The following is a 288,358-nucleotide window of genomic DNA, read 5'->3' on the forward strand; positions in this document are numbered from 1 at the left end:
CGTAGGCGTCTACTTTTCTTTTTTGCGTTTTAACCTCATATTTTCATTTTTTTTTTCAAAACCATCTCCCGAATTCAAAATTTCATCCATTTTTCCCAAAATTATTTTTAATTTTGTCCCTAATTCATTTTTTCTCAAAAATTCAATAAAATAAATTAATTATTTATATAATTCTTTTATAAATAAAATAATAAAGAAAATTATTTCGGACCGATTTTCAAGCCCAAATATTACAATTCTGAGTACTTTTACGGTTATTTAACGCATAGTTAAGATGTCACATAAAGCCCAAGTGGGAGATTGTTGAATTTTTTCTAACGTGTGGACTTAATTTAGACATTTGTATGCGTATCAGGCTATTAATTTAATGGGCTCATTTAAAAGTGATCAAATATGGTTAAACAATATTGGGTTTTAATACATCGGGTTTAAGTATGAGTTTATAATGTGCAGATATCATTTTTGCAATATTTTTATTTTATGATGGACGAAATAAAAATTACAAAAATTTATCGATTTAAAAGGCAGTTATGGTCCTTGAATCAAAAGGTTGTCATTTTATTTTTCTAAAATCCATCACGAGAAAATAACTAATTTCAAGACGTCGTATTGATTCAGAAGATTCTACCGCCGGACGCAAACAAATCTTCTATGATGGATTCAGGTATGCTTCCGCTTATATTTTTTTTAATTCAGTACGAGAATGTATGTTTAATTTTTATAGATTTACGAATTTGAAAAAAAAAATTATTCTAACAAGTAGATTATAGGTCCTCTACACTTCCGCTGCCCCACTATGACAATACGTACTTTGAAGATTTGTCTTACTATATTAGTATATTGCATCACTTCCCGTTTCCTTTATATATATGAGAACTATGTGCTGGATTTATCATCATTTTATTAATTATTTGTTATCAGGACATGTCTGAAGTGCCTTAGTTTTCTTTTATGGGAGCTTTGTTTAAGAGTAACAAGGACTTTTTTTTTAAAAAAAGATCATAATATGGCATGCTTTGACTCATTTAATATAAAACTTTTCTATCTAACCAATATATGATGAACTAATGGTTAGGGTTTCTAAACTATCATCTTCTGTGTGGCAAATAAGAATGTAAATGATATAATATTCATTCTTCCAAAAGGAGAGTCATGACGAACCTCAAAATCTATTCAAATCATGAATAGTTATTTATTCCTCTTAATGTTTTAATGTTAGACCAATTGATTTTTTTAGAATTGTTCTTCCTTTGGGCCTGTAGTGGATTCAGGAAGATTCCTAATTAGGCTTGTTTTGCTTTATTTACTAGAAGCTATTCTTATTCACCAAGTAAATAGTTTATTCAATCTCCAAAAATGCGTTTATCCTTAAAGCACATGATGGTTTAATAACTTAAAATTTTTAATCATTATTTTGATCCGTATACAAAACCTTGATAGTATGTTTGGAACTAATAGAGTACCCATTCTTCCTAGAGAACATTCTTAAGGAATTTTCAAAAGTCATCAATGTCTTGATATTTATTTGGTATTCTAACATGTTTGGATATTAGGTATCCTTATTTTAAGATTTCTATTTCTTCTTAGACTCTAGTGGACTTAGGAAAAATTCTCTCTGAACTCATCTACCTGGGAGGTTTTCCTCCACTTTGGAGAATTTTTCCTTGCATAAGGGTTTTTCTTTCTATTCAGGGGAATTTTCTCCCTATTGGAGGACTTTCTCCTGCTTCTGGGATCTTTCTCCTAATTGGGGGATCTTATCCCTTTTAGGATGTTTTTTCACGCTTGGGGGATTTCCTCTTACTTGGGGAAACATTTTCTCAAAAATTTACTTCATTCTCTTGCAGCTATTAAGTAAATTTCTTGCTTGCGTTTCAACTTCATGTGATTTTTTTCTTTAATATGTGCTATGTCCAGTTAGGGTTATTGCTTATTCATCATATGCAGTTAGCTTCAGAGTAAAGCCCACTTTTTTTATTCCTAGATTTATCATTCTAAATCCCATAAAACTTCTATCTTTTTAAACTTTTGGAATATAATCTTACATTCTCTCATTCATAAAAGTTTCAGGGGAAGTTTCAAAACATCTCCTAAGGTTCATCTTACCAAATTTTTTGTGCTCTAAACCTTATAAAAATCCTAAACCTTATGATATAAGGGATGTTTTCCAAGGAATGTGTGCTATGATGCCAATTATAACGATTTGTCTTCTTTGTTGAGAAAGGAGTGCTACCACACGTATATAATATAATAAAAGTACAACAATATGCTAAAATTTAAAACTCTATCTTACATCCCTTGTAAAGAGTTACAAGTCATGAGACTCACAAAATATTTAATAACGTTAGTAAAATAAATTTTAAATTTACTTTATAAAATAATTTTCCAAAATCAAATAAGATCCTTTCGATTTTTCTTTTGATCTTGAACTTGCTCTTGGTTTCTCTGGCCTAAAAATGATAAGATGGGGTAAGCTATACGTGTTTAGTAAGAATAATTTAAAATTATAATACCCATACTTGAGATAATATACTTATTCATCCCATTTACCTCTCGCTTTTACTAGCTAAACCCCTTATTGAAATATGACTTCAATACTCACACTATCACTGCATCAATTTACTACCCTATTATCCTCACTTTATATATGACTTAATTCATTCATGAAAAACTTATATTATGTAGCTTAATTTCACATACACAATTATTAATTCACTTTTAACCAACTTAACATAAAATATATAAACACATCGATTACACGTAATCATACGCGGAATGCTTTTTCCTCACATATATTTATTTTGCAATGAGTTTTCACCATTCACAACTACAAACATACACATAGGCACGTAGACTTTTAATTTCTTCGTATGATGTTGTTTAGTCATAATCAAGGAAGAAAATGAGAATTTCCACTACCTATATAGACTAACTCATAGTTACGCTTCTACAAGTCATAATTATGATTGTAGTTACAAAGCAATAGATGGTCCATGAGATAAAGTTTATAATCATTTCTTACCGATCATGGACTATATAATTACTCATACTTCCTTGATAAGAATTTTTAGTTATCTACATTATGTATTTCTTGATTGATTTCTTTTAGATTGTATTTTAATTTTCCTACTTAATTGCCCAAACTTAAATTTCATGAAAGCCCTATCTCTTTATCCCAAAGATCTAGTTGATATATTCACGATTCACTTAACTTATCGATTTCTATTTTATCTCAATTTTAAAAGATTACTTAAACCTTTAGATTCTTGCATTTAACCTCAAATCTACAGTTTATGATGTGTATATTTTAATCACTATGTTAATTCATAATCAGCCTAATAGTTTCAATAGTTCCTCATAAAAAGGTTTCTACTAATATCGAACATTCATACCCCTCATTTTATTAGTTGAAATTCGTAAAGATTTTGTTTTTATCTCTTAATGTTTATTAATATCATTGTTTTTTTAATGCGTTTCTATCATTCTTATTTTCAATGCATAAATTTCGTTATTTATCTTTAATGTTACCATCCTACATATATTTAGTAACTCATTTACTTCAAATAATTTCTTTTTTTTGTTAAAAATTTATCTTTTGGGCTATTAGCCCATAGTCCTAACCTTCATTTCCTAAATCCAGTGATTTCATTTCCTAGGGGTGGGTATTCTTATTTCTATGGCCCTTAGGTCAGAGTTCAATAAAATATTTCTTTATTTAGCTCATTTAAGAGACTGCCCCACTACTGATTATGTATTGGATTAGTTATGTTTTTTATACCAATTTCACATGGATTGAGGAGGTATAATAAATCTAAACCCACTTAGGTTATGTTTTCAAGCCCCTTTTTATTTTTATTTTACTTATTATTATTATTATATTTTACTTTTCCTTTTTTAATTGACCTGTTTCTTCTTGTTTAATTCGTTATGTATGGGCTCAACCCATCCTAAAGTTGGGGTCTTGGCCCAGGTTTACAGACCTGACTTGTCAGATTTTACCCAATCTGCCTCTCTTTATTCCTGCAACCCTAGTGATGTTCAGAACCCTAAATTGCAACTGACCTAGCTAACATCACAGCCATTCAAATGCCTCCTTATTTCTTGCTTCATATACTTAAAATTTTTAGGGATTTATTTGACTATAACTGTAACGGCCCCGAAAATTTAAATGAAATATATGTATTAAAAATGTCAAATGCGGAAGCGTAATAAAAATTTTGATTAACATCCCTTACACAATAACCAAAACGTACTCAAAACATGAAAGAACAAACTAACTAAAAGAGATACTCGAGATAAAAACTATAAATATATGTATGGAGTCTTTAGGCGTCCCCTTCGCCGTCTTCCTGTGGAACGGGCTCGGGAACAATGTCTTCTTGATCTGAAATGGTTAAATAAGGAATGAGCTACATCAGCCCAGTAAAGACATCACACTATCTCACCGCCACGGAAGTAAAGGTGGGTAAAAAATAAAAATGACCAATGGAGCATAATTTATAACGAACTCGTTTATTAACATAAAAACCTTTACTGTCCACTTACCTCGGTGAGATCCATGAAAACAACATATGAAAACAATAACCTTATAATATCATGAAATCATACACACTTTATAACATAACATACATCACACCTTCACATTTCAATCATCAAGAAACAGATTTCCTCTTTTACCAGCCTACTAGTATCCCTGAGGATCCATAGGGGGTCCCCTCTACACGTGAACCATTAACATTTACAACCTGATTCCAAGGCCGTCCCCATACCCCGTCCGGTATGGGCGCCAAAACCATGAACCTCAATACCCCGTCCGGTATGAGGGTGAAACGGGCCGTCCCCATACCCCGTCCGGTATGGGCGCCAAAACTATGAACCTCAATACCCCGTCCGGTATGAGGGTGAAACGGGCCGTCCCCATACTCCGTCTGGTATAGGCGTCAAAACACATAAGGTCTCCATACCCCGTCCGGTATGAGAGACCACGTTCCCGGTAGGGTTCCCTACGGACCCGGTCCGTCCACCATCTCCCAGGATATCTACTCAGGCTGTCCATATTTTCCACTTATCAATTCACATAACCTTTTTGCCCTTTTTTTTGGTCTCAATCATCCAATCATACACAATATATAAACTAGTAATTGACACCAAATAAGACAACATAATATCAGATTAATCATAATATCAACCATAATAAAAGAAACCATGATTCATGGTACGAGACCATAACATAATTACATCAAACATCATTCTGCATTTAATACTGAAAATTAGATCAAACAATAACAGACCAACACTGTATCAGACTTGGGCTCCATTAGCAACCTAAATCAATTATACATCTATAAAGTCACAAAGTACAATTTAATTATTTATTTAACTTTAATACCGTGATAGGAAACAAGGTGAGGGGTCCTTATTTATTTCGGGGTCTGAAATCGACTCTACAGTGCGCCTACGGGCTGTCCCTAATTTTTCTGAATTTTTTTGGGAAAACTAAAAAAGTACTACCGGTACCTGCACATGACCCAAAAAATCCCAAATCAGACCTAGGGCCCCTTTCGGCCAATATCGAAATTCCGGCACGGCCGTGCTCCGGCGACGGCGCCGCCGCAAGCGGCGGCGATTCGCCTCGGGTTGGCCATTTTGGGCCGAATTCGGCCACATTTGCATCGGTTCCTGCGATAAAACAACCCCAAGGCCCTCGGTGGGCCAAAAAATCACGAAGAACCGAAACTTACCGACGGCGGTGCTCTCGGGTGCGGCGGTTCCTCCGACGTGAGTTGCGTTTTGATATTTGGCTCCGATCAACCTGTAGATAAAAGAATGGTGATCACAGTGGTATAAAATTTGCATCGAACGGAGGCCGGGAAGGGCCTCATCAGAGGGAAAAACAGAGGGAGGCGCGGCGGCGCTGCTGGGCTTCGGCTTGGTTTTCCGACCGTTTAGCCGGTGGTTTGGCTCCAGTTTGGCCATAGGCGGACTCAGCATTGAAAAACGAGTAAGGGGGAGAAAATTTACCTCGATCGGTGGTCGGAAACTTCCCTAGTGCAGCGGCCGGCTCCTCCTGCGTCTGGTTCTTCTTCTCCGGCGAGGCACTGGTGGCTAGGGTTTTTGTGGTCAGGTGTGGGTGGGGTTATTTATACCCTTTGCCTTTTAATCTCAACCGTCCATCAAGATTAAATATAGACCGTTCGATCGTGATTTAATTGGGATTAAATCTGGGTCGTCCGTGCATGATTGAATCTGGGTCGTCCTTGCGCACGTTTGATCTGGGCCATCCGTGCTCGTGGGAATGGATCTGGGTCGTCCGATCGCGCGCACGCGGATCGCCCACGTGGCCCGTTCCCTGGTCAGCGTTTCCTTGCCACACGGCGGGTTCTGGTTGGCCGGGCTGCTGACCGGGCCGCTGACATGGCTGATGAGGTGGGTGCTGACGTGGCACAATTTTTCTAAATTACGTTTTGACCCCCGGTTTCTAATTTTCTTTTCAAAAACACCAACAGAATCCAAATTTTCACCCCTTATTTTCAAAATCAATTTCAATTAAATCCAAATAATATTTTTACCCAATCTTATCATTATTATTATTTTTATTTTCATTAAATTAAATTAAAATCAAATAAATAAAAATAAAAAAAATAATAAAATAAAATTTTATTTTACTTGGGTGTTACAATAACATTTTATGGTTATAACAACAAAAAAGGATCTAAAATTACATACATTTATCATAGATATGGGGATTTAGCATCTAAATTACTCTTACCCTTCCCTGGATCTCTAACAATGTGAGTCTCTTTCGCAGTATTGAACTCTTTTTATTCCACGGCCTTTTTGTGATGCGTCGGTCCTCGTAAATTTTGGAGGGGTTCTCGACCTTCTACCCTTTGCCACCACACACTCTTCCTCTCTCCCTTTTGATTTCCTACACCTCGTCTTTCCTCCCCCTTTCTGCTGCCAATAGTTCCTCTTAGGATTTTTTTTTTATCTCTTATTTATAAAAATCAGGTCCTTTATATAGCAGAAGGAATTAAATTGTGGTCATCCATTGCAAGATGAAACCTCGGCTATCCAAAGACATCCTCTTATTCTTGGCCGCGCGATCTGCCACGCAGTTCACAAGTGGTGTGATTAGATTTGTCCAACATCTTTCGGATGTGGCCTGCTGTGTGTCTCACATCGATTGGTTATTTAGACACTTTAATTGAGGAGGTGCTAGAGACTTTGAAAATTATGATTTTGCCTCTAAATAAAAGATGTCTTTTCCATTTAATATTTTTTAATTTACAATTTTTTCCTTAATTTCTTAAATTATTCAGTATAACCCATATGCATTATTTTTTTCTTAACTTATACAATGTTTTAGACATATTTAAATTTTTTTATGACTTTATATATATGTTTTTTATTGTACTTAATTATGTATGTGTAATTTCACGTTGAATCAACAAGAAAATTTCTGCTACAATCTAAACTTGTTGGTTTAAGGAGACGAAATAAACACATGTTAGGTGACTTAACCTCTATAAATTCGAGTTTTCAATCTCTCAACCATTCTTCATTTACTTTTTATAATATTTATTACTTGTTCGCACTTCATTATTCTTTATGAAGCTCAAAAAATTATTAAACTTTTAGAAACTTTATTCACCACATTCTTCAGTTACCTTAGATATTTGGGCCAACAATATAGACAAAAGATAGCTAAAAAATAAGATAAAATTATCATTTGGATGAGTAATATATATAATAATGGGTTGAATAATTAGGTCTTGAACTTTTAATAAAAGGCCCAATTAGTTTTTACCAAATATGTTTTAGGGTTAAGAACATGGAAGCGAAAGCACTATAAGTATGTCATATCTCCCATTGCTAACACAATTAGGTTACAACAGAAAAACCTAGCCGCTAGAAGAAAACATACGATATTCGTCTGTATTAGAGAGAGCTCCCTCATACGCGTAAAACTGAAGGCAAGGTAAGTGTGTTTCATTACTAGATTGTTTTAAATCTAATATCCAAAGGTGTGATTACAGGTAGCCAGGAAAAAGGGCGTTACTTGTGAGAAAAGAAGAGGTAAATTTTTTTTATTCCAATCGTTAAAAATTTAAACCTCTTTATTTTAATCGAGAATCCTTATAAAGATTACTGAAACTTTTGGATTTTATTATGTCATAATATTTTTACCGGCTTTCTTCACAGATCTCGTGACTCTAAAGATAGTTTATTATTCCGATCACAAAGTAAACATGGTAAATGATTACTGTTACTCTTAAACTAGGGCTAATGATTTTATATATGTTGATTTTTTGCTTTACTTTTTTATTTGTATTTTTAAGCATGAGATTCAGATATCGTCATGTTTAGAGTTTACACTGAAAACTTTTTATCTTTATGTTTATATCAACATCCTCTTTAATGAAGAAGAATCATATAAATTATGCAATAATAATTATTTAGCCATATTTTGTCGATTTTATTCCTAATTATATGTATTTGAGAAAGGCCCTGACTAACTATTTGGTTATGAATCGGTTATAGAATCGATGGGCGACCTTGGTTACCATTTAATTTTTTTTATTCTCAACTTTTTCATTTCACTATACATCTTACACATTAATTATCATTTAATTCATTTACTTTTTTTTGAGGAATTTAATTTAATTTACTTTATTTTTTTAGAGTTTAAATTTTTGTATAGAAGATAAAATGATTGCAAATATCTAAACCTTATCTTCTTTTTCTTTATAAATGCTGGGATCATATAAAGGAAATGTTTTAAACAGAGAAAAATATTGTTTTAAATTATGTATTTTCTGGCTTATAAAATCTAATTTATTTGAGAAAAACTTAAAAAAAAAATTTAGTTTTGATATATACAAATTTCTTAAAATTTATTTTTCTGAATTTAGTTTTTTTTTTTCACTTTAAGATTTCGTATTTAGTTTAATTTTCTTTTATTTTTTTAAAAACTTTAGTTTATTCTGTCTTGTAAATTAATGAAAGATTAAATTAAGCAATTGCGCTTAATTTATTCTATATATACTATAAATTATATTATTTTCATAAAAAATTATGTAATGTTTGAAATAATCAACATATGATCTATGACTCAAGTATAAAATGTATATTTTTGCATTTTGTTTAAATATATTTTATTTTTGTTTACTTCTAAATTTTAATTTTTTGATATTTAAAATAAAATAACAATTTTTATATTTAATATAAAAATTTAACAGAATTATTTTATGTTCTTAGGAAACATGCCACTAATATCATTACTTTTATAATAATGTATTTTTTTATTTCTATTTATTAAAAGAAAAATAAATAAATATATAATTTTAATTATGTATAAAAATAATTTAAAATGAAAATACTATTTTATATGAAGCTTTATTAATTGTATACAATATTTTATCTTGGTTATTCAATTCTTTTTATAAAATCTAATAACTAAGTGGTTATTTATAAAGTAGTAAAATTTTCATTAATAAATATAACTAACTAAAATTATTTTTTTAGTTTCTCTCCATTAAAATTACGTTTCTGTCCAAAATCCCATTCTAAAAAAGAAAAAGTTATTGAAAGCGCTCAGGGGTAATTCAGTCAATCAACAAAAATTCAAGGGGTCTCTGCTATCTTTCTCGGCCTCTGTTTTCCCTACTTAGAAACCGACCTTCACCATTGATTTTCTTTTTCCCTTTCATACCCTGAATTCTCAAAACCCTAACGAAGTTACTTCTCTGTCTTTCTGTTTCTTTAGTCTTCTTTTTTATTACGACTCTATTTAAATCTGATTAAACTCAGAATCTCGTCTTCAATTCAAGCCTATCCGAAATCAAACCCACCAATTGAGACGTATATACAAGCGCATCCAAATATGGGTGTATAGATATGGGCACAGGTATTCAAGTCTTATTTTGGTCTTGATTTGTTTTTCTTTTTGTTTGTAGTCAGGACGAGGAGGAATTGGTTGGGGTTTTGTATCTGGTTTGATCCGGTAGTCATGGCTAACGGTACGGATTCGGGGGAATTTCTGGTACTGTCACGGGTTAGAACGGGCTTGAAGAGGGAGTTTGAGTTTGCATTGAAGGTGCAGTCTGAGATCTGTGGCTCATTGGGACGAACGCGGTCAAGGAAAACCATGAACGGGATGTTGAATAATGCCGCAATTAGCAACCAGAGTGCCAAGAAAAATGGCAACAAGAAATTGAAGAGCTGTGACTTGAAGGAGGCCGGCACGAATAAGGATGTCGACAAAGATCAAGGCATGCGAAATTTGGGGGACCCTATGAAGATTGACGAAGCTGGAATTAATGAGGAAGAAGAAGAAGCCAAGAGTGATGTGTTGGACTTTGAGGAAGCAAAGGTTGATTCGCCTGAGTCAGTGAAAGAGGTGGGTGGTTATGATGAGGCTATAATGCACATTGGTGAGGAAGAGTCTGTTTTAATGGAACTGGGGAAATCCATGCGTGAAGAGGAGCAGGAGAAGACTAGACAAGAGGGAGGTGAAGGAGCCGAGAAGTCTTTATCAAATGGTCACGGTTTTAAGTTTGAAGCGGAGCAAAGGAAGGATAAAGATGAAAAGAATGACTACGGAAAAGCCGGAATGGACAAGGAAAAGCATGGAAGTGAACTCCAATTGAAAGAACCCGATAAGGCCTTGGTGGATGTTCGAGAAGAAAATAAAGAAGATTTGGTGGAAGATGTTTTGAAGAAGAAAGAAATAAGTTTACTCAATGTGGCGGATTCTAAGGGCTCTCCAGTTACCATTTTGCGATGTGTTAATAATGTTAAGGTGGGAACTGGGTTGGTTGAAAAGCCTTCAAGGAGGTTTACTCGGTCATTATTGAAACCGAAGGTGGAGATCAGTAAGAAATCTGCCCCGATAAGTGATTCCCATAAGACCAGTGTCAAAGGAATTGGTGATCGGGGTAATGGTAAAGGAACAGATTATGGGAGTTGTCCAACAGTTGCTACTCCTACAAAGCTGGGGATGAAAATTTCAACAAGGAGTTTCCCCACAAAGTTGAAAGATCTTCTTGATTCGGGTATACTAGAGGGAGTTGATGTGAAATACCTACGAGGTTCGAAGGTAAAAATTTATTTACATTTCACGTATGAAACTTTATGAGCATCGTCTTTTTTTTTTTTCGGGGTGGGGGTTTTCATGTGAATGGTTCATGGTTATATTTCAGGCAAGAGGAAGAGGTACTGCTACAGGCCTTAGAGGAGTAATTGTAGGCTCAGGAATATTGTGTTTTTGCAGTGCTTGCAATGGAAATGAAGTAAGTAATATGTCATTTAAATAGCATTATTCTTATGGAAACATAGGAATTTTGAAAACATCAATTATCATTTTGTGATGATAACTTTCCTAGATTTTTTTATCAAGTTTGATTACTTTTCAAAATCCTGTTGTTAGATTGTGAATCCAACAGTATATGAGTTGCATGCGGGTAGTTCCAATAAGCGTCCACCAGAGTATATTTTCCTGGAGAATGGGAACACTCTCCGTGATGTAATGAATGCATGCAAGGATGCTTCATTGGGAAAGCTGGAGGAAACACTTAGCAAAGCAGTTGGTCCATTCATGAAGAAATCAAGATTTTGTTTGAATTGCAGAGGTATCTGCTACATAATTCTTATAAATAATAGTGTTTTGTTAGGCTTTTTTCTATTAATGCTCTTGCAAACTATTAAACAGAATATCTATTTTCTCATCATAGGGTCTTTTCCTGAACTTGGAACTGGGAAAACAATGGTTCTATGTAACTCATGCATGGGTTTGAAGGACTCTAAACAGGACTTGCTACTAGAATCTAAACAAGACTCACAACAGGAGCTTAAACTTAGCTCTCCTATGACTACTGATGTTGTTGTTGGGTAGGTGTCTTACTCTATTATTTGTTGGCACTGTTTGATACTGTTATATATAGTAGTGAATTCATTTCATTATTCCCATTTCTGCTGATATTTAGAAGATGATGTACTTGGCATTCATAATCCTGGTTTTGCATGGAGGCCTGATGTGTTTTCTTATCAATAGTAGAGAATCTTTTCCTTCGGGAGGACATGGGTTATATACCTATATATTACTGTATTCCATGCTAGCTGTGGAATCTGGAATTAGTTCCACTCCAAGGTTTATTGTATTAGCTACTGTTGGCTTCTATAATACTTGTGTTATCATATAGTTTAAAAAGTTGCATGCATGTCAGTGGCTTTTGTGCAATTTTCTGATGCTAATTTATATTGATTACTTCCAAATTCTGTTCATTGAGGTGCATCTTCTCCAAACTTTGATCCAACATTTTGCTGTTGTCAGAAATTTATTATTCAAGAATCAGTAGAACATGCACATGCACCAGAAGAAGAAGCACATGCTATCTTTAAGTTAGTTTTATCTTGGTGTTGGAGTGTAATGATATCTAATTTACTTATTTTTTTTGAAATAAAAATGTGATGTATATATTAATAAGATACCAAAAAAGGAGATACCACCCATATACAAAAGATTTACAATTGTGTTAATGTATCAATAACATTCTTAAAATCTACATCATTAATAATGTCGTAATCTAACAAATAGACCCAAAATAGTGAATCCATCCATCTTTTAATCTATTAATGCTATTCTCATCAAAAGTTCTACCATTTCTCTCTTCCAAATGACCCAAAAGACCATAGACCATGCACCATAAGCTGTAGGTGGTCAGACACCACAATAAAAGATGATTACATATTTCCTCATCCTTCAGGCAGCAGTAACAGCTATTCACCAACACCCTTCCTATAATTCTCAACTTGTCAATACTTAATGTTTTCTCCCAGCCATTCACCAATCTCCAATTTACTTATCCTCTTATCTTCTAGTTTCTGACATTTCCTCTTTGAGGTTTTTAGATCACCATCACCATCACCAAATTTGGTTTCAAAGCCGGCATCCAGTGCACTGCGAAATAACAGTCAGGGAAGGATAACCAAAAAGTAAGTTTGTTTTTTTTTTTTTTCTGGAAATTCAAATTTCTGCTTGGCAATGGAGTATCAAAGTCTGCATGGTTGGTCTGATCAGAATTCTAATTTTGTCCATTTTTGATGTCCTTTTAAAAGGGATCTGCGGTTGCATAAACGAGTTTTGGAGACAGATATTTTACCAGATGGAACTGAAGTAGGATATTTTGTCCGTGGACAGGTTGTTGAAATTAAAATGTCTAAGCTGAAGTCTTTTCTTTTTTTTTTTTTGGCTTATAGTTGTATTTTCTTTTTTCCTGAGCAATTATATTTGTCACAGAAAATGCTGGTAGGCTATAAAAAGGGGCCTGCAATACTTTGCACCTGCTGCAACTCGGAGGTAATTTTCTTCCAGAAGTTGTGTTCTTGTATTCTTTGTCAGACACCTCATTTTCTATGCATAATGAGCAGGTCAGTCCTTCACAGTTTGAAGCTCATGCTGGTTGGGCAACTCGGCGTAAGCCGTAAGTATACATGCAAACTTGAGTAATTTTTGTGAAATTATGTGGTCTATGGTGGTAAGGCCTAGAGTAGGCTTGCTATTGACACTTTCTGGTGTTGTCAATATTTTCCTGCGAGATGTCCATGTGGTCTTGTGCCATGTGATATTTGGGAGGAGGATTTGCAGAATTTTGTAGAAATGGTTTATGTAGTTCACTTTGCTCTCATTTGCAGTTTCCAACACATCTACACATCAAATGGCGTTTCTCTTCATGAACTATCAGTAGCTATGCAGAGGAGCCAGCAGGCTTGTCCTTCTACCAATGATAATGATAATGATAATGATGATCTCTGCAGCATCTGTGCTGATGGCGGTAATCTTATGTGCTGTGATGCATGTCCACGGGCATTTCACTCAGGTTAGAGCTCTTCAGATACTAATAGTTTGTACTATTTTTGAACAATAAAATTGTGAAAGCTAGAAATAATGCCGGATGAGTGCTTGATTTTTGGTTGGTAAAGTTAGTGGATGTATTACATGAGAATCAGGATTTGGATTTTGCTCATATCTTCTAGTTACTGAAGAGAGGTTTACATTCCATTGCATAATCTTCTGGCCTAGTGGACCTCCTAAGATATAAAAAAAATACTTATTGGAAGTAGTCGGATAAATTATTTGCTAGCTATAGAGCTTCAACATACAACTGTGTGTAGGTTAGTTTAAAGTAGAAAACAGAAGGTACTGAACCAAATTATTTGTCAAGTAACAGTTACAAGTTAGTCATGTTCCAAACTTCATAACTCATCACCAATGTCTTGTGGTGTCTGTATCCTTTCATCTCCCATTATTTGCGGCTATCTGATTAAATATCAGTCCCATACATCATGTCTAAACTAATCTAGGGGATGCAGATTTATCTTAGCCCACATAGGGCTTAGAAGCAGTAAAAGACACGACTACCGAATATTTAGTTTCTCTTTTGCAGCTTGTTCTTCTTAAATTCAAATTAGTGGTTTTTGCTTTCCACTTTTTTGCATTTAAATTGCTTATACCTTTCTTAGTGCTTACGTAAAATTATTTTCCATATATTTCAAGTCATTTGACCTCATGCATAAAATTGCTAAAAGATTTTAATATTTCTTTGCTTCTTTTTATTTTAACGAAGATGTTGGACCAATATGATTTTATAACAATAGCACATTTAAATGCTTGTTGTGCGGAACTTGCTCTTGCGCCATAGTTTGCTTCTCGGTTTCTCCCGGAGGTTGATTCTGCGATAAGAATCTAATTTCCTTGAAGTTGAGTACGTCAATATTCTTCTATGCACTAGTTAGCTTGGTAAGTTTGTGGCACTCTTGCGACAGGTTGTCGAGATAGTTCTTTCTTTTGGCCCTTTTTTCTAGCTTGTATATGCTGTTTGGCTATCATGTAACTAGGTAACTTTGTTTCTTCAGTTCTTCAAAATAGACTTCATCTCTTGTTTAGATTGCAGGTTCTCATGTTCTTATTAAGTTCTCATTGATTTTATGCCACCATATTTTTACAAGTTCATCCATTTCTTTTTTGGATCCGAGGAACAAAACAAGGAATAGAATATCCTTAAGTCCTGGTGTCCATGCGGATCAAAATACAAACTCCTCAGGTGGGTGGAGGATGGGCCTACAGCTGTAACCAGTTCTAGCGGTTGGTCACAGGATTGACCAACCCAACTAATTTCATCTTCGCTAATTTGATCCTTCGTGCTTCTGACATATTGTGCTAACTGAAATATCATTGAATTAAGTCAATCATGGGTGAAATCAGGATCCAATCTTTGGACAAGCTAGTAGCTTCTACTTTTACCATCTTGGTAATGTCTCTTGCATTATCTTCGAACTTGTATCCAATCAGCGTCAACCTTCTACAACTGACCTGTTTTGCAAATCTTGGACAGTTTGCCTAGTTTGTGTGTGGTGAAAGTTTTGAAGCTCTTCTGGAAGTGTATTAACCATATCTTGAAATGTATGCATAGAATTTTTAGATGCATCTACATTAGGACCTAAAGCATCTGACTGGCATCAAAGCATCAAATATTTTTTATGAACTCATCTAATTGATGAAATAAACCTTTAAGAGGTTGAATTGGCTCTCTTTATCTTTTTCCCTTCTTGAAAGAGGAGGTTGAATTGGTCTGAGGGAAGCATTCTAGTTAAACCAGTTTGGGAAAGAGTCAAAACAGAGTATGTTTCATGATATCTGTTTATTGGTCATGTGCCATGTGCTAGTTGTCACTGAGGACATCGTGGCTCTGGCAATATATGTGGCTTTGAAGCAGTGTTATACTTGGCGCTTGGTGCGACGTGTTATGCACAGAACATTTGCGAACTGGAGAAGCAGCATCGGTTTGTTCTCTTTCCAGCTAGTGGTGGGTGTTCTAAGGGTTTTTCGCCAAGAGGATCTCGGTATAGCCCAGAGGGACCTGTCTGAAGCCAGTTATGGTGGCAGTGATTGTTAATTTTTACTGGTTGTTGGGGGATCTTAGATGGGATAGATTTTTTAAGGTTACATTTTTTTTTCCGTCTCAGATGGATGGAATTTGTGGAGGAGAATCATGAGATTTTGGGTGTTTTAACTTTTAGCTAAATTACCAATTGAGGTAGGACAAATTAAAGTTGATTTGCCTACTTGAGGATTTGGGTAACCTAGATATTATACCTAGGTTCTTAAGCATCACATTTAAGTATTAATTGAATTCAAAGATACTGAGAAAATTATCAGAACCATTTTTATTGGCTGATTATGATCTCAAGGGTGACATTATAGAAGGTATTATAGATTTTCCCCCAGTAGAAGTAGGCTAAAAATACGGTGAAGTAAAAGTAATTTCTGAAATAGCAGGGCTGCTGCTATGGCCCATAAATGGTTAGGATTAGAAAGGTGATTGTTGTGGGAATTTTTCTGAGCTTTTTTATATCAAGTACCTTACCTTGTGTCTGGAGCACTTCAGTTAGTTTTATTATTATCCTTAATGGATTGGTTGGTTGACATGATCTAATAATGGAATATTTCAGAATGTCTTTCTTTACCTGAAGTTCCTGGAGGAACTTGGTTCTGTAGATATTGTCAGAATGTGTTTCAGAAAGAAAGGTTTGTGGAGCGCAATGCCAATGCTCTTGCAGCTGGAAGGGTTGCTGGAGTAGATGCAATTGAACAAATTACCAAGCGATGCATTCGTATTGTCAATTCCCCTGGTTCTGAACTTGGCAGTGTATGCGTGTTATGCAGGTTAAGTATACACTATTCTCACACTTCAGTAGAAGCATACCATCGGCCCTTCTTTTTTTTTTTGCTACCTTTTTTCATAATATCTTGTGCTTGAAGTATCCATGTACTCCATAATTGATTTGGTGACTGTTTTAGTCCATTGGCAAAAATTTTATTAAATAATTGATGATTTATATGTTACAAGGTACAGAAGTATGCTCATGTTGCTTCAGTTTACAATTTTCATATACATGCTCATTCTTACTTTTTGTTTCCTTTCATCAGAGCTTGATTTATTCTCTCATGTCCTGATATTTTCAGGGGCCATAGTTTTAGCAAGTCAGGTTTTGGCCCTCGCACTGTTATTATTTGTGATCAGGTATATTCTTGACTCAGATTTGTTTATAGTTAACAAATCTTCAAATTTTAACTTTATTACTGCTTATTTTTGTTTTGTCCAGTGTGAAAAAGAATTTCATGTTGGCTGTCTGAGGGATCACAACATTGATGACCTTAAGGTGTTTTGATTTCCTGCTTTATGATGCATCATTTCTTATGTTGGTCGTTTTTTACTAGTGCATTTTGACACCTGCTATTCAACAGGTATTGCCGGAAGGACAATGGTTCTGTTGCAAAGAATGCCAGAAAATTAATTCTGCTTTGAACAAGTTGATAATTCGTGGTGAAGAGAAGCTACCAGATTCGTTTCTGAATGTTATAAAGAAAAAGCATGTGGAAAATGGTCCTCAGAGGACAAGTAATCTTGATGTAAGATGGAGGGTTCTTAGTGGGAAAATGGCCTCGTCAGATGCTAGGAGGCTGCTTTCCAGTGCAGTTGCTATCCTTCATGTGAGTAAATTATATGCTGTTAACGTAATAATTAGCTGGGATTTCGTGTAATATTGATATCCTAGTGAAGAATATTTATTTATCTCATGATGGTCAGATTTCTTCTATTTCTCATGTACATGAGTTTTTTCTTTTGAAAAAAATTTAATTGTAGCTACATTTCTGTTTAGAACTTTGTAAATGTAGCCTGTGCATAGCGTAATTTCTGTTGAATACTTAATAAGCTTGTTGTTCTGAAGGTCTGATTGATTTTTTTTTCTTCCATCTCCACTTGGTTATGTGCTTTAGGATCGTTTTGATCCTATTAGTGAATCTGGATCTAGAGGGGATCTCATACCGGCTATGGTTTATGGGTGAGCATATTGCTCTATCCTTCCGTGCATCTTCATGCAATTTTTTTTCCTTGCAATTTGCTGATTGTTGATTGGATTTGTTCGTTCTTTCCAGAAGGCAAGTTAAAGGCCAGGATTTTGGTGGAATGTATTGTGCCATACTGACTGTGAAGTGAGGACCTTTCTTTTTCTTGCTTTTTGAACTTGGAGGGTCATTCCATGTTTCATTCACTAATAATCCTTGCTTGTTGTGCAGCCAAGTGATTGTGTCCGTTGGGGTTTTTAGGGTTTTCGGGACAGATCTGGCCGAGCTTCCTTTGGTTGCAACAAGTAATGAGTGCCAAGGACAGGTTGTCATAATACGTTATAATGCTTACTCTTCATTTCTTTTAGTTCTTATCCCCTTCCCAGTTCACCATGTGCATGGCCAGGCCTTTTGGAAGCTATTGAAACATAGGTTATAATTAGTACAGATGAATTTGAAAATCTTAAATTTAAAATATATTATTTTAGTTTTGTTACTATTGAACTAAGTATCAAATGAAGAATACATTTAAATAAGCCCACAAAAACAATTCGATTATTTTGAGCATACTTAAACTTTTTTCCCATGGGAGGCTGACAATTCTTTTTATTATCCCCAACAGGGTTACTTCCAGTGCTTATTCTCTTGTCTGGAGATGCTACTTGGCTTTTTAAATGTGAAGCATCTCGTGCTTCCAGCTGCTGAAGAAGCAAAATCTATTTGGACGGATAAATTTGGCTTTAACAGTATGACACAGAAAGAGGTGTGTGCAGCTAGCATTGTCCTTTCTTTGAGCTCATAGATCCGAAGACTAACTCATTCCTTGTTGCAGGTGGATGCTTACAGAAAGGATTACCTAATGATGATCTTTGAAGGGACATCAATGTTGCGTAAGCCAGTTCCGAAATGCCGGAAAGTAGTTAAACCTGATGTTAAATGTGATAAATCCGACAACTGAAGATTGCCTTTTTTCGGTTCAAGATGGAGAAGCAAGTTTTTTGAAGAGCCTTTTCCTGTATGTACAGGGTCCCCTTTTTTTTGTGTACAGAGAATAGAAATGCAGGTTTCATGCGGGCTTTTATAATTTTTTTTTGCTACACAGAAAAACTTCTAGAGAAGCTTCATATTTATTTATACCCAAGAAGGGGAAATTGAGGGGGGGAAATTTTGGGAACTTTGAGATGCTAATATAGGCTTTTCATCATGAAACATTACATTTAAATGCAGCATGTGTTTTGCATATGACTTGAATGTCTAGATGACTATTGTAGTATGATACCTATATGGCCATTGGCTGCTCTAAATTAAAAGCAGCAAAAACTTTGGCAGTTACTTACTCATCGTCGACAACTTCAATTGAAAGCAGCTTTTGTGCACATTATCTCTAAAACCAATGGTAAGAAATGTGCATGCAAAAGCTTAACTTGAAGTTACTGTTGTCGACGGTCCCATCCTTCTCTGCTTTTCTTATTTCATAATATTGTATTATTCATATTACAACATATCTTGGAGATTATTATGCCATATGTCAACTTCTCTGCTAGTTTGAAAGTTTGATTCATTTGGGTAAATGCATAAGAATTTGTTCGTGAAATTTCCTTGGTTTTTTCTATGTGAATGAACAACTGCAATCAATCAGGGCAGGGAGAAATTTAGTTTGTATACGAAAGTTGAAATTACGAATTTAATTTTTATACATATGCATATATGCATGGATTAATAACATAATTATTTGCACGAGTAGGAAAGATACATATATTCAATAATTGAAACTGATTATGTCAGGTGCTTGCAGTCTTAAGTGTGCCTGCGATCGTTTTTTTAAAAAATAACATAATTACGGATAAGTGGGCCAATTAGGGCTAATAATTATGAATAAATCCTGTCATTAGAAGCATGCATGCAGTCTAAATTGTACTTAATTTCCACAATATAAATTCGTACAAACTGGGACGTGTGGGTCATGAAAAGTTGTTGCTTAAAGCTAAAGTGGCCAACACCGATCTACTTTCATGGAAACTGTCTTCACCTAATATTATATTATATATACACATAACACACCACTGTAAGTCAACATTTAACCTACCAAACACTAGGTGAAGAGATAATTAAATTTATCTCCACTATATACATTTTGCCACAACTCAGAATATAATTGAGTTAATATTTGAATAACAATGTCTGTAAATTTATAATTTGTGTAAAGAAGTTGTAGCTAATTAGGGACCAATTAATAAACTAATCATTATTTAAACCTTAATATTATTTTCATCTATTTTTAAAAAAGGTATGAATTCGAATTTTTATCTGTGGACTTTTATGATAAGACAACTAATTATAAAGAAAATATTAGAGATTGAGCTCATGCATCAATCAAGAACCGACATTGGGAGACAAAAGTACGTGCTTACATGCAGATATGTAGTTGTCACCGTGGCCCTTCAATTAATCCACGTTTATATATATATATATATATGTATATGTATATAGATGGGTGTGTATATGCATATATATGAGTTGATCTTAATATTGTAATAGCTTTCAGGCGAACCCAATAATTTGGGATTACTTGTCTTTTGTTAATGGCTTGTGTCTTTAGAGATTTGCATGCATGGGTCATAACGTGTGATACAATGGATCAGGTAGCTACTAGCTAGGTTGGCCACATGCCAACAATTATTATGAAATTGGCAGTTACATGAATGTCCTATACATATATATATATATATATATCATATGGATATATATACATATATTATGACTTTGATAAAATATCATCTTATAAATAATTCATCCACGTAACTTGCAAATTTATTATTATTATTTTGTAAATTCAAAATTTTAACTCATGAAACTCAAAAGTGATACTGATATGAACTGATTAAGAGAAGATGAGCCATTTATCATACTCTTTGTCTAAGAAGACAAAGACACATGAACTTGGCCTTCACATCAGTGCCCATCTCTTCTACTGTTTTCTCTTATTGCAGCAACAGTAAGATGGAGTCCATATGGCAGAAACTAAATGATGTATATATGTGTGTTTTTATCTCTCTCTCTCTCTCTCTCTCTCTCTCTCTCTATATATATATATATATATATATATGTTGGTAGGGGTCTCTCTTTGCTTGTCAAAATAATTAATAATTCATAATGCCACTCTTTAAAGAAACAATAATTTTTTATGCAAAAATATCTTCCTTAAAGTTATATGTAGATATTTTTTTTTTAATATATAGTTTATAATTTATATATAGTTCATTCACGAAGCTATACAATTGTTAGTTAATGATAAGAAGAAGACTAATGAAAATTACGATAAGATTGAACAATTTTAAAATATTATTTCATTTACACTAATTATTCTACAAATATGTAATACTCACATAATTTCGTGGATGAAAAGATTGATGCATAAATATATCAATTTAGAAAATAAAAAATACACTTTAATGAGTTTATGAGTTTGAATCAGACTGTACATTCTGTGTGTACTTATTTAAAAGTTTATTATGTTATTTTCTTTTTAATTATAATATTAACTGTAATGTTGTTAGTATACAAAATTTATTTAATTATTAAAATATATAGAATATTTTTATATAATCAACTAAGTACATATACACTTATCTTTTGCCATTCACACAATGATGAAGATTGGTAGGGGCCAAAAATTTGAGACTCCTTTGTTGCTTCATATCTTGTGATATTTTGCACTATTTTTAATTATAGTTTATATTTTTTAAATTTTACTATTTTGTGAGTATATTATGAGTTGATAATGATCGATTTGTACTACTTGATTTAGTAAATTTAAATATTAGTTTTTAAGTATATTGGTAAAGTTACAACGTCAAATTATGCTTTGTCCTAATGAGTTACTATGAATCTAACAGAAAGAACATTCTACATTAATTAGATTTTCTTAGTTGAAGTTATCACATTCTGTTAGTTTCTTATCTACATTTTAGTTTATAAAAAAGAAACTACATTTTCTATGTTTACATAAAGTCTTTCTTTTTTTTCCTTCTCATTTTTCTCAATGAGTACACATCTGTATCTAAAAATAGGAGTGTATACACTTTAGTAACCCACATTTATTATTGTCAAATCTATGATTCTCTATATTTTGTTATGTTATATTGAGATGTCAATATTTAAGATGAATACTATGATGGAGTAATATAAAAAAGCATCTTCATATATTATGCATCTATGTTGCACACTATACTTTATACTTTTAATTATATTAAATTTATATTAATATAAATCTCAAAATATCTAATTAAATTATTAAATTCTACGTTTCATTTTTAAAAAATTATTGATCATATTAGTGTTTAAATATATTGATCGTATATACTTATCCTAACAAAAATTTTTAAAACCTTAACAATGATGATCAATTTTAATGTCTATAAAAATAGAAACTACATATGATATGACATATGACAAATGCATTATACAAATAGAATAAATAATTAGTAAGGGTAAAATACTCGGCAACCAAGTTGGGATACTAACAACTAAGGTAGCCAGAAGCCTGACAACCAAGAATGCCAAAGAAATTACTTAACAAGTTAGTTGAAATATTTGACGACTAACCATGATACCTAATAATAAAGTGGGGGACATTTATCAACCAAGTTGAAGACATTTGAATAACCAAGTTAGAAGCGATTGATAACCAAGTAAAAAATGGCAGTAAACAAGTTAACACTTGGCAATAGCAATAACAATAAGACTTTATCAATAACAGCCAACTTGAACTTGAAGACATTTTAATGCTAAAGCTTCCATTATCATATTATAACTTTTATTTTACATTCTAGTTATAACATTGTTTGTAATGCCCACTAACACTGTATATAATGAGACAAACTATACATAGGTAGCTAAAATAAGGGTTTATCAGACTTTTCACTTTTCATATTTATTATTCTCTCTTAAAGCTCTCAGATACTCTTTAGATTTATCAAAATTTTATTAACTTAAGTGTTACTATGTCCCCCAAGATAAAACTTAAGGATCATCATTTATTATTTTATAAATTAGAGTATGGGATCCAACTTATCCTTCCATTTGTTACTTCTTTTTTTAGTAGTCAATCCTTGCTCTCATTTCATTTGTTACTTCTATCAACCCTCATTTTATTTGTCAATGCTTGCGTTTATGTTTCAACTTCCACATAGTCATGCCAAACTTTATTAATTGATGTCTATAGGGATGAAAAGACAACTACTGTGATTAAGAGAAGTGTAAGGAAAACCAAGGATATAATTCTTGAAGTATCAAGATGAGGAGTTAAGCTCCTCATACTATAAAACCCCAACATGAGTATGATAATCTTTTTTAGGTGATAGATGGGCAAATTCAATATATACAAACTCTTAGAATTTTAATTGGAAGATCTAAAAAAAAACTAAAATGCTTTATTAAGTGTTGTAAAAAAAATTTGATGAGAGGATGAGCAACCTCTAAGTGTAAAAAGACATTAAGTAAAACTAAGATGAGAGGAAATAAAGTGACCTTGATGCTCAGTAGATTAATATTTGAAGTAATGTCTTGAGGCTTCTAGGAAAGATATCTATAATATCGAAAACAAGTTGGCTGATCCTAGTAAAATTTATGAAGTTAGTGAAAGAATTGGTGTGGGGATTTGCTTTAGAAAAAGTTGAGGCCAAGTTCCTTAAAGACAACCTTTACTGCTTCAAAGTAATGAGTATGCTTTTCTTTACAATATAATAGAAGAGACAATCTCCTTAAAATTTAAATTGCCTCATATAAACCATCACTCACAATTGGACATATGATCTTTAGTTTAAAGAGAATGGTACTGTTATAAGAATGTTAATGAATTTCTAGGAGCAATAGATGTCATACTATGTAGAGATTTCTCTCAGAACCAGAATAATGGTGATTCCTAAAGGTGGTAAATGGAGAGCTACATGGCTAGCCTACTGTTGCTAAATGTTAGAGATGAAGAATGAGGTTTATGAGATAAAGGTAAAAGAAGGAAGGATGAAGAAGAAAAAAGAGAGAGGATGAAATAAGAAACTAGAAGAGTAGAAGTGAGAGAAGAAGAAGAAGGAAATAAAAAGAAAAAGAAAAACTAGAAGAGTAAAAGGTAGAGAATAAGAATAAACAAAGGAAGAAAAAGAAAAAAGAAAGAACAAATAGGGTCAATAATGCAAGTGATATAAGAAGACGATGTATATATGTGTATGTAAATTTTAACATTATATAATATTATATAGTTAATTTATATTAACATTTTATACTTAATTTATAACTTAATTAGTATAAAAATATAAATAAATGAACTTCATATAGAAAATTAATAACGAAGAAAAAATATATATTAGACTTTTATTTTTGAATTTATATGTGATTTATTCACAAATATATATACTTGTTAGTTAATAACAACAATTATGATAAGATTAAAGAAATTTAATATATCATTAATATATTTTTAAGATAATTATTTTATTCAAATATTCATTATTCAATTAATATATAATCTTTACATATTTCCACAAATAAAAATATGTAAAAGTTAAAAAGAAAAAAAAAGCAAAAAAAACACAATCTATAATGTATTTAGATATTTTGCCATTCTCAAGGATGAAGAGTTGCAAGTTAGGACCCAAAAACTTGGGACTCCTCCATTCCTTTATATCTTGTGATTAAATAAATATCTTATATATCTTTTGACCAAATTCTCTATCTTCACATAAAGAGTTATGTATTTGTCTCTAAAAATTGGGGATGCTTTACACTTTAGTGCCCTACAATTACTATAAATCTATCATCCTTTCTATTTTTTATTTTTATTTTGTATTTATGTGACTACTCATGATGTAATGTAAAAAAATGTATCTTCATAATTATTTACTTCTAATAATATTAACACAAATCTTAGAATGTCTAATTAAAATATTAAATTGTGTATTTCATTTCAAGTAAATTATTATTTGAATTATTTTTCATATTATAATTAGGTTTTGTTCTTTTTGTTACAATTGGTTTTTAAACTTATAAAATTATTTCAAATCATTATTTCCTTATATCACTTCAAAAAATTTTGACATATAATGTAACAAACAATTTTTTCCTATATATTATTGTTATGTTCTCTATTTTTAATTAAATTTTATGATTTTATGAATAAAATGTATATAAATTCAGAAATACAAAATTGTTTTTATTTATAAAGTGAAGCCTATATTTTTCAAATCAGTTTTTTTTTTAATTAATTAATACAGAAAAAAGTTTGTTTGTCCTATAAAAATATCATTAGAAAATCAAGATGTAGAACATTTTTACAAGATTAGAAAGTAAATTATAATAAAAAATTTTAAAATTAAATTACAATATAATCCATAGTTAAGGGGCTAAATTGTATTTTACCCTTTAATTTCTAACTTTTATAAACACCAACATGAATTTGAACCTTCTCTTACAAATCAATATAGGTTTAATTTTTTTAAAAATAAAGTTATTTCATTAAAGGAGAAGGACATAATGCATCTCACTATTGTTAGAATCTAAACATAATATGGATAACATTAATATTTACTTATATTTATCTTGTATATTTATCTTAAAAATAATGTATTGAAATCTTAACAACAATGATGAATTTTAGTATATTTAGAAATAGAAACTACATACGATATTGACATGTAGTAGTACATTGTACAAGTGGCACAATACTTGACAAGTGCAAGATACTTAACAACCAAAACATGACATATAACAACCCAAAAATTTGACTATCAAGAAAGGTATTACACCTAACAACTAAGCCATGATACTTGATAACTGAGTTAGGGACACTTATCAACCAAGTTGAGAACATCTAAGTCTAAAAAACGGGGGTAACTAAGTCGACACTTAATAATAGTAATAACAACCAGACTTTAATAATGATAACCTGATCGTAAATACTAATGTTAAAGCTTTGGTTGTCATGTTAGAATTTTTATTTCACTTCATGATTATAACCACGTCATATTAATCATAAACACTGTATGTAATGAGGCACACTATATATAGATATCTAATATAACGGTTGATAAGAACTCTAAATGCTCTATACTTTTCATACTCATTACTCTCTTTCAAAGTTCTCATGTAAGTTTTAAGTTTTTCAGTTGATTCTCTTTATTACTTTAAACATTATGCTGCTTTTTCAAGATAAATCTAGAGATCACATTCGTTTATTTTACACATTTGAGTGTACAGTCCAAGTTGTGCTTGCAGTTGTCACATTTTACCTCATTATGAACTTTTTCTTTTATATTTCAACCCTATTCTCATATGTCAATCTTACACTTATTTTTCAACTTCATCTATTTATATTGTAAATCATCTTTGCTTAATAAATTGGTGTCATCTTTACAAATGAATAAACAAAAATTGTTATTAAGAGAATTATAAAGACAAACATATAGTGAGAATTGTTGAACTGTTAAAACAAATGTAAAATAGTAAAAACCAAATAATAACAAGTGCAAACTTTGGAGGTTAATTTAGTAACTTAGCCTAAAGACAACTAGTTTCTTTTATTTGAAAATATAAATGATAACATACATTAAGGAAGAATATGAGATTTGTAATATTTTTTACTTAGTTTTTTTATTTCTTTTTTTAGATCTTAGTCATAACTAGAAATATTATATTTTCGGTAAATTATCAATTTATTCCCAATTTTTTTATTAGAAATTTTAAATTTATAAAATTGTTTGACATAATATTTTTATTGAATTTTCATAGAAATTCTTCTTGTATTACTTGACTAACATGAAAATGAGTTAAACTACAATGTTTCTTTTATGGTTGAGAATTTATTTTTAAAAAATATTTATTACAGACCTCTTTTTCTTCCTTAACTACTAATGTATGTTATTATTATTTTGTATTGTCTTAATTGTTTTTACTGAGGTCAACCTTTACCTATTATAACTTTTAAATTTTATTAGAAATAGAATATGAAAAAAAACAAAAAAAATATATTATTTTCTATCAAAATCTTAATAGTTATACAAAATATATTATGACTTGGGAAAATTTTATCAATTTAAGAATGAAGAAAATTTTATCAATTTAAGAATGAAATTGCAAAAGAAAAATTTCTTAGATAGTTCGTGAATTAAAATAATAATTTATCTTATATTTTTTAAGTCTTATTTATAATACAAGAAGAATTTTTATAAAAAAATTTGGTACAAAAGACATTTTAAAATAATTTTATTAAGTTTATCGATTAAATTATAATAAATAAAAAATTTATAATCAAACTATATTATAACTCGTAGTTCACATATTAAATTGATAATGTTAATAAGGTAGAAAAGAAGAAATGATTGAATTGTCTTTCCAATAAATTTAGATGACTGTAGCAAAATATATATTTATTTTTAAATATCATTAAATATGTAGGTAAAGATTATAATAAAAAATAACGAAATGATAATGAAAATTGAATTTTGCCGAATTATATTTTTCAATAATAAAATTAATGAGTATTTATATTATTAAAAAAACAAAACAAAGGAGTGAAAAGGAAAATAATTAAGGCCAATAGAAATGTGGTCCTCATTTCAAAATGCCGTTATTAGCGGTTAGTAATCCAACTTGGCTGCACGTGAGTATCACGTGACGTCTACTTACTCCCGTCTGCTTTTGACAACTCTCAAAACGACAAGCAGCGGGGTAAACGGCGCGCCGCTTAGCATAATAAATTCAAGGTGCTGACTCGGGCAGCTTCCCGTTAAATTTACGATCTGGAGACTTTCGTAAACGAACCGGAATGCAGGAATCCATGACACGTGTCGTGGTTACTTTTCGGATATTTAGACGTTAGTGTGACGGCAAAGTTCCATGTCCGAGGTCCCATTTGTTATTTTCTTCCTAAATAAATCTCGTCTCTTCCTTCTGGTTTTTTCTTCTTCATATCCTTCTCTCATCTCGACAAGGCTGTTTATTAGGGTTTCATTTCCTTTACTCCGAAATCAAGCCAGAATTTTTGCAGGTACCTTTGTATTTTGATCGTTCAGTTTGAATTTGTCGGACTTTTCTAATGGAGGGAACCTGTTTTTGATTTTTTCCCAAATGATTTCAGCTATTTAACCCGTTGCTATAGATTTTTCCCAGTTTTATTTTTCTCTTCCGGGGTGATTTCATAATTTTACTGTGGATTTATCATGCTGTTTGCCTTTCTTTTGCGATTGTTTGGTTGGTGAGAAAGATGAGGAAGCGAATGGCAGGTTGAAGTCTTTAGGCTCCGTTTGGTAGATGAAGTATTTCTTAGTTTCTATTTTCTAAATTAGTATATGTGTTTACGCATAGCTATATGATTTTGTGAATGAAATATATATAATTTAGAAAATAAGAACTCGAATATTTATATGTAACAAACAGAGCCTTAATATCTTATTTTGCATTTTCTTTCGAGATGATTAATTCCACTTTCTTGAAGTGTTATTTTATGCCAATTTGGTTGGAGAATGTTGCAGTTCGGGTCTCTAAGTGCTGTGAAATTAAAGATTCCAAATTTTGATATATTTTTCTTTTTCTCTTCCTGCATTTACTCAACAACCAATTGTTGATAAATTGGTTTGTTTGTAAATGCTGCTATTAGGCTCATTTTGGTCAAGGTCAATTTATCCTGTTCAAGATTATGGGACTCTGGAATTGGATGATTTATGGAATTGGAGAGTTTAATTTATTTGTTCCCTTCTTGCCAAACTTAGTACTAAGACTTGTTTGAATTTGAAGCCTTGGACTTGGTGCATTGGATTTCAACTCACTAGTCTATAAATCTTTTTTTTTTGAGGTATCAAATTATAGAAAGTTAATTTTGTTCAAGTGTTTATATATCATGTGGTCTGAGGTATTGGAAATTATTTGACTTTCAAATTAATGCAGCAAAAGCAAAAGGATCAATAACTCATGCACTCAGTGGGGTTCTAGATGATTTCATCTGATGCTGCCTAACTTCGACGATTGAGTATCATTACCATGAAGGTGATGAAGATGATGATGAACATTGGGGTATCAACTCTCTCAAATGTTCTGATCTTTTATCATCAGGAATGTCTACTATCTCAGATGATTTGATCTTCTGAAATAATCTGTCTGGTAGCATCTTTGATGCATTTTTTCATGCATGTTAACAAGATGGGTTGAAAGACTTGATCACTGGTCCTGACCGATGGCTATTGCTGGTCTGCAAAATGTTTCTGTTCTTGATTCTTCTTTCCTTAGGGAGTCTCGATCTCGAGCATCGAGACAGCAAGAGAATGATGGAAGATCAAGCACCAGGACATCCCCACTTCTGCAGATGTGGCGGGAGTTTGAGGATGAGCATGTGGTGAGTCCTGGCCAAGAGAGGGTTAGTGTAGGATTACTTCCACAAAGGAGTGAAGAATTGACATCTGATTTCTCTAGGGAAGATGTTCCTGACAATCATGGCAGTGAATATGGTGGTGTTTTGGATGATTTAGGTGTTGGTGAGAATGAGTTTGGTCAATGGTCCCCAACTCCAAGTCGTGTTGGATCACAGGCAAGTGAAAGTTCAGGTAATTTTCACTCTGAGCAGTCTTTAGATTTGGGAGAAACTGAAAGGGAAAGGGTGAGACAAATTTTTCGGGAATGGATGAACAGCAGCGTGAGAGAACGTACATCTACTCTTTCACGTGGCAACAACAATTCAAGGTCAGAATGGCTTGGTGAAACTGAGCAGGGGAGAGTGAGAATTATAAGGCAGTGGGTGCAGATGAATAGTCAGCAAAGACGTTCTCGTGGTGAAACACGGGATGAACAGTCTGCTGAAATTACTGGTCAAATTGAGCGAGTTCTCGATGGAGTAATTGATATCCAGAATGGAGAGCGAACTGAGAGGAGGAGTATCCGCCGATTATGTGGCAGACAGGCGCTGCTTGATATGGTCAAAAAGGCTGAGAGGGAAAGGCAAAGAGAGCTTCAAGGCTTGTTGGAGCACCGTGCCGTATCAAAATTTGCTCATCGCAACCGCATCCAGGTTTCGATCATTACTGATCTCTATATGGACTATATCCATTGTTGTGCCAAAAGATTTGCAGCACACCTGTTTACCCCTAAGCTTTGTCTGCAGTTTGTATAATTGGGGAGCATTCATGGCAATCACGGCAATAATGTAGATATAATTGACATTAGCTTTTTCTTCTTAACCAGTTTGCATTTATGCGTTTGAATCTTGTTTGATTGTGACTCTTGTGAAATGGTTGATGAGTTGAAAGGGCACTTAACTATATTATTGATGCTTAGAGATGTTAGGTCCTCCTTTTTCAGTTTTTTATAGGTTAATTAACTATTTTGATATATTTGTTCATTTGTTTTATGCATTAGAACTTTCTTGCAACGGACAGTAACCAAGGATTTTTTTCCCTTTTATTGTTTTGTAAATCAATTATCGTGATTTTATTTTTATTTTTATTTTTTTTACCTTTGTGATCATGTGCTTTGATTCTTCTGTATCTTGGTTATGTAGGTGCTTGGATGAATGGATCATTATTATTATTTTTTTTTGCCGGGATTTTAAACTTATTCATAAATCTTATTCACTTTGATTTGTAGTCATTGCTTAGAGGAAGATTTTTGTGGAATGACAGAATCGGTGAAGCTGAGAGACCTGCATCATCTGCAGCCAGTGAATTAGGATTTTTGAGGGAAAGGCACACTGTATCTGATCTGAGGTACTTGGTTCCTTATATCAATTTATAACAAAGATATTGTCATGCTCGTCTAATTCGAATCCCAACTATGGATTATTTTAGAAGTCAATGACATTGTTGATTTTCTAGCTCTTCCTTGGAGCTTTTTGTTTTTTGCCCATTTACTTCACAGAATTGGTTGATCCTAGAACCTTTGTCACGATACCATTTTAAATAATTTTGTTGGATGGTCAGTTATCAAAGCTTATGCTAGTAAGAATGGTCTAGATCTATCATTTATATGTTCTGACAAGATTCAATTTAGAAACTTTGCTTTGTTTTGGATCCTAATATGTAATGCTCTGATAAATGGCATAAGAATTTATGGCCATATTCTAAAGATTCTATTCCAAAGGAGAAATATACTGTTATGTAACTTAGAGTGTTGGCTTTTGCTTAAAAGCAGCTAGTAGGTATCTCACTCAATTCTACTTGTTTGATAATTTAATGAGCAGGCTGATTACCAGGTGTTTATGATAAACTTTAAGCTGGGAAAGAAATAAGCATCTTTGACTTTGGCATAGTCCCAGGCACTTCTTTTATTTGCATGCTCAAATATTGTTTTCAACAAGTGGTGAACTTTTAACATTTAACTAATTTTCTAAATCAGCACCTAAGTTCTTTAAATGCATTCTTTCAGTAACACAAACACCCTTTTGAATATATTCTTATTTTCTTGTCTGCTGTCCATCACGGAGACAACTCTACAACATGCATCTGTTTTTATACTCAAATACTTGGGTTTACACTTTAAGTTATTCTTCTTTCTGTTAGTTTAAGTGCCTACACGTTAGAGTTATTTCCTATTAACATTTACTAGGGCATCATTCGTAACTTGTTTACATACTCCTCTTTGGTATCAGAGAGGGATTTATTTCCAGACAGGACCCTTCAGTTTGCAGCCAAACAAGCAGCAGTTACTCTGATACCTCATCCAATGCTGATACTAATGATAACAGAAATGAAAAAAACCATACAAATAGTTCGCATGAAACTAATGGTCTTATTGACCAACCTGAACAGAATAATGGAGAAAGTAATAATCATGGGTTATTGGATAATGAAGCTGATTTGGAACATAACATCATTCAATATACCAGTTGGCAAGAAGCCACAGGCCCTGTAGAAGAGTGGCACATACAGGTTCCTGAGAATAGAGTCTGCAACAGCGAGTTGCAACAGTCAACCACCATTCAGTTCTCAGAAAGGGTCGTAGCTGCAGAGGATAGTTTGGGTGAACGCTCGATAGAGAATACTGAGAATGAATCATTGCAAGAGACTTTAGATAATGGAGCTGCAGATGTTACTCATCTAGAGGAAGCAGATGAAATATTACATGAACAGACTCAGCAAACTATTGAGGAAAGTTCTATCCAAGAATTAATTGTCATCTCAGAAATGTTAGAAGGTGACCTGGTTGAAACCACAAATCAGCTAGAGAGTGCTGTTTATAATGAAGAAATTGACTTGCGAAGGACTGCCATTGAATCTGTAGAACAGGGAGAAGCTACTTCTGAAAATATGAATCACAATCTGGAAGAAAATGCCAGTAATTCGTGGTCCCAACAATTGTTGGCTACTGAATATAGTCAACAGCATCAACCGCAAGAAGCCCCTGAGTTGGAGAATGATGTTGATGGTCTTCAAAATTGGTTAGAAGAACGTTCTGATCAAGAAGTTCCTCTTGGCAGGGCAGTTCCATTTTATCTACCTGACGAGGATAATGGTTACAGCACGGAACTCAGAGAACTCCTAACCAGGTAGTACAAATTATTGCTGTTAAAAACCTTTTTTTTTTTTAATCCTACATTGGATAATTCTGTAACTAGAATCTGTGCTTATGCTGTAGGAGACGTGTGACTAGCCTTCTTCATAGTGGTTTCCGAGAGAGTCTTAACCATTTGATTCAATCATATGTGGAAAGGCAAAATCATGCTTCCCTAGACTGGGAGCTGCACGAGACATCTTCTGGTGCCAGAGTGGACCAAGATCTGGAGCAGCAGAGTGGTAACCAAAACGAAGGTGAAGGAGTTGATGAAAATCATTTGCTTGGAGTACCATCACCCTCAGTAATTCCTGTGCCATCCCTATGGGACCATGAGCAAAGACATGATCAGTGGCCACCACACGACATGCATCAACGGTTTGGTATTGTGCGTTCTTCAACTGATTCTTGTAGCTTTGATTTCCTCGATAATTACTGTAATGCCCACTCCTTTTGCTAGATAAATTTTTTTGTTGTTTCTCCCAGAGAGGGAACGTTTATTTTTAATTTATTCTGCATTGTGCTAATGCACGGGTATATTTAGTACAGTCTTGGAAAGCTTTTGTTGAAGCTTCCAAAACTTGATCCTTGAATGCTCATGCTATGAAACAATTCCTCTTTGTTTACTTTTTTTTCCCCACTTCTAGAACCACGAATTAGAATGCATGAGTACATCTTTGCACTCATTATTTCAACTCTGCGTTTGTACAACTCTCTCTGAAAAAAAAAAAGAATCTTCCTTTTGGGATTAAATATATAAAACTTATATTGAATTATGTTGGTGATTTGGTGCAGGAGTGGGAGATAATTAATGATCTGAGGATTGACATGGCTAGGCTACAGCAGAGGATGAATAACATGCAGAGAATGCTGGAGGCCTGCATGGATATGCAACTTGAGTTGCAACGATCAATAAAACAAGAGGTTTCTTCTGCTCTGAATCGTTCTGCTGGTTCACAAGGTATTCACTGGCTTCCTTCCTCCATGCTTGATTTGACATGTAATAGTAGTAGCTTCTCTTGGGAATTTGTTTTGGCAAAAAGAGCTCATATTTTATTGGCAAGTAGTATTCTAGAACCATCCACTATTTTAAATAATAATCTTCTTTTTCATTTTTAATATATATATATATATATCACTTAATAATATGTTGCAAGAGAGAGAATATGATCCATTATATTGTTATTTATTACATTTATACTTAAAATAAAAATATTCCTCTGGGTGGGAAAATACTTTGTTGTTCTAAAAGACTGTCAAATATGACTAGTTTCATGGCTGAAGGTTAATGACATGGAAAATCCATATATGTTGGATAATCTATTATGATTATTTGTTCTGTCCTTATATGCTTTGCTTTGTTTTAGGGCTGTCTGAAGATAGTTTTCCGAAGGATGACTCTAGATGGGACTGCATTAGGAAGAGAATTTGCTGCATGTGTTGCGAGGCCAATATTGACTCTCTAATATATAGGTAAAACGATTGTTTGGGCCTATAGAATTAATCCATATTAGACGAAGTATTTCCAATTAAGGTTCATATCCTAGGCTGTTTACTTTCCTGTTCTGGTGTTGTTTGTACAGATGTGGACACATGTGTGCATGTTCAAAATGTGCAAATGAGTTGGTCCAAAGTAGAGGGAAGTGTCCAATGTGTCGAGCACCAGCAGTTGAAGTCATCCGAGCATATTCTATCTTATAAGTATGATGGAGTTTTATTTTTATTTTTTATTTTTTTCTCTTCTCTCTTTAGAAAACAGAAGGAAGAGTTAACAACACAGAGATTCTCAAACAGTTTGCTTCCCCCACCCCAGAACCTCTCTTTTTTTTTGTCGGAAAGTACCTTTTGGGATGTTGAGATTTTAATGTAATTCATATTTGACTGCTTGATCGAAATCACAAGCCTTCTTTGATTATAATTTGGCAGTCTGCATTGTAATATATAATATCTTGTCTTAATAAAATGTTTGAGTTGTAAAATATTTTCTTTTTCGTGACCCTCTTTTTAATTATTTTTATCAGCGATCATTATTATTTTTTTCCAACTGAATATTATAAGTAATATAAAAATATATATATATATAAGTTATAAGTATCTCCAAAGTTTTACAAAAAAAAAAGGGGTGAAGAACTGTGAATTTATAGCGTTAAAAGAGGAAGATGAAGAGGGGAATAACAAGATTTTTATATAAAAAAGAAAATTAGTCAAGTAGCCATGTGGGGTTATTTGAGTATTTAAGCGATAATGAATTTTTAATAAAAAAAATTAATGTATTAAATGAAAATAGACAAACATGTGCAGCGTATTATTTTACAAATGCTTACATGTGCGTAAGCATTTATGAAGGATGAATTGAAAACACAACGCAATATAAAGATGTGGAGGAGGGACTTTTAAATTAAAAAAGAAAAGAAAATATAAATGAAGAAGATAACATATTAATAATAATAGTTTATTGTTTGGTGGGTGGGTGAGCTGGAGAATGTCACATCTTTGCCTAAGAATCAGCAGCTGGTGACTCTGTAATTTCACCCAACATTTTTAATGCAGCGCAGGGCTGATCTACTGGTACCTGGAGACGACAAAGAATATTGCGTTACACTATACTCTGTACGTACGTGTGTGTGTGTAGGTGTATGTATATATATATATGTATAAAAGAGAGGAAGTTCTTACAAAATGGCCAGATCCAAGAACCCAATACAAGTGTAGATTCTTGTAGGAAGCGGTGAAAGCTCTTGTTCCTCTCACATTTTCACATAAGATGGGAGTTCTGTCCATCGTCAAAAACTCCTGCAATCCTTCCCATCTGTCATATTATAACATCACATGCTATTATATTTTATTTAAAAACAAAACCAAAAATAAAAAATAATATATATATATATATGTGTGTGTGTGTGCAGTATGTATTGTAACAGTACTTGAGCTTCTCAAGCCATCTTTCAGTTCCCTTGGTTGCACAAATAATATCAAGCTATCAAAAGAAAAAACTTACGATTAGTCAAGAAGATATCTGAATTCCATTGTCGACTGTTCTTAACGTAAATAGGATTGACTACGGATTTGAGTCATACCACAGTTTCATAAAACCAGTAAAAAGTGAAAAAAGCCTTACTTGCCCACTATATATGGTGACATTAATTCCCTTAGCAAGAAGCTCATCAACCTGGAAATTTTGCAGTAAACCAAATTCATGCAGTGAATATACATACGTATATAAATGTATGTATGTATGTATGTAAGAAGAGTGAAAATTACCTCGTTAATCCTTGGTCTCATAAAATCACCTTGAAATGCACTAAAAACATCATCCGATTGCCCCCCCCATCTGATACACAGATTTCATTTCATTACCTTACTTGAAAGGAAAGAAAAGAAAGAAAGAAAACAGACAATGTAAGTAACTCACGTGACATCTTTTGGTATAATCTTGAGCTTTTTCTTAACCGGACCATTCATCAAGGTATCAAGGTCTCCGGTACCGCCTCCGGGAGTTCTCAACGAGCTCAGATACGTCGAGTATTGCCTCATTGTGGCTACGGGATCCATCCCGGAATCCAACAAGAAATTATAAAAATCCTGCATTTTTTTTTTTTTACTATTCATAATCAACACATGATGTGTTTGCCAATTATTTATTTTTCAAGTATATGAGCATCTGGGGTTTATGAGATTTTTTAATAAATTTTTTTAATTGTTTAGATCTTTAAAATTTTGAGGGATCTACTTAGTTGTTCTTCAAACTTAATATAATATATATATATATATATATATGTAGAGAGAAGATAATAAATATAATTACCACTTTATTGCTTCTATAGCTAATGAGAGTCTCAAGCTCAGACCATGAATCTGTTGCAGCACTATATTCACCATTTGCAATTTGCTCTTTAATCTTTTTTGCAATGCTGATAATTCCCAAAAATTAATTATTAATTATATTATTTCCCACAAAAAAGATTTCTGAACCAAAAAAATAAAAAATGTTCTTAATGAATTTAAACCTGTTAGATTTCTGAAACCCAGTATTGTCAAGCCTGGAAACATCCTTCAAAAGAGGTCCCCATGCAAACTGCAATATTATTTCTCAAAAAAATATGATTGTATATATAATTTATTATTGACCCAATAAAATAAATTTTTTAAAAAAAAATATATATATATATATATATACTAATTACCACATAATCTTCTGGGGATATCCAACTATTTCCCAGCCCAACTCCTACATATATACATATACATCATCAAACACTTGAAAATTCAAACAAAATATATAATTATGTAATAAAAGCACAAGTAACTAATAAATATAAATAAATATTACCTCCTAATTTGAGTTTTAATTTGCCAGCTTCAATGGCTTTGAGAGCAGATAATGCAAGAGTTACTCCAAATCTACCACCATATGATTCTGCTATTATATAAACAGGAGACTTCTGAAGAGTTTGGTTTCTATTAAATAACTCTTTCAACAATGTGGTTAAATCAATGGCTGCCTCTTCATCAGTTTTGGGTATCAACTGTAAATCCTCCACAAAACTGTATCCTGTACCCACTGGATTATCCTATATACACATACATGTATATGTACAGGATATGTAATCAAGTTACATTCGATGAATGAAAATTTTGAATTAAACTAAACCCACCTGTAAAATTTAAAACATACCACAAACAAGAGATCAGCTTTGAGGAGCCATGTTGAATTTCTTGGATTCAAATAAGTATCTAATGGACCAATTTCTTCAAAATTTCCAATCCCAACCCCAGAAGCACCCTGTTTGTTTGATTCCCAAAAATTTATCAAAATGTTTCTCGGGCATTGAGTTTGATTGGAACTCAAATTCTATGGAATTAAAACGAGAATACAATACGACTGTAATAAAAGTTGAATAATAACTTCTTTACCAAGTAACTATATTTACATAAGGAATACAAATATAAGAGATTTGAATCAAATAGAATGTAAGTATCTCACCGGTCCACCCTGCAACCAGAGAACAATAGGCCATGGCTTGGAGGGATTTTCAATTCTGTATGGACTCCTATACAGCCACCAGAACATGTGTGCTTCTGTACATATATATATAACCCATTAGATTCATATTTTTCATTTTTCTTCTTTAAAGTAAAATTTAATTTTTAAAAAAAGAAAAAAAGAAGAAGAATACGAAGAATAAGGAGGAGAGAATATTGATCTTACTGGGTCTAACTTGAACATATCCCCATTCTTCTGAACCATCTTCAGATCTTCTCTGTGTGAAAGCTCCATTAACAAGATGATGAGCCAACACCAGAGTACAAACCAAAACTACAATACCCAACTTTTCCATTCCACCAAACACCAATCTCTCTCCCTCCCCTCCTAATAAATAACCTTTTTCTATATATACATACACACATATATGTATATATATATATATATATATTTTTTTTTTTTTTTTGCTTTTTAAGCTATTCACGCATTTATGTCGTTAGATTTGCCTTCTCTTATGTAGATAATATCAAAAAATATTAATTAATTAGAGAATATTATCTTAATCCATTTCAGAAAATCCTTAATATCTACAAAAATTTATGCGTTTCAAAACTATATAATCATTCCTTCACTTGGACACTAAACACCTACAAACTTGGTGGTAAAATAATATTATTAATTATCCTAACAGATATAAAAAACCAGATTTGATTTCCAAAAACCCTTTAACGGGTGATGAATCAAGCGAGTTATGGTAATTTCATCTTTTGTTATTATTAAATTTAAACAACAGTTACATTTTATAGAAATAATTTTTTATGACTTTGAATTTTGGCTTCTGAAGAGGAAGCTACTTACCTTTTTTCCACTCTTCCGTCATTAAGAAATTAAAAAGAAAAATAGAGGGAGTAATCAGATTAGTTTTAAAAAAATATAAAGATTATCAGTCCAATTGAAAAAAAAAACAAATTTAAGTTTTATTTTACTATATATAACTACTATTTATATTTTTTAAATCTGATAATTATATAATATAATTCTTAATTTTTCCAAATTTATTATTTTAGACGGATATGTTTTAAAATTAATTACAGTAAATCAATATTTGAACTAGTTAAAAAAGATTAAAAATAATAATAAATGAGAGAGAAGATTGCGTGCAGGAAAGTCAAAGAGTGTATTAGATGCTTGGCGTGAGAAAAAAGGACATCTCCCTCCTTTTTTTATATATATAAAAATTGATTGCAATCTTCTTAAGCTAACTGACTCTCACACTCTTGTTCTCTTTTTCTCCATTCCGAATGCCTTCAATGTTTATATACATATATATATACATATATGATAAAATGAAATATTTATATTTTAGAAAACAAATTAATTTTTTCATAATTTAGTTCTCATTGTTTTTTATTTATAATTTAATCTACAATACTTTTCATTAGTTCATAAATTCTACAAATTAGCCTCTTGATTCCAAATATACCCTCCAGGCAACTTAAAAATCAGAGCCATCCATGTACACTTTCATAAAATTTCAAAAAAAGAAAACCTGTACTCGAGTATGTATGTATATATGTATGTATATTTATAGTCACACACACTAGAAAGAAGATCAACTCTACCCCCGCTACACTATGCTTCTTCTTCTTCTTCATATTCTTAAACATTTTACATCAAATCATCACCACAAGTCTCTGTTGTTATTTATTGTCATTTCTTGATCTGAATTTCAATGTCCTTTCCATGGATAAGGTTGGAAGTTGGTCATTAATAGTCTAAACAGGAATCATAGATCATTAGCAAATCACAAAATCAATAGCCTTTATTCTGCAACTGCATATTGTAAGATGAAATCTAGATCATGACAAAGGAACTGCCAAGCAATAACTGCCATTCAACATTAGAACATAATGCACAGGTCTAGTGAGAACAAAATTTACAGAGAAAGTCGTAGATGGTTGCAGGGTAGCCCAGATCAAACCCTGATCAATATCACAAGCGTAGACCAGTATAGTGTTTAATGTTGGCAAATTTGGCTTGCCGCACAACCAAGTATCGTAGCATCACATTTACTGCAAAGTATTAACACAATAACTCAAGTAGGATTGTTGTTTTACCTTACAGACTCCAGATTGAGTCAGATATGTACCTTTTATTTCAAATGTGGCCAGAATATGACAGCTGCTCGGAGTAAGGAAGGGCTACATTATTTCAACAACAGCTCTACTGATGATGCTTCCCTGGTTCAGATCCTGGTATGCTTTGCCTGCCTCCTCAAAGTTGTATTTTCTTGTAACAGCATTGGTAAGATTGAATATACCTGTTTCTGCCAACTTAACCAACTTAGGAAGATCCTGCCTTGCCCTTCCTCCATATGACCCAATGACTTTTATCTGCATGATGGAATTTACGGCAGGCACACCTCAGAATAATCATGGTGATAACGAAATATGGTCAGCAAGTGTCAACCATTAGGACCATAGTTACAAAATAACAAAGTACAATTACCAAACCGAAGAACGCATGAGTGGATTACCAACAACCCAATCAAAATCCAAACATGACTCTATCCAGGGATCAGTCAGAAAACCTAAAGCAACCTAAAACCCAACTAGAACTTGGAACAATGATATCTGAATGGCTTAATTCAAGAATAAATGAGAAACGCAAGAAATGACTTAAAAGTGATCTGAGTACCCTCTGTACGCCATAGCTATTAAAATACATTTTTTTTAATAAATAGCTATTAAAATACATCTCATCTCTCATGACAAACCTGGCTCCTGAGTCCTGACAAATGAGCATCCCAAAGACGAGCGTGTGACCTCTGTGGACAATAGTAATAGAACTAGAGAAATAAAATATTCCACAAGCAGCTAGATAGAGACATGGATTCCTATCTTAACTGTTAAAATAAAACTAGGCACTTTCCGAGACAACTGGCTCATGACACCAGGGCATTCACAATGACAAAAATGTCTAACCCTTCCGGACAATAGCAGTAGACCTAGAGAAGTACGATATTTAAACAGTGACAAAGCAACAAGAGTGCCACCAATTATTGCACCTTGAAAACTCTCTAAGTAAGCTACTTTCTTTTTAAATATTTCTGACCTGTGCTCCTGAAATGTTCTTTTTGCTTACCATTCTTATTTGGATAAATTACACTAAGGTTAGATCATTTTCAACTCTTTTACCTCTCCCTCAAAACATTCAATTCTCTTTTCTTTTCTATCAAATCATAACATGTCACATACACAAAAAGAACCTGAAAAGAACGATTAATTTTGAAGAAGAGTCAGTGTGGTAAATATAAATCAGTAGGCATCTGTCAACGTAATCATGTCTAGGATTCAATCACACCTATATCAATAATATCAGGGTATTAACGTGTTATATATCAATAAGATTAAAATAACACCCATTTCTAGGAGTAATAAAATGAAGAACACAAATGCATGTCAACATTTTTCATTCATATAATTTATGGTTATCGTCTTCTTATTAAACATTGACTACTAACCTTTCTACGAACAAGACGGTTTATATCTACCTCCCCAACAGCACCAGATTGCGCAAGTCCAATCATAACAGCTTTTCCGCCATCTTTTACACTTTGTATGCACTGCAAAAATGTTTGTGGTCTTCCCAAGGCTTCTACAGCAATATCAACACCCCTTCCCCCAGTTATTTCCTACCCAAACAAGTAAATTATAGAGATAAGTTCCAATAAAAGAAAAATGAAAAATAAGGAATAAATGCAGCTGTGTCCCTCTTCTTTTCTCAGACGAGCAAGATTAAATGAAACATGTGAATAAATTTGGCAATGGTGCTTTTCCCTGTAAAAGATGGCTATCAACATTAGTAATTTATTTGAGTTGTATCTATCAAAAACCAAAGCAAGGGAAAAAGTGCACACTCTAATCTTTTCCACAGCATCTTCTTGAATTGCATTTACAGTGTGAGTTGCACCAAAAGTCTTAGCCTTCTGAAGTTTTTCATCTTGAACATCCACTGCAATTATATCAGAAGCACCAAATGCTTTTGCTATCTGCAAACAACTGAACCATTTGATCAAGTCACGATCATATTAGAGGGAATCCAATAAAAATTAAGTCTCAAATAGGTAGCTCCTGTCTGCCCGTAACATTTAGAAAAAGATAGAGCATAATGTCCCAAGTCAAGAAGTTTGTAAATATTTCCTCAAAATCTCTTGAGGCTTCCATGAAGTTGAATAACATCAGGTTGTGTGGATCCACTTCAAATATGGATCCCATTAATAGATACATACCAACAATTATACTGACCAAAAGCTAAAAAGGGATATTATGGAAATGTATTTGCTTAAAATAGAAAAAGTTATGTTGACAATGCTTTCAATCAACTCTGAATTCTCTTTATTTGAATTCCTAACTAATCATCCGGAAGAAATATTATTTTTACCATCTTAAACAAGGGGTGTTTCATCATGTGATGCTAATATCTAAACAGAGGATCCCTATAATCCTCTTCTAAGATGTTACTGTAACGATCTTAACCAAGGGTTCTTATCAAGTGAAGCTAACAGCTCATCCAAGATCTCTATGGTCCTCTAGTATTTAGAGGAGATATCAGTTTATGATTAGAGAAGCGCTTCTCAATTCTGTTTCTCCTAGATGGGGAGATAAAGAGAAAACCATGATGCACTTTGTTGAGTTGCTAACTATCCGAAGAATCTAAATATAATATGGTTCCTATGTCAATACTGACAGTAGGGCGATGTGGGAAACTCTCAATCCATTACACTAAATTGAAAGATAGATTACAGTAGCATCACTAGGAGAGACATGCCTTATCATAGCCACATTTCACAGTCGACTAGGAGAATATTTCATGTTTATGCCTAATTCCATGACAGTTTAAACTTATTTCTATAGGTCCAAAATACATATAAGTTTTCATTATATACCAGCTGCTATTGGTTAAAATAGTTTCAGATGATAAAAAAAAATTTCAATTCTTTTACAAGTGGGAGAAATTATGCCATGAAATCAGAGCACGTGCTAGGTTTGAAGAAACTGGTAAATTGATTTTTTGAGCTTCCAACATTAGAATAGTGACCATTATTTACCTTGAGCCAACACCCCCAATTCCAATAACAGCAACAGAATCCCCTGGATGCACCTCAGCCGCATGGGCCATAGCACCATAAGCAGTGAACACCGCGCATCCTAAAACTGCAGATTCTGTGTATGGCAGGGAGTTTGGTAAAATGGCCAATCCATGTGCTGGGATCACACAGTACTCAGCAAGGCCCCCCATGCTATACATGAATACTGGTTTTCCTACATAATATAGCATATAAGCAATATATTAAAATCCCCATATGGCACAAGTTATCAAACATGAGTGCAATGCACTTGCATGAATAAGAGCACGAGAAAGAGTAAACATGAGAGAGAGAGAGAGATCAGGTGAAATTTAGTAAACTAATTGATTCAAAAAAGTGAATGCAACCAACTAAATGAGAAGCAAAAAATTGACAGTTCCTTTCCCCATGTAAGTGGTGGTGAAATATCAGTTAAGGTTCAGTCCTTTCATGGGTGCACTGTAAATAGCTATGGACACAGAGAGAGAGAGAGAGAGTGTCACTGCAATGTCCTACCATGTAAAATAAAGACAATTCATGGTAGTATGAGAAGTTAAAAATGAGCAGTGTTCCAGTCCAAGAATTTCTTGTGCCCACACTTACTAAATCTTTACCAAGCACAGTAGGATAGAAAAAGCTTAACAAGCTTTACTTCCTTGTTAAATACATCCATAAATTACATACAACATTACTTGAAAGTCTACAATCACTAGCTGTTGTTCATTAGAGCACTTAAACTGAAAAATGAACTAAGACATTTGAAAAGACGGGGCATACAAAATATTACTTGTAGGATGTTTAAAGCTATTTAGATTGTCCTTTGACACAAGCTACAGTCATAGTTTTGTATGATTCTTTGGGAAATGACGTGCTATCAAAAAAGTATCTCATAGGGTATAAAATAGTAAAAATTAGGTGTTACACCCTGCAAATATTTGATGTAACAGATACCGATTATCAAGTAAAGGGTAATGTACATTGCCAAATCCAAGTACTGAAGTACAGAACATAAGTTGCATGTATTTGTTCTGATCAACCAAAAAGATATATCAAAAAGCACCAAAGAGATACCTCCGAAGGACAAAAGAGCCAGACAAAAACTACATGTCTATAAAATTTTCTTCATCATGACACCATCCTTCTAACTAAAAAAATGCCAATTTGTCTACTAATCTATAATAGAATAAATGATTCTTTTTAGTCTTCCAAATACTCATCTGTTTTTTCTTGTTCCATTCATAAAAGGTAGCCAAAGGCATCCAACCAATTGTTTTGGTAGAGGTAAAACTCAACTCAATATAAGTTTCTAGAGTAACACACCCCACAAACAACCACTGAAACCCCAAGAAAGAAATATCAGTATTGTCATAACTACCATTCAACCTCGATCACAAAGGAAAAAACTGAGCCTGCTCTTTTAAATTTCAGGGCTCAAAAGTCAAATATGAGGGAGAAATGAAATGATAGCCAGGGAGGTTAAGCTTCATATCCTAAACCACAATATGGTAAAATGAAAATGAGATAAGGGACAAGAGCTAAAGCATATTATGATGACAATAAATGCTTACCATTGCTGTGCAGGAATAAGCGAGTTTCACCATCATAAAGAGTTCCTTTCGCTCGATTATAAGCAAAGAAATCTTCACATAAATCATCATGGCCCTGTTTTTCAATATGAGACTTATCATATCAGGTTGTAAATACTTCCATTGATGAACTGTATATATCAAACTATTAGACCAGCTAGTAATGGCAACTAGAGAGATTAATAACAAAAGTGCAGGCATAGCCTCTTGGACCAGTCTGCTAACACCACCTTTGAACAATATGAACAGTTTCCACAAGGCATGATGAAAGCTCCAACGACACGAGATCCAACCGGAAATCTGAAATATGAGAAAGAAAATTAGATTAGCCCAATTATTTACCAGTCTCTTCATCATTGAAGTAACTTTATAATGAATGATACAATGATAACACATGAAGAAAGAAAATAAAATGTAAACACAAGAAAAGAAAGAATTGTTTTCGGTTAGTGTAAACTGCTAAAAGCAGGATTAGAATCTGAACCTCCTTATAAAGGAGACCAAGACCCGACCATCTGGGCTAAAGCCCTGGACAATGTTGATCAGGCTTGGATGTAGCAAACTGTATCTTAACATTTGAGTCACTGATCTCCCTGAGCTTAAAACACTTGGTATGGCTTAGAGAAGTCCAAAACTTAGACACAGGTGCCCCAATTCTTTATATATATATGACATGGAATATGAATGCAGAACGCACAGTAGATTAGCCGAAAAAATGGTAAACTAGTTAGCAACGATGACAACAGCCCGAAAGAATTATAAACAACTATTATATGAGGTTAAATAAACAAGCAACGGAAGAAAAAAAAATGAAAAAACCAAGAATTTACTTAGTTTGGTCAGTTATAAAGATTTTAATAGAGGATAACACTTAATATTCAAATCAAGTTTATCACAGAAGAGATTAATTTAATTTCAGTAGCTATGATTTATAAGTCTAGACTACTCCATGAGACAGGAAAATCAAAACTCACTATAAAAAGCTAGATACTATGGTATTCCCTCTCATGCTCAGAACTCCGCTCCTGCACGACTCTCCCAATGCCACATTGTTACTTGCACTGTTGATATAACATATATGAAGTTTAAGAAAATTGATGAAGATGAACCATCCCATCGGCTTCAATGCATTGAAAGAAGTAGAGAGTTCAGACAACACAGATCAAGAAAGTGACATCAATACCAGATGAGGAAAAAAAAAGTTGTTGTTTAGACCAGGACCATGGTGGTCTAAAATGACCAAGAGAGGAGTTGTTCCACTCCTTGGGTTAAAAACTCTTAGCGAATTAGGATATAGGAGGCACTTGGAAGGGACATTCTACTTTCCAGACAACATGAGTCTCAAGTTTGATGATGGTAGTGGTGCTTCTTTGGAGAGGGAGCAAGAGCCACTCAATAGGAATTCATGTTACGAAAAAGATTGCAAACCGAGGTTGTTAATGTTGATTTTGACAAGCCCAAATTTAAGAGGAGAGAGTTTGAGCCTAATAAGTTACAATTCCATGAAAGATCTGGATACAGTTTCTCTTTTTTTTTTCTTATGGGGAAAAGTTTTAATATATAAATAAAATGGTACCCAGAGGCTACCCAAAACAATAGCAATTACAAAGTATTCATACAAACCAAAGAATTAATAAGGGTTTCTAGATCCTCCCAAAATGAGAGGGAATGACCATTAAACAAAATGCTCAAGATCTGAAACCAGTGGACTCTGTTTCTAGCAGAAGATGTACTGCCCTCAAAACTCTCTTTTCCTCTTCCAAATGGTCCAAAAAATAGCTAATGGAATTAGCGACAATCTTGATTATAGGATAAGAAAAAAAATAAGAACACAGGTTAAAATGACCTTTCTATTTATTTCAAAAAAAAAATGACCTTTCTATGATTTTGCCATCTGTGAGAGGTCCGTGTTCAACAACTTCCCCAGTGATCTCATGCCCCACAACACAAGGACTGGCAAATGGAATCTCTCCTTTTATCACATGGAGATCTGAATGGCACACGCCGCAGGCTGCACTACCCAGTACAAAATCAGAGTTTTGCATAATACATCGGAACATTGCCTAGTAAAGCCACAGCAAATTTCAGCAAAAAAAATACAGTGATATAAATTTAGAACTTCATAAGGGGATTATGGTGTAAGTTAAGAACGTCAAATTTTTGGTGACGCAAAAAGTAGTCAACAACAAGACCAACACCGAAGCATCCAGCCTTCAATTTTCCTTCTTTCTTTCTTTGAGATAGAACATTCAATTTTCGTTACTGCCACAGCACCGTTTTATTCCTAAAAGCACTTAACCGATGATCCTTAGGGTTTATAGAGACAAAAACGAAAGCATTCTTTTCATTTTTAAATTATCGTGTCATCGAAATTTAACAATCGAACAATAGTCAAAATTGCAATGGATAACAAAAACACGATCCGCAGGAAAAACAACTCAGTTACTTTCTATGCATTTTCATTGAATAATGACCAAATGCCTAGCTAAAAAAACAAAAGACGAACAAGAAAAGAGATAATTGCCTTTGGTTTTGACGAGAACTTCGCCGGCTTTGGGACGAGGCAAATGGAATTCTTCGATGGTGAGGGGCTTATTAGGTTCCCAAAATACAGCTCCCCGCATGAACCCACCCGAACTGACGTGATATGCAGCTGATGAAAATGATTGGCTCGGGAGACTCTTGATATTTTCATCAGTACAATTGCCATTTTCAAGGTGATGCGGATATGTAGATGCAAGAGAGCAAAATATGGAGGAGCTGTGCTTTTTGGAGGAGAAGAACTTCCTGCAGAAAGCACGGCTTCGAATTAAACTAGGAAACGCCATTTCGCAGTTGTGATTTTGCTCCCAACTCTACCTAGTATCTGCTTCGTCTTTTTTTTTTTTTGTTTTTCTTGTTCGGAAATCCGCAGAGAGAGAGAACAAAAAACAAAAAAATCGTGAGGGGAAGTGTGAGCTTATTGCTGACGAGGCAAATGAATATAATATAATCACAACAAGCCACGTGTCATCCAGCTCATCCAACTCATGTCTCATTCAGACTGCCCAAAACTCTGCGTTTTGAATTTCACACGCAGGACTCAATAATGATAATAATAATATTATGTAAGTAAATTTTAAAATGTGAAAAAAATAAATAAATTCTTGTGTATAATATCAAAATACAGTCAGATTTTTTTAACATAAGCTTTCTTAATATTTTTGTAATTTTTTCTTTATTTACCTACCGATAATTAAACTTTTAGAATTATCATATAAAAATATAATAATTCTAAAAATAAATTTAATATATGATACAACTTCAATTATTTTTTATTTCATCTTTTCTATTATTTTATTATTTATCAATTATTATAAAATATATAATTTGATAAATATATGTTAAATTATTCTTATTTTATTTATTATTTCGTTTTGCTAGAATAAGAATAAAAGAAGTAGCACAAAACTATTAATATGCAAAAGAAATGATAACTTCATGGTCTCCAAACAATAACAAAAGAAAAAAGAAGGCAGTATAAGTAATCAATCAAATTAAATTCACTAGTATATTCCCCCTCCAAACATATTATAACTATTCTATACAACACTAAAAAAAATGGATAATTAACAAAGTATGAAGATTCTCCTATAATATTTATTTATCATATTAGAATGTTATATTTATTCTTAAAATAAATTTTTAAAAATAGATAATTCTATAAAAATAAAATTTAAATTATTTCTAGAATAGGATTTATATGTGAAATGAGTTTTAAAAATAAATGAATTTATTTAAGAAAAAAAATATTTGTCTGTATGATCAACAGATGTGATTTAAAAAATCACTTCTTTATGATCACATGATATTGTCATTAGTGGCTAGTGTAGTATGAAAGACAATTCAACAAAACTCGTATCAAAATATATAGAAAAAATATTTTAACATTAGAGTCATGTATTTGCTTCATATTTCAATATAAATCATATGTATTTTTAAGCCAAATTATATTTTTAAAAATTAAAGATATCATTAAAAAATATTTTTTTTTAAATGTTAGCAAAATTATTATGCTGCCATAAAAATTTTAATTTTTTTTTTTATAAAAAATATAGTGTTTTCATAATTAATGTCTCTGTATGGTTAATTTATCAATGTACATAACCTGTAAGAACACATCACATAGAAATTCATTTACAAAATTGAATAATATTTTTTACATCATTTTAAAAGGTCAAAACATATTTCAAATTATCTCCAATGACTCTATGTGAACTTTTCACATATAAGTCCGTTTTCCTAACAAATTTTAGATAGGTTGTTGAGCATTAAATTTTTTTAAAAAAATTCTTCTTCTCTCGTATTAAGCCTTTATTGAGCCATAAGACACTTTTAAGATATAAAGTTATAACTTTTTCATTTATATTTTTTGGGCATCGTAAGAAAAGTTTGATGAAACTTTTGAGAGCTTTTGTAATGAGAAAATATGAGTAATTGATAAGGTAGATATTAAGAACAACTACCGGATTAGTGAATGAGCATTAAAGATAACTAGCAATAGAAAAAAAATTTGAGAAAACCTTTGAGAGTTCTTATGAAAAGAATATATCAACTGGTGGTGAGTCAGGCACCAAAAACAATTAGTGTGTTATAAGAGTTCAAAAAAAAAATAGTGAGATCTCAAGTAATTAGTTTTAGAAAAAGGACGCAAGCATAAAAGGTGCAACCAAACCACTATATAAAAGTTTACACTCCCTTCTCATTTCTCTTTACTTTATTTTTGATTCATTATTCATTATTATTTGATATCACAACAAATACAAATCTCACATACACATTTAGAGATTTAATCATAAAGCAATCACATTGTGATTATTTGTTCACACTACCATTATCATTATTGACAATTTAAGTAAAAAGTATAAATTTCATCATTATTCAAGTACTTTATTCATTTTAGTTTGTGAAGATATTCATAAAAAAAAAAAAACTCTTCTACCTTAGGTCTAATATTATACAAAAAAGAAAGTTAAAAAATTTGCTTAAAGATCTTACAATTTCAAGAACAAATTCCTTCTCTTTTTCGGTTGTACTAAACTATGAGTCGACATGTTTATATGATCTCACCAGAGATTCCCAACAAAAATTGCACCAAAATTATAAGAAGCATACTAAGTTATCCTTTTTGGTGAATTATAATATTTAATAATTGTATCAATGAATGAATAAAAAAATTATGTTTAAAATATTAAAAAAACACTTTACTTGAAGGAAACTTGTTATCAGAATCACATTATGAAGTGACGAAACTCATGAGAGTTATATAAAAATATTCATGTTTGCTTCAAAAACTGTATGTTATTTTTTTTAAAAAAAAGTAAAAACGATATATTTATCTATCGGGCTTTTGGATGGGAAGAATATGTAAATAAAAATGCAAAGACTTTAACTTTAAATAGAGAAAAAGACAAATATGCAAAGATCTTGTATTATTTTTTTTTTCTAAATTCAAGTCTTCAAAATATTACTTTTTTTTTGTCCATAATAGTTTATTTGATGAAATAGCATAAAGATCATACATTGTAATACCTGGTGTAACGACCCCGAAATTATAAAATAAAATATGTGTATTAAAAAGGTCAAATGCGGAAGCGTAATAAAAATTTTGATTAACATCCCTTACACCAAAACAAAAAACGTGCTCAAAGTATAAAAGAACAAACTAACTAAAAGAGAAACTCGAAAATAAAAGCTATAAATATAACTATGGAGTCTTCAGGCGTCCCCTTCGCCGTCTTCCTACGGAACGGGCTCGGGAACAATGTCTTCCTGATATGAAAATGTTAAATAAGGAATGAGCTACACCAGCCCAGTAAAGACATCACACTATCTTACCGCCACGAAGGTAAAGGTGGGTAGAAAACACAAAAAGACCAATGGAGCATAATTTACAATAAACCCATTTGTTCATAAAAACGTTTACTTTCCATTTACCTGTGTGAGATCCATAAAACAATACACAAAAGCAATAACATTATCATCATCATGAAATCATATGAACTGTATAACATAATACTTACCATGCTTTTGCATTTCAATCATTATATAACATATTTTTCTCATTTACCAGCCTACTAGTATCCATGGGGATCCATAGGGGTCCCGCTATCCGTGAACCCTTAACATTTGTAATCAGATTCCAGAGCCGTCCCCATACCCCGTCCGGTATGGGCGCCAAAACCATAAACCTCAATACCCCGTTCGGTATGAGAGTGAAATGGGCCGTCCCCATACCCCGTCCGGTATGGGCGCCAAAACACATAAGGTCTCCATACCTCGTCCGGTATGAGAGAACACAATCCCAGTAGGGTTCCCTACGGACCCGGTCCGTCCACCATCTTCCAAGATATCTAGTCAAGCTGACCACATTATATAATTATCAATTTACATAACCTTTTATTCCCCTTTTTCTCAGTCAGTATCATCAAATCACACACAAACAAGCAAACCAGTAATTTATGCCAAACAAAACAACATACAACATCGGGTTCTCAGTCATTCAACCCATAATCAATAAAACAGTGATATATGCACACGAAACTATAAAATGAAAACATCAGACCTCATACTGCATTTAAAACTGTAAAATAGGCCAAACAACAGCTGACCGACAAACACACCAGACTCTGGCTCCATTAGCGACCTTAAACAATTTCACACATCTATTGATTCATGAAATACCGTTTTATCATTTATTGAACTTTAATACCGTGATAGGAAATAGGGTGAGGGGTCCTTACTTGTTTCGGGGTCTGAATACGGCTCTACAGTGCGCCTACATTCTGTCCCTAATTTTTCCTGAATTTTTTTTGAGGAGCTGAAACGCACTACTAGTACCTGTACGTGTCCCAAAAAATCCCAAATTAGACCCAGGGCCCATTTCGGCCAATATCACAATTCCGGCACGGCGGCTCCGCTGTGCTCCGGCGACGGCGCCACCACTTGCGGCGGCGATTCGCCTCGGGTTGGCCGTTTTCGGCCGAATTCGGCCACACTTACATCGGTCCCTGCGATAAAACAACCCTAAGGCCCTCGGGGGGCCAAAAAATTATGAAAAACCGAAGCTTACCGGCGGCGGTGCTCTCGGGTGCGGCGGCTCTCCGGCGAGGTTCGTGTTTTGGTGATTTGGCTCCGATTAACCTGTAGAGAAAAGAATGGTGATCACGGTGATATAAAAATTGTATCAAACGGAGGCCGGGAAGGGCCTCATCGGAGGCAAAAATTGAGGAGGGGCGCGGCGGTGCCCCTGGGTTTCGGTCGTATTTTCTGGCCGTTTGGCCGGGAGTTTGGCTCCGATTTGGCCACAGGGGAACTCAGCATTGAAAAACGAGCTGGGGGAATGAAATTTACCTCGATTGGCGGTCGAAAAACTCCCCGGTGCGGCGGCGGGTGGCGGCGGCCGGCTCCTCCGGCGTCTGGTTCGTCTTCTCCGGCGAGGGCTGGCGGTTAGGGTTTTTGTGGTCAGGTGTGGGGGATTTATTTATACCCTTTGCCTTTTAATCACAGCCGTTCATCTTGATTTAATTTGGACCGTTCGATCACGATTTAATTTGGATTAAATCTGGGCCGTCCATCGTGATTAAATCTGGGTCGTCCGTACTTGATTGAATCTGGGCCGTCCGATCGCGCGCACGCGAATCGCCCACGTGGCCCGTTCCCGGGTCGGCGTGGCCTTGCCACGCGGCAGGTCCTGGTTGGCCAGGGCTGCTGACTGAGTCGCTGACGTGGCTGCTGACGTGGCGCTGACGGGGAACAACTTTTCTAAATTACGTTTTGACCCTCGGTTTATGATTTTCTTTTCAAAAATACCCCCAGAATCCAAATTTTCACCCATTTTTCCCAAAACCTATTTCAATTAAATCTAAACAATATTTTTACACAATTTTATCATTATTATTATTATTATTTTTATTAACTTAAATCAATTAAAATTAAATAATTGCAAAATAAACTAAATAAATTAAATTAAAAATTAATAATAATAATAATAATAATGATAAAATTAATGGGTGTTACACCCGGGGCCGAAATTTGGTCCGATATTAATTTTAACACAAAAAAAATGTATAAAAAATTTATTTTTGAAATTATGAAGAAAATAGGTGAAATTTTGGATTCGGATTGTATTTTTTTTTAAAAAAATCGAAAACTAGGGGTCATAACTCAATTAAGAAAAATTGCACCATGTAGAACTGCCCAGACAACAGCCTCGATGAACCGTAGGGCGCTGCGTGGCCGTGCGCGTGGACGGTCCGGATATGTTCCCTCCTCATTCACGATCGGACGATCGCGATTAAACGCGATGAACGACTCATATTCGTTCCCTCTTTAAACGCGATTGGACGATCGAGATCAAACGCGATGAATGACCCAGATTTGTGCTAGATATGTATAAATATTTCGCATCACACTAAACCCAAACCCTACCCACCAGCCTCCCACCGAAAAAGAGAACCAACCGCCAACCGCCGCCTGCCGCCATGTCGGAGCCACCTCCGACCACCAAAAAGAGTAAAAATTCTCTTATCCGCTTAAAATTTGATTTCGAGCACCCCTATAGTCAAATCGGAGCAAAAGAAATGGATGAGCCAGAAAACTGCGTGCAAAGCCTGACAGCGACGCCGCGGGCAAAACTCGCAACCACCTCCGATGACCCCCTTCCCGTTTTTCATTTTATGCGATTTTTTTCACTATTGTGTTCACTGTTCTGTTTTCTACAGGTTGACTGAAGAAAAACACTTAACCGCGAAGGTGAGCCGGTGGAGCCACCGCACAGAAAAATCTCACCGTGGTAAATTTTTATTTTTTTGACTTTTTTGGCCAATCGAGGCCCCTTAACATGTTTTCTTGCAGGGATTGGTATAAAATCGGTTGAAATCAGCCAAAACTGACCGAAAAACAGCCAGAATGAGGCAAATCGCCACCGCGGGCAATGGTACTATCGCCGGAGCACGCCGGTGTCGCCGTGCCGGAATATCAAAATTGACCAGAAAAGAATTTTTAACACCAATTTTGGATTTTTTTGGATATTTTTAGGTACATGAAGCATGTTTTAATATCTGTAAAAAAATTCAAGAAACTTGGGGATTGTTAGTAGGCATAGTAGAAAGTTCGGTGTTTCGAATACCGATTCGAGTAAGAATCCTTCACCTTATTCTCTGTTATAGAATTGAAGCTTAATAATCGATAATATGATATTTTGTGTAATTTAAAAAACTTTGAGAATAATTACAAGTTACTAATGGAGCCAGAACCGATTAGTTATTTATTTGTCATGTTTAACTAATTATTGAATTTACAGCTTTAAATACATGATGATATACTAGAAGGGTTAAATGATTCAATTGTGCTTTCTTGATATATATATTACTTGTTTTACATGATTTATAGTTAATTTGTGAAATTAGAAATTAATATGCAAATAAGAAATTATTTGGTCATGTAAATTAATGAATGATAGTTCTACTAGATATCTTAGAATATGGTGGACGAACTAGGTACATAGTTAACTCTATCATGAACGTTGCCTCATACCAAACGGAGTATTGAAGAATGGTATTTTTGGCGCTCACACCAAACGGGGTATGGGGACGGCCCGATTCACCCTCATACCGGATGAGATATTAAAGGATGATATCTTTGGCGCTCATATCGAATGGAGTATGGGGACGGCTGATTAGTTGATAATGTTGGATATTGTTTCACGCATAGTGGGACATCCTTATGGGCCCACAAGGATATTAGTAGGCAAATAAAAAGGAAAAATAGTTGTTATTGCTCACTTGAAAATGAGATTGAGATATTATTTGAGTTTTTGTCTCTATATATTGATTTTGAAAATCTCGCAACGGTAAATATATGCAATAAATGATTTTCTTTATGATAAATGAATTTACTTAAATCAAGAGCTCTATTGGTTATTTTTATAATTTTTACCGACCTTCAGTTTCTGTATCGGTAACTAGTGTGATATTCTTACTGGGGTAGTGTAGCTCACCATTTCATTAACTATTTCATATTAAGAGGATCAAGATCCATATCTCGATCAACAAGAGGGTTGTGAATAGTTTACCATCTGGACTCCCTTCAAAAGTTAGTGAAGGTCGTTCTGGAATGTTCAGTATATTATCTTTTATTTATTTTTTTAATTTTTATTTGTTCTTTTAGAAGAGACATTTTCGTAACCCTATTGGTCATTCTAAATTACTGTGTAAGGAATGTAAATCCTAAACTTTATTATTTCTCTTCCGCATTTAATTTATAACTTCATTCCTTTTTAAATTCCTGGTCTTTACATACGTAAAATGAAATTTTGAGACACCTTGAAAAATTTAGAGTTTGTAAAAAATATGATTTTAGATATCCTAACTTCTCTTATAACTCCTATAATATTTCAAAAGCTCTATATGGATTTAACACATTCAAGACTATAAATTTTATTCATAGTACGTGTTTTATAATATTAATACCTTATAATTTACTTTTATTATTATATATTTAGTTAGCTAATTTCAAACTGTAATTACGTATTTAATATCTGAAAGATACAAGTAATAAGTTAAATATGTACATACGACCTTTAGGTGAAGAATTAAATGAAACGTGAACTAGGAAAAGATACTTTTGATGCTCGTATAAGAACAAAAAGTTACAATTATGTACAACATTCATATTGACCAAATATAATTGTTGTCATAAACTAACTAGCTTTATATATATGGAATACTAAAAAATATATATTTGTAATCTTTTTGGTGGTTGCAATTGCAATAGGGTCAATGTGATTACACCATAAAAGAAAATACTCTTACATGAGTTGCAATGGTTAGAATTGAACTGTGGTTAGAGATGCTATAAAAATTGCATGTCAAAAATTGAGATTATCATTCTTTTGTATAAATATTGTTCTTTTAAAAATTATTTTGGCTCTCATTGAATGAATCTAGTTTTCTTTTCTATGAATATATTAGTTCTTATGCTCTTTCTTCATCTATTTCTTTGTTTCTTCTGGGGTTCTCTAAGATTTTCCATACTAATTCTCATCGGACACACTTCATATTCAGATACATGTATGTATATATGCAGCTCTTTTTTATTTTTTTTGGAAATTTTACAATCTTGTACTTTGTTAAAAAGTTTAATTTTATACTTTATATAAAATAATGATATGCATCCTATAGATTATTGATAAAATAATAATTAATTTCTTTCAAACTGGTTATAACATACATTATATAAACAAGATATTGTTCTTGAAATTAATAATTTTAAAATTTAATTTATAAGATATGTTAACTATGTCAAATTTATAATTTAAATTATAAAATAAGTTATGTTAAAGTAAACGCACATATTAGACTTTATTTCTCTCCCTTTTTTTTAATTTTAAATTTGGATAAGGACACATGTGAATGTTCTACTCCATCCAAAGGTGTTATATATATATATATATATATGTATTATGAAGTAAAAAAAAAAATTAAAACTTCAATAAAAAATATAAAAAATGGAATTCAAAGAAAAATCATTTTTTTTTTAATTTCTTGTATAATGTAAACACTCAAAAAGTATAAGGTTAATTGTAGTCTACTTTCCTGTATGGATAATCTCCTCCGTACATTAATTAAATGAATATATTCATTTTCACACTTTACCTAATACTACAGCTCGTTTTTTCTCTCCCCTCTCCAGAAGTTTCCGAGGGCCATTTGCTTCTCACAAACTTCACCAGTTTTTCAATTTCTGCTCATTCTCTTTCAAATTCTCTCTTACATTCTTCACAGAATCTAATACGGTATCACAGCATCTCTAAATTTTTTTTTCTCCTATTGAAATCATTCGGTGTTCCCGAAACCCTAGGGTTCATTTCGGTTCTTTGAGAGGTTGAGGTTCCAGTACTTTCGTCAAGAAAGCGATTATGGAGATTTCAGGTGTTTCTAGTTCAGGGAAGATCGATGAAGCTCTCGCACATTCCTTCTCTCTCCACCCGGACAAGAATCCCTCGCTCATGCTGACCTCCACCGTTCTCAAAAAGGTGAACCGAGGTCTAGAAAAAATGCAGAAAACAAAGAAGGAGAGTAACAGAGAGTAGAGGAAGAGGAATTTTTTTTTTTTTTTTTAGGCTTAAAAACAGATTCTACTGCTTCCTTAGAACCTTAAGTAAATCTCTTACTAATTTTCTTCCCATTACAGCAATGGTTTTCCAAAGATAGCTAATACAGGTTGCTTATAACTTTAAACACGCCTAAAACGTAAGTTGTTCACTAACGCAAGTTTCCTACACAGCTTAAACCAAAAGATAAAAACTATATCATAGTTAAAACATTGTTTAACTATTGACAGCAAAATCTCAACCCTTCAACAAAAGCCATCAAGAAGAGAGCAACTACCGTGATTGTTAAAGTGAGAGCCATGGAGGAGTCGCAAGGCGAAACAGGCTTACAAATGGAGCGCGGCGATGACGCACCGGTGATGGATTGCTCATGAAGACGAAGAGGGAGCAGAGTCGGAGGCGGTGTTGATGGATTCCGTACATGGAGAGTCTTTGAGAAGCTAATTTCAGAGAAGAGCCAAGTTGAAATTGCAAGGTGTATGCATAGTCTATTATATGTACCGGCATATGTATGCCCGATATATTTGGTAATAATTTTAGGAAAGTAAGGGTATTCAAGGCAATTCACCTTAAATAATTAATCCCATCAAGTTGTTGCATTTGTCTCCTAATATAGTATTTGAGTCCTTTCTCACGTTTTTCTTGTTAATTGGGAAATTGAGTTGACCGTGACTTTAGGGACGCCGGGGGTTGATTGAGACGCAACGGTATAATAGCTGAAGCTGAAGCAGCTGCAAGCAAATCGCAGAGGAAGCTCGAAGCTGATTTGCTTTCAGATCAATCCAACACTGCGTGTTCCAGGTTCCTGACTCTCTTTTTCTTTCGTTTGCAATTCTTTCACTTGTTAATTCTCATTATTGATTTGTGCTTTTTGCTCATTTTCGCCTCTGTATCTGTTGATTACTCATTTTTCCCTGCTCTATGCTAAAATCACCTCTCGCTCAAAATATAGACGCATTGTTCTTCGATCAGAGGTAAAATAGAAATAGGTCTCCACAGATTTATCAGAAGAACGAAATTTAAAATTTAAAATTTAAAATTAAAAAAAGGTAGACCAAGGTTAGAAACAAAAGAAAATTAGAATGTAATGTGAATCTTATATTGGGAGGTACGAGTTCTTCTCTGTGTTTTAATTTATTTCGAAATAATTGATAGTTTTGATTTTTATTTTTTTAAACCATACCATTTCTCAATAAATTTCGAAAATGACAAAAAGGAGTTCTTTAGGCGACAAGAAATGTTCTGAAACTACACAGTATAAATATCTTCATCTTTTCTTATACTGTGTAGTTCCAGAACATTTCTTTTCTTTCCCGCTATTTGTGGTTATTGTTCTTTTTAGCACATAAAATTAAAAGAAAACTTATTTTTAGCTTTTAATAGATTTGAAATTGAAAGCTCCAAACTCCAAATACGTTCCTTATATGTAATATGCTCTTGAAGTTGAATATATTTTAAAATTTGAAAGTCTATTAACTCAAAAATTTAGAAGTAAATAATATTTTTATTTTATTATCAATAAATTTATATTTATTGTAAATTAATTAAATAAATTTTATTTAGAAATTAATATTTATACTAAAAATAAATAAAATCATTAGATTAAAATAAATATTCTAATAATTTAAACTTACTAGAATATTTTTAAAACTAATATAATTTAAATAATTATAATAATTAAATTTTTAATGTAATATAATTCTTTGTTAGTTTAATATTAGTACTATTTTTATAATATATATTTTTATTTTAATTTTATAACATAATTAATTAAATGTAATATCACATCTTATATTAAAAAATCTCTCTACAGCAAATTTTATTAAATATTATACTATTTATACTTTAAATGACTGCTACTAATAAGAGTATTTTGCCAAGTTATAGTATTAATTTTATCTTGTTAGATCATTCTTGTGATACTTCTCCAAATTTTTATTGCAGCATAATGGCCTTGTTCCAAAGAACAATGGAGGAGAGGGAAAAAACCATAGAAGGACTATTGAGCAATGATAGGGTATCAAAGATTGTTCTTGTTGGCGATGCTGGAATGGGGAAGACGTGGATTGCAAGAAGGATAATTAACACTGCAATGAATGAAGGCTTATGCTACACAACTCTTTGGTTTTCTCTCAGCAGGAAATACGACGATGAATCCCTTAATAATACAATTGCTCGCCAGTTATCTTTACTTCCCTCTGTTGAGGATGGGGATGAGGATGATACTAAAGAGGCAAAGAAGAAAAAACCAGAAGATCTAAAGAAGAGGATAACTGAAGAGCTTGAGAAAAGGAGAGCTGCCCCTGCAAAATATCTTCTACTAATTTTGGATGGTGAAAGAAATGAAAAGGGATCTGAGGTGAGTGAACTAGAGAATATGTTATTTTCATATTGGAAACTCATGCCAACTGGGAATGTAAAGTATCTAATTACCCGGAGAGAGAAATATGGAGAGCTTGAGTCAGGGAGAAAAGAGATTGAGTTTGAGCCACTGAATGAGCAAAATTTATTAGATTTACTGAAGACAATGGTTGAGAAAAATGTGTCTGACCATCCAAGTTTCAAAACATTGTCTGCACACATCGTGCAAATGAGCATGGGTTTGCCAGCGGCTATCCGTGTGATTGCAGAAGGCTTGAATTACATTACTCGAAATGAAAAGGACTCTGAGGTTCTGTCTCAGAAACTGGAAAGAGCTTTGACAGAGGCTGCTGTTGTTTATGAAAAAGCAGACGGATCCGGAAAAGATATAGGTCCTGAACATGCAGTTGATTCTGAGGCGGCAGCTGGTTCTAAGAAAAAAATTACTGGTGCAAACCATCTTGCTCACCTCGCGTGTAAGATGATGCAAAGAGATGCTGTGGTTGACTGTTTTTGGCATAGTTTGCACTTCCTTGGCGAATATGGAATTGTTCATTACACGGATTTGATTGCCAACTGGATATTGGAAGGCTACTTAGGTCCTGTTCATAACATAAAGGAATCTTATGAGAATGGACATTCTGTTTTCATGGAGCTTATTGACCGTGGCTTGCTGAAGATACAAGAGGATAATTTTGTTGTTTTGGAGGAAGCAGTGATGGGCATGGATAATCTTCAAGAACGTGGATTTTATGGGACTGCAAGGCTCGGATTGGTTAATGTCTTCAAGTATGAAAATTTTAAAGGTGTTTGGCGAGTCACACAGACGGATGGCATGATGAAAACTCTGCACAATGGTGGACGTGGGGAAAAGGTGTCTGCTTTGCTGACCAATGGAAGCTGCCTCCATTGGCAACTCTGTGAGAACTACTTTGACTATGAACAGGACATTGAAATTCTTGGTCTTTTTGAGTACAGGTTCAAGTGTGTGCCCTTACCATCATCAACAATGGACAAGCTCAAGGTGCTTGTACTCAGGGGTTGTGATCTCTTGGAAGACATCAGCAATATTCAAAGCCTGGATCATTTGACAGCTCTTGAGATATCTGGTTCTAACTCCTTGATGATTATTCCAGATGAAGTGTTTAAGAAAATATCACAGCTTCAAAGCCTTAATCTATCTGACCTCCCAATTAGATCATTGCCCGATTCTATTTCTAATCTGAAGGAACTACGCGTGTTCATTGTTAGAGATTGTTTTAGCTTAGAAGGATTGCCGAATCTGCAATCACTGACAAACCTTGAGGTAATTGATCTTCATGGGGCTAGATCTTTAGAAGAATTGAATAAGAAAAACAAAAGCTTTTCACAGCTTCAGAATCTTAAAATGATTGATCTGTCTTACAGCAAAGTTCAACGATTGCCAATATTAAACTCCCGGAACTCCAACACTAATTGCCTGGAACGGCTCCTATTAAGAGGTTGTGATAGGTTAACCATATTGCCCAATTTGAAATCAGTGTCTGGCCTCCAGATTCTTGATATTTGTGGTGCCAATAAATTAAAGACAATTACTGGAGAACAATTTGAAAAAAAAGACCACCTTAAAATCCTCGATCTATCAGAAACTCCAATAAAAAACTTGCCTTCCAACATTGCGAATCTTTGTGATCTTAAATTGAAAGGATGCACTGAGCTTGTTGAACTATCATCTGTGAAAGCATTGGAAGAGATGAAAAAGCTTCAGGTTCTAGATCTTTCAAAAGCCTCTAGATTGATAAGTCTTCCATCTCTTTCCAAACTTGGGCTTCTCCGTCATCTCTTTCTTAAAGATTGTTCTTCACTACAAAATCTTGCATCAATGGAAGGGCTTGTGAGCCTTGAGATTCTTGACCTCTCCGGTTGTGAGAAGCTGCTTAAGTTGCCCCAGTTGAAAGACTGCCAAAGACTTGAGCTTCTAGATCTTTCAGGTTGTAGTGCTTTGACCACAATTGATGGATCCTTTGAGTGCATGTCTCGTCTTCAAAAACTAAATCTCTCTGATACTAAGATTCAAAGAGTACCAGATCTGTGTAATCCTAGCAACTTGCGTTACCTTTCACTTAGAAACTGCACCGAGCTAAAAGATTTTTCACAGGCAAAAGTCCTTTTGAAACTCAAGGACCTTGATCTTAATGGTGTGAAATCTTTGAGTAATGCCCCAGATGAATTTTGGAAGACTATGAGTAACATTGAAGCTCTCAGCCTATGTGGGGTCATTCTTCATGACTTCAAATTTATCTCCATCCTCACCAATTTGACTCAGCTTTCATTAACAATTCATTCGGGTGCAGAAATAGATTGTCATTTGGGAGAACTTACAAAGCTTCAGGTTCTAAATCTATCTGAAACAGCCATGGAGGCAGGATCATCTGTCACTAAACCTAGGAGTCCCCTCACTCTTCAATCTATTGGGAAACTTATAAATCTCTTTGAGCTCTCATTATGTGGTTGTTCGAGCTTAGAAAGCATGCCTCCCCTGGAATCACTTGGTCATCTGCAGGTCCTTAATTTATCAGGCACTGGAATAAAAGAATTCCCCTACGTAATATCAGAGTTGGCTTGCTTAAAGTGCCTTGTCCTGCCAGACTTGGCCGTCATTCAAAGACTTGATTGGAGCAAGATAAAGCGCCTGCCAGAGGAACTTAGCTGGGAAAAATGTAGCATACCTGAACCTACTGAGATTTCTGCTCAAAGCAGTAATCTTTACTTGCAGGTGACTAGAGCAAAGTTTTTTGAGATCTTGGAGAAAAACCCAAATTTCTGGAGAAACTGCTTCAAAGAGTTTTATGTTTCGGTTTGCTTCAATGAGCAAGAAAAAGGCAGGCTTTGCCTGAGGGATATGCATGCCTATGGGGACATCTACTTGAAAACTAGATGTTTTCCCCATCCTGAAAAGCGTGGTGGGTTTTTGGAATTTCGTGGGTCTAGTGGATCTGACAATTTCCCTCCACATGTTAAGGAAGCCATCTCAGAAGCTGAAAAAATCTGTTTCATTGACGATATCTCTACAAGTTGCTCGTCCATGTTCAGTGCATTTGATGTTAATGAAATAAAAGGTTGTTGGCTGGAGAGATGCCCCGAAGTGGAGAAAGTATTTTGCCATGAAGATGGAGAAATAAAGGAGAAAAAGCTCGAGATTCTGTGGGTATCCAACCTTCCAAAACTAAATAGTGTTTGCAGCGAGAAATTGCATACTGATAGTTTTAATAATCTTAAACATTTGTACCTTGATTGTTGCCCAGAGCTTGAAAGTCTCTTCCCTCCAACTCAGCTTCCCAGATTCCTAGAAACCCTTAAAGTTAAATTCTGCGATAAAGTGAGGAAACTTTTTGACTGCACGGGGGGTGAAAACTTTATATTGGATAATTTGAAAGTATTATATCTTTTAGATTTGCCAGAGCTGGAGAGAGTTGGGGTTAAATTACCTCGTGAGACAGAATATACTCACAGGAACTGCCCAAAGCTGCAGGACACTGGAGAGAGTCTGAAATCTAACTGAAAGACAGAAAGCCACTGAATGACTCAGAACAACAGTTTGTATATGTTATATCTCCCTCAATAACTGTTAGAGGATGTCAACGTAAGCTAACTGAAGAGAGGAGTAAAGCAATGGAATACAGAATGATCTACATCTTGCTGTCATATTATGTAAGTTAAAACTTTATCATATGTTTTTATAGATTGTTATCTTTTGTAAATTTTTTCTTTATTTTATTTTATTTGAGATTTCACATTTTATGTCTAGTTGGTCTCCATATGCAATTTTCACATATTTGTCGCATACTTGAAACTCTATGTTAAGTACAATAAGTTTTTCATTATGTGAAGTTAATTCTATATAATCACCTCTTATTTAGAGATATAATCACCTCTTTGACAAAAAGAAAGAAACATATTGGGAGGAAGAGAACCCGTAAAAAAGGAGGAATGGTTTTGATGCAGATGTTTAATGGTATTGTGAATTTGGCATTCAGTGGGAGATAATTGTAAATTGTATTTAGCGGTTTCGTGAAGGATGTTAAAATATTATGTGTTTATTGATTGTTAAGAGTATGTACAAACTGTTTAGGATATGGAAAAGAAGCAATTAGATTTGTTTAAGAAGTTAGCACCAGTTGGATTATTATTTCTAGGAGATTGACAGGTGCTGTCTGTTTACCATCATCTTCCTTTAATTGCAGGAATCTGAGATGTTACAGACTAAAATTTGATATTCCAAATTTTATTATTCTCTGAGTCCTTTCTTATATACCAAGATAATTAGGTTCAGTTATCACTGTAGCTAGTGTTGTTTCTGTCAAAGTCGTAATATATTGCATCCTATGACAGGTTTACTTGCTGCATGTTTGAGGAACAGAATCCTTGCAGATCGTAGCAAGAGTTATGTTTCTCATTAATATTCTCTGTACTCTTATTAATTCACATGTAATCTCAACCAATCATTCTGTATTCTTACCTCAGTTGAAACTGTAAGCAACTCTAGAAATTTCAATTCATGGATTTGCTCAAACAAATCTTGATCTCATAATAGAAGTAGCCCAAGTATTTCTCTTTTCCTTTCTTCTAGTTTGAGTTGTGATATGATGGATGAGTATTAACTGAGTAGAGTGTTGGGGGTGTTTTTGTATTTAGAGGGATCATAGGAGGAGTGCCACCAATGAGATTTTCCTCTCTTTGGATGATTTCTTCTCCTGTTTGGCAAGGGCATGGAAGATTTGGAGTAGGATTCTCTCCATTTCTATAAATAAATATTAGTTAATCTCTTCGTGCGGTAATGAAAATTTTCTTATAAACTGTACTCATTGTCGACCAGATTAATTGTTGCCCACTTGATTCAAATCAATTAACCAACACTAGCTTTATATTTAAAAACTAATTGGGCGGTTAGGAAGATTGAAATTTATGCTGTAAATTTTAAAAATATTTGTTAAAATAAATGTTAACTAAAAATATTTTGATTAAAAATTATCGATATTTATATACTAACTGTTAAAAATATTATCATTATAAAAGAGTTGAAGTTGGGTGTTTAGTAAAAATAATTATTGATACTAAAATTACTAAGAATATAGTCTACAAGCAAAATAATGTAAAAATAGAAATTTTGTATTTGATTAAAATAATGATAAAAATTAAAATAATTTTTAAAACTAAAATTTTAAAATTTTGGTTTAAATTTTATTAATTTAAAAATATATTTATAATTTGTACATTATATTTATATAATACAATACAACATATAGAAATATAGTATATATACATATTAGTATTTATTTGTATACATAACAATCACTACATACCGAATTATATATTTTATTTCACAAAAAATAAATAATTAAAAAAAATTAATTTAAATTTGGAGTACGTGGATATTGAGAGAGAGTTTACGGGACAAAGGAGCGTGTGGACGAAATGAGGGAGAGAATAGATTTGGAGATGAGAGAGTGTCGAGTGTTGGGTGAAAGCACCGTGGAATTCCATGTGACGTCGTTTTTGAAGGATGGAATACGACGTTGACTCCTCTACCGGCTAGCTAGTTGTGGGAACTTTCATTTTTATGAGAATACAAACTCGACTTTCCTTAGTTCTAATTCAACTGTCTTACGTTGTGGTTCATGCTTATTCTTTTCACACTTTATTTTTAAATTTTGATTATTTAATTCAATGTTATTTACAATTTACATATATATATTATATATGTAATTACAGAAATAATTAGCTTAATTAAGCATAAATCATAGTTAAAATGAATTGTTCTTATTTAAATATTTATAATATTCCTATTTCACATAATTAAAACTTGAAACTAAATTCAGTATTGGAATTGAACTTCAATATTTTCAACTGAACCAACTGCGAATTTTTAAATAATTTGCAAAATTTAGTTCATCCGTCTCAAACATAACCTCACATAAGATTTAAAAATAAAAATTGACTAACATAAAGTCAAACAAAAATCTCTATAAATGAAAATTTAACCAGAGGGGGTCCAGTGTGTTGAGAGAATCACAATTATGGTGAGTTGCGCAAAACCAGAAAGCTTGGAGACGTAAGCATTAGTCTTATGAAAATAACTCTTATGATTATTTCACGCATGTATCCAAAATTACATTTGATGTCTTCCCCGGTGGGGAAGACCAAGTGTTTACAACTGAGATTTGAAGATTTACAAACTCAGAAAAAGTGTACTCTATTATCAAGGACCATTGATTAAACACTAAAAAATATACAACAAAAAGAATTAGTACAGTGCGAACCTTAAAACTTTACATGGTTTCCCAAATTTAACCGCCAGCTGATTCCAGCTTTTCTAATACTTCTAATCGGTTTTTTCTCTTCCAACCTTTCATTGTAGCAACCAGGTTGATTAGCCCCACAATTTGATTTTTGCTATACTCCTGTAATATGTCTCCCATATAAGATCATGCGAAACATAAAGATTTGTAGATTAATTATAGACTAAAGAGTTTCCTTACAGGATGAGCACGTGCCCAGTGGACATATTCAGTCTCTGGAAGATAGTAAGCCTGTTAAGAGAGAGAAGACCAGTTAAGTAGATTTTAAAGATTTGATTCCATTGACACTTTAAAAGGTCAGACAATGTGCAGCTTTCCAAATTACAACTGTTGTGTGCAATCAATCTATCAATAAAGTAAATTACCATTTCAAGAATGACTATGCTTATCTTGGTGGGAAATCTCAAAAAGAGGAAAAAAGAAAGCTCACCTTGATGAAAGTTTCAACTAATTGTAACTTTGGCTTCACATTTATGGAAACAAAATGTTGCAGGCCATTGATCAAAACCTAAAAAGATAAAATTGAAAAAAGAAAAAAAACAGCAGGCAATTTCTCACACTATGCTGGAAGAAGTGAGCCAAAACTCCACTGTAAAATTTGCAAAATTCCCACCATGTTAAAGGAAGTACCTGAAGATCTAATGACATGAGAGCCCGTCCCTCATCAGTACATCTTTTCACACGTGATAAACCTTCAGTAAGAGTTTCAGCAATAATTTCAACTCCATATTCCAACAGGAGGTCTTGAACCTAAGTTTACATGTTCAGCGTTAGTAAGTTTTCTCTGATAAAGAAGCTACAAAAACCTTCATGCATAAATAACAAAGTTAATCTTAAACAAGTTGCTTCTCCCCCCCCCCCCAAGAAAAAAGAAAAAAGAAAAAGAACCGACTATGTTTCTACTCATGGTACAACTACAAATTTGATGAGTTTGTTTGTCATAACACATGGCTTCCTTTTTGAAAGATTGTGGAGCTAAAAGGAAAAATATTATTAGGAACTGATTAAAAAAGTATTATTCGAAACAAAGAGAAATGAATACATGTACGGAGAATAAGTCATCCTTCTAAATAAACGTAAATTGGAAAAATTAGATGTAAAAAAAAAAATCAACCAAAAACCGACTAAGGTAACAAAATTGTGCCCTCAAAGAAAAAAACTATTTCTTGTATAGTAAGAATAGGCAAATACATGGATATATAGACCTATTACAAAGAGAAAAAAAAAAAATTAATTAGCACAAACCCAATCAAAATAGATCTTTATTGCAATGGAATTTGTTATAATATTATAAAATATTCTCTATACATAATAATATTATCTTATCAAATATATTAACTTAATTAAAAAAAAAAATTAATAGAATAATTTATGTTGGTTATTATATATAAATTCATTTACATATATATATATATATATATATTCATACTTTTATTTCAATAAAATACAAGAAAATATTCAGTATTCTTTTATCTAACTCTTATATGATATCAGAGATAGGGTTAGAGTTAGGGTTTTAAGAGTAAGATTACATCAAACCAAATAAGGGTTGAACAACCCATTTCCAGCACCGGAGGAAGTCGACCACCGATCTCCGACTAGTTCAGAGTGCAGCCAACACAGTGATATATGGAGGAGAAGCCGAGGAGGCTGTTTGAGCGGCGGTTTGAGGCTGCGTGCGTTAGGTTTGCCAGAGGAATGTATTCCCATGCCTGTTGTTTTCTCGTATGAAGACAGAAGTCGTAGAGGAGCTCGGTTGGTTGGTTATGAGCACGAAACCAGCAGACCGAAGAGGATGAAGCTGCAGCGGAGCAAATCGCACGACAACAAGCGATCCTCTGTTCTCCAATGCGATTTGGGGCGTTTCTGTGAACGACATTCCGGATTAGGGTGTGCATTGGAGTTTCGTGGTGATTTCTAGCCGAAAGAAGGTTGTTAGGTAGTTTCCGGTGGCGGTGCATGGCTTTCCAGCGGCAGCGCCTGGATCTCCGGTGGCAGTACGTGCGATAGCGCAGAATCTCCAATGGTTGACAGTGAGGTTCTGATAGGATTGTTGACAACCGTGTGTGAAGAGGTACTCTGTTTTTTGGGATTTTCTGCTTTATTTGTAGTGTTTTTTTATATATCTCTAACTATTGTATTTGGGTATTCTGGGTGACAATTTGTGCATATTCTTGAGTTAAAATGTGTGATAACAAGTTTTCTATGAGTGAGATAGTACCGCTCATGTCAAAGATCACTAAACATAAATTAAATAGCACAAATTATCTGAAGTAGAACAAAACTATTAGGATTTATCTACGTAGTATTAATAAGAATGATCACTTGACTCAAGACCCTCCAACTGATGGAACTAGACAAATTTGGCTACGAGATGATGCACGATTGTTTTTGCATATTAGAAATTCAATTGACAGTGCGATAATTGACTTAATCATTGTGAGTTTGTTAAAGAGCTAATGAATTATTTAGAATTTCTGCATTCAGACAAAGGAAATATGTCTCGCATGTATGATATTTGTAAGGCTTTCTATCGTGCTAAGAAGAAAGCCAAATCTATCACGACCTATTATATGGAATTTACAAAGACATATGAGGAGCTGAATGTACTTTTGCCGTTCCGTGCTGTATCAAGGTAAAACACAAAGAGAGCAGATAGCCATAATGAGCTTTTTGGCTGGTCTTCCATATGAATTTGAGACTACCAAATCTCAAATTCTACCCGATTCTGAGATCACATCTCTTCAAAAAATGTTGAGGAGAGTGTTGCATAAAGAGACTACTACACCTAATCAGCATATTAACGTTCTTGTTGCTAGAGGAGGAAGAAATAACAATAGGAGATGAAAGAGAACAATGGATAGTCGGAATAATGATTCAAGTAATATTATTTGTTATTACCGTTATGAGCAAGTACATACAAAGCGACAATGTAAGAAATTATAGAATCGGAATCAGAGAATACAAACTACTAATATTACTATTACTGCTACTGTTAGCTCATTTTCTAAGAAAACTATTATGGTTTTAGTCGCTGAGTATGCAAGGTTGTCTTAGTTTCAAGAATCTTTAAAAAGATGCACACCAGCCACTACTTCTACTGAATCAGGTAAAAGATGTTTTATCTTTTTATCAAACAAATGAGTGATTGATTATAGTACTACAGATCACATGACAGGTAACTCTAATATTTTCTTTAACTTTCGATCACATAGAACACCCTCTACTGTAACTATTGTTGATAGGTCAACTTATAATATTGAGGGTTCTGGGACTGTAAAACCAACTCTCTCCATTACTCTGACATCTGTTTTAAATCTACCTAAACTTACTTTCAATTTGATTTCTATAAGTAAACTTACTAAAAGTTTTAATTGTTGTATCTCATTCTTTCCTGATCATTATCTTTTTTAAGATCTTATTATTAGTAAAGGACATGTATCAGAAGGTCTCTACATTCTTGATAGGTGTGTACCTCGATCAGTTGCCTGCTCTGGTATTGTCTCCGTATTTAAAGCACATTGTCAATTGGGACATCCATCTCTTACTGTGTTGAAAAAGTTGTATTCTCAGTTTCATAATGTATCTTCATTAGATTCTGAGTCGTATCAATTTGCAAAATATCATCATAACTCGTTGAGTTCAAGAATTAATAAACGAATTGAGTTTACTTTTGAATTAATTCATTCTAATATTTGGGATTCATGTCCTATTATGTCTAAAATAAAATTTTTATTACTTTTGTGGATGATTTTTTTTCAATGATTAGGATATACTTTATGTCTAAAATATCATCGTAGCTCGTCGAGTCCAAGAATTAATAAACAAACTGAGTCTACTTTTGAATTAATTCATTTTGATATTTGGGATCCACGTCCTATTATGTCTAAAATTGGGTTTTTATTACTTTTGTGGATGATTTTTCTTCAATGATTAGGATATACTTTATAGAAAATCGTTATTAAGTGTTTGTTCATTTTTATATTTTTCATGCGGAAATCAAAACTCAATTTACTGTTTCTGTGCATGAAGCTAAGAAGTGATAATGTTAAAAAATATATGTAAGATTCATTTAAGAATTATGACTCAACATGAGATTCTTCATCAGTCTTCTTGTGTTGATTACACCATCTCAAAACAGGATGGTTGAGAAACAAAACAGACATTTACTTAAGACTGCTCGAGCCATTTTGTTCCAGACATAGGTTTCTAAACAATTCTGAGCTAATGCTGTATCTACTGCCTGTTTCTTGATTAATCGTCTACTATTTATGGTACTTGAAGATAATATTCCTTACAATATTCTTTTTCCAAACAAGTCACTGTTTCTAGTACAACTATAGGTATTTGGTACTACTTGTTATGTTCAAAATATGCGACTTAATATTATTAAGTTGGATCCAAAAGTCTTGAAGTGTACCTTTTGAGATATTTTTGATTGCAAAAAGAATATCGGTGTTACTCTCTAGAACTTAATAAACATCTAGTATCAATGGATGTAGTCCTTTCAGAGAATATATTGTTATTCTCCTTACAGTCCAATTCTATAGATCAGGTAAAGGATAATAAGTGACTCATCTATAAATTCCAGCATAGGACCTCTACGGAGCAACTAAATAATGATATTTTTTTTGTGCCTTCTGAGCAAATTGATGATGGTGTGCCTCCAACTCAAGAACTACTGCCAATTATTTATATTTATTTCAGAAGACAACAGATTAATGATACATATCCTGCATTAGCTTTTTCATCATCTGATCATTCCACCCATGATCTTAATCTTCCCATAATTCTTTATAAAGGTACACGTCAATGTACCATTCCTCATTCTCCTTATCCCATTGCTAATTTCATTTCATATATCACTTGTCTGCTTCGTCTACCTCTTTAATTACTTCTATATATTCCACTTCTATACCCAAAACAGTTAAAGAAGCTCTGAATCACCCTGGTTGGCATAATGTCATGTTTAAGAAAATAAATGATCTTAATGATAATCATACATAGGATTTGATAGATTTACCCAATAAAAAAAAAGTTGTAGGGTGCAAACGAATATTTGCAATCAAAGTAAATCCAGATGAATTTGTGACAAAACTTAAAGTTCGATTGGTAGCAAAAGGTTATGCTCAAACTTATAAGGTAGAGACTATTCTGATACATTCTCTCCAATAGCCAAACTTACCCCTATCTGTTTATTCATATCTATTGCAGCCTCTCGAGATTGACCCTTACACCAGGTGAATATTAAAAATACATTTTTTCAAGGTAATCTCTTATAAAAAATGTATATGGAGCAACCACCTGAATTTGTTGCTTAGGAGGAGTATGGAGAGTCTATCATTTCAAGAAATCTTTGTATGGTTTGAAACAGAAACTCCGTGCATGTTTTGACAAGTTTAGTGAGGTAGTCTGTGAGTTCAGATTGAAGAAGAGCAAGTATGATCATTCAGTGTTCTATATACAATCAACAATTGGTATTATATTTCTTATTGTTTATGTTGATGATATAGTTATTACAGGAGATGACCATGCAAGAATATCCTCTTTTAAGTCAATATCTTCTCTCAGGTCATTCTTGCATACCAAATTGGATATCAAAAACTTGGGATAGTTATAATACTTATTGGAGGTTGAAGTAACAAGAAGAAAGGAAAGAATTTTGTTATCTCGGAGGAAGTATGTATTTGATCTACTTGCAGAAACAGGAAAACTGAGAGCTAAGCCATGCAATACACCAATAGTACTAAATGTACATCTTATAAAAGATGGTGGTGATTCCCTTGTGTAGAATGTTCATATAGAGGAATGTATATATATGTATACTTACATTAGGAATAACTTAGTCTTTTCTCAAATGGTTAAGACAATTAATATTGTTAGGACAGCTGGGTGCTCTCTCCACTAATTTTTTAATTAGCATATTTTAATCGTTTTTTATTAGCCAAAAGTATATATATTTGGCACATTTGTACTATGAAAGAAGAGAAGAAAATTAGAGGATTTTTCTTTGTCACACGAACTTTCTCTCCTTCATTTCTTCATGGTATTAGAGCAGCAAAAATCTTTCATCATCCAACTCAAGTCGAAATGGCCATGGATGAGCAAAATTCCTCTCACCTTGATCATGTCTCGGGTTCCTTTAATCCAATACCTATCAACCATTCTCACATTGACCAGATATCTTCATTTGTCACTGGATATAGACTGAATGGGAGTAATTATCTCCAATAGTTTTCATTCGTTCTCATGTTCATCCAAGGGAAGAGCAGGGATGAATACCTTACGGGAAAATCTGTTCAACCACCAGCGGATGATCCAAGTGCTCGTTCATGGAAGGCCGAAAACAATCTGGTAATGCCTTGGTTAGTCAACTCAATGACGATAGAGATCAGAGAAAATTTTTTGCTGTATGAAACCGCGCACGGCATCTGGTTGGCCGCATGTGAGTTTTACTCCAGCTAAGACAATACTTCTGCCACCTTCGAAATCGAGACCCAGCTGCAGGACCTGCGACAGGGGGAGCTCACTATAACACAGTACTACAATGCACTCTCTCGGCACTGGCAATAACTCGATGTCTTCAAGAAACACTCGTGGAATTGTCCTGAAGACTCGAAACTCTTTAAAACTCACACTAAACGCAAAAAAGTCTACAAATTTTTGATGGGACTCAACAAAAACTTGGATGAGGTTCGTGGTCACGTTCTGGGTACGAAGCCGCTGCCGAATATCAGAAAAGCTTTCTTTGAAGTCTGTCGAGAAGAGAGTAGAAAGAAGATCATGCTGGGTGATTTTTACTTTGGCATGAACCCGATGGACGCAACTTCTGCCATTGCTGCTCAGAGGAAGTTACTGTTCAGTGAACCTCAGTTGGTGCCCTAAATCACGAGCACGCCTCTGCTTTCGTCGGGCGTACTTTTGAAGCTGGAGGAAAGAAAGGGAGACCCTGATATGATTATTGCAAAAAGCCAGGTCATATTAGAAATAAATGCTGAAAATTACATGGCAAGCCAACAGATAGAAAATATTACAAAAATGACACTCAAGGCAACATAGTAATTTCAGAAGAATTATCCCCGCAGCCAGTACTACCGAGAGCTCTCCCTTCAGTCCAGCCCAATTAGAGGCTCTCATGCAAATGTTTTCTCAGAAGGGTGTTCTCGATAATGCTTTCGTTGCTCAGAGAGGTAATTGCTTACTCAGTTTATCTACTTATTCTATGAAAAAACAAATGTGGATTATTAATTCAGGAGCATCTAATTATATGACCAGAAATATTACACTCCTTCATCGGTACAGTAAATGTAAGAAAATCTCATCCATCAGAATTGCTGATGGAACAAGTTCTAGAGTTGTAGGAGTTGGCTCAACCACTATATCACCAAATTTGATATTGCAGTCCGTTCTTTATGTGCCTAATCTAAACTGCAATCTGTTATCTATAAGTAAATTATGTAACGACTTGAACTGTGTTATTAAATTTGATAGTGATTCTTATATTTTTCAGGACTTGACCACGGGGACGATGATTGGCAGTGCTAAGAAGGACTCAGAACTTTATCTTCCGCCAGTCAAAATCTCACCTCCTAATAAACAAACTTTAAGTACAGTATGTGCTACTTCAGGATTTGTAGGATGTTTTAATATTGACAAATCTATTATGTTATAACATTATAGATTATGACATTCAAACTGTATGTACTTAAAACAATTATTTCCTGCTTTATTCAGAAATAAAAATCCAAATTCATTTCAATGTAAAGTATGTCAATTCTCTAAACATACTCGCAATTTATATCCCAGTATTACTTACAAACCCTCAAAATCCTTTGTATTGATTCATAATGATATCTAGGGATCGGCACGGGTAAAACATATTACTGGTATAAAATGATTTGTCTCTTTTATTGATGATCATATTAGAATAACCTGGGACTATCTGATGAAAGAAAAATTGGAAGTTGGTGAAATCTTTCAAAAATTCAACATTATGATTCAAACCTAATTTCAAACAAAAATACAAGTGTTGAAAATAGATAATGCATGTGAATATTTTGTATCCAACCTAGGCAAATTCCTTTCTTGCTAATGTATTGTCCATCAAAGTTTCTGTCCTTACACCCCTCAATAAAATGGTGTGGCCGAAAGGAAAAATAGGTACATTCTTGAAGTATCTCGTTTACTCATTTACCACAAATGTCCATAAATACCTTTGGGGAGAGGCTGTCCTCACAGCTACATACCTGATCAACAGAATGCCCTCCCGTATCCTTAAGTTTAAAATACCTTATGATTCACTACTTCAAGCCTTCTCAACATCGCACATCCTTCACACAATTCTGTTTAAAATCTTTTGTTGTTCTGCTTATGTTCACATTCCCAGTTACCTCAGAGAAAAACTTGATTCTAGAGCCCTCAAATGTGTTTTTGTCTGGTATTCCAATTCTCAAAAAGGTTACAAATGTTTTTGTCCAATAACCCGCTGGTTCTATAACACAATGGATGTTACCTTCTTTGAGAACTAACCATTTTATCTCACTTTAGATATTCAGGGGGAGATATCTAGAACTCAGAAATATCAATTGTGGGATGTGAATATCCCTCCTCTACAAACTCCATTGACAACTTCAGAAAAAAATCATGTTCCTGAAATCACCAAAAAACCTGAACCTATCATAGAGACTGATAACATATTACCTGCAGTTAGTAAGTTACATGTCTATACAAAGAGGAACAAAACTCAAGGTAAAAATAAAGTACATGAACCATCTATACTCTGTCATGACTCAACTCCTAAACCAAACTCCCAGAATAACACAGGTAATGAGATTTCTGACTCTACTGATGATATTGGTTTACCTATTATATTACGAAAATGTGTTCATTCTTGTACTATGCATTCCATATAGGATTATGTCTCTTATGGCAAGTTGTCTTCGAAGTATCATGCACTTGTAAGCAAGTTTGATAGCATCCCTCTTAAACCAAAGAATAGTTCATGAAGCTCTCAAGATTCCTGAATGGAATGTTGCTATCCAAGAAGAAATTTCAGCTCTTGAGAAAAATGGGACATGAGAATTATCTGATCTACCTTCAGGGAAAGCTCCTGTTGGATGCAAGTGAATCTTCACCACTAAGTACAATCCTGATGGTAGTGTAAGCCGCTACAAATCTCGACTTGTTGTTAAAGGGTTTACCCAATCATATGGCATCGACTCTCAAGAAAAATTTGCTCTTGTTGTCAAACACAACACAATTCAGGTATTATTCTCTTTAGCATTTAATAATCTTGATTGGCCTCTATCTATTTGATGTAAAAATGTTTTCCTTAATGGTGACCTAGAAGAAGAAGTATACATGGAAATCCCACTTGGATTTAAAATGAATACTCAAAAAGTATGCAAATTAAAGAAGGCATTGTATGGCCTCAAACAGTCTTCAAGGGCTTGATTTGACAGATTCACCAGGGCAGTAAAACGTATGGGATATCAGCAATGTCAATCCGATCATACCCTATTTGTCAAGCATTGTATCACAGGGAGAAGAGCTATACTAATTATTTATGTGGATGATATAATCCTTACAGGTGATCACAGTGAAGAAATTCAGAAACTGAAAGACTTTGTAACTAGAGAATTTAAAATCAAAAACCTTGGGTTACTTAAGTATTTTCTTGGAATGGAAATTGCCAGATTCAAGAAAAGAATTTCTATATCTCAACGGAAGTACATCTTAAATCTCCTAAATGAAACAGGTATGCTTGGTTGTAAATCTACTGAGACTCCTACAAATCTTAAAGGCTTGTAGGCAAACTTATCTATTTGCCTCATATAAGACCTAACATCTGCTTCGCTGTTAGTATTGTGAGTTAGTTCATGTCTCAACCTACTGAAAAATACATGTGTGCTGTTTATCATATTTTGAGGTATCTAAAGATGACATTTGAATAAAAATTATTCTTTCAGAAAAATATGGTTAGAGATATTGAGATCTATACTGATGCTAATTGGGCTGGATCTGTGACAGATAGAAGATCCACATCTGGTTACTGCTCTTATATTTGGGGTAATTTAGTCACTTGGCGTAACAAGAAACAATCTGTTGTATCAAGAAGCAGCGTTGAAGCTGAATTACGTTCACTTACACATGGAATATGTGAGGGAATATGGCTTAAAAATATTTTACTAGAACTAAGATTTTCTGCTCCTATTAATGAGGATTTGGTGTGACAATCAATTAACTATCAGCATGACCAAGAACCCTGTGCACCATGACAGAACTAAACATATTGAGATTGATCGTCACTTTATCAAAGAAAAAATTGAAGGTCCAGATGTGTCACTCCTATACATCCCAACTTGTCAACAAACAACTGACATACTCACCAAGGCACTACCAAAAAAGGAGTTCAATAATCTTGTATTCAATTTAGGGTTACTTAACATCTATGTAACTTAGATTGAGGGGGAGTGTAGAATGTTCATATGGAGGAATGTATATATATATGTATACTTACATTATGGATAGCTTAGTTTTTTCTCAAATGGTTAGAACAGTTGGTATTGTTAGGATAGCTGGGCGCTCTCTCCACTAATTTTTTAGTTAGCATTTTTAATCATTTTTATCTTAGCTAAAGGCATATATATTTGGCACATTTGTACCATGAAAGAAGGGAAGAAAATTAGAGGATTTTTCCTTGTCACACAAACTTTCTCTCCTTAATTTCTTCAGCTTGGTTCAGAAAAATATAGACGACTAGTTGAGAAATTGAATTATCTCACTGTGACTCGTTCAGATATTGCATATCCAGTCAATATTGCAAGTCAATTTATGTCTGCACCTACAGTCAAACATTGAGAGGTTCTGAAATAGATTTTGTGCTACTTAAAGGTACCCCAGGACTTGGCATAGAGTTTAGAAATCAAGGACATACTCACATTGAATGTTTTACAGACACTGATTGGGCTGGATATAAGATTGATAGGAGGTCTACTATGAGATATTATATTTTTATTGGTGAGAATCTCGTATCATAAAAAAGTAAGAAGCAAACAGTTGTATCTCGCTCAAACACAGAATCTGAATATAGAGTTATGACTCAGCCTACATGCGAAATCTTATAGATACATCATCTTTTAGATGAAGTGGGTTTCAAGCCCACATCTCCTACAAAACTCTGGTGCGATAATCAGACTGCCATTCATATTGTCTCAAATCCTGTGTATTATGAGATAACCAAACATATCAAGATTGATTGTTACTTCATCCGAGACAAGATTCAGGAAAACTTTATATCTATTGTTATGTGAAGATAGGAAAGTAATTTGATGATATATTCACAAAATCTCTGAATGGAATACGGATTAAATATCTTCATAACAAACTGGACATGATTAATATCTATACTCCAGTTTAAGGGGAAGTGTTAAAATATTATGGAATATTCTCTGTACATAATAATATGATTATCTTTCCAAATATATTAGCTTAATTAGGAAGAAAATTAATATGGTAATTTATGTTGGTTATCATATACGAATCTATTTACATGTAATATATCTCTACTCTCATTTCAATAAAATATAAGAAAATATTCAGCATTCTTTTCCATAACTCTTACAGGATTCAATAGATGGTATCTCTTATTTTTAGGAAGATCTAATTTCCTACTCTAGATATAGTAGGTTGAAAAATTTTCTAATATTCCTCCTCAAGGTGGTGAATATTCATCTTTTATTCATAGTTCAGAGATAATTCCGTAGAATGGTCACACTACTAAGTGTTTTTGTTTACATATCTGCAAATTGACTATTAGTTGTCTTATTTACTTCAACATGCCTCACTTTGGTCATGTTGCACAAGATTGTAAGTAACATTAATAAAAGACTTGTTGCAAAATAAATTCATTGATCTTTCTTATCAGATCGTTAAATCTTCTAAACTTATCCGGCGCTATAACAATTCACTATTTGTGTCATCATCTTGAACTTTGCCTTAAAACTTGACCTAATGACCTTATTACTATTCCAAGTGACAAGATTGTACTCTCTAAAGGAAAGTAAAATAATTCATAATAAACTGTCTGCCAACTGGTGAACCTGCATAATCTGCATTGGTGTATGCTTTAAGAACTAATTTAAAATTCCTTTTGAATAAAATTCCTTTGTCAGGATTAACCTTTAGGTGAAATATTGTAAACTGCATGAAAGTTAACCTCTATTCGGCTTTATAAATTGGGCAAAACTAGCTTCATGCATATGCAATGTTTGGCCTTATATGAGCAAGATATATAAGTTTTTTTAACAGTTTCTTGTATATCTCTCTATCTACAGTTATATCTTCATTTTGCTTGAGTAGTGCAGAGATAGATTTACATTCTAACTTCCTGTCTCCCTCAGGAAATATGCCTTCTCTTAAATAAGCTACTTTAATTTTAGAAAGTACCTAAGTTCTTAAGTTCTTTTATCGTAAATTCTTTGATTATGCACCTTCTTAATGCTTCTCTTTCTCATTATTTTCTATTACAGTTATATCACTTAGATATACCAAGAGATTTGTAACTCTCCTTTAACACAACTACTTTTATAAGGAGTATATGATCTCTCTAACTCTATTGGTAGAGTTTAGTAATCATTTATATCAGAGTGCTTTATTTAATTTGCTTGCTCTTTTGCTTCTTAGTTTCACTTGAAACTCAAATAGACAATTAAGTATATCTCTTGCTCCATATTGGTATTCTTTACATCGAATTGCTCCCAAATAACAATTAAACTTGGTCACTAAAGATAGCAAAACTCGTATAGTACTCATTTTTGCCACTATAACAAATGTCTTCTGATATTCCATACTAAATATTTTTGTGTCTCCTTTAGCCACAAATTAGACCCTAAATCTCTTTTGGGAACCATGTAAACTATACTTCATTGTCAATACACACTTGCATCCACATGCTTCTCTAGTGCCTGCACCTCTTTTCTCCTAGCATTTTTTCACTTTCCACCAGATAATACCTCATAAAATATTAGGAATTTGAATGAATTGATTAAGTTTTCAAATAATACAAACTATGGTTAATTGGTACAATGAGTGTTTAGTGCTTTCTTCTGTCTTCCCAATAGCAATACAAATATCATGATCATGTGTTCGTTGAGGAAAAAGTTCTACAACTACATTTATCTCATTCTCATGAATGAGTATCCAGTTTTGGACTTGCAGAAGATTAGAATTTGAGTCTCTTTGTCTTGAATATATCTTATAAATCGCATTGAGTTGTGACGTTCTTAATTTTTTATTATGGGTTTGGTGTGAATGGGTAACGGACGTTGACACGAATTGAGATGATTTGACTAGTAGTATCAATTGTACGAGCTTAGGTAGTGTGCTGGTGGAGAAGTTGAGCAAAAATAATTTTCTGTCCTCTTTTTAAATGGATGAGGACTCCTCTTAAAGAGAAGAGAGTGAATTATGAATTTTTTCTCATAAAAAACGACATCAACATAGATTGTCCCATTTGTCTTATATTTAATTGAGAAAACCCATTTGCATTCAACTGGTTATTTATTTATTTTTTTTCAGTAGATTCACCACTTCCTAAGTCTAATTCCTTTCAAATGTATACATTTCTATACTTTTAATATTTTTTCATTTTTCATATAATAATGCCTTAAATATTATTTTAGATATATACTCATTATTAAAAGTTGTGAAAAAAGTTTTATTGGCTAATGAGTGTTAAAAATGGTTTTTTTATTGATGTGATTGTTGTTAAATATTATAATTTTATATATACAGATTTTTCAGGATGGAAAAAAAAAACAATTAATTATAATTAATTACAGAGAGTGTAATTTACCTTATACCTTTATTTTCTTCATTTTTAACACTACTTTATTTTCTCTTTAATACTCGAATTTATTTCATTTTTGATATTTTGATTTACTTCTCTTTTCAAGATCCTGATTTATTTATTCTTTAACATCTTGATTTACTTCCTTATTTAACAATGAGTATTTATCAAATAACACAAATCGTGAGATAGGATATAGAAAGTGTTTAGTGCATTCTCCTGTACTCTTATAAAGTATAATAGGTATATCATCATCAAAGGACTATGTAAGTTTTCCGGGGCTTATCTCAATTCCAATATCAAGGTCGGATTGTTGGACCGACTTTGGCTCAATACTTGGCATCTTCCTCCTTGTATACACGTGATCTGAGTCTATTATGATCGCTTGAGAGGATGACTTTTGGAGGTTTTCTTGTGTTTGTGAGTTTTTTGATGAGTTCCGAATGTTCTCTTATGGAAAAGGTGATAGCTTAAAATTCATTAGAAATTTTGTATCCTTATCTTTTAATATAAACTTCTCCAAAGATACGATCAGGTGAAATAGGATTCCTATTTAACAAATATGACGTCCGCATACACAAAATTTTTGAGTGCACGGATGGTAATGCTTGCATCAGTTTTAAGAGGAATACCTCACAAAAGCACATTTCATGACCCAAGGATCAAGTTTTCCTCTTTGCTGGAAATGAATACGAACAAATAGAACACTAGATATTTGAGGGAACAGATGGTTTGAGACATTTAATACTGGATAAAATTGTGGAAGTGTTTCAAGGGGATTCTTAAAGTCAAAAACACTTGTGGTAGGCTATTAATAATATAGGTAGCAATATGGACAACTTCACTCAAATATTATTTTGGGACGTTGTTTTGGAAAGAAAAACCCTGATGGTGATTAACATATAACTATTTTTGCTTTCTGCTACTCAATTCTATCGTGGAGTGTGGATGTAGGATTATTCATGAAGAATTCCTTCCTTGTGGAAGGCCGATGAAAGTGTTTGATTGAAAAAATATTTTGCATTATCAGGATTATCTTTTTCTTTTTGTTTCAAATTGGGATTTTATCTTATTGCGGAATTGGGGTATGATATTGTTAATCTCATATTTGGCTTTGAGTAAAAACAACCAGGTGACTTCAATGCAATCGCAATAAACGACACAAACCATCAAACTCAAAAGATATTAGGTATATAAGATGATCCCCAAATATCACTATTAATTACTGAAAATGGGGCCGAACTTCTCTTATTACTAATAAAAAATTTTACACGCATATGTTTTCTGAATTCACAAATATTACTGTATAAATTTTCATATTCTGAACTTTTAAACAATAAGGGAAACATAACATTTAAAATGGAGAAGAACAGGTGCCCAAGTATGTCCAAGTAGTAGAGTCCATGCTTAGCTTCAATATGTCTAATCATCTTCTCTGAAGTCTGGTTCTGATAGTCATAGTAAAAAGAGTTAAATGTTATTTTGTAGTTCAACCTCTATGATAATATACTTACCGAAACAAGATTAGTGCATAATTAGAGAACATGTAGCACATTTTCTAAGACAATGATAGAACTAAGCTTAGTGTTCTTTTTACCTGAAATGGTATTTAGGAAACCATCTGCAGTGACAATCTTCTAGTTACTTGGACAAGGGACATATGCATAAAAAAGCTTAGAAATATTATTTATATGCTTAATAGCTCGTGAGCCTACAATCCAAGAGTTTTCAAATGTTTTCTTTGAAGCATCCAAATCGTGTGGAAAAGAAAGTATATCCAAGTGTTAAATTACACTTCTAATTGTAGGCTTCACAAGGTCCTTCAATTGATTTCATATTCGTTCAATCTCGGTCTAGACAACAATGAGATCAATCGGTGCTTCTTCTTGTTGGTTAGCTGTATACACCTAATTAAAAATTTTCTTTGAGGTACTTTTATATCTCCATTTTTTAATAGAGGTACTAGGCTTTTTGTGCTATTTTCAACACTTGTCTTTGGTGTGTCTGGATTTTTTTACAAAGGGTATACTGAATATTGTCCCTGTTATTCGCTTCTGAAGTTAAGTTTTCATGGTGACTCACTTCTTTTGATCGTTGACGAGGTTTTGAACCTCGAGATATCAAGACTGAACTATCAATGGTGCAAGGTTCTAGCATAACCCCTTTCTTGCTTTCTTCCGCTATTACAATGAAATTATCTCATCGAGTGACAACATTTCCTCTTTTCTGAAGATTGATACTCGCACCTAATCGCATTCGGGATTTAGTTAGTCTTGCTAGAAATTCATATGCACGACTTTTTTCTACAAATTTCTGAAGTCAAACTGCGATCTTATTGCAATCTGTGGTCATGTTGTGGTACTTATCCAATTTCCGCCACCTGTTATTTAACAAGTTAAAATATTAATTTACTAACCTGTTTCCATGTTTGGTGGACATTATCTTGACTGTTAAGTCACAAATTTGTGCGGCATCCTTGACTTCATAGTAGATTTAGTCAATTGCATTTACATTGCTTTTGTTGTGGACAGGAACGTCGCAGTCTTACAGACTTCCATCGCTATGCCAAGGTCATAGAATCCTCTTCGTCCCACACATCAAATGTGGAATCTCCAGCTTTGGGTCCGGTTCCCAGAAGATGGCTAAGTTTCCCTTTACTGTTAAGGATAATCCAGATTAATGGGGACCAACTTAAACAATCTTTGCCTATAAAGCAATTGGCTGAAATACGTTGATGAAATTTCTCAATGTGGAAATATTGCTCTAGTATCATAGGATGTTACTTCTAAAATCATTTAATTTACTGGCAATTAAGGTCAAATGGAACAGGAGCTGGAGATCGCACATCTGGTGGCTGCACGCAGGAGGTGGCATGAAACAAGCATGCAGAAACAGGGAGATTCAGAGCGGGGCGCTCAAAAGAGGGCACAAAGTTAGGGCACACAGAAACAAGAGAAAACAGTTACCACAGAAAAAAAAAAGAGCAGTTGCAATATGAAAAACAGAGCAACTGCTGCAGAAAAATAGAGCAGTAGAAAAACAGAGCAATGGCAGCATAGCAACTGTGGCAGAGAAATAGAGTTGTTCGGCAACATAACTGTGGCAGAAAACTAGAGGTGGCCGGAGCAAGTCAGCTGGAGTAGGGTAAGGCGGCTGAAGAGGTGCAACTTGGCTAATGGTCAGCTATAAAGGCTGGCAAAGGTGGTGATGGTGGCTGGCTATGAAGGTTGACCACTTTAAAGTTTTTTTTGTTTCGGCATTAAAGGCCGAATAAGGTTTGTAAAAACTTTAGGGATTTTTTACCTAAAACTCCTATTTCGTGTTTATTTTTTTTTGAATAAAGAACTATATTTTTTTGTGTGTATTCTATTGACTATTACAGTTCTATATATACAGGTTTTTAGGACAAGAAAATGAAATAAATAATTAACTACAATTAATTAAAACGGAAATAATTTATTCTTATACCATTTACCCTAATTTGCTTCCTCTTCAACACCCTAATTTACTCTCTTTAACAAAAATATCTAAACTTTTTCCACAAATCCTAAACTGTATATCATTGCCGAGACAAAAAGTAAAAACCCTAAACTCATAGCTAACCTTCATAGCTGGTCTTCACAGCTGGAGAACGCCCTCAATGTGCCGGAAAACACCTTATTCCCACATGCTCTGCTCTAGTAGAAACTGCTCTGTTTCGCCTCTGTTTCGTACCTCTATTTTCACTACACTTACTGCTTTAGTTCCTCTTTTTTTGCCCCTGTTCCGCATTCTATTTTGTCCCTGTTCCGGACTCTGTTTCCATGCATAGCCCTTTTCTTTGCTATGTTTCTGCTTTTTTTCCTGTTTTTATGTGCACTGTTTCCTGTCTAGCCATTGCCAACTGCAACTAGCTACTGTCCAGCCATGCCCAGATGTACCTAGATAAGCTCAAACAGCCCACATGGCCTGTGCATGCACCCATCAGTCATGCACAGCCTCTCTGCACCTACTACAGCCATTACCCAACTGCCAGCCTTCATTGTCGAGAAAAGACAGCAGTAATTCAGCTCTCTGGTTGCAGACTACTTCAGCATTTGCAGCCTTTGCAAGAGCCCTTGCTCCTACACTAAACAAGGCCTTCATTGCCTAAAATACTTCTTCGTATCATGTTTAAGGTCATGTTACAAACCACACGTAAATGTTTATTGACACACTCAATTACATTTTCAGCCTCACATGGAGTAAATACCTCAAATAAACTGTTTTCACTATTTTGAATTACAGACTCAGGAGTCACAAACCGTATGATCAATTCTGTAAACACTTCAATACCTGTCTCATGTCCCATTAATAAGAAAGTAGTTACTTCTGAAGGTTCATTGACCATCGTAGTAGAAATTGGAAGTATGTAGATTAGTCCTAACTTCAGAATTACCAATGTACTTCATGTTCTCAAATTATGCATAAATCTTACTTCAGTGACCAAATTATCACATGACCTAATTGTAAAGTGATTTTTCTTCATCTCATTGTGAATTTCAGAACCAGACATCAAGGAAGATGATTGGACATGCTAAGGCACGGAAGAGGTTATAGTTGTTGGATGCACCTGAAATACCATCCTCTACTCTCACCACTAGGATCTTAGACAAGATATGGTTGCACCAGAGACGATGAGACATTCGTCCTTTTCTATCTTCAAGGTTGTGTTTACCTCCTTATTTAAAGATTTCAATAACAGAAATTTACATCTTGATGCATATGAATTGACAAAATATAAACGAGTAAATTTTCTTCCATGTAATAAAAGAAGCAATTTTCGTTTTACATGGATTCATGGTACTATTTAATTTAAGGTTCCATAAAACATTCACAATATTTGAAGCAAAAAAGCAAAATGTGGTAGTAAGATCTAGTATAGAATCAAAATTCCGGACACTAGTGCAAAGGAGTGTGTGAGCTACTATGGTTAAAAATGATTCTGGAAGCCCTATAAATTAAATGGGATGATCCTATGAGACTCTATTGTGGCAACAAGATAACGATCAACATCGTTCAAATCCAGTACAATGCAACAGAATCAAGCTTGTTGAAGTTAATAGGTGTTTTGTCAAATAAAAACTAGACAGTGGCATGATATATACACCTTACGTGCTTGCCAACTAACTTTTATAGCCAAACTTGTTGTAGTAACTAAGAGCTTAAGTAATCCAGGTCTTCAGACAATTATGGCCAAACTGGAAATGGACAATATTTATTCCCCAACTTAATACGAGAGTGCTGGAAAGTGTAAATTTTGTGTAATAGTGAAATATCCGTATATATATTTAATGGTAGGTTTCTTTTTATTATTCCGAGAATATGCATACGTAAGGCCTTATTCCATAATGGAAACAACAATTCATTCTTCCACAGAAGAGAAAAAATAGGAAACTAATTATAGCAAAACAAATGAAAACAAATCAAGTCTCCAAATTAGCGGGATTCTCCAACCAACATTCCATATTTTTGTAACGATTCAGGATTTTCCAACAATTTAATAACCATATGCATGCAAATCATAGTAAGAAAGAATACACAAATAAGACTGGGCCAGATAATATCAAAGTAATATATAATTCAGCATTTCTTTTCCCACAGATTTGTCACCTTATTTCAAGTTATCAACAAACATGCACATTTACAAGTTAGCTATTCTCATCATAATGTCTACACATGATAGTTATTTACATGTCCACCGTGAACACAAGAAGAACTATTTGATTTCCATTCTGATTTTCTTGCATAGAACACAATTCTGCTAATGAAATCTAGCATTAGATTTACCTCCTTGTCAAGCCCCCCATGAGCAAGCCTAGTCTTATAGTGTTTAAATTCACCCAGCATGAGATCAACGTACCTATTATTTCAACAACCCAAGTCAGAATAATCAAGGGGATAGCATTCCATAGTACATGCAGAAATAGAACAAGTTAGTTTCTACAACTGCTGATATTCTGTTAGTTGCTCATCTATTTAGACAAGGATACTACAAGAGAAGAACACCTAAAACAATAAAATGGCTAAACCCTTTAAAAGGTGAGAAGTTAGATCCAGCTAAGATATTAATCTAAATAACCTTTATGGATAGTGTTAATCATTGAGCTATTATTTAATTGGGAATAAAGTTGGAATTCTAGTTCCCAGGATAGCACAAGTGATATGATACAGAGAGATTTAAGGTGTTTTTGCTATAAAAAAAACTTTTCTAGCTTTTATTTTATATCTCATTACTATGTCTTACAAATATTCTTATGAGTGATAATTGCAAATGAAACAATATTAAGAAACTGAAAATCAAAATGACATGATTTTAAAAATAATAAAAAGATGCCTTTACATTTTAAATTTTATTATTGATACTAGTCCCATAAAGAAGTATCATGTTTACTATTTTCATGAATAAACATTATGTGATTGAAAACAACGATGGAGAGAATTTCACAGGAACTATGCTCTTCGTTTGGAGAGAATTGGGTGTGCCCCCCTGAACTTTGAGATTTTATTTCTAATCCTATATGTGGTTTAGGAAGTACTATTTTGTTATTTGGAGAAATGAATGATCTTGATAGGACTACAGAAACTTTGGTTGGAGAGGAGTACATAACTTTCCTGAAATGAGTCAATTCGGTTAGTGAACTTTAGCGTGCTTTGTCTCTTTTTGGTAAAGTTCGCATGAATTCTTTAGGGGACTTCTTTATCTCTGCCAGAAAGGCTTATAATGTGATTTTGGATTGAATGTCTCTTTTTTCTTCTAATATTTTTGTTCTTTTATCAAGAAAAAGAAAACCATCAAAATAAAGCTAATGAAAACATTTTATGGCCAAAGCTAAACCATAGGTAAAGACCCCAAGATCAAGCCCTCAAATTGCCCTGACTTATTAGGAGCAAAGTACAGAATTTATTTACGAGGATAACTGCATTTGAGAGTTCAAAGTAATCGAAGAAAAATCTATATGCGAGACGGAAGCAAATAGAAACCCCTTACTGGGTTTTGATATTTATAAAAAATCCCGAGTTATGCCACAGGAGATTAGTTATGATGTCAAAGATAAAAGGGCACTGGATTCATGGTGGTCATTTTCCCTATGAAGAACATTCAGAGATAAGTTGCAGATATTGTTGTACTACTTTCACCTAGAATAGTGTCTTTTGCCTAAATATTAGTTGTAGGATCACAAGCTTGAAAAAGAAACTAATAGATGAAAGAAAAAACTCCATGTAACACACCCATTATGCTCCATCCCTAGCTCCTTGAGTTCCCATTTTGCATTCACAATTCGATCAACATATCTGCAAAGGAAAGCAATACCTATTAAAAGAAAGCAAAAGACAAGATAGCTCAAGTGAAGAACTAACTAACTTTTGGTGGCAAATCTTCCAGAAAACTCAAATCTTTAGATATAAAGCATCAAAAATGGAAAATATGAGATACAATTCACTTCCAGCACTGGAACCCTGATCATATGATTATTATAATATTATTCTCTCTGTGGCTGGTGAGATGTTGAATTTTTTTCTATCTCTGAGAGCACTTTTTTGGGTATTAGGAAAATCCTTGATGCTTCTTTAATAGCTAATTAATTAGAGAAAAGATCATGAGATGTTGGATTGATCTTTAAATTTGATTTGTGAAGGCATATGATAGGATTAGTTGAGGTTTTTCATTTGCCAAGGTCATACAGAGGAAAGATTTTGGTCCTCAGTAGAGATGGATATAAGATGTTTGTGCTGACATAATCTATATTTTTTATTGAAAAGCTGGACTTGTTTTTGTAAACAGAGTTGAGACAAGGTGATTATCTTTATCTTTTCTTTCTAAATTAGTTGTTGATATACATATATATATTGAGAGTTAAATGAAACATTATTTTTAGAAAACCACTAATGGAATTAGTTTGAGATTTTATTTTGTAATTAGTTTTCTAATTTTTCTTAACTATATTTAACCATGTGTATTCTCCTTAACATACAAGAAATTCAGTTTCCCACTATATTCCACATAGTATAGAGCCCTGGGCTCTTTTTTGGATTTCTATCAGCTTTCCTTGTTGTTTATACTCCTGTTTTTTTTTTTAATTAAAGAAAAAAACCAATAGAATTGGCACTCTCTCTACTTGAAGCAGGTCCAACATGCGTCCATCTTAGTGCACATATGCTCTCTTGACATTTACCTGTGCACATCAAAGCTGGCCCCAGTGCAGGTATGCTCTCTCTACATGTAGCCGTGCACATCAAAGCCAGCCCCGGCGCATTATCTCCTCTACTTTCAAAGACACTATTAACAGCACCACGGACATGCAACTCAATGCAAAAAATGTGCATAATTCACAATCTCTTAGAGGAGAGAAGATTAAAGAGATATAAAATATCAAAGCCATCAATAATGGGGTGCCCTTTAAGCATAATCTAAACATTTCTAAACTAGTGATCTCTAATCTAATGAAAAGGGGATATGAAGTTGTCAAAAGCTATATTTTTCACTCTTTCCAAATAACCTAACAAATAGAAAGGGGAATGATAGAGATAATCTTCTTAGACTTGTTAGGAGCTATACCACTGCATGCCCATAACTCATCCTTAACAGAGAAACAATTACCCAGTTTAGGTTGACAATAGGAAACGCCCAATCCCTTAGTTCTACAGTCTCAAGACAACAAAGACGAAAGGAATTCCTCCTTGTTCAAGCATAAAAAACATCTTTTAGCCAAGGATCTCCCTTCTTCAGGTTATCCAAGGTAAGAATTCTACACCAAGCTGCCTCCAAAGCAAAGAAGGATATTCAAGGTGAGGCTTTGGCACAGATGGCAATGAGTACTTAAGCATCACTTACCAAACTATTGAGACTAAAGTCTTTTGTATCTGCAGGAACGTTCACTTTAAAATCAAAACCAACCAAGTGGAGGTGAGAGATGCCATGATCTCCCTTGATTCATGGAACTCTCCAAATACACTAATGGTATCCATTCAAAAACCATAACTTGTTTAAAGAAACAAAATACAGAAGATATCTGAACCCAAAGCTATTAACATAAATAGAATCTTCTTTCCAGAAAAAGACCTCATCAACCAATCAGTTTCCAGGACACCAAGTACAACCAATAGAATTTTCTTTCATATGCAGATTACAAAAGCAAATGTCCAAACCTTGCCATCTTTATGTCTATCTTTTGGATATTAATAGACAACATTGAATTCAAGATTACTTGCTAGGATTCTATTCCTTCTAAATCTCCACCTTAATGTCCAGTTTTCCTCTATCTTCTCCTATTCTTTTATTTTCTTAGTTACCTTTCTCGTCACTACCTTGGATAAGTCGGTATTAGATCTTGTATAACATCATAAGACCACTTTTTCCCTTGTAGGAGAGGAATTAAATGCTCAAGAAGTCTAATATCATCTATGAGACAAAAAGAGAAAACTGGAGAATATCATAAACTTCACAAGGGTATATAAAAACACACCCCTTGTACTTTACCAATTGTATCAAAGTGGTCTTTTTGTTTTTGAAATAAAAAGTGTATGTAGCAAAGTGGTCATTGATAATATAATTAAATCAAATAACAGTATGTATTTTGAACTTTTATCGGATTGGTGCTCTAAACAAATAAAATGTTAACTTCAATTTTCTTAGATTAAAGGGAAAATAGTCTTTTGCTCATGTTCTTTTTTTTACCCATCACCATGATTTCTGACAACCTCCTCCTACTCATAGTTTTCTTTTCTCTCCAATTGCTTCTTCAAAATTCTCATTCTTTTTTTTTGTGATCTTCAAAGAAATAACTTTTGGACAGAACTTTTGATGATCCAATTGGAAGGAAAAGAAAAAAAAACAAGGAGATTGTAGAGAAATGGTGGTGATAAGTAAAGAAAGAAGAAGGAAATAAAAAAAAGATAATCTTGCCTTAATAGTTAGCAGGTTTTTTTTATTTGAAGCATCAATTTGATACAAATACAAAATATAAGCTACTACTTTAGTCAATTAAATTGTCAAGGACCAGTTTGATACAATTGGTGAAATACAGTTAGGTCTGTTGATAATAACCCTAAACTTTAAACTCCATAATCATATCCAAGGACTTTCTTTCTATCACCAAGTTTTTTCTTGGTAAAGGAAATTGCACAGTTGCCAAAGAAACCAGCCAGGAAAAACAAGCCCCAGGGAAACGGACCTAAAAATGGAGATGACTTTCTCTCTCCTGGCTTTTACTAAAAGATCTTTACATTAGAACCTGTAATTAGAAAATATGGAAGGTGATTGCTACACTAGTGCATGTGCATGATAGATGACAGATTTTTCATGTGGTAGAGGAGCACATGGCATATCTTCAATTTCCTTTGGTAGATCATAGACATATCTAATAACATGACGCACTAGAAAAAGATATTTGCAGCCTGAAAATTGTTGATGTTGAATGCAAGGATAGATAGTAGTACTACAGGGATTCATATCCTCCAATTAATTACTTTACACAAGAGGCTGTTGGGGAAAAGCATAACAGCTTATCCCTCTTTTAAGTGTTAGGATCTTACCCATTAATATGAAGCAATACCCTTGCAGTTGTCCGATGAATGTGTTCTACAAGATCTGTCACAGCATCCACCTGGTAAAACAAATTTAGCCTAATATCATTTAATGAGGTGAATAGAAAAATTTATAACAGAGAAAATATTCTAACAGATATCTGCTAATTAACATCTTTAAGCAAGAATTCTTTTGACAAGGTCAAGTAAAAACTTTAAAACAAAATACAGTTACCATGGCCATTAAGCCATGATGCAATAGGGGGAAACGAGTATGTTATAAACAAAATAGAAAGATAACATAAAGACCTACGTACAAGGATGCCCCAAGAAAGTCTCGATTAGTAGCAACGAACTGGTTCATTGCTACCATCTGTTATGTCAGAAAACTTTCAGATTTAAAAAAGCAGGTACTAGCCTTGGTTCAATCTCAATCACATAATATGAATCTAAATAAAGCAATCTGAATTTATATGATATTGAATTTAAATAAAGGACCCAGCATCCCATGCAATGCGCATAGGTAAACTATCGCAGTTTTGGAGCTAACTCGAGAATCTCTTTCTGTAGACATGGGGCAGTAAATTTTTTTATATTTTAAACATTATACGATATATACTCTAGATAAAGGAAGCCCAGCATCCCATGCACATAAATAAACTATCTCATTCTTTGGAGCTAACTTGGGAATCTCTTTCCATGGACAATGGGTCATGTTTCACAAGTTTCAATCTCTCTTAATAATAATACTTGAATGGATCAAGCATTGCATAATGCAAATAATTAATATCAACTAGTGGCTATCAATGGTATTTTAAAAAACAGTTTAATCTAACAGATACATATAGTAATTTTTTAATTGGATATTGACTTGTCATATTTGTTTCCTTTGCTTGGATGGACTATCTGGTGTTGCAGTTATTTATCAGAAAATCTGGATTCTTAAAAAGAAATGAGTTCTATGTACAAAAATATAAACATGAATCACTAGGAAGTATAAGTCATTTATGCTTGTTAGTGTTGAAGTAGCTGTAGAAGAATGAAAGCATATTTTATTGAATATTAGGAACTCAAAAGTTAATAGAAGCAATACAAAGAAATATAAGTTAATTACAAAGAAGAGGTACATTACTGCCATATTTTTTACCCTACTTAACCCACACTTGAACTTAATATACACTTCCTAATAATCCTCCTCAAGCTGGTGAATAGATATTTTCCCTTCCCAACTTGGTGATAATTGTTGGAAATCCAGGATGACTTAATCATTCAGTAAATATACCAGTAAGTTGCAAAGCGGTAAGCATACATAGAGTGCATATTATCCACTATCCAGCTTTTATTTGATGAAGTGCCTACCTACTTCAATGAGCTTAGTTCCATCATGTTGTACTAGATTGTGAGTGATACTAATTGCTGACTAATTGTAGCAGCAGAGTCTCATAGATCCATCCCACTCAATTTTCAGGTCTTCTAAAATCATCTTTAACCACAGGAGTTCACACACTACTTGGACCTCTGATTCTGCACCAAATCCAATTGCCACATTCTGTTTCTTCCTTCTCCAAGTTACTAGATTCCCTTCAGAAAAGATACAATATCCAGAAGTGGATCTTTTGTCGACTAAAGATTCTGCATAATTTGCATCGGTGTATGCCTCAAGAAGTAGTCAATTGTTTCTTTTAAACATAATTTCCTTTCTCTGAGTATCCTTCAAGTAGTGGAGTATCCTATGACAATTTCTAAAGTGTACTTTAAATTTGTCCATAAACTTGCTTACTACACTAACTCCCCATAAAATGTTTGTTTGGTATGTGACAAGAAAATCAATTCCCCATCAGTCTTTGGTATATTTCCTTGTCTACTTCTGTGACTTACGTTGCACTCCTAGTTTACGATTGGGATCAATCCGAATGCTAGCGGCCTTGCTTGCTAGCTTGTCAGTTTCCTTCAAAAGATCTTTGACATAATTTTCTTGCAATATGAATTTTCTGGATTTTGAGTAGGCCACTTCTATCTCTCAAATTTTTTAATCTCAAATTTTCTACCCAGATATTGCGTGAGTACTACGTTTTTCTTCTTTGTGATTTCCTGTAATAATTATATTATCTACACATATCAGGAGGGTTCAACTTTTCCTAACCGTTGAGTGCGTAATGAACAGAGCGTGCTTTTCCTGACTCTACATGTACCCCATGAATGGCATCACTTTTGCAAGTCTCCCAAACCATGCCCAAGGGGATTGTTTGCTTGATCCCATATAATGTCATTCTTAGTTTACATACTTTGTTCATTCTTACTCCCTTAGAAACAGGGGAGGTACGTAAGTTTCTCTTGCAATTCTGCATGGAAGAAGACATTCTTTATATTAAACTGCTATAATTGCCAAGTGAAAATCTAGTACAAATAAGAATCACTTATGGTTGAAGAGAATTGGAAGTATCTGTTAGATTAAATAGTGTCATTGAAGATACAACAGAAGGGAATCATGAAACTATTGGGATTAAATTATACTATTCAATACAAACAATGATCATTTACCACCGGAATCAATGCTCGCTCAAGAAGAGAATTGGAAGATCTTATGGTGGAAGTATTGTCTATTGTATCTACCTCCAACCCTACTTGGATGATAGAAGTGATTAACAGCTACACCAGTGATCTCTTCACTCAAAATTACTCTCAGAGTCGATGATTTGCCCAAAAAGCAAATCCCTCTTCAACTTGCAACAAGACATTATCAGGTACAAAAAAAGATTGGTGATACGCAACAAAGAAGAGCTGTGGAATCAACCCTTAGACCAATGTCACAACTCCGCGACAGGGGGACACTTAGGAACAAGGACTGTCTACGAGTAAGCCAAACAACATTTCTATAAGCGTAATATGGAGAGTCATATGATGCAATAGGTCCAACAATGTGATATTTGCCAACAAAGAAGAGCTGTGGAATCAACTCTTAGACCAATGTCACAACTCAGCGATAGGGGGGACACTTAGGAACCAGGACTATCTACGAGTAATCCAAACAACATTTCTATAAGCATAATACGGAGAGTCATATCATGCAATAGGTCCAACAATGTGACATTTGCCAACAAAGAAGAGCTGTGGAATCAACTCTTAGACCAATGTCACAACTCAGCGATAGGGAGACACTTAGGAACCAGGACTGTCTACGAGTAAGCCAAACAACATTTCTATAAGTGTAATATGGAGAGTCATATCATGTAATAGGTCCAACAATGTGATATTTGCCAACATTGCAAAACAAAGAAGATCCCCCTGTACATGGTCTACTATAGTCTTTTTGCCCATACATCAAAGGCTTGGACTCACATATCCCTTGACTTCATCAAATAACTACCAAAATCTAAGAGAAAATATACTATATCAATGGTAGTAGCCTGTTTTACCAAATATGAACATTTTATACCACTACATCATCCATTAGTTGGCACTAGATTTGCCAAATATTATGAGGAACTGTGCACAACCTACATGAAATTCTACAAGTGATAATGGTCGCCAGAGATAAAATATTATCAATCTGTTCCAGAAGGAACTTATGAAAGTAGTAGGAACAAATTTGCACTTCAGTTATGCATATCATCTGCAGACGGACAGCCAAACTGAATGACGCAACCAATATCTTGAGATGTATCTCCACTACATGGCAAATTAGCAAAAAAAAAAACTTGGGGTAAAAGGCTCGCTGTTGCCGAATGGTGGCACGATACCTTCTATCACACAAGTCTAAGAATGACATTATTTCAAGCACTTTATGGATATACTCATCCACATATCTCAAACACTGTAGACCTTTACTCAACTTCACCTTGAGTGGAGATGCTCTTGTATGAAAAGAGAAGGTAATAAAATGATTAGACAAATTGAAGGCATAATCTCAAACAAAACAGTATGCAAACAAATACCAAAATAAAAGAAGTTTCGAATTTCAAGATCCAACATTGCTCAAACTACAACCATTCAAATAAGGATCAGTAAGACGAGAAAGGGGGGGTAAATTATCCCCTCGCAACTATAAACCTTTTTAAGTCTCACAGAGATTGGGAATGTGGGACATAAGCTCAAGTTGCCAACAATCTCACAAATTCATCCGGTCTTTCATGTCTCCCAACTCAAGATATATGCCACGAGCACAAAAGTGATCAAGCAAAACTTACCAACCAATACTTACAAAAGCTTAGTCAGTGTGCAACTCATTAAGTCCCGCAGAAACAAACCATTCTGCATGATAACCAGCCTATGGACTAAGGTTTTATCCAATTGGAGGGTTCTCCAACTAAATAAAGCACATGGGAAGATTGCGAGTATATTCGACATCAGTTTCTAGGTCTCAACATTGAGAACAAGGTTGTTGTTCACAGGGAAGGTATCGTCACAAAACTGCTACAAGTGTACCATAGGAGAAGGGTAAAAAAGACAATAGATTTATAGGGGTAAAATGGGAAAAATACACAAGGGTGAAAATGTTTTTTTACCATAGAAGAATCTGAAAGGTGTTTGTTCGAGGTAGGGTTTCAATGAGTTTCTATTTGTTAGCTATTGCAATCAACATGGATGTTGTAACCAAAAGTTGTTACATAGGTTGCAACCGATGCAACCATTCATCTGTAAGGGGAGGGAGCATCTAACAAACTGGCACATCTGACCTCGATTTCTCTAATAAATAGGCTTGATTCGATGAAGAAATCATCAAAGCATTGAAATCCAAATCAATCTTTCTCTCTCTCTCTCTCTCTCTAAACGCATATCTTACTTCCTAGTCGAGTTGGAATCATGAACAAGGGTTTTGACACGGGTTTAACAGCGTGGAGGAGACACATTTAAGGAGTTGGAGTTGGCAATGAAGGTCAGTTTTTGAATTCGTGGCTAAGTTGTAATGGCTAGCAATAAAGGCTGGTCCCTTACGGTTTTGTGTCTTATTTCCGTAATGAAGGCCCATTAGGATTTGAGAGGGAGATTTAGGGTTTTTTTCTAATGCTCTGATACCATGTATATGTCTTATTGAATTTTATGGCCTTATGCATACAAGTTAATAGAAGCAATACAAAGAAATACAATAAATTTCAAAGAAGGGGTGTATTACTAGTTTACCTCTACCCAACATAACCTACACTCTAACTTAATATACACTTCTTAACAATAGTGTCTAATATTTTCACTACTGCTAGTTTTAAGAAGATTAGGAATTATGAGAGGTAACACATTAAATAAATCTAAGTTACTTTAATTTTCCCCTACATGTTAATAAGTTAAATAAAGCACTGGTTAAAAGTTATACATATTCCCAAATCATTCTGTTCATAAATGAGAAACGTACTAGTTGCGCATAAAAATCTTCCACTACAGCGCCATTGATTTGCAGAAGCATCAATTGGAGATGAGCTTTAGATCTATACAATATCCGAGCAACAAGAGATACAGTGTCAGCACCGGCACATCTTTCCTGCCAATAAGTGCAAGTGCTTGTAAGCATATATTTCCATAACAATGTTTTTATCCCCACGATTGGATTCCTTATTACTATTATTCTTTTCAAATAAAAGAAATATAAAATGTATCATTAAATACAAGCACTAAAGAGGTGTAAACCCATGTAAAAAAAAAAAGAAGCTACTGCTCAAAGCAAACAAGACACCGGTATAGGTTTGGTAGAACATAAGAAAAGATAAGATTCAGTAAAACCTGTGAAAGAAAGAAAAAATACCATGCTTCCATGACTTCATATTTAGAATACATGCTTAATGGTCTGCATAAGACAATAAAGATACTCTTTACCAGTGGTAAGACAAATATAAAAGAACATACTAAACAGAAGCATCTGTTCGTTATAACACTATTTTCTTTTTTATGTTTCTAGTAAGTTAATAGATTCAAAAGAAGAAAGAAATTTTTTCCAGACACACTTTAAGACACCCTTGTAAGCTGGCAACAAGAAAACTACACCTGCTCACTTTTCAAGATACATAAGTACACCAATCTTGTTGCTGACAGACCATGTATCTTAAAGGAATAAAAAAATGTCAAAAAATTGCTGTCCCATTTTTCTAAAATAGTTGATTTCAATAGAGCCAACAACCTTTCACAAATCAGCATGTAAGCAGCTCTAAGCCAAGCAACTAGCATCCACCAAAAGGCCATAATATGTTTTCCTCTGCTTATCTCTCTCAAACAGAAACTAATATGTTTTACACTATGTCAAGGTAAAGATAGTCTTCTAGGCTGTCCAAATATGTTATAAAAAGGCCTCTGTCTACATCTTTGAACACTATGTAGTCCAGAATCCCCTTTTGCAAAAGAAAAACATCATTTCCCAGTAAAATTGGGTAAGGCAAGGAACAAAGTAGAGCATAAACTAAGGTTAGGTGAAATGTATCACATACTGAATTAAGCACTACCTGCCTAACATACATTTTGGCAGAAAAAGCTGAATGCAACCATTGTTGCTTTGTTGACAAATATCTTCACCAATATCTTGACACTAAAAGTATATAAAAGAAGAAATACCTTCAGACCAAAAGCTGTGCTTGATTGAATACCAAAACTTGTACTTGGAGGATTCGTGGGTGTCACATCCCCATGCGTGAATGATGCATTTACAGATGGTGGCAAAGTGGCAGAAAATGATGCTGACTGAGGTTTTATCCACTGTTCACAATCTTGAGATATTCTAGATAATGCTGCCTTCAACCTATCTGGGCAACATAAACAGATATCATCAAGAGTATAGTGCAAACCATGTAGATTGGACGAACGGGGAGCAAGCAAGGAGGGGGAGAAGGGAAGAAAAGATTAACTCACAACTGAGAGAATCACCATGCCCTTTTCCACTTGAACTACTATTTTGTTGACCAAATACTTCAAATACATAATAGAAAAAAACCTCAAACAACTGGCATATACCCTGCAAAAGTATACTGAATCAGGAGAAACAGTTTAGAGAATGAAAAAATGAAAGCATTATCTAAGCTTGCATAAAAGACAATTATAGAAGAAAGAACATACCTTAAAGAACTCAACATTTACAATTTCTAATTTCTGCATGAGCCTTGCATACTTATCCATAGACCTAACATGCATACAGTTTAATGCATTAATTGAATAAGAACATAATCAACACTCTAGTGACTTAATGAGCCACTTCATTCGATCCTATTTTCAATGGTAATAAAGCATAAACCACCTTAGAAGACATAGCGATGATCCTGTTTGTGCTGTAGTATCATCACCATTCCAATGCGAAGAATGCCTTTTTGAATTATTGGGTTTTGAAATTCGACTTGGGAGTTGACTGTCCTCATCAATAAAATCTGCAAGAAGATCCTCATTTTCGTCTTCTGAAAAAGAATTAGAGCCATTCACATGCTTGATATCACTTCTACATGGAGAGGCCTTCTCTCCATCAACATTACCATCAACACTCCCATCATAATCACCAGAGTTTGTTCCATTATGTCTGGAGTAACTTTGGCCTTCTCTGGAACCAAGTATTAATTTTGTTGAAAATGGATTTCCACTTTTTACCCAATGGGAAAATCCACTCTTCTTGACACCCGAATCTATTGAGTCCGCTATCTTATTTGGGCAAAGCATTTTATTTCGAGAACTAGTGGCACTACCATCAGACAGAGCAATTAAGGGTGCTCCATCACCAACAAGCCCAGCAAAGTTAATTACTTGTACAGTATTTGGTGGCAATCTGAGCCAAGTCTCCTTCTCCAAAACCATTTTAAGAGCCTGAAAGGGACAAACAAATAATTCTGTCAAGTTACAAGAAAAGGACAGTTGAAAATAGAATCTGAAGTGTGATCAAACATGATGCAGGAAGGAATAATTAAGGCAAACTATACTTCCCTTTGTCAATAGTAAAATGATTGAGAAATTCTGGAACGTGGAAGCTCCCCCTAAAAGGCTTGTGCTTGGACTGCTATTCTCAACAGAATTAAACAAATTATTTATTGCAAGTTCGCAGGCCAAATCATGCTCTCTCTCCAGATAGTTGTGTTATGTGTTTCAGAGGAAGGAATTTCAAGCTCACTTATTCCTTCATTCTGACGTGGCTTAAAAACTTTAATTATTGCATTATTTGATCTCTTTATTTCATGTGGGTTTCTACCCTTTTCTTGTCTGCCTTGTGAGTTGTCTCCTAAAGGAATAGGGTAAAGAAAGAAGCTAGAATCCTCTATAGAGGAGCCCTTACTGCTTTGTGGCCTCTGTGGTTTGAGTGTAACCAAAGAATTTTCAAGGACTTCTATTTCTCTTCTTAGCTTCTTTGGTAGGAGATTAACTTTCTTCACCTCAATACTAAAATAGTAGGTTACTCTAAGATGACCTCTAAAGACAGTGCGCTTGTATGTCAAACAATACTAAATGAATTAGACACCTAATAATATGAGGCAACCGTGAGAGGTTAATAGATGCATACAATTATTTAAGGCATAACAATATTTTTCTTTTCGGGATGAAGGCATAGTAATTTTTGCAAATAAGGGGTGAGTGAATAATTCATATGAAAGATAAATTTAAGAAGATCGGGTAAACAAGGTATGCAATCTAACTTACATATATGTTTTGTCGGTGAAATGCTACAAAATAATTTTCACAAACACCCTTCAACTTCTGCCTAAACTCAGTAGCCTCAACTCCACAAAAAGCTTCCCCAGCTAGGATGAAGACATTCAAGTCTTCATAATTTTTCAAGAATTGATGTATGCTTGTTGATGAGGCAGCAGCAGAAGAAAGCAAAACTGACAAACGGCTAGTTGTAAGTTGCCAAAGATTTTTCCTTCCCCTTTGAAGGGTGTGTGACACGAATGCTGCAGCTTCTTTCCGAAGCTGATACCATGGTGACCCATCATTTGAGACTGCCATGCGAACATTCCTGACCTCATCGACTGCATCTTGACATTCTATGCTCATGGAACCAGTGGATTCCTCTGCAGATGAAGGTGGCATTTCATTTCTACTTTCTGATAGCGAGCAGCAAACTTCCTGGTTGCGGGAAGAACTTGTTGCAACTGAATCAATTTTCTGAACCTCTCCTGAATTTATGGGGATATTGCCTTCTCTGTGCTTCATATTAGATTCCTGGTACTCGGAAACCTGTGAGAAGATTTGAAAGTTACATTAACTAAGATTTAAAGGAAAAAAAAACAAGAACAAGTAGATAATAAAGCAAGAGAGAGAGAACAAACAATGTGTAAACATCAATATAAACGGGATACTCAACAGATTCCCTCTGAAAATTGTGAACCGAATATATGAGAAAGCAATTTTTTAGTATTCAAAACTGGAACTTTGTTAATTAAAATTCTGCATTTATCACTAAAATTGCTAAAAGAGATTTCTTTGTTTAAGGCATTCTTGTAGATTAATTTTATTATCACCTTAACATATCCAACAAAATAACAGAATGATAAAGAAGATAGTTTAAAACACACCTGATTCACCCCAAAAAAGTATCCATATGGACAGGAGTTAGAGCAATGGCCAAAATAGAAGCGCCACAAATATGCCACAGATATGGTCTCTCTACATTTATTTAGAGAAGAAAAAGTGTGTGTATATATAAAAGCAACCAGAGAGTATAATCCATATAGAAATATTAACATCTCTAGTAAAACATCTAGTAGGTAACCAAGATCCTCTCTAGAGTACAGTAGTTGACCCCTTGACAATAGAAACTTAGGGTCTAGAACTATTCTCTAAATCTATCAAAATATGATTCTATCCTATAAAAAGTCTTCCGATTCCTCATCTTCAAAATAACCCAAAAGGTAAGGGAAGGAATAGCTAAGATACAAGATTGCTTCCTATGCTATTCGAAAATGTTCAAATAAGTCCTTGAAGTTTTTTCTGTTCAAATTCACCTGAACATTCAAGGTAATGCGAATAAGCACTTGGCCATCAGGAAGCAATTAACATCATTAGCCCATGTACGCATGGAAGCTGATGTGGCATTACGTCCTTTGTCATGTGGACGCCATGTGAATGTCCACATGACGTCCATGAGGATGTTGACATGGCAAAAAAAAAAACCCACAACTTCCATCACCTTCACAAGCCCATGTACGCATGGAAGCTGATGTGGCATTACGTCCTTTGTCATGTGGATGCCATGTGAATGTCCACATGACGTCCATGAGGATGTTGACATGGCAAAAAAAAACCCACAACTTCCATCACCTTCACAAAACAAATAATAATGAATCTAGCAAAGAAATCATAACTACATAAAGATATAATTGAAATAATACTAAACCATTAACATATTTAAGAATATAAATTTAAAATAAATATTAATACTTTATATAATAATAATTGTTGGCAAATCCCTCAATCTTTAATCATTTTTCTCATCATCTAATAAAGAACTATTTCATTTAATCATTTTAGACTTGTTTTTGCTTTGTAAGAATTAGTGAAAGGAATTCTAAATATTTACATATTTTTATTACATAGAGTTAGGGCATAGATATACATAGAAGAGGAATCTATATATAAAAACATAAATCACTCTATTAATGATAAAAAATCAACTAATAATTATATAAAAGTATTTCGTAATATGTTTTGTAATATTTTAAAACTTCCCCTCAACGTGAAGTATAAATATTGAACATGCTCATCTTGTTACGAACATATTCAATTTGGGTTCCATTCAAAACATTTGTAAATATATCACCTAATTGTTCCTATGTTTTCACATAACCAGTAAAAATCAAGTTCTCTTGAATCTTCTCATGAATGAAGTGACAGTCAACCTCAATGTGTTTGGTTCTTTTATGGTACACCGGATTTGAGGCACCATAAAGGGCAATTTAATTATCACACCAGAATTTTGCAGATAATATGAGATTCAAACCCATTTCCACTAAGATGTGTCGTATCCATAAGATTTCACATGCGGACTAGGGTATATCTCCGTATTCAGATTAACAACGTGCTTCAAATGGAGATATAACACTAGAGCAGACAATCAATCGAGGCACCCAGGTATCAAGAATGTAGAGATTATCTGATATATTTTTTTTACCAATAATCTGCTTCATCGTAAGATCTTTAAGAACACAGTGAGATCAAGAAATATTGTAATAAAATAATTCAAATCTTTAGTTAACTTATTCACAAAAATCATATTGAATGCAAGTTTAGATAGATTCAATACAGATGACAGGATAATAGATAAAATTGGTTTTGTAGTCAAGGAACCTATAATATTATAAGTTGACCCATTGGCAATAGTTACAGGAAAATGTGGTTTGTATGGTCGAAAATTAGAAAAAATATTAAGATTACCTATCATGTGATCTATAGCACCAAAATCAGTCACCCATCTGTTCGAGAAGAAAATAAGATATTTTTTTCTAATTCAGCTAGAGAATAAAATTTATTCAAAGATTCCTGATAGTGAGTGAATTTAACATACTCGTTAGCCGAAATCATAACAGTTCTCTCAGAAGATAAGCTAGTAGTAGCAGCAACAATATTAATGGTCAGTATCTTGCGATTCTGCAATTTCTTACAGTATCGTTTTATATGTCCTTATTCACGCAGTAATAGTAGACAATATCCGTTTCAATCTAGGAATTCCAAGAAATATATCACTCAGAATACCCAAAACACAATAGTAAAAAATATCCGAAAAGCACATCTAATAAGTCAAAAATTATGAAAAAACAAAATATCTCTTCACACACGGAAACAATGAAAATCAACTGCTGCCACTGGGAGTTCACGCACAATCGCCGGAAAATCACACGCCGCCGCTAGAAATCACCAAAATTCCTTCTTTCGGCCAAAAATTACCACAGAACCCCAATGTATACCCTAATCTGGAATGGCGCTCGCAGAAACACTCTAAATCACACCGAAAAGCGGAGAATCGCTTGCTGTCGCGCGACCTCCTCTGCTACAGCTTTTCCTTCTTTGGCCTTCTGGTTTCGTGCACAAAACCGGCCGACCGAGCTCCTTCGTGGCTCCTTTTCTCGAACGGAAAACCAACATGCATGGGAATGCCCTCCTCCGTCAAACCTGACGCACGCAGCCATAATCCGCCGCGCAAACTGTCTCCTCAGCTTCTCCTGCGTACACCAACGTGCTGGCCGCACTCTGAGCTAGTTGGAGATCGGTAGTTGTCTTTTTCCGGCATCGGGAATGGGTTGTTCAACCTTTCTTTTCCTTTGATGTAATTTTGACCCCTAAAACTCCAATCCTAACCTTAACTCTGATACCATGTAAGAATTACGGAAAGAAATTCTGAATATTTACAAAATTTTCCACTTCCAGTTCCAATGTGAGAGCATTGCCTTGTGCAGAAAGAATAATGTGAGCATGGACGATTTGGACTATACAAGAAACCAATCAAGTCTAGGCAGTCACAATTTGGCCTCTTGAAGTCCAGGAGGTCACGACTTGGTCAATCCAAAGAAGCTCCAAGTGGCCAAACCCATCCAAAGGAAGCTTCAAGCGACCAAACCTATCCAAAACAAGATTCAAGGGGCAAAGAGGAAGATCCATGTGGCAATGACTATCTAAAGGAAGATCCAAGCGATAAGGGTTGTCCTATTGTAGATCAAAGCGGTTTGGGCAATAAACAACACCCACAAGAAGGAAAGCAAAGTTAGGACGCCTCTTATGATGGACGTGGAACACATGGAAAAAATATCCTAATGACAAGTAGACCAACACAAGAATATGGCCAAGAAACTTAAGGAAGACTTTCTTATTTATATTAAGGGATGGATCCATGAAAGAATAAGTATTGATCCAAACTTTAAAGGCCTCGAAAGGGGGAGGCCGAGTCCACCAAGCCAAGGGAAGAAGCGGCCTCTAAAGAAGCCAAAAGACCAAGAAACCCGAGAGCAAAGATAGAAAATCTCTCTAACTTGAGAGAGAATTTTCCCGCCCAAGAGAGATTTTTCTCTCAAGCAAGAAAGTTTTCTTTTCTTCTCTATATCTCCTTAAAGCAACAACTAAATTCCACAAAAATCAAGGAAAATCCGCAATCAATCAAGGAAGGATCTTCCAAGCCAATCATATCTTCCAAATAAGGCAACCAACATCCCAAGCATTTAAGCACAAGATTTTCGCGGGTGTTCAAGGGAGATTATGGATAGATTAAGGGAGATCATGGGCATTCCTATTTTCAAGGATGGCTAACCTTGTTTCCATTTCCATTCAAAATCTTCATCAAATTAATTTGGTTTCCTCAGGAAGTCGGCCATATCTCCACTACTGGTTTAAATCTTTCTAATATATAGTTTATTAATTTTTTATTATTGATTTGATTTCCCAGTCAAGTAATTGTAATCAATTAGGAAATCTAGTTTCCAATTGTAACTTAATGGCTTCAACTATAAATAGATCTCTAAAATTTAGTTGTAGGAATTCAAGTTTAAAGTTGTATAAATTTAGAAAAATATATTTACTTTATTTTCACTATCTTTTTGGTGTTACAAATAACTCATATATATACAAGAATTTCTAAGTACAAATAAGAAAATTTTTCTTATAATAGGGATTCTAAATAATACAAGAAATCAATGGTGAGAGCTATATAAAAAAAAATATCACAATTATTTAGGTAACAAAATATTTATGTCCACAAAAGTCAATAAAATATAAAACTTTCTAACTTGTCAACTTGTGACTTTTTTTCAATCTTTTTGTTGAGTGGGGAATTGGTATTTACTTATCAAAATAACTTATACTGTTTTCATCAATCTCTTTTCTTGAATTGATTTTAACTCATTAAAGTTTTTTTATGAAATTTTAATCAATTCATTTATCTCAATTATCTCAGTACCAATCACAGGTTGATTGTTGATTAATTAAAGAAACATTAATCGGAGAATAAGTTTTTGGTACTAATTGTGCATGTGTGGGTTTTGGATTGTATAGTTAATCATAGGTTCTGCATTAAAGAAGTTCAAACTGATATTGATATTTTGCGTTGATGGCTTGTTGTTGTCACTTAATGAGTTTCCCTAATTTGTTACTCCATATTGGTGGTCAAAAACATAATTGACAAAAATATTTGAAATTTTCCCAATTCAAACTTGGCTGGTCTCTTTCTGATTTCAGAAACCACAATTGGGCTTCATCTTCAAAATGGAAGGAAGCTAAGGAGACTTTTTCCTCCTCTGCGGTCATTTGAGGGCAAAAAAATTGTTCACAATGACTGATCCAAAGAACCATCAAAATATGAAAAATCTAATTTAGGGTTCCTTGAAATAAAAGGAGCAAACTTATTGGCCACATGCTCTTTGCTGAGGTGATATTGGAGCCCAAGCTCTACACTGCCTTCTCTGTTTTGCCTCTTATCAGTTCGGCCTACAGATAGTTCCTATAGGGGCCCATTCAAGATCTTAAATTGGATACAAACCTATTCACGATGTTCTTGATATCTCTTAAAAAAAGGCTTGAACATAGATTGCGAATTGTCCATAACTCCAAGCTCTGACTCCATATTGTTACAGTCCAGCTAATAAATCTAGTTATGGGACGATTAATATCAAAATCTACAGAATTTTTTAGTGTTTAGAGTTTTCCTACCTTCACCTACATTAAAGTAAATTAGGACTTGTTACAAAAGAACTTTATGATCTTTTGAAAAAATAAGTGTTGAGTAGCATATTTCATTATTTAATTATTTTATTATTTAAGTAGTTAAGATGATATAATTAGAATTCTATTAAAATAATAATTTCATATAATTGAAATTCTAGTAAAACAATAATTTCCTTATTAGTAAGTTAAGAATTCTATAAATACTTGAGGTATAACAACATAAAGGGTGAGAAATAAAGTTTATATTTTTTCTCTAAAATCAACATGATGTCATAGCCAAATAAAGTTATTTTTGAGTTATAATTTCAAGATTTCCTTCAAATCCTAAAATAACACAATAAATTGGGTTAGTACCCACTTATCAAGATCTACTCCCACCACATACTCAGACGGAACTCGCACTACCACTGGACTGCCATTGCCGCCGCCAGAACCGCCACATGCCGCCAAAAAATTTGCAACCCGACTCGCATCGCGGCGATTCTTCCATCGACAGCCTTAGATTCTTCTTCTCCAGTCGGGTCTATTCCCAAATCGCGTTGCACACAAGAAACAAATCTATCTTCCTGTTGCAGATCTACCTCTTCCCACTACAGGCACGCGCGTAAAGCCGACACAATCCGCTTTCTGGCCTTGCTGCACAATCTGCCTTCTTGCTTCACCGCACGATCCGCTTTCTAGTCTCGCCACACGATCCACTTTCTAGCCTCATCGTGCAATCCACTTTTTGGCCTCGTAGCACGATCTGCTTCCCTTTGAGCAAAGCTGAACGATCTAGTTTGTTTGAGCCGAGGCAAAGCCAATCCGAGCCAAGCCCGAACCGAGTTGCTGCCCTAAACAAAGCCGAGCCATCTGTGCCTGAGCCGAGCTGAGCCTACACAAGCCGTTACCTTGCCAGACAGATCTGTTTCCTCCGCGTGCTAGCTGCCCCGACAAGGCTTTTCTGCTCCTTTTTCGAGCTCCTCTGTGCACAGTCGCCTCTGATTTTGCATCCAGACCTTCTTCGCATGAGAGCCGCTTCGACTAGCCTTTTCTGGTCTTATTTCTATCTCTTCTACACGCATCCGCCTCTAGTTTCGATATCCAATGCAAATCTGCTTTTTTCTCGCGTAAGCCGCTCCAACCAGCCTTTTCTAGTCTTTTTTTGGACCCCTTAGTAAACTGTAGGATGACTTTTCAAAACTTGGCCTGCAAATTGAGCAAGTGTGATACCTCCCATGTAAATATTTCCTTTCACACCGTCTAGATAATGGTGAGAGACATCACTTCGCAGTAAGGATACCTCCAGTGCAAATATTTCCACGCCAACAACTCCTCTTTAACTGACCCCACCATAACCCAATCAATACCTAAAGTTTTGTAAGTCAGCATCCACAAACTGAAAGCCATAGAACACCATAATAATAAATGGTCACAACTCTCTTCTGCCTTTTTACATAGATAACAAGCATTGACTAACACATGCCCCTCCTTAATTTATCAATTGTCAATATGCATTCTATGCTGGCATCCCAAGCAAAGAAGGAAATCCTTGGTGGGAGTTTAACTTTCCAGATCAGTTTGTGAGGAAAAGGATCAGCATTATCATCAACTCTAGTCATCCATTTATACCAAGATTTAACAAAAAATAGACCTTTCTTTGAGAGACTCCACCTCCGGTTGTCCTCCTAGAGAGAAATGTTTGATAGTATGCTGAACATTAGTTCATATTTATCAATTTCCCAATCATTCAGTCTTCTAGGGACCATGGTTTGCCAATTCACAACAGCTCCATTACCTCTTCTAAAGCATTCACCAACCTTTACATTCCTATTCTGAGCAATGGCAAAAATCTGAGGAAATTGTCTACACGGCAGACCCCCCACCATCCATGGGTCCAACCAGAATTGGGAAGGCCTCAAGACGAGTAACAAGGGGCATAGAGTAATTCCTCTAACAATACTATGGATTATATGGAAAGACAGGTAGGATTTTTTAGGGTAGAGAAACTAACTTTGCCGTTATGAAGGATAGGTAACTCCATTTTTTTTTGTTCTATTGTACTTGGTCACAACCTTGATTCTTTTTATAATTTTGAATCTGTTTTAGATATGCTCACAGATCTGTAAATTTCTGTCAACTTGTACAAGGGTTACGCCGCCTTGGCGTCCTTTATATATTACTCACTTTTATCTCCAAAAAAAAAAAAAACCAGCTTGAGGAGTGTTAGTAAATCCTTTCAATTTTCTATCTTAATAGTGGAAATTAATCTTCCTAAAAGTATCAAATGTCGGTTGGGAAATCTCATAGACAGTTTTAATTTGATTTGACTTCTTGCAGTCAGTTTCCTATTATTTCTCTTTGTACTAGTTAAATATACCTATATATATACTCTTTTTCAATAAGAAATTAAGTTAGTCCCTAAATTCCGCAATAACTATAGTAGTATTTCTCTAATTTTTTTCTCTACATCCCCGAGTCTATATGTTGTCCAAGGTCCATCCTCTTCTATATGAAGAAAATCATAGAACCTTGTAGAGATTTCATTTGATGGCCATTATGAATCCTTTTGTACACAGATGGAAACCACAAAAAACCAATGAATGGCCTTCTTTTTTTCCCCAACAAAAAACAAGAGTAGAGAGTGAAAGCTCTAATTTTTGAACGAACGAACTCCATCTAATACCTTATGAAGAATAGGTCGAGGTAAAAATTATCGAAAAATTGTAAACAATAAAAATAGAGCCCAAAATTAGTCAATTTCCCTCTACAGTTATCTAGTCCAAAGTAACAATTACATATGGAATAAAGAAAGTAGGAGAGAATTTGAGAACCAACAAAAACCTTGTTGAAAACAAAGCAAATGAAATTACCTCGTTCTGTAGCTGGAATGTCATGATTTCATGATATGAACAAATCAACTGAAACAAGACAGCTAGTGTTCTTAGTAGACACTGCCTAAACTTAGATTCTGATATCTGAAGGCATAGATCACTGTAGGTAAGTCTGAAATCAAACTAAAATAAATTAGGAAGCATATCAAATGTGGAAAGCTCTTGTGAATAAATGAATAGCTATTAAAATTAGAGAAGACAAAATACGCAAAAGCGACATACCTACTATTTTGCATTTGCGCGTCCCTGTCCTGAAAAAGTCAATAATTATGCTGGTGAAGCAGTCCTTTCATTTTCTAACGGAACAATGAAATAGAAGAAAAGGAGCACCAACAAAAAAAAAATGCATAGCCTTGAATTATAAAACAGAAAGACCAGAAGGGTAGGCAAAAACAGTACAAAGTTTGTACTTTGTCTTCTTTATTCATAGTTAGTTGCCCTTAAAGTATAATGGTCATGTTTACTCCAATCTTATTCTTGTTCCTAGGAAATTGATAAGGGCTTGTTTGGCTAGGCTTCTGTTTCTGTTTCTGCGTCAATCTTATTCTTATTCTTGTTCCCTCTCTGCATCAACCTGGACTTTCTCTATATAGGACCACTCATACTATCTTTTGCCCCATTTGACATAAACAATTGGCTTTGAAGCCAAAAAAAGTTAAAATATCTACCTTTTTTTTTTTACTTACAAGCCACCATGGAAAGTTAATTCTATCAATTATGATTTTGACCAAATACCGCAATTAGAAACATTAAATTTTTTATTTGTATTTTGTAGTCATTTTGCTAATATTTAAATTAACACTTTTTTTAGCACACTCAATATTTATTTGGAGCTTATAAGTTAAATAAAAATAAATTTAACCAAAAACATTTTCACTTACTTTTCAAGTGGTTATAAGTTTTATTAGCTTATAAATCTTACTACTTGTATGTTAAAAATAGAAAATAACAAATAAAGACAAGTCAAACCAAAAAGCTCCAATAGAGTGTGGGTTTTGTAATTAAGGCAAAATATAAGTAGAGTTTTCTGTAATTTCCCCAGCACAAAAGAAAATTAAAAATGGTGCCCTATTATTTATAGAATCGTAGAGGAAAAGACAACCTTATCATAAATCACACCAAAAAAACGTACTAAAGTTTATTTTAGAGTTGCCCCACTACTTCTGCAAACAAATCTGATATGTGTGAATGAATTATTTTGCTGACTCACCTCTTGTAAAATGCCCTTCAAAACAGAATGGGTTTCTGAGATAACTTCTTGCATAAAAAAGCTCTGTATCTTTTCAGCAAGACCAGCAACGTCTCCAATTAATGCATATGCGTCCAGCACCTGAAAAGCATTGTAATATTATCTAAATATAACTGGCTAAAACTGGTAACAGAAACATATAGAAACCCATACACTCAGGCAGAAGCTAAAACAAAAACTCAAGTTTATGCCATGAGACCTTATTTTAGGGTCCTTCAAAATGACTTCACTTAGGAGATGCTTAGAAATCACCTTGGAAATTATTAAACTGATAGGTTGAGCAAAACAATTTTCCAAAAGTTTTCTTTTAATTGTAGAAGAACTGCAGGGAAGAGAGGGTTCAAACTCATATTTTTACTCAGATTCAGTGGTTCACCAACAACTAGATTAAGCCTACAAATACAGTAACTTCAAAATCTTAAAGCTAAAGGAAAAGCAAGCAATCTCATTATATATACTTTAACATGACCCTCCACATGCAAAACAGAATCTGCTAGACTATTGACAAACACAAATACTGCAAGACAAAGGTGGCTTTGCATAGGCTAGATAACATGAAAATGAGTGACAAATCCAACAATGAGCAAAAGAAGTGCAAAGCAAAAACAAATTAGGGCTTTGAACAAAAATATGGAGCTCAAGTCAACAGTACTTTAATTGAAAGAGACTTTAGACGGAAAGATAAACATACCAATTAAGTATATACATGCACTACTCTAGATGAAAGAACTTTTAGATGGAAAGATAAACAGAGCAATTAAGTATATACACGCACTACTCTAGATGAAAGAGCTTCTAAGAATCAGCAAATATCAAGTTTATACATGCATTAGATGAAAGAAAGGCATCAAAAACAAATTGTTATTCACCATTAAATAACTCTCCTCTTTAAACTCTTGGCACACTCCCAACAAAAGCGAGTCCAGCCTATGAAGAGTTCTTCCCAGCCAAACCTTGAGAAGTAAAAGGAGCTCAATCAGATGTTTTAATCCATATGCTAATTCTTTTTATCTTCAAGCCATACAATGAGTTACTGAACAAGAAAATCCTTTTTCCACAAAATGATGTACCCTCATAAACATTAACATCAGAAGACTCACATAAGATTCTTAAAAAACATGTAATTTGAAAGAAGTTATTCTATTTTTATTCCTCTTTCTAATAACAACGAAAAGCTCTCTTTTGAAATAAAAAATTCACCTCAACACCACGGCTCATCTCTTGTATTGCCGAGAGCTCCGAAAAACTATCTAGCAATTGCAAATACTCAGACAGTACTTGAAATGCCTGCAAAGTCTTAAAAATTTAATGGGCATCCTTTGCCATGCTACATCTAAATAATATGATCATAACATTAAACAAGAAAAAGAAATTGAAGATACCACAAAGTGCATTGACTCACCTTGCAATAATTCCCTTCCTCAACAAGTGATTCAAGGGCTAATTGCATGTTCCGAGCATGAAGAAGATCAGTTAGCACTGGAAGCATGTCCTGAAAGGACATGAAGCCAATATCAAAACGATCCCATCCATCTTACAAAACAAAAACCAAATGCCCGCAGAGTAGAAGAACTTCTCGATGAAAAGTAAAAAAAATTCAATGAAAAAATATTTTTCTGTAAATAATGCACCAAAAGTAGAAAGCACCATTGCTTCTGGAGAAAAGCAATGAAAAAAGAGAAAAAGAAATGAAAATCATACAGTCAAAGGCAAAGGCCTTAGTTGCCAAGGTGTGTGAAGAGAGAGAGATGTACCAGAAGAGCTTGTTTCTTTTTGGAATTAGAATTTACAATTAGATCCCTTGAAACCTCATTCATTGACGAACTTAAGTGCCTTCTTCCATTCTGAGTTCCATAATAACAATAATGAGACCCATATTGAGAAGTAGCAGAATAAATAGTAAAAACAGTAACCTTCACCCACATGGTACTAACAAAAGATTGCAAGGCTCACTAGAGCCGAAGGTCATATTCAATTTAATGAAAAGCCATTCAAATGCTTACCATGCATATGACATTTGCGACCTTCAAATCCTTCTCCAGTTCCCTTACTAAATTCATCCCCTTCACTGCCCAAAAGCAAATATCAAGATTTTATTAAACTAATAGTTAGAATTTATCCTTCTCATTTACTGTAGTTGCAGTAGATGCAAAAGGTGTACACCCCCCCCACCCCCCCTCCTCCAACCATCCACGGCATGAGAAAAAGGGAAATGAAAATGGCATGTCAGCAAGCAATTCAACTCTTTTTTTTTTTCTTTCGCTATAGACTCATATATAAATTACACAGCAAACATCAGAAACTGTCAAATATTTAAGAATGCTTATGAGAATTGCATTGTGTTCATAAGATCAGAAGGCCAAAGTATCAACAGACAAGCATTGAAGCTTCACAGTATCAACAAAGAAGCACAAAAAATTACAACTAATATTTATAATCTACAGTTTAATAAAGAACGTCAAAACTTTTTGAAAATAGTTGGCACTGCAGGAGATGATCATAATATAAGTTATTGTTTCATATGCATATTTAGAAGGCATTAGATAATTTATTACTCAAAAGAAATCTCAAGAAATTTCATGTTTTAGTAGGCTGATAAAACTTATCTATTATAGTGCCTACGTGAAGAGAGAGTTAGCATTAGGGAAATGCAAATCCACAGAGCACTTTGTTTCAAATTCCCAAGATTTACCCTGCTAGATGGTACTATATCAGCCATGAAGGAGTACTTAAGCTACTTTAGTCCCTAAAAACATGTGTAACTAACCACTGTAATAACACTACTTGACTTGACTTAAGGGATTTGAGAATTTACTCGAAGAAAAGAGAAGTCATAGCAACAAAGGTCCACCCATGTGCAACGGAACTTAGAAAACATAGGAAGTCAAAATATCAATAAAGTTCCCTACATCTCTCCATCAAGGAGACGGGACCTATAGGAAAGATGGATAAGGTATGTCCCAAATGATCTCTAATTTTATCAAAACAGCAAATGCCCTAAAAGTTCTTCAGTTTATTCCTCTCCACATAACCCATGTAATGCCCAAAGGAATCAGGAAGAGAAGATTCTTGTTGGACTACGAACATTCCATTAGCTTATTCCCATTTCACATCATGGGATGACATTGTTGTGGCCTTAGAGATTGGGATCTTGCTAGTCAAATTCATGATTGTAAAGTTTAGTCCTTGGACTCTTCTGGCAATTTAAACTGCATATCTTTCTCATTTTTAGCTTTCTTATCACTTAATTTGACTCTTTTGTAACCCTTTTCAAAAGGTCCATACTACATATAAGGTTAAGGTACTTATTGGAAGTTTAGTTTTCTTAATACTAGTGATATGCAGCAAGCTCGTAGGTAGGATTGTACTCTTTCCCTAGAGTATGCGTTGTATGTTTCGAAGTTGCTGAATAGCCACCTTTTCTTGTATTTTGAACTGGCATGGAGACATCAGACCCATTTATTTGATACTTTTATATGTTCTTGGCTTTTCCCTTCATATGTCATTGGTGAGAGATGCTGGATTGAAGACGGGCGGCAGCTAGGTGGCTAAAGTCTAGTTTGAGGACGGTGACGCTCCAAGGGCTGCGACATGCTACGTCATGGCAGATGCTTCCTGGTCATCGAAAACACGCCCTTCAACGTCATGGAGGCAGAAAATGGCAAGAAAGCTGTACAGGTTTCCGAGAATGGAGGGTTTTCGAAACTCTATTCTGTGTTGGGAGGAGGATGTAGAGTGGCTGTTGGAGATTTTCAAAGAGTTCTTCTGGAGAAAGGGCAGGAAGGCCCGGGGCCAGAATATGCGAGGGAGAAGACACGGCATGTGGATGGCGTTGAGTCACAACTGGCATGGAAAATATCTAAAAATAACCGAGGATAATGGGCAAAGTCAAACATACCTTTGTGCTGGAGGAGGAGCAAATAGATGGGTGGTGGAGGTGAATGATGGTGTTACACGAGGTGGTGGGGAAAAAGTTCGAGCCACCAAGAGTGGGCAGAAAATGAGGGCTGATGAAAGTGGCGCTGCTCAATGTTACTCATGAAGGTTAAAGGTGGCACCGACAGCACTTTGTTGTCCAATTTGTAGCTCGAAACTGAGGGTGAAGCTGGAGCCGACACAGGGCATGAATATGCAAAAGCAATGAAGAGGCAGTCGAAGGAAGAACATCAGGTTGAGAAGAAGAGATCTGCACTTGGTCTTGACCGAGTCAATTTGAATTTCAAAATTCAAAGAAATTTTTACCTGAACACAGCTGGAAGCAGACATTTTGGTGGGAGATTTGATGTTGCTAAGCGATGTAGTTTCAGTGGGAAATTTATGGTTGCTAGACAACATTGTTTTGGAGAAAATATGGGCTGAAAGATCAGAAATGGGCCAACAGGTGAACCAAGAAGGGAGTGGGACTGGGTAGGAAGTTTCCATGGGTTAAGAAGGGCAAGTAAGCCATGGAGAGTGGGTCAACTAGGAGACTAAAAGTCTGGGTCTCGGGTTCAACCATTTTCCCATCCTAGAAAAATACCCTAAGACCCGTAAAAGCTATCAGGGTAGAGAGAGACAGGCTAAGCTGGATATGGTGTAGACAAAGGAGGCATTGGATCGGGGGCTGGAGACCACAGCAGTGTCTATGGTGGCAGTAACTGAAGCAGTCCGATGGTAGGTATTGGCAAAAGCAGCAAAGAGGTTTGTTTGGGCAACGGGAAAGAGAAGGGTGTCCAAGACATGGAAGATGGATCGAATGCCCTGGTCAAAGCGTCAGAAGGACGTCTAGAGGTGAGTCTGGTAGAGATCACGGTGCTGAAGGATACCAGACAGGAATCGGTGCTAGCTGAACAGATAGAGAGTTCACACAGGAGGAGAGACAATGGCTACAAATTGGTGACGTTATACACAAGGAAAATTCCAAAGAATAAGCTCACTATTAGGGATTGTTAGAGAAGAAGAAAATTATAGTATTAAAGAGTAAGTAAACCAGGCTATTAAAGAAAAAATAAATCAGGATGTTATGGAGAAAATAAATCAATCTGTTAAAGATGAAATAAATCAAGTTAAAGAAGAAAATAATATCTTTTATAATTAATTGTAATTAATTATTTATTTTCTTTTTCGATCTATAAAATATGTAGATGTATAATTGTAATATTCAATAGAATATACATCATTAAAAATCATTCTTAACATGATGTCAACACTCTAGGTAACAAATTTCTAAACTCTTTCACAAACTATATTCAGCCTTCATTAGGCAAAATAAAAGGCTGAAAGAGGTCGGCCAACACGCTCCTATCGTGGATCACCACATAACCAGCCACCTCTACCACCAACCCTCCTTCATAGTCAGTCCTAAAAGTCACTATTTCTCCCTTCATTGCCATAGTTCCAAGTAGCCACAGTCGTCACCCCACATCATCTTCAGCTCATTTCTATCGCAACTCTTTATGTACAAACACGTACACTTTGGCTGCCAATACCCGTGTCTAAACTCCTATCCTGATCCAAGTCGAGTTAAGTCAAGGTGAAATTGTTGAGTTGACTCAGTGAAGAATCAGTGTTTTACACACGTAGCTATATTAAAAGATTAAGAGCACGACTTGAGTCCGTAAAGAAACAAATAGGTATCAATTAATTGGCAAACTCATAGATGACTTCTATCTTACAAGAATTAAATGTTCAGATAAATCCTTTGAAAACTCTTACATTATAGACTCACGAGTCACATCTCATATGACCAATACTTTTAAACATTTTTATAAGCAGATTCCATATCCAACTAATAGAAATATTATCAATACATATGATTCTCTCGGCAACATTAAGTTTAATCTTACCATTTTCCTGAAAAATATATCACATATCCTCAAATTATGCACTAGTCTTGTGCGTCAGTTAGTAAATTATCACAAGACTTAAATTGCAAAGTAATGTTTGACTCCTCTCACTATGATTATAAGGACCAAAATTCAGAAAAAATAATTCGATACGCTGGTGGCAAAAACGAACTCTACTACTGGATGTACTTAAGGGATCCTTCTCTACTATTACTACCGACCTTCTCCATCTTAAAGGTGATGTTCCCCTTATTATTTAAGAATTCGGAATATGAAAATTTACACTATGATATCTGTGAGTTTACAAAACATAAATGTGTGACATTTTCCAATAGTAATAAACGAAATTTGGTTTCCTTTTTATTAATTCATAGCAATACTCAGGACCATCTTACATACTTAATAATCCTGAGACTCGATGATTTATGTTATTTATTGACGATTGCATTAGAACAACCTGGCTATTTTAACTCAAAGTCAAATATAATGTTAGTCATATTATATCTCAGTTCTGCAATATGATAAAAACTCAATTTGGAACATTCATAAAGAAAGTCCATAGCAATAATGCCAAAAAAACTTTCAATCAGACACTTTCCTCATTCTTCCATCAGAAATGAATCCTTCAGGAATCATCTTGCGTCCACATTCCATTATAGATCGAAGTAGCGAAATGCAAGACTCGTCACCTTTCAACCACCACAAGAGCATTTATCTTCCAAAAAATGTCTAAGAACAATATTGGGGCGAAGATGTTCTTACTGTCACTTATATTACTAATCGTCTGCTCACAAGTATTCTCGACTTCAAAAGTGCTCTTCAAACACTTCAGCATTTTTATCCAATAGTAAGTGTTACAAACCATATAATCCCTCGAATATTTGGATGTGTTGTCTTTGTTCATATTCATTCTTGCCAATGAAACAAACTTGATTCGCGAGCTCTCGAATGTGCATTTGTAAGATATTTCTCTTAAAAATGGTACAAATATTATCATCCATCTACCTAAAAATTCTATGCATTTGCGGAAGTTACATTTGTTGAATAAGAATCATATTTCACCCAACCGTATCTTTAGAGGGAACCTACATTAGAGATAAGGATACAGAAATTTGTAATGGATTTTATCCTGCCACCATTGCCACACATCTCAAAACTATCACCATAACAAAATGTTCAAAACCCAACAGAAAACTCATCACCACGAGAAAACCTTCAAAAACCATCCTCTTAAGAGATCATATCACACTCTAAGTTTTCTCATGTGCAAAGAAGAAGGGAGCAAATACTGAGCCAAAGTAGGTCCAAGAATAAATTCCAAAAAACTTATACAATCCTCTAATAAAAATATACCTATTGGACTTTGTAAAGGTACAAGAGAATGTACCAGTCATCCTCTATATCCTACCTAACAATTTGTGTCATTTTGGTAAGTGTGATCAACTCATAGCGTTGTCACAAGTTTAAATAATAAATATATTTCTAACCAAAAAAATATGAGGAATTGTCCTGTAAAAAATGAAAAATGCTATGAGAGTGAAAATGAAGGTACTTGAAAATAACCAGACTTGGGAAATTGTGAATCTACCAAGAGGCAAGAAATGGTGGGATACAAATGGATTTTTCCAATCAATATAAAGCATATGACACAATTGAAAAATATAAAGGGAGACTGGTGGCAAAAAACTATATACAAACATATGGAATATACGACTAAGAGACATTTGCACTAGTAGTTAAGATCAATCCTATACGAATTTTTTATCATTAGTTGCCCACTTTGACTGAAAATTATAATTTGATATAAAAAATATCTTCCTGCATAGAGATTACATGAATATTCCACTAGACTTTGACAAAAAAACAAAACCAGATAACGTATGTGAATAAAAGAAGGCTCTGTATGAATTTAAGCAATCATCAAGAGCATAATTTGGCAGGTTTGCAAGAGTGATGATAAATCCAATATTTAAGCAGACTTAAAAAGACCACACTTATTTTATTGAACATTCAGAGGTAGAAAGAATTACAACTCTCCTAATATATATTGATGACATTATCGTAACAAGAAATATTAAGAACGAACAAAGATTGCTAAATTGATGTCTAGCAAAAGATACAAAATCAACGACTAGGCACGTTGAAATATTTTTTGGGAATTGAAGTTCCTGACTCTAAATCTGTAACTTTTATTTCTCAACAAAAATACATTCATGACTTGCTAAAAGAGACTGGTAAACTAGCATGCAAACTAACTAGCATTCTTGTTGATTCTAATCACAAATTAAGAATAATAGAAGAAGATACGCCAGCAAACAAAGAAATATATCATATATTAGGTGGGACAATGATCTACCTATCCTACACAAGACTAGACATCGCGCATGCAGTAATGTTAGAAGTCGATTCATGCACAATATGAAAGAAGTGCAATTACAATCAGCTTACAAAGTACTGCAATACATAAAATGTTCATCAGAAAAAAGGAATTATATTCAAGAAGAATGATAAATTTCTCTTAGAAGCTTATACAGATGCAGATTATGAAGAATCGACTGTAAACAAAAAATCTACTACAGATTGTTATACATTTCTTGATGGCAACCTAATCATCTAGAGAAATAAGAAACAAAATGTTGTTGCGAAATCAAATGTCGAATCAGAGTTTCTGCCAATGGTACAAGGAGTGTATGAGCTATTATGGATCAAAAAATCTTGAAAATCCTAGAACCAAGTGGAAAAATCCTAAGTGCCTATATCTTCACAAATATGTAAATATTTAGTACAGGGGCGACACCCCCTTAGTGTCAATTACATAATACACTTTATTTTATCTCAAAAAAATACTAAAATGCCTATACTGTGATAACAAGTATATAATAAGCATTGCTCACAATACGATGCAACACGATCGGACCAAGCATATTGAAATTAATAGATATTTTATTAAAGAAAGAACTTGACAGTGACTTAATATGTATGTCTTACATGCAAAACAACTTTCAACTAGTAGACATGTTAAGTAAAGGTGTAAGTAACCCCGACATTCTAAACTCTTATTGGCAAGCTAAGAGTAGACAACGTTTATTTCTCAATTTGAGAGGGAGTGTTAAAAAAGAAATAAATCATGGTATTAAAGAGTAAGTAAATCAAGCTATCAAAGAAAAAGTAAATTAGAGTATTAAAGAATAAATAAATTGAAGTGTTCTAGAGCAAACAATACATGTTAAAGGGGAAAATTATGTCTTCAATTGTAATTAATTGTCTATTTTCTTGTTCGTCTTAGAAAATTTGTATATATAAAACTAAAATATTCAATGGAATACACATTAATCAAAAAAATTATTCTTAACAGGGATCATATTGATGGGTTTAAGGCGAAAGTTATGGATGCGTCCATGGAAATTGAGAAGGCAACCAAGGAGAGGACGAAGACAAAGACAAAGGGCAAGTTGAAGGGGAAATGATGCAGAGAACTAAGGAGATTGCAGACGTCAATCAATTATGATGCATTGAGGAAAGGAGATAAGAGGGGTGATGTAGGAAGAAGCAAGAATAGATAATGTTTGGCCACAATATTTCATTGAATGTGCATGAATAAATGATCACAAGACAGATTATTAAGGGATCTATGAGTCAATAAAAACCTAGCGTGATTTGCTTGTAAGAAAACAAGATGGAAAATATAGCTGAGGGAATCATTTGGAGTTTGTGGAAGATAAAAGAGATTGGTTGGTTAGAGTTACCGACAAATGGAGCTTCTGGGGATATTGTTTTGTTCTGGAATGAGGATTTCCTAGGACGCATGCAAACACTAGTGGGTGAATGCACCATTCCTTGCTTATTTGATGATCGTAGAAGTGATACGAAATGGGATTTCATTAGGGTTTACAACAGAGGGGAAGAGAGGGAAAGACGAATATTATGGAAAGATTTGTAGATGGCAAAAGCAAGTGGAACTGGTCATGGGTGGCCGAGGGTGATTTCAACATGGTACTATACATAAATGAGAGATCCGGAGAGCGTTATCACGGAGTTGCATAGAGGAGTTCATGGAGATCATGGACAAGTTAGACTTGATTAAGTGGTCATTACTCAAAGGCAATTAGACATCGTCCAATCAGAGGGGTTAACATCTAGAATTGATATATTTTTGGTATCAATGTCCTCCCAGTTACAAGTTTCAAATTCATGCCAGAAAATGTTCACAAAAATAATCTCTAAACACTTCCTTCTTAGTTTGGTCTCAGAAGGGGTAACATAGGTTCGTGCTCTTTCAGATTTGAAGATAAATGGCTAAATTTTACAAGTATCCGAGAGAAAGTTTAGGAATGGTAGGATGCCACTTGTCTATAAGGCAAGTTAAATTTCAGGGTGGCAAAGAAGTTCAAATTTATGAAGAATGAGATAAAGAAATGGTGTAAGGAAGAAGAGATGAGACAAAAAAAGCCCACACTTTGTCTCTACTCCAAGAGATCGAGACCTTGGATAGGAGGGAGGGGGAAGAGTTGTTGTCTATTTAAGATCTAGCACGAAGAGAATCCTTAAAGTTTGAACTCACTAAATTCATATGGAAGAGATATCTTGGAGATAGAAATCAAGAGCTTGATGGGTTGAGGAGGAAGACCGAAATATAAAGTTTTTCCATAGTACCGCCAATTATAGTAGGAGGAATAATTTTGTGGACATTATGGAGAATAGTGATAAGACAATGGAAGAAAAATGGGCAACTAAAGCAGGAGGTTAGGGATTACTTCAGCAGGCTATACCATGAAAAATCTAATTGCAGGCCTCGATTGGATGTGATCAAATTTAGAGTTTTGAACAAGTCAAGTCCATTAGATCCAGAACGAGAATTCACGAAGGATCACATTTTTAAAAGTCTCATGTTGTGTACAAAAGACAAAGCGCTTGGCTTGAACGGATTCAGCATGAGTTTTCTTCAAGAATTCTGGCAAATTATGAAAGAAGGATATTTTTGAACTATGTAAGGAGAGTTACACGAAATTGAGTCCTTTATGAGATCTCTCAATTCTTCGTTCTTGGTGCTCATTACTAAAGTTGGAGGAGCCCACAACATTAAGGATTCTAGGCCCATAAACTTAGTCGGAAACATATATAAGCTCATAGCTAAGGTATTTTCTAGGAGAATGGTCAAGATTATAGATAAGGTGATATGGGTTAGTCAACGTCCCTTCGTAGAAGGGAAGCAAATTCTTGATGTTGCTCTTATCACTAACGAGGTGGTGAAGGATCTGCTGTAGAGAAAGAGGGAAGAGGTTTTATTCAAACTTGAAATGAAAAAAGCTTATGACCATGTGAATTGGAATTTTTTCGATTACATGTTTATAAGGATGAAATTTAGAGAGAGATGGCATAGATGGGTTAAATCTTCCATTACCACCATATTCTTTACGATAACGGTTAATAGTAACCCATCGTCTTTTTTTAAGGAACTAGAGACTTAGGCAATGGATCCTTTTTCTCCGCTTCTTTTCATTTTGATTATAAAAGCATCGAATGAAATGTTGATTAGAGCCAGGGAGATAGATTTACTCAAAGCCAAGGAGATAGATTTACTCAAAAACCTTAACGTGGGAGGGGGTAATATTGATGAGGAGGTAATTCACTTATTTTTTATAGATGATAACATGATATTTTGTGAATCAAACAAGACATTCATGCTCAATCTCACGTGTGTATAGATGAGCTACCAAGCGATGTTGGGACTTTGCATCGATCTCACTAAATCCAAGACAGTTAGTTTGGAGGAATGAGAGGAGTATTGAATGTTTGGTGAGGGTTATGCTCTATAAGGCAGTTAAATTGCCAATTAAATATTTGGGGTTACCGCTGGAGGCCAACTTTAAGGAGGTGGGCACTTGGGATCCCCTAGTGACGAGATTTAAGAAGATGTTAGAAGGATGAAAGAGAACACTCGTATTTAAAGAGGAATGCTGACATTTATCAAAAGCACAATGGGTACCATACCTATTTATTATGTCACTCCAGACTGTGCTAGTGAGTATGGTCAAGAAACCAGACAACATAAGAAATAGATTCCTACAAGGCAACTCCAAGGACAAGAGAAGATACCATTTGGTTGCCTGGGATTAAGCCAATTTCTTGAGGATATTTTGTGAATCAAACAAGACCTTCATGCTCAATCTCACGTGTGTATAGATGAGCTACCAAGCGGTGTTGGGACTTTGCATCAATCTCACTAAATCCAAGACGGTTAGTTTGGAGGAATGAGAGGAGTATTGATTGTTTGGTGAGGGTTATGCTCTATAAGGCAGTTAAATTGCCAATTAAATATTTGGGGTTACAGCTGGGGGCCAACTTTAAGGAGGTGGGCACTTGGGATCCCCTAGTGACGAGATTTAAGAAGATGTTAGAAGGATGAAAGAGAACACTCGTATTTAAAGAGGAATGCTGACATTTATCAAAAGCAAAATGGGTACCATACCTATTTATTATGTCACTCCAGACTGTGCTAGTGAGTATGGTCAAGAAACCAGACAACATAAGAAATAGATTCCTACAAGGCAACTCCAAGGACAAGAGAAGATACCATTTGGTTGCCTGGGATTAAGCCAATTTCTTGAGGATATTTTGTGAATCAAACAAGACATTCATGCTCAATCTCACGTGTGTATAGATGAGCTACCAAGCGGTGTTGGGACTTTGCATCGATCTCACTAAATCCAAGACAGTTAGTTTGGAGGAATGAGAGGAGTATTGATTGTTTGGTGAGGGTTATGCTCTATAAGGCAGTTAAATTGCCAATTAAATATTTGGGGTTACCGCTGGAGGCCAACTTTAAGGAGGTGGGCACTTGGGATCCCCTAGTGACGAGATTTAAGAAGATGTTAGAAGGATGAAAGAGAACACTCGTATTTAAAGAGGAATGCTGACATTTATCAAAAGCACAATGGGTACCATACCTATTTATTATGTCACTCCAGACTGTGCTAGTGAGTATGGTCAAGAAACCAGACAACATAAGAAATAGATTCCTACAAGGCAACTCCAAGGACAAGAGAAGATACCATTTGGTTGCCTGGGATTAAGCCAATTTCTTGAGGATATTTTGTGAATCAAACAAGACATTCATGCTCAATCTCACGTGTGTATAGATGAGCTACCAAGCGGTGTTGGACTTTGCATCGATCTCACTAAATCCAAGACAGTTAGTTTGGAGGAATGAGAGGAGTATTGATTGTTTGGTGAGGGTTATGCTCTATAAGGCAGTTAAATAGCCAATTAAATATTTGGGGTTACCGCTGGAGGCCAACTTTAAGGAGGTGGGCACTTGGGATCCCCTAGTGACGAGATTTAAGAAGATGTTAGAAGGATGAAAGAGAACACTCGTATTTAAAGAGGAATGCTGACATTTATCAAAAGCACAATGGGTACCATACCTATTTATTATGTCACTCCAGACTGTGCTAGTGAGTATGGTTAAGAAACCAGACAACATAAGAAATAGATTCCTACAAGGCAACTCCAAGGACAAGAGAAGATACCATTTGGTTGTCTGGGATTAAGCCAATTTCTTGAGGATATTTTGTGAATCAAACAAGACATTCATGCTCAATCTCACGTGTGTATAGATGAGCTACCAAGCGGTGTTGGGACTTTGCATCGATCTCACTAAATCCAAGACGGTTAGTTTGGAGGAATGAGAGGAGTATTGATTGTTTGGTGAGGGTTATGCTCTATAAGGCAGTTAAATAGCCAATTAAATATTTGGGGTTACCGCTGGGGGCCAACTTTAAGGAGGTGGGCACTTGGGATCCCCTAGTGACGAGATTTAAGAAGATGTTAGAAGGATGAAAGAGAACACTCGTATTTAAAGAGGAATGCTGACATTTATCAAAAGCACAATGGGTACTATACCTATTTATTATGTCTCTCCAGACTGTGCTAGTGAGTATGGTCAAGAAACCAGACAACATAAGAAATAGATTCCTACAAGGCAACTCCAAGGACAAGAGAAGATACCATTTGGTTGCCTGGGATTAAGCCAATTTCTTGAGGACATACGATCTCTTAAAGAGATGAATGGAGCACTATAGGAAAAATGTTTATGGAGGTTTATGAATCAAGAAGGAGCATTATGGAGATGAGTGATAGAAGCGAAACTCAACACGGTCGAGAAAGGTTGGTATGCTAGATTTATGAGGAGACTACATGGTAAAGGGTTATGGAAAAAAATTAAAATGGGCCATGAAAAATTTCAGGCGTGCATTAGATGGAAAGTCAACAAGGATGACAAAGTCAGCTTGTGGCAAGATTGTGGTTGGAAGGTGGAACCCTAAGAGATCAACATCCCAGATCTTTGTCATTGCACAACGGAAAGACATTCAGATAAGTAATGCATTCAAAGACCATGCAGGAGGAGAGTTGTGGCAAATTATTGGGACGAGAAAACCTCAATGACTAGGAGATCATTCTCAGCACTCTATCTCTTGTATATCCTTGAATGGTAGCAATGCTTGTTGGTGGTGTCTGACTATGGATAGATCTTTTTCGATCAAATCCTTCTATAAGCATTTGACCAAGAAAGAAGATAATGACACTAGATTTCCCATTCGAAAACTACGAAAGATGAAAGCCCTCCCAGAGTGTCTTTTCTTGCTTGGGCTAGATTTTTGTGAATGGACGCTATTTCTATAAAAAGGCTGCAAAGACTTGCAACCATTTACTTCTATGGTGTCCAGCGGCGTACAAGCTATGGATTATGATATGTGGTTTACTATGTGTAAAGTGGACGATGGAGGGATCAGTTAGAGATGAGTTATGAGCGTGGAAGAGTATCAGCTGGTGGAAGAATAAATGGATCATATTCCGATTACCACTTTTTAGGCAGTTTGGAAGGAGAAACAAGAGTTTTTGAAAAAGTAAATGAAGATAATAGTTTTGACTTAATTAGCAATAAATGATTCTAAACTCTTGAATTTTTGTTATTGGGTCATATTATGTACTCGATGTAGTATTTAGGGAACCTTGTTGACTTATCGGTAGATATATAAATATTTTGTATATGAACTGGCACCCTCTTAGTTTCATTATTAATAAAATTTTTACTATATTTTAAAAAAAAATTAGGGGCTTTGTTCCTTCAAATTCTTGTGCTTTTGTGTTACAATCCCGTAATTGGGATTGATTACGGGATTGCATTGTTGGTCAACTCATTATGAAGTCCTGCAACAAGTTGGTTGCTTGTTTAACAAACCCTCTTGTTCTTCTACCAAGCTAGGAACCCTTGTGGCAAACAGCAATTTTTCCAACCTTATGGACCAAGGCCTACTGAAACTCCTTCTATCAAAGTTTTCTTACACGAAACCATAAGATTTTCAATTACCGGTGTACTTGTGGTAACCCACGAGTGCATCAAAAGTAGTTTCATACCAACCACGGGGTAGTTTTTTCATCAATAATCATCTTTGAGTTCATTCAACAAAGGTAAAACCATTAATTGCATGAGAACTTGATGTTCCACCCCCTTTTTACTAACAACTCATCGAAGGCATCACATACGTCAATGCTTGGCTGGTGGATGGTGAACAAAGCTATTCTCTTTCTAGACAAAACTGCCATGTTATCAAATTTTGATATTGGCTAATCCATGAATATAAATGGACATCAAAAACAATCCTACAATTTTTTCTCTAAATGAGCTATAGTCAACGAACTTCATCACTTCTATTGTAAACAACTTGTAAGACCATTTCCATTTTGACATCTCTCAAATGATTTAAACCCCATCAATGTCACGTGACCAAGAACCCCAACATACCATGACTCCAAATGAACCCGACATTTTTCTTTCTTTAAGTTTGGCAACTTAGATAAGGTTCTCAATTCATCAATCTTCAAGTGTAGAAGTTTATAAGGGCGAGGTCTCAGATACATATAGGCATCAACTAAAAGAGGTATACCATTCTTGTGAACATAAACCAACTCATTCCAAACCATCTATCCCCGAGAATAAGGGTTTTAACCTAGGATCTCCAAACCAAACATTTTTCATGGTCGTTTCACAAATATAACTTCACATTTCTCCAGTAGAGTTGCAACAAGTTACGCGCTGTTTGTGTATTGCCAACCATCATCTTCCATTTCCCTTTAGAACTCCCCTTGTTCACAAAATCGCTAAAAACAATTTCTCCTAAAATTTATCCTACAGCCTAGATAAGAAAGCTTCCGTAATCTAGATAGAGGTAAGATCCTTCAATGTGAAAGTGTTTATGTCGACTGTAAGTCTAAATAGGTTAAATGCCAATCAGGTTATACAAATTCGTAGGCCTAATCGAGCTCTCTCACCAAATATTTGTGGCTACATATCATAGAAAATTGGAAGCACATCATTACTTATTTCTTTAATGCAATGTGGCATGGGAATTCTAAACATACTTGTTTGATATGTGAACACAATTGTATAATGCATTTGGATTCAATTGGAATACATCTCCTTCTCTTAAGTGTTTTAAGAATGCCTATATTTCTTATGTAGGGGGAAGAAAAGCTTCAAGACCTCTTTTTAGGTGTGTATTTTGCAAGACTATGGACAATGCAGTTCGAAAAATCAAATCGAGCCCTTCCAATCCAATGTTTGTGAGAGAAAACAACGTTTTTGGCTTTTGTATGGGCTAAAGCACATGGACATTTCCTTGACATTCGCTATCCGTCCTATATATGAATTGGAGAGTGATAGTATTCCAATTTTGGGGAGGTAGATTGTCACTTGAATATGCAATTGATTTTTGTTACTAGCCCTCCTTTGTCAGGAAATCTAGATTTTCACATGAACATGTAATGGATTTTTGTTTTGGGGCCCTCCTCTGTAAGGAACTCGAGGGGATACCCTATCCTCTGCTATTGACCATTTTCCTTTTTCTCTACCTTAATAATACTTCTTCTATCAAAAAGAAAATCTAGATGGAGGTAGAGGAGAGGATAGAAAGTGCAGAGTTAGACTTTTAATCATAGTTGAAAATATCAATCATTCTATTGAGTTTTTTGCTCCATTCTCCATCAGCTTTCTTGCAAAGCAATCTGCTGCTCATATTGAAAGGTACAAGAGAATTTTGCGAGTGATTTTCTGTTTTTTTGGTAGAATGGGAAACGCTTGGTCCTAAATCTTGTGATTTTTTTCAAAGGTTGCCCTCTATATCCTGAAAGATCCCAGTGATCTTTTAAGCTTTTGTGGAAAAGAATTTCATTGACACCACAACATGAGTTCCACCCAAACATGAAAAGTTCATATCAAAGTTTTTAGACGATAACATTCCGTAAATCATCTTTGTTGAGGAGAGAAACCTGTAAATAAAATATGCACCTTTTATATATTTTGACATGCTCTCTTTTTCTAATATTGCTATTGTATGCAGACGGCAAGCCTTTGGTCTCACACCTATAATATTCTCCTTTTTCCTCAAAAACCTTGCAAGTAATTCTCAGCCATTCACGGAAACAATGGTATGTTTGTGCAACTGCATGCACCCTAAACTTAAAGTATAATTAGATGAGAACCAAAGAATCCAAATCAACCAATAAGCTAAACTACTCTAAAATTAGTAACTACATTTTGCCCCTGAATTTGCTGTATGATACAGAAATCACTCCTTTTAAAATTGAACAAAAAGCACTCTATTTTACAAATCCTTATACGGTTAGTCCCTATCATTTATTTTATAAAAGAAAATTGACCAAAAAAATGTGCTTAAAATATATAAATTATATAATCAGTAGAACAAAATGCGACAAAAAACTGATATAAGCAAAAGAACAAATAAATAACGATGTCCTTTCTTTCCTTAATGATCAATCCTCTAAAATATTTAGGTGTTTTAAGTTATAGGTAGACGTATTTTGAATATTAATGTACATTATGAAATAATCTAAAAATTACAAGAATCTTTAACTGAATAGATAGCAGGGGCAAACTGTCTAATAGTCAGTATGGTAGGGTTTTTTCTTTTTCCAGTTTTAAAGATTTGGGTTGTTTTTATACAATAGGGCAGACCTCAAGGGAAAAATGTAACCTCCCCTTAAAAATCACATGAGAGTCATGTCAAGTATACAGGCCAAGCAATAAAGATATCATTGTGACTACTGAACAAATGGCAAAAAAAATGAACAAAGGCAAATAACAAATTATTATTGAATCAAAAGTCGTGTAATTACACTAAAGCAATTTAGATAATGACAAAGAGTGTCAATTTGTGGGCCTTTAGTGCAGGGTTCTATCCCTGGGTTTAAAATGCTTTGTAGGGTTCACGAAAAAGTAGAGGAATTACAATTTTTGAACCAATATGAGAAATCTCATAGAAAAATTGGGGCCTACAGATAATGCATTCATCATGAATCCAAAGAGTCACTGAATAAAACTTACCCATCGCTTCATGATGCTCGATAACATGGTGGGATAAACGTTCTGCTACTCCATCCAGTTGTGCCAACCTTAGAGCAGCCTACATATTAGATGATTGTGTTGTTCTATAGGTTAACAATTTCAAGAAACTAAAGGAAAGAAGAAAAAATCCATAAGAACCACCAGACACCTAAGGTGCAGTTTCGTCTTCTGCTTCAGAAACTTATTCCCACAAAAAAAAGGTCAAGTTACTCATCCCTCATCAAAAAAATAAGTCCTTCAATTCCGAATTAAACAGCATTTTTATATCATTTATGTCCCCAAAGTGGGTAGTTAATTGGGACTGAGTCAATGACTATTGTGCACTTCATGCTAGGCAAGTATTTTACAAACCAAGCATCAATATTGATAACCAATCCATCAACTGACACTTTCAAGGTCTTAATACAAAGTTTCCAGTTGTTCAGTATCAGAAATAATAATTCACAAAATCACCATTTCTCTCACATCATTTTACTTTGTTCAAACACCAACATAATAAATCCCACTAGAATCTCGCATGGAACATGACTGACCTTTTTAAATTCATTAAAACATTTAGTTTCCAACCAAAAATACTATTCCATTCCAAAGTAGAAGAGATATATAGAAGAAGAGGAAGAATATGATTAGCCCATCTACATTGACTCAAAAATATTATTCCATATATACAAGAACCAGAATATCACAGAAAAAATTCAAATATTTAGTTTCCTAACACCATCCCAATGAGTAAGTAAAATAGAAATACATAGAATAACAGAAAGAATGTGTTTAGTCTATTTATATTCACTCAAAAATATCATTCCATCACATGCAGGAAGTAGAATATAACAGACATAGAGAAGAAGAAAAGAATACTTTCAAGATAAATTGAAATATGATCTATTTAGGAATATATATGTGTATATATATATATAGGTAAATTGAAATTATACCTGCTTCTCAAAATATGTCAGCTCACTTTCATCATGTGGAATATGCTCTAATACATGCCTAATTGGATCAAAATCCTGCATAAACAGATTCACAACCCTTGTTAGTACAATTATTCAAATTTCAAGTCCCCAGGTTCCAAAGATAAATGGAGAAGGTGCATATCATACATTACATGTCTGCCCTTACTCATGGAGCACCTAAAACTTTTTCTAGAGGTCAGGGAAAAACAGAGACAAGGAGATCCTCTATCTTTGTTCTTGTTTATATTGATGTTTTAAGTCATATGCTTCCTGGGGATGTTGATAGGGGCTTTGCGATTTATTTATGGTGTAGGATGCTGTGGAAGTTTCCCATGCAGAGTTCACAGATGACACCTTCCTTTTGATACCTTTGGATTAGAATCTCTTTCTCAATGCAATCTCCCTTTTACTAGTCTTTGAGGTTTAAGGATTATGTGTTAGTTTAAATAAGTAGACTGGATGAGCTAATGTTGAGTGTCACTTCATTGGCAGTCTTGCTGAGATTATCGGGCACACTATTTTTCAATGGCCTATCACCTATTTAGAGGTACCTCTAGGGAGCAGTCCATGTGCTAGTTCTATTTGGGCTAGTCCTGGGGAAGATCACCAAGAGTCTCAAAAAGTGCTAAGGTTTTTTTTTACAGGAAAGGTCACTGTCTTTTAAGTTTTCCTTTCAAGTATCCCTTTGGAACTTTGCATGATTGTTTTAAATCCTGATTTATATAACCAAAACCTTTGCATGTTTGTTTAAATCCTAGTTTATATAGCTAAATCCAATGGCCAACACTTTCAAGTACCTATTTGTGATTATGTTTCTTTACAATAAATTTCTTGTGGTCCGGGGTAGGAGGGAGTTTAAGAGACCAAGTGCTTAGATGGGATGTCTGTTGCAAGCCCAAGAGAGATGATAGCAAAAGTTTTGGTTGGAATCTTGCATCCAAGAACTTGCTCTTGTGGCTAAGTGGTTATAGAGATTTCTTTTAGAGTCTTTTTCATTGTGGCACATTACAGGGTGGTGACGAGTAAGTTTAGTTTGTTCTAGAAATGCTGGAAAGTAAGGAGAATTCTTCAATCACTTATAGAAGCCACTGGAAATTTGTCTTGGGTATCTAGTCTTTTTCTCCTTTACTTTGCAGTAAGTGGGCAATAATTTCCGTTTTTTCTTCTAGGAGGATTGTTGGAGAGACCCTTTTGCTACTCATTTTCTCGCTTGCACCATGCCTTCTCTAGACATGCATCTATAGCTACTTATGTCATTGTCTTTGCAGTCAGGTGTTCTGAAATGTCGTCTTCTTCCATAAATTGAAAAAATAGAAAACAATAAAGTTGATGTTTTGATCAACATTTGAAACAACTTTATCCTATCCATACTCTTAATTGTTTCACTTGGAGCCTTGAGTCTTCAAGTGTTTCAACCAGCAAATCTCTTCTGCAATTTCTCATTAGCAATGCTAATATCCATTCCTATGCTCTAGTCAAAATGGAAGCTCTTCTGCAAATACCTGCCTCACAACAGGTTAATACCAACCCGGACCAGCTGCTATGGAAGTTGAGCCAGAACGGAAAATTCTGAGTCAAATTCTACTACAAGCATATTGTGAGGGGTGGAACTGATAGTCACAAGTACCAGTTTATCCAAATCTGGATATCAAAGGTGTCTTCTAGAGTAGCTTTGTTTGCTTGGGAGGCTAGCCGGGAAAGTATTTTAACTATTGATAAGTTGATGACTAGAGGCCACATTATGGTTAACAAGTGTTACTTATGCATGAAAACAGTGGTTCTGACAAGCATATCCTTCTATAGTGCCCTACGGCTTATGATTTGTGGAGAATGATTTATGCCCTCTTGGGGATTTATTGGGTGATGGCGGGATCTGTCAAAGAGGAGATTTGGGCGTGAGATAGGTTAGGCAAGAAAAGAGAGTTTGCAAAATTGATTCTTTTGACTATTTTTTAGGTCATTTGGAAAAAAAAAAAAAGAAATTTAAGAGTTTTTAAGGGTAAAGAGGTAGTGTCTTATAAGTTGAGAATAGATAGTATCATTATTTTGGATCTATCTTATTAGGGCATGACATCATTAGAGATGAGGATTTTGGGAACGTCATCAATACCTTAACCCATTTGTAAATCTTTTCTACATGGATAGCACCCTTATGGTACCTTATTAATATATATTTTACACTTTTTATTTCGAAAGAAAAATGTTCTAGCCAAAATGTTTGGGAGAATGCTATTGCTTGTGGTTTTCTAAATGCATATAATTGCTAATGAGCTTGTGAAGGATGTTAAGAAATTTAAGTGGAACGGGAAAGTCTTAAAATTGTGAGAAGGCATATGATAGAGTTGGCTAGAGTTATTTGGGTAAAGTTATGGATAGAAAAGGTTGTGCTGGACTACGGATCTCTTTCTTCTGTTTCATATGCGGTGGTTGTTAATGGAGAGCCTGCAAGGAAAGTTAAACAATTAGTTTATCATCTTTTAGTATATTTGAATGGTGATCAATTTTGTTCATTTAACTAAAGTTGCAGCAGTGCTGGGTTGTAAATCAATAAAGTTGCAGCAGTGCTGGGTTGTAAATCAATAAAGTTGCCCATCAAGTATCCAGGGATCCCATTAGGGGTTAGAGATAAAGATGCGAGAACATGGAACCTAGTGATTGAGATGTTCGATAGAAGACTTAATGAGTGGAAGAGAAATTATTTGTCCAAGGGTGGGAGGCTAACTCTCATCAAAAGCACGCTCACTAATTTTCTTATATATTTTTTATCTACATTGTTTTGCCAAATAAATTAATAGGGAAGTGAGAGAAGGGCATGAGAGAACTTTGGGAGAAGTCTGAAGAGAAGGGGAGAAGCTAGTCTGGTCGGCCGGTCTGGCCGATCCGAAGGGCATTAAGATGACGATGGAGACAAGGAAGTTTATTCTAATAGGGAAGAAAATCGTTCGACTTTGTATGCGATGGGAAGAACTTAAAGGCTAAGAATATGTGAGAATATAAGAGGATCTCGGGTAACTATTTTGGTGAAAGAGGAGGACATGGAGTGGCTATTGGAATAGCTAGAAGACTTCTATTGGCGAAAAGGAGGGATTTACTAGGGAAGAAATAAGATTGGCAGGTCCCATACGCTAAGACTTGCCTTATGCTAGAACCGAAACGGCAAATTCCAGTCGCTAACAGTGGAAAACAGAAAAGGAGTTTCACGCATTTTCATTCCTGATGAACCAAAAGCAAGAGCGTGGTGGTATGTCATCCGTGCGGTTTATAACCTTGCAAAGAGGAAGATTGTTAACCCTGACTGGCAAACTTCAACTCCTGTAAGTAAAGGTTTGGACGAGGGCAGTGAGATGAAGGAAAGACTAGATCTGGGCATTTTCACCATCCTCATTGTGGCAAGGAGTTACGGTTTTCCATCGAGGGAATGTGGACATCTGCGGCAGCGGTGAAAACCAATGCTTTGAAGGAGAGTCGAGTAGGGTAAACAGGATTCGCAAGGCTATTGGATAGGAAGGTAGATACGAATGGGGGTTCAGGACCTCGAGCCCAGCATGATAAGGGTCCAACTACAAATGAGGGGAGAACGAAAATAAAGGGGGAAGTTCCACGACTTCAGCCCAGTGGAATAGATAGGTATATCAAAATTTGGTGGGTGGAAAAAGGTAAACGGACTGAGAACGCAGGCCCAAGCAGAGCATATTTTAATCCAAAAGGCCCGAACGTGAAATGGATATGGAAGAGTAAAAACAAGTCTCAAGTGGGTTACCCGAAACTGGACGAGAGGGGGAAATGTGAAGGGGACTCGACTGAGAAGCCAAAAGAATTAGGGTTTAGCAAAGACCGAAAGGCAACTGGAGGTAACGAGTCAAATGGCGGATGAGAGGTGGGAGGAGACGATGCAATGGAGGAAAAGGGAGTGGGCTCTTTCATCGAAAGCAGTGGCGATGAAGGGGATCCAATATTTCATTCTGGTAAGATTGGAAGTCTGGATGGCTCGGAAGGAAAAGTAGTGCCATCTATTGGCCAACGTGGGATGCGGGGCTAGAGATGGCACTAACGCCAGTGGAAGAAGCAACGCCTGTGGAAAGGGAGGTTATCACAATGGAGGTGGAACCAGAATCTCCCCAGTGGATGGGGGGGTTCTAGATATTGCTATGAGAATCTATCATGATATAATGGAAGTTACTAATGCAATAGGGCTGTCTTTTGAAGGTCTGCGGGAACAATTGCTAGAGTTCTTCGAATTTACAAGTAGAAAGAGGAAAATACAAAAAAAAAGATAAAGCTCCAAGAACCGAAGAGAAGAGAAAGCAGGAAGGGGGTGAATCTAAAGAGCTGAAGAGACTGCAATCATCTATTAACTATGATTGCAGGAAAAGGAATGACAGGGGAGGAAAGGAGCTGCTAAAACATAAAAATGATAGGTAAAATCGTGTCTTGGAATGTGAGGGGATTGAATGATGCAAAAAAAAAATGGAGGTTGTGAGAGGCTGCTTAAAGAGGTGGAAGAGGAACGTTGTATGCCTCCAAGAGGCGAAAATGGAGTATATTTCTCATGTGGATGTACGGGAGAATATTGGATGTCATTTCCTTCCAGCCTTAGGTGTTGTGGGTGGAGTTCTAGTTATGTGGAAAGAGGAGTTGATTAGAAGCAGAAATGTTAAGGTTGAAGAGGTGACCATCTCTTGTAGTTTTGAGAATGTTAGTAACAGGGAGAGTTGGTGTTTTACTAGTGTTTATTGCAAGGGAAAATAGAGAAGAAAGAATGATCTTATGGAGTGAATTAGAGGATTGTAAGAAGTGGGAGGGTGCTAATTGGGTGGTGGGGGATGATTGCAACATAGTGATGAGAAGAGAGGAGAGATCTAGTGGACAATTTGATGTGGAGTGTGCTAAGGAGTTTATTGAGGCGACGGATAATCTGAAGTTAGTTATTTGCTTCGAATGGGAGAGAGTGGAAGTAGTCGAATGGAAGAAACAGCCCTTCATTTTCCAGAATTGGCAGTCTTTTCATTTGTGCAGATTTTCTAGCTTGTTTGCCAAATTTATTCCAGTAGGTGATGCAAAGGATCACGTTGGACCATTTCCCAATTTGCCTTTCAACTGAGAGCATCCAATGGGCCCCCTCTCCATTCTGGTTGGACAACAAATGGTTAAAAATTGATAGTTTCAGAGATATGGTGGTTAAAACATGGAAAGAGAGTGTCATTGAAGGTACTGCAAGTTACAAAATTGCCTATAAGCTGAAACGTTTGAAAAATGAGATCAAGAAGTGGACGAAGGAGGAGGATTTCAAAGAAGAGTCCAAGATAGAATGTATAATGGCCAATGTGGAGGCTCTGGACAGCAAAGAAGCTAATTTTTGTCTTACAGATAAAGAGAGGAGGCGAGAGAGAGGTTGCGTTTGGAGGCTGGATTTAGATTGAGAATGGAGAAAATATCATGGAGGCAAAAAGCTAAAGAAAAATGGATCAAGGATGGTGATCGGAACACTAAACTTTTCCATGTATTAGCAGCCATTAAAGAAGACACAACTTTGTGGATGAAATGTACATAGGGGGGAACTGTGTGAGGGATAACGGGCCCATGCAGGAGGCTGCAAAGGAATTTTACTGTGATTTGTACAGCGCGGAGGCTGATGTCAGACCCAAGCTTGATCACCTGCAGTTTCACACTCTTGGGCACAGCGAAAGGGAGGGTTTGGAGGTGGCATTTACAAAAGATGAAATCCGGTCTTGTTTGTTTGACTGCAATGGGAACAAGGCACCCGGCCCCAATGACTTTAATATGAAATTCATGCAAGAATTCTGGTTGGTGCTCAAGGATGACATCATGGATTTGTTTGCTGAATTCCATAATAGTGGGAAGTTTGTTAGATCATTAAATTGAACATTTTTTGTTTTAATTTCCACGAGAGAGGGAGCTAAGAGTATTAGTGATTTTAGACCCATAAGTTTAGCAGGTTGCATCTACAAATTAATCTCCAAAGTTTTGTTGAACCGAATGTCTAGAGTATTGGGAAGGTTATCGGCGAGAGTCAATGTGTTCATTGAGGGAAGACAAATCAGGGACGCTATTGTGGTGGCCAATGAGGTTGTTGATGACCTAATTAGTAATAATAACGCAGGCATTTTGTGCAAGTTGAATATGGAGAAAGCTTATGACCGTGTTTATTGGGATTTTGTCAATTACATGTTGGGAATGTTGGGTTTTGGTAAGAAGTGGAGGAAGTGGATTAAAGTGTGTATTTTTACCACATCATTCTTTGTGACGGTTAATGGTGGATCTTTCACGTTCTTTACAGCTCCACGGGATCTTAGACAAGGCGACCCGCTATCTCCTCTTCTCTTCATAATTGTTATGAAAGCTTTTAACAGGATGTTGGAGAGAGCCAAAAAATGTAATTTAATTAGAGAGATTTGGGTGGGGAGGTATAGCCAGAAGGTTGAGGTCTCCCACTTATTTTTTGCGGATGATACATTAATTTTTTGTCAAGCAAAGGAGGAAATGGTGCGAAAATTGGGGGCCATTTTGCTGTGTTTTCAGGTTGTTCGGGACTCAACATCAACTTAAACAAATCTGAGGTTGTAAGGTTCGAAAATAAGGAGGTGATGACTCGTTGACGGGTGTTTTGGGTTGTAGAGCTGCTAATCTACCACTTAAGTATTTAGGTGTTCCGTTGGGTGCAAGATATATGGGGAGATGCTCTTGGGATCCGGTGATTAAGATTGTTGAGAGAAGGCATGCAAGTTGGAAGAGAAATTTCCTTTCAAAGGGAGGTAGGCTCACCTTGGTGAAGAGTGCCCTCTCAAGCATTCCCATTTATCAACTCTCAATCCTGAAAATTCCTGTTAATGTTGCCAAAAAATTATAAAGAATCCAGCGTAGATTCCTTTGGGAGATAATGATCAGAGAAGAAGAATACATCTTGTGAATTAGAAGGAGGTTAAGAAATCTTTGCGGGAGGGGAGTTTTGGGTATTAGATCCCTTATCCAAATGAATAGGGCTTTGCATGGAAAGTGGTATTGGAGATATTTGTGTGAGGGGGTTAGGCAGTGGAAGCATGTGATTGAGGTGGGATGCGGATCGTGGGATGGGAGAGCTGAGCGGGGAGGTTGTGGGGGTAAATATAGCACTGGCTTTGGAAGGAGATTAGTGAAGAAAGTAGGTACTAGCGAGATTGGGTTAAATGGAAGGTGGGAAAAGGAGATAAGGCGTTGTTTTGGAATGATACTTGGCTAGATGGAGGCTGTTTCATGGACAGATTCCCTAGAATTTTTGGGATTGCTACGAACAAGACTACCAGAGTGGAGGAGATGTGGTGTTGGGATGGTGGTGTTGGGATGTGGAATGTAATGGGAGGTAAACAAGTATGAGGATCTTTTGCTGCTCCTATCTAACATTTGCTTAACCGTTGATAGTGATAAGCTGAATTGGAAGCCTAAGAAAAATGGGGTCTTCTTGGTGAGATCCTATTATGACCTTGTGGCTGGGGAGAGCTGGCAGGTAACTCACTTTCCTGCTCGTCAGATTTGGAGGGTGCAAGCTCCCCCTTAGATTGTGTTTTTTGCTTGCGAGGCCAGTAGAAATTGCATATTAACAGTGGATAACCTAATGAGAAGGTGTATGTCAATGGTGAACAGGTGCTGTATGTGCAAATGTCAGGCAGAATCATGTAACCATCTCCTCCTACAATGTTCGGCTGTTTATGAGCTTTGCTGTTCGATCCTTAGACTGTGTGGGGTGTGCTGGGTTATGGCTGGGTCTGTGTGTGAGGAACTAGGGGCCTGTAGGGGTGTGGGCAGGGGGAGAAATAAGGGAATCAATCTTATTCCAGTCACTTTCTTTTGGATTGTGTGGAAGGATCGTAATGCAAGGATTTTTGAACGAAAAGAAACTGATATTACAAAAATTAGGGACAGATAGTTTCACCTTTTTGGATCGATAATTTCGGATCATGATATGTATTGGGTGGATGATTTTGGGTATATAATAGATTACCTGACAACAACGTAACTATTTTATACATGGGTTACACCCCCTTGGTGCACTGTTTTGTACATTTTTTACGTTTTTATTTCAAAAAAAAACTATCTGCATTGACTATTCCCATGAAGGTTGCTAAAAAGTTAGATAATATTCATGTCATTTCCTTTCAGGAAATGATGAGAGGAGCATGAAATCTCATCTGGTCCATTGGGATGAGGTGAAGAGGCCTTTGAAGATAGGGGATTTGGGATTTAGATCATTTGTTGACATGAACAAGGAATTGCAAGGAAAGTGGTTATTGAGGTATCTTTCGGAGGAGGGAAGGTTATGGAGTAGAGTTATCAAGGCTCATCGAGTTGGAGGGGTAGAGAGAGGGGTTGGTAGAGAGGTTTTGAGGTCTCATGGGATGGATTTATGGAAGAATATAGGCTCGGGGAGTTATAAGACAAAAAGGAACAATAGAATAATAATAATAATAAATAATCAAAAAAGTGGATTATTATACATCTATTTCGTTTAGAAAGATGAATAAGTCCATTTATTTAGTTCTACATTTCTTGTATCTATTAGATATATATATATTCACTTAGATATACTTATATATAATATACAAATTCAAATTATTATAAGATAAGATATCTTTAGAATTAAGAATATAACAATAACAGGTACAAATATGAAATTGAGGTATCCATTCTATGACAAACTTACCCTCTATTTTTGTAGACAATAGTTTTTAGAGTTCATTCAATGGAAACTTGGGAGGGGTAATAAAATCCGCTTTTGGGATGACAAATGGATTGGAAGAGCTAAGAATATATTCTCAAGAATATATATTATCACTCATAGGAAAAATATTGTGGTGGAGGATGTGTTCGGTGGGGAAGATAGTAGTAGTAGGTTGAACTTGAACTTGTCAAGAAATCTTAATGATTGGGGGATTGAAGAATTTGAGGCATTGCTCCAGCTATTGTCCAATGTGCAACCGTGTGACAATAGGGAAAAGTGATGTGGAAACTGAAGAAGCATGGAGAGTTCCATCGCAAATCGTTCTATAACCACCTGGTTAAAAGGGACGAGGATGTTGTCCGGTTTTCGGCAAACATATATGGAAAGTGAAGGCACCTCTAATAATTGCTTTTTTTGCATGGGAAGCGGTTCAAGAATGTCTTCTTACCTTTGACAAGTTAATGAGAATGGGCAAAATCATGATTAATGGTTGCTACTTGTGCAAGAAAGCAGCCAAATCTTGTAATCACATCTTTTTTTGGTATCCAGTGGTGTATAATATTTGGACTATGGTCTAAGGACTGCTGAGTTTCAACTGGGTTATTGTGAGTGCAGTTAAGGATTAGGGTTGGAGTGACATTTGTAAAAACAAGAAAATTGTAAAGTTTATTCCTTTAACTATCTTTTAGGTGGTGTTGAAAGAAAGGAACAATAGAACATTTGAACGGTGTAAGGGGGATATGGTCAAAATTAGAAATAGGTGGAGACATGTTTTTGGGTCTTTAATTTTGGATCATGAAATATATGGATGGGAGGATTTTAGGAAGGTCATTGACGTTCTAACTAAGATATAAATATTTTGTAAATGAATGGCACCCTCTTGGTGCCAAATACTTAATATACGTTCTGTTATCTCAAAGAAAAAAAAAATTGCCAAGCTGGGAATAGATAATTTCTATTCACCAGTTTGAGAGAGAGTTTTAAGAAGTATATATTAAGGTAAAGAGTAGTAATATACCCCAACTTTTGTGATCTTTGTAATTAATATTGTTTTCTTTTATTGTTACTATTCACTTGTATATACAGAACCCTAATGTTCAATGAAAGAAACATAACTATTGTTTCACAGTCAGCACAATAACTTCTATACCCTTTGCCAAAGTATCCAAACCAAGAACAAGAAGACAAGAGAAAACAAAATTTGTGCCAATAATTAGTGAGAATGACCTACAGAGCTACCAAAGACACCTCCAAATGCAAACGAGCAGCCTGGTTTACCCTCACTGTAGCAACTCTACGTGCATTTCTCATCCCTAAAAGAAGACAAGGTCTCATAAGAAGAAGATTACACATACCTATCGTGATGCGGGGGGTATAGGGAGGATCATCTTGACTCCTGGACCTCAACTCGCATGCAATCAAAAGACTTAACCATCTAAATTCTTCTCCTTACTTGAATCTATACCCATCTATATGGCATGCAAAAACAAGATAATAGGAAAATAAAAAGAGAAGGAAAGACGTCACGGCTCACCCGATAAGTCGATCCCAACTCCTCAGCTCAACAAAAATTCAAGAAGTTCCCTATCTTTGAAGAACTTGAAGAACATTCAAAGAAATTAGTCTCACCTAATTCTGAAGAAAGCAAAAGCTTTAATTTTATTAATCTCAAAGTTGTGTTTACAACCTATAAACTTAAACTTTTATGTAGACTTTTTTTTTTTGGAATATAAACCTTTATGTACACTTTTATTTACTAATTCTAATTAGAATAGGATTACAAATTCCTATCCAAACTCTTAAACTTAATTTATCAAGAAAATAAATACAAAAATAATTAAATAATTATGTCTTATCTTAATCCTAAAATAATAATTAATTAATTTTATGGATAAAATTTAACATTAAAATATTAATAAAATAATACTAGATAAATCTTCTCCTTATCTCTATATTTTTTATGTGCCTTTAAACTCCTTGTAGACTTCAAGTTGATGAAAAATTCTTTTTGGAAAATTTGCTATAAAATTCACATGTGGAAATAGGATCAAGGAAGTCCCCGTTGTTGCCCACATGCCTTGAATTTGTTTTGAATGAGTAGAAATCTGCAGGTGAATCGGATTGGAAAGAAGAGAAGTAAGAGTCCAGGCTGTCCACGCGTGCAGGTTTGCTGCTGTGAGCATGTAGCGCGCGCTGGAGGCCTTCTCGCTCGCGTGCGGCTTATGCACGTGTGCGGGACTGGCTGTCCGCACAAGCACGCCCTGTGCATGTTCTGCTGCATGCAGGAGCTGTTTTCCCGCATGCGTGCATGCGGCCCCTCCTTGGCCGCGGCCTGCTTTTGGCCAGAAGGCCTTGATGCTCTCTCTCGGGTAACACTAACATTTTAATCTCACTTGGGATTTAACTTTCTTTGAGGACACTTGGTCCATGAAATCATCCCATTTAGGAAAGTATTCAGGGATGGAGTTACTTTCCTTTTCAGGATGCCCCAGCTTAGGAAACTGAATTTACTTTCCTGTTTGATCCAATCTTGTTTAGGAAACAAAAAGACTTTCAAATTGCTTGCCTGTCTAGGACGAAACATACGGGAATCCGTGCAGGAAAAGGATTTTCCTAACATATGCGCGGATCTGCGTCCACATATTGTGCGGCGTGCGTGTGCGCCGTCTTTGCTCTTGCTCGTGTGTGCTGCACGCCTTTCTTCTCGTACGGTTGCAAACTCGCGGATAATTATCCTGCGGAACTCTTGATTACTACAGGATATCTCCTTGATACGGGATTGCATCATCAGAACTAAATTTGAGCCTCCTGAGATCACATCATATGGTATTTTTCATTCAGAAAAATACCCTTAATAGGCCTAGGCTTGAAGGAAGAGGTTTATTAACGGGCTTTAAAAACCTCACCCACTTGCGCATCTCAAAGGATGAAGCTTTCAACATCAGCTTCAGGAGATTGGGGTTGATCAAGACCTTGCTTCAATCCAAGCAGCATCCTATGGGTTATATTTCTCATTTTGAAATCCAAAAGTCCTTTTCCTTTTCCATAGAGGTCGGATAGACACTTGGAACTCATAGCTATTCTAATATAGTTTTTCTTTTCTTTATTCATCATTCTTTTGGAGGATCTCTTGTCCTCTTGTTGTATAAGTTTCTTTCTTTCATCTGATAATGTTTCTTTCTCCTAAAAAAACCATCAAATTTTTATCTATATGAAGTCTAGAGAGTTTTGAAATAAATCTTTGCTTACTTAACTTTTGGTAGTGGCTAGATTCATGCACATGAGATTGGCGTAAGGGACAGCTCCTAAGCTAGCAAAATTGGAAGAAGCTTCACACCGAAAAAATAAGTAAATAAATAAATAATTTTTAGGGGTTTAGCTTGGACAAAAATCAATGGTTCTAGATGTCGAATATTATTATGAAGAAAGGACATTATTTTTTTTACACTCATGAAGAAAGGTCATTATGACCTTTCTTCAAAATATGGCAGCAGCAACAAGCAAGTTGTTCCATCCTATTATGTAAAATAAATATAAAAACAGTAGTTGACATTGTCGTAGTACATGCATGAACAATCTATCATACAAAAAGTTGATATACAAGTAAAAAGAAAAATATTTGAAACACTCTCTGACAAACTAACACCCACTTACACGCACCTCATCATAGAAATCCTCCTCTAGCTCCTCCACAACTTCGTCATCAGGTCTACTTCCATATATTGAGCTTAATTCTTTGGAACTCGATGGGAGACTGAATCTTTGGTGAGGCGGCAAGCCAGCAAGAGCACGAGCAACAGCAGCTGCTGCTGCAGCTCGAGCCGGAACCTATGAAGGAAACAAAACATATATATGATCTAAAATGTTCATAATTTAATCAAGTTCAGATATGTCAGCAAAAATTGCAAGCAAAAGCAAACAAGTTAAACCATTCTTTTTGAGTTATATAGCATTTTGATAATTTGTGTTCTATGTCCCTTGCTACACTTACAAAAATACAATGGTAGAAGAATTATAGAAACACTACTACTACTACTACTATTATTACTATTCAAAGTATAAATATTTTAAATGTATATTCCTAAACTGTAAGTAGTTTAGTTTTGTTTTCATCATAGTCTCAAATAGTTAAGATTTATGTTCTAGATTAACTATTAAAATTTCTCCTATTTAATTAAGAATGTATTTATTAGTCTAGCATTAGATTTCCCTTTTTGTGATTGTCGTTCCATTAGGATCAATTTACGAATACTACAAATATGCAAGCCCTATGGGTTTCCAGTAGATATTTAATTTTTAATAGATTTCATATTCTTCAATGAATGATCTTCCTTTTGATGGATTTAAGGAATCTTACCTTATGGTGGATTTCAGGAACCCCCAGCATTTCAAATTCTAGATTATGTTAGGCCTCTGGTTTATGGGATGGCCAAGTGGCTTGAATATGATTGCAGAGAGGTAGGGAAAAGAGAAGAGATGAGAGAGCGTACGGAGAGTAGACTGCAGGGAGCAGAGGAAGAGGAACAGAAATAGGAAGAATAGAATTTGCTTAGATATTTCTAATAATTTATTTGCTTCCCTTGAAAGCAAATCTTGTTGTTTTGAGGAAATAACCATGCGGTACCCAAGTAGAGTTTTCATAAAGAAAGAAGTATTGTTAGAAAGAAATGGAAAAATACAATAAATATCCCCCAAAAAGAAAAGGATGAGAAAAAAACAAAAAAGGAGAAAACTGACAAAACTCAAAAGAGTAGTTGGCTAATCTCTATGCAAAGTAAACAAAGAATAATGTTTAAGATGCCCATGCACCCCAAAAGACACCGAAAAGGACAACCTATTCAAAGGATCAAAAAAGGGAAAGACTGACCTTTATACCTTGCATTCATCTCAACTAAATGATCCAAAGACTAGCAAAAATAGCCCGTGACACAACTCTTTCACCTCTTTCTATAAAGTCCATGAACCCTTTCATCTACAGATCTATGACCATTAAACCAAATATTTACGTATGAAACCATCTTGGCAAAGAAAAGCATTCCATTAGTGATAAGCATTCCAAGTGATAATCATTTTATCAGGCTTACCTCTTGGCTACCTTTCGGGCTACTTGGAAAGAGATGAACAATAGGGTTTTTGAGAGTAGAGAAACTAAAGTTTGATAGTTCTAAAGATTCACGGTTCCAGACTTGTAAGTTTTTTTGTTAGCTGCCAGCCATTGTATTCTCGCGAAGATTTTAGAGACCTTATAAATACTTTTTGTATACAGGCGCCCTTTGAATATATTAAGTTTTTCCTCTCAAAAAAAAAATTATGTAACCATCTTGGTGAAGCAAAATGCTTCCTTCCCCATTTAATGCCCATCTATTCTTCTCATTTCAAACAAATCAAAAATCAATAAGAAACTATTAATAAGATAGCAATAGGGTATCACCCATATACAATATATTTAGAAATCAGTTAGTGTATATATGACATTCCGAAAATCTTCCAACTTATAAATGTCATGCCCCAAAATCAAAGAGTCAAAATAATGTAACCATCTATCCATAATTTTAGACATCTCTCCTTATATCCCCTCAAAACCCTACTATTCCTCTCTTTCCAAATCACCCAAAAAATGATCAAAGGATTACAATTTTTTTTTTTTTTACACGTTCCCTCCCAAGCCCAAATCTCATCTCTCACCAAACTTATCATCACCCAATTTATCTCTAGTAAATCACAAGCCATTGTCCAGAGATCATACGCAACCGAGTACCATAGGAGAATAATGCACCTCTCTTGCACAAATAACAACCATTCACCATGTTTTTCACCTTCTCATCAGTTTATCAATAGTCAAAATAAATTTTTTTTCTGCTTCCTAAGCAAAAAGGGCAATTCTTGGAAGAATCTTTACTTTTCATATATGATTAGCAGGGAACTTGACCACCTCTTCCACCTCGCTTGCAACCAGATGATTATAAAAAGAATTAACAGTCAATTCCCATTCTTCTTCAATTTCCAAACAAGCTAATCCCTATTATCGTTTAAGTGCACAATGGACAGGAGCTGTAACAATGTTTCATACTCTTCAATCACCCAATCATTAAGATTTTTATTCACATTCGCTGACCACTCTCTGCCTCCATTCCCCTCTTTGTTAGCTTCCACAATACAAATATTCATTGATTGTGTTATGACATAAATCCGCAAAAAATGGAGCTCAAGGCTTCCCCTTCCAACCCTCACCTATCCATAAGAGAATACTATTCCCCCTATCCAGCTTCCACTTGATAAAATCTTGGAATTTTTTTCTCTCCATGCTTATCTTTTTTCATAACCCCAACCCATGTGGTCCATCCACATCTCTAGCAATCCCTCCTCCCTCGATACACCTCCAATGAGCTTCCACAACCTATCCTTCTCCCTCATATACCTCCAAATTCATCTTCCTTGAAGAGTAATATTCATGTCAACATAAGATCTTAGCCCCAAGCCCCCTTTCTCTAAAGGCAATTTCACCTCCTCCCACTTCACTAGGTGAAATCTTCTTCTCCCCTCTTCATCACCCCAAAGAAAACGGCACTGAATGGCTTCCAATTTTCTCGCTACCTTCACCGATATTGTCAAATTATACAGGTAGTGCATAGGAAGATTAGTCAAAGTGTTTTTTATGAGAGTTAATCTTCCACCCTTAGACAAAAAATTTCTCTTCCACCATACTAGTCTTCTCTCAAATATCTCAATCCCAGATTCCCAGCTCCTCACATCTTTATACTTAAACCCCAGTGGAAGGCCAAGATACTTGGTAGGGATATTAACAATTTTGCATCCCAAAAACTCCTATTAAGTTCTCCTCATCCCTCTTATCAACAATTTGCATCATTTCTGATTTTTTCAAACTAATGTTCAGTCTGGATACTACTTGAAAGCACAAGAGAACAAACCTTAAGTTAACATCATCTTCTCCTTTGGTTGACAAAAAATCATAGCATCCTTTGCAAAGAATAGGTAAGAAACCCCCGTCTGTCAATCCCCTCTTCCCACTACCACACCCCTCGAAAGTTCAAACTCCTTTGCTCTCTCCAACAATCTATTTAATGCTTCGATAACTATAATAAACAAATGAAGAGAAAGTAGATCTCTCTGTCTTCGACCTCTAGACGCCTTAAAGAAAACAGAAGGTCCACCATTAACTATCACAGCAAAAGAAAAAGTCGTAATACACGAATACATCCAGCTCCTCCACTTCTGGCCAAAACTAATCTCCCTAGCATATAGTCTACAAATTCCCAACTAACATAATTGTATGTCTTCTCCATGTCTAACTTGCATAGGATCTCATCCCTCTTGTTGTCCACCAAGTCATCAACCACTTCATTTGCTACCAAGATTGCATCCAAAATCTGTCTTCCCTCACAAAAACGTGTTGACTCTCCCAATCACATCTCTTAGCACCTTAGCCAATCTCTTATCCGAAACTTCTTATATAAGTTTATAAATGTACCAACCAAACTGATTGGCCAGAAATCTTTGATATTTTTCGCACCTTCCACTCTGGCAATAAGTACCAAAAAAGTAAAATTTAAAAATTTCACAAAAGAGCCTGATTCATGCAACTCACTGAAAAACTCCAGCATATTCCCTTTGACAACATGCCAAAATTCTTGTAGAAATTCCATGTTAATCAACATTGCATCCTTGAGACCATCTAGAATCTTTTTTTCAGAGAACTCTTTCTCTAGATTGACTCCATTTTTCTCACTCAATTCCTTGAATTCTAATCCATCTAGTCTTAGCCTTCTCTCAAATTCTTCCTCATACAATTTATAGAAGACGCCTTGGGATTTATCTCTCATTCTCTCATTTGCCCTTATGTTGCTATCATCAATCATCAACTCCTCCATATAATTACACATTCTCCTATGACTGGCCAAGCAATGAAAGTACCTTGGGCTTTATCTCTCATTCTCTCATTTTCTCACTTCCTCTTGGTAATGATTTATACTACACTTTTTTCTTTCAAAAAAAATGGAAAAGCTATTTAAACAATTTTTCTGATGTCCAAGAGTGGCATCCTCTTGGTTTCTCTGCTTATGTCATTATTCTATCAGAAAGAGCCACAAGGACATAATCTGCTGAACCGTACAACTTGGCAATTGAAAAATACACAATTCAAGGAGCTTATATCTCATAGCGCCTAACAAAACAAATATTCTAATAACTATAGACAAAATCCAATATCAACACCAAGCTAAAATTAAGTGATCAATCTCAAGAGTCACTACTTAAACCAGCAAACACAGACTTCATAGACTGCTGATTTATTTTAGAATACTTCAGAGATAGGTAAATTAGCTGAAGTTGCTCTTTGCTCCTTAATTTAAAAAGAAAAAGAAAGAAAGAAAAAAGAGAGAGAGAGAGAGAACAGTTTTTTTCCTCTTTTGATAGTGAAAAAAGAAAATGGTTATTGTTAAAGTGCATCCACACACGCCATGTCTCAAAGACTCAATAATAACACTGAAGACTAAAGAGTGTAAACAAAGTTTGTAAACCTCGGCAACCCTAAGCAGACAATAGTCCGTGTAGCAGCAGCAAGCAACTGTGACGTTCACTAAATTTGAGTGGAAATGAATTATTTCTATTCAGCTTTGAAACAAAATTAAGTTTCCAGATAAGTTTCACTCCTCATTAAGCCTAACCCAAAATTCCATCGAACCAAACTAAAAAGACCCTGGATCTACCTAATCAAAGCAGAAAAGTCCATCGAATTAACTCAAAAAAGAAAAAAAAAAATTGAATCACCTCGGGGCGATCAGAAGAAGCAGAAGGTAAGAGTCCAAGAGATCTCGCAGACCGAACGGAGCTGAGTATCTTCTCTCCGACCTTGGACAAATCCATTCCGCCTCCTTGGAGGAATAAAAAAGGAACCAAGAAGAAAACCCTAGAGCTCTCGAATCCACCCTCACTCAAATCACCATTGAACAGATACGGATTCCCCAAAACACTCCCGAATGGGAACAGATTTGGTTGCATCTCAACTCCAGACTCCAAGATCACACCATGCAACCTCCATCTGAGAAACTACCTGTGTTGTTCCTGTTCCTGTTCCTGTTGTTTTGGGAGATCTGATTTGGGCGTTTCCTCCGTTTGTTTCCTTCCCCTAATGGATTTTCGAGGAGTCAATAAATAATGTGAAGCAGAATTCTTAGGTGGTGATGTTTCCACGACGTAGGATCTGTTAGGTGGAATTTTCTCTTTGCGGGACTGAGAAAGGTACTGCTCTGGTTCATGGATTTTGTACTCTTCCAAGTTCTAACTAGATAACAGATTTTCGTTTCAGAGTGAAGACAATAACAGTGAAACAAATCTACAAAGCAATGACATGCTATAGCCCTCAAGGCAAGGCTTGACTTGTTGAACTGTTTGAAATGGAAGGTAACAAGATGAAATTAAGAAGAAAAAAAAAAAGATTATTTAATTAGTTTATTTTATAAATTAATTTAAAGAATTTATAAATGTAATTAGATTATTTTAATTATTTATTAAATTATTTATAGCTCAAATGAGTTAATAATTACTCTAAAATTAAATAGAAAAGAAGAAAAAATGGTTTATATGTTTAAATGTTTAAGAATGATGTGAAGTGAAAAGAAAAATAAAATTGATAATGTGTAAAGATAATAATAGTAATCTTATTTTTGTAAGGATGGTAAAATAAATGAGGTCAATTGTGCCAATCAACTAAATTATATTTTACATTGATTTTTATCACTCTTTTTTTTTCCAATTTTTTATTTGATTCAATTATATGTTATTTTAGTTATATTTAAATGAGTATCTTGTACTTAGTTTGATATCACATCTATTATGTATTATAGATCCAAAATACTCACTTGGTATTTTTTATTTTTTAAATAATTTCAAATTTTCAAATAATTTTTAAATATAAAAATAAAATTAATCTGATAATATATATAGTAATTATCTATTTTTTAAATATCAAAATATTTTTTAATTTTTAGTTAAATACTAATTACACAACAAATAATTTTTGAATTTAAACATAAAAATTAATAATAATTACAAAAGATCTTAACCTGTAATTTCATTTTAATTTAACAAAGAATCGTATCTTACTTTTGTAAAAACTCAAATCCCTATCAGGAATTTTGATCGTAATAATCCAATAATAGTAAAATAAATAATACTTAAATTTTTTATTTATCGGAAACATTTATAGTTTAGATGTTACATTTTTTGCACGTTTAACTAAAACGCCCAAATCGGGTTACGGAAATGCTTTAGAACTTAAACGAAAAAGAAAACATTAACGATAAATATGATTAACTTCCATTTAGAATTGACAAACCAGAAGAGGTAATCCTTTAGCTGGTTTTTTGTTGTTCAATATTCGGGTCTTGGTCGTTCTGATTTAAAATGGTTAATAACAAAGATAGTGAACTACACTAACTCAGTAAGAATATCAACATCTTACCATTGATACAGAAAATTAAATGATTGTAGAAAACATAAAACGATCAATTGAGCACACTTTTAATAAAACTCGAATGCTAGTGTATTCATTACTCGTTTCACTGAAAATATTAGTTTTTTCTTAATTAACCTGTAACTTATCAAATGTCATATATTAAGATAAAAATCAGAATAACAATCTAACAGTATATATTTCAAAAGACATAATATTTGACTTTTCAATATTTTTTCAAAGTCGAATTCCTTACCATATTCATCATTTTTCTATCATTTTACCTTTCCCTACCGATGTCACTAGGGGTTTCTAAGAATCTTCACTACATGCGGATACAAACATTTTATTTGTAATTAATCGGTCGTCCCACACCCCGTCCATTAATATGTGCCACACAAAAAAAATCATCTCAATACCCCATCCGGTATGAGAGACACTTATAAACTCCCAACCTCACCTAGTATAGGACTTTCTAGTCCTGTACAACTGAGGATAACATCCATGGTAGGGTTCATCCTATATACCAAGTCCGTACACTCTTTCTTATGACACTTGATAAATTCTTTTATTCAACAAAGTTAGTTTACGCATGCATATTTTTTATTATTATCTAGCCACCAATAATGCATAATACTCATATTTCAAAAAATACAAGTGAACAAAATTCATGTTTCGAAATTTATTAAAAATAAAATCATAAGTAAAAAATAGAATAAAATATCATAATAGAATAGAGATATCATACGTTGCGATAACATGGATAGTAAAATAAAACGATAAGTTAAAATGGAATTGAGTAAAGCGAAATGTGATAATGAATCAAAATGAAATAAAATCTAACGATTCAATCGACGTGATTAATACGTTGGTTTTAAATTGATAAAATGGAAGAAAAATGAAAATGGGAGATTAAAATAAAATAAAGTAAAAACATGCAACAAACTAATAAAAAACATGCAATAACTAGTTACTGACTCCATCGGCAACCTGAATTTAATTAATCAAGAGATCGTCAACTATTTATAATTTTCTATTTATTATTAATTTAGTTTTAATTTAACTATCATAGGAAAAAAAAATGGTGAAAGATTCTTATACTGGGTCGGTGTCTAAAATACCATCTTTTTCACCACGGCTCCTGACAGTTCTCGATTTTTGGATTTCTTAGGTTTTCTTGATAAGATTGAAAACTTACATCAAAATGGCATGAAAGTATGCAAGGAACAGCGAAAAAAGTAAAAAATCTCACTGGGCATCGGGTTAGGGTTCTGGTGCGGCAGTGTCGTCATGCTCCGCCCTGGTCCTCTTTCTCTGGTGGTTCTTCCTCTTGGTCAAACCAGTTTTGGCCGATTCTTGGTGAAATTTTATTTAAATCGTGGTTAGGGAGTGTTTTTCTGCGAAAGGATAAGAGAAATAAGGATTTACTAGTGGTTTTAGTCATCCGGTGCGGCGGCTCAACCGAGCTCTGTTGTTCCTTCTTTGCAGTTTGCAGCTTCTCTTAGTCACTCTGCATCGGAAACGTATTAGATGTTTAAGAACGGACAAACATAAAGAAAATACGGTTTATTAGAGTGTTTTCGATGTTCTGGCATAGTGGCGTCGGCGTTCCTCCAGTGGCTGAATCCCCTTCCAGCCGCTTTCTTCTCTGGTGGATGCGTCGGCTAGAGTTTGGGGAGCCGAGTAAGAGAGGTTTAAAAACCTCTCCTTCTTCAATCTGGGTTATTCGTGTGGGTCCACGTGGCGCAACAGATACCATTTGATCACGCTTATTTGATGAACGAATCCGGACTATTCGATTAGAGATACACAAGTCATTCGATTAATCCTATTTGGAGAATTAACTTAGATCGTTCGTGCGCACGGGAGTAGCCCTGAGCTGTTAGATCGGTCTGACACGCGGATTGCCAGCATGACTTCTCGCGTGGAGCCTGTGTCGGTGTGTCCACTAAAACTTGACAATAGAATTGTCAATAAATTGACAATATATATGATCAAGATGACAATAAATTGACAATATAAATAATTATTTATTATAAATTAAATGACTGTATCTTTAATTATATTGAAATCACTAAAACTTTCTTTTATAGCTAAAGCACTATGATTCATGTTAGTTTTTATATTAGAATTTTGACTTTCACTACTATTTCTATTTTCACCCTATTTTCCAAACACATCATGCATTGCTGTTGAACTTTGGAGGGGCTAACAAGCTTAAGGACCTCTTTTTGAATACCGGGTATAGCTTGACTACAAAAGTATAGTGTCATTCATGTTTGAACATTTACTTCTATACATGACAACAAAACACTCATTTAATGCACATTAAATGCATCGTACAATGCTCAATAAAATTGATGAGCATTCGCAATATTTGGACAATAGAATCACTTGACATATAGGGTTAGGACCATTTTTTAAGCACTAATAATATTCCCATTTAACAAAACTCTTGTAGTTAACGTAGCAATTACTTAAACTAAGAAGGTTTTTCCATTAATTAGAGGTCTTCAATTGTGTTATTTTATGCGTTTGTTAAGTCTCTCCCACGTAAAAGTTCTTATATATTAAATAAAAAGTAAGTCATATAAAAATCTAAAAATTTTATTAAGAACATGTTTAGTAGAGTATATACCTATATCATGAGTAGTAAAAATGCAATTAAAAATAAAACAAAATTATTTTAATTGTAGATATTGAAATGATAAAAAAATTATCAAAATATATTTGTTTCTTAATGAATAAATATTAAATTTGAAATAATTATTTTTTAATTTTAATAATGTTTAAATCATTTAAAATATCTCTTCCCCTTTCTTCTCCCCATTTTTTTTCCCTCCATCTCCTCATCCGCTACCCTCTCTTTTGGCTCTAGACTTCCACTATTGAGCATCTCCAATGGTTTCTTCTGATATTATTTGTTCTTTATTAACATTAAGATAACTAGAAAGAGCTTGTGTGTGTGTGTGTGTGCGCGCCCGCGCCCGCGCCCGCGTGTGTAGGCTTTCTCAATTAGAGGTTATGTGTATGTGTGTTGTGAAAGAGTGTGTATGTATGTATAAAATATATATGCATATATAAAAAAATTTCTACTCCCATTATCCCTTCTCTTATCTGAATCAATAATCGAATTACCATCTTTGTGAGCTCCAACTCTACTAGAATAGGTCACCAATTTCATACCCACCTCCCTTTAGGCTATCCTAACAGTTGTACTCCCAGCATCGTTTCAACATATCTTATTAACAGTTTCATCCCATGATGTGGTAAAATGATGATGCTAATTTAGAGCTTTCAAGGAAAAAAATAGGTATTGAGAGATTTATAAATAAAGACACCTACATAATCATTTAATTTATATGAATATAATTTTGAAAATCATGTGTATATTTTTTTTTTCTATAAAAGCAAAGCAATTTTTGAAAAATATGTAAAAACTTATTTATATGTTTATATATATATATATATTAAAATAAATCTTAACTTTTGACTTTGGGTAAAAGTACTTTCTGTTTTTCCCAATAATTGTAAAATAATTTAATACTGCAAAACTTATAACCAAAAACTACAGCCAAACATCCCTTAAGTGTTATCTTCTAATTATTAACGAACTGTTCCCAAATTTTCAATGAGATATCTCTAAATGCCAGTTGACCAGTTTTTTACCAGCGGTTTTTTTACAAAAGATAATACCAATATATATTTTTTAAATAAAATGAAAACAGTGTTACCAATTACTCACTAACTTATTAAATTCTTTTTTTAATTTCTAAATACTATCAATTCAAACATAGAATTATTATCAATTTTAATTTATAATAAAATTGTAATGAATTATTAGTGATTGCACAATAAGTAATATTAATATAATTGCAATTCTTAGTTTAACATTATCCAATTTTTCTAAACAACCACAAAATGTAAATAATTAACAAGGAACATTAATTCACTTCTTTGTCCTGTAAAAGAGAACATCCTTCAGATCAAGCAGATCGAACAGTTAGAGAGATCAAAGTAATTATAGTTATGTATCCTGAAAAGACCAGATTTACAGAAGAAATTGCTACTCAAATTCAATACGTACATAAAAGGATTGATACTAAATCCGGTCACTACTTTAAACAGCAACACTCTACAACGGAATGGGCCATTTCAAGCAAAACATAGCCCATGCCACGACCAGTCGTAGAATATTTCAATACATTCCCAAATTACCACAAAAATGATTTACCCTTTCTCGTTCATTCTATAAGGCTATATTACAAGAATTGGCATTGCTTTTTTCAATTTCTCCTTTCTCTTTGTTTTCTTCGGCTAAAAACATAGATACAAAGAATTGGTTCAACCGCAGAACAAGATAACGGTGGGAAAACATGAAAAACTGCACCCATGACAAGCAAATGATACATGCACAAAATGAAAGCAAAACCACCACACACTCGGTGCATAAGCACATACATGCTTAACTTGCAGCTGTAGTACATAAGATACAACGCAATCGAGGACCACCTGACTTGTCATCCTCATCATCATCATCATCATCATCCTCATAAATATTGTCATATTCATAGTTCATCACCACCTTCCCTGAAGTCTTTCCAGTTTCTTTTTTCATACTATTAGTATAGGTCGAATCTAGAAGGCACGTCATGTGATAAGCATGACAGCAGAAGAATACAGCAACTGATACCGTTTGTATAGACAAGGGATCAAAGCAAATGCAGCATCTAGCCCCTCCCCTGGTTCTTGATTTAACCTCCATAGTTTTCATACTTGGCAATCTCTCCATTGCCTGAGATGCCCGACTGCCATCCCGTTTGGCACGTGCATCATCTTCTTCATTGCTCAGGCAAACTGCACGTCTTGCCTCTTTATAGAATTTAATCAAGAGGTTTACACAATCAGCCTGTATGAAGCATATTCAGACCAAAATGTCAAACTCCAAATTCCTTGTTCCAATAGTCAAATTAAGAACTGCACAGGCGGTTACATGTATAAATACCTTGAGGATATCATTGCATCCATGTCTAAGAGATGTCTCAGTCCTGTAATCTGTGATAATTTTGACTAAACGATCCCTAAGCCTGCAAGGAAGATGGAGATGACCGAAATTATATACTGAACTCTAGTAAAAACACAGTCAAGAACTTATATTTGATGAAACTCAACAGTGAAAATATTCTATCAATCTGGACATTCAGCAAACATCAAAATACTATTTCAATCACTCTAGTAAAATGGAAGATGAAGAAAATTATATATTAAACTGTAGTAAAAACACAGTCAAGAATTTATGTTTGACAAAACACATTAATAAAAGTATTTGTATACTCTTAAATTTTTTTCCTTTTTTTCTTTGAGAAAGAAAGTAAGGTGTGATTCATTCTTTCACAAGCACAAAGGAGGTGACAACCCATTTACAATATCTGTATACTCTTAATATTCCTGTCAACATGGACATTCAGTATGCATGAAAATATTATTTCAATTACTCATAAAAAAAGGTATCCAAACTCTTTGCTTTGTAAAGAAGAAGGAAAACAACACCCTAAGAATTATTCAATTGAAACCTTCCATTTGGCTTTTACTGATGAAGACATTAGCGATTATCATCATTTAAGTTGAAATGAAATCAACTCTCAGCAGATTCTAATAGAACCACAGCGAAATTCCTAACAAATTCCGGAGACTCCAAAAAGAAGTGTAAGAAGTGTAAAAAACACAATTACTGAAGGAATGTTGAGAACAAATGAATTATCTTTTTGAAGTTCATTCAGAAACAGTATTTGTAAAGTCATTTCCATTTAGCATACTTTAAATGATTTTGTGAAGATGGTAGCCAAACAAATGAACACACTTCTCTTTTATATTTATTTCATCTTGGTTCTAAGAAGTCATTTTCATTTAGCAAACCTTTAAATGTGTTTGTGAAGATAAAAACTACACAACTCAACCAAATTCTCTTTAAACCATAATACTTCATTTCATAAATGTTCATGGGTTTGAAATGTTTTATTTCAATCTCATCCAAATTTTACTTGATATTAAACTTTCATATTTTCATGCTTGAGCTAAAAATAAATTTTTAAATGAAATCCATATAAATGGATCATTTGTCCCAAACATACCCAAAGTAAAAGATAAATCTCTGTTCAAGATTGGGAATGTCTAATTAAGAGCATTAAAATGTTGTAATGCGCTTTAATAATCAATTACAATGAAAATTTTTAAAATATTTAGTAGAAAAAAATAGAAGATGAATGCTGAAAAACAAGGCAAAAATAAATGAATGGATTTTATGATTGACTAAATTGAGGAATTTATTCAATACAAGTTCAATTAAATCACATTCAACGTCGCGAGATGCAAACCAGTCTGTAATTAGACGTTCAACCTCGGAAAGCTTACTAATCATCAAAATTAGGGTTACCCACATTGACAGCAAATTTAGGGATAAAAAAGGAGCTTCATAATGCCCAAAATTTGAAGGATGAAATTCTTATTTTTAAGAATTTCAACTTCCATGATTCATTCTTAAGCCTCTAGGCAAGCATACCAAGATCATTGTCAGTCTTATAGAACCATGCAATAGAAAACTATCCAGGGCCTGTTTAATTGTGGAAAAGTTTTCTGTTTTTCTAAATAAGCGAAAATATGTTTGGCTTGAACAAAATAAAACATGGTTTTCTCATAAAATCATTTTTTATTATTAAAGTTGAGTTTTCCCTAGAAACCCCAAACATGCGAAACTGAGACACGAGTAGTGCTGACCTTTTGCACCATCCAAACATAACCAACACCCTTCATCTTTTTTTTTGGCCAACTATGTGTGACACCCAAGCAGAGTCTCTCAGCCGAATCATCTCGGACGCAACTTGTGTCCAGAGACTCAATAATTTGCAGGATTCTGCAATTCACACCCAAGCAGACTGACCCCATTTATCAAATTGATTATACCCTCTTGTTTTGTCGCACATGCGGTGCACAGGGCTATTTTCTTTATGAGATGATAAATAAGCCCACTAGTAATTTTCCTAAAGCCATGTTTGGAACATATTTACATTGTTTATGGAATTAATTGAAAAATATACATTTAGTTCAGTTATGAGACGATAAAAATCTAATCCAAAATGACAAAATTGATTCCCTTGAATCCAAGCAGAACTGAAACAACATATTCAAAGTTTCAGCAATTTTGTTAAAATTTGAAATGAATTATTTCATTTTCATTTGGAATTCTCTAGTAGATCAATCCTTTATCACATTATTATTGCAGATTTCTAACACTACAAATAAAGTTAATTTGTTCAAATCTAAATTAGTTTAATTTGCAGATTTCTAACGCTCAAATAATAGTTTAGATTTATCTTTTAGCAAACATTTTCTATATGAATGATGACAATGAAGAAAAATTAGTATATTAAGTAATTTACTACTATGATGATAATATTATATTTTCGACAAACAAATATATCGAACATGCTAACTATAATTTGAATTGATTAATCAAACTATCATCAATGTTAAAAATAAGTGTAAGCTACACAGATGTTCTTGTGGTTTATGTATGATTATGACTAAATTCGTTATAAATCCAAATATTTTTACGTTAACATGCCACTTCTTGGAGTAACTCGAGAAAATGCTCTCTAGTAGGGCATTCTCCTGAGCGAGTCACTAACCTGCCTTTCCGTCCTTTGGCCGGCCGTTGAGGCGGTCCGTGTTGGGGGTTTATGATGTCATATGGGAGGAGGTTTCTGGCTGTGGAAAACAAATCGTATGATTTGGTATGTCTAGGAAGGAGACTCGATGGTTTGAGAATAAGTGAGAACGGAAGAGGGTTCAGAAAGTCGATTTATCTAGACAAAATAGAGTTTGAATGGCTTCTGGACGCACTATAAGATTTTTGCTGGAAGCGTAAGAGGGGTGTTTGGGCAAAACATTTGATACGTAGTAGATATGAGCTCTGGATTTCGTATGGTAAAAACTTCCGTCGGGAGAATATGGTGTTGACGATTCAATGGAACAGGAATGTGAAAAGAATTTTTTTCTCAAGCGGAGAACAGGGTAAGGTTTGGTGGAAGTTGATGGTTGCAATATTTGAACTTGCCAATAAACCTATTCATGCTCATGTTTCCAAATTGATAGCAAATAGAAATATGCAGAAGCCTGCTATGAGTGTTGCATCATTGAGGTCCCTGTGGAAAGCCACTTTTACATGCCCACATTGCTCGGAGCCGATACACTAATCGGGGGAAGTAGGAGGTGTGAAGTCGTATGCGGCGGCTCTGCAATCGAAGGAAGGAAAGGAGAAGCAGGTAGGGCAAACAGACTTGGCAGAGCAAGTGACCCGCATTTGGCCAGCTCTGAATCCACGAGGCCCAATGTTTTCTTAGAGCATAAAGTAAGAAGGGAGGGTGTCGGTGCTTTGGTAGGCCAAGCATAGAATAATAGAGCCGAGACTTTGGGCAAAAAACGTTATACATGGGCTGAAAAAGAAAAATGGATACCAAAGACCAGCTCGACCGAAGAAGACCATGGAGGAAATCACTTAAATCACATTGTGCGGCCTGTTAGTTTCAACCCGACCAGGGGCGAATCATCCGGTTTAAACTATTTGAAAATTATTTCGCCCAACACTGAAGAAACACAAAGAGAGTTCAAAGTTGTGGATGCCTTAGAGGAGGAATCAAAGAGGAGTGTGGAGGAAGGTTAAGATCTAACGGCCGATACGCATGACTTTAAGGCGGGAGAGGAAGAGGAAAATGAAGTAATGGCCAGACTATCTTCTATTACGGAATCGTAGGAGGAGGAGAGTGATGGGGATGGCATTAGTTTAGCAATGGTTTTACATGAAAATGAAGTTCAGGCCCAAACAATAACATCCTCAGTCAACCCAAAAATGGAAAAAATTTTAGCCTTGAGTGTGGAAGGTATTAACCTAGTCAACAGGTATCCGGTGGACTGCTCACAGTGGATTACTCAGAACATTCAGAAGTTTAGCCGCATGATGGGGATATCAATGGGACGTATGGAATCTCAAGCCTACCTATTTTTTGCTGAAATAGAAAAAAGAAAAATAGCTAAAAAAGTTTTGGGGACAGTGGTATCTAAAGGAAAGAAAAAAACTTCTAATGGAACTTACAGGGAATTGAAGAGATCGGAAACATCTGTAAATTATGAAGGGAGGAGGAGCGAAGCTAGGAACAATGGGGGGAAGAGTACATTGTTTATAAATGATAGGTAAGATTAGTTTATGGAACGTGAGGGGAATAAATTGCAGAAACAAGAGGCTTATTATCAGTGGCTGTCTATTTAAGTGGAAGCCGGATATTTTGTGTTTGCAAGAGTCTAAAATGGAGATTTGTTCTGTGGAGTGCATAAACAGTTTATGGTGGATAAAGGAGAAAGGTTGGCATAGTATGCCTGCGAGTGGCACTGCTAGGGGCATCATTGTTATGTGGAGGGAGGATAGAGTAAATCTATTGATGTGGCGAAAGGGAAAACCTCTCTCTCTTGTGTTTTCAGAAATTGTATTGGAGATTTTGTGTGGACATTTATTGGTGTCTGTTGTTGTAGGAATAGGCAAGAAAGGGAAATGTTGGGGAGAGAACTTGAAGCATGTAGAAGCAATGGGGTGAGTATCTGATTATTAGAGGTGATTTCAACATGACCCTAAGGAGAGATGAGAGAAATGGTTATACAAATTCACATTCTGGATCCTAAGTGTTTAGAGAGCTGATTGACAATTTGAAGCTGGTTGATTTACTATTGTTTGGGGGACCTTGGACTTGGACAAACCTAAGAAATCAACCTGCTTGCTCACACATCGATAAGTTCCTCCTATCCCCAAATATGTTGATTAAACTCTCGGGTGTTGTGCAAAAAACCCTTCAACACCCTATCTCGGATAATTATCCTATCTATTTAGAAACGGATGGTCTACAATGGGGTCCCATTCCATTCCGAATTGATAACAAATGGCTAATTGATAAAGAATTTTGTGTTATTGTTGAAGAAAAATGGAGAAACACTAAGGTGAATGGTAAAGCTAGTTTCAGAATCGTCTATAAGCTGAAAGCTTTGAAAGCATGGATTAAGGAATGGGCTAAAGAAAAAAGAAAGAAAGATGGGAAAGAAGTATATGGTATGCTTAATTCTATCAATGAGATTGATCAAAAGGAGGGTATGGGTTTTCTAGAGGACGCAGAGTTGGATAGGAGGGATAATTTGAAAGCAAAGTTGTACAATCATCTAAAATGAGAAAAAATATCCTGGAAACAAAAGTCCAGGGAGAAATGGCTTCTGGAAGGAGATAAAAACACGAAGTATTTCCATATCATGGCTAACTAACGAAAGAGAAATAACTATATTGCAGATTTATGGATTGATGACAGAAAAGTGGCTAGTAATCAGGAGTTAAGAGATGCTGTCAGGGTTTTCTTTTCAAATCTGTATAAGGAAGAATTCGATAGGAGACCCACTCTTGATGGAATTAACTTCAAGGTTCTGTCTGAGGGTAGCAAGAAGATGATCAAGATGGAATTTAATGAAGATGAGCTTAAAGAGTCCTTATTTTTATGTAATGGTGAGAAGGCGCCGGAGCCGGATGGATTTAACAGGAAGTTTCTACAAAAGTGTTGACATGTGATAAAAGATGATGTAATGGAGATGTTTAGGGACTTCACAAAACCGGTAAGTTCGTGAAATCCTTGAATTTCACTTTTATTATTCTTATTCCCAAAAAGAAAGATGTCAAGAACTTCAATGAATTTATACCAATAAGTTTGGTGGGGTACATCTACAAACTCATCGCAAAGGTCTTGATTAAAAGACTTTCTAGATTCTTAGAGAAATTATTGGGGAAAGTCAATATGCGTTTGTGAAAGGGAGGCAAATGAGGTGGTGGATAACTTGGTAGCTCGAAAAAAAGAAGGTTTGACATGTAAACTAGATATGGAGAAGTCTTATGATCATGTCAGTTGGAAGTTCGTGGATTATATGTTGTGTAAGATGGGTTTTGGCCACAGATGGAGGTTATGGATACACACTTGTATGACTACAACATCTTTGTGGTCCTTTTTAATAGAGGACCATCAAACTTTTTTAATGCATCAAGGAGTCTAAGACAGGGTGATCCTCTATCACCGCTGTTGTTCATTTTGATCATGGAAGCCTTTAACGGATTGTTGAATAGGGCGAAAAATCTGAAATTAATTCAAGGGGTTAATGTGGGAAGAGGCAGTTCAAATATTGAGATTTTCCATCTATTTTTTGTAATCGATACTCTAATATTTTGTCAAAGAATCTACTACACTTAAGATGCATTTTGTTATGTTTTCAAGGTGTCTCGGGATTAAAGATAAATTTGCAGAAGACGGAGCTGGTCAGAATCGGGGGAGAAGGGAATGGTAGACTGTTTGCAGATGTGATGGAATGCAATGAGCTGTCTTTGCCGATTAAGTATTTAGGGATGCCCTTGGGTGCCAAGTATAAAAATAAATCTACTTGAAATCCAGTTGTTGAATTATTTGAAAGGAAATTTGCTAGTTAGAAGAGGAATTTTTTGTCCAAGGGAGGCAGACTCACTCTTATAAAAAGTACTATGGTCAGCTTACCTATTTACTATTTATCTATTTTTACCATTCCGATTAATATTACTAAAAAATTAGAAACCATTCAAAATAGGTTTTTGTGGGGTGATGATGAGGAGAACCGGAAATTTCATTTAGTTAAATGGGAAGAGGTTTAAAGGCATCCCAGATATGGGGGGTTGGAAATTAGGTCCTTAATGGATTTAAATGTGGCTCTACAGAGGAAATGGTTGTGGAGATTTTGTTTGGAGGATGAAAGATTATGGAGGAGGATAGTTGCAATCAGGTGGGGTGATCTGAATTGGGATAACAAAGGGGGAGAGAGATCTGGGAAGCAGCATGGCAGAAGTTTGTGAAAAAAAAATCCTGATGCAATGGCCTAGTTTCCATGACAATCTGTTGTGGAAAATTGGTAGGAGTAACAGAATAAAATTTTAAAATGATGTCTGGATTGAGAATAAGAGCTTGAGGAGTAAATATCCGAGAATTTATACTATTGTGCACACAAAAAACATGTTGTCCCAAGATGCTTACAGAATGTATAATGGCAGTGTGGTTTGGTGGATAAATGTCTCAAGAAATCTACAAGATTGAGAAGTCTGTGAGTATGAAAGCTTATTGCAGTTGCTAGCTTCACAACAGATAAATCTTGTGGATGATGGAAATTAGAAAAAAAACGATAGTTTTTCAGTGAAGTCCTATCATAGTCAGATCACCAAGAAAAATCTTGAAAGGATACATCATTTTCCCATGAGGCAGGTTTGGAAAATAAAAGTCCCACCAAAAATCGCATTTTTTGCTTGGGAAGCCTGCAGGGAATGTATACTAACTATTGACAAATTAAAAGTTAGAGAGCTTTATATTCCAAACAAATGTTATTTATGCATGAAAGCAATAGAATCGTGTAATCATGTATTGTTGTGGTGTCCTGTGACCTTTGAGTTGTGGAGCCTTATTTACAATCTCCTTGGTATTAATTGGGCAATAGCTGGGTTTATACAGGAGAAATTGTGGGATTGGGATGGTGTGCACTTTGATAGAAAGATGTCAAAAATGATTTTATTAACTATTTTTCGGGTTCTACGAAAAGAGAGAAATTCTAGAGTTTTTAAGAGTAAAGAGGGTGATTTGCATAGATTAAAAAATAAATGAATGCATTATTTTAGGTCTATTCTATTAGAACATGACATAATTAGTGATAAGAATTTTGGATATGTCATTGATCCACTAACTACATTGTAAAACTTTTGTAATGGGTGGTACTCCTTGTTTCTTGATACCATGTTAATATATATTCGTTACACTTTTTATTTTTAAAAAAATGACTAAATTCGTTATTTTTAAAAAAATAAATTATCCTAACATAACAAATATATCAATTATTTCTGTCATTTTTAATCCAGTTTATTATTAAAAATTAAATGATAGTTAAATATATGTAATATATTATTCATTTGATTGTAATATAGCAAAAAGTTACAACATTACAACTAATTCGCATAAGAGAAACAAAAAGAAAAAAGAATACGAATTTTAGCTTATATGATAATAATAAACAACATGTGCAAGGACTGAAAATGTGTATGATAATATATTCTTTAAATATGTATCTAAAAAATGTACTTTAATGTAAGAAATAACTTGTTATTTTAGGAAAATAATAAGCCTAGTTGTAATTCTACTCGAACGGTAAAGATCCCTAAGTAAGTTATCCTAAAAACTCTTATGACTGCTTTAACTATTATGGTTTGGTTAGATAGTTATTATTAAATATAAGGAATACAAACATATCTAAAATGCTAGTACTTTTAATTGTAAGTTATAAAGAATTAAATTAAGTAGGTGTTTTAGAACTAAATGCATCTTGTATCGTTTTTATTTCTAAAATACTGTTTTCTTAAACTTAATAATTAAACGTCTTTGCCTAGCAAAACAAAAGTATAAAAGAATAAGAAAACAAAAACTCAAAATACTTTTATATAATCAATCAGGACCCTAATTCTCATGGACAGCAAAACAAAGGCAAAACAAAATTATCGCTAAAAGCATGCATGATGATTTCAATATAAAACATGCCCATTTTAAGATGTACAAAAGATTGAATTGATATGTTTCCGAAACGTTAGTAAAATTATATTGAGAAGCAAAATATGCAAGGTATAGAGAAAGATATAGTCATTAAGAAAATTAAAAGAAAAAAGCAAAAGAGAACTAGAAGAGAAAAAAAGGAATAGAAACATCATGGTCATCAAACTAACCGAGGTATCTCCAAGCCATTGGGCACCATATTTACAATGTATAAAGGATCAAGATTGCCAACAGTGTGCTCCAACAGCAAGCCCACCTGCCAATTGGTAACAAAATGCTTTAGAAAAACTCGCAAAATATTCTCGCATATGCTACTGTGAACATATTTTTTGAATTATTGCCTTTACCATTTCAGGTTTGTCAAGACATTGCTTTATCAATTCTTCCCAAAGCTCATCATCATGCTGCATAGTCACAAATTCTACTGCCTGCACATAACTTTTAACTAAGTCAATAACAACTAAACCTAAAAACTCACCAGAAACGCTTTTTGAAAGAAGAAAGAAACAAGAGAAAAGAAAATTAACTAGAAAAGATATCCAGAAAGAGCAGAAGATTTTGCCAGACAAAAAATGTAAGGTACCTCTTCTATATCACCCAGTTCATTTATGATGACAGCAAGAGCTTGCTTGGAATTCCCCATTCTTCCGAGGATGAAGACTTGCTCCCTTAACAGATTTCTTCTGATGCATATTTCATATGCCTAAGGTTTAATTTCAATGTGTCAATCCTTAGATAAGAAATTAGGTAATCATTCTCATTGTCAATTTATTGACTGCTTCTACCTTCTCAAGCATGTAATGTTGACTGCTACGAAGGAATGGAAGTAGCATCTTTTGATCATAGTCCGCGTACAATTCCACCTTTCACAATAATAAAACAGGTAATAAAGTTTTTAGATTAGACCACCAAACACATTTTCCCACATAGACAAGAGTGAAGACAAAGAACAAACATCTAAATTCAGGTGAACAACAAACAGTATTTAGGTGAACCATAAATAATTCCTTTGACCAATAAGAAAGTGAATATGAACACATTGTGAAAGCAATCAAAACTAAGTCCAGTGTTCTTCATACCTGCAAATCATGAAAATCCTTTCCTGCGTGTGGATTTACTTCAAATAGTGAATGTAGGTATAAATGCAAGAAATATCTTGAATCACATTTATTGCTGGCATTTAGAAGTTTGGAAACAACTTCAGTTGGAGTTATTACGTCCTTATTTTGGATGAATAAAGGAACAGCATGCTTGCAATCAAGCATCATCAGTTGGACGACCTATAAGTACATATCAGAAAAAAAGGTCAAGTGATTTATATAATGAAATTTTTAAATGAGAAAAATGCAACCAAAACTCCCTTGCTCAAGGGAAAACACAGAAAGACATTTAACCCTCCTGTTAAGAAGACATCAACATTCGTTAACCATAGAGGTTCAGAACTTTAAGTATGGGGAAAAGTCTGCTATTTTTTTTTTTTTTTTTGTTTTGTCATAGATCATATCCACCAGAGAATCAAAAATGTCCACATGATTAGTAATAGATTGACCCAAGAGCTGCTTGCAAATTGAAAAGGTTGCCCATTCATTTAGACACTGAAATGAGAAATGTGCTGAAAAAGTTTCCTTCTCACTAGAACAGCTTAAATAGGAAAATTGCCCCTGTACTGTTTTTATTTTTATATTTTAAGTCCCTACGATTTTTCCAATCTAAATTAGTCTTTGTACTTTTAAAATTTTTCTAAATAAACACCCCCATTTGACAGACATCATCCGACTGTTAAGTTAATGCCACGTGGCCAGCTATGTGGTGTTGACTTGCCATCCAACCATGAGGTGAATATTTTTTTTCACGTCATGCTCCATGTCATCAAAGGTGGGCTGCCATTTGAGAAGCACGGTAGCTTTTCCAAATTAGAGAAATTAATGCTTCCCTTCCTTACGTGAGAGAAGCTTGAGGAGCAGAGATAAGAGCTGGATGAGTGAGGGAAGCAATGGCCACGGGTCTCAGAAGAGAAGCTCATGGCCACCAAAGCTGAGAGAAAAGCAACCAATCTGCCGAGCTGTTGGAACAGCAGAAGACGAGAGTAGCAGCAGACACCTGGAGGTGCAAAGAAGCTGGGACATAAGCCTGTTTAACCTGTATATATATATATATACACACACACAAACCTCCAGCTTATTCTGGTCTTTTGCTTGCAGAAGTTGGTCTAGTATTTATAACATATATTTTCTTTCTCTATATGTATACATATAGCTATATATCTCAAATATATATTCATCTCTTCCTAAAATCCTTTCTCTAAAACTTAATTTCCTCTTTTGCAAATTATAATTGCTTATAAATCAAAAATTTCTGGTGGGCGTAAACACAATGTGCATGAACTCCTCTGTATATTCCCCTAGTCCATGCAGTTGTACCTTACACCCATATGAACTCCTCTGTATCTTCATTCGGGGAAAAAAGGAGACAAATGGGATTTGTTCAGAGTGGTGGAAGGAGAGTTTCCCGGAATGGTCATTAGCAAAGCGTTTACGACGCCTATGCCATTTTTTTTTTAGATAAAAATCAAGTATAATAAGCATAAGGCACCAATAGGGTGCTGCCCCTGTACAGTATATTTACATGTCAGTTAAAACATCAAAACTTTCCCAAAATCATCCCACTCATATACATCATGCCTCAGAATTAGAGTTCAAAAAGTATGTATCCACCTATCTCTAATTCTGCCAAAATCTCCCATACATCCGTCAAACGCTCTGTTGTTCTTCTCTTTCCACACCATCTAAAAAATAGTTAAATGAATTAGTTTTACAATTTTCGACTTCTTACCAATCCCATCCCAAGCCCAAAGTTCATTTTACAATTTACGATGCCTATGCCAAGGATTTCTGTATTCTCAAGCTCTATTTTCTTTTCCAAGTTTTAGAAGCCATGGAGAAGAAGGTCCTCGGTATTTGCTTCAGTCACCAGGTATATATATAATATATATGTATATATACATATAATCATCTCCAGGCATATATATAGGGGTGAAAATAAAAATTGTAGTTATAATAGTAAAACTTTTTGGTTAATTTTGTGAACATGCATGTGCTGTGCACAGCACTGGGGGGAGTAGAGTTGGGAAATCGCGTACAGGACAGGATATTGGGCTGAGGAAGGTGAAGATTGTGATTAATACAATGGTGTTTAGGCTCCTACTACTTCTCTCTTCTTCTGTAGTTTTGGACAGCTTGCCAGTTCCATTCATTTCTCTCTTGGCTTTGGTAACTGTGAGCTTTCTCTTTTGGAACCAGTGGCCGTGTACTTCTCTCACTTGCCCAGAGCTTCTCTCTGCTCCTCAAGCTTCTCTTACCTGTGCTTCTCAGCGAGGAAGGAAAGCATTAATTTTTAATATAGAGAAGCTAGTGTGCTTCTCAGTAGCTTCTCAAATGGCAGCACTCTAATGACATGGAGCATGATGTGAAAAACATTTTCAGATCATCATTGAGTAGCAAGTCAACGCCAATGGCCAGCCACATGACGTTGACTAACAGTCAGATATTGTCTGTTAAATGGAGGTACTTATTCAGAAAACATCTAAAAATAAATGGACTAATTTAAGGACTTGAATAGAAAAATAAGAGTAATAGAGAGGCTATATTCCTATTTAAACCTCACTAGAACAAATAACTGAAAATACCTAACCTAATAGCACATGAAGATACGACTCGTCAAATGTTTAACCTGAATTTTCATTTCCGTACCTTTTCACGAATGGCATCATGTAAGTTGTGTTTCTCAATGAATTCAAATATATATGGTTTCATAAGCTGCAGAAGAAAAATAAAACAACGTACAGAAGCAAATCAGAACAGATAGATATAAAACCTTGCCAAGAAACTCCAAGTGCTCCACCAATAGATACATTCACTTTGGCAAGAGTTTCTATTACACTTACATCAGCATAAAGTGAAAAAGCTTTTTCATACTGCCCATCAATCACATACAATTCTGCTAGTGCCTGACACAGGAAAGGATAGAATGGTTGATAAAGAGAAATCAATAAATTTAATAGCTTTTGACATAACACAAGTATCAGAATAACCTCTTTGAGGGCATCAGTCATTGATGATGTATTTAGCTGAGGCTCTATGGCAGAAATAACAGGCAGAGCAGAATAAATTGCAGGTGGCCAAGATTTAACAGTTGATAAGAGATCCTTGTGGACAGATGGATTAGTAGCTAGTGCCACTAGAGCAACCTAAAGCACATCAAAGAAAAATCCTCAAGTCCTTACTAGTGAAAATAGAGATCGCATGTAGTAGCAAATGTTTTGCCTTAAAAACCTCATAAGCAGTATCACGCAGTCTCGGGTTTTCTGTTGGCATGTATGGTACAAGTACTGGAAGCTGCCGGAGATGAGCAAAGTGGAACACCCATCTATAAAACGAAACCAGCAGCCAGTTACTAATACTAACATACAAAAGAATTACCACCAGCCTCAGCTTGCTGGTTGAGTACTTCCCAAGATAAGGGTTGGACTCGAATACCCAGGCTGTGCACCTTGAAATGGGTTTGAAACAAAAAAGAAACATATATAACACTTAGAAAACAATGGCTTTTTAGTACCTCTCCCATGCTGAAGAAGACCCTCTCAACAACTTAGGACACAATGATGCAGCTTCAGCATACTTTCTCTCCACGATCAAATGATCAAGGTATCTAGAGCCCACCTATTCAATAAATAAACAATCATATAAGTAAACTAATTAACATTGAAATTGAAAGCATCAACTAAAAGAGGACCAGTGAAACAATCAGATGGTAGTGTTTAACTACAAAAAAATATAAAGCAACAAAAGCCAAGTGAAACAAAACACTAAATATCAATTATAACAAAAAATTTTACGAAAAGAAAAGAATGAGAAAGATTGAAAAGAAAAAATGGCACAACAGGCATAAATGCAATATCCTTACCCACCAACAATAGAGGGAAGAAACGTGCTTCCACAGCATTGAGCAATGACACAATTGACTCTTTCTTAAAATGTTTCAGTGAACTTTTTCATAATTTCTTCTGTCATTAGACATTAAACAAATCTATTTGCACTTAAGGAAGTATTAACTCGGTTTTTCTAGGATATTGCTTCTGTTACTGAATATTGATGAAACAGTTCAGATGTGTGAGAAGAGGAACTGGAAAAACAAGAAGCCAACATTTGTTAAGGAGAACCTAGAATAAGAATATAAGAAAGCATATCTAACAAGCTACAGAATACAAGGATCTTCTTTTCAATGGCAGGACCAAGATAAAGGATGAGAGTGGCCTCCTGAGGAGAAAAATAACCACTCTTCAAGAAAACATAAAAACTGCCAGCCAACAGCTGGACAGAAAATCTAATAAAAAATGAAACTCAGTAACCAATAATCAATGTTAAAAACCATATAAAATTAACAGACAGTGTTGTGATATTTTTTTCTTAAACAAAAAACAGAGTATTGTGATATGTGGAGACATTTGGAACCGTCCAGTACCAAACAGGTAACGTAATTTAACATTCAAGCCGTCTTTCATAAACAATGTGACCATATGAAATGTCATCATCAACAAAAAGGTGAAATATTTTGATGCCAAAACTAACTTTTAAGTAACTAAACTAAAGTTAAAAGTATTCATAAATGTGTATATATTATATATATTAATATATAAATAAAATTAAAAAAAAAAATTATTTAAGACAGAAAGAGAAAAGATATCCTTCATTGATCGAGGAAAAGCCATCTAATAAGATCATTCAGATGGATTCATTCTCAAACAAACAACCTTAGTTAAACAAAATCCATCCACAGTTGTGTAGTGAAGGCCTATGTATTCCTGTTTTTTTTCCCCATAACCTACCATCCTAACAAATTGAAGTTAGATCAAATCAACAACCTCATACACCTATCACTGTTGTCAAGGACGGAAGTACAACTGTGAACCAAAGGCCAGGGACATGGCATATATTCCATAGCAGAGAAGAAAATACAATCCACACATTTGTAAATACCTCATCAACGAGTTCACTTCTACCTTGACCTGCCTCAACTGCTGCCAAAGCTTTCTCATGAAACCCATGCTGAAGAAGCCAAGCAATATGATCTTCAGCATCCCTAACAATAAATAATTCATTAATTTCCAAATTTTTTGAAGAAAACCTCTTTCAAGATTATTGGTGAAGAAATTGGTGGATAAAAAAATATATCCGGATATAAAATATAATCAACAATATAGAAATTGCAGTGATATTTATTGAACAATAAGTTGCACCCAACACAAAAATATATATAGAAACAAATATCAGAGCTTATTGATAAGATCTGCAGTGATCATTCATCTACTTGTTTATCAAAAACTGTTACTAAGTAATTGATGTTTGATTCAAGAGTTGCATGTCCAAATGGAGCCAAATGTACTTTTTTTTCAACCATTCAAAATGGATGCTTACCCCATCAATTTGGCTCATATATGGAAAGTCAAGAATGTGGCATGAAAGAACTTACCTACGAAGGCATCTTCACAGAGTATTATCGCTTTGTGGGATGAGAGCAGGTTTGATTTGGAGACCAAGTGCATGGGGGTGTATTCCATATCTGGGGTCTCGAAATGTAGGGCGGCAGGTTTGGTGCTGAGTGTTTACTGGCTTTATGAAAGAGACGAAGGTAAGGAGAGTGTAGCATTGTGAAATGATCTTGAGGTGGTCTGTAGTAGGTGAGGTTTCCTATGAGTAGTTTGGAGTGACTTTAATATTGTCCTCTTTACCCATGATAGACCAGGGAGTTCTTATTCTCGAGCGTGTATTGCAGACTTTAGGGGGATTTGGGATAGATTCAACCATATTGATCCTCCCTTGTCAAGTGAGGAGTATGGAGACTTGGTCCAATTTGAAACAGAAGCCAAAATTTTTCTAGAATTGATCACTTTATTGTCTATGCTTCTTTTGATTCTGAGGTCCCTAGTCTTGCATCTTAGAAGTTTTCCCTTAACCGTCATGGTGAAGTTTTTAGTTTTCTACTGAACCAAAACATTTAGAATCTCATTTATAGACAAATTAGTTCTTTAGGTTTAATTATTTATTTCAAACTTCTCTTAATCTAGAAAATTCAGAGTCTGTCTGGGTACATGGTGCAAAGGGTTCAGAGCCTTATCAATAGGCTTGGGAATCAACATGGAATAGTATATAATCCTACATTTAGGAACCAAATAAGCTCTAACTACCTGTGGTGAACCAAAATGCACGAAGACAGTTTTTCTCATTATCTAAATACATTGTGAGAGGCAAGTAATGCTTAGTAATGCCCATAAGATAAACATGGTTTAGGGTGAAAGTGTTTTGGCCAGAACATTTAAAGGTTGTTGGCATTAGGTGGTTCTCAAAACTTACTAAGGATCAGTCCTTAGGTGAGGCTGAACCTAATGAGGTGTCAAGAAGAGAGAATCTCTTTTCTGATGTAATAGGACATGAAGGAAATACACAGGAAGCAAAAGGTGATGCATGATGGAAGAAAATATGTTGTTGGTGATGCATGAGGGTGGAAAGAAGGCTGAAGCAGAGGCGCAGGGAGGAAAACAAATGGGTTCAGCAGTTTTTTGGTCTGATCGCAAATCTCTCAGTTTTGGAAAGTTAAAATTTCTTTGAAAAAGTGGGTAATGGTGAATAATAAGAAGGTATGACTTGATAAGGCAATACAGAAGAAATGTATTTTCTGGAGTATAATTCATTGTTATTATAATTGATCAAGGTGGGCCTTGGGAGATCTTTTGGTAGAAAAGTTAAAGTTCCCAAAATGCTAGGTCAGCTTGGAAAATAGTCTCTGACAGATCTGGGCTTTCGAATTCTAAAGCAGAAAATTTTGTTTTTAGGACTCGACCCACTTAGGAGTATGGAACCCAGTAAGAAATCAAAATGAGCTGAAAAAATATAAAATAACTGAACAGGTCTCAGCTCCTCGAAAAGCCCAACAATTACAGATTCTTATCCAAGGTTGAAATCAACTGTAATTGCATATTCAAGGATCGCTGCTGTTATTCCATAAACTACTGAAGGAAGTGACATAGCAGCTGCTTCTCTGAATGTTGAGCAGAATTGTGAATCTACATGCATGGCAAGGAATAAGCTATCTGCAGTCAGCTTGACAAAAAGTAAATAGGAGGGAGAAGATAATATTTAGAGTAGTGCTTAGGAAGAATCTGAGGACTCTCTCCCCATGGTTCATCCTTTGATTTTGAGAATGATCTTGACGAAGATGAAATTCTAAATTTCTTTATTCTGGAAGACACTATCTCTGGTATCCCATGGGAAGTCATGAGAATTGTTGCTGTCCAAAGGGCAGGAAATATAACATGTTTTAGACGAAATTGCTTCTTTGTTTAGTTAACATGCCCCCATGGGCTCACTAACAACTGGTTTCATTATTTCGGGTCCACTATTTTAGAACATAACATCGAATACTTTGATGATCTTGACTCTATAGTCGATTGTTTAATCGATTTATAAATTTTTTGTAATGGGGTGATGCCCCCTTGGCACATTTACTTCGATACAACTGCATACTTTTATTTCAAAAAAAAAAAAAAACATGTCCCCATGGGCGACGAGGATAGATGTTTGAGTATGAACCAAACTATTGGAGAACACTTGTCCAGATCTCTAAGCTAATCATAACCATAATCTTATGCAAGGAATGTAACTTCCTTCTTCAATCCTTAATATTCCTTCCATTCTTCCTTGGCTTGTTAGTGATCCAATGGATTCTCAAGACCCCAAAACCATGACTGCCAAGTAAAAAAGGACGCTTCCATTTCTAAGGTAACAAGGTTTTGAGATTATAATGGAGCCCTAATGAGATGATTAGTAAGTCAGACTTTAGATGAGTGAAACAGTTAGATTGGGAAGTAAGAGTTAAATCTTGTCCTAAGACATCATAGGAGAAAAGAGCACCAATCTTTAGCTCGAGAGATTAGCTTCTAATATGTTTTATGGAGAGTTAAAGGACTGTAGGGGTAAATCACTTCCCATTAACGTTATCAATTGGAATGTCAATGGCTTGGGTAATGTCCTTCAGAGGAAGAAGATTAGGGAGGTCTTCTCTAGGATTGGTTGGACTTTCTCTTCTTTTAGGAGATCAAGATGGCTAGTATTTTATACATTGCATGTCCATAGTGTTTAGGACTCTATATTTAAGGGTTGGGTTTGAAGTCCTTCTTTTGTGGTTTCTAGATGTGGGATACTAAGGTAGCTTCTTCTCTTGATTCTATTGAGAGTTCTTTTTCTATCTCAATTCTTCTGGATATAATTGGGAAGGGTTATGAGGGGTGGTCCTAGAGTGCCTATAGGAGGAGTTATCTTATGTGTCAAGACTATGCAGTCCTTTTGTGCTTTAATGGTGACTCCAATGTCTGCAAAGACTCGTCTAAGTAGCTGAATAAACAGACCATTTCCAGCATGAGGGGTTTCAATTCCTTTACTCATGACTTTAAGAGAACTCTCTCTCTCTAATGCTCAATTTACCTGAAAGTGAATATGAGTAGAAATGTCTTCTCTCAAATTGATCGGTTTCTCGTTTCTATAATTAGGACGACAATTTTCCCGACTTAGTAAAAGAAGTTCTTCCCCTTACAGTCTCGGATCATTTCCCTACCCTCTTGGAATTTAGTCACATGAAGTGGGCCCTACTCCCTTCCCTTTTAAAACAATGTGGTTGCCTGATGAAAATTTTAGCAAGAAATAATTACAAGAGCTTTTTTGAGAGAAAAATTATGTAGCCAGCCAATACTCAAACCCGAGGTCTCTAACCAATAATTGAGCATTTCAACCACTACAACCACATAGCATCTTCTGTGAAATAATTATAAGAACTTACCTGGGTTTTGCAATCACAACATCCTTTGGGGACACAATATAATACAACGGCTCATCACCAGCTGCCCATTGACCACCAGCATAGCTGCTACCTACATTCATGGGAAACAAGTAGAAATGTGAGTATAATTTATCTCCCGATCCCATAAAATACCCATATCTTTTTTATATACTAAAATACATTTAAGAAAAGAAAAAAAATTAAAAACCTGAGAAAGGAGCATGAGCAAGGGAATAGTCCTTCGCCTTGTAGTGCTCAAAACCATGAACAGGTAAGGCGTCTGTTGCAAGTTCATCATTGTTCCAAGTTACAATCCGAACTTCTGGTCTCTGGGCATTCCCCTGTTTCAAATAGAGTTACACATATCAGCATATCCAATGAGATTAAGAGAGTTGAATGCAAGTTTACCTTTTAAAAAGAGCATTATAATTACTTTCTTTTTCTCAAAAGGAAAAAGAAAATAATGATAAGACAACTAGCTCTAAGTTTCATCTGTGAGCAAAACTAAACTAAGAACCACATACTTTTATCCAGAAACAGAAAGAGAATAAAACCAAAAGAAAGAGAGGCTACCAGCTGCTAATCAAATATCAACAAAATTGATGAGCATGGAATTTTGAAGGGTCAGTGACCCGAAACAACAGTGAAGTTTTTTTTTATAGGAAAGAAAGAAAATTGTTCGGCAATAAAATACAGAATCTGAAGTCAAAAGCTAAAGAACTTCTAGCAGTAATTTCCTCTAAAAAATTCCTAAGTTTTTAATCAACTGGAAATAAAGAATGCTTTACCAAAGAAATAGAACTCCTAATGCTAAACTAGACTACGGAAATGCATTTCACATGAGAAAACTTACATAATTTACCAGTTCAACATGTAAAGATCTATGCTTTTGCAGGATAGCATGGAGATAATAAGCAAAAAATAATATCGAAAATACTTTCATTTGCAACCCAAACAAATGCCAATGTCCAAATCTAGTCCATCCAAGTAATATTAGGGAACCCCGGCAACATGTCTTAAAGCATACGGACAAAGTACCTGTCTTGACGGCACTGTGCTACTAAATTCCTTCTCTCCATCTCCATCCCCAGGAATATAAGCTAGAACAACCAAAGAATCACCAAAAGGAGCAATTCCTGATATATAATAGCTGGTCTGAAAAGATGCCACAATATCGACCTGGTTAATGCTAGACATCTGAATCTGCCTGTATGTCCCGTTGACTCCCTTATACTGATTTGTTCTTATCGATGCAATCTTAACTGATGTTCCCCATCCAATCACCAAAAGAGTATCATCCTGAATGCAACTAAATGAGAGTAAGAAACTATATGAATTCTACGAATCAACATACTCATGCTGATCACAGAAAGTGCAAAGTAGAACACAAATGAAATATTAGACACAAGCTCAATCCTTCAGACTGCTACTTGAGAAGTGTACTACAATTGCAGGAAGCCTGCCAAGTGCATGTAAATCCCTCAACACTGTCCCCATGTTACCATTTAAAACTAAGCTTAAATGTACTTCGATAATTAACATTCAACTGACCTGCCAAACCAAGTGTGGGAGCAAAAGCTCAGGACGTGGGCTTCCTCGTGGTCTCTCAATAAATGTAATTCGCTGATCATTTGAAGCATCATAAACTTTTACACCAGCATCATTAGCCCAAGCAATGAGACTTGTTCTCCATTTCACTGCATGAATAGGACCTTCACCGGAGTGCAAAACCTAAAAACATTAACTTTGTAGCATTCAGCAATCAAAGCATTCAATACACATTTCTTACAAAGCTATCAAATAATAGCCCAACACAAACCTGGTCTCTGTAGCCAAGCCACTTCTTCATGTTAAAATATAAATGACCTGCTAAACCACCAGTTACAAATCTTCTAGAAGCTTTTCTTGCGTAATCTGGATCCAGGGCAATGGCCTTCATTGGACGATGATATTCAAACTTCATTTTCTCATCACTAAACAGGCTGTTTATCACAACAGATCCATCATCTGAACAGCTTCCAATATATTCACCATCCAAATCAAAGCTAAGGTCATTCACAGGAGCGGTATGAGTACGAAATTCCTTAACCTGGAAAGAAGAAAACAAGTAGAATTTCAAAACTCAAGCAAGGCCTCAAGTGGGAGACGGAACAGCCAAATGAAACCACGTACCATTACTCCAAAGGCAGTTATCACTTATTTTGAAGTGCTAAAAAAAGTAATCTTTTAAATATTATAATGCAAGACTTCAAACAACTTAAAAATAGCATCATTTACATTTTCCACGATTTTTTATCATACAGCATCTATTGAAAATTTGTAAAGAAGAGAATGGTTAAGAAATTGCTGCAGTTGCATAATTTTGGTAATGATCAGCTCTTAACTTGAGCAGAAAATCAACATTCTGGGATTAGAAAAAGTAAAGCAGACTCTGAGCGACTTCACCAGCGCGGGCGGAAATAATTTCTTATATAGCTAAATGCGACAACGAAAGCCTAACCCATCAGTAGAAAGGACAAACAAGCTGAAGAACCTCCAAAGTACTTGATTCACGCATTTAAGAGCAGGTAAAAGCAGAATTATTATTAAAACTGGGATCAAACAAGCTGGAATTAACAACTTAAAATCATTCTGCACATCAACTAATTAACCCAAAAAACCTAGATTAGCGGAAGCATTAGCTAACCTGATTCCCCAAGAAATCAAGGATATGAACGGTGCCATCGTGAGTCCCCAGCGCGATCATACGCTCCGCAACGGCAACACACGACGCTGCGTCGCTAGACAATAAGCTCGGTATACTACCGCCCATCCTCTGGTACTTGAGTCTCGGCTCCTCCTCCTCCTCCTCCTCCTCTTCTCCATCCTCTTCTTCTTCCGATTCTTCTTCTCCCTCCTCTTCTCTCTCATCATCTCCCTCTACGCCGTTTTCCGACGGTACCGGAGCCATTTCCGTACTGTTCCCTGTCCTTCTCGGTACGTGTTGTCTCGATTTCGATCGATCACAAGAGGAAAGAACGGAGAATAATTGAGAGGTGGATTCGTATGAGTGGTTTGGTTGTTGTCGTCCTTGTTGTGTGTGTATGTATGTTTTTTTTTTTTTTTCAAAAAAACAAATGAGGGTTTATGGTTAAAAAAAAACCGCTTCTCTGTCATGAATTATTAATTTACAAGATAACAAAGGCTTCATGACGAGTCATGAATGCCACCTCGCTTGCTTTTGTTTTTCGTTTTCTTTTTTTTTTTTTTAATTTTTAAATTTTAGTGCTTTGAATTCTTCTCAAATTATATTTTCTGTTTGGGTCGTTGTTTGAAAATCAAACATGATATGCTGAAATTTGATAATATCAAATTATTCCATAACTCTCTATACTATTTAATTTTTTTATTCCACGTTTTTGTTTATTTTAATTACGTACTTTAAAATTTTTATTATTAATAATTAAATACGTGATTAATAAAATATCAAAATTATAATATATTACTAATAATGTAATGAAAAATTTTATGTCATTAAAAGTTAAATATAAATACAAGATTATAATTGATAAAAAATAATATAAAAATTTAGATAGAAAAATTAGTTAGTACACGAATTTATAAGATATTTTAATCATTCTATTCTATTTTTTCTGTTTTTATTAATTCAAATTAAATTATTAAAAAAATAATAGTAATTAGAAAATAAGATGCATATTTTTTTTATACAAGTTTAACACATGCATTGGATTTGATAAGAAATTAAGACAATACTTAGTAAAAAAAAATTATATTTGATCTTTTAATTTGTTGATTTATCCCAATTAAAAATATTTATGCGTTAAAAAATATTATTTCTTTTCGTATAAGTTATATCTTATTTGAATTATTATAACTTTATTAACAAATTAATGAGTTAAATTATATGTTTTATTAATTCAAACATTATAAATTAAACATTTTGAAAACGAAAAATTCTATAATTTTTATAAGATTTAAAGTTGCACTTTTAAACAAATTAAAATTGTAAATAAAAGTTAAAGATATAATTTTTTATTTTTTTATTATTTATTTTGAATTCTTTTAATTTTAATATAATTCCTATTTTAATATAAAAAACAGAGTAGATGATCAATAATAATCACAATGTTAAATATTCATTGACATTGCTACTAAGTTTTTGAATAAGTAGATGTGAAATTTGGAAGTACAAAAATTAAGATATTATTCTTATCGCAAAACTTATAATATTAAAATAATTTTATTTTGTTTGAATCTACTTTTAAATATATGGTATGATTTTTTTATTATTCTCGCATGGTTCTTAAAATTATTATTTTTTTTTTATTTTTACAAACTATCGAATTCAGTGGTAAAAAATTTTGCTTCCATTTATATTCTCACCATTTTTTTTAATCTCATATTTGTCATAGATTAACTAAAAAAATAATATAAATAATAGAAATATACAAAAATAATTAAAAAATAAGAATATACAAAAATAATTTTATTTTTTCTTTAATTTCGTTTATTTAATTACATATATTTATATATATGCAATGGTACCACTTGAACTTCTTTTTTATTTCGCTAATTTATTTAATTATATATATATATATATTTGCTGCTTCTTGATCTCCTTATGCACCCAAAGTTCTATTTTTTTTATCTTTATTTATTTATTATTACATAATCACACAAAAAAATAATTTAATTAAATATACGATGATATCATCATATTAATTTAAATAAAAATAATTATAATTATCAATACCTAATATTTTCAAACATAATATAACTTTATCATTATCATATTCTGATATTATCATACCACACTACACTGTACATGTGCATATATAATTAAAATATATGATTACAGTTCACACATAATTAGAGAAAGCTTTCAACATATATATATATATATATATGTACACATATAATTAAAATATATTATTACAGTTAAAACTTATGTCTGTGTGAATAAATAATGTTCAAAATCTAAAATGCTTTATGTCAAAATTCTAAAGGATCAATTAGTCAAGCCCAAAAGAAAAGTCCACCCCATTTGCTTTGCCTTTTACTCCTCTCCGGCCAGGCGTAAGGACTAAGCCCATTTTCCTTTTCCCTTTATTCTCAACGTGCCAGGCTCGAAACAAAGGCTTCTCTGAATTGGCCTACTCCAAATGACGCCGTTTTGGGAAGGGCTTCCGACCCTCTTCTTCGTTCGTCAAGAGAGGAAAAGGTTAGGTAAGATGATGATGACGACGATGATGACCGTGACTCGATGTGGCGTGAAGGGAAGCAGAAAAAAGCAGCAGAGTTAGGTGGCTGAGCGACAAGATGAAGGAGCAGCGCAAAGAGAGGAATCGAAAAAGAACAAGGAAAAAAAAAGAAAAAAAGAAAAAAGAGAAGAAGAGAGTGGAGTCGACAGAGAGGTGAGGAAGAGAAACAGAAAATCATGTTGAGAGTGGAAAAGGGATTGGGGCTGCAAAAAGAAAGGGAAGAAAATGAAGGGACCAAGGGCAGTGGCTTGCTAACAGTATACTTCTTTCCTTCTCTTTCTCTGGAATTCTTCAATCTGTGTGCGTAAATTTAATTTGAGATTTTGGGGTTCTTTTGTTCCGAATTCGTTTGTTCTATAACTTTGATCTGGGAATTTTTACTTGCTTTTGTTTTGTGCTTCTGATTTAAAGATAAAGCTGTAAAACTAACAACTTCCATACTCTCCTCTTTTTTTAATTTTCCTGGTTATTTAGAAAATAAGGCTTAGTTGGATACTGGTATTAATATTCGATATATGTCAATACATATCGATGAGGTATTCAATTTTCAGAATACTTTACTGCTGTAAAAATAACTGTTTAAAAGGGTTCTTTATTTAAAAGAGATAAAGCTAGGAACCTGACGTAGCGGCGAAAGAAAGTAAGAAACATAACTCAAAAGAATTCTACTTATGTTAAATGACTGAAAGTAGAAGATGTATATTTGAGATTACTTGTTATTCATTCGGAATCAAATATTGTTATGATGATACAACTAGAAGTCACTTTAATCTAAACTTGCTTTTGAATTACTCCATTACCCACGTACGTAACTCAACAGACTCCAAACACACAAACACATATATATGTATATATTGATCCTTGAAAGTACGAGAAGAGAAGATCAATAAAAATGGCAGACAAGTTACAATTGAAGGTTTTAACTGCATGTGTATACGTGGTTTTGATTAAAGTAGTGTGCATATCAGCTACCAGTCCCTGGGCTTTAAGATCAATTAGGGAATTATCTTCACAAAATGATGTGAATGTGTCATTACCAGCAGGTTTCAAAGCATATTATTATACGCAGACACTGGATCACTTCAGTTATAAACCAGAGAGTTACAACACATTCAAACACAAGTACTTGGTGAATTGGGATTACTGGGGTGGCAACAAAGGCAGTTATCCAATCTTTGTCTACACCGGCGACGAGCAAGCCATTGAGTACGATGCTTCTGGCAGTGGGTTCTTGGTTAATCTTGCTAAACAGTTTAAGGCTTTGCTTGTTTATATTGAGCATCGTTATTATGGTGAGTCGATGCCGTTTGGAGATAATTCATTTCAAGATGCCAATACTCTTGGATACTTTACATCTGCACAAGCATTAGCGGATTATGCAGAGCTTATTACGAATCTTAAGATGAATCTTTCAGCTCAGCATTTGCCTGTTGTTGCTTTTGGGGGATCTTATGGCGGAAGTAAGCAATCTATCCTTTATATTTCTTTTTTTATTAGTAGGTATTTATACATTCATCAATGATAATAAAATAGAATATAACGAACATAGATTGACTCAAACTCACAATTTATTTATATTTCTCTTTAGATATATGTTATGAATGTTGATTACACAGATATAAATGTATGATGCAGTGCTTGCTTCCTGGTTTCGCCTAAAATACCCGCATATTGTTATTGGGGCATTGGCATCATCTGCTCCAATTCTCTACTTTGAAGACATAACCCCACATGATGGCTATGGTGTAGTTGTCAGCAACGACTTTAAAGTAAGACTCTAAAACCGTACATTACTTATTTATATGTGCATGTCATGTACAGATATTGGTGTATATATATGTTTATATATTTGGCTGTAAAGGAAAACAGTGAGAGCTGCTACAACACTATAAAAGACTCATGGTCCGAAATCAACAGAGTTGCAGCTGAAGAAAATGGTCTAACCAAGCTTAGCCAAATCTTCAACACTTGCACGTAATTAATGTTTAACTAAATTTATATATATCTATATCATGCTAATTTATTCACATCGATCTTTTTTTGACATTTTTCTAATTAAAATTTTTGTTTAAGGCCTTTGAATTCATCAGGAGAGGTCAAGAATTGGTTATCCAGCATCTATATGAGTGCAGCTCAGTATGATAATCCTCCGAGAGATCGAATTGGCACCGTATGTAATGCCATTAATGAAGCTCCAGCAGGCACAGATATTCTTGGCAGAATCAGTAGAGTACTAAATACTTCTGCTGCTGCTACTTCTTCATGCTACAATTTATATCAATCGACGCCTAGCAACCATAGTGGTTGGGGATGGCAGGTAGGTATATATACCTTAATATATATAATCAGGTGTAATTTTGTTTGTTCTTGAAAATTTACTCCAATTCTATTTAATCTGATCTCTTAGACATGTACTGAGATGGTAATGCCAATTGGATGGGAGGCTAACCAAACAATGTTTGAAGCAAGTCCTTTTGACATCAAAGCCTACACCAACAGCTGCCGACAACGTTTCAGCATCGAGCCCAGACCTCACTGGATCACAACAGAATATGGTGGCCACGTAAGTTTCTCCTGTTCATCAGTTCCTTTTGTTTTATTTTATATGTCTAACATTTTTTAAGATATTCTAAGAGTATGTAACGAACTCGAATAATTAATTTTCATTCCGAGTAAATACCACTTACAGTTATTGTAAATATCTTCAGGATATAAAGTCTGTACTAGGGAACTTTGCTAGCAATATAATCTTCTCCAATGGCTTGCGAGACCCATATAGTTCTGCAGGGTAAACTCTCTGGCAACTTTTATTATTTTCCATCTCATATCAATCTTACTTGGTTGTTTCCTTTTTCCATGACCTGTTTTTTTTTTCCTTTAAAAATATATCAGAGTTCTAGAGAACATATCCGATACCGTGGTTGCTATCCATACTGAAAAAGGTACGAGTATCGAACAACTACGTTTTTATTTATATATATGAATTTGGAAAATAAAAAGTAAAACTATGTTTTTATATATCCCCATTGTCTTAGGATCATTTTACAATTTGTAAACTATTAACTAATGTTTAATAATGCTTTTCAGGTGCTCACTGCTTAGATCTTCAAGTTCCTTACTCAACCGATCCTGACTGGTTAGTCGCCATGCGGGAGAAAGAAGTAAGCATCATTCAATCTTGGATTACAGGGTACGGAGCTAAATATAGCACAAAGTTACTTGCTAAGAAGCCTGTTAGAAAGTAGACATTCAAATATGATCGGTTCATGAGCTCGAATTATATAATTTGCTTGTCCAATTCGCAAAAATTAATTACATAGATGTGTCTTATTTATTCTTTTTTTAAAAAAAAAAAAAAAAGTTGAGAATGGGATATTATTTATTTATTTATTTTGATTTATGTAAATTATCTAAGATATCACTTGAATCCAAACAGAATTAACAATCCAATCAGATACAGATGAATTAGTTAATTATAATTAATCATTAAGTAATTAAACTTCTTCAATTTCTTAATTGAAATTCAGATTATATTGGTGCTTTCTTTGGCTACTTGAAGCTAGAATTTGTCAATTCTACTTGTAATGATATTCAGGGTTAGATCAAGAAAAGGAGGACAAATTTCCACAACTTCATTAAACCCTAAATGGTATATAAGGCATACTTATTCTCCTGATTATATATAAATATTAAACATAATAAATTAATAGACATTGTTATATTAGTTATCTCTCTAATTTGTTATTAAATTTAATGAAGGTTTGTAAATACACAATATACATATATTATTATAAGATCCATGTATAAATCTTTTGTCAAGTTTAATTAAGTGGGATCATGTAAATAAGCCGGCTTAATTAATTTTAAAACAATACATCCATAAGAATGAATGTGTATGTATAAGTACAAAACAAGAGCTTGGAAATTTACGAATCCCATCTCCAAGAAAATGCAAAACAAACTACTTATATTTATCCACCGATCAATTAACCCACAGGCCGATATTCATATATGCTTACGATCTCTGCAACTCAAAAATGAAAAACAAGCTTTCACGTCAACTGCTCATGATCTCAATTGTTCTTTTTGCCACAATAACATTAACATGCGTATCAGCAGCCAGTCCTTCGGCTACAAGATATGGCATGGGATTGACATATACTTCTGGTACTACGGCTAAAAGATCGGTGAAAACAATGTCTGGCTACGATCAGCTCCCACCCGATTTTCTTGTTTTCAATTACACACAGACACTTGATCATTTCGGCTTCAAACCAGAAAGTAACATGACCTTCAAGCAGAAATATATTATCAACTCTAAGTACTGGGGTGGTGCAAACACCACCTCGCCTATCTTCGTCTACACGGGCGATGAGGCTCCTATTGAAGGAGTTGCTGCCTACGCTGGATTTATCGTTGAACTTGCTTCGCGCTTTAAAGCTTTCCTGCTCTATATTGAGGTACTATGATCCACTTTGCATAAGGCTGAGTTTTAAAGGTTTTCTTGAATTGATTATAATTAATGGTCAGGTTTTGGAGATCGGAACAAACGTAGTATTTTTTGCATAGTGTTACTACAAGTTCAAACTTATAAAATTAATACTATTATTTTAACTCAATAGATTTATAATTGTATAGTTTTTGAAAATTATTATTTTTAAATTAATATCAATATCTATCGACTAAAAATTAGTGTTTATAATATTTTTATTCATTCGAACTTACTCTAATAATTTTTCTGTATTTTTTATAGTGTATAATTTAATATCATTATAAAATGTGTGTAATATTAATCTAAAATTGCACTGAGTCTTTTTCTTTTTAAAAAATTATTTTTGAAATAAAAGTAATCAGTTATAACATTTCATATACTGATATATTTTATAAATTTTGTTTCTATAATTTTTAATATAAATATAAAATAAATCAATTATATTTATGAAATCTGCTAATTCATCTTTACTCGTTTTTCTATTATTTATATATTAATGCAACGTCACTACTATGTTAACCTAATGCTTACTCGTCTTTCTTATTATCCCATGCCTTGATGCAGCATCGCTACTACGGTGACTCAATGCCATTTGGAGATAGATCTAAATCATTTCAAGATACTAGCACCCTTGGATACTTCACCTCCGCGCAAGCATTAGCAGATTATGCACAATTGATAACATGTATTAAGAAGAATCTTTCAGCACAAAATTCTCCGGTAATAGCTGTTGGAGGATCCTACGGTGGAAGTAAGCTACATAAAATTATTTAATATTACATTGTTATCATATTAGAAAAAAAAAAAAATAGTTTTAATGCACATAAATTAGTACAAACAACAATATTCTCATAAGCATGTACTTAAATAATGCTAGTGCTCGCTTCTTGGTTCCGTCTAAAATATCCACACATAGTTATTGGGGCTTTAGCATCTTCTGCTCCCATCCTCTATTTTGAAGATATCACACCACATGATGGCTACGGTGCAGTTGTCACCAAGGATTTCAGAGTATGACTCTACACCCAAGCATATTATTTATGTAACTATCTCATGGTTCTTTCTTTTTTTTTTTTTAAATTTTTTGTTTCAATCAAATTGATTGTGTCAATATGTACATATATACTTACATTACCTTGTATTTTGTCTGTGCAGGAAACTAGTGAAAATTGTTATAGTACTATAAGAGAGTCCTGGTTTGAAATTGACAAAGTTGCAGCTCAAACAAATGGTCTAATGAACCTTAGCAATATCTTCGCCACGTGCATGTATACGAGAATCAAAACTTTAGTCACTAATTTAAAATCACAATATAATATACGTGTATATATAGTTGTTATCTTTGATTTATTATATATGATTTTTTTTTTTTTTAATTTTTTCTCTTCAGGTCTTTAAATTCGTCGAGACAACTCAAAAATTTTTTAGAATTATCTTATATGAGTTCTGCTCAGTACGACAATCCCCCGTATGACTTAGTTGGAACTATATGTAGAGCAATAGATGGAGTACCTCAAGAAACATATATTCTTGATACAATTGCTAAAGGACTTAATGCTAGCTTTGGAGGAGACTCATGCATTTATGTGTTTGATCTCAAGCCATCGAACCAAAGTGGGTGGGAATGGCAGGTACTAATCATACAGTGCTTTTATATATATATTGTTGATAATTATATAACAATGTAATTATATCTTTTGTTTGGATATCAAAATAGATAACGTAGAGAACGTTAGACACAAGATAATGATTACTGCTCAAGTCTTAAGAATGTAATCTAGTATTAAGATATCATTAATGTTTTATTCTAAAATTCCATGAGCGCACCTTAATTAAAAATATTCTTATATTTAATAGTAATATTAGAAACTAAAAATTGTGTCTAAATTTATAGCTAATGTATAGGTTTCAGATTGGTCAGACACCGGTTTAAAGACTCAAAAAGATAGAAGAAGCTATTAAATTTTTAAGAATATTTCTTGAATTTTCTACTTCAGGGAAGATCTTGATAAAACTTTGTATCACAAATGCATACTATAAGTTCAAACTTAGTGGAAAAATCATACTACCATATTCACCTTATATTTCTTTTAATAATAAACTTGAGATTTGAAATAATTTCAAATAGAATTAAAAAATATATTGTAAGCTCTCACAAAACGAATGGAATTTTAAAATGTGCTGCCAATTAATCTTCAAACAGATCTTAAGAAAGTTGAAATTGGAAAAAAAATAGGAGAGAGAGGTAGAAGAAAGTGCAATTAGAGTTTGTAATATATATATATATATAATATGTAAGTTGTATGAGATACCAATGTGTGAACTTATACATACGATATCACAGAAATGTACGGAGATGGTGATGCCTATTGGGTGGGGACCTAATGACACCATGTTTGAAGCATATCCTTTTGACATTAACAACTACACCAGGGACTGCATTCAACTTTTTGGCGTCACACCCAGGCCTAATTGGGTTACAACAGAATTTGGTGGCCATGTAAGTTTGAGCTACATATATATATATACACATACATACATACATATTTCTCCTCATAATCTATTTCACTTTTTTCAAAATCTCAATGAGATGAATTTTTGTCAAGAATAATATTTTTACATTTCTCTATAAAGGTATAAGAAGTTTGAATCTGACTATATAAATCTACATATGTTGTCATTAAAAGGATAGAGTGTTATTAGTTCTATTGCTATTAATATATAAATTTCACTTCATGTATTTCTCATTTCTAGTAATTAATATCTTCAGGATATAAAATCTGTGTTATCAAACTTTGGAAGCAACATAATATTCTCCAATGGTCTACGAGATCCATACAGTTCCGGAGGGTAAGATGTTAAAAATTTCTAAAGTCTTATGATATGATTTTTACACTTTCTTATTAATTCAATTTTATGTTGGCGGCAATGACAGAGTTTTACAAGACTTATCTGATAGCATCTTGGCTATATATACAAATGAAGGTGTGGGCTCATACATCTTGCATGTGTAGTTATTTTTATAAACTAATAGAAGGTGAAAACTATGTCTTGGTGCACTGATTATGAACTGGTTATATCTATAGGTGCTCACTGTGCGGATTTACAAACTCCTGACCCGAATAATGACCCTCAATGGTTGGTTGCTCAACGAGACAAAGAGATAAAGATCATAGAACTTTGGATTGCAGAGTACAATGCTAAACTTACCAGCAAAGTTCTTGACAACAAAGCTCCTTAGGCTGCATGTTAGATTTGTATTTATAGTCATGTATTGTATTTCGAGTTAAAGACAAATTAGTTATAATAAATACATATTTAAACCATAATTAGGAAACTAACTTTATTTTATGTGCTGGAAAACCCCTTTGCCCCTTAAGTTGATGATGGCATGAAACAAGATGCACAATACATATATATATATATTATGTAGCCTTATACACACACACACACACATAATAGACCTTTTTACAGTGAAAAGATCTTTTCAGTTTCCTTCAATTCTACTGAGCCTCCAATTTTATCCTTTTTACACCTTACCCCAAAATCAATTTCCAGTACATCAATGGACATATATAGTTTGAGGCTGAATTCTTCAAAGTTCTTCTTGGGTGTTCGACCAATATATTATCACACCATTAATCTGATTTTACTGGGCTTTATCTTAAACTCCAAAGTTTAAGCCCAGTAGTTCAACTAAGATCAAATCCTTTTGAAGTTAAATTTCAAAAGCTCGAGTACAAGAACTCAATTACTATCTTGTGTCCAAAGAATATAATGACTTGATTGATTAAAGCCGTAAAAGGCACAACTACAATTTATTATTGAAGAATTTTATGTACAATTAAAAATTAAGTTTCCCTACAAATAATCAATGAAAAATAATTATAACTATTAAATAAATAAATATACTAAATTTTTTCTTTAAAATAAAGAGATAGACATAATTAATCTCTCTAACAAGAATGATCCAATATAAAAAGCAAAGTTTACACCATTAATAACACGTCAACACCACCTAACTGTATATGAATTAACTAATAATAATAATAATAACAATCACAATAACATTGATGACTAAGTATGAGATAACACAATCCAAAAGTTGGTGAAGAGTATATATATGTATGTACAGAAAGGCATTAAGTGCAGGTATTCTTAAGATCATCTGGGTAGTAAAGTAATGGAGTGTGTTATATATGTGCTGCTAATTTTCTCATCATCACTTGTTTTATCCATAGGAGAGGGGAGTAAGATTCCGAGACTTGGAGCTTTGAGAAGTAAGAAATTAACATCAATTTCTTCGGAAAGTGTTGCAAAATTTTATTACTCTCAGACACTTGATCATTTCAATCACAGACCAGAAAGTCATACAATTTTTTGCCAAAGATATGTTATGGATTTTAATTATTGGGCTGGTGCCAATTCTACTGCTCCAATTTTCGCTTATCTTGGTGCTGAGGAGGCTCTTGATGATGCTTTATCCATTGGATTTCCACGAGATAATGCCCCCCGTTTTAAAGCCCTCATCGTATACTTAGAGGTACGTGTACGTACATCGAAATTTATATATTCATCGTTGGAGAAAAAGCTCTTGAATATCAGTTATAGTTAAAATAGTTTCTTACTTGTATAGTAAATTTACGATAGAACAATATCTCAAATAAGTTCCATGAAGCTCAGGCCAAATAAATTCTCATTGTTAGATATGTGATATATTGATTTGATTGTAAAAAACTAAGTAGATATATAGCCAATATGCATCACAGCATCGCTACTATGGAAAGTCAATGCCATTTGGATCCGGAAAAGATGCATTGAGGAATGCTAGTACTCTCGGTTATTTGAGTTCAGCCCAAGCTATTGCTGATTATGCTGCTATTCTCTTACATATTAAGAAGAAGTTATCTGCCCACGATTCTCCAATAATCGTCATCGGTGGCTCATACGGAGGAAGTAAGTACTTATCTGAACTTGTCGAAATTCTCTTCGTACTATCATATTAAGAGATGGAATTCAATATCAGTTAATTAAGAACGAAAAGAACATGATGATCTATTAGCTTATTAAATATTTCTAACTAAAATCATAAGAATTTGCAGAAAAATCTAACATAAATATAACAGTTAAAAAAAATATTGCTGGTAAGAATTTAACAAAATGCTTTCATGAATTTTGCAGTGCTTGCAGCGTGGTTTCGGCTCAAATATCCCCATGTGGCACTTGGAGCTTTAGCTTCATCTGCTCCTGTTCTTTACTTTGATGGTCTTGCTGCGAAAGCCGGTTACTATTCCATTGTCTCCAAGGATTTTAAAGTACGTTTTAAATTAGTTAAACAATTTTCCTATATGTAGTTTTAATCAATCATTCATTTTATATGATAATCTTCATCCAGGAAACCAGTGAGAGTTGCTACAATACAATACGAAAATCATGGGGTGAAATTGATAGAATAGCTTCCAAGCCTGAGGGCCTCTCAATCCTCAGCACTAAATTCAAAACTTGCAAGTACGAATATATATACAAAAATATGTAATGTATAATATGTGGGTTTGGGAAATAATTGGTGCATTGAATTGATGTATCTATATAATTGTGAATTGGTTTGAGATTCAGTCCCCTGAAGAAGGCGTTTGATCTTAAAGACTACCTCGACTCGTTATATGCGGATGCAGCTCAATACAATTCGCCGGCAACGCTGCCGGTTGGCGTCGTATGCGGCGGAATTGATGAAGGAGAAGCCAAAGGAAGAGATTTACTTGGCCGAATATTTGCAGGTGTAGTTGCTTACATGGGACAATCCTCATGCTATGACATGGATCTATTCAATTACAATACAAGTGAAAATCTCGCTTGGAGATGGCAGGTCAACCCTCTTCTTAATATACCTACATATATATATATATATATATATACATATACACATTTTTTTACTTCAATTCTCTTGATTGTTTATTATAGGGTTTTTCAGGTTTTGAAATGGGAATAAGAATATATGCAGTAAAAATAGTTATTTGGTTCCACATGATTAATCCGCTCGTAAGCAAGCGTTGAGTTATATATATCAAATCATATATATATATATATATATATAATTTGATTTGATGTGTGTATATACATATGCAGTCATGTACAGAGATGGTGATGCCCATAGGACATGAGAAAGACACCATGTTTCAACCGGCATCATTCAATATGAACACCTTCATAAACAAATGCAAGACTTTGTTTGGGGTCCGCCCTCAACCTCATTGGGTGACAACTTACTATGGAGGCCATGTATGTTTCTTTTTTTCAACTTTACACGCATAAACACACATGCATACACATATATAGTTATTATCCCTATATATATATATATAAATCAAAGAGACTAGTTCATACACTTTATGTTATCACTTCCATAAATATTGGGAAACACTAGTATGACTCTTAATTTGTCATACTCTTTTTTTGCCCTAGTTTAATTTTTTGAAAAAATAAAATATTTCTACAATAATATAAAATAAAAAAATATAAAATTTAACATGATTAAATAAATATAACTAAATCGACTATTTTTATACACCTTTATATAAATTAAATATTAATATCTTTCTCTTAATATTTCTAAAATATGTCATAAATATTTTTTAAAAATTTATATAATCAAAATACATTAACAACATAATTAATGTTCAAGCGTAATTAGACTTGTCTTTCATGAATTGGCAGGACTTGAAATTGATTCTCCACAGATTTGGCAGCAACATCATCTTCTCCAATGGACTCAGAGATCCTTACAGTGCGGGAGGGTAAGCAAGCAACAAGATGTATACGAAATAAACTCACAAACATAACTAATTCTTCTTCGTACATATATATGTATATATACGAGTAACATGCAGTCATGTTCAGATTGCTTTTCCTGTACTTCAACCCAAGGATATTAATTTGATTAACTTTTCATTGTTTACTTTTTAGGGTATTGAAAAACATATCGGATAGTGTTGTTGCAGTCTATGCAGAGAAAGGTACATTGATTATATATTTTGAGTGTGTATATATATGTATACGTATAACCTTCTCTCTCTATATAGATAATATATTATATCTCACATCAGTGCGTACCTAATGAGGCACATAATATTTTTTTTTGTGGGAATTTCAAATTAAATAAAGTTAAAAGAAAAGGTACTGAAATATAATGCATCCACATATATATATATATATATATAGAAAGTCTGATAATTATACTAATATGTAATATTTAATTTATATACGCAGGATCCCATTGCTTGGATATTCAACCGGCAAATAAGAAGTCTGATCCGGATTGGTTGGTGATGCAAAGAGAAACCGAAGTGAAGATAATAGAAGGCTGGATTTCCAAATACCATAATGACCTTCTCAACCTCAAATATCCAACTCATGCTCACGTCTCATCCCCATCATAAATATAATGCCTCTCTCTCTCTCTCTCTCTCTCTCTCTATATATATATATATATATCTACGTACAAGTAGTGTAACCCAATAACATTCAAGTTAAGAATGCTATAATAAAGAAAAATTAAGTATTGGTACCTTTAAACTGTAATAGTTTTCACAAATTATAATTTGACAGTTAATATATTAATACTAGTTACAACACTTATAAATTCTAGTTAGTATGCAACCAAATTATATCTTGTGATGTATTGTAATATTAGTAGGAAAATGTAGAAAGCTAATATAGATTTACTGCAAGCTACACTAATATAATAATAATAATAATAATAAATAATAATAATAATATTATTATAAATTTATTGTCGGTTCAAAGTTTAGGACATTCAAAAAAAAAGAGTAAATTGAATTTTTAAAATTTTAAGTTTGCAAACAAATTTCCGAACTTTCTTTTTATGAAATATTTGCTTAAGATACATGAGTTTTTATGTGAGAATTCTTTTATTAGTTAATATTTGTAGATTACTTGAATAATACTAAATTTTATTGTAACAGCCCCAGAAATTAAAAGAAAATGCGTATATATTTATTCTAAGTGCGGAAGCGAAATAAAATAGATTATGATTAACATCCCTTACACAATAACCAAAACGAATTAAAGTACGAAAGAATAAACTAATTTAAAGAAAATACTATGAATGACTGCTGTAAGGAAAACTAATAAATTCTTTGGTTTCTACTCGCCGTCTTCCTGCAGAACGGGCTCGGGAACCAAATCCTCCTGATCTGAAATGAACTACACTAGCCCACTAAAGATATCACATTATTTCACTGTCACAGAAGTAAAGGTTGGTAGAAAACGAAAACGACCAATGAAGCATAATTTATAATAAACTCATTTATCAATAATAAAACTCTTTACTGTCCACCTACCTCGGTGAGATTCATGAAAACAATTTATGAAAATAATTACATCATAAATATCATAAGATCACGCACACTCTGCAACATAACACATATCATGCTTTTGTATTTCAATAATCAGACAAAAATTTTTCTCTTTTATCAGTCTACTAGTATCCATGGGGATCCATAAGAGGTCCCCGCTACACGTGAACTACTCACATTAATAACTTAATTGCAGGGCCGTCCCCATACCCCATCCGGTATGGGCGCCAAAATCATAAATCTCAATACCCCATCCGGTATGAGAGTGAAACGGGCCGTCCCCATACTAGTATCCATGGGGATCCATAGGGAGTCCCCGCTACACGTGAACCATTCACATTAATAACTGAATTCCAGAGCCGTCTCCATACCCCGTCCGGTATGGGCGCCAAAATCATAAACCTTAATACTCCGTCCGGTATGAGGGTGAAACGGGTCGTCCCCATACCCCATCCGGTATGGGTGTCAAAACACATAAAGTCTCCATACCCCGTCCTATATGAGAGACCACGTTCCCGGTAGGGTTCCCTATGGACCCATTCCGTCAACCATCTCCCAGGATATCTAGTGAGACTGCCGACTTATCCACTTATAAATTCACATACCATCCCTATTTTTTTTTAGTCTCAATTACCCAATCAACATAAATACGTAAACCAGCAACACACACAAAACAAGACAACACAACATCGGGTTCACAATAACTCAAACTATAATAGATCAAACAGTTATTCATGCATACGGAACCACAGAATAAATAATCGGATACTATACTGTATTCAAAGCTGTAAAATATATCAAACAGAAACAGACCAATAAATACATCAGTTTCAGGCTCCATTAGCAATCTTAATTAATTATACATATCTATTAATTCATAAAATACTATTTTATCATTTATTAAGTTTTAAAGCCGTGATCGAGGCCGTCGGGTCAGAACCAGCTGAGAGACCCATATTCCTTTCACTAGGCTACCCGCTTCGGGCTACCTCACCCCTGGCGCTCTAGTCAATGCTGGGCTTGGGCCTTTAGGCGTGGTACGAGGGCCTTGTTCGTATGCTGTAACCCAGCCCCCCAACCTTACTTCTTTTTAATTCCTTCCTCCTATTTAAGCTCTGTTCCACATCAACCATAGGCTTCCATCTAATGAGAAAAATTCGTACCAAGGTGGCCAATGATGCGATATGCTTTATCACCAAAAAAGTACGACTCCATCAGAGCAAGAATTGACAGTCTATATTGTCGAGCAAACGATTAAAGAATGCAGCTGACGTTAGGATTCACTGCACCTTCATAATTATAAGCAAGAAGTCTTAAATCTATATAAAAATTGGTAAAGAAAGAACAAAATCCTAACCCAACCAAGATTAATAGTTAACAATAGCATGGTTGGCCTCCGTTTCGACTGTTGTCAGACCATCAACCACACTCGATCCTACTCGTGCACACCCCAGGATCTTAGCCGCCAAAAATGTCGATGCGTCCAGGGATTCCTCGCGCCTCCTTCTTACTTTATGGTCCCGACGTGATGTTTTGCTCATTCGGATACCTGAGCGCTACTGATCCGATGGCCAGACCATCCTCTAAGTGTGAGAGCCCGACCGAAGACCATCGGCCTCCTTGATTTTGGTTGGGTCGGCTTGGGAGATCATTGTGCCCCGATCTTCGATCCGAATAACCGAGTGCTTGCTCGGGTCAAAGTGTGTTGGATCATAATGGATCGAGGCCGTCGGGTCAGGACCAGTTGGGAGAGCCATATTCCCCTCACTGGGCTACCTGCTTCGGGCTGCCTCACCCTTGGCGCTCTAGTCAATGCTGGGCTTGGGCTTTTAGGCGTGGTACGAGGGCCTTGTTCGCATGCTGTAACCCAGCCCCCCCCCCCCCCCCCAACCTTACTTCTTTTTAATTCCTTCCTCTTATTTAAGTTCTGTTCCACATCAACCACCCCCTCACCAAAGTTTCCTGAGTTTTTACTTCTTCGTTCATCAGCATTAACTCCCCCCTTGCTTAATCCCTCCAAATCCGCATGCAAATCCGTATTGCTATTATCTTCTTCCCTAATCTTCGCAATCAGCTCAAATCTGGATCCCGACCTGTTGCAGCCAGTAAATCTGGAATCATTCCGTTTTACAGAGCTGTTTCTTTTTTTGTTGTTCCTCTGTCCCCGCCTCGTCACCTGCATCCAAGGTCCAAACTTTCCTCCGTCTACTGCCTCTGGGGTGGCGCATGTTGGTTCTTTCCTTCTACTCCAGGGGCTTCATTAGTCAGAGCTTCCGTTGCTTGCCTCGTGCACTATTCTCAGAGATGTTCATAACAACCACACTCAAAGTAAATCATTGGAAGCCCTTCATATTCCGCCCATTGAAGGTGCCCCTCAATCTGAATTTTGGAGAATAAAGGCTTGGTGAGATCCATCGAGACGGCCAGACGCACAAATTTCCTCCTCTTTATTGACTTTGTGTTATAATTTATCCTCACCAGCGAACCAACTGTTTTAGCAATGGCTCTCAACACCCCTTTGTGATAATACTAGATAGGCAACCCTAAAAAGCGTACACAAACGACCACCAAATGTGAGGTGGTCACCATCGACTAAGAAGGAGGCAGTCTATGGTTGCACCGTCAAATAATGTCCATAGATGACTCGTGGTCCCCCTGTCAGTGCATGTGAATAATCGTTGGGGTCAGTAAATTTTGCCAGGAAAAAGTTATTTTCCATATCGACCAGTTTGAACATTCCCCCAGGCCGCTAGAGGCTTTGTAAGCGGTTGAAGAGGGGTCGGTAACCGATGGCTCTACTCAAAATATGGATGACCGCCAAGTTCCTCATAGATTGAGTCAGGTAATTCTGAACCCTATCTGAGAATAACACTATCGGATATTCCCCCATTCGATGCCAATATCACATCATCTTCTCTAATTTCGAAATCGATAACCTTACTCTCTATCAATTTTGCATTAGTAAGTTTGTCCTTAAAGGACACCCAATTGCTTTCCCAACACTCGTAGAGTCCCTTGCTCTGCCCCTCATCTTCCGATTATGTCAAGTCCATGTCACTAGCTTCTTCCCCATTTTCGCCCAAGGTTGTGGCACCAACGTCCTCTTCCGTCAATTGCAGCCGGTCGGGACATTCCTTTATTCTCACCTTCTTGGTCGAGCGATCGTCATCTACGCACGGCGACGCCTTGCCTTTGTCAAGCAGAGAAAAATCGTTCAGTGAGAGCATTTTTTTTCATTTTACAACGCTTTTAAGTTAACTTTAAAGATACATAATACAAAGTTAGTTTTTAGTTACTAAAAATTCTTTTTAATCATCAATAATAATGATAATAATAACAACAATAATATTAAGATACAATATATAACTAATAAATTAGCCTTTTCATACTAGTTTACACTTATTTAAAAATTATTTATATTCTATTATTTGATACAATGTTGGAGTTTGAGATATTAGTTATCGACTTCCTTGTTTCATAATTTATTAAATTCTTGAATGATATATTATCTCTATTATGATTTGAATCATAATTCCATATTAATATATAATCTTATTTACTAAATTTTGTCTTTAAAAATCCAGCTAGAACTTAACATTTAAAAGCTAGTTACAAAAACAATAATATTAACACATTACTAAAGCATAGTATGTATATATAATGTCATTGCATTAAGAAAGACTAACTTTATAGTAAATTATGCACCATTTTGGTAGGCCAAAGAGGGCACTTAAAACCAAGTGGAATTCCCATCTAACTATCATAACCTCCACAAACTGATTTGTCTTCCAACTTTTCAAGACAAAAAAGCAAAGTCCAAATGCATGAATATTTTTGGTATTGTAAAGTACCAAATGTGAATGGCCAATTGATACCCTGCCAAAATAGTAAATAAATAATGAAAAGACAATTCAATTGATATACCAAAAGGAGACTACATAGTCATTGTTGTGTCTTTGGGCTACAAAAATATGGCAAAGATATAATAATGGTGCACTTGTAAGTGTGCTCATAATTATCCCATTCAATAATTGTTGAGTGTACTAATGAATTCCACATGTTTGTTTGTTTTTTTAAAAATAAACTGTCTCTAAATTCAATAATATGAATATCTTTATCAAGAATGATTCAAGAACTAAATTATCTTTATTGTCACTAATTAAAATTGATATCAAAATATGTTACTTTGACCAAAGTCAAAGCACTATGCATATTTTTTAGTTAAGAAATTCAATTTTACATAATATACAATAAATTATATATTATTGGATTTATTCAATAGATGGTGTTTCACTTAAAAGTGGGATAAGATATTTGCTTTTACCTAATATTACCCAAAATTAAAAAATTAAAAAAAAAAATCTATGTTTTTAATACACCAACCCATTTGACTAAATCACAAAGTTTGTAATGATAATGGGATAGCACACATGCTTAGACCAGTGTATTAAAAATCTTATATTTCTTAATTATAAAAACATATAAAATTGTTAAAACTACAATCAAATTTTAGAAGTTAGAGTGGAATATGGGATGAATGAAAATAATTATTTTTATTGTTTTAATATGTATATCATATGTTTTTATTGTTTTAACATGATGTTATTTGAAATTAGAGTTTTTCATTTATAAAAAAATTATTTTGACTAACAAAATTTAATACAAGTTATGATATGGACCGTCAATTATTATTGACAGAATGATTAGTATTTTTATACTCTCTATAAAAATATCAATTTGAGTTAGACTGTATATTTTCTGTGTTATAATTAAGAGATTAATTATGTTATTTTTTTTTTGTTATAATACTAATTCTATTATTATTAACATGCAATTATTACATAATTATTGAAACGTATAAGTTTCACTTAGAAAAAAAAAAATTATGTTTTAAATCACTTAAAAATATGGTAAATTACTACAAGAAAAATGCGATTTTTCCTACACTTAAGATTGCATTTGTTGCCTTAAAAGAAAGCCTATTCTTTATTTTGTCAATCAGCAAAAAGTGTAAAAAGGAAAGGAAAAACCAGGAGGTTTGGGCTTACACAAGTTAGGTTAGAAATTGAGATTGGGTTTTGGTTATGTGAGGTTTGGGCTCTAGATTTTATAATGGGTTGGGTTATGGAATGGATTTAAGATGGGTTACTTTAATTAATTGGCTTTAATGAGTTTTGTGGTAATTTTCAAAGAATTTGGATCCAATTATACACACACATATTCATATATATTATCATTTTAAAATTTTAAATCTTGTTTTGTAAATTGTTTATTCTCAATATTCATTTAGTAAAAAAAAAAAATTTAATTAAGTGGCTACATAATTGTATGTTAATAATGAGCATTGCAGTGGAGATATATATGAATGTCAAAGTCAACAATAATAATTAATATTTTAGTTTGATAGTATGAGTTTGAAATTAAATTAGATATGAATTCAAATTTTTAAGTAAATTTGAGTGAATAAATTGAATTGTCGGATTTAGACCCAATTCTTTGAATTCAGATTTTACTTTTGATCAGCATTTCTCTTTCAAATTGATTTACGATAAATTAAATTGAATTTTACAATTTTTATAGAATTGCATTGTACAATTTAAATAATTAAAATTATATAATTCTAACAAAAATGCTATTGACTATGTTGTTTGGTGCTTATTATATAATGCAAAATTAGGAGTGCAAGAACAGCTATGAAAAATATTTTCTAAAGATAAAAGTTTTCGGTTCAAGTTATATATTATTATTTTTCTAAAATATGTTGTGTATATATAAATAATTATATATGGCCCTAATTCAGAAAAAGAACAACTATATATCTTGCCCTTAAAATAATATTTACGTAAGGAAGTTCATTAAAAAATTGTAACTGTAACTTCAGGTGGTAATTTACCAGAATGATCTAAATAAACGAGTCAAAACTCAATGCAAACAGAAGTTACGACTCGGCAGAAAGGGTTTGTGTTCCGAGAAGGAAGAAATTTGATCCAAAATGCTGAGACTAAATCGAATTCTAACCCAAGCGAGATCTTCTTCGTCTTCAATTTTCATTTGTCAACATCAACTCCTCTCTCATGGAGACAACACCAACCTCTTCTCGCTCCCTTCTCAGCACTTTGCTCTCAAATCCTCTAATCGTTTCCTTGACATTTACCAGGTGCGTTAACCACTTCCCCTTTTTCCCCCTGAAACTTCTGTTTGTTTGAAAAAAAAAATAAAAACCGCGAGAAAATAACGTATTTGAAGCAATTTTTTTGTGTTTTTTTTACTGAATTTTCCTGTCGTGTAGATTGGGAACAAGGCGGCCCTCGAGAAAGAACGCGAAAGATTGTGAGTTTTGGTTTCATTTTTCTTTCATTTCCTTTTTGGAGGATTTAGAATGATTTATTTGATCAATGTACCGGAATGTGATTTAGGGCAGTGCTGATGAGATGAAACGGGGATACTTCGCTGACCTTGCGGAGCTTAGGAAACATGGCGGTAAGGTAATCCAAAATCCTAATTTGGTAACTTTATACTAGTTTATGATTTATCTCCACTGCACTTTGGCTTTTTCATCAGAAGCTCAATATAACAGTAATTTTGCTTGGTATTCATGAAGTTGAAGGTTTGTGCTACTTTATGTGTTTATTTACATTTGCACTTTGATTTTTCTTTTTGTTAGAAGCTCATTATAGCAGTAATCTTTCTTGGTATTCATGAAGTTGAAGGTTGTGCTCTTAACCGTATGAATAATGGAGTTGTACATGTTAAACAGATTGCATTCGCAAACAAAACTATAATTCCTGCAATGGCTGGTTTGAGGTTTCCTGACTTAATTGTCGATTACTCGGATGGTAGAACTTTGAAATTTCCAGTTAGTTCCAATAGGAATGCTGTAGAAGTAGAGAATGTGGGTGTCCCCAGAGCATCTCTACTATGTCTTTCTTTTCGAGCAAGCTCTCAGGTACGAAATCCTTTGGCTTTTTCGTGGTGTAATTATATAGTTTAAACTGTAATTCGTTGCACACCCTGCCCATAAGTTTACTATTATTGTTATTTTTGGTAAGAACATGCAACATTAGGCCATTGACACGTCAGATGTTGGTAAACATTTGTAGTATTTGTTGGAAAAACAGTGGAAGGGTAAGCTAGAGATGTGTAAGAATGATTGTCCTTGAGCCTTAAGGATAGTTCCACCTTTAAATTGTGCGGATGGTATAATGCAGTATCTAAGAATTTGACAGACCTTTCAAGAGTTTTTTTATGCACTCAGAAACTAGAGAACATGAATAATGTATAGGAGAAGGAAACCGAAAATGTTTCTGTTGGCAAGTATCTAAGGCAACCCAAGATGTGGATGAATTGAGTTTTCTAAAATTTAAACAAGTTAAAAAGAAGACAGTAAGCATTTAGGAGCAAATTACTCAAACAACCAAAAATTGATTCACAACCCGTAACTTAATTTAATATATAAATTTAAGAGAGTAGGAAAGACTGAAAACTCAGTACATAAAGGTTCTGCCACCAATCTTGTGCATACATCCTTTACTCAAGCATTCACTAGGGATGATGCGGAAGGGTCAACTAACGTGATAAAAAACCCACATATACTTCAGTATTTAGAATCTTTAAACTCGCAACAAGTCCTCCCTACTTGACTTACTTCCAACATGTGAATGTCAACCAAGGTAATTGGGATGATGACTTGAATTGATTAAATGCCACAAGATGGAATCTTAATTAATGAAATCAATTTAAGAAGGATTGATAATATGTAGAAGAATTTATCTTGATAAGTGAATAAATTCCCACTCAACAAGAAGATTGAAGAAAACATCAATAGTTGAAAACTAAAAACTCATAATTTTATTATTTTCAAATTTGAATGAATACAATTAGAAATTGAAAACCTATATATAGAGTATGTCATGTGCATTATAAGAAAACAAATATCCTAAATTAATTATAGAAATGATAAAAAAATTAAATTTTGACTTAAATGAAAAAATAATAAAAATTAAGAAGATTTGGATTAGGATAGGTTAGATAAGATATTATCTTTTTAAATGAAAATATTTTAATTAATTGTGTAGAAATTAGGGGAAGTAAATATGGTTAATTAAAATTGGTCATTAAAAGAGCAAAGAGTCCACCCCTATCTTTTCTAAACCGTGGGGTTTAGTTCTTTAAGGAATAAGATTTGATTTTCTTTTCTTTTAAGATGTCACATGATTTGGGAAGAAGTCTTCCCTCTTGGTTGATTCTCCCTTTAAAGAAATTCTTTTCCTTCTCATTGTTCTCATCATCTCATTCCTCTTCAAAAATGATTCATTCTTGAATCGGACATTTCTTATGTTGGGATTTCATCAATTCTATTTTTTTTTTTTTTTTGAGAAAATGTCATTGGTTGGGATGTTGTATGAGTTCATTGCAAAAATTTGTAAGGAATTATTAGTAAAGAAAATAACACTCTCTCACATGTTTCACTCATGTTTTACTCAACTTCCTTCCTTCACGTTGAATGTTAGAATTAAATTTTCTTGAATTAAGATAATGAAGTTTTGTTTATGACACTTTAAAGAATTCTAGGGATAACAAGTGTTAAAATAATTCTAAAAGTAATAGTTTAAATACAAGAATGAAGATAATGTGTGTTTTATGTATGATGTTAAGTAACTATGGTGCAATTAGCTATTTAAAGATGTAATGGAATAAAACCACAATGAAAGAAGGAAACTTAGAGTGCAAGGAAGATAATATGAATATGAACTTTTTTGTTCTTTTTTTGTTTGTGTATGAAAGGCTGCAAAATATGTTTTTTTTTTTTTATTATGAAAAATAACAAATATGTAAGGATAAAGATGTAGAATAATAAGATTTATCTCGAGGCTAAATTCTGATACCAATGGTGCGGAATTCAAGATAAACTAACGTGATCAAAAATTCTATATATATTCTAGTATTCAGAATCTTTAAACTCGTAACAACCCCTCCCTACTTGACCTACATTCAATACGTGAATGTCAACTAAAGTAATTGGGATGACGACTTGAACTGATTAAATGCCACAAGATGGAAAGTTGATAAGTAAAATCAATTCAAGAAGAATTGATAAAACGCTACAAGAATTTATCTTGATAAGTTGAATCAATTCCTACTCAACAAGAAGGTTGAAGAAAACTTTATTAGTTGAAAACTAAAAACACATAATTTTGTTGTTCTCAAATTTGAATGAGTACAATTAGAAATTGAAAATCTATTTATAGAATAGGTCATATGCATTATAAGAAAATAAGTCTCCTAAATTAATTGTGGAAATTACTAAAAAAATTAAATTTTGCTTTAAATGAGAAAATAATAAAAATTAAGAAAATTTTGAGTAGAATAGTTTAAATAGGATATTCTCTTTTTAAATGAGAATATTTTAATTAATTGTAAAAGAATTAGGGGAAGTAAATATGGTTAATTAAAATTGGCCATTAAAGGAGCAAAGAAGCCACCTATATCTTTCCTAAACTGTGGAATTTAGTTCTTTAAGAAATAAAATTTGATTTTCTCTTCCTTTAAGATATCACATGGTTTAGGAAGAAATCTTTCTTCTTGTTTGATTCTTTCTTTAAAGAAAATTTTTTCCCTCTCCTTGCTCACATAAGGAGATTTTCACTATCTTCAACAATTACTCTTACAATGGCTAGTTGAAGAGGTGTATAACTTACCATACAATGTGTTTTTCTCTTCCAAAGAGACATCCAAGATGTTTACCCCATGTATCTTAACAAAGCCTAATATTCTTAATGAATTCAACATTTTTGTTCAACTATACTATTACAATCAGGCATGTTAATTTTGTAGTACAAGAAATTTGTATGTTACGCTAGGATTAGAATAACCAATAAACATGCAGTCAGAAATTTTTTTAATCATTTTCTCTCTTCTTAGGGACATGTAACATAAACTTAGCTAGACACTTCCACACTTTCAAGTATTTCAGGTTAGGAAGATAATCTTTCCATAATTTATAATGTGTTTTTCCTATTTTCTTATAAGGAAATCTTTTTTTGTTGACAATATGCGGATAAAATTGCTTCACCCCAAAGATTTTTAAGTGCAGAGGAACTAACAAACATAGAATTCATCATTTCCTTTGGAGCTCTATTTTTCTTTTCAACTATTCTATTTGATTCAAGGGAATAGGGAGGAGTAACTTTATATATTTACTCCTTTTTTACAATAATATCAAACAATACATAATCCCACCTCTATCGGATCTAACTCTTTTTATTTTCCTATGCAATTGATGTTCTACCTCGGGTTTATATAAAAGAAGCAAGTCAAAGGCTTCATCTTTATTTCTTAACTAGTATACCTCAACATATCTTAGAGTAGTCATCCATAAATATCATATAATATTTTTTATCATTCCTAGTCATAATTTGTTTTGCAAGTCAGAGTGAATTAGATACAACATTTCAGTTTCCCTTTGAACAGATGAACAATTTTCTCCGTTAACTTTGTTTCAGCATATATCTCATATTGCAGTAATAAGATCAAGTGTTTGCATTTTTTAATATGACCAACTAACATGTCCTAATCTAGCATGTAATACATCATAAGAGTCATCTTCTCAAAAAAAAAAAAAAAAAAAAAAAAGAAACATCATAAGAGTCAAACAAATAGATGGAAGAAGTAGGCAAATAGCAGAAAATACAGCATTCTCATTAATCACTTTAGGAAAGTTGAATATAAAAGTTCATGTACAAATACTCTTTCCCACAAAAACACTACTTTTGTTAGATTTGAACAACACCTTAACCACAACTTTTCCCGATGGCGAAATTGGTATCAGGTTGTAATGTTGGGAATGTGCAACTCCTCACCCAAAGATAAAGTCTTGCCAGATGTGAGCTTAAGAAGAACCTTTTCCTTCCCAAGAACTTCCGTAGTTTGAGAATCAACTATAGATATGGTTTTTTTCCATCCTTTACTGGAGTGCAGGAGGAAAGGACATTTTTGTTTGCATAAATATGCGTAATAGCACCACATTTTATTATCCATTCTTTCACATCAGTCACAACATTTGCTTGAGAAATGACTGGAACATATCATCTGCTTGTACCAAATCTATCTTTGGTTTAGCAGGAATGTCATTCTCTTTCTCTATCTGAACTGATGAGCATAATGGCTAGGTTTTGCCACAAACAAAGCAAGAACCTTTTTTCTTAAAACTAAGGTTTTGAGATTTAGGCTTGATTCAAGAGTGCATGTTCTCATTCATCTTTTTGGTGTTATGAATTGCACCAGATTTGTCTTAGAAGCGGAAAAAAGGACTGGACAAGACATTGAGAAGAACTGTACTGACGAATGGGAGATGTGAGCGAGAGAAACTGTTCGGATATAGGCTGAGAACATCTGCAACATCGCCTCCCCTCCTGCTCACATCCTTTGATGAGCAGGGAGGTGGTCATGGTGCTCCCTTGGACTAGAAAATTTTTGGTCATGCAGAGCAAATTGTTATATGTTATTTTTGAAGGGAAGAAAGTGAATGAAATTAGGGCGAGCGAAAATAGGAGGGGGTTTAGGGCTTCAATCACCTTTTGGGAGGATGAAGTTGAATGGTCGTTGGTAGCTTTGCATGAGTTTTACTGGATGAAAGAAGGGAAGTTCTAGGGTAGAATAAGGCAGGCAACGGCCATAATCTATGGGTGGCCATGGAGGGAACAATCGGGAAAAGTTTTTGGCTATGACAAAGAAGAAAGGGGAGGAAGTGAGGCGCACCTTCATTCCGAAAGGTCCACAAACCGGATGATGGTAGCGTTGTTCGAAATGGTGTAGAGGACATTTGAGGCGTCAGGGCAACCAAAGGAGATAAAAGCAAGAAACCAGAAGGAGAAACATAGCTCGGAGGCAATTTCATGATGTCATGCTGGTTTTGCTGTGTTGTTCGTGTAACATGGAGTTGCTTGTGAGGTTGGAGGTGAGAGGAGAGAGGAGCTACATTGACGCGGTGAAAGAAGGCAAGCGAGAGGGGAGCTAGGTAGGGGAGAAGAGACCAGACTTCAAGGTGGGTTGGGTGAAATTCAAAAATTCATTGAAACATAATCAAGGGATGCCGCTTTGATTATGTGGCTCGAATGGGTCTTGGCTTGAAGAGCTCAAAGATAAGAAGTTTGCTGGATTTAGACTGTGGTTCAGCTAGGTCGAGCAAGAGAAATGGGTTGAGCATGCTGTGAAGGGGAGGCGGGTTAAAAACCCCAGGTTCGGGTCTAATCACGAATGGAGATCTGTGACCCAAGATGAGAAGTTGAAACCTGAGTTGTGCATTTGGGGCAATCGAGAAAAACCTAGGAAGAGCAAGAGCACGACTGCAATGGCAAGTTCCTGGACGAAATTCAAACAAAGGAGATGACATAAGAGAAAATGGAGAGTTTATGGAAGCTCGAGAGGAAGAAGAATTGGGTAAAGAGGCCACTGGCGGTAGTTTCAGTGGTGCATGATGAGGTTAGGGGGAAGCCTAGGCGAGATGAAATGCTTATGGTGCAGAGGGTAGAGGTATTAGTGGAATATGAGAAGGAGGGGATTGTGAGGGAGATGAATGAGGAAGATAATTTGATATTGGCCCTTCAGAACATACGCTGTATTAGCAAAATGCTAAGGGTCAATTTTGATAGATTAGAGGCACAGACCATGATGCTATTCAAAGATATTGAAAAAAGAAAAAAAAAGAAGGTGAGAGGGGAATAGACAAAATCCAATTGTAAAAACAGACAAGGGGTGGAAGGCCCTAGAGAATTAATGAGGTTGTAGTCCACCAATTATCAGAACTTGAGGAAGGAAAAGAAGGAGATAAGAGTGATTGTGAATACTTAATCAATGTTTTTTTGGTATTATCTCTTGGAATGTTATGGGAATCAACGACCATAAGAAGAGACAGGTGGTAAAGGGTTGTATGAATATATGGAATGATGGTTTACTTAATTGTATGGTGATATTTTCTAGGGAATGTTCTATCTTTTGCCTATTTAAAGGTAGAAGAAATGGGTGGAGATGGGTGTTCACTAGCGTATACGACAGAGGTGAGGGAGAGAGGGGTATGTTGTGGAATACTTTGAATGAATATAACATAAATGAGACTTCCTTTGGATTGAGAGAGAAGACTTCAATATAGTTTTGAGTAGGCAATAGAGATCAGGAGAGCAATTTTCGAGAATTTGTGCTAATGACCAGGAGACTCTAGACATGCTTGAATTATTGAACTTACCCCTCATGGGAGGTAAATGGACATGGTCCAATTAGAGATTAAATTTGGCATGCTCAAGAATTGATAAGCTTTTGGTGTCTGTCTCGTATCAATCTCAATTATCAGGTCTACGCCAAAAGCTTTTGCAATGCGTTATCTCTTACCATTTTTTCATTTGTCTAGCCTCCAATGAGATTAAATGGGGCCCTTATCCTATTAAATTTGAGGATAAGTGCTTAAGAGTCAATGGAGGTTAAGCTGAAATAAAGAAGTAGTGTAAGGAGGTAGTGTAAGGAGGAGCAGAGGCAAGAAGCTACAATTACTCAAATCTTTACCATAGGACCTCGAGGCCCTGGACAGGATGGAGGGGGAGGGAGGTGTGTTTATTGAAGATTTAGCTCGCAAGGAATCCATAAATATAAAGATGTGGCGATTTGGGACCCTGTTGTGTCAATTTGAGAAAAGATTGACCGGATGGAAAAAAAAAAACCTTTTATCTAAAGGCGGGAGACTTGTACTTATAAAAAGGACGATGGTCAACATCTCCACTTAATATATGTTCCTATTGACAATCCTTATGAGCGTAGCGAAGAGATTGAAATCATTTCAATGTAAACTCTTATGAAGTGATATGGAATAAAAAGTATCACCTTGTGTGTGGGGTGAGGTTAAAAAGCCTATTTATTAGGGAAATTGGACTTGAGATATTTGATGGAGGTGAATATGGCTCTATAGAGGAAATAACTTTAGAGATTCATGAATGAAAATAGTAGTCTCTAGTGGAGGGTGATAGATGCAAAGTTTGGGACTGTGGGTAGAGAGTGGTAACCAGGCTCTCATCTAGGACCTATGAGAATATGGGAAAAAATATGCATGTGCAGGAATAAATTCCAAAATTGTATTAGCTGGAGGGTTGGCATTGGAACATAATTAGCTTCTGGCATGATGCTTGGTTAAAGAGGAGGCCACTCTATACTCCCAGATCTATGCTATTGTGTGTTACAAGAATATTTCGATTTATGAGTCTTATAGTGATAATGAGAGAGGAGAGGAGTGTAATATTTGGAGACTCAATGCTAGAGGGTCCTTTTCAGTCAGATTTTTTACAAATATTTGATTGAAAGTGATGCGACGAGCACCAGTTTTCCCTGTTGGCAAATCTGGAAGGTTAATGCTCCACCTAGAGTTTGCTTTCTTTGCATGACAGGTAGGTCGAAATGTTTCTTATTCTTGACAAGCTGATCAAGAGGGGGAAAATATTTGTCAATGGTTGTTTTTATGCAAAAGGGAGATAGAGTCCTGTAATCACATTATTCTATGGTGTCTGTTTATATATAAACTATGAATCCTTGCTTATGGACTTCTGGGTATCAATGATTGATGGTTGGTTCAGTGATAGAAGAAACTTAAGCATAGGAGGGTATTAGCAGAGTGAAGAAACATTTTAGTTTCATTCCTCTTGTTACTTTTTGGGTGATTTGGAAAGAGAAAAACAAAAGAGCGCTTGAGGGGGTGGAAATGTCTTTGATAGAGTTAAAGATAGATGTACAGACCTTGAGTTTTTTAATTATAGGTCATCCTCTTTATTCACTGGAGAATTTTGGTATCTTATTGACATATTGATCAATATGTAACTACTTTTCTACATGGATTTCCACCCCCTTGTTGCTTGTGAATGAATTTTGCCATACTATTTTTATTTTAAAAAAGATTTGTCTTAGAAGCCACTTCCCTTGCTTGGGTAGCTTTAGACTTTTTCTGGTGACAATTGTTTGTGCTTATGTTTCAATTGTTGTTTGTAGTCACTCCACCAATTCTGGTAATTTCTCAATCAGCAAGCGTGCTATAAACTCTTCCTGTAAAACAATATTTTATACTTTCCAGTCTTTGCAGCTTGTGGTACTCATTAATTTGCGTCTTAATTTCCTCGTCATCGGTAATCTCCCATCAGTGATATTTTCCAATAACAAATTTTTGTTTTCCAACATACTCAGCATTTGTCAATGAGTCTGATATCTCTTTTGCTTATTTGTAGTGACAGTAGACATAAAAAATCTCATTAGACAACTTACCTTGTTTGAACTAAATCACCAATTATGATTTGTTGATGCCATTGGGTTTTGTAGCAGTCAGTGCCGCAGTTACTATGCATGTTTAGCACACAGAATATTTTCCTGCCACCTTTTGAAGTTGTCACCGTTAAGAACTTCTTTTGGATATGTTGGAGAAAGGCTTTCACAAAGCCGTGCCAAAACAAGAGAAGCGTGACTAAGGGTGCGATAGTGAAGGTTTTAGCAATAGCATTTTGGTAGTAGGCTAGGCAGGTGGAATGTGAAGAAGAGACATAAGTTAAAGGAGTCTTGATGACAGCACGATGCCAGACACAAGAGATGGCATGAGTAGTGGTGTAATAGTGAAGGTTTTAGCAGCAGTATTGCTGATAGTAGGCTAGGCAGTGGAATGTGTAGAAGAAACGGAAGTTAAAAGGAGTGTTTATGATAGTGGCAGCATCAGATGAGGTCATTATCCTTGGGATTGTTGGAAAAACAGTAGAGCAAAAAATAAAATTAAGCCCAAGGCACGTAAAAGTGACACTGTCCGTAAGGATAACTCTACACTTCAACCATGCAGAAGGTATAATGCAGTACCCTCAGGATTTAACATGTTCTTTCAGAGTTATCTTTGCACTCGTCAACTAGGAGAACAGGAATAGTGTATTGAGAAGGAACTTAGTGGCGCTTCGGACAGACAGAGTAGAGGAGGAAAAGGTTGCCTATTTATTATGTTGAATGGCAATTATATAATAAAAATCAAACTTTTATTTAAAAAAAAATAAAATATAAATCAAACTGTAATATATAGAAATTAATTCAAGGGACCTGAAGGGGTAATATACAGAAATAATAATGGTGTTTATTAGGGTAATAATGTTTGATAATCAAATTTGAATTTAAAAATATTGAAATCTGAAACGATCTAATTTCAGAGCTTACAGGAACAACAAATTTTTGACAAACTTCATCAACATAAATTAAATTTATGTAGAGATAAAATTTAAAAAAATGGACTTGGATGAGCCTCGTGTATATCTTGCATTCAAGTGGCTGGAGAATCCACCGTTTCGAAAGTTTCGGCCCATCTCGTGTATACCTACCACTTTTTTTTCTAGTTCTTTATAAGCTTGCTAGTTAAAGTTTGTATATAAAGAAACACAAAGCTTCATTTCTGCAGGATGTGAAGCTTTTTTAAGTACTCTACAATATACAACCATATTATGTAGAAATCAATTGCAGGACATAGGTTGTATAATTGACAAGAAGTATTAGTAGGAAGTCTTTCTGATTATTTGTGTAATGGTGTTTGCTGCTGGATGTTACTACTACAATGTGGCTGTTCTTTTTCCTTGACAGGCGATGGTTGATTCTTGGAGCTTGCCTTTTCTTGAGGCTTTTAGAAATTCAGAAGATGTTCAGTTGTATGAGGTATCAGACCTCTTTTATTTGTCTATTGATTTGTTTAACCCACATTCTTTTACTCGCTAGTTAAACTATTTCCCATTAGAAGAAAAACTATTTGATATTATTTACAACTTGCCATGATATAGCTCCCTCCAATAGTTCTTTACTAATAGACTAATTCCTTCAAACATATCATTTTTCTCTTTGCAAAAGCTTCATTTTATATCTGTAATTACAAGCATCATCTCTCAACCAAATCACCGATATAAGACGCGAGTCTTAATGAGAACAAGGCATTGGACAAGAAAAAAGTAAAAGAAAATCCCATGAAGAAAGAAAAGAGATGCACTGGAAGTGCTTGATTTGCAACATAAGGATGCCCATGGCAGTCGGTTGCTTCATCTATTGGCTGGAAATCAATCATGTTATTGTGCTTACGGTTTCCATCCTTGCAGGTATCATTTATAGACTCATGGCTTTTGTGCTGGAAGCCAATTAAACATCTGCTTCTGCGGATGATGAGGAAATCAAATGATGGAGAGAAGGATTCGCTTCGGAGGCAGATTGTTTATTCATTTGGCGACCATTATTACTTCAGAAAAGAACTTAAAATACTGAACCTTCTTACAGGGTATAAAATGCTATTTTAGATGCAGAATTTGGCACCCTAGTAGCATGTCTTAGTTCCATAACTGTGCTTTGTTAATTTACTACCGTGCAGGTACATTTTCCTGCTTGATAAATTCGGTAGAATACGGTGGCAAGGCTTTGGATTCGCAACCCAAGAGGAAATATCATCCCTTCTTTCCTGCACATCCCTCCTTTTGGAGGAGAAATGAAGTAGTAATTAGCATAAAAGAGTTTCGAAGTTTTTTGGAGCAACAAGTCAAATAATGTTATTTTTTAAAATAAAAGTTCCTTGTCCCCAAAGTTACCTCCATCTCTCTTAGATTTGTTTTCATAGTAGTTTGTGACAATAGCTGATTTTATATAATCACATGTTTTCCTTGTGAAGCATGGATATTTGCTTGTGAAAGCAAGATTCTTAATTATGAGTTTGGTGGTGGTAATAGCTATTAAGGCCTGTTGTTAGGGTTATAAGGGCTTCTACTTTTTCCTAGGAGCCCTGGGATGGCAATTTCCCAAAATGTTTATTTGATGTAAGTTTATATGCAGAAAATTTTAGAAACCTACCTCTTTTGTTCGTTTGTTTTGATGAGATAGAAGGATTCTCTAATGATTCCTTATTCAATCATACACAACAAGTCATGAACATGGAAACCTTAACAAAAAGTTCTTTAGATTTCTCTTTACAGAGACCCATAACAAGATTCCTAGTGAGTTAATCATGATGGTTGATTTATATGCATTTTAGTAACAATTTTCAAGTCTTTTCTGAAATTATATTGAGAGATAAGAGCTAGTGACAGTATGGAATTTGACTAGGAAAAATGGAGAGGTAGCATGATCCAGCTTTAATGGAGTCTAAACACCAAGAGTTGATAAATAAAATAGATGCAGTTACCCAAGAATAGTCAGATCCCAAGGGTGAGAATCGAGTTTGCCGAGGAGGTCGTCTCATCCATTGTTGCAAGTAGTACAATTTTGAAAGCGATAGTGGTCCCTTTCTTCATCCCTATTCCAAAATTGGGTGTTCCTGGTAATAGTTTTCTCAAGGACCCACTTGGATGGGTTTATGTAAAATGCACTGCCTTGTAAGAAAGAGGGACTTGGCATCTTCCGTCATTCAAAGGTGACGCCCGAGTAAAGTTTGAAAGTTAAGAGGAAGATCAACCTTATCTGTCATACGATACCCTCAAGAGCAATTTACAATATATGCTTCCACTCTGTAGCAATATAGTTTGGGTAACTATTCAAATTGAAGTACTTTAGTATTTGCAGATGACTATCAAAGTATTTTGAGCAATTAGCATTTTATGCTGATATTTTTGTTGATTAAGAGGTTTAGATTTTTAGCAGTGACTTTCATGAATGTATCCTGTAGAAGTCGAATAACATTAGCTTGCATGACCTCACCTCTGTCATTATCCTAACACATCTTATGAACATATAAAAATTAATTTTTGCACATATAATTGTAGATAGCATCAACCCATGAATGTAGTATCTTTTAGAAGCAAAGAATTCTCATATTGCTGAAGTTAGAATTACTTTAATGTGTATAAATATGGTGGGTGTAAAGAGGATCGGAGTCACCTCACCTTAGAAGAATTAAGGGGGCACGTTCCCTTGTTTGGAAGGTGTAGGCCCCTAAGGTATTAAGCAACAGCTTTAGTCAGGAGTGGGATTACCTTACCTCCATTAAAATGCCTAAGAAAATAAAAGAAACTGTCAGACCTCCTTTAGAAGTGATACGAGTACGATTACTATTATGACTGTCATAATAGTATTTTAGGAAGAACCCCTAAGATCAAGTAGAACATTAGTTGACTTCGCTACAACAAGAGATATATACCTTTATTAAGGGGCTTTAGTTGACTCTGTGAAAGCTTATCTTGTTCCTCTATATATATATATATATATATTTTTTTAATCCTCTCTTATTTTAAGTTTATTTTGCATTATTATCATTTACTTCTTTTATTTTATTTGCACTTTAATAATTTCATTTACATTTTGTTTCTTTCAATTTTATAGGGTCATGCACCCAGTGGATGGGATGGACTTTTTCCACAGTTCAATCCCAGTAATGCCTAATTTAATTGCACTTGCATTGTAAGTCTTTTATTATTTTAGTCATTATCTTTTTCTTTCCCCGTGGAAAATGCCCGACAAGGTGGTAGGTCAATGTTGAAGGCATTAAAGATTGTCTCATCCTCCTTTGTTAATGCCTAATTTTGATACCCATTTCATCATTAAATAAAAACTTTAGATATTCTAAAATTGTTAAAATCCATATTGGGAGTTGGGAATTAAGTGATGACAATTATAATGATTAATGGTGATGGTAACGATAAATATAAATAATACAAGCTTTGCTTTTGTCTCTACATAATTGATATGCTAAAATTTGTTTACATATCATGTAGATTATGTCCTAACAAAACCATTTGAACAATTAGGATCTTCTTAGTTATTGCGAAACAATTTTACAACTAGTAATCGTCGTCTTTCTCGAACGAATTCTTTTGGTATATTTTTTTCACATTTCAAAATTAGTTAGTAAGTTTTCTAGGATCCCTTTGGAAAATTTCACACTCATATGCTACTTTGTATCTAAAAAGCAATATCAACTATTTGGAATAATAGCAGACAAAACTATTAAGATAGAGTGCTCTATTTTGAAGTGAGAACACAAGGCCGCATTTTGGACAATCTTCTTCACATCTCCAACAAGCTAGTGGTGGAGTTGCAACCAATCGGACCTTGGTTCATAAATTTTTATATAGATATCTAACTATCTGTTTCATAAAATTATCAACGATTTGATCCTTAAAAAAAAAAAAATTTAAATGTATACTTTTTTTAAAAACAAATTTTTTTGACAAACAAAATGATATTCTAATTTTATGTACTTTATACGAAAACATAAAATACGATTTAAATTTAATTAAATAGAACTAATATTATCACACCAAATAGTATGAACGGAATTTACAAGAAAACCAAGTTCACCAAGTAAAGATTTAACCGATTTCCTCAATTGAATTTTAGGGAATACATTTTTTCTTGGTTGTCCAAAAGAAACATCAAAGAATAAAAGAATTATTCTGAGAAGAATAACCCTTCTTGAGATACATTTCAAATATCAAATGGCATATATGAGAGACTTCTAATATTCACGAGTGGAATGCATAAATTGGGATAATGTGTTAACTATAAAGGCAATGTCTAGCCTCAAAAGGGTGTAATATTATAAGTCCTAATTAATTGTCTATATTTCTTATCATTAGGATTTATGACGAAAAAGAAGTTAGAGGTGTATTGTAAGACTTACAACTAATAATCTTGGCTTCGAAAAGAAGCTTATTAACATATTATTTGTCAAGAAAGCAAAATTTATAGAAAAATAATAGATCTATAGACCAAAAAAATATAACAAGTCGCCTATTTTTTTAACTTGAAATTCTTGCTCGACTATTTTTCTTTTAGATGTAAACTAAAATTTGAAGCTGATTATTATTAGTAACAATAAAATTTTCTACATAAATGAAAAAAAAAAAAAAAAAAATTGATGCCATCCAAGTGAGTAGAATAAGGAAATGTCAACTTTAAATGGTTATGAGGCCACAATATGTGAGAAAAAAAAAATATTCTCTAAGGACACCATGTAAGATGTTTTAACAATGATTAGGGCACAAAAATGGCACAAATATATTGAATGCATTAAGAGCATTGCCTGATCTAGGTGACCAAGTAACAAAGCCTTCTCTCAAGCCATAGGAAAATATATCATAAAATTGACTATGACATAAAAGGTCCAAAATTATTGAGAGCTTTGCCTCATTTAAGTCATCTAAGTAAAAGAAACCTTACATCGGGGAGGATGGTCAAAAAATGATCAATGTATAAAAACTCGAAATCATTAAAAATGGCCAAGGCATAAGAATTCTAATTTTACCTCATTGGTTAGCTATATTAGTTGTTGCAATTAACTTGCTTATTCAAGGAGAAAGGTTCTTTAAGATATATCAATAAGCCATTACCCTCTTAAGATGACCTTTTTTGGATCTTTTTCTCATCCTATTGTGAGGCAAACTTTTTTTAAGAAAAACATTAATGAACTATTTTTCAAGACTTTACAAAATTTAAAAACCTCTCATCTAAAAAAAATATAAGAAGAGGTAATAGATCAAGAAGTTAGAGAAGAGTTGAAGAATGAAAAGCTGAAAAACTTAATCTATCAATTTATCTAATGTAAAGGAACCTAACTTTTTCATGCTTTTTCATTAGACTTAAGCTTGTGAAAATTTCTTAAATAGAAATAATTGATTTATTTTCTTATTTTTTAGAGGGTACAAATATGACAATATCTTAACAAAAAGAGGGATTTGCTTGTTTTGATAAAGAAACATGAAAATTATAATATATCTCATGGAATTCAAGTGGATCATAAAAGGAATGATTACAAAAAAGATCTATAATAAACTAGTTCACGAGAAATATAAATAAGGAAAACTTCTTCTAGCTCAAATTGCATAAGGCAATTCATTAGTACTAGAGCCATGGTGGTATACATATAAGGTATTTTATAATTTTTTTATTCCCAGTATTGTAAAATAACACAATATGTTTCTCGAGAAAAGGTCAAATTTAACTTTTTAGTATTTCCTTTTTATCATCTTCAATTGAAAAATAAAGTAAGATGGGTTAAAAAGAAGGGAAGAATAATAGACATAAATAGTAGCTTGGCGAGAAAATTATCAACAAAAGAAACTTATGGAGATACCAAAATAAAGGGAATGTAAAAGCAAAAGGGCTTCAAAAGCAATATGAAGAAAATGAGCGGCCAAATGAAAATCACTAAAGAGAATAGCTATCATCCTTGAAATCTACTTTATAAAGGAGGAATTATGAAAACTCAAAAGGCATAATTATTAGTTAAAAGGACCTATAATGAGCTACAATCATGCACATGATGAAGGCAGTGATGGAACACATCATTTCAGGACATATGGGCAAAAAGGTGAGGGCTTATGAAATGTCCTCGCACTTGAGATCCATGTGATTAAGCTACATATGACACTTAGTCCTATAAGTATGATGAATGCTCTTTCCTAGAGCATGTTAAAATACAGTGATAAACAAAGCATGCATTGACCATACTAGGGCATGAGATCAAAGCCTAAAAAAGCCTCATTGATCTTAAAAAGACCTTATAGTGTGATATCACAATATAAGAAAATTATAAGACCTAATTACTGCAAAGTTTTCCATACAACAAATTTCTAAAACATATGAAGATGGAGTGCTTGTCAAAATCATCACAGGAAAGGAGGTATACGTAAACACTAATAGGTCAAAAAGATAACAACATGGCTAGTAAGAGGCTTTACAAGACTCCAAGTGAACTAGCTCATATGTATGAATCTTCTCTCCATGTAATGAAGTGACCAACTCGTAACTATTACTAATATAACGGCCCACTTTCTCTGTTGAGAAAGAAGTGCTATTTCATGCACGTAACCTGTTAATTTTATGCAGTAATAAGTTAAAACTTAAGATTCAATCATCCCCTATACGGAATTACAAATAATGATACTTACAAATTCTTTACATTGTATCGCTATAATATAATTAAACCGATTTTATAAGACAAAAATCTCAAGATCACTAAGGGTTCTTCAAAGCATTTATTCGACCTTAAACTTACTCTTGATCTGGACTAATCTGCATTGAGAGATATGAATTGGGGTGAGTTTCACGAACTCATAAGAAAAAGGGGCAGTGCCTAAAACAAAAATATGCACACACTCACTCATACAAGATTCATCAAACAAATGCATATCTTATTTAAAACTAATTCCCAATCAATATAGTTACCATAATTTCACATATCTCAATAATTCACTCTTTCACATATGATTTCATAAACGTCACAAATATTCTATCATCATATTTACATAAATAAGTAATATCATTTATTGATTTCATAATACTTGTACTTATACTTTCTGACAATTACTTGTACTTGTCACTGAATTACTTATCATTGCATATGTCATTATTTCTTTCATTTATCACTTTTCAGATGCACTTTCATTCTCATTTACATTTTTATTAAAGTCTATAATTTTTATTTTTTTTGTATTTTAAGAATTTTATCGCACGATACCGTTTATACTGACATCAACGAAAGCACTAAGGATCTTTTTTACCATGTGGAGAAATCACATATCATTTATCACTTATCACTTTCACTTTCACTTTTCACTTTCCCAATGCACCAGAATAAGGAACAGTTATTGAGTATCACTAATCACTTTTCATATACACACGAACACAGAACGCTTATGTATGGAATTTCTTAGTCATGTTTGGTTGAGGTCATGTCCACGGGTAAGGTTCGCCACACTTCACTTGCAAAATGGCTACACACACACCCTCTCTCTGTTGATACCGGTTAAACAGATTTTCTCGTCTTTTAGATATTCATATATTATTCTTTTACTAATAAGATCTATTACTAGATGACCTACTCATGCATGCACTTGTTTATGCATCATATATGTTATATATAAACATGCGTACACAATACGTATAATGTATACATCTTATACACACAGTTATCGACTTAAATAAATATATATACATGCAACACATACAATATAAGTATACTTGTGTATTTACATGATACATATATGTATTCCATAAGCATACACATACAAGTTGTTCGCTCATACATACATACGTTATACAACATATAATTATACATATATATATGTTACGCACACCTACAACTCAGTAACTAGTATGCACAAAATCTGTATACGCATACTAGTACCAATATGCATATATAAACATAGGTCATACACAACATTATATAGATCTCCAATCATATGCAATTGCACACACAAATAAGATGAGTTCGCGAAAATCACGTTAGAAAACATAAATAGTTTTTAAAGACTGTAAACAATTTATTTTAATGAAAGTTTGATAAAAATATAGTGACCTCTGAATGAGACTAATCCAATCCCTTACCTATAGTCAAATCAGAATCCTCACTGGTTATGATTTACGGTCATCTCCACATCCTTGTTATCACCCAAATATTTTTTTCGTTTACAAATAGAAATTACACACGTTAAATGATGAACACATAAAAAATAACTATAATACAAAGGTCGATAGATTTTTACATTTGATGCGTGATTCAGGTCATTGGGGTCACTGTGTGCCACCACACGCCTGACACGTGCCTCCACGCATCTCCACGCACTTAAACGCATGCCATATGTCATATCACCATGCACCACCACCAGAATTGTCCTTTGCCGCTGCAACTTGATTGACAACCATCACAGAACACCTCGTGCATTTAGATTTAACACTGATATGGTAGAATCACGCGATTAGCCACTACACGCAACAGACCCACCTTACCGCCTGTTAGGTTTGTTCTCTCCCTTTCTCTACGTACGACCCTCTTTCTCTCTCTATGCATGAATCTCTCTCTCTCCTCAGCACTGGATCTCCCTCCCACAAAATGAGTCTGTCCTTTTTTGTAGGCGGAGAAGGGGAGCCCTGCATGCCTCTTCTTCTATTTTCTCCAGCGTGCATGTGTGTTTTTCTTCTCCTCATTCTTCGGCTTCCAAAGACGTGCACGCCTCTAGCTGCTATTTTTTTCCTTTTTAATCGAATAGACGTCGTTTTAGGGTTTTTCAAAACGATGTCATTTTGTCCTTTGCTTTTCCTAATGCCCAGTTTTGGGCTAGATTCCATTTTCTAGGTCGGAGTGTTACAATCTCCCTCCCTTGAAGTAAATTTAGTCCTCCAAATTTGTAGTGACAAGATGGTTTGAAGACATCCTTACTCATTTCCTAGTTTCCTTTTCAACCTAATAGTTTCATTATAATATTATTACTGACGGGATCTCTTTAGTTCATAATCAGACCATTTTTAGCTCCTATTATTAAAGTATACTTGCTAAGAGTGCATATCTCAATTCCAAATGTTATTTACGAATCTAGTAAGATATTAGGGTTTTCAAGAGCTTTTTCCCTCCCTATTTGATGACTTGATGTCTACATAGTTTATTCTTTAACTAACCCGTATAATTCCTTCAATTTCGTCAAAGACTGAAAAATTCCTAATATACCTCTTATTCTCTATTCTTCACAAGGATGAGTTCTTAATTATCAAAATACTCCAACACTAAGGTATGTTTATCTTCCCTCAAATTTCATGTCTTAAGTGAAAATCATTTGTTAACTGATTTTCAAAAATTACCTTTGGAGATTTTAAAAATATTTTAGTATCAAAACTTCCTCCTCTTTACTCAACAGGTCTGGTGTCTAGATAAGTTATTTTTAGTTGAGTCAAATTGTACTTCTAGGCACCTCAGTACTTGATCGAATTTTTCTTAAAGTCCTTTTAAATAAGTGATTGTAAAATTCATACTTTTTACTAAAAGTTCTTAGGAGTCTTTGATAGAGGGGTCATATAATGACCTAGTTAAAGTTGATTATATTCTCTATCTATTCCATTTCTTTTATGGTTAAGTACTATACCTTTCGCTTTCTAATGTTGCAATGATTGCTTTTAGGTCTGCCACTAAGATATGACTCGTGGGTTTGTCGTATTCTTATTTAGTCTTTGTTGACTTATAAAACATTTCTTCATGTGTTTAATTTCTAATTTGAGAGTGTTTACCTTGAAGATCCATCTTGCTATATTTGTATAACATATAAATTTTACATTATAATTTAAGAATAAGCAAACAATATGCAAAGATTATTCATACTAACAGTTTTATTATTAGAAAATATTGTCACAACTAATGGCTAATGAAGGTTTAGTTGGGTTAATTTTGGTCATATAAATTTACTATTAATCGTATTATATTTAGAAATTTTACTTTAAGGAAGGTTGGTTTGTAGTATCCTGATCGAATGTCGATCTTGTAGGATATTGGATTTGCAATTGTCTTCTCTCCTTTTTTTTCATGATTGGTTATCTTCATTGAGCATACTTTTATTAATGATTGAGAAAATTTAAGGTCTTTTCTAGATGGGAGAGTAGGGAGGTTAAATACTCTCGTATTGGAGCCAGTCTGTAGTAGTAGTAAGGTCGATCATAAGGTTTCTATTATGCCAAGTTCACTTATATTGATTTTTAGATGGTTTCGAAAGAAATCTTTCTTGTGTGGTGATTTATGGGTCCATACTACACTTCTGCTACGCCACTCTAAATAGTGTTTACTTTGAAGGTTTATCTGGGTTTATTGCATCATTTTTTGTGTTACCTTTTGGTATAAGGGAATTATATTCTGAGTTACTATTATATTATTAATGATTTATGGTTAAAACATGTCTTTCGAATATCCTCTTCTCCCATGAAAATTTAATTTAGCAGGGATAAAGACTTTCACAAAGAAGAGTTCTAATCAAGCATACTTTAATAATCTTATATAAAAGTTTTTTATCCATTAAGCATATGATGATTTAATGACTAAGGGTTTCTGAAGCAGCATTATAACTCCTATGTGACATTATAATAAGGATTTGGAACAGTTAGGGTATTCGTTCTTCCTATAGAAGATTCACAAGAAATTCTATATTTTATTAAAGTACCAACTAATTATTTGTCTCCCAAAATATTTTCTTTTGAGTCTACTTGTTTTAAGATTTCTTTTTCTTCTTGGTCTCTAACGAATTTAAGAAAGACTCTTCCATCTCATGAGGAATCAAATGGAAGTAAATTACTAACTGACCAAAATATCCCCAATGATGTTTATTGCTGAAAATAACAATATTGGAGTATTAAGAACCTAAGTATTTGCAAAAACATTGGTAGGAGAAGTAAGAGGCTAAAAGCTGTCTCAATTCGAAAAAATATCCTATATGATGAAAACTTGAATAATATCCACGTGATAAGTAAATCAAGTAAATAGGTTGCTCAAAACTCTCTAAAATGAAAGAATGGTCCAGATTTCTAAACTCTCTATTATGTCATGATTTTGATACAAACCATGATATAATTAGCAATAACAAACTCTTTGGTCCTTCAGTTCACAACATAGCAAGTTTATAACTTATAGTAGTAATTGCAATCATATATTTAATTTCCTTATGCAAATCGGGAATTGGTTGGGTGATTGGATATCGTTGGTTAAGAAAGATAAGAATCATCATAAATAACTATGAAGAAAAACATGTCTATAAGTAAACATTGATGAAAAAACTTGAAAGACATGATTCAACAATGGACTAGAGAACATAACTACTATAAGCAAATTTAATGGTAGCAAACATTTAAGGCTAAATGTCTTGTATTAGTTTAAAAATGCATATAATAAGTCCTCAAACTAAAATTCGAACTACCTCTTTGAACACATTATCATATTACTAAAAAGAAATGGTTGGGAACATATTGGCATTTTCCAAAAGCAAGTCATTTCCTAAGGTGAAGGTAGTTGACCTTAAGGAGAAGAGCAGGTTCTTATATTTTTGAACCTTTAAAATATTTCAATACTTATCTGATTATATAAGAGGGCTCTTCCAATACTCACTTACTTGGGAGGTTTTCCTCCACTTAAGAGAATTTTCTCTCATCAAAGGTTGTTCTCCCATTCAAGGGATTTTCTTCTCGCTTTAGGGAATCTTCTCCTTTAAAATTCCTTTCTCAACTCGAGGGAAATTCATTGTCTTTCCCAAAAATTTATTCACTTGCTCCTAGTAGGTAATTCCTTTGGTAGTATTTAAGCTTTCTACGGTTTCATGTAATATGATATATTATGGTTGTTGCTTTTTCGCCATCTCCAGTTAGCTTCAGAGTGGAGCCCCAATTCTTTGATTCTTAAATTTATCATATTAACTCATGAAATTCCTATCTCCTTATACTTTTAAAATTGTAATCTTAATTTCCCATAATCACAGATGTTTCAGATAGAGTTTCAAAACATCTCCTAAAGTACATACTACCTAATTTCTATTGGTTCTCAACCTCATAAGAATCCTAAACCTTATGATATAAGGGATGGTGTCGATGAACGTGAGCTTTGATACCAATTTTAACGGCCTACTTTCTCTATTGAGAAAAGAGCACTATTCTACGCACATAACCTGGTAATTTTACGCAGCAATAAGCGACAACTTAATATTCAATTATCCCCTATACGAAATTACGAGTTATGAGACTTATAAAATTATTTACATTGTATCACTATAATATAATTAAACTAAATTTAAAAGACAAAACTCTCAAGATCACTCAGAGTTTTTAAAGTCATTCTTTGATCTTAAAATTACTCTTGATATGGACTAATTTGTATTGGGGGGTGTAAATTGGGGTGAACTTCACAGACTTATAAAGAAAAGGGGCAGTTTCCAAAATAAAGACATGCACACACTCAATCACACAAGATTCACAAAACAAATACATATCTTCTTTAAAACCAATTCATAAGGAAAAGGGGCAGTGCCCAAAATAAAGACATGCACACACTAAAGCACACAAGATTCACAAAACAAATACATATACATTCATGAAAGATGCATTAACATGTAAAATTACAATAATTTAAGCATAATATTTAATCATGCAATCATTAATTTAAATTTTATTAATTTTACTGTAGAAGCTCATTAGGTTGTTTAAAAATAAATACTAAATTCTCTAGTAAAACCTTGGTGCTTTCTACGCCTTTCTTTTCTTCTTCTCATTCTCTCTCTCTCTAGATCACTCCATCTCTTTCTAAAACTCTTTGGTGGATGGAAGAATGAAATAGAAGTGACGAAAAAATGGTGCAGTGAGGGTCCCTATTTATAAAAAACGGGGACCGTTAGACTTGTGCCAAATGAAGAAATCTGACGAAGAGAGAGAGTCAATGGGAAAGATGAGGTGCGATGACTGACGGATGTGACTGACAGATGAACGATGTGATAACGATAACGTGAAAATCGGTGGTACGCCATCTAAACAACGGGGACACATTGCCCAAGCGACATCGGCACGTCGCCTAAGGTTGGATGACGACACCCCACCTAAGTCAGCAATGCATGATGCTTGAAGGCAACGTGTGGCACCCAAAGGGGCGGCATGCATTGCCCGAGATAGCACATGTTGCCCCAACCTACCACGCGCGCAAGCTTACCACGCAGAGCCATGCACCGGTCTATGCGTAATGTGATGCACGTGCAGACTACACCTCGTGCCCCCCGCGTATGGGACGCGTGCATAATAAACAAGTCCTGTGCTGGCTAAGTGCGCGCACTGCGTGCGGTGTGCGAAACTTGCATTGACGGGTTCTCTTTCGCTAATGTTCATGCAGGATTTTCCACCTTTTTCTCCGTTTTCTCCTGAAATCTTTTTAAATAATAAATAAAGATATAATTTTTGTACGATAAAATAAAATAATTAATTTCAGGAATATTTAACCAAATAAAATATGAAATACGATATTCATTAAAAAAGATAAAATTATGAAATATTAAAAAACGGTCTTAGGGCATGAATAAATAGGAGTTTACATTATAAATTAAGCAGAAGGTTTTTGGGTGTTATACTTGCAGTTGTCCCTCAATTACTTATCATTGCATATATCAATATTATTTTCACTTATCACTTTTTAGTTGCACTTTCATTCTTAGTTATATTTTTATTAAGGTTTATAATTTCTATTTTTTGTCTTTTAAGAGTTTCATTGCACGATGCCCTTTTTGCGGTACCAACGATGGTGCTAATGATCTTCTCTATCATGTGGATACATCACATATCATTTATCACATATCATTTATCACTTTCACTTTCATTTTTCACTCTCTTAATGCGCCTAAACACAGAATGATTTTGTATTGAGTATCACTAATCACTTTCCACATATACATGAACACAGAACGGTTATGTATGAGACTTTTTAGTCACGTCTTGCTGAGGTCATATCCACGGGTAAAGTTCACCATGCTTCACTTGCCAAAATGGCTATACACACACCCTCCCCTGTTGATACTGATTAAACGAATTTTCTCGTCTTTTAAATATTTACATGTTATGCTTTTACTAATCAGATCCATCACCAGATGACTTAATCATGCATGTACGTGTCTATACATCATATATATTACATATAAACATTCCTACATAATACGCATAATGTATACATCTTATACGTACAACTATCGACTTAAATAAATATATATACATGCAACACATACAATATAAGTATACTTGTGTATTTACGCAAGGTATATATGTATTCCATAAGCATGCACATACAAGTTGTTCACTCATACATATATATGTTATACAATATACAATTATACATATCTATATATATGTCACACACACCTATAACTCAGTAACTGACATACACAAAATCTACATACACACACTAGTAGCAATATACATATATAAACATAGGTCACGCATAACATCATATATATCTCCAATCATATGCAATTGCACACACACACATGATGAGTTTGCGGAAATCACGTTAGAAAACTTAAATAGTTTGTAAAGCCTGTAAACAATTTATTTCAATGAAAATAAAGTTTTATAAAAATATGGGGCCTTTGAATGAGACTAACCAAATCCCTTACCTACAGTCGAATAAAAATCCTCATTGGTTCTGATTTACAGTCATCTCCATGTCCTTATTATTATCATAATATTTTTCTCGTTTACAAACAGAAATTACATGTGTTAAATGACGAACACTTTGAAAATAACTATAATATAAAGGTGGATAGATTTTTACGTTTGATGCATGATTCAGGTCACTGGGGTCATCGTGTGCCACCACACGGTTGAAATGCATCGCCACGTGCTTAGACACACGCGCCACATGTCAGACCACTATGCACCACTGCCAAAATCGCCGTTCGCTGTCGCGATTCGATTGGAAACAACCACAGAACACCTCGTGCATTCATATCTAGCACAGATCTAGTAGAATCACGCTGAAAAACACCATGGACTAACGAAATCGCGTGATCAACCACCGCACGCAAGTCTTCCCCTCCAGGTAAATCCACCGCGGGTCACATTCTTTCCTAGCCGTGTGTTGTGTCCACTTCGTTTCCTGGATTTACGCAGTCGTCAGTGACGCAGATTTAGTCGCCACACGCACCGGACCTGCCTTATCATTGGTCAGGTTTGTTCTCTCCCTCTCTCTACACGCGACCTTATTTCTCTCTCTATGCACGGATCTCTCTCTCTCCTCACGCACCGGATCTCTCTCCCATAGAACGAGTCTCTCCCTTTTTGTAGGCGGAGAAAGGGAGCCCTGCACGCCTCTTCTTCCTTCTTCTCCGACGTGCTAATGTGTTCTTCTTCTCCTCCTCCTTCGGCTTCCAGAGGCGTGCGCGCCTCTAGTTGCCATTTCTTTCTTTTTTTCTTTTTTAATCAAAACGACATCGTTTTAGGATTTTTCAAAATGATGTTAAAAGTCTTTTGTTTTTCCTAATGCCCAGTTTTGAGCTGAGTTCCGTTTTCTGGGAAAAAGTGTTACAACTAATCTCTACCAAGTTGTACATCACCCACTGAACTTGAGTGTCTGAACCTTTGTACTAAAAAATTTATGACCTCTACTTCTCATTAATGTTCTTCCTAAAAGTCTATTATTCATAGCTTGTATAAAAATTACCTATATCACAAAGTAATTATAAAATAAAATATAAATTAAATAAAAGAAACCTTTTCTATCGTTATTATTGATATATCGTCAATATTAAATTTCATCTTAGTATTTTCATAATCCAAAGATGATTAAATATACATATATTGTGAAGCTAAAATGATAGAAAAACATAAAGATAAAAAAGTTTGATTAAGATACACCAAACAATATAGTAGTTCATTGGTCTATTGACATCACCGACACTTCATTTATCGAACTATTTATAGTTAATATATAAAGTAATAAAAGGATAAACTATCAGATTACTTCTTAGGTTATCATTATGTTACAATTTGGTCTGAAATTTTTTTTTAGTACAATTTGATCTTTAAACTTATAAATTTATTTTAATTTATGATTTTTTTAATATAACTGTAAAAATTATAATAGAAAGCAATGGGAATTCTTTTACTTTTTAAATAATTTTAAAGTGTACAATGACTAAAAATTAACGTCAATAAACTCAAAAAAAAATAATTATTATATTTTATTTAAGTAATCAGATGATAATAGTATAGTTTAAATAGACTAAGATGTCAGCAATATATTTATTTTCAATTTTTTTTTTCCATTAATACTATTATATAGATATATTATAGTTTTTGACTTATTTTTTTATGATAAATAAATGACAAAAAAAGAAAAACACATTTTTATTTCTAATAAAAGAATTTATTAGAAAATTGTATTTTTTAAAAAAATTTAAATAATAAAATTGATAATTACCAATACTAAAAAATATATAAACATAAATAAAATCTGAAGCAATATATTTTTTAATGTTTATTTGACATGTTTGACAAACCAGACAGGCTTAATAAAATAGTGCTTTGGAATGTAACTGCCTTTCCAATGTCTGTCTTCACTTGATATTTTCAAAATATTTAGTTCCAGTTCACATAATCTCAATATTGCACATAATTTAAGGGCGATAAATATAACAAACAGCAGCAGGCAGCAGAAAGATATATTGAGAAATGAAAGCTGAAAATTTCAAGAATCATAGGGCGAAAAAGAAATAGAAAATTTTGATGAAATAAGTATTAATTGATTTATATGTATAATTTCTGTCTTTAAATCTACAATCCTGTCCCTAAGTAGTTTGTCCTGAGAATCCAGAAATGCTACTAGTGGAATTTGTGATCCATATAACTAGGGAAGATATACAATTAAAAGAAAAAAAAAAACACAAATATATATATATATAAATTGTTCAAAGAATTCAAGTTCTAGACCTCTTGCACTGTATGCTATAAGACCCAGAAACCTCCAAGCATAAGTATATAAGTCACGAGGAACACGATAATGCTAATTCCGGTGAGATTTTTGGGGACATTCCGAGGTGAATTATTATCACTCAGCTGCCCGGCATTGACAAATTCACTTCTGCCAGTGTTAGTAGACGCAGAGACATTGACTGACATTGAGCCTGGTGAGAGAAATTCATATCAAGACATCAAAAATCAGTAACTTGATATAACAAATGTAAAAGCAACATCTTAAACAGTTCGCCCCCCAACAATTTACAGAATGATTAACTGAAGGGCTTTCTTTGTCCTTCTCAGAAGATAGGCCAGTACAAACGTTACCAATGGCTTTTTCAACTTATGATAGACCAAAAAAAAAAAACTCTGGTAAATCATGCTTTCATAGGACTAACTCCTCGCTACCGCAGTTAACATAGAACCGAGGAGAGAAACAAAAAGACAGGTTTTACTTTACATGCCATGCTCAAGCTAATTTTAAGTTGGTAATCTCAACTTACAGTCATAGTTCGCCCATCCAATCCGTTGACCAGCTAAATCATATACGAAGATTTTGTCCTTGAGAACAAGATCTGCAGAAAAGATGAAAGGTGATATTGTTGGAATGAAGAAACAAAAGCACTTCAAAGGACCTAGATATAATGGCATAACTACAGAATAGAAATTGAAATTAACTTTCATTGGCATGATGAATGGTATGGAGGTATAAATTGTTCACGCTCATTTCAAAGCCACCATGAAACTATAATTTTGATCTTATTAAAACAAAAAATTCAATAAGGAAAACCTTTGTAACAAAGGAAAGAAATATATGAGGAAAATCTTTGTAATAAAGGAAAGAAATACACATGATTAGGAAGGAGAACTGATGAAGAAAAGGAAATTAAAAATGTTTAAAAGTAGTTTCTTTCCTTTTGTAACAAAGGAAAGAAATATATGAGGAAAAAACATTTGTAATAAAGGAAAGAAAGACATGATTAAGAAGGAGAACCGATGAAGAAAAGGAAATTAAAAATGTTAAAAGCAGTTTCTTTTCTGAAGCTTTTTCAACTAAATTTTGATCATCCAGACACACTTACAGTCGTTACGAAATTGTCAGATGCATTGCAAAAGGCATAAAACATTTCATGGACAATGCCAGATCGAGAACATGCAAGAAGCATAATCAGTTGTATATTGATACCTCCTAAAATTGTAATTCCTTGTCCCTGGATTTTTTGAAAGCCAATGCACCAAACTGCAGCACCTCCCTACATGCCAAGGTCATTCATTCTGGTTAGTGAATCAGGGTATCTAATTAAAAACAATACCTCTAGTTAGGTAAAACTGTTGTTGGCTATACATAAATGCACTTACAACTGAACCCAGATTAATTGTTGGGCAGCAAAGTGGAAAAGAAAACTATAAGGATCTATGTTCAAGAAAACATAACTGGAAGTAATCATATTGCTGGAGAATCTGCCAATCATGGATCAAAACATTCTGATAGATGCCATGACTATTCTCCTAGAAAATACTTTGAAAAAGGTCCCGTGAAGTTTTATCTTTATAGTTTTTGCCAAAAGAAAAATAAAAAGCATAATACTTGAGAGAATCTAATGCCTAGGAAGAGAAACAAAAAATTCCTTTCTTAATTAGGAGAATTGTACAAACCTAGCAAAGTGAAAAAGAAATAATTTGCATCTAGTACAGGTGACAACAAAGTAAATGTAACAATCAGAATCAGCCTGGGTAGGATAACAAGCTTGACTTGCTGATTAAAAGAAAGAATATCAACAGGTGAAGTTCACCAGTAAGTTTAAAAGAAACTTTAGAAAATAGAGGGGGAAATTAGAAAAAAACAAATAATATTAAGGTAAGTGTTTATTTTCTTCATAGAAATACTTCAAGGAAAGAGAACAAACCCAACTTCTTCCAACTCCGCTACGGTTTCAGTACAATGATTAACCAGAAATGGCTATTTATTGCAGTGTTCATATTAGATTATAGACAAAATTCCCAAAAAGCATCAATCTTGATAGCTTACAATTGAGTTCTGCTGTATAAGGTAGTCCTGAGGATTTAGAATCATGGATGCACCACCAGCAAAGTTAAAACTAACTTGAGGAAATATGTCTGTGAGACTGCACCGAAAAGTTAAACCATTGGAGATTAGATAATCTAAAGTAGGTGACCCTAATTGAAAACTGAGCTGATATGTCAAGAGAGTGAACCTCGAGGTGATTAAATAACACTGGTTTCCCTTGGAAAGAACAGGGCGCACATTTTGTGAAGCAATATTTGTAATCTGCATGATAACACAAAACATAATTGACCTTCTTTATTTTTATGATGTTCTGTAATCATACTAAACAACTGTCTTGCTCAAGATAACTTGCTTAAAAATTGACAGAAGCTTGTGAAGTTTTGTGGTGTTAAAGTGTCCCAAGTAGGAAAAGAAAGAAAAACTGCTGCCAAAACTTACAGCTTCAACAAAAGGATCGTAAGCTCCTTCTGCTAGGTATGCCAAAGTTGTTCCTGTATCAATTATTGTGCCTTTGTTGGTAGATGTTGAAAATACTGATGAATCAATTGGTAAAATTTGACCATTCACAGCAATGCTCTGAAGGTACACATTATAATGAGGCCTGAAATTTTGGGACATACCACTGGTTAGTCAACAATCCTTGTTCTATTGAGTATAGACAGATGACCTTAAAATCGAGAGAGTGCCTTGCTAGTTAAGGCACAATCAAGAAAGCTTGAGCAGCACTTTCTTCCATGCAAATCTTTCTCCCTTAATTCCTCTCTCATCTGAAAGCAGGAACAGACAAGAAGTTCCCAACCAAAAAACATCTTAACAAATATGCTCTCCTATACGTTGATTGGAAAGTCATTTTTAAACTTTATAACATCCATTGTCGTACTTTTAACCTTTTAAAGTCATTTTTAAAGTCCATTTAACATACCTAAATATGAAGAACTGAAACTTTAGGATAGAAAGCCCAAAACCATTTTCCTGGTAGAATGTATCAAGTTGAGGACTAATAGCATGTCCCAAAATAATTATAGTTTCAGGAATGAAGAAAAAATTCAGTGATATAAAATGGGAAAAAAAGAGTTTGAGGAAATAACATACTGTGATGGTACAAGTGGAGTGTATGCTATATGTGGATCCAGAATTTCACCAAGAACCAGTATACCTCCACCACTACCATCTCCCTTGAGACAGTGAGAGAATACCCTAGGGGTTAATCCCTGCGAAGCAAGCTGTGAGATGACAGACAAACTCTGCTGGCCGAACCCAAAGATCCCATCAACTGCTCTATCTGACTTTACCAAGTCCCCCGTTTGTAATGTGCTACAACTGTTCATGGCCAGAATTATCAAGGAAATAAATTTCAAGCTCTAAGCTATATCAAAGTATTTGAACCTTAAGAAATTCATGTTAACTCACCCAAAGACAACAGGAGCTGAAGAATTTGTTATCAAAGTACTGCCAACAATTGTGTCAAAGTACATCAAATCTGAGACATAATAGCCTGAAGTACCACTACCATCTCCGTACTGAAAAGTGTAACCACACAGATTGTTCTGAGCAGAACAGCCAGAATCGGATGATTCAATTCCTAAACTGCATCTTTGGTCCGAACAGGAGATCACTGAAGATGTTGATGAGCTCCCAGGATCAAAGAAATTGAGCTGAATCTTGGAGGAGAAAAGAAGAAAGAAAATTAAGCACTTTACTGAAATATGGCAACATTACTTATTTGATAACATAAAATGGTATCAACAAAAAAGTGTCTCAAATGGGAAAGATTATAATCAAGAAAAAGTTAGTTTACATGGAGTCCACTATTTTCTGGGCAACCATTGCAGGAACCGCAGCTAACCCACAAAACATCACTTCCTGTATCAATCTGCACATGAAATTCTCTTGGAGGACTGCCCAGTTGCAGTTTTGTATAGTAGAGCCTACAAATGAAACAAATATCCGACCCAGGCAAAGAAACCAATATAATCAAAATAGGGACTGAATTCTGAAACTAATAAACTAAAAATTAGTATAAATAAAAATCCAAAATCATGTGAGTGAAGATTTGGGGAAGATGAAAAGAACAGCGAAACCAAATAAACTAAAATAAAAGGAGCAAAGGGACAAACAAGAAAGAACATAAGGGCTAGAAAATCTCAAAGAAAACGAAGAAAAAAACAAACAAAGAAAGACCGAAATGGAAAAAGAAAATGTTACCAACCCGAAAATTTAGGAACCCATCATCCAGAAATCAAATCCAAGCCCATGTAAAAAAAAACCCAAAACACAGACAAACAATCAATGAAGAAAAGGAAGAATCCCCGAGAATTACCCAACAAGGAACGGATCAAAGGTCCCAGAAACCGGAAAATTGACGACGCCACCTAAAGACTGCAACAACCTCCCATGCCTGACTCTGTCCCGAGCCCTGAGTTGACAAAGCTCGAGCATGTGACTCTCCGGAATCGCCCTCTCAAGCGTCAAAGTGGTCGGAAATCCATACACAACCACCACCGCCGGTAACAGCACGGCGGCTATGAATAATCGGACGGGTAGAGTCTCCACCATCTCGGCGTTTTCTCTTTACGGGTAACCAAAGATTCACTCCTCAATAAATAAAGCAAGCTGCTTTGTCTAGTATTGAGGGAGAAAAAAAAGGGAAGAATGTTAACGGCTACAATTGGGTTCTTTAAAAAAGAAAAATAGATGACAAAGATTTGTGCTTGCCTTTGTATTCAGACTGCACTTTTTCAGTCTGTGTTTTTGGGTTTTTGTGTTGAGAGAGAAGAGAGGATTTGAGAGAGAGAGAATTGTTGTTAGGGAGCCAATAACAGAAGCTTCTAATCCATTGTGGATTATGTTATTTATTTATTTGGTATTTTTTCTCGAATTATTTATAGGTGATAACATATATTTATGTATATGTATGTATGTATGTATGTATGTATTTATATCATGTCAGTTTCCATGCGTCTTCCTGTTTGGTAAGCTGAACTGCTACAGAGTGCACATCATGTGTGCATTTTTCACCTTTTCTCTATTTTTAATTTTAAAATTACCTCAGCTACTCAACCGTTGATTATTTTACCAACTCATTTTATCATTTAAAAATTCAGAAATATTACAAACTTTCATTTTTTTTTTCATATTTCCACTCTAAACATTGTTTTTTTATTATTTTTAAATTTTAAAATTCTTTTACTTTTCTTACATCGGTTATTGTATAACCATTTTATTTTTTTTTGAGATAAAAGTGATATATAAATTGATAATGCCAAGGGTGCGTAATATATCTATGAGTATATCTATAATAATTTTTAAATTTTTAAAAAAATTAAAATTGTGACCAAGTATAACAAAATTAAAAATATGAAATCACGTATTATTGATAATGATAAAATTAATTTTTTTATCTTAAAAAATTTTATAATTTTTTTCTTTTCATAATCTACAAAATTATTAGAGAATAACTCTATGCCACTTAGTACTCATCTTAACTCCTTCCCGACCTAAAGATAATTCAAAAAATACCAAACAACTTATAAATTATTTTTCGAAGTTGATAAGAGACTAGACATGCAAGTAAAAGATGGTTGCAGGACTCAAGATTTTGTCTGCACAGTACACACCAATTGGCCAAAGCAAAGCCTCTTTTCATGAGGTTGTCAAGTGTAAGAATACACCCCAAAGTACCTTCTCATGCAAAGACAAATTCTAAGTGGGACATGAGAGTACCATATAATTTTATAAAGAAAGATAGGATTACAATTAATACTGTTCACCAAAAATCTGTAAAGTGACTTGATAGAGAAAACATAATTTTTATACAGATTTCAGTTTAACATTGACCAGTTGCTCTACTAGTTTTTCATATTCCAACACCTCTCAATTTTTTAAATTTTTAGTAACAATTACATTCCCAACCGAAATAAAATTAACCCCATAAATATTCTTGATGAGCATAGATTTGTTCTTAACAATGGCATAAATTTGTAGAACCAGCTTTAGAAGTCAGTCTGACCACACCAAACATCCACTTTTACTAACCACCTATTTGGAATTGTTTTGCACATGTTGACTTGAACTCAAAATGCTCTTCCATAAACTAAGCCCAAATGGATTCTTATCTGCCACAGTATGATCAAATCCACTTACCATGTAATGTAATGCTTTGTTGGAGCTACTAATTGACCTTAAGCCTAAACCTCTAGCTTTAATAAGCTTTTTTGCTTGTTCCCATTCAACCAAATATATCCTTTTGTTCACGTCGCCATCCCCCCCAAAGGGATCGACATTAAATAAATACTAGTTTTTTAGTAATTTTTTTGGATATAATGAGCACTGATAGATAATAGATGCGAAGATTTAACAAAATGCTTTTAATGGGAGTTAGTTTTTCATCTTTATACAAATATTTACTATTCCAACAAGCCAATCTGCTATAAAACATCTCGACGATCGGTTCTCAACTCTGACTATTTTTTTGTTTGGTACCTAAAGGAACACTCTGATATTTTATGGGAAGATGGGCAAATTTGTAGCCAAGGACACCAGCAAGAGATTCATCTATATTGTCCCCAAGTGTAATTAATTCTGATTTTTCCATGTTGATTTTAAGGGTGGATATCGTCTAAAAGCACAGTAGGATGCATCTAAAATGAAGAATATTCCTGATATCAGCTTAAAACAAAAAGAGTGTGTCATCCATAGATAAAAGATAAGAAAATTCAATTTGGTGACCATTCTTCCCCACATAAATATCCCTCAACAACCTTAAATTTTGAGCCTGTATAACAAATTTATTAAGGGCTTCCACGACGATAATGAATAATAAGGGGGAGAAGGGGTCACCTTGCCATAACCCCCTACTGGTCTTGAAGAATTTTGATAGGCCTCCATTTATCATAACAACAAAACACGTGGATGTAATACACTCCCTAATCCAGCTTCTCCATTTGAATCCGAAACAGAGATACCTAAGCATATGATCAATAAAATCTCACGAGACATGGTCAAAAGCTTTCTTCATGTCAAGTTTACATAAACCACCACTTCTCTTATTTCTTATAACATCATTAATCACTTTGTTGGTCATAAGGATAACATCCGTAATTTATTGCCCATAAACAAAAGCTTGTTGGTTTTTTCTAGTGATCGAGCCGACGACTTTGGATAATCTATTGGCCAAGACCTTTGAAAGGAGCTTGTAGACATAACCAATTAAGCCAATAGGCCTGAATTTTTTTAATGTTGGATGCATTCTTCTTTTTTGAAATCAAAACCATATAAGTGGAATTAAGTGATTTGACAAAGGAAGAATTTTTACAGAAATCCTTGAAGAACTTCATAACATCAACTTTAAGGATTCCCCATAACACTTGGAAGAATTTTCTATTAAAGCCATCTGGATCCGGTGCTTTATCCCTATCACAACTATTAAGGCAATCATAGATCTCTGTTTCCGTGAAATCAGCTTCCAAAAAAGAGATTGCAAGATCATCTAATCTATTAAAATGTAGAATATCAAGCTTCGGTCTCCAATTACACTCTTCTGTATACATGTTCTGAAAGTAATTGCATGCGCTGTCTCTCATTTTATTATTTTCCTAAATCTTAAGAGTTTTTAATATAAAGTTCCTCCACATCGTTAATACTTCTGCAATAATTAGCAAGACACTGGAAATACTTGGTGTTTTTGTCTCTATCTTTTAGTCATTTCTCCCTAACTTTTTGTTTCTAAGATTGAGCTTCTAAATTGAGTTTATTGGCCAAGTCCAGTTTGATTGTGTTCTTTCTTTCCCCATCAATAAGTGATAGATCGAGATCACCATCAGCCTTGTCCAGTAGGTCTAGTTGATACATTACCCCATTGATATGGTTTTTCTCAGCTATTTCCACTTCATTAGCCCAGGTTTTTATTTTTTCTTTTAGCTTTTTGAGTTTCATGGTTAGACAGAAGCTAGGAGTTCCTTTGCGCACCGTATTTTTCCATACCGATTCCACCAAGGACTTGAAACTTTCTATTTTGAGCCATTTGTTATCAATTCTAAATGGTGAAACTCCCCATTTAATACCCTCAGGATCTAAACGAATCAGAAAATGATCAGAAAGAGGTTTAGTGAGTAATTTTTGAGTGAGACTCGATATGTCCAGAAGGAGATCGTTACTGATTAGGAATTTTTCGATCCTTGAATAAAAGGTAATTCTCTCTCACTGCTCCAGGTCCAATTCCCGCTTTTCAAAAGAAGACCGACCAATCCAAGGTTGTCAATATTAGATTGAAAGTCCTTAGCTTCAGGGGCTGAATATTGGTTGTTGGACCTGATGTAAACCTGGACATAAGAGACCAAGAAGACAACTTGGGAGAAGCTGGAAGCACGACTCAAGTTCCGGAGGGACCTATTACCCGAGCTCGTGCCAAGGACTTTCAAAAGGCCTTCAATTTGCTCGTCCAAACTTGGATCACTTAGAAAATAGAATTTGAATCTCAAGAAACTGCAAGAACAGATCCAAGAAAGCAAGAAGAGCCCTGACCATATCTGGTTCTGGTTTGGGAAGAGAATGGAGGTGCAGTCCCGCTCACTCGCACGGGAACTACAACAAAATAGGAAAGACTGAGCTGAGTTTCTCTTTGAGGAGGGGCTTGAAGTCCTCGCCATGAAATCCGACTAACGTGCAAAACAGAAATAAAATAGAGACTAAAAAGATACCTGCAACCAGAGAAGGATTCTCCTTGCCGCAAGCCATCTTTTAGTTTTCTGAAGTTGTTTCCCCCGATTTGCAGCAAGAAGAAAAGTCTGCATGGCTGCACAATAAGAAGAAGAAGAGAGGAAGAATGTCGAAGATGAGTAGAAGAAGGAAACTAAAAAGAGAAAAGAGGAAGAAGACCGCACAACATCGGAGAGTGAGTGGTCCAAAGGAGGTAGAGTCCTACTTGATTCCTAAATTCCCAAATTGTTTACAATTTTGGAAGAAGTACTATGTACAGCCACTACCCCCACAAAGAATTAAATAATAAAGAAATCAGAAGATAAAGCCATGTGGAAGACAAGTGTCAAAGTGGAAAAGGGCGTCTAAGCCTATCAAAGAAGAGGAGTCTAGCTTAGTTAACTCTAGATTTTTTTTTATTGCAATTTTATTTTAGTTTTTGAATTTTAGTTAAATTAAATTTTAGTATTTTATTGTAATTAAACTTAAGAATTATATTTAGAAGTCTTATTTTCTAATTTAAGTTAAATAAAGATGGTCAAACTCTATAAATAAAGTCCACCACCTCTTCTTGAAAATACAATTCAGATTTCAATAATATTCACATTTTCTTAATTTAGTTTTTAAGTTTTCAAGAGTGAGTTTAGTGATGATGTTTTCAACCGACTTGTTGGGTAAGGAATTGAGATCACTTATCGAAGTAACTCTCATGATATCTTTTCAATTATAAATTTTTTTCTTTCTTTCTCTACAACATTGATTTTCACTTTTATGTTGAGTGCGGATTAAATAAGAATGACTTATTTAGAGTTTTGAGTTTCAGATTACTGATATTTATGCGGGATTTTGGATTGCGTTGGTAATCTCGAATTCTGCATCAGGACCTCTCTCATCTCCTAAGAATTATCTTGTCCCTCTACAATACACACTAATAAACAATCATTCATATCCATTGAGAGAGTTGTTGAAGAGACAAGAAACAGTTATCTTTTTCGACAGACTATCCTTACAATTAACAATATCTCTATTCCATATAATCATAACACCCTCAGTATTGTTCCTTAATTTACTATTATATTAATTAATACATCTTTCTTAAAAAATATAAATTTTTATAAAAAATTTACATAAAAAATTATTAATTGGTCTCAAAAAGGGGATTAATTTAATTTTAAAAATTACAATTTAATTTATTTCTGTTAAATTCTCTCTATAATGTATAAAGTAAATTATTAAGACATGACCTAAATTTAGGTTAATACACAAAAATGCTTGATCCCACCATTGCTTTTCCACTTTTAAACTAATTATTAAATTAGTCTCTTCTATGGAATTGTTGGGTTGTTCACGTCTTGTCTCAAGTAGCTTAATTTTCTATTATTGTTTTTGTTTCTTTTCTTAATTAACTGAATTCATCATGCTACCATTTTTTTCAGCATATTCTCTACTAATGAACTTAAAATGAAGTTACAGAATAATCAAATTGAAGGAATCAATGTGTGTAAAGCTATATGACTATAAAAAAAATAAAAAATAAATAAATTAGTATATGAGAAGCTTGTAAAGAGACCTAATAATACTTGCCAACATACAAAATAAAAACTATATCAAGATAAAAAATTAAAAATTATTATATAGTAACTTGTTCTATACAAGTACACACACACACACACGAAATTGTGTTAAATAATTGATTAAGAACCTAGTTATATGAGTAGTCATGACAAGAAAAGATAATTAAAACTAATTTAATATCCACTTATTTTTATAGTAAAAAATATACTCAGTTGAATAGATTTACAAAATAAAACTACAGTTTCAAAAGTCATATAAAATATATAGTAAACATTAAGTTCATATACGAGATAATTTTAGGTGCTTTAATATCGTATTCATTAGCGCTAAACTCATTGAGACATGTTTTTTATGTTAGAGACGTGGAATTTAAATAAATAAGGGAAACAACATGTACATTAAATAAATACTTTATGAAATATTTTATTTTTTCACTACAAAGGACGATGGTCGGGGATCAAACCACATCAAAGTCTTCAGCTCCTTGGGTATTGACTAAATTCTCATGGTTCAATCAGAAATGAGTTGTTTCCACAGGCTATAAACGGCACATGCATTCCTTTTCTAATGTGTCTGTGTAACCAACATACTCCCAACTGTGGCAAAGTAGCTCCAGAGTTGGTTTGTAGTAGTAGTTGGAGGAGACCACCTCAAGTAAAGTATTCTAGAAGCAAAAGTTTGAATTGGATGAAGACCCATGCATGAGTTAGTGTTTAATTCAACCATAAATGAGTTAGTAGAGACTCTTTATTTTGTGAAACTAAAAATTTTTCACTTGTGAAGATATGGTCTCATATCACCTGAATTATATGACAAAGCATAATATATAATTGGTCCTTATGCTATTTAATTTTTGTTTAAATTGGTCCTTCAAATATATTTTTATTTAGATTACCTATGTACTTTCTCAAATGATTCAAATATACAACAACCACATATTAATACTATTTTAGAAGTATTATAATCTTATGCAAATTACTCCTATGCTATTTCTCCTTGGTAGTTTCTAGTAATTGGGAATATGTCGCTAGAGAAACTCTCTCTCTTCAGTTCTCTTTTACTTGGTCAATCCTCTCCCTCTCACGAAGTTTAAGCTTTTATTTTCACTTATAGAAAATATCTTAACAAATTCTTTCCTCTTCTACACTTGTTGATCCAATCACTCTCATATAGTTTTAACTTTAATTCTCACTTCACAAAAAAGATATTAAGAAAAAAAAATTATCATATAAAATATACAATCCTAAGATAATTCTTCAATTTCAAGAACCATTTCTTTGAACTTTTGTTTGGGGGAACCTGTAATTACAAAATATACCACATATGAGGAGCAACTACTTACATACTCTTTGGAGAAAATAATGTCAAAATAAAAGAAGGTAGATTAGTAGGAGCTTCTAAAATCAATTAGATTATGTCGAAACTGAAGAAGATTATATTGGAACCGGAAAAAAGGAGAGGTTTTCTCTCCTTGCAATTAGGACTCAAATTAGAAAGATGAAGAGGTACATGGTTTGTTGCTTTCTTTAATCCCCTGAGTTCAAGTGCACTCTCAAGATCACTCATGAAAGATTTAATTTTTATTTTCAAAATAAAAAATCTGAAAATGCTTTAACAACTAAAATTAATCAAAAAAAAATATTCAAGAATTTATTAGAGTCAATAACTATGATGACTTAATAACCAAGAGTAGATAGGAAAACGAAACAGCTAGTGGAAAATGAAAACAATTGAAAATATTATTTTTATAATTTCATGGAATAAAATATTATTTTTATAATTTCATGGAAACTTACATGATTTCTGTGTGGTTCATAATCTACTATCTAGAATGATTCTTCGTTTTCGTCAAAATTTTTAGAGGAATTCAACCCAAACTCGTTACTTATTGTATGCTCATATAAACCAAATGAAATTGAAAAGGTTTTCGTAGACATTTACAATCAATCAATAGAGAAACTTCAAAACATGAAGGGAAAACAACTTCAACTATTGATTGTTATTTTACCTGATGTGATTGGGTCATATGGTAAGCAAAATAATGTAGATTCAATTGAAATTGTGTTTTCATTATTTGAAAATTTGGTCGTTTCCAGGAAAAATTAAGAGTCTGCGAAACAAAACCGAGAATTGTCTCACAATGAAGTCAATCCAAACAAGCAAAGAGAGTGTGTGAAATAGGTTCTTTGCTTGTCTAGGTTACAAAATTGTGAGACAATTCTCAGTTTTGTTTCACACACTCTTAATTTTTTCTAGAAACAACCAAATTTCACATAAGGAAAACACAATTTCAATTGAATCTACATTATTTTCTTATCATATGACCCAATCATATGAAGTAAAATAATAATCAATAGTTGAAGTTGTTTTCCCTTCATGTCTTGAAATTTTTCCATTGATTGATTGCAAATGTCTATGAGAACCCTCTCAATCTCACTTGGTTTATATGAGCGTACAGGAAGTAATGGGTTTGGGTTGAATTCCTTGAAAATTTTTTAAGAAAACAAAGAATCATTCTAAATACTAAATTATGAACCCCACAGAAATTTTGTAGATCGGAAAGATGGGAGCCATACTATTCCCTTGCTGTTACACATTTCAATCAATTGTCTACAGAATTCGAAGGGCCAATTTCTATCCACCTGTTCAGAGAAGTTCACACACGTCCAGAACTCAACTCTCCCACCATTGACCATTTTCTGCAACCAACATGACAATAAACCATTTCAGTTGTCAAACAAGGCCACTGAACTTAACCAACCTAGATCAGAATGGAGTAAGAAAGCATTTGTTTCATGCTATTTCCTATTTATAACTGATACTAACTAGTTCATCAAAAAATAACTGATGCTAAACCATGCCATAAAATTTGCACATGTCCATCAGTAAGACAATCAAACAACCATTAATTTTACCTTGTTAATCATATTCCATTGACCTAAACGAGGATCAACACTTGACTGGACCCCAGTATCGTGATATTTCAGCTGCAGCAATCAACATCGAGATAATATTTAATTATGGAGATGAATAACAACCTAGTAGTCACAAAGGTAACAATAACTACCGTTGGTGAGCGCAGAACTCGAGCTTCAACCTTAGCAAGTTCCCGTCCCACATGAATTCCAAACTCAGTTATTAGAATCGCATCACTGAACTTATCTGATTGAGCAATCTTAATTCAATCCAAAAACACGATTTTAGCTGAATTATATAGTAAATAAGAAAGTAATAATCAAAACCACAATAATCAACCATATTTGCAAATTTTTTAACAAACTTATACCTCTTTAATATTATCTTCTTTTTTATTAGGGCGCCGACAGGTTGCTCTTAACAGGTTAGTTATCTGTCTACCGTTTAACTTCTTTATATATCTCTGCCTATCAGCAATTTGGCAAACCTCAAATAAAGGAATTATCCATGTAAAGAGAGAAGGAGAAAAAAATCCAGATGATAAATCTTGTCTCAATAGGAAAACCTCCATAGGCAGAAATGCAGGTCTTGATACACTCCCAGCTTGAATTGCAGGCAAAGAAGTAAATTTCAGCTTAGGTTTGTATTTTTCATGAAAATATTAGACCACAGACATATTTTAACAAAAAGATGCCCAACCAAATACCTATAAGATACATGCTCTTAACTGATTAAATCCACATATAAATCAAGAAGTAGAACACAGAAACAACTTACGTTAGTTCGCTTAATGGCTGATCGGATATGCCAAAAATTTTATAAACCCTAGGATATCGGCCGCAGGTACGTGATACCTTATGTATATGGTATATGGAGAGAGAGAGAGAGAGAGAGGCTTAGGTTTCTGCAAATGAAAAGAAACAGAGGACTGAGAAGAGTAAGGAGCAAGAAGCGAGCAAGAAGAACGGAGGGAGGGAGGAAGGGAGGGAGAGAGAGAGAGAGATGGAAATGTGGAGCGTAAGTGGAGTATGTGTAATGGGAGAGTGGGTCGGTGGGGGGAGGGGAAAAGTCAATTTGTCACTAGGACGATTTTACCCTCGGAATTCTAGTTTATTTTCAGTCCTGAATAACTGGGTACCAAAATCTTACCATGCTAATTAACTTAATTTTGGGATTAAAATTTCTTACAATTAAAATAAGTAGGCCAAGTAAGAAAATATATACCTATTTGGATAGTTCCAATATTTTTTATTTATGCCTATATACTCTTCTAAATCAGTCAAACCTATTTTAGTGTTATATATTTAGCAAAAATTTAACTGTATAATTTACTTCAAATTATTCAATATATCATCATAAACTTTTAAAATAAATTTACTTTTGAGAACTTTACATATTAAATAGATATTCAGAAAATCTTTCCGCCATTACTATATTTGAATAAATCATAAGTTAAAAATCTTGAAAAGAAAATTATAGAGTTAATGATGGTGTTGATTTGAGTAAGCTGGCAAATTTGGTTGACTGAGTATGAATGTATATACAACTCTATAAAAAAAAAAAAAAAGAGTATCAAAATAGAGAGAGCATGAGAGGTCGATAGATAAAAAATTATTAATGAGGAGAATGAAAGTTTTAATATTGACAAGGAAATAAAAATTAACCATAAAGTTGTTCACCAGATGAAGAGAGAGCATGGAGGAGGGTGGTTAACTGTGTGTGATGATGGAGTAGGAAGAAGACGAAGAGAGGGAGTGCTCCCGAAAAGGGTTTTTGCTACGAAAGGAAAGGAAGGAGATCTAACGGTCTCTTAGTAGTGAACGTCGTCACATAAGCATCTGATATGATATTTAAGAATAACAATCGTTAACTATTGATATGTTTAAGGATAACGTAGTAAAAATAAAATCATTTAATTTTTAAATAGTGAGAGTAAGTTGAGAAAATTATTTACAATATGCAAGCGAAGAAGGAAAAAGAACTTACATTACTTTATATTCCGCACGCACCACTAACGTATTGGTACTTCCTAACATCAATATATCAAATATAGTAATTAATAGTTTTATAATAGATTTAAACCAAACACAAATAAATTTAATACTAAATTATAATTTTAAAAGTGATAAATTAATAAATAAAATCAAAAAAATTATATTTAAAACAGAGTAAGATTTTTTATAATTTTTTTAATAAACTAATAACATAACTTAAATAAATTACATGATTTAACTTCACATAAAATTTTCTATCAACTCGAAATTATCATTTTTTATAATAATAGAATATCAATACCTCTTAGTTAAATTATATAAAAAAAATTTAAAAATTCTAAATCGTAATATCAAATACATCCTTTAAACTCTAAATAAAAAGTCATCTCGAGAAAAAACCTACACATGAAAATACATTGAGAACACTGACAAAGACAACTTAAAATCATACAATAACCTAGATCTGTTGACCTAGAAAGTGCCTATGGCTTAAGAAAACCATTTGTAGTGTTCTAAAATACTTACTTCTAGACCTGAAACCAGATTGTAGAGCTTTGATTAGCTAAATAGGTCATATCATAAATATTGAATTTCCAATAAATAAGATGATATCCCTCACCAAAAGAATGTACCTCTGGAGAAGTTAGAAACCAGCCTTACACTCTATTTATGAGAATCTATAATTTGTTGGGGGGGGGGGGTTCTTCCAACGCCCTTGAAGTTCCATCAATCTCTATATTCCCTACTCCGACATCCATCGTCTCCCTCTTGTCAATTTCCCTCCTTTTCCTCTCAGATATACTCCCATATAAGTTATGTGCTGGATTCAAGAAGCAATAGGCCAGGGCTGATCCATAGATGATTAAGGCATTGAGCTGCCGTTGGTCTCTTTTCCGGGACTTAATCAATTATGGGAATAAGGAAGTCGGCCATATCATTAGCATGTTGCTCACTGAAATCATACTTTTCCATAAGAACCTTGTTAAAAGGCCAAAAGCGCAAGCGACGAATGTGTCTCAGATCCCCATATCTATTGAAGAAATCCCGCGAATGCAGATCCTCTAATGCAATCTGTAAAAAATATTTATTAACACTTGAATATAATAAAAAAAAGGAAACACAAGTAACATTCTCAAGTTTGGTTCCCTCATAATAGTTAATATTATTGCTAAATCTTCACTTTATAACATATCATAAAACTGATTTACTTTGAGCGAGATGCATGAGATATTTCTACCTTGCGTGGCCTCATTCCAAGAAGCTACATCATCAATGCCAAGTGATCCTAAACGGGCAAAATTGAAAGTTAATTATATGGGGGGAAATCATAATAAATAAATATAGGAAAACTGAGAAGCAATGTGAAAGTTTGCATGCGAAAGCACAAAACACAGAAAAAGAAACATCTCAGAACTTAGAAAATCAGGATTCATCATCTTCAATCTATTTTTCTGCATGAATAACTAATTCAAGTTTGCAAATATAGTTACCCTTTCAGAATTCCTTTGCTGTCAATTTTCATTTCAACCCTTTGTAGATTTACAAGAAACAGCTTCCCAGGCCCATTTGTTTAGTTTTATTCAACCAAAACCATCAATCTTTAAAATTTTATCTTCAAGTAGTTTATATTGTAGAATGTTCCTGACTAAATACAAGTTCAGGAACAATGAATCCGGGAAAATAGCAATCTTTTTTTTTGGCATTCACAGACTGAAGCGTACATCTATCAACTTACGTAAAGACCAGGTCAGACTCTACCTTCCCCTGCTTCTTTTTCTCAGTTAAACAAAAACATCTTTTGTAAAGAGAAACCTAAGCAAAAACTTAAAGTTTAAATGTTGAAGAGTTCATCTTTGTTGTGGGAATAACAAATCAACAGTGCCTTGTACATTTTCCTATGTTGCAATTTCATCTCTGATAAATCAGAAAAGATTCTGGATCAAATATGAAAGAGCTGTTCATGATTGTCATGAAAACTTCTGTAAATTTAAAGAGAAACCATCATATGGGAAAATAAACTAAAATGAAGCTTCAAAAAGGAAAATATCACCAGCTACTAAAGTTCTTTAACCTACATATTTTTCAAAAATAAGTTAAAACTGTAACTGAGCATAAAAGCAACATATAAAACTGAGATGTTAAACTGAATAACACTTTAAAACCATCTTTAACATTCCCACAATCTAAATGTTAACCTAAATACATAGTATTCACTATGACACAGATTTTTCTCACATAGAGAAGGTCTGAAATTTTTACATTCACTTAGATGTTATAAAGAACTATACAGACAAATTGATATGTATACCTCCATTCAATTCAACAAGGGACTTGTCAAAAAGGGATTTAATATCTGGGATATTGTAATAAAAAATTTCTATTGTCAAAAACATATTAATGGCTGAAAAGAAGATAATGCCACCAGTTTATTTTGTGGAATCACTTAGTTTAAGGGTAAATGTTGAATTGGAAGATAGGATCAAATGAAAACTTAGCCAACACACTTCCAAGCCGGACTGCTTAAAAAAAGAATGAAACCAAGATATCTTTTGTTTTTCCTTGATGCATGGCTAGAGGGCGAAACTTGATCATCGAGAATGTAACAGAAGAAAAAAGAATAGTTGTACTCTTGCAAGGGCTTAACAAATCTCAACCATTTTCCTTTATGGAGTCATTGGTCAAGAGACCTAGGGGCTCAATAGTTTCATTTTGTCATAATATGTGGTTAATCTTTCAGGAACAAACTTGGAGTTAGGCAGAATTCGAAGCTTCTAAAATGCAGAAGAGAACCAAAAGCATAATAAAAATGCCTTCTGCTGGAATTTCGTTTTGATAGGCATCTTTGATAGGTTGGTATGAGCTCATAAGTCTCTAGTAGCTTTTTCTTTTCAACTAATCTTTCTCTTAGAATCCTATTTCTTTCGCTTACAGGCAACACACCTCAGTGCGCTAATTATAATACTTACTTTCCTATGAAAAGAAATGGAATATAAACAAGAGATGGAAATGAAGAGAAAATTAGGGTCTTATCCAGAGAATATAAACAAAGTTGGCAATACCTCATCGCTTGTGGCCAGCTCAAAGCTAATGCAAGCAAATGACCATAGATCCACGAAGTTGAGTACTTGGATCTAAGAATAAGCTCTGGACACCAATATTGCCTTGTCTGAATGTCATTTGGAAACTGTTTATATGTCCAACAAGCATTGCCAAAGTCAACTAGTTTGCACTTTTGTCAAACAGCTTCCCCTTCTGTGGCTTCGATTTGCTTGGTTAGCATCCTTGACTACATTTTTGCTGTTTATATCTTTAATTTCAGAGCTACTTATCTGTTCTTCAGCACAATTCCCGTTTTGATTTCTCATCAACATTAGAATCCTCTGTGGAAGGTATTTTACAATCTGTTTCATTTTCCTCTGTGGCTTTCTTCCCAGAGCACCCTGAGCTGCCTTCTTAGCCTTTCTTCTTATTTTCTTCTTTTGATTCTTCGTCAGATCTCTGTTCAAACTCTTAGCTTTTGAAGCAAAAGACACAGAAGCAATTTTGTCTTTACTGGCTGGAAGAACAAGAGGAGCACCTGATTTCCTGGGATCTTTTGATGGATCAATCATTGACAAAAGCAAAACCTTCTCTGGCTTCAAATCTGTATGAATAACTGAAAGCTGATGAGGCAGATGATCCAAACCCAGTAAGATATGAAAGCAAATCTCTTTAGCCATGTGGAGTGGAACCCCTTGGGAATCACTTTATCCAATTAGGGTCAAAAGGTTGTCCCCCAGGTACTCAAAAACCATGCATACATGCTGCCCATTTGGTCCTGAATGCTTAAAATGATATACAAGAATAGAAAAGAAGTTCCTAACCTCAAAACATCTTAACAAATATGCTCTCCTATACTTTGATTGCAAAGACATTACAGCTCCATGAAATCAGTTTAGGACCAAACATGCATAAATCGGCAACTTGAGCCTAAACTTTATAACATCCTTCGTCGTATTTTTTCCCTTTAAAAGTCATTTTAACATACCTAAATATGAAGAACTAAAAGTTTAGGATAGAGAGCCAAAAACCACTTTCCTGATAGAATGTATCAAGTTGAAGACTCATAGCATGTCCCAAAATAACTATTCTTTCGGGATGAAAAATTTCAGTGATGCAAAATGGGAAATAAAGAGTTCAAGAAAATAACATACTGTGATGGCACAAGTGGAATGTATAGTATATGTGGATCCAGAATTTCACCATGAACCAGTATACCTCCACCACCACCATCTCCCTTCAGACAGTGAGACAATACCCTAGGGGTTAATCCCTGCGAAGCAGGCTGTGAGATAACAGACAAATCCTGCTGGCCAAATCCAAAGATCCCATCAACTGCTCTATCTGACTTTACCAAGTCCCCCCTTTGTAACGTGCTACAACTGTCCATGGCCAGAATTATCAAGGAAATAAATTTCATGCTCTAAGCTATATAAGGCATGTGAACATAACCACTATTTGAACCTTCAGAAATTCATGTTAATTCACCCAAAGACAACAGGAGCTGAAGAATTTGTTATCAAAGTATTGCCAACAATTGTGTCGAAGTACATCAAATCTGAGACATAATAGCCTGAAGTACCAGTACCATCTCCGTACTGAAAAGTGTAACCACACAGATTGTTCTGAGCAGAACAGCCAGAATCGGATGATTGAATTCCTAAACTGCATCATTACAGGAGATCAATGAAGATGTTGATGAGCTCCCAGGGTCAAAGAAATTGAGCTGAATCTTGGGGGAGAAAAGAAAATAGTCAATTAAGCACTCTACTGAAATAAGGTAACATTACTTGTTTGATAACATACAACGATATCAACAAAGAGGTATCTCAAATAGGAAATATTCTAATCAAGAAAAAATCAGTTTACATGGAGTCCACTATTTTCTGGGCAACCATTGCAGGAACTGCGGCTAACCCACGAAAGATCACTTCCTGTATTAATCTGCACATGAAATTCTCTTGGAAGACTGCCCAGTTGCAGTTTCGTACAATAAAGCCCACAAATCAAACAAATATCCGACCCAGGCAAAGAAACCAATATAATCAAAAGAGGGACTGAATCTTAAACTAACAAACTAAAAGTAGTATAAATAAAAATCCAAAATTATGCGAACGAAGATTTGGGGAAGAGAAAGAGGACAGCAAAACCAAACAAACCAATATAAAAGGAGCAAAGGGACAAACAGGAAAGAACATACAGACTAGAAACCCAGATGGAAAAGAACGTTAGCAACCCGAAAATTTAGGAATCCATCATCCAGAAATCAATAAAGAGAAGTAAGAATCTCTCTCTCTCTCTCTCTCTCTCTCTCCATAAACGTAAGTCTTCTTCTTGCCCTCTTCTTGCTTCTTTCCTTTCTTGTGCCATTTTCTTAGTGTGCAGTCCCTTACGCACGCACAGACACCAACACTCTCTCTTTATTGTTGTATTGACGGAAATGTCTGTACACAGCAGTAGTCGACAGTATTCTCAGTCTTCGCCGCCGTCTAGCCAGTATGGAGGCTTCTCTGGGTCAGGACGGGGAAGAGGCTGCTGCGGCAGGGGTCGTGGCAACTCCTCTGGCTCCGAGCAAGATGTTCCTACGCCTGTCGCTGCGGCTCCTCCCACCTCGCGATTGGTATTGATTCCGGTTGCAGTTCCAAGTATGACCACTGGCCCTCGTCCCTAGTCTCGAACTCATCCGTACCAGCTCCATTTGGCAAGCCTATTGAGAAACTAAGCAGGAAGCATTTAAAGATTTGTAGGAGATCTAGGTGAGCAGTGAGGCTCAAGATAGAAAGAAAACCAAATTATGCAATAGATCTTATTCGAAAAGAAATAAGCTGAAACGAAATTATGTAATAAATTTTATTCGGAAACAAATAGATTGATCTAATTTGAGTCTTCGTAAAAAATAATAGTTGTAATAAATAATAAATACAATTAAGTATCTAACAAAAGAGAAAAAAATAGAAAGATCATTAGCAAGGAAAGGAATAAAGAAAGTGTAAACTTAATAATTAATTAACTAAAGATTTAAAAAAAAAAAAGTTGCAAGATTAGGTGCTACATTATGAAATAAATCTCTATCGGTGAACCCAACCAAAAAGTAGTCTGCCCGAATTTGACACTTGTATCCTGACTTTCCAACATCTAGCCTCGCTGGAAATGTAATAGCCTTCGATGACGCGGGTGGCGTAGGTGCTGACTCCAGTGTCAGTCTCATGGCCAAGTTAGTGTTCAAGGGACTAGGAGATATAGCCACACTTGGAGCTGCAACCGGGATGAATGTCGGTCGCGAGGTGGGAGGAGCCGCAGCGACAGGCATATGAACATCTTGTCCGAAGCCAGATGAGTTGCCACGACCCCTGCCTTGACGGTCTCTTCCCCATCCTATCCTATCCTAAAGAAGCCTCTTTGTTGACTAGACGACCACGAACACAATGAATACTGTCAACCACTCCTATTTCCAAACATTCTCGCCAATACAACAATAAAGAGAAAGAGTGTGTATCTGTGCAGCGTAAGGAGTTACACAAAGAGAAAATGACACAACAAAAGAAGAGAGTAAGAAGAGAGCAAGAAGAACTTTTGTGTATTATTGTCTTTGGTTGATTTTTTTTTTATGGGTAATTAATGTACGATAAGATTTGGTAATTGCACAAGATGATAATTATAAAATTATATCATGTTTGAGAAAATTGTGTATTAATGTATGGTAATGACAACGGTTGTAATACCTGGGTCCGAAAATTTAGTCATGAGTAATTGTTTCAATTAATAATAATATATATATAATTAAATCTTATTTTATCTTAATTTTGTAAATTTTTTGAGAAAAATAAGATTATGAATGAAATTGAAAACAATTATGAAGAAAAAAAGGATGAAATTGTAAATAAAGGAAGTATTTTTGAAAGAAATTTTAAAAACGGGGTAAAATCACAAAAAATAAAATAAAAAATGACCACGTGGGACTGCTCTATTAGTAACCACGACGAGTCAGAACGCGCCACGTAGCGGACACGTTGACATCAGCTTCATGCAAGAGGCCACGCAGGCAATCTACGTGCCTGGGCGATCTGACGGTCCAGATCGCATCCTGCGCGCACGAACAGTCCATATGCATTTCCTCTTCAGACGCGATCGAACGAATGGGATTGATTGCAATGGACGATCCAAATTCGTACATACGATTTACCTAAACAAGCAACGATTGGACGACTCTCCTCGCTCCACGTCGACACAGATGAACAACCAGGATCAGAGGGAAGAGAGGTATAAATACCTCTCTTCAATCGGCCTAAAAGATGTGAAGGCCTAAAACCTTAAAGGAAATGAATTTATATCTTTAATGTGGAAGCGAATAATAAAGTTAGAGTTTACATCCTTACACAGTAAATTGAAATGTTCAATAGGGTTACGAAAATATCTCTTCTACATTTGTTCATAAAAAAGACAAATGGTGATTAAAAATAAATAAATAAATATCTTATGTAACACCCAAATATTTTTAATTTTATTCTTCTTATTTTTTATTTTTCTTTTTTTTGTATTTAAATTTTTTAGATTTTTATTTAATTTAATTTAATAAAAATAAAAATAATAATAATGATAAAATTGGGTAAAAATATTATTTGGATTTAATTGAAATTAATTTTGGAAAAAAGGGGTAAAAATTTAGATTCTGGGGGTATTTTTGAAAAGAAAATCGAAAATCGGGGGTCAAAACGTAATTTAGAAAAGTTGTGCCACGTCAGTACCCACGTCAGCAGCCACGTCAGCGGCCCGGTCAGCAGCCCTGGCCAACCAGGACACGCCGTATGGCAAGGAAACGCTGACACGGGACGGGCCACGTGGGCGATCCGCGTACGCGCGATCGGACAGCCCAGATCCGTTCCTGCGAGCACAGACGGCCCAGATCAAACGTGCGTACGGACGACCCAGATTCACGCGTACGGACGGCCCATATTCAATCAGGCATGGACGGCCCAGATTTAATCCCAATTAAATCGCGATCGGACGGTACAGATTTAATCTTGATGGACGGTTGAGATTAAAAGGCAAAGGGTATAAATAACCCCACCCACACTTGACCACAAAACCCTAGCTGCCAGTGCCTCGTCGGAGAAGAAGAACCAGACACCGGAGGAGCCCGTCGCCGCCACCCGCCGCCGCACCAGAGAAGTTTCCGACCGTCAATCGAGGTAAATTTTCTCTCCCTAGCTCGTTTTTCAATGCTGAGTCCACCTATGGCCAAACCGGAGCAAACCACCGACCAAACGGCCAGAAAACCCAGCCAAAGTTCGGCGACGCCACCGCGACCCCCCTCTGTTTTTGCCTCCGATGAGGCCCTTCCCGGCCCCCGTTTGATGTAAATTTTATATCACTATGATCACCGTTCTTTTCTCTACAGGTTGATCGAAGCCAAACATCAAAACACAACTCACGCCGGAAGAGCTGCCGCACCCAAGAGCATAAGTCTCAGTTTTTTATAATTTTTTTGTCCCCCGAGGGCCCTAGGGTTTTTTTATCACATGGACCGATGCAAATGTGGCCGAATTCGGCTGAAAATGGCCGAAAACAGCCAACCCGAGGCAGATCACCGCCGCAAGCAGCAGCACCGTCACCGGAGCACGGCGGAGCCGGCGTGCCGGAATTCTGATATTGGCCGAAAGGGGCCCTAGGTTTGATTTGGAATTTTTTGGGACACGTGCAGGTACCGGTAGTGCGTTTCAGTTTTTCAAGAAAAATTCAGGAAAATTAGGGACAGTCTGTAGGCGCACTGTAGAGTCGAATTCAGATCCCGAAACAAGTAAGGACCCCTCATCCTGTTTCCTATCACGGTATTAAAGCTAAATAAATAATTAAACTGTACTTTGTGACTTTATAGATGTATAATTGATTAAGGTTGCCAATGAAGCCCGAGTTTGATACATTGTTGGTTAGTTGTTATTTGATCTAATTTTTAGTATAAAATGCAGTATAATGTTTGATGTAATTAAGTTATGGTCTCGTATGCATAAATCATGGTTTCTTTTATTATGGTTTGTATTATGGTAAACCCGATACTGTGTTGTCTTATTTGGTGTCAATTACTAGTTTATATGTTGTGTATGATTGGATGATTGAGATCAAGGAAAAAGGCAAAATGGATAATGTGGACAGCCTTACTAGATATTCTCGGAGATGGTGGACGGACCGGGTCTGTAAGGAACCCTACCAGGAACTTGGTCTCTCATACCGGACGGGGTATGGAGACCTTATGTGTTTTGGCGCCCATATCGGACGGGGTATGGGGACGGCCCGTTTCACCCTCATACTGGACGGGGTATTGAGGTTCATGGTTTTGGCGCCCATACCGGACGGAGTATGGGGATGGCCCTGGAATCAGATTGTAAATGTTAATGGTTCACGTCTAGCGGGGACCCCCTATGGATCCCCATGGATACTAGTAGGCTGGTAAAAGAGGTAAACATGTTGTTTAATGATTGAAATGTAAAGACGTGGTAAGTGTTATGTTATAAAGTCTATATGATTTTATGATGATGATAATGTTATTGCTTTCATATGTTGTTTTCATGGATCTCACCGAGATAAGTGGACAGTAAAGGTTTTTATGTTAATAAACGAGTTTGTTATAAATTATGCTCCATTTGTCATTTTTGTTTTCTACCCACCTTTATTTCCGTGGCGGTGAGATAATGTGATATCTTTACTGGGCTGGTGTAACTCATTCCTTATTTAACCATTTCATATCAGGAAGACGTTGTTCCCGAGTCCGTTCCGCAGGAAGACGGCGAAGAAGACGCTTAAAGACTTCATAGTTATATTTATAGTTCTTATTTCGAATATCTCTTTTAGTTAGTTTATTCCTTCATGTTTTGAGTACGTTTTGTTTATTGTGTAAGGGATGTTAATCAAAATTTTTATTACACTTCTACATTTGAGATTTTAATACATACATTTCATTTAAATTTCCGGGGCCGTTACATCCTATGAGTTAACATTCACTATCATTTAAAGGGAATCTGGGAGATGAACTACTCACAACTTTCTTGTTGATCGGGATCTAAATCTTGGTCTTCTTGATATGAAATGATTAATAAAAGGGTGAGTTACACTAGTTCATTAAGAATATCACACTAATCACTGATACGAAAAATCGAATGTTGATAAAAATTATAAAAAAAGCTAATGGAGCCCTTAATTTAAGTAAATACATTTAACTCTAAAACGTTTTATTCTATACTTACCGTTACAGGTTTTCCTAAAATCAACCTATGAAGACAAATAACGAAGAGACATTTTATTTTCGTGCATAAAATCAATAATTCTTTCTTTTAACCTACTTACTGGTACCCTTTGGAGTCCATAGGGATATCTCTCTACTCGTGAACCCAGTATCAATATTTTATAATTAACCCAGCCGTCCTTATACTCTGTCCAGTAATGAGCGTCAAGAACACCATCGCTTCGATACTCTATCTGGTATGAAGGTGAATCATATCTTTCAAAACTCTTCCGGTATGGGACTTCTCAGTCTCGTCGGACTAAGGTAATGTCCACGGTAGGGTCCCTATATACCGGGTCCGTCCACCTTTCCTATGATGCTCAGTAAGCTTTCATTTATTTAGATTCTCATCATCCAAACAACCACTAAAATATACCAACATCTCATTTCCTATTTAACGATTAATTTAAATGACATTTAAGCAAGTGATATAATTTAACATAACGGAATAACTAAGTAATCAGATAACCAAATAAATAATGCAAGAGGAACCAAATAAACGAGAAGACCATAAAAACTATCAATTTAAATATGCCCAATATAATAGTAAGCAACTTGGCAGTACAGAAAAATAAATAGAAAATCATGACAGATATGAATTAACCAGTTCTGACTCTACTAGTGACCTGTAATTATTTTTAGAGTTTTTTTAATTTTTACAAAAAATACAACTATCTTTTATTAAGCCTCAATTTACTGTAACAAAGAATAGGGTGAGGGATCTTTACTCGGATCAGTATTTCAAAACATTATACTATCTAATATGCTTCCTAACGGGTTCCAAGTTTTTTAAATTTTTCATGTCGGAATTAAAATATTTGTCATGTACCTAAAAATACTTCAAACCTAAAATCAGTGTTAAAAACCCTTTTAGGCCAATTTTAGAGTTCCGGCATGGCGGCATCGACTCTGCCACCTCTCGGTTTGCCAAGTTTTGGCAGATTTTGGTCGATTTTGGTCGATTTTACACGTATTCCTGTGAAAAGATACGTTAGGAGGGCTTGGTTAGCCAGAAAATTAAAAAAAAATCTAACTTATCAGCGGGGGGTCTCTGGGTGTGGAAGCTCTGTCAGTTCTCCTTTGCGGCTGGGGTTTCTTCTTCGGCTAACGTGCACAGAAAATAACGGTGAATACAATGGTAGAAAAATTATGTGAAACGAGAAATAGGAAGGGGCTCATCACAGCGATTTTAAGGTTTTGGCCGCGGCAGCTCCGTCGGTCTTTATTCGTAGTTTCTAGCTCACCTGCCGTCCCTTTTACTCCGATATGGGTACATGGAGACTCAAAATCAAATTCCAAGCGGGAAGGGAAAAAAATTACATTTTCTTTAGGTCGACGGTGACTCCGATGTGGCGGCGGCTAGGGGTTGATCTCCTTCTTCGGCATCTGGTTCTTCTTCTCCAGTAAGGAGAAATGCAGCTAGGGTTAGGATTCTTTGAGACACGATGTTTAAATACCGATTCCGTATCAGGGCTGTCTGTTCGCATTGATGTGGAGCGATAAGAGTTGTCCGATCGTTGCCTGTTTAGGCCAATTGTGTGTGCGAATATGAACCGTTCATCACGATTAATCTCGTTCGTCTTATCGCGCCTAAAGAGTGAATGCATCTGAGTCGTTTGGGCACATGGGACGTGATCGGGATCGTTGGATCACCAAGCACATGGATCACCCGTGTGGCGCCGATGTCAGTGTGTTTTGTCACGTGACGTGCTCTATTTCGCCATGGCTGCTGACTGGGTTGTCCCACGTGGTCAAATTTCTTCTTTTTACAAATTTACCCTTTATTTTCAAGTTTTCTTTCAAAAACACCTACTTTATTCAAAATTTCACTCATTTTTCTTAAAATTGTTTTCAATTTTGTCCATATTTTATTTTTTCTAAATAATTTAAATAAAATTAAATTACAATAAAATTAAATTAATTATTTATATAACTTTTATAAATAAAAAAGATTATCCTAGGCTGATTTTCGAGGCCAAGTGTTACAAAAAACCCTAGTCGACAACCCTGACCAGAGAAGAAGAATGAGGGCGGCTAGAGGGAAGACCAGCTGTCGGACGGGTGCCATCGATGTCGCACCGGAGTTCTTGCCAACGCTGAAGGAGGAAATTTTTTTTTTTCACTTGAAATTTAATTATGAGCCTCCCCACACTCATATCGGAGCAAAAAGGGCGGCGGGTGAGGCAGAAAATACGAGCAGAGCTCGATCGAACCGCCGCGGCTGCAACCCACAAACCGCTCCGATAACCCCCATCTCGTTTCCCGTTTATCTTAATTTTTTGACCATCAGGTTCCCCGTCCTTTTCTTGTGGAAGTTAGCTTAAGGAAAACCCCAGCTGTAACGGCCCCGGAAATGTTAAAATGAAATGAGTATTTAAACACATAAAATGCGGAAGCGAGATCAAAATTTCAGTTAACATCCCTTACACGAAAACCAAAAACGTACTTAAAATATAAAAGATTAAACTAACTAAAAGAGAAACTCGAAAATAAAACTATGAGTATGACTACAGAGTCTCTAGGTATCCCCTTCGTCGTCCTCCTGCGGAACGGGCTCGGGAACCATGTCTTCCTGATCTGAAATGGTTAAATAAGGAGTGAGCTACACTAGCCCAGTAAGAACATCACGATATCTCACCGTCACGGAGGTAAAGGTGGGTAGAAAAACACAAAAGACCAATGGAGCATGATTTACAACAAATCCTTTTATTTATGATAAAACCTTTACCATCCACTTACCTCGGTGGAATTCATGAAACAATATAAGAAAAAACAATAACATTATCACAATCATGGAATAATATAAGTTGTAAAACATAGCACTTATCACGCCTTTTGTAATTCAATCATTATACAACATATCCTTTTCTCATTTACCAGCCTACTAGTATCCATGGGGGTCCATAGGGGTCCCGCTACCTGTTAACCTTTAACATTCATAATCAGTTTCCAGGGCCGTCCCCATACCCCGTCCGGTATGGGCGCCAAAACCATAAACCTCAATACCCCGTCTGGTATGAGGGTGAAACGGGCCGTCTCCATACCCCGTCCGGTATGGGCGCCAAAACCATAAACCTCAATACCCCGTCCGGTATGAGGGTGAAACGGGCCGTCCCCATACCCCGTCCGGTATGGGCGCCAAAACACATAAGATCTCCATACCCCGTCCGGCATGTGAGACCACAATCCCGGTAGGGTTCCCTACGGACCCGGTCCGTCCACCATCTCCCAGGATATCTAGTCAGGCTGACCCCATCATACAATTATCAGTCTACACAATCTTTCATTTTCCTCTTCCTCAGTAAGCATTATCAATTCACATTTTAAACAAGCAAATCGTAATTCATGCCAAACAGACAACATACGGTATCAGTTTTTCAGTCATTCAACCCATAACCAATGAAAACGTAATATATGCACACGAAACTATAAAATAAACACATCAAACCTCATACTGCATTTAAAGCTGTAAAACAAGCCAAATAACAGTAAATCATCAATCACACTAGACTCGGGCTCCATTAGCAACCTTAAGCAATTTCACACATTTGTTAATTCAAGAAATATCGTTTTATCATTTTGAACTTTAATACCGTGATAGGAAATAGGGTGAGGGGTCCTTACTCGTTTCGGGGTCCGAACACGGCTTTGCAGTGCGCTTGCAGGCTGTCCCTAATTTTCCCTGAATTTTCCTCGGGGAACTGAAACGCACTACTGGTACCTGCACGTGTTCCAAAAAAATCCCAAATTAGGCCCAGGGCCCCTTTCGGCCTAAATCGCAACTCCGGCACGGCGGCTCCGCCGTGCTCCGGTAACGGCGCCGCCGCTGGCGGCGGCGAGTCGCCTCGGGTTGGCTGTTTTCGGCCGTTTCTGGCCGAATTCGGCCACACTCGCATCGGTCCCTGTGAGAAAACAACCCTAGGGCCCTCGGGGGGCCAAAAAATCACGGAAAAATGGAGCTTACCGGCGGCGGCGCTCTCGGGTACGGCGGCTCTCCGGTGAGGTTCGTGTTTTGGTGATTCGGCTCCGGTCAACCTGTAGAGAAAAGAATGGTGATCACGGTGATATAAAAATTGCATCAAACGGAGGCCGGGAAGGGCCTCATCGGATGCAAAAACCGAGAGGGGGCGCGGCGGCGTCGCTGGTCTTTGGCCGCGTATTCCGGCCGTTTGGTTGGGATTTTGGCTCCGATTTGGCCACAAGAGGAATCAGCATGGAAAAACGAGTCGGGGGTATGAAATTTACCTCGATCGGCGGTCGAAAATTTCCCCGGCGCGGCGGCGGGTGGCGGCGGCCGGCTTCTGGTTTGTCTTCTCCGGCGAGCGGCAGGCGGCTAGGGTTTGTGGTCTGGTGTGGGGGTTCTATTTATAACCCCTTGCCTTTTGATCTCAGCCGTTCATTTTGTTTTAATCTGGGCCGTTCGTTTTTGATTGAATTTGGCCCGTCCGTGCGATTGCATCTGGGCCGTCCGATCGCGCGATTGATCTGGGCCGTCCGATCGCACCCACGCGGATCGCCAACGTGGCCCCTTTTCGGAGCGACGTGGCTGCCGACGTGGCTTTTTTTTTTTTTTTTTCTCCTTCTCCTTCTCGGTCCGGGCGCTACAACTCTCCCCCCCATAAAGAAATTTGGTCCCCAAATTTGCCTCATTACTCTTGATCAAACAGATGGGGATATTGAGCCCTAAATTCTGATTCCAGTTCCCAAGTCGCCTCCCTGGGCGTGTGGTTCTGCCACATGACTTTTACAAATGATATTTCCCGGTTGCGGAGTATTCTGCTTTCTCGGTCCGTGATACTGACCGGTACTTCTTCATAAGACAAGTCCTCTCGGAGTGGAAGCGGTTCGTGAGCCAAGACATGAGAAGGGTCCAGATTGTACTTACGTAGCATAGATACATGAAACACATTATGAACCCAGGAGAGCTCAGGAGGCAGTGCAAGTCTGTAGGCAGTGGTACCAATCTTGTCTAAGATTTCAAAGGGTCCAATATATATGGGGTTTAATTTTCCCCTCCTGCCGAACCTGCTAATTCCCTTGAAGGGGGTGACTTTAAGAAACACCCGGTCGCATTTCTCAAAGGCCAAGTCTCTTCTTCGGGTATCGGCATAACTCTTCTGCCTACTCTGAGCTGTCTGGATGTTCTTCTTGATCTTAACTATCTTGGAGGTGGTCTCTTCTACCAAATCCGGGCCAAACAATCTTCTATCGCCCACTTCTTCCCAACAGATCGGCGACCTGCACGGACGCCCGTATAGCGCCTCGTATGGGGCCATGCCGATGCTTGCTTGGTAACTGTTGTTGTAGGCAAACTCTATCAGGGGTAGGTGGTCGTCCCAATGGCCCCCGGAGTCAAGGACACAAGCTCGGAGCATATCTTCCAGCGTACGAATTGTCCTCTCTGATTGTCCATCGGTTTGGGGGTGGAAAGCAGTACTAAGAGACAGCTTTGTTCCCATAGCTTGCTGGAAACTATTCCAAAACCGAGAAGTGAATCTGGGATCCCTGTCGGATACCACGGTTACTGGAACTCCATGCAGTCTGACTACCTCCCGGATATACATTCTTGCCAACTTGTCCAAAGGATCAGTCATTCTGATGGCCAGGAAATGGGAAGACTTAGTGAGTCGGTCAACAATTACCCATATAGCATCATGTCCCGATCGTGCCTTGGGTAGTCCCGATACGAAGTCTATGGTGATATGTTCCCACTTCCACTCTGGAATCGGTAAAGGCTGAAGTAACCCGCCCGGGCGTTGATGTTCTGCTTTGACCTGCTGACATACCAAACACTTAGACACAAAGTCGGCTATATCTCTCTTCATCCCATTCCACCAGAACCGAGGTCGCATAGTTTGGTACATTTTCGTACTTCCTGGATGCATGGCGAACCTTGAGCTATGGGACTCTGTCATGATGTCTCTTCTTAACTCACTGTCATCTGGGACACACACTCTGTCCCTGAAACGAATCAATCCGTCGGCGGAGATCTGAAATTCTGAGCTCACTCCCTGTTCTGCACTCTTCTTGCGGGTTACCAGGGCGGGGTCGACTGACTGCGCTTCCTTTATTCTTTGGATTAACTCGGGTTGGACTGCTAGGTGGCCCAAACATGTGACTCTCTTCAGGTCTCGCAGACGAACCTGCTGTGTAGCCCCAATAGACCTACATTCTGAAACCATCAGATGGGCCAGGGTGCCTACACTTTTCCTGCTGAGGGCATCGGCCACCACGTTGCCCTTACCTGGATGGTATAGGATGTCACAATCATAGTCCTTGAGGAGTTCCATCCACCTTCTCTAACGCATGTTGAGATCCTTCTGGGTGAAGATGTGCTTCAAACTCTTATGATCAGTGAAGATCTGAAAGGTCTCTCCATACAAATAATGGCGCTAGGTTTTCAAGGCGTGTATGATGGCGGCAAGCTCCAAGTCATGGGTAGGATAGTTCTTCTCATGATTCTTTAGCTGTCTAGACCCATATGCTATAACCTTTCCATGCTGCATTAGGACACAACCCAGGCCCAGATAGGAGGCATCACTATAAACTGTGTACCCTCCTGATCCACTCGGTAGAGCCAGCACTGGTGCAGTAGTCAGTCGCTTCTTCAACTCTGAAAAACTCCTCTCGCAATTCTCATTCCATTCAAACCTTGCATTCTTCTTTGTGAGTCGGGTTAGAGGAGCTGCTAGACTAGAGAACCCTTCGACAAACCGGCGGTAATAACCTGCCATCCCTAGGAAACTGCGAATTTCCTTAATTGTTGTCAGCCTTTCCCAACCAAGTACCGCTTCAACCTTTTCGGGGTTCACCGACACCCCTTCCTTCGATATAATATGTCCTAGGAAGGCGGTTTGTTCGAGCCAAAATCCACACTTGCTCAACTTCGCATACAACTTCTTTTCCCTGAGTACCTGTAGAACTTGGGCAAGATGATGAACATGTTCTTCCCTACTTTTTGAGTAGACTAAGATATCATCGATGAACACGATGACAAATTGGTCCAAGAATTCTCTGAAGATTCTGTTCATTAGATCCATAAAGATGGTCGGGGCGTTGGTTAGCCCAAACGGCATAACCAGGAACTCATAGTGTCCGTACCTGGTTCGGAATGCCGTCTTGAGGATGTCTTCTGCTCTCACTTTTACCTGATGGTAACCTGATCGTAGATCTATTTTAGAAAAGACCTGTGCACCCTGCAACTGATCGAAAAGGTCATCAATCCGGGGAAGAGGGTACTTGTTCTTAATTGTTACCTTGTTTATCCTTCTATAATCAATGCACAGTCTCAACGTTCCGTCCCCTTTCTTTGCAAAAGTAACCCCGGCACCCCATGGGGAAATGCTGTGTCTAATGAAGCTCCTGTTTTGTAGCTCAGTGATTTGTTTCCTTAGCTCTTCCATCTCGATGCGGCTCATTCGGTAAGGAGCTACCGAGATGGGCTGGGTTCCTGGCTGTAAGTCTATGGTGAACTCGACCTCTCTGTCCCCTGGTAGACCGGGCAGTTCATCCGAAAATACGTCTGGAATGTCTCGGACTACTGGAATCTCTTGGATACAAACTTCTTTCTTGGGTTTACCTAGTTAGGGAAAATACAATATCAAGGCACTGGGCATTAAGAAGAAAAGAATTTGTCATTGGAGAAAATCAGTACCAAATAATTTTATTAACTTGTAAATGGCTCCTCGTTGGGAGGATTAAATACAATCTTTTTATTAAAGCAGTCTATGGTGGCGTGATACGCCGTTAGCCAATCCATTCCTAGGATTACATCAAAATCTCCTGTGTCTAACCCTATCAGGTCTACCCTCAATTTCCTATCTGCTATCTCCACGGCACATGCCCTGTAGACAACCTCTCCTAGCAATGTCTCCCCCCCAGCGGTAGATACAAACAATAATGAATCAAGTCTATCAGGTGATACACAAATTTTGGAAGCAAGAACATGTGAAATAAAAGAATGTGATGCACCAGTATCAAACAAAATATGAGCAATGTGGCCAGAGATAGTATACATACCATGTACCACGTCCGGGTCTGCGTCGGCATCCTTCTGGGTAAGGTTGTAAACTCTGCCCTGGATTGGAGGCCTCCCTTGATTCTGGTTCCTAGGGCACTCCCTCGCATAGTGCTGGGCACTGCCGCATATGCGACAGGTGTTTTGAGGCGGTAGCAGGGTCGGTCCCCATGATCCCTGCCGCAGTACTGGCAGATCTTCCCACGTGCTGCCCCCATAGCCTGAGGAGGGGCCTGAACGGCAGGCCTGGGCCTCTTACTGGGTTGAACAGGCATGGTAGGCGCTGGCCTGCGGAGCGGGGCTGAGGGTCGGGAACTTCCCGCTAGTTGAGGGCGGGTGTCGAAGCTCCTTTCTATGATCTGCGCCTTTGCCAGGACTGCCGAATATGTCTCGAGCTCCATCACCAATAAGTGCTGTCTGATCGCCGGGCGGAGGCCCCACTGGAATTTCCTGGCCTTTCGGCCCTCATCCAACAATGTCTCCGGGGCATGTCGGCCCAGCTCCAGGAACTTGTGGGCATACTCCGACACTGTCATATTACCCTGAACCAATTGAGCAAATTCTATTTCCTTTAAATGTTGGATGTGTTTAGGGAGATACTCCGCATGGAAGGCCGCTAGGAACTGCTCCCAAGTAACTGGTACAGGCAGGGTGGCCCGCTTGAGCTCCCACCAGCGTACCGCTTCCCCTACCAGCATGTAGGAGGCAATGGCAGCCCTCTGCTCAAGAATTACTCCCAGGGTCTCAAAAGCTCTCTCAGTCTCTGCCAGTCAGTATTGGGCCTCTTCGAACGAGGATCCCCCTAAAAAGGTAGAAAGGTTCAGTCTCCTGTACCTCTCTATGAAGCCGGGGTCGATCAAGGAGGGAGCGGGGTCCCGAGGTAGAGGGACTGGGACCGGCTGAGGGTGAACTGGGGGACCCTGTGGTGGCGCCTGCTGATGTGGTGGGGGCACCGGAATGTGCTGTGGCGGCACCTGTTGGTACTGTGGCTGTGGTACCGGATCGTACCGCGGCTGTGGTGCCGGGTGGTATCGTGGAGGAACAGGCTCCTGCCGGGGTGGCTCGGGATCAGCCTGCTGTAGCGGGGGCTCAACCTGCGCTAGCGGAGGAGGTCCCGGTAACTCCCTTCTCTCCTCTTGCCTTCGCTGGGCAGCTGCGAGAGCCTCCACCATCTCGAATAGTCTATCTAAATCCTCCCGAATTGAATTATCTGGGGGCGCTCGGTTTAGTGGGGGCCTTCCTCTCCTCATTCATGTGTACCTGCATTCACAAGGAATGATTGAGTAACAATATATCTGTGAGTATTTCCCTAAGGCACATTAGTGTAAGGGATGGGTCCAAGGAAACGCGGCTCTGATACCAACTGTAACGGCCCCGGAAATGTTAAAATGAAATGAGTATTTAAACACATAAAATGCGGAAGCGAGATCAAAATTTCAGTTAACTTCCCTTACACGAAAACCAAAAACGTACTTAAAATATAAAAGATTAAACTAACTAAAAGAGAAACTCGAAAATAAAACTATGAGTATGACTACAGAGTCTCTAGGCATCCCCTTCGTCGTCCTCCTGCGGAACGGGCTCGGGAACCATGTCTTCCTGATCTGAAATGGTTAAATAAGGAGTGAGTTACACTAGCCCAGTAAGAACATCACGATATCTCACCGTCACGGAGGTAAAAGTGGGTAGAAAAACACAAAAGACCAATGGAGCATGATTTACAACAAATCCTTTTATTTATGATAAAACCTTTACCATCCACTTACCTCGGTGGAATTCATGAAACAATATAAGAAAAAACAATAACATTATCACAATCATGGAATAATATAAGTTGTAAAACATAGCACTTATCACGCCTTTTGTAATTCAATCATTATACAACATATCCTTTTCTCATTTACCAGCCTACTAGTATCCATGGGGGTCCATAGGGGTCCCGCTACCTGTTAACCTTTAACATTCATAATCAGTTTCCAGGGCCGTCCCCATACCCCGTCCGGTATGGGCGCCAAAACCATAAACCTCAATACCCCGTCTGGTATGAGGGTGAAACGGGCCGTCTCCATACCCCGTCCGGTATGGGCGCCAAAACCATAAACCTCAATACCCCGTCTGGTATGAGGGTGAAACGGGCCGTCCCCATACCCCGTCCGGTATGGGCGCCAAAACACATAAGATCTCCATACCCCGTCCGGCATGTGAGACCACAATCCCGGTAGGGTTCCCTACGGACCCGGTCCGTCCACCATCTCCCAGGATATCTAGTCAGGCTGACCCCATCATACAATTATCAGTCTACACAATCTTTCATTTTCCTCTTCCTCAGTAAGCATTATCAATTCACATTTTAAACAAGCAAATCGTAATTCATGCCAAACAGACAACATACGGTATCAGTTTTTCAGTCATTCAACCCATAACCAATGAAAACGTAATATATGCACACGAAACAATAAAATAAACACATCAAACCTCATACTGCATTTAAAGCTGTAAAACAAGCCAAATAACAGTAAATCATCAATCACACTAGATTCGGGCTCCATTAGCAACCTTAAGCAATTTCACACATTTGTTAATTCAAGAAATACCGTTTTATCATTTTGAACTTTAATACCGTGATAGAAAATAGGGTGAGGGGTCCTTACTCGTTTCGGGGTCCGAACACGGCTTTGCAGTGCGCTTGCAGGCTGTCCCTAATTTTCCCTGAATTTTCCTCGGGGAACTGAAACGCACTACTGGTACCTGCACGTGTTCCAAAAAAAATCCCAAATTAGGCCCAGGGCCCCTTTCGGCCCAAATCGCAACTCCGGCATGGCGGCTCCGCCGTGCTCCGGCAACGGCGCCGCCGCTGGCGGCGGCGAGTCGCCTCGGGTTGGCTGTTTTCGGCCGTTTTCGGCCGAATTCGGCCACACTCGCATCGGTCCCTGTGAGAAAACAACCCTAGGGCCTCGGGGGGCAAAAAAATCACGGAAAAATGGAGCTTACCGGCGGCGGCGCTCTCGGGTGCGGCGGCTCTCTGGCGAGGTTCGTGTTTTGGTGATTCGGCTCCGGTCAACCTGTAGAGAATAGAATGGTGATCACGGTGATATAAAAATTGCATCAAACGGAGGCCGGGAAGGGCCTCATCGGAGGCAAAAACCGAGAGGGGGCGCGGCGGCGCCGCTGGTCTTCGGCCGCGTATTCCGGCCGTTTGGCCGGGATTTTGGCTCCGATTTGGCCACAAGAGGAATCAGTGTGGAAAACGAGTCGGGGGTATGAAATTTACCTCGATCGGCGGTCGGAAATTTCCCCGGCGCGACGGCGGGTGGCGGCGGCCGGCTTCTGGTTTGTCTTCTCCGGCGAGTGGCAGGCGGCTAGGGTTTGTGGTCTGGTGTGGGGGTTCTATTTATAACCCCATGCCTTTTGATCTCAGCCGTTCATTTTGTTTTAATCTGGGCCGTTCGTTTTTGATTGAATCTGGGCCGTCCGTGCGATTGCATCTGGGCCGTCCGATCGCGCGATTGATCTGGGCCGTCCGATCGCACCCATGCGGATCGCCAACGTGGCCCCTTTTCGGAGCGACGTGGTCTTGCCACGTGGCAGGCCCCGGTTGGCCGGGACTGCTGACTAGGCCTGCTGACGTGGCTTTTTTTTTTTTTTTTCTCCTTCTCCTTCTCGGTCCGGGCGCTACACCAGCTGCGAATAAAGAACAGCGAAGTTGCCGCACCCGGAGACCTTCTGCGGGTAGGGTTTTGGTTTTTTGCTTTTTTCGACCAATCGAAGCCTCCTAACTTATTTTTTCGCAGGCTTACATGCTAAACCAAGCAAAACTGTACTAAATCGACCAAAAATGGCCAGATCGAGGAGAACCACCATCATGGGCAGCACTACCGTGCTAGAGCTCCAAAATTGGCCGAAAAAATTTTAAAATACTTATTTTGGCCTTTTGGGATATTTTTAGATATGTGACAAGTATTTTAAATTTTCGCAGAAAAAATTTAGGAAATCGGGGACCGGCAGGAGACGCAGTGAAAAGTACAGTATTTCAGATACTAATCCAGGGTAAGAATCTCTCACCCTTTTTCCTGTTATGGTAAAATGAAACTTAATAATCAATCACGTTGTATTTTGTGAAAATTAAAAAACCTTAAAATTAATTATAGGTCACTAATGGAGTTGGAACTGGAACCGGTCAGTGCATATTTGCCCTAATTTATTATTTATTTTATCTTATACTGTGTAAAATATTTGCTGTTATATTATGTGCTTTAATTTACTAGTTTTAATTGTTTTCTCGGTTATTTAGTTTACCTAACTGTGTTGTCCTCATATTTCGATTCGTTTACAATAAATGACTTAATCATGTTTTCTTGATTTATGTATTATCTATTTGTATGACTTACTATTGATTTGTAAATATGAAATATTTAATATGTATTGGTGACTGGTAGATGATGTGAAAGATATGTATGAAAGATTTATCAGATACCTTAGGGAAGGGTGTACGAACCCAGTGCATACAAAAAACCCTACCATTGACATTACCTTAGTCAAAGGGGATTGAGAAGTTCTATACTGAAAAGAGTTAAAATGTATAATTCACCCTCATACCAGATCGGGTATTGAGTGTGTTTTGGCGCCCATTATTAGACGAGATATGAGGACGGCCAGTTAATCAATAATTTAGAATTTGAGCCCATATATAGGGGAGACCCTTATAGACCTCCAGAGATACTGGTAAACAGATAAAAAAGTAAGTTGTTATTCTTATTTATTTGGATATGAAATCAATGTTATTCGAGTTATTGTCTTCATAGGTCGATTTTGGAAATTCAGAATGGTAAGCATGAAATAAACGGTTCTACGTTAAATGAATTTATCTAAACTAGTGACTCAATTAGATATTTTATAATTTTTATCAATATTTAATTTTTCATATCAGTGATCAGTGTGATATTCTTACTGAGTTAGTGTAGTTTATTCCTCATATTTTAACCATTTCAAATCAAGAAGACCAAGATCCGAATCCTGAACAGTAGAAGAGTTGCGGGTAAAGGTGACCACCCCGACCCCATCAAAGTTGCCAGTGGAGGGTAACCACGTAAGATTTTTATTTATTTGCTTTTAACCATTTATTTCATTACCATGAACTATTATAAAAGGAACATTCCGGTAGCCCTATTTGTAGCGCCCGGAAAGGAGGAGGAAAAAAAAAAAAAAAAAAAAAAAAAAAAAAAGGGGGGGGCCACGTCAGCAGGCCCGGTCAGCAGTCCCAGCCAACCGGGGCCTGCCACGTGGCAAGATCGCGTCACTCCGAAAGGAGCCACGTTGGCGATCCGCGTGGGTGCGATCCGACGGCCCAGATCAATCACGCGATCGGACGGCCCAGATTCAAACGCACGGACGGCCCAGATTCAATCAAAAACGAACGGCCCAGATTAAAACGAAATGAACGGCTGTGATCAAAAGGCAAGGAGTTATAAATAGAACCTCCACACCAGACCAAAAACCCTAGCCGCCAGCCGCTCGCCGGAGAAGACGAACCAGAGGCCGACCGCCGCCACCCGCCGCCACTCGCCGCCGCACCGGGGAAATTTCCGACCGCCGATCGAGGTAAATTTCATACCCCCGACTCGTTTTTCCCCACTGATTCCTCCTATGGCCAAATCGAAGCCGAAATCCCGGCCAAACGGCCGGAATACGCGGCCGAAGCCCAGCGGCGCCGCCGCGCCCCCTCTCGGTTTTTGCCTCCGACGAGGCCCTTCCCGGCCTCCGTTCGATGCAATTTTTATATCACCGTGATCACCATTCTTTTCTCTACAGGTTGACCGAAGCCAAATCACCAAAACACGAACTTCGCCGGAGAGTCGCCGTACCCGAGAGCGCCGCCGCCGGTAAGCTCCGCTTTTCCGTGATTTTTTGGCCCCCCGAGGGCCCTAGGGTTGTTTTCTGACAAGGACCAATGCGAGTGTGGCCGAATTCGGCCAAAAACGGCCGAAAACAGTCAACCCGAGGCGACTCGCCGCCGCCAGTGGCGGCGCCGTCGCCGGAGCACGGCGGAGCCGCCGTGCCGGAGTTGCGATTTGGGCCGAAAGAGGCCCTGGGCCTAATTTGGATTTTTTTTGGAACCCGTGCAGGTACTGTTAGCGTGTTTCAATTCCCCGGGAAAAATTCAGGGAAAATTAGGGACAGCCTGCAGGCGCACTGTGAATCGTATTCGGATCCCGAAAACAAGTAAGGACCCCTCACCCTATTTCCTATCACGGTATTAAAGTTCAAAATGATAAAACGGTATTTCTTGAATTAACGCATGTGTGAAATTGCTTAAGGTTGCTAATGGAGCCCGAGTCTAGTGTGATTGATGATTTACTGTTATTTGGCCTGTTTACAGCTTTAAATGCATTATGGGGTTTGATGTGTTTATTTTATAGTTTCGAATGCATATATTACTGTTTTATTAATTATGGGTTGAATGACTGAAAAACTGATACTGTATGTTGTCTGTTTGGTATGAATTACGATTTGCTTGTTTAAATGTGAATTGATGATGCTGATTGAGGAAAAGGAAAATGAAAGATTGTGTAGACTGATAATTGTATTATGGGGGGTCAGCCTGACTAGATATCCTGGGAGATGGTGGACAGACCGGGTCCGTAGGGAACCCTACCTGGATTGTGATCTCACATGCCGGACGGGGTATGGAGATCTTATGGTTTTGGCGCCCATACCGGACGGGGTATGGGGACGGCCCGTTTCACCCTCATACCGGACGGGGTATTGAGGTTTATGGTTTTGGCGCCCATACCGGACGGGGTATGGGGACGGCCCGTTTCACCCTCATACCGGACGGGGTATTGAGGTTTATGGTTTTGGCGCCCATACCGGACGGGGTATGGGGACGGTCCTGGAAACTGATTATGAATGTTAAAGGTTAACGGGTAGCGGAACCCCTATGGACCCCCACGGATACTAGTAGGCTGGTAAATGAGAAAATGATATGTTGTATAATGATTGAATTACAAAAGGCGTGATAAGTGCTATGTTTTACAGCTTATATTATTCCATGATTGTGATAATGTTATTATTTTTCTTATATTGTTTTCATAAATTCCACCGAGGTAAGTGGATGGTAAAGGTTTTCATGTTAATAAACGAGTTTATTGTAAATTATGCTCCATTGGCCTTTTTGTGGTTTTCTACCCACCTTTATCTCCGTGACGGTGAGATATCGTGATGTTCTTACTGGGCTAGTGTAGCTCACTCCTTAATTAACCATTTCAGATCAGGAAGACATGGTTCCCGAGCCCGTTCCGCAGGAGGACGACGAAGGGGATGCCTAGAGACTCTGTAGTCATACGCATAGTTTATTTTCGAGTTTTCTTTCTTAGTTAGTTTAACCTTTTATATTTTAAGTACGTTTGTTTGGTTTTTCGTGTAAGGGATGTTAACTGAAATTTTGATCTCGCTTCCGCATTCGATATATTTAAATACTCATTTCATTTTAATATTTTCCGGGGCCGTTACACTATTGGACATGTTAATTTACTGATTAAGAAATGTAAACCCTTAATTATTATTTGCTTCTGCCATTATAATATATATATTCTTTTTCTTAAGATTTCGGACATTTACAACTGTTTTGTTTAAATTGATAGGATGATATGATTGCATATTCAATCAAATTACCAATTTGTCTATATCTTATTGTATGTAATATTAAATAAAAAAGTATAAGAAACAAAACTCATTTAATTTGTAATTAAATCATTTAAATTATAAAATTACTTAAACTGTAATTTTTAATAAATTTTTTTCTTAAAATATCAAAAAATAAATTTGGTATAAATAATAAAAATTTAATTTTTTAATACTTAATATAAAAAATTAATTTAAAACTAGAATTTTTTATTTATGATTATAAATTAAAAAAATTAACAAATTATCTATTACATAATATCTACTATTATTATTTTTATGACATAAATAAACTAAATAAATAAATTTTATTGAAAACATATTTCAATTTTATTAATTTTTAAATAATTAAATAATTACATATATTCAATCAACTCATTTAACTTTTAATTAAATCATTTAACTTGTAAAATTATTTAAACAATAGTTTTTAATAAATTTTTTTCTTGAAATATTAAAAAATAAATTTGTTATGAGGATAAAAATTAAATTTTTAACAAAAACTCATTTAACTTAATTCTTAAAATATCAAAAAATAAATTTGCCAAAAAGGATACAAATTTAATTTTTTAAAAAAACTCATTTAATGCATTTAAATTATTTAACATGTAAAAAATCTAACAAAGGTTAAATCAAAAACTCATTTAATTTTTATTAAGTCATTTAACTTGTAAAATTATTTAAATTATAATTTTTAATGAATTTTTTTCTTGAAATACTAAAAAATAAATTTTTTTATGAAGAATAGAAATTTAATTTTTTAATACTTAATATAAAAAATTAATTTAATACTAGAATTTTTTATTTATAATTATAAATTGAAAAAAAAATCTAACAAATTATCTATTACATAATAGTTATTATTATAATTTCTATGATATAATAAACTAAATAAATAAATTTTATTAAGAATAATTTTTAGTTTTGCTAATTTTTAAATAATTAAATAATTATGTAATATCTATGCCCAGAATTTGGACCGTGATTAATTTTAAAATTTTAAAAAATGTATAAAAATATAATTTTGAAATTAATAAATTTTTATTTAATGTGAAGTAGGAAAACAAATTGGTTGAGAATGAAATTAAAAATAATTTTGAGAAAAATGGATAAAAATTTGAGTTCGGATGGTGTTTTTTTTAAAAAAATCAGAAACTGGGAGTCAAAACGCAATTAAAAAAAATTGTGCCATCGTAGGACCGCCCAGTCAACAGCCCTGACGAAGCGGAGCGCGCTGCATGGCAAGACACGTTGACTCGGTGCCACGCGAGAGGTCACGCTGGCAATCCACGTGTCCAGCGATTGGATGACCCAAAAGCATTCCCGCGCGCATGGATGGTCCGGATCCGTTCCCTCATTAGGCGCGATCGGACGATTACGATTAAACGTGATGAACGATTTAAATTATTTTCTTCTTTAAATGCGATCATACAGTCGAGATCAAATTGCGATGAACGATTCAGATTCATTTTCTCTTTAAATGCGATTAGACGGTCGAGATCAAACGCGATGAATATCCCAGATTAACGCAAGACGGGTATAAATATCTCACATCACACCGAACCCAAACCCTAGCTGCCAGCCTCCCATCGGTAAAGAAGAACCAGTCACTAGAGAAGGGAGCCAACTGCCACCCCTCGCCGTGCCGCAACCACCTCTGACTGCCAAAAAAGGTAAAAATTCTCCTATCCATTTGGAATTTGATTCTGAGCACCCCCATGGCCAAATCGGAGCAAAAAGAATGGCGGATGACCCAAATATCGCAGGCAAAGCCTAAAATCGCATCCGATGAGCCCATTCTCGTTTTCTATTTCGTGCGATTTTTCTACTATTGTGTTCATTTTTATATTTTCTAGAGGTTGACTGAGGAAAAATACCCAGCCATGAAGGTGAGTCGGCGGAGTCACTGCATTGAAAATTTTCGCCGCTGGTAGGTTTTCGTTTTTTCACTTTTTTCGGCGAACCGATACCCTCTAACGTGTTTTCTCGCATAGATGGGTATAAAACTGGCCGAAACTGGCTAACAACGACCAGGTCAAAGCAAACTGCTGTTGCAGACAGCGGTGCCGTCGCTGGAGCACGGCGATGCCACCATGCTGGAATTTTAAAATTGGCCGAAAAAGATTTTTAATACTGATTTTGAGTTTTTAAGGATATTTTTAGGTACATGAAGCATGTTTTAATCTTCGGAGAAAAATTCAAAAAATTCGAGAATCGCTAGTAAGCGTAGTAGAAAGTTTGGTATTTTAAACACCGATTCGGGTAAGAATCTCTCACCTTATTCTTTGTTATGGAATTTAAGCTTATTAATTGGTAATATAATATTTGCGTAATTTAGAAAACTTTGTCAATAATTACAGGTTACTAATGGAGGCAGAACTGGTTAGTTATTTATTTGTTGTCCTATGTAATTAATTGTTGAATTTACTGTTTTAAATACATGATAATATACTGGAATGGTTGAATGATTTAGTTGTGCTTTCTTGACATATATATTGCTTGTCTTGCGTGATTTACGGTTAATTTGTGAAATTAGAAATTAATATACAAACAAAAAATTGATTGGTCACGTGAATTAATGAATGGTAGCCTTACTGGATATCTTACGAGATAGTGGATGGATCAGATACATAGGGAACCCTACCGTGAACGTTGCCTCATACTAGACGGAGTATTGATGAATGATATTTTTGGCACTCATATCGGACGGGGTATGGGGACGGCCCGATTCACCCTCATACCTAACGAGGTATTGAAACATGATATTTTTTACGTTTATGTCGGACGGGGTATGAGGTCGGTTGGTTTGTTGACAATGTTAAATATCGGTTCACGTGTAGTGGGACATCCTTATGGTCCTACAGGGATACCGACAGACAAATAAAAAGGGAAAGTAGTTGTTATTACTTACTTGAAAATGAGATTGGGATGTTATTTGAATTATTGTATCTGTATAGGTCGATTTTGAAAATCTTGCAATAGTAAATATATGCAATAAATAGTTTTTCCTTATGATAAATGAATTTACTTAAATCAAGAGCTCTATTGGTTATTTTTATGATTTTTATCAACATTCAGTTTATGTATCGATAAGTAGTGTGATATTCTTACTAAACTAGTATAGCTCACCCTTTCATTAACTATTTCAGATCAAGAGGACCAAAACCCATATCCCGATCAACAAGAGAGTTGTGAATAAGTTCACTACCCGGACTCCTTTCAGAAGCTAGTGAAGGTCGTCCTATAATGCTCAGTTATTTGTTATTTGTTTAATTTTTTATTTTCATTTATTTTTTTAGAAAGGACATTCCCGTATCTCTATTGGGCACTCTAAATTATTGTGTAACGAATGTAAACTCTAAACTCTATTATTTCGCTTCTGTATTTAATTTATGACCTTATTACCTTTTAAGTTCCGGACCTTTACAAATTACATACATTCAATCAATTTACCTATTTCAATTATTCTCTTATTAATACGTATGCAATCAATTTTTTTTTTAAAATAAAAAGAAAATATATAGTCGCATAAATATAAAAACTCTGAAAATATAATACCTGTTAAATCACTCCAATTATAAATCCAACATAAATTAAATAATAAAAAAATAATAAAAGAGTTTCACATTAAATATCCACTTTTCTAATTATAAATTAAGCATCCAACACATTTTTCACAAATTTTCTAAGTTTATACTAGAGTCTTGTACTTTGGCAACAACAGCCCACGTTTTTAATTATCTGAAAATGAAAAGAAATTAAAAAATCAAATACTACAAATCAATAAGTTTTATTATTCGAAATTGAGATTTAATATAAGTTATTATCTGATTATTGGAACAACCTACTTAACAAAGAACTACATCGTTTAGGAGGACATTCCACGAAAGCAGCAGCCAAGGTTATATCCCTTATAAGAAGCTACCATATTGTTTTTGAGGGAGAAGCATCAATACTTTTAATCTGCCGTCTATTCGATTTATGACAATTAAGCCACTAAGAGAAACTTAGCTGCTAATAGGATACAAATGTAATCGTGAATAAACAAAAGTGATCATGATTTGTGGTTGCAGAATGCAACTATGCTATGCTGATGCTGTCTGGATTCATAGTTATAGGCTGTAACTTGCTGGAAGTTACAAAAACTTATTGGTAAATATGTAAGATGGCTACTTATTAGAAGATGCATGTGACAGTGTGTTGATGGCAGGCATTTGTGAAGTAATGATAGAGTTAGAGGAATCTAAAAATGGGAGATGAACATATATGCAAATTGACAGTTGTCAGATGGGTTTACATGCATGTTGAAATGTCTATATGAAGAATTGGGTGTCTAAACTTGGAGAAGAACAGTGTGTAAGCAAGGTAGCAAAACGGAGCAGCAACCCCCCTTGGCCTCAAGCCAAAAGTACACATTTTTAACTTTCCCCATAATTTTCTACAATGGGTTTAATTGATTCATAACTGCAATTGTAATACTCGTGCCCAAAAAATGACCAGAGATAATTTTTTATTATTTAATTATTAATTTAAAATAACTAATTAATTTATTTTATTTTTTTAAAGTGAAATTTTGAGAAAAAATGAATTAGGGACGAGATTAAAAATAATTTTGAAAAAAATGGATGAAAATTTGGATTTGGAAGATGTTTTTGAAAGAAAATTAGAAATAGGGGGGTCAAAGTACAAAAAGAAAAAGTTTGACCACGTAAGACCACCCAATCAGTAGCTCTAACAAATCGAAGCACACCGCGTGACAAGGCACGTTGACGTTGGTGCCACGTGGGAAGCCATGTGGGCTATCCGTGTGCTTCGAGATCAAACAGCTCAGGATCGATCCCGCACGTGTGGATGACTCGGATTTATTTTTCCTTAGGCACGATCGGACGGTCAAGATCAATTGTGATGAATGGTTTAGATTTGTTTTCTCCTTAGTCGCGATTGGACGAATGAGATCGATCGTGATGGACAGTGCAGATGAATGCGAGATGAGTATAAATATTTTACGTCATATAGGGGCCCGAACCCTAGTCGTCAAGCCCCATCAGAGAAGAAGAACTAGATATTGCAGAAGGAGGCAACCGCCAACAGCCGCTGCACCAGAGCCACGGTCGGCCGCTAAAAAAGTAAAAAATTCCCACTACTGCTCGAAATTCGATTCCGAGCACCTCTATGGTCAAATCGGAGCAAGAGGGACGACGGGTGAGTCAATAACTGCGGGCAAAGGCCGGTGGAGCTGCTGTGGTTAAAACTCTAAAATACTTCCGATGAGCCCCTTCCTGCTTCTTGTTTCATGCTATTTTGTGGTTATTATGTTCACCATTCTTTTTTTGTGCAGATTAGCTGAAAAAAAAATATCAACCGCGAAGGAGGACTGGCAGAGCCGCCGTACCTAGAGGTCCATCCCCACCGGTAAGTTTGGTTTTTGTTATTTTCTGGTCAACCAAGGTCCCCTAACGTGTTTTTCTGTAGGGATACATGCAAAACCACCTAAAATTGGCCAAAATCTAGTTAAGTCGAAGTGAACTGCCGCTGTGGGTGGTGATGCCAGTGCCGTAGCACGGCGGCGGTACCATGCCAGAACTCCAAAATTGGCCAAAAAGGGTTTGGACATCGATTTCAGATTTTTAGGGTATTTTTAAGTATATGATGAGTGTTTTGAATTACGTAGGAAAAATTCAAGGAACTTGGTATCTGTTAGGAGGCGCAGTAGACAGCTCGACATCTCAAAACACCGATCCCGGTAAGAATCCCTCACTTTTTTTTTCGTTACGGTAAATTGAGGCTTAACGATGTATAATTTTGTATTTTTAATGAAAAATTAAAAAATCCTAAAAATAATTACATGTTACTAGTGAAGCTGGAATCTGGTTAGTTCATAATTGTTCTAATTTCATGTTATTTTCCTGTACTATCCTACTTGATTTTTGTATAGTACATATTTTTAATTTATAGTTCAATTGTCTTATCAACTTATATAGTTATTTTAGTTATATACTGTGAGTATGAATGCAACTTAATTGATCTGTGAATGTGATATGAAATATTGGTATACGTTTGTTGGTTTTTTTGTTGATGAAAATCTGTATGTGAAAGACTTGCTAGTTACCCAAAAAAAGGACAGACAGGTTCGATACATAAGAAACTCTACCGTGAAAGTTATCTCAATCGGATGAGACTAGAAAATCCCTTATTGGAAAGGTTTGGGAGATATGGTTCATTCTCATAGCAGACGGGGTATCAAGGCGATGAAATATTTGGTGCCTATTACTGGATGGGATATGGGGACGACCGGTTTAATTGTTAAAATTGGATATTGGATTCACGAGTAGGGGGACATCTCTACTGACCCCAATGGTACCAGTAAGCAAGTAAGAAAGAAAAATTATTGTCTCTTGTTCTCTAGTGCATGAAAATGAAAAGTAGTATGGATATAGATTTTCATAGGTTATTTTTTAGAAAACTCGTTACGGTAAGTATCAAATATATGTTTTTAAGTTTAAAAATATTTAAATAAAGCAAGGGCTCCATTATTTTTTTCCTAATTTTTACCAATATTCAGTTTTCCATATCTGTGATTAGTATGATATTTTTACTGTACTAGTATAGCTCACCCTTTCATTAATTAATTCATATCAAGAGGACCAAGCTCCAAATCTCAATCAGCAAGAGGATTGTGAGTAGTTCTCTATCCAGACTCCCTTTAAGTGCTATTAAAGATTGTTCTAGGATGCTTACTTATTCGCTCTTTGTTTTATTTTTTTAATTACTATTTGTCTTTTAGAAGGGATATTCTCGTACCTCTATTGGGCATTCAAAATTCTTATATAAGAAATGTTGTAGCGCCCGGACCGAGGAGGAAAAAAAAAAAAAAAAAAAAAAAACACGTCGGCAGCCACGTCAGCAGGCCCGGTCAGCAGTCCCGGCCAACCGGGACCTGCCAGTGGCAAAACCACGTCGTTCCAAAAAGGGCCACGTTGGCGATCCGCGTGGGCGCGATCGGACGACCCAGATCAAACGTGCGATCGGACGACCCAGATTTAAACGCACGGACGGCCCAGATTAAAATAAAATGGACGGCTGAGATCAAAAGGCAAGGGGTTATAAATAGAACCGCCACACCAGACCACAAACCCTAGCCGCCTGCCACTCGCCGGAGAAGACGAACCAGAAGCCGGCCGCCGCCACCCACCGCCGCACCGGAGGAACTTCCGACCGCCGATCGAGGTAAATTTCGTACCCCCGACTCGTTTTTCTACGCTGATTCCTCCTGTGGCCAAATCGGAGCCAAAATCCCGGCCAAATGGCCGGAATGCACGGCCGAATCCCAGCGGCGCCGCCGCGCCCTTCCTGGTTTTTGCCTCCGATGAGGCCCTTCCCGGCCTCCGTTTGATGCAATTTTTATATCACCGTGATCACCACTCTTTTCTCTACAGGTTGACCGGAGCCGAATCACCAAAACACGAACCTCGCCGGAGAGCCGCCGTACCCGAGAGCGCCGCCGCCGGTAAGCTCCGTTTTCCCGTGATTTTTTGGCCCCCCGAGGGCCCTAGGGTTGTTTTCTCGCAGGGACCGATGCGAGTGTGGCCGAATTCGGCCGAAAACGACCGAAAACAGCCAACCCGAGGCGAATCGCCGCCGCTGGCGCCGGAGCACGGCGGAACCGCCGTGCCGGAGTTGCGATTTGGGCCGAAAGGGGCCCTGGGCCTAATTTGGGATTTTTTTGGAACACGTGCAGGTACCAGTAGTGCGTTTCAGTTCCACGAGGAAAATTCAGGAAAAATTAGGGACAGCCTGCAAGCACACTGTGAAGCCGTGTTCGGACCCCGAAACGAGTAAGGACCCCTCACCTTATTTCCTATCACGGTTTTAAAGTTCAATAAATGATATAACGATATTTCATGAATCAACGAATGTGTGAAATTGCTTAGGGTCGCTAATGGAGCCCGAGTCTAGTGTGTTTGTCGGTTAATTGTTATTTGGCCTGTTTTACAGTTTTAAATGTAGCATGAGGTTCGATGTTTTCATTTTATAGTTTCGTGTGCATGTTTTACTGTTTTATTGATTATGGATTAAATGACCGGAATATTGATGCTGTATGTTGTCTGCTTAGCATAAATTATCGTTTTGCTTGCTTATATGTGGATTAATGATGCTGATTGAGGAAAAAGAGAACGAACAATTATGTAAATGGATAATGGTATAATGTGATCAGCCTGACTAGATATCCTGGGAGATGGTGGACGGACCGGGTCCGTAGGGGGCCCTACCCGGATTGTGGTCTCCCATACCGGACGGGGTATGGAGATCTTATGTATTTTGGCGCCCATACCGGACGGGGTATGGGGACGGCCCGTTTTACCCTCATACCGGATGGGGTAATGAGGTCTATGGTTTGGCGCCCATACCGGACGGGGTATGGGGACGGCCCTGGAATTTGATTTCAAGTATTACGGATTTACGGGTAGCGGGACCACCTATGGATCCCCATGGATACTAGTGGGCTAGTGAATTAGAAAAATATGTTGTGTAACGATTGAATTACGAAAAGTGTGATAGGTATTATGTCATACAGTTCATATATATGTTTCCATGATGATAATGATGTTATTGCTTTCGTACATTGTTTTATGAATTTCACCGAGGTAAGTAAATGGTAAAGGTTTTATTTATCGATAAAAGGATTTGTTGTAAATTATGCTCCATTGGTCGTTTTGTGTTTTCTACCCACCTTTACCTCCGTGACGGTGAGATATCGTGATGTCTTTACTGGGCTAGTGTAGCTCATTCCTTATTTAATCATTTCAGATCAAGAGGACATCGTTCCCGAACCGATTCCGCAGGAGGACGACGAAGGGGACGCTTAAAGACTCCATAGTCACATTCGTAGTTTTTACTTTCAAGTTTCTCCTTTAGGTAGTTTAATCTTTTATATTTTGTGAGCACGTTTCGGTTTCAGTGTAAGGGATGTTATTCAAATTTTGACTTCGCTTCCGCATTTGTTATTTATAATATAAATTCAATTACGAATTTCCGGGGCTGCTACAGTTGGTATCAGAGCCGCATTTCCTCGGACCCATCCCTTACACTAATGTGCCTTAGAGAAATACTCACCGATATATTGTTACTCAATCATTCCTTGTGAATGCAGGTACACAGGAATGAGGAGAGGAAGGCCCCCACTAAACCGAGCGGCCCCAGATAATTCAATTCGGGAGGATTTAGATAGACTATTCGAGATGGTGGAGGCTCTCGCAGCTGCCCAGCGAAGGCAAGATGAGAGAAGGGAGTTACCGGGACCTCCTCCGCTAGCACAGGTCGAGCCCCCGCTACAGCAGGCTGATCCCGAGCCACCCCGGCAGGAGCCTGTCCCTCCACGATACCACCCGACACCACAGCCGCGGTACGATCCGGTACCACAGCCACAGTACCAACAGGTGCCGCCACAGCACATTCCAGTGCCCCCACCCTATCAGCAGGCGCCACCATAGGGTCCCCCAGTCCACCCTCAGCCGGCCCCAGTCCCTCTACCTCGGGACCCCGCTCCCTCCTTGATCGACCCCGGCTTCATAGAGAGGTACAGGAGACTGAACCCTTCTACTTTTTCAGGGGAATCCTCGTTCGAAGAGCTGGCATAGACTGAGAGAGCTTTTGAGACCTTGGGAGTAGTTCCCGAGCAGAGGGCTGCCATTGCCTCCTACATGCTGGTAGGGGAAGCAGTACGCTGGTGGGAGCTCAAGCGGGCCACCCTGCCTGTACCAGTTACTTGGGAGCAGTTCCTAGTGGCCTTCCATGCGGAGTATCTCCCTAAACACATCCAACATTTAATGAAAATGGAATTTGCTCAATTGGTCCAGGGTAATATGACAGTGTCGGAGTATGCCCGCAAGTTCCTGGAGCTGGGCCGACATGCTCCGGAGACATTGTTGGATGAGGGCCGAAAGGCCAGGAAATTCCAGTGGAGCCTCCGCCCGGCGATCAGACAGCACTTATTGGTGATGGAGCTCGAGACATATTCGGCAGTCCTGGCAAAGGCGCAGATCATAGAAAGGAGCTTCGACACCCGCCCTCAGCTAGCGGGAAGTTCCCGACCCTCAGCCCCGCTCCGCAGGCCAGCGCCTACCATGCCTGTCCAACCCAGTAAGAGGCCCAGGCCTGCCATTCAGGCCCCTCCTCAGGCTATGGGGGCAGCACCTGGGAAGATCTGCCAGTACTGCGGCAGGGATCATGGGGACCGACCCTGCTACCGCCTCAACAACACCTGTCGCATATGCGGCAGTGCCCAGCACTATGCGAGGGAGTGCCCTAGGAACCAGAATCAAGGGAGGCCTCCAATCCAGGGCAGAGTTTACAACCTTACCCAGAAGGATGCCGACGCAGACCCGGACGTGGTACATGGTATGTATACTATCTCTGGCCACATTGCTCATATTTTGTTTGATACTGGTGCATCACATTCTTTTATTTCACATGTTCTTGCTTCCAAAATTTGTGTATCACCTGATAGACTTGATTCATTATTGTTTGTATCTACCGCTGGGGGGGAGACATTGCTAGGAGAGGTTGTCTACAGGGCATGTGCCGTGGAGATAGCAGATAGTAAATTGAGGGTAGACCTGATAGGGTTAGACACAGGAGATTTTGATGTAATCATAGGAATGGATTGGCTAGCGGCGTATCACGCCACCATAGACTGCTTTAATAAAAAGATTGTATTTAATCCTCCCAACGAGGAGCCATTTACAAGTTAATAAAATTATTCGGTACTGATTTTCTCCAATGACAAATTCTTTTCTTCTTAATGCCCAGTGCCTTGATATTGTATTTTCCCTAACTAGGTAAACCCAAGAAAGAAGTTTGTATCCAAGAGATTCCAGTAGTCCGAGACATTCCAGACGTATTTCTGGATGAACTGCCCGGTCTACCAGGGGACAGAGAGGTCGAGTTCACCATAGACTTACAGCCAGGAACCCAGCCCATCTCGGTAGCTCCTTACCGAATGAGCCGCATCGAGATAGAAGAGCTAAGGAAACAAATCACTGAGGTACAAAACAGGGGCTTCATTAGACACAGCATTTCCCCATGGGGTACCGGGGTTACTTTTGCAAAGAAAGGGGACGGAACGTTGAGACTGTGCATTGATTATAGAAGGATAAACAAGGTAACAATTAAGAACAAGTACCCTCTTCCCCGGATTGATGACCTTTTCGATCAGTTGCAGGGTGCACAGGTCTTTTCTAAAATAGATCTACGATCAGGTTACCATCAGGTAAAAGTGAGAGCAGAAGGCATCCCCAAGACGGCATTCCGAACCAGGTATGGACACTATGAGTTCCTGGTTATGCCGTTTGGGCTAACCAACGCCCCGGCCATCTTTATGGATCTAATGAACATAATCTTCAGAGAATTCTTGGACCAATTTGTCATCGTGTTCATCGATGATATCTTAGTCTACTCAAAAAGTAGGGAAGAACATGCTCATCATCTTGCCCAAGTCCTACAGGTACTCAGAGAAAAGAAGTTGTATGCGAAGTTGAGCAAGTGTGGATTTTGGCTCGAACAAACCGCCTTCCTAGGACATGTTATATCGAAGGAAGGGGTGTCGGTGAACCCCGAAAAGGTTGAAGCGGTACTTGGTTGGGAAATGCTGACAACAGTTAAGGAAATTCGCAGTTTTCTAGGGATGGCAGGTTATTACCGCCGGTTTGTCGAAGGGTTCTCTAGTCTAGCAGCTCCTCTAACCCGACTCACAAAGAAGAATACAAGGTTTGAATGGAATGAGAACTGCGAGAAGAGTTTTTCAGAGTTGAAGAAGCGACTGACTACTGCACCAGTGCTGGCTCTACCGAGTGGATCAGGAGGGTACACAGTTTATAGTGATGCCTCCTATCTGGGCCTGGGTTGTGTCCTAATGCAGCATGGAAAAGTTATTGCATATGGATCTAGACAGCTAAAGAATCATGAGAAGAACTATCCTACCCATGACTTGGAGCTTGCCGCCATCATACACGCCTTGAAAACCTGGCGCCATTATTTGTATGGAGAGACCTTTCAGATCTACACCGATTATAAAAGTTTGAAGCATATCTTCACCTAGAAGGATCTCAACATGCGTCAGAGAAGGTGGATGGAACTCCTCAAGGACTATGATTGTGACATCCTATACCATCCAGGTAAGGGCAACGTGGTGGCCGATGCCCTCAGCAGGAAAAGTGCAGGCACCCTAGCCCATCTGATGGTTTCGGAATGTAGGTCCATTGGGGCTACACAGCAGGTTCGCCTGCGAGACCTGAAGAGAGTCACATGTTTGGGTCACCTAGCAGTCCAACCCGAATTAATCCAAAGAATAAAGGAAGCTCAGTCAGTCGACCCCGCCCTAGTAACCCGCAAGAAGAGTGCAGAACAGGGAGTGAGCTCAGAATTTCATATCTCCGCCGACAGATTGATTCGTTTCAGGGACAGAGTGTGTGTCCCAGACGACAGTGAGTTAAGAAGAGACATCATGACAGAGTCCCATAATTCAAGGTTCGCCATGCATCCAGGAAGTACGAAAATGTACCAAACTATGCGACCTCGGTTCTGGTGGAATGGGATGAAGAGAGATATAGCCGACTTTGTATCTAAATGCTTGGTATGTCAGCAGGTCAAAGCAGAACATCAACGCCCGGGCGGGTTACTTCAGCCTTTACCGATTCCAGAGTGGAAGTGGGAACATATCACCATGGACTTCGTATCGGGACTACCCAAGGCACGATCGGGACATGATGCTATATGGGTAATTGTTGACCGACTCACTAAGTCTTCCCACTTCCTGGCCATCAGAATGACTGATCCCTTGGACAAGTTGGCAAGAATGTATATCCGGGAGGTAGTCAGACTACATGGAGTTCCAGTAACAGTGGTATCCGACAAGGATCCCAGATTCACTTCTCGGTTTTGGAATAGTTTCCAGCAAGCTATGGGAACAAAGCTGTCTCTTAGTACTGCTTTCCACCCCCAAACCGATGGATAATCAGAGAGGACAATTCGTACGCTGGAGGATATGCTCCGAGCTTGTGTCCTTGACTCCGGGGGCCATTGGGACGACCACCTACCCCTGATAGAGTTTACTTACAACAACAGCTACCAAGCAAGCATCAGCATGGCTCCATACGAGGCGCTATACGGGCGTCCGTGCAGGTCGCCGATCTGTTGGGAGGAAGTGGACGATAGAAGATTGTTTGGCCCGGATTTGGTAGAAGAAACCACGTCCAAGATAGTTAAGATCAAGAAGAACATCCAAACAGCTCAGAGTAGGCAGAAGAGTTATGCCGATACCCGGAGAAGAGACCTGGCCTTTGAGAAAGGCGACCGGGTGTTTCTTAAAGTCACCCCCTTCAAGGGAATTAGCAGGTTCGGCAGGAGGGGAAAATTAAACCCCAGATATATTGGACCCTTTGAAATCTTAGACAAGATTGGTACCACTGCCTACAGACTTGCACTGCCTCCTGAGCTCTCCCGGGTTCATAATGTGTTTCATGTATCTATGTTACGTAAGTACAATCCGGACCCTTCTCATGTCTTGGCTCACGAACCGCTTCCACTCCGAGAGGACTTGTCTTATGAAGAAGTACCGGTCAGTATCACGGACCGAGAAAGCAGAATACTCCGCAACCGGAAAATATCATTTGTAAAAGTCATGTGGCAGAACCACACGCCCAGGGAGGCGACTTGGGAACTGGAATAAGAAATTAGGGCCCAATATCCCCATCTGTTTGATCAAGAGTAATGAGGCAAATTTGGGGACCAAATTTCTTTATGGGGGGGAGAGTTGTAGCGCCCGGACCGAGGAGGAAAAAAAAAAAAAAAACACGTCGGCAGCCACGTCAGCAGGCCCGGTCAGCAGTCCCGGCCAACCGGGACTTGCCACGTGGCAAAACTACGTCGTTCTAAAAAGGGCCACGTTGGCGATCCGCGTGGGCGCGATCGGACGGCCCAGATCAAACGTGCGATCGGACAGCCCAGATTTAAACGCACGGACGACCCAGATTTAATCAAAAACGGACGGCCCAGATTAAAACAAAATGGACGGCTGAGATCAAAAGGTAAGGGGTTATAAATAGAACCCCCACACCAGACCACAAACCCTAGCCGCCTGCCGCTCGCCGGAGAAGACGAACCAGAAGCCGGCCGCCACCACCCGCCGCCGCACCGGAGGAACTTCCGACCGCCGATCGAGGTAAATTTCGTACCCCGACTCGTTTTTCCATGCTGATTCCTTCTGTGGCCAAATCGGAGCCAAAATTTCGGCCAAACGGCCGGAATGCACGGCCGAAGCCCAGCGGCGCCGCCGCGCCCTTCCCGGTTTTTGCCTCCGATGAGGCCCTTCCCGGCCTCCGTTTGATGCAATTTTTATATCACCGTGATCACCACTCTTTTCTCTACAGGTTGACCGGAGCCGAATCACCAAAACACGAACCTCGCCGGAGAGCCGCCGCACCCGAGAGCGCCGCCGCCGGTAAGCTCCGTTTTCCCGTGATTTTTTGGCCCCCCGAGGGCCCTAGGGTTGTTTTCTCGCAGGGACCGATGCGAGTGTGGCCGAATTCGGCCAGAAACGGCCGAAAACAGCCAACTCGAGGCGAATCGCCGCCGCCAGCGGCGGCGCCGTCGCCGGAGCACGGCGGAGCCGCCGTGCCAGAGTTGCGATTTGGGCCGAAAGGGGCCCTGGGCCTAATTTGGGATTTTTTTGGAACACGTGCAGGTACCAGTAGTGCGTTTCAGTTCCCCGAGAAAAATTCAGGGAAAATTAGGGACAGCCTGCAAGCGCACTGTGAAGCCGTGTTCGGACCCCGAAACGAGTAAGGACCCCTCACCTTATTTCGTATCACGGTTTTAAAGTTCAATAAATGATATAACGATATTTCATGAATCAACAAATATGTGAAATTGCTTAGGGTCGCTAATGGAGCCCGAGTCTAGTGTGTTTGTCGGTTAATTGTTATTTGGCCTGTTTTACAGTTTTAAACGTAGCATGAGGTTCGATGTTTTCATTTTATAGTTTCGTGTGCATGTTTTACTGTTTTATTGATTATGGATTAAATGACCAGAATATTGATGCTGTATGTTGTCTGCTTAGCATAAATTATCGTTTTGCTTGCTTGTATGTGGATTAATGATGCTGATTGAGGAAAAAGAGAACGAACAATTATGTAAATGGATAATGGTATAATGTGATCAGCCTGACTAGATATCCTGGGAGATGGTGGACGGACCGGGTCCGTAGGGGGCTCTACCCGGATTGTGGTCTCCCATACCGGACGGGGTATGGAGATCTTATGTGTTTTGGCGCCCATACCAGACGGGGTATGGGGACGGCCCGTTTCACCCTCATACCGGACGGGGTAATGAGGTCTATGGTTTGGCGCCCATACCGGACGGGGTATGGGGACGGCCCTGGAATTTGATTTCAAGTATTACGGATTTACGGGTAGCGGGACCACCTATGGATCCCCATGGATACTAGTGGGCTGGTGAATTAGAAAAATATATTGTGTAACGATTGAATTACGAAAAGTGTGATAGGTATTATGTCATACAGTTCATATATATGTTTCCATGATGATAATGATGTTATTGCTTTCGTATATTGTTTTATGAATTTCACCGAGGTAAGTAAATGGTAAAGGTTTTCTTTATCGATAAAAGGATTTGTTGTAAATTATGCTCCATTGGTCGTTTTGTGTTTTCTACCCACCTTTACCTCCGTGACGGTGAGATATCGTGATGTCTATACTAGGCTAGTGTAGCTCATTCCTTATTTAATCATTTCAGATCAAGAGGACATCGTTCCCGAGCCGATTCCGCAGGAGGACGACGAAGGGGACGCTTAAAGACTCCATAGTCACATTCGTAGTTTTTACTTTCAAGTTTCTCCTTTAGGTAGTTTAATCTTTTATATTTTGTGAGCACGTTTCGGTTTCAGTGTAAGGGATGTTATTCAAATTTTGACTTCGCTTCCGCATTTGTTATTTATAATATAAATTCAATTACGAATTTCCGGGGCTGCTACAAATGTAAACCCTAACTCCATTAATCGCTTCCGCATTTAATTTTATGAATTTATTTTCATTTAAGTTCTGGACCTCTACAGTTGGTATTAGAGCCGTGTTCCTTGAAACCATTCCTTACACAAACACTTAAAAATACTAAATACAAACTATCACTCAACCGTTCTTTATGAAATGCAGGTACAAGAAAATAATGAGAGGAAAACCCTCACTAAACCGAGCAGCCCAGGATGGCTCACTTCGAGAGGATGTTGATTGACTCTCTAAGATAATAGAGAGACTCATATTTGCCTAGCAGGCCTGCGAGGAAAGGAGGGAGCTGCCTGACCCTCCTGGTACAACCCTGCTCCTCTACCGTAACATCCATCACCACCACAGTACACTCAGGTGCCTCCACCGCATCATCTGGTACTGTCACAGTACAACTTGGTACCTCCACCATATCATCCGGCACCACCATAGGGCCATTTGGTCCCTCTCCAACATAATTCAGTTCCTCTTCAACAGGACCCAGTTCCACCCATGAGGAACCCAAGCTACATTGAAAGGTACAAAAATCTAAACCCATATACCTTTGTAGGGACATCCTCTTTTGAAGAAGCCGAGTATTGGTTAGTTGAGATAGAGAAGACATTCATGACTCTTGGGGTAGTTCCCAAACAGAATGTTGTACTTGCTACCTACATGCTTGTGGGAGAGGCAGATCACTAGTGGCAGCTCAAGCAGGTCACCCTGCCCGTTCCAGTCACTTGAGAACAATTCCTGATGGCCTTCAATGTAAAGTATTTCCTAGAGCACCTCCGACATTTGAAGGAGATGAAGTTTGCATACCTAGTCCAGAGTGAGATGACTATGTCGGAGTATATCCAAAAGTTTCTAGAGTTTGGCCAGTGTTCCGCTGAGAGCATGATGGATGAAGGCAGAAAGGTAAGGAAGTTCGAGTGGGGCCTTCGCCCTGAGATCTAAACCCATATACCTTTGTAGGGGCATCTTCTTTTAAAGAAGCCGAGTATTGGTTAGTTGAGATAGAGAAGACATTAATGACTCTTGGGGTAGTTCCCAAACAGAATGTTGTACTTGCCACCTACATGCTTGTGGGAGAGGTAGGCCACTGGTGGCAGCTCAAGCAAGTCACCCTGCCCGTTCCAGTCACTTGAGAACAATTCCTGATGGCCTTCAATGTAAAGTATTTCTTAGAGCACCTCCGGCATTTGAAGGAGATGAAGTTTGCGTACCTAGTCCAGGGTGAGATGACTGTGTCGGAGTATATCCAAAAGTTTCTAGAGTTGGGCAGGTGTTCCCCTGAGAGCATGATGGATGAAGGCAAAAAGGTAAGGAAGTTCGAGTGGGGCCTTCGCCCTGAGATCAAACAGCAACTGTATGTATTTGAACTTAGTACCTACTCAGCCATTCTGGTCAATGAACAACTAGTGAAGAGTAACCTTCACATATTTCCTCCAACAGTGGGGAATCCTAGACCCTTGATTTCACATCGCAGACTAGCACCCACTGTATCGGTTCAACAGAATAAGAGGCTTAGGCCAGTGACTCAAGCTTCTCCTCAAACTTCGGTAATAGGACGTGGTAAAACTTGCCAGCACTGTGGCAAGGATCATGAGAACTGACCCTACTATCGTCTCAATAATACTTGGCGCATATGTGGGAGTACCCAATACTACGCGAGAGAATGCCTGCGGAATCAGAATCAGACTAGACCTCCTATCCAGGTTAGAACTTACAACCTCACTCAGCAAGATGCTGAAGCCAATCCAGACGTGATACAGAGTACATACAATATCTGTAATCACCTTGCATATGTTTTGACTGATACTGGTGTTTCACATTCGTTTGTCTCACACATTTTTATACAAAATTTAAATGTATCATTGAAAAGACTTGATTTTGTGTTATTTGTATATACTCTTGGAAGTAGGACACTAATAGGGGAAGTTATATACAAAACCTGTATCATAGACATAACAAATAAAAAATTAAGTGTAGTGTTAATAGAGATTAACACGGGGGACTTTGATATAATCTTAAAAATGAACTGGTAAGCGGTGTACCACACCACCGTAGATTATTTCCACAAGAAACTTGTATTCAACCCTTCTAACGAATAGGCATTTACAAGTTAATGAAAATTTTAAATGTTCTTTTCTCATGGCAATTTTCTTATTATATAGTATTTTAACTCGATTATCTTCTCTACATTAGACAAACCTAAGAAAGAAGTTTGCATTTAAGGGATCTTGGTAGTCCGAGACTTTTCAGATGTATTTTCTGATGAATTACCCGAATTAACAGTAGATAGGGAAGTTGAGTTCATCGTAAATCTTCAGTCTGATACCCAGCCTATCTCTGTTATCCCTTACTGCATGTGCTGCATTGAGATGGAAGAACCAAAGAAACAGATCAATTAGTTATAGGATAATGGGTTTATCTGACATAGTGTGTCTCCTTAAGTTATTAGAGTCACATTGGTAAGAAAATGGGATAGGACATGAAGATTATATACTGACTACAGGGGATTGAACAGAGTCACGATCAAAAACAAGTACCCCATCCCCATAATTGATGACCTTTTTGACTAGTTGCAGGGTGCTCAATTTTTCTCCAAAATCGACTTGCGTTCATATTACTATCAGGTAAAGATCAGGGTAGATGACATTTCCAAGACAAACTTCAGAACCAGGTACTAACATTATGAGTTACTGGACATGCCATTTGAACTAACCAGGGATGTGTTCTGATGCAACATGGCAAGATCATTGCTTATGGGTCCAGACAATTAAAGAATCATGAAAAAAATTATCCCATCCACGACTTAGAACTTATTGCCATTATTTATGCCTTGAAAACCTGACGCCACTACCTGTATGGAAAGACTTTTGAGATTTATACTGACCATAAGAGCTTCAAGCACATATTCACTCAGAAGGATCTCAACATGCGTCAGAGGCATTAGATAGAGCTCATCAAGGACTACGATTGTAATATTTTGTATCACCCGGGTAAGGGTAACGTAGTAGCCGATGCGCTCAGTAAAAAAAGTGCAGACATGTTACCTCACCTAATGGTTTCTAAATGTAGGGTAATAAGGGCTGCACGACATATACGACTTCAGGACTTGAAGAGAATTGCATATTTGGCCCACCTGACTGTCCAACCCGAATTGATCTAGAGAATAAAAAAAGCTCAATCCACCGATTTCACCCTAACAGCTCTCAGGAAGGATGCAGAACATGGAGTAAATTTAAGATTTCAAGTCTTTGTCGATTGGTTGCTCAAATTTCAAGATATAATGTGTGTTCCGGGTGACAGTAAGCTGAAGAGAGACATCATGATAGAGGTTCATAGCTCAAGGTTCGCCATGCATCATGGAAGTACTAAAATGTATTAAAGTATACGATCCTGATTTTGATAGAGCGAGAATGAAAAGAGATGTAGCAACTTTATTTTCAAGTGTCTAGTATGTCAACAGGTTAAGGCAGAGCATCAACGGTCATATGGATTACTTTAGCTATTATCGTTCCTAGAGTGGAAGTGGGAACATATCAAATAAATTTCATAATAGAGTTGCCTAAGGCACACTCAGGATATGATGTCAATTCGGTAATTGTCGACCAGCTCACCAAGTCTTTTCACTTCTTGACTATCAAGATGACTGACCCCTTGAACAAGCTAGTAACAAGATAATCGATCCCTTGAATAAGCTAGTAAGAATGTATATCCGATAGATAGTCAGGTTACTTGGAGTTCTAGTATCAGTGATATCCGACAAAGACCTCAAGTTCACTTCTCGATTTTGGTTTAGTTTTCAGCAAGCCATGGAAACGAATATGTCCCTTAGCACCGCATTCTATCCTTAAATCGATGGATAATCAGAGAGGATAATTCGCACACTGGAGGATATGCTCCGAGATAGTATTCTAAACTTCGAGGGCCATTGGGATTATTACCTATCTTTGATAGAGTTCGCCTACAGTAACAACTACCAGACAAGTATCAGCATGGCTCCGTACGAGGTATTATATGGCCGCCCATGCAGATCATTGATCTGGTAGGAAGAGATTGGTGATAGAAAATTATTCTATTCAAATTTTGTGAAGGAGACTACAGCCAAGATAGTTAAGATCATAAAGAATATCTACACAGCTCAAAGCAAGCAGAAAAGTTATGCAGACTCCCGGAGAAGGTTAGGTCCCTTATAAGAAGCTACCATATTATTTTTAAGAGAGAAGCAATAATATTTTTAATCTACCATCTATTCGATTTATGACAACTGAGCCATGAAGAAAAACTTAGATGCTAATAAGATACAAATATAATTGTGAATAAATAAAAGTGATCATGAATTGCGGTTGCAAAATGCAACTATGCTATGCTGATGCTGTCATGATCTATAGTTACAGGCTACAACTTGCTGGAAGTTACAAAACCTTATTGGTAAATACATAAGATGGCTTCTTATTAGAGATGCTTGTGACAGTGTGTTGATGGCAGGGATTTGTGAAGTAATGATGGAGTCAGAGGAATGTGAAAATGGGAGATGAACATATATGCAAATTGACAGTTGTATAATTTTGTATTTTATATTAAAAATTAAAAAACTCTAAAAATAATTACAGGTTACTAGTGGAGCCGTAATTCGGTTAGTTCATAATTATTCTGATTTTCTGTTATTTTTCTGTACTATACCACTTACTTGATTTTCGCATAGTACATGTTCTTAATTTATAGTTCAATGGTCTTATCAACTTATCTGATTATGTTGGTTATATACTGTCAGCATGAATGTAGTTTAATTGATCTGTGAATGTGATATGAGATATTGGTATGCGTTTGTTGATTGTTTGTTGATGAAAATCTGTATGTGAAAGACTTGTTGATTACCTAGAGAAAGGGCAGACAGAACCGATACATAGAGAACTCTACCGTAAATGTTACCTCGGACGAGACTTGGAAGTCCCTTACCGGAAAGGTTTGAGAGATATATTTCACTCTTATACCGAACGGAATATTGAAGCGATGAAATATTTAGCGCCTTTTACCGGACAGGGTTTGGGGACGACCAGTTTAATTGTTAAAATTGGATATTGGGTTCACGAGTAAGGGAACGTTCCTATGGACCCCCAAGGATACCAATAAGCAAGTAAAAAAGAAAAATTGTTGTCTCTTGTTCTCTCATGCGTGAAAATAAAAAGTGGTAGGAATATGAGTATCCATAGATTATTTTTTGAAAAACTCGTTACGGTAAATATCAAACAAATGTTTTCAAGTTTAAAACTATTTAAATAAAAAAAAGACTCCATTAGTTATTTTTTTTTTTAATTTTTACTAATTTTTAATTTTTCGTATATGTGATTAGTGTGATATTCTTATTGTACTAATGTAATTCACCCTTTCATTAATTATTTTAGATTATAAGGACTAAGATCTCGATCAGTAAGAGAATTGTGAGTAGTTCACTATCCGGATTCCCTTCAAGTGCTAGTGAAGGTTGTCTTAAGATACTTAGTTCTTCATTTTATTTTGTTAATTACCGTTTGTCTTTTGAAATGGACATTTCTTTACCCTCATTGGTCATTCAAAATTATTGTGTAAGGAATATAAACCCTAACTCTATTCATTGCTTCCACATTTAATTTTATGAATTCATTTCCATCTAAGTTCCGGGTCTCTACAGCAATTATTTTCAAGTGACATTACAACTTAATCACTGCCAAGAGATTCACTTCCTCTCTCATTCCATCACCCTTAAAATTGCCAAACATGCCTAAGCTAGAAAATGGATCTCCACATTTTTTAAAAAAAGTCCAAACACCAAACAATGGTCTCAAAGTATTTAAAGAAACATACAAAAAGAGGATGTTCGGTCACGTGGGATGGCCCAGTCAGCAGCCACGAGGGACTTCGATATAATTTTGGAAATGAACTAGTTAATGGTCTATCACGCCACTGTAAATTATTTTCACAAGAAACTTGTATTCAACCCTTCTAACAAAGAGTCATTTATAAATTAATAAAAATTTTAAATATTATTCCCTCATGGCACTTTTCTTATTATATTGTGCTTTAACTCGGTTGTCTTCTCTACATTAGGCAAACCTAAGAAAGAAGTTTGCATTCAAGAGATCCTGTTAGTCCGAAACTTTTCAGATGTGTTTCCTGATGAACTACCCAGACTGCTAGTGGACAGAGAAGTTGAGTTTACCATAGATCTTCAGCTTGACACTCGGCCTATTTCGGTTGCCTCTTACCACATGAGTCGTGTTGAGATAGAAAAACTGTTGAAACAGATAAATGAATTGCAGGATAGTGGATTCATCTAACATAGTGTGTCTCCTTGGGGTGCTGGAGTCACATTTGTAAGGAAAGGGGATGAGACATTAAAATTATATATTTTCTACAGGGGATTGAATAGAGTCACGATCAATAACAAGTACCTCCTCCCTATAATTGATGACCTTTTTGATCAGATGCAAGGGACCCAAGTCTTCTCCAAAATAGGGTTGTGTTCGGGTTACTATTAAGTAAAGATCAGGGCAGAATATATTCCTAAGACAGCCATTAGAACCAGGTACGGACACTATGAGTTGAAGTCATGTCGTTTGAAAAAAACTAACACACCAACCATTTTTATGGACTTGATGAACAAGGTTTTCAGGCAATTTCTGGATCAGTTCGTAATTGTATTTGTCGATGATATTCTGGTCTATTCAAAGAACAGAGAGGAACACGCTCACCACCTGACTCAGCTTTTGCAGATTCTTAGGGAGAATAAACTATATGCAAAATTGAGCAAGTGTGAGTTCTAACTCGAGTAGACTACCTTCCTATGCTACATCACATCAATAGATGGAGTATTAGTGGATCTTGAAAAAGTTGAGGCAGTACTTGGTTGGGAAAAATTGACATCGGTTAATAAGATTTGTAACTTTCTAGAAATGACATATTATTACTGCAGGTTTATAGAAAAATTTTCTAATTTAGCCGCTCCATTGACTCGACTTACAAAGAAGAACGTCAAGTTTAAGTAGAATGAAGATTGCAAAAGGAGCTTTACAAAACTCAAGAAGCAGTTGACTACTGCACCCGTGTTGCCTCTCCCGAGTGGGATAGATGGATACACAGTGTATAGTGATGCCTCATACCTAGGATTGAGTTGTGTTCTGATGCAGTATGAGAATGTTATAGCTTATGGGTCCAGGCAGTTGAAGAGTCATGAAAAAAATTATCCCACCCACGACTTAAAATTTGTCACCATTATTCACGTCTTGAAGACCTAACGCCACTATTTATATGGGGAGACTTTTGAAATTTATACTGATTATAAGATGAAACATATATTCACTCAAAATGATCTCAACATACCTTACAGACATTGGATAGAACTCTTCAAGGATTATGATTATAGTATTTTGTATTACCTAGGTAAGAGCAATGTAGTAGCCGACGCGCTCAGCAGAAAGGGTGCAAGTATGTTAGCTCACTTAATAGTTTCTGAATGCAGGGTATTAGGGGCTGCATAACAAATACTGTTTCAGGATTTGAAGAGAGTTACATGCTTGGCCCACCTCACTGTCCAACCCGAATTGATCCAGAGAATAAATGAAGCTTAATTAACCAATTCCACCATAATAGCTCTCAAGAAGGATGCAGAACATGGAGTAAATCTAGAATTTTGAGTCTCTACCGACGGGTTGTTCAGATTTCAAAACAGAGTGTATGTTCCAGATAATAGTGAAATGAAAAGGGACATTATAACAAAGACTTATAGCTCAAAGTTCGTCATACATCCCGAAAATACTAAAATATATCAAAGCATGCGACCCTGATTTTGGTAGAACGAGATGAAAAAAGAGATAGCTGACTTTGTCTCCAAGTGTATAGTATATCAACAAATTAAGGCAGAGCATCAGCGCTCAGGCAGGTTGCTTCACCCATTACCGATTCTGGAGTATAAGTGGGAACATATCACAATGAATTTCGTGACAGGGTTGCCTAAGGTACACTCAGGATATGATGTTATCTGGGTAATTATCGATCATCTCATCAAATCTTCTCACTTTTTGACTATCAAGATAACTTACCAATTGAACAAACTAGTAACAATATATATCTAGAAGATAGTCAGGTTTCATAGAGTTCCAGTGACAGTAGTATATGGTAGAGACCTAATATTCACTTCTCGATTTTTGTCTAGTTTTTAGTAAGCCATGGGGACGAAACTGTCCCTTAGCACCGCATTCCGCCCTCAAACTGATGGACAATCAGAGAAGACGATTCGCACACTGGAGCATATGCTTCGAGCTTATATTCTACACTTCGGAGGTCATTAGGATGATCACCTACCTTTAATAGAGTTCGCTTACAATAACAGTTACTAAGCTAGTCTCGGCATGACCCCCGTACGAAGCATTGTATGGCCGCCCTTGTAGGTTGCCGATCTGTTGAGAAGAGATGAATGATAAAAAATTGTTCGGTCTAGATCTTGTAGAGGAGACTACAGCCAAGATAGTTAAAATCAAGAAGAACATTCAGACAGCTTAGAGTAGGCAGAAGAGTTATGCAAACACTCAGATGAGAGATTTAGAATTTGAGAAATATGATCGGGTGTTTCTTAAAGTCACCCATTTCAAAGGAATCAACAATTTTAGTAAGAAGGAAAAAATAAATCCCCAGTTCATTTGACTGTTTGAAATCTTGGACAGGATTGGTAGGTCCGCCTACAGACTAACACTACTTCCAGAGTTACTTAGAGTCCATAATGTGTTTTATGTGTCTATACTACGCAAATACAATCCAGACCCCTCGTATACCCTGTCTCACGAGACCCTTTCACTCTAGGAGAATCTATCATATAAGGAGGTACCGATAGGCATTGTAGACTAGAAGAGCAGGGTACTCCGCAACAAAAAAAATTCTCTTCATCAAGGTCCTATGGCAGAATCACACACAGAAAGAGGTTATATGGGAACTAGAATCGGACTTCAAAGCTCAGTACCCCCCAATTGTTTGACTAAGTGAGAGGATGACAAATTCGAGGGACCAAATATTTTCTTAAGGGAGGAAGAGTTGTAGTACTTGACCCCAGAATTTGGTCCGAGATAAATTTTTATATTTATAATATATATAAATAATTAAAAATATTATTTTAATTTTATTTTATTTAAATTATTAAAAAAATAAAGTAAAGACGAAATTGAAAGTAATTTTAGAAAAAAATTAGTGAAATTTTGTGTTCGGGTGGCGTTTTTAAAAGAAAAATTAGGAATAGGGGTAAAAATACAAAAAGAGAAAGTTCAGCCACGTGAGATGGCCTAGTCAGCAGCTACATCGAAGCAGAGCACGTCGCGTGGCAAAACACGCTGATATCGGCGCCACGCAGGCGATCCGCGTGCCTAGCAATCCGATAGCTCCAGTTTAATCCTGCACGCATGAACGACTTAGATGCATTTCCTCTTTAGGTGCGATCGGACGGATGAGATCAGTCGTAATAAACGATCCAGATTCGCCTACACAATCAGCCAAAACAAACAACAATCACACGACTCTCCTCGCTCCATGTCAACGCGAATGGATGGTCTAGATCGATGCAGGATAGATATTTAAACATCGCGTTGCAGGGGAACCCTAATCCTAGTTGCAC

At 35.6% G+C, this 288,358-nt stretch overlaps 12 protein-coding genes and 1 pseudogene across 28 annotated transcripts; 7 read left to right on the plus strand and 6 right to left on the minus strand.

Moving 5' to 3' along the window:
* The first annotated feature begins 9,661 nt into the window (after window positions 1-9,661).
* Window positions 9,662-19,153, plus strand: LOC110815542 (Acyl-CoA N-acyltransferase with RING/FYVE/PHD-type zinc finger domain-containing protein). 2 transcript variants are annotated; one of them, XM_088213295.1, is made up of 18 exons: window positions 9,663-11,101; window positions 11,205-11,294; window positions 11,432-11,633; window positions 11,736-11,892; window positions 12,913-12,996; window positions 13,120-13,201; window positions 13,301-13,360; window positions 13,432-13,484; window positions 13,696-13,880; window positions 16,513-16,726; window positions 17,027-17,084; window positions 17,167-17,223; window positions 17,309-17,554; window positions 17,843-17,907; window positions 18,002-18,058; window positions 18,143-18,236; window positions 18,534-18,674; window positions 18,744-19,153. In XM_088213295.1, exons 1-18 carry the CDS (start codon window positions 10,013-10,015, stop codon window positions 18,867-18,869), a joined length of 3,060 nt encoding a protein of 1,019 aa, XP_088069421.1. In that variant the 5' UTR covers window positions 9,663-10,012; the 3' UTR covers window positions 18,870-19,153. The 2 variants fall into 2 exon arrangements, with proteins under 2 accessions (XP_088069420.1, XP_088069421.1); XM_088213294.1 differs by having other exon boundaries at window positions 9,662-11,101; window positions 13,120-13,360.
* Window positions 19,154-27,790: 8,637 nt separating this feature from the next.
* On the plus strand, window positions 27,791-34,418 carry LOC110815550 (Ring/U-Box superfamily protein). The gene is made up of 8 exons (XM_088213296.1): window positions 27,791-27,950; window positions 28,847-29,960; window positions 30,536-30,654; window positions 31,536-32,432; window positions 32,522-32,825; window positions 33,233-33,398; window positions 33,805-33,910; window positions 34,021-34,418. Exons 2-8 carry the CDS (start codon window positions 29,133-29,135, stop codon window positions 34,136-34,138), a joined length of 2,538 nt encoding a protein of 845 aa, XP_088069422.1. The 5' UTR covers window positions 27,791-27,950; window positions 28,847-29,132; the 3' UTR covers window positions 34,139-34,418.
* A 268-nt stretch (window positions 34,419-34,686) lies between these two features.
* SCPL51 (serine carboxypeptidase-like 51) lies at window positions 34,687-37,833 on the minus strand. Of its 3 annotated transcripts, XM_022043415.2 has the most exons (13): window positions 37,647-37,832; window positions 37,422-37,516; window positions 37,113-37,220; window positions 36,768-37,008; window positions 36,622-36,665; window positions 36,445-36,512; window positions 36,243-36,348; window positions 35,850-36,019; window positions 35,699-35,768; window positions 35,556-35,606; window positions 35,362-35,414; window positions 35,114-35,246; window positions 34,687-35,009 (listed from the first exon to the last, which is right to left on the minus strand). In XM_022043415.2, exons 1-13 carry the CDS (start codon window positions 37,774-37,776, stop codon window positions 34,935-34,937), a joined length of 1,344 nt encoding a protein of 447 aa, XP_021899107.1. In that variant the 5' UTR covers window positions 37,777-37,832; the 3' UTR covers window positions 34,687-34,934. The 3 variants fall into 3 exon arrangements, 1 of the variants encoding a protein (XP_021899107.1); XR_015816966.1 differs by lacking the exon at window positions 35,362-35,414 and having other exon boundaries at window positions 37,647-37,833; XR_015816965.1 differs by lacking the exons at window positions 34,687-35,009; window positions 35,362-35,414 and having other exon boundaries at window positions 35,111-35,246; window positions 35,436-35,606; window positions 37,647-37,833.
* Window positions 37,834-39,225: 1,392 nt separating this feature from the next.
* Window positions 39,226-47,090, minus strand: LOC110815576 (GroES-like zinc-binding alcohol dehydrogenase family protein). 2 transcript variants are annotated; one of them, XR_002539858.2, is made up of 9 exons: window positions 46,660-47,090; window positions 46,011-46,146; window positions 44,366-44,435; window positions 44,118-44,211; window positions 42,532-42,745; window positions 41,341-41,482; window positions 40,945-41,115; window positions 39,571-39,814; window positions 39,226-39,493 (listed from the first exon to the last, which is right to left on the minus strand). XR_002539858.2 is itself a non-coding variant. In XM_022043408.2 (8 exons), the coding sequence occupies exons 1-8, from the start codon at window positions 46,961-46,963 to the stop codon at window positions 39,623-39,625; spliced, it is 1,323 nt and encodes a 440-aa protein (XP_021899100.1). In that variant the 5' UTR covers window positions 46,964-47,090; the 3' UTR covers window positions 39,226-39,622. The 2 variants fall into 2 exon arrangements, 1 of the variants encoding a protein (XP_021899100.1); XM_022043408.2 differs by having other exon boundaries at window positions 39,226-39,814.
* An 8,729-nt stretch (window positions 47,091-55,819) lies between these two features.
* On the plus strand, window positions 55,820-63,248 carry LOC110815535 (NB-ARC domain-containing disease resistance protein). Of its 7 annotated transcripts, XR_002539851.2 has the most exons (5): window positions 55,821-56,211; window positions 56,370-56,428; window positions 56,520-57,090; window positions 58,234-62,340; window positions 63,022-63,248. XR_002539851.2 is itself a non-coding variant. In XM_088213298.1 (2 exons), exon 2 carries the CDS (start codon window positions 58,238-58,240, stop codon window positions 62,189-62,191), a length of 3,954 nt encoding a protein of 1,317 aa, XP_088069424.1. In that variant the 5' UTR covers window positions 55,820-57,090; window positions 58,234-58,237; the 3' UTR covers window positions 62,192-62,548. The 7 variants fall into 7 exon arrangements, 1 of the variants encoding a protein (XP_088069424.1); XR_015816969.1 differs by having other exon boundaries at window positions 55,821-56,764; window positions 56,952-57,090; XR_015816970.1 differs by having other exon boundaries at window positions 55,821-56,764; window positions 56,968-57,090.
* A 1,500-nt stretch (window positions 63,249-64,748) lies between these two features.
* On the minus strand, window positions 64,749-145,427 carry LOC110815539 (coiled-coil protein). Of its 2 annotated transcripts, XM_088213299.1 has the most exons (25): window positions 144,808-145,424; window positions 139,681-139,848; window positions 127,287-127,361; window positions 126,331-126,409; window positions 110,106-110,170; window positions 109,857-109,946; window positions 109,505-109,594; window positions 109,303-109,389; window positions 108,972-109,055; window positions 108,064-108,183; window positions 107,076-107,104; window positions 106,833-106,965; window positions 97,972-98,511; window positions 96,593-97,146; window positions 96,415-96,478; window positions 96,211-96,313; window positions 95,917-96,104; window positions 94,730-94,855; window positions 89,392-89,462; window positions 86,089-86,151; window positions 84,646-84,718; window positions 65,619-65,738; window positions 65,419-65,496; window positions 65,169-65,219; window positions 64,749-65,090 (listed from the first exon to the last, which is right to left on the minus strand). In XM_088213299.1, the coding sequence occupies exons 1-25, from the start codon at window positions 145,036-145,038 to the stop codon at window positions 64,977-64,979; spliced, it is 3,396 nt and encodes a 1,131-aa protein (XP_088069425.1). In that variant the 5' UTR covers window positions 145,039-145,424; the 3' UTR covers window positions 64,749-64,976. The 2 variants fall into 2 exon arrangements, with proteins under 2 accessions (XP_088069425.1, XP_088069426.1); XM_088213300.1 differs by lacking the exons at window positions 64,749-65,090; window positions 65,169-65,219; window positions 65,419-65,496; ... (2 more) ...; window positions 86,089-86,151; window positions 89,392-89,462 and adding an exon at window positions 95,117-95,158 and having other exon boundaries at window positions 144,808-145,427.
* A 5,114-nt stretch (window positions 145,428-150,541) lies between these two features.
* Window positions 150,542-173,191, minus strand: VPS41 (vacuolar protein sorting 41). The gene is made up of 19 exons (XM_088213301.1): window positions 172,751-173,191; window positions 171,884-172,153; window positions 171,616-171,795; window positions 171,103-171,363; window positions 170,273-170,405; window positions 170,065-170,155; window positions 166,212-166,314; window positions 164,791-164,894; window positions 164,508-164,601; window positions 164,267-164,422; window positions 164,120-164,182; window positions 163,926-163,991; window positions 161,256-161,456; window positions 160,962-161,039; window positions 160,760-160,879; window positions 160,524-160,604; window positions 160,347-160,432; window positions 151,497-151,578; window positions 150,542-151,400 (listed from the first exon to the last, which is right to left on the minus strand). Exons 1-19 carry the CDS (start codon window positions 173,012-173,014, stop codon window positions 150,957-150,959), a joined length of 2,877 nt encoding a protein of 958 aa, XP_088069427.1. The 5' UTR covers window positions 173,015-173,191; the 3' UTR covers window positions 150,542-150,956.
* Window positions 173,192-175,167: 1,976 nt separating this feature from the next.
* LOC110815554 (uncharacterized) lies at window positions 175,168-178,731 on the plus strand. Of its 2 annotated transcripts, none has more exons than XM_022043385.2 (9): window positions 175,168-175,625; window positions 176,369-176,785; window positions 176,961-177,094; window positions 177,187-177,299; window positions 177,399-177,642; window positions 177,733-177,888; window positions 178,034-178,113; window positions 178,218-178,267; window positions 178,413-178,731. In XM_022043385.2, exons 1-9 carry the CDS (start codon window positions 175,502-175,504, stop codon window positions 178,568-178,570), a joined length of 1,476 nt encoding a protein of 491 aa, XP_021899077.2. In that variant the 5' UTR covers window positions 175,168-175,501; the 3' UTR covers window positions 178,571-178,731. The 2 variants fall into 2 exon arrangements, with proteins under 2 accessions (XP_021899077.2, XP_088069429.1); XM_088213303.1 differs by having other exon boundaries at window positions 175,173-175,582.
* A 433-nt stretch (window positions 178,732-179,164) lies between these two features.
* Window positions 179,165-183,185, plus strand: LOC110815555 (uncharacterized). The gene is made up of 9 exons (XM_022043386.2): window positions 179,165-179,785; window positions 180,382-180,568; window positions 180,695-180,828; window positions 180,973-181,085; window positions 181,208-181,448; window positions 182,162-182,317; window positions 182,588-182,667; window positions 182,753-182,802; window positions 182,904-183,185. The coding sequence occupies exons 1-9, from the start codon at window positions 179,363-179,365 to the stop codon at window positions 183,056-183,058; spliced, it is 1,539 nt and encodes a 512-aa protein (XP_021899078.2). The 5' UTR covers window positions 179,165-179,362; the 3' UTR covers window positions 183,059-183,185.
* A 794-nt stretch (window positions 183,186-183,979) lies between these two features.
* Window positions 183,980-187,357, plus strand: LOC110815556 (uncharacterized). Its single transcript, XM_088213302.1, has 9 exons — window positions 183,980-184,360; window positions 184,587-184,773; window positions 184,999-185,132; window positions 185,213-185,325; window positions 185,434-185,683; window positions 185,944-186,096; window positions 186,532-186,611; window positions 186,781-186,830; window positions 187,084-187,357. Exons 1-9 carry the CDS (start codon window positions 184,001-184,003, stop codon window positions 187,251-187,253), a joined length of 1,497 nt encoding a protein of 498 aa, XP_088069428.1. The 5' UTR covers window positions 183,980-184,000; the 3' UTR covers window positions 187,254-187,357.
* A 6,717-nt stretch (window positions 187,358-194,074) lies between these two features.
* LOC110807326 (ATPase complex subunit) lies at window positions 194,075-206,062 on the plus strand. Of its 2 annotated transcripts, none has more exons than XM_088213305.1 (7): window positions 194,075-194,349; window positions 194,482-194,522; window positions 194,614-194,677; window positions 194,950-195,138; window positions 204,822-204,893; window positions 205,325-205,500; window positions 205,591-206,062. In XM_088213305.1, the coding sequence occupies exons 1-7, from the start codon at window positions 194,185-194,187 to the stop codon at window positions 205,706-205,708; spliced, it is 825 nt and encodes a 274-aa protein (XP_088069431.1). In that variant the 5' UTR covers window positions 194,075-194,184; the 3' UTR covers window positions 205,709-206,062. The 2 variants fall into 2 exon arrangements, with proteins under 2 accessions (XP_088069431.1, XP_088069432.1); XM_088213306.1 differs by having other exon boundaries at window positions 194,251-194,349; window positions 194,609-194,677.
* A 15,137-nt stretch (window positions 206,063-221,199) lies between these two features.
* LOC110815580 (Eukaryotic aspartyl protease family protein) lies at window positions 221,200-226,321 on the minus strand. Of its 3 annotated transcripts, XM_022043417.2 has the most exons (11): window positions 226,180-226,321; window positions 225,785-226,086; window positions 225,263-225,392; window positions 224,875-225,125; window positions 224,557-224,784; window positions 223,903-224,065; window positions 223,652-223,725; window positions 223,465-223,561; window positions 222,622-222,688; window positions 221,939-222,010; window positions 221,200-221,602 (listed from the first exon to the last, which is right to left on the minus strand). In XM_022043417.2, exons 2-11 carry the CDS (start codon window positions 226,018-226,020, stop codon window positions 221,424-221,426), a joined length of 1,497 nt encoding a protein of 498 aa, XP_021899109.1. In that variant the 5' UTR covers window positions 226,021-226,086; window positions 226,180-226,321; the 3' UTR covers window positions 221,200-221,423. The 3 variants fall into 3 exon arrangements, with proteins under 3 accessions (XP_021899109.1, XP_021899110.1, XP_021899108.1); XM_022043418.2 differs by having other exon boundaries at window positions 224,875-225,119; window positions 225,785-226,305; XM_022043416.2 differs by having other exon boundaries at window positions 225,785-226,304.
* Window positions 226,322-233,449: 7,128 nt separating this feature from the next.
* On the minus strand, window positions 233,450-241,172 carry LOC148268753 (protein kinase dsk1-like; annotated as a pseudogene). The gene is made up of 7 exons (XR_015816972.1): window positions 239,705-241,172; window positions 237,883-237,930; window positions 235,429-237,716; window positions 235,022-235,254; window positions 234,803-234,910; window positions 234,651-234,722; window positions 233,450-234,434 (listed from the first exon to the last, which is right to left on the minus strand). The product of XR_015816972.1 is annotated as a protein kinase dsk1-like (transcript).
* Between the last annotated feature and the right edge of the window lie 47,186 nt (window positions 241,173-288,358).

This window comes from Carica papaya, chromosome 2 (genome assembly GCF_054855325.1).
Source record: "Carica papaya isolate Zhongbai chromosome 2, ASM5485532v1, whole genome shotgun sequence".
Lineage (NCBI taxonomy): Eukaryota > Viridiplantae > Streptophyta > Magnoliopsida > Brassicales > Caricaceae > Carica > Carica papaya.

What these genes read in the sequence shown, in the direction of transcription:
- VPS41 (XM_088213301.1), bottom strand. Translation starts at nt 173,014, where the DNA reads ATGGCTCCGGTACCGTCGGAAAACGGCGTAGAGGGAGATGATGAGAGA. An exon ending in TGACTGATGCCCTCAAAGAG is followed by an intron (nt 164,183 to 164,266) that starts GTTATTCTGATA and finishes TTCCTGTGTCAG; the next exon opens with GCACTAGCAGAATTGTATGT. An exon ending in AATGGCTTGGAGATACCTCG is followed by an intron (nt 151,579 to 160,346) that starts GTTAGTTTGATG and finishes TCTTCCTTGCAG; the next exon opens with GCTTAGGGATCGTTTAGTCA.
- LOC110815556 (XM_088213302.1), top strand. Translation starts at nt 184,001, where the DNA reads ATGGAGTGTGTTATATATGTGCTGCTAATTTTCTCATCATCACTTGTT. An exon ending in CGGTGGCTCATACGGAGGAA is followed by an intron (nt 184,774 to 184,998) that starts GTAAGTACTTAT and finishes TGAATTTTGCAG; the next exon opens with TGCTTGCAGCGTGGTTTCGG. An exon ending in ATCTCGCTTGGAGATGGCAG is followed by an intron (nt 185,684 to 185,943) that starts GTCAACCCTCTT and finishes ATACATATGCAG; the next exon opens with TCATGTACAGAGATGGTGAT.
- LOC110815550 (XM_088213296.1), top strand. Translation starts at nt 29,133, where the DNA reads ATGGCTATTGCTGGTCTGCAAAATGTTTCTGTTCTTGATTCTTCTTTC. An exon ending in CTCAGAGAACTCCTAACCAG is followed by an intron (nt 32,433 to 32,521) that starts GTAGTACAAATT and finishes CTTATGCTGTAG; the next exon opens with GAGACGTGTGACTAGCCTTC. An exon ending in TGCATCAACGGTTTGGTATT is followed by an intron (nt 32,826 to 33,232) that starts GTGCGTTCTTCA and finishes GATTTGGTGCAG; the next exon opens with GAGTGGGAGATAATTAATGA.
- LOC110815539 (XM_088213299.1), bottom strand. Translation starts at nt 145,038, where the DNA reads ATGCAACCAAATCTGTTCCCATTCGGGAGTGTTTTGGGGAATCCGTAT. An exon ending in GTATTGCTTCATATTAATGG is followed by an intron (nt 86,152 to 89,391) that starts GTAAGATCCTAA and finishes TTTCCTTTGCAG; the next exon opens with ATATGTTGATCGAATTGTGA. An exon ending in ACTGGGCACGTGCTCATCCT is followed by an intron (nt 65,091 to 65,168) that starts GTAAGGAAACTC and finishes GACATATTACAG; the next exon opens with GAGTATAGCAAAAATCAAAT.
- LOC110815555 (XM_022043386.2), top strand. Translation starts at nt 179,363, where the DNA reads ATGAAAAACAAGCTTTCACGTCAACTGCTCATGATCTCAATTGTTCTT. An exon ending in CTTTCCTGCTCTATATTGAG is followed by an intron (nt 179,786 to 180,381) that starts GTACTATGATCC and finishes GCCTTGATGCAG; the next exon opens with CATCGCTACTACGGTGACTC. An exon ending in TGGAGGATCCTACGGTGGAA is followed by an intron (nt 180,569 to 180,694) that starts GTAAGCTACATA and finishes AAATAATGCTAG; the next exon opens with TGCTCGCTTCTTGGTTCCGT.
- SCPL51 (XM_022043415.2), bottom strand. Translation starts at nt 37,776, where the DNA reads ATGGAAAAGTTGGGTATTGTAGTTTTGGTTTGTACTCTGGTGTTGGCT. An exon ending in ATATGTTCAAGTTAGACCCA is followed by an intron (nt 37,517 to 37,646) that starts GTAAGATCAATA and finishes ATATATGTACAG; the next exon opens with AAGCACACATGTTCTGGTGG. An exon ending in TGAGACCAAGGATTAACGAG is followed by an intron (nt 35,607 to 35,698) that starts GTAATTTTCACT and finishes CAAAATTTCCAG; the next exon opens with GTTGATGAGCTTCTTGCTAA.
- LOC110815580 (XM_022043417.2), bottom strand. Translation starts at nt 226,020, where the DNA reads ATGGTGGAGACTCTACCCGTCCGATTATTCATAGCCGCCGTGCTGTTA. An exon ending in TTTGATCCGTTCCTTGTTGG is followed by an intron (nt 225,393 to 225,784) that starts GTAATTCTCGGG and finishes TTTCATTTGTAG; the next exon opens with GCTCTACTATACAAAACTGC. An exon ending in AGGAATTACAATTTTAGGAG is followed by an intron (nt 222,011 to 222,621) that starts GTATCAATATAC and finishes TCTTTTCTGCAG; the next exon opens with ATCTTGTTCTCAAGGACAAA.
- LOC110807326 (XM_088213305.1), top strand. Translation starts at nt 194,185, where the DNA reads ATGCTGAGACTAAATCGAATTCTAACCCAAGCGAGATCTTCTTCGTCT. An exon ending in TTAGGAAACATGGCGGTAAG is followed by an intron (nt 194,678 to 194,949) that starts GTAATCCAAAAT and finishes CATGTTAAACAG; the next exon opens with ATTGCATTCGCAAACAAAAC. An exon ending in CTTTTCGAGCAAGCTCTCAG is followed by an intron (nt 195,139 to 204,821) that starts GTACGAAATCCT and finishes TTTCCTTGACAG; the next exon opens with GCGATGGTTGATTCTTGGAG.
- LOC110815554 (XM_022043385.2), top strand. Translation starts at nt 175,502, where the DNA reads ATGTTGAGAGTGGAAAAGGGATTGGGGCTGCAAAAAGAAAGGGAAGAA. An exon ending in TCTGGAATTCTTCAATCTGT is followed by an intron (nt 175,626 to 176,368) that starts GTGCGTAAATTT and finishes CATTACCAGCAG; the next exon opens with GTTTCAAAGCATATTATTAT. An exon ending in TTGTCAGCAACGACTTTAAA is followed by an intron (nt 177,095 to 177,186) that starts GTAAGACTCTAA and finishes TTGGCTGTAAAG; the next exon opens with GAAAACAGTGAGAGCTGCTA.
- LOC110815535 (XM_088213298.1), top strand. Translation starts at nt 58,238, where the DNA reads ATGGCCTTGTTCCAAAGAACAATGGAGGAGAGGGAAAAAACCATAGAA.
- LOC110815542 (XM_088213294.1), top strand. Translation starts at nt 10,013, where the DNA reads ATGGCTAACGGTACGGATTCGGGGGAATTTCTGGTACTGTCACGGGTT. An exon ending in AATACCTACGAGGTTCGAAG is followed by an intron (nt 11,102 to 11,204) that starts GTAAAAATTTAT and finishes GTTATATTTCAG; the next exon opens with GCAAGAGGAAGAGGTACTGC. An exon ending in ACAACATTGATGACCTTAAG is followed by an intron (nt 17,224 to 17,308) that starts GTGTTTTGATTT and finishes GCTATTCAACAG; the next exon opens with GTATTGCCGGAAGGACAATG.
- LOC110815576 (XM_022043408.2), bottom strand. Translation starts at nt 46,963, where the DNA reads ATGGCGTTTCCTAGTTTAATTCGAAGCCGTGCTTTCTGCAGGAAGTTC. An exon ending in ACTGTTCATATTGTTCAAAG is followed by an intron (nt 44,212 to 44,365) that starts GTGGTGTTAGCA and finishes ATTGAAAAACAG; the next exon opens with GGCCATGATGATTTATGTGA. An exon ending in ATGCTGTGGAAAAGATTAGA is followed by an intron (nt 41,116 to 41,340) that starts GTGTGCACTTTT and finishes TTGTTTGGGTAG; the next exon opens with GAAATAACTGGGGGAAGGGG.